Source organism: Drosophila subpulchrella, chromosome X (assembly GCF_014743375.2).
Source record: "Drosophila subpulchrella strain 33 F10 #4 breed RU33 chromosome X, RU_Dsub_v1.1 Primary Assembly, whole genome shotgun sequence".
Classification (NCBI taxonomy): domain Eukaryota; kingdom Metazoa; phylum Arthropoda; class Insecta; order Diptera; family Drosophilidae; genus Drosophila; species Drosophila subpulchrella.
In genome coordinates this window covers 16,155,954-16,379,598 of record NC_050613.1, presented here as the reverse complement: position 1 = coordinate 16,379,598, position 223,645 = coordinate 16,155,954, and the positions used below count along the sequence as shown (strand labels likewise).

At 40.3% G+C, this 223,645-nt stretch overlaps 30 protein-coding genes across 52 annotated transcripts; 15 read left to right on the top strand and 15 right to left on the bottom strand.

Annotated features, from left to right (window-relative positions):
- Positions 1–3,995: 3,995 nt before the first annotated feature.
- LOC119555866 (synaptic vesicle glycoprotein 2B) lies at positions 3,996–19,647 on the bottom strand. The gene is made up of 4 exons (XM_037867519.1): positions 19,056–19,647; positions 6,033–6,557; positions 4,776–5,432; positions 3,996–4,714 (listed from the first exon to the last, which is right to left on the bottom strand). Exons 1-4 carry the CDS (start codon positions 19,096–19,098, stop codon positions 4,305–4,307), a joined length of 1,635 nt encoding a protein of 544 aa, XP_037723447.1. The 5' UTR covers positions 19,099–19,647; the 3' UTR covers positions 3,996–4,304.
- Positions 7,298–16,358, top strand: LOC119555870. The gene is made up of 2 exons (XM_037867523.1): positions 7,298–7,605; positions 16,221–16,358. Exon 1 carries the CDS (start codon positions 7,305–7,307, stop codon positions 7,575–7,577), a length of 273 nt encoding a protein of 90 aa, XP_037723451.1. The 5' UTR covers positions 7,298–7,304; the 3' UTR covers positions 7,578–7,605; positions 16,221–16,358.
- Positions 8,651–16,238, top strand: LOC119555872. Its single transcript, XM_037867524.1, has 2 exons — positions 8,651–9,092; positions 16,221–16,238. The coding sequence occupies exon 1, from the start codon at positions 8,779–8,781 to the stop codon at positions 9,022–9,024; it is 246 nt and encodes an 81-aa protein (XP_037723452.1). The 5' UTR covers positions 8,651–8,778; the 3' UTR covers positions 9,025–9,092; positions 16,221–16,238.
- On the top strand, positions 10,426–16,358 carry LOC119555868. Its single transcript, XM_037867521.1, has 2 exons — positions 10,426–11,009; positions 16,221–16,358. Exon 1 carries the CDS (start codon positions 10,501–10,503, stop codon positions 10,936–10,938), a length of 438 nt encoding a protein of 145 aa, XP_037723449.1. The 5' UTR covers positions 10,426–10,500; the 3' UTR covers positions 10,939–11,009; positions 16,221–16,358.
- On the top strand, positions 13,169–16,205 carry LOC119555869 (putative transmembrane protein INAFM2). Its single transcript, XM_037867522.1, has one exon. The coding sequence runs from the start codon at positions 13,839–13,841 to the stop codon at positions 14,145–14,147; it is 309 nt and encodes a 102-aa protein (XP_037723450.1). The 5' UTR covers positions 13,169–13,838; the 3' UTR covers positions 14,148–16,205.
- On the top strand, positions 16,244–17,334 carry LOC119555867. The gene has a single exon (XM_037867520.1). The coding sequence runs from the start codon at positions 16,331–16,333 to the stop codon at positions 17,075–17,077; it is 747 nt and encodes a 248-aa protein (XP_037723448.1). The 5' UTR covers positions 16,244–16,330; the 3' UTR covers positions 17,078–17,334.
- Positions 19,648–19,929: 282 nt separating the features above from the next.
- Positions 19,930–23,629, bottom strand: LOC119555865 (BTB/POZ domain-containing protein 17). Of its 2 annotated transcripts, none has more exons than XM_037867517.1 (4): positions 23,128–23,629; positions 21,724–22,708; positions 21,503–21,663; positions 19,930–21,289 (listed from the first exon to the last, which is right to left on the bottom strand). In XM_037867517.1, exons 1-4 carry the CDS (start codon positions 23,488–23,490, stop codon positions 21,035–21,037), a joined length of 1,764 nt encoding a protein of 587 aa, XP_037723445.1. In that variant the 5' UTR covers positions 23,491–23,629; the 3' UTR covers positions 19,930–21,034. The 2 variants fall into 2 exon arrangements, with proteins under 2 accessions (XP_037723445.1, XP_037723446.1); XM_037867518.1 differs by having other exon boundaries at positions 21,503–21,660; positions 23,128–23,627.
- A 3,713-nt stretch (positions 23,630–27,342) lies between these two features.
- LOC119557473 (thioredoxin domain-containing protein 5 homolog) lies at positions 27,343–30,381 on the bottom strand. The gene is made up of 3 exons (XM_037870241.1): positions 30,090–30,381; positions 28,491–28,893; positions 27,343–28,430 (listed from the first exon to the last, which is right to left on the bottom strand). Exons 1-3 carry the CDS (start codon positions 30,296–30,298, stop codon positions 27,774–27,776), a joined length of 1,269 nt encoding a protein of 422 aa, XP_037726169.1. The 5' UTR covers positions 30,299–30,381; the 3' UTR covers positions 27,343–27,773.
- A 2,372-nt stretch (positions 30,382–32,753) lies between these two features.
- On the top strand, positions 32,754–37,214 carry LOC119556652 (cell wall protein RBR3). Of its 4 annotated transcripts, none has more exons than XM_037868990.1 (3): positions 32,754–33,088; positions 33,810–34,851; positions 35,367–37,214. In XM_037868990.1, exons 2-3 carry the CDS (start codon positions 34,053–34,055, stop codon positions 36,239–36,241), a joined length of 1,674 nt encoding a protein of 557 aa, XP_037724918.1. In that variant the 5' UTR covers positions 32,754–33,088; positions 33,810–34,052; the 3' UTR covers positions 36,242–37,214. The 4 variants fall into 4 exon arrangements, with proteins under 4 accessions (XP_037724918.1, XP_037724916.1, XP_037724915.1 ...); XM_037868988.1 differs by having other exon boundaries at positions 33,799–34,851; XM_037868987.1 differs by having other exon boundaries at positions 33,796–34,851.
- A 765-nt stretch (positions 37,215–37,979) lies between these two features.
- LOC119557189 (alpha-(1,6)-fucosyltransferase) lies at positions 37,980–42,413 on the top strand. The gene is made up of 4 exons (XM_037869838.1): positions 37,980–38,704; positions 39,222–39,771; positions 40,688–41,112; positions 41,224–42,413. The coding sequence occupies exons 1-4, from the start codon at positions 38,460–38,462 to the stop codon at positions 41,861–41,863; spliced, it is 1,860 nt and encodes a 619-aa protein (XP_037725766.1). The 5' UTR covers positions 37,980–38,459; the 3' UTR covers positions 41,864–42,413.
- A 1,140-nt stretch (positions 42,414–43,553) lies between these two features.
- Positions 43,554–44,936, top strand: LOC119556053. The gene is made up of 2 exons (XM_037867855.1): positions 43,554–43,746; positions 44,547–44,936. Exons 1-2 carry the CDS (start codon positions 43,641–43,643, stop codon positions 44,780–44,782), a joined length of 342 nt encoding a protein of 113 aa, XP_037723783.1. The 5' UTR covers positions 43,554–43,640; the 3' UTR covers positions 44,783–44,936.
- On the bottom strand, positions 44,891–55,940 carry LOC119556051 (phosphorylase b kinase gamma catalytic chain, skeletal muscle/heart isoform). 7 transcript variants are annotated; one of them, XM_037867853.1, is made up of 11 exons: positions 55,784–55,939; positions 55,121–55,289; positions 54,584–54,721; positions 53,793–53,971; positions 53,444–53,728; positions 53,289–53,379; positions 52,553–52,689; positions 52,385–52,482; positions 51,636–51,719; positions 47,267–47,425; positions 44,898–45,667 (listed from the first exon to the last, which is right to left on the bottom strand). In XM_037867853.1, the coding sequence occupies exons 3-11, from the start codon at positions 54,673–54,675 to the stop codon at positions 45,533–45,535; spliced, it is 1,260 nt and encodes a 419-aa protein (XP_037723781.1). In that variant the 5' UTR covers positions 54,676–54,721; positions 55,121–55,289; positions 55,784–55,939; the 3' UTR covers positions 44,898–45,532. The 7 variants fall into 7 exon arrangements, with proteins under 7 accessions (XP_037723782.1, XP_037723781.1, XP_037723777.1 ...); XM_037867849.1 differs by lacking the exon at positions 51,636–51,719 and adding an exon at positions 49,821–50,321 and having other exon boundaries at positions 45,151–45,667; positions 55,110–55,289; positions 55,784–55,940; XM_037867848.1 differs by lacking the exon at positions 51,636–51,719 and adding an exon at positions 49,821–50,321 and having other exon boundaries at positions 45,151–45,667; positions 55,784–55,940.
- A 759-nt stretch (positions 55,941–56,699) lies between these two features.
- LOC119558363 lies at positions 56,700–73,473 on the bottom strand. Of its 4 annotated transcripts, XR_005220185.1 has the most exons (7): positions 73,197–73,473; positions 71,071–71,359; positions 67,739–70,365; positions 64,037–64,210; positions 61,860–62,220; positions 59,711–60,415; positions 58,249–58,450 (listed from the first exon to the last, which is right to left on the bottom strand). XR_005220185.1 is itself a non-coding variant. In XM_037871867.1 (6 exons), exons 1-6 carry the CDS (start codon positions 71,348–71,350, stop codon positions 60,196–60,198), a joined length of 3,867 nt encoding a protein of 1,288 aa, XP_037727795.1. In that variant the 5' UTR covers positions 71,351–71,496; the 3' UTR covers positions 60,061–60,195. The 4 variants fall into 4 exon arrangements, 3 of the variants coding, with proteins under 3 accessions (XP_037727796.1, XP_037727797.1, XP_037727795.1); XM_037871867.1 differs by lacking the exons at positions 58,249–58,450; positions 73,197–73,473 and adding an exon at positions 60,652–60,856 and having other exon boundaries at positions 60,061–60,415; positions 71,071–71,496; XM_037871868.1 differs by lacking the exons at positions 58,249–58,450; positions 59,711–60,415; positions 73,197–73,473 and adding an exon at positions 56,700–57,743 and having other exon boundaries at positions 71,071–71,494.
- Positions 73,474–73,907: 434 nt separating this feature from the next.
- Positions 73,908–75,342, top strand: LOC119558213 (COMM domain-containing protein 10). The gene is made up of 2 exons (XM_037871519.1): positions 73,908–74,131; positions 74,193–75,342. Exons 1-2 carry the CDS (start codon positions 74,100–74,102, stop codon positions 74,884–74,886), a joined length of 726 nt encoding a protein of 241 aa, XP_037727447.1. The 5' UTR covers positions 73,908–74,099; the 3' UTR covers positions 74,887–75,342.
- LOC119558211 (tyrosine-protein phosphatase 10D) lies at positions 75,343–133,510 on the bottom strand. 4 transcript variants are annotated; one of them, XM_037871516.1, is made up of 14 exons: positions 133,222–133,510; positions 131,268–131,680; positions 91,640–91,889; positions 88,395–88,676; positions 88,162–88,209; positions 86,313–86,985; positions 85,131–85,555; positions 84,634–85,065; positions 81,850–83,247; positions 81,567–81,584; positions 80,431–81,113; positions 80,108–80,366; positions 79,309–79,437; positions 75,343–77,348 (listed from the first exon to the last, which is right to left on the bottom strand). In XM_037871516.1, the coding sequence occupies exons 2-14, from the start codon at positions 131,379–131,381 to the stop codon at positions 77,317–77,319; spliced, it is 4,743 nt and encodes a 1,580-aa protein (XP_037727444.1). In that variant the 5' UTR covers positions 131,382–131,680; positions 133,222–133,510; the 3' UTR covers positions 75,343–77,316. The 4 variants fall into 4 exon arrangements, with proteins under 4 accessions (XP_037727444.1, XP_037727445.1, XP_037727442.1 ...); XM_037871514.1 differs by lacking the exon at positions 75,343–77,348 and adding an exon at positions 78,724–79,029; XM_037871517.1 differs by lacking the exons at positions 81,567–81,584; positions 88,162–88,209.
- On the top strand, positions 77,340–78,659 carry LOC119558212. Its single transcript, XM_037871518.1, has 2 exons — positions 77,340–77,539; positions 77,606–78,659. The coding sequence occupies exon 2, from the start codon at positions 77,648–77,650 to the stop codon at positions 78,404–78,406; it is 759 nt and encodes a 252-aa protein (XP_037727446.1). The 5' UTR covers positions 77,340–77,539; positions 77,606–77,647; the 3' UTR covers positions 78,407–78,659.
- A 1,764-nt stretch (positions 133,511–135,274) lies between the features above and the next one.
- Positions 135,275–140,629, bottom strand: LOC119556389 (neuronal PAS domain-containing protein 2). The gene is made up of 2 exons (XM_037868564.1): positions 138,564–140,629; positions 135,275–138,486 (listed from the first exon to the last, which is right to left on the bottom strand). The coding sequence occupies exons 1-2, from the start codon at positions 139,839–139,841 to the stop codon at positions 137,620–137,622; spliced, it is 2,145 nt and encodes a 714-aa protein (XP_037724492.1). The 5' UTR covers positions 139,842–140,629; the 3' UTR covers positions 135,275–137,619.
- Positions 140,630–140,912: 283 nt separating this feature from the next.
- LOC119556390 (replication protein A 14 kDa subunit) lies at positions 140,913–141,540 on the top strand. Its single transcript, XM_037868565.1, has 2 exons — positions 140,913–141,248; positions 141,313–141,540. The coding sequence occupies exons 1-2, from the start codon at positions 141,012–141,014 to the stop codon at positions 141,412–141,414; spliced, it is 339 nt and encodes a 112-aa protein (XP_037724493.1). The 5' UTR covers positions 140,913–141,011; the 3' UTR covers positions 141,415–141,540.
- Positions 141,541–141,939: 399 nt separating this feature from the next.
- LOC119558152 (ATP-binding cassette sub-family F member 1) lies at positions 141,940–145,240 on the bottom strand. Its single transcript, XM_037871391.1, has 3 exons — positions 144,997–145,240; positions 143,798–144,940; positions 141,940–143,732 (listed from the first exon to the last, which is right to left on the bottom strand). The coding sequence occupies exons 2-3, from the start codon at positions 144,936–144,938 to the stop codon at positions 142,114–142,116; spliced, it is 2,760 nt and encodes a 919-aa protein (XP_037727319.1). The 5' UTR covers positions 144,939–144,940; positions 144,997–145,240; the 3' UTR covers positions 141,940–142,113.
- A 347-nt stretch (positions 145,241–145,587) lies between these two features.
- LOC119558151 (serine/arginine repetitive matrix protein 2) lies at positions 145,588–152,611 on the top strand. The gene is made up of 9 exons (XM_037871390.1): positions 145,588–145,693; positions 147,252–147,735; positions 148,005–148,141; positions 148,618–149,091; positions 149,187–150,175; positions 150,237–150,339; positions 150,409–150,716; positions 150,806–150,959; positions 151,031–152,611. Exons 2-9 carry the CDS (start codon positions 147,258–147,260, stop codon positions 152,204–152,206), a joined length of 3,819 nt encoding a protein of 1,272 aa, XP_037727318.1. The 5' UTR covers positions 145,588–145,693; positions 147,252–147,257; the 3' UTR covers positions 152,207–152,611.
- An 872-nt stretch (positions 152,612–153,483) lies between these two features.
- LOC119558153 (protein rhomboid) lies at positions 153,484–162,035 on the bottom strand. The gene is made up of 4 exons (XM_037871392.1): positions 161,536–162,035; positions 155,451–155,812; positions 154,423–154,765; positions 153,484–154,209 (listed from the first exon to the last, which is right to left on the bottom strand). Exons 1-4 carry the CDS (start codon positions 161,773–161,775, stop codon positions 153,901–153,903), a joined length of 1,254 nt encoding a protein of 417 aa, XP_037727320.1. The 5' UTR covers positions 161,776–162,035; the 3' UTR covers positions 153,484–153,900.
- On the top strand, positions 156,240–157,883 carry LOC119558154. 2 transcript variants are annotated; one of them, XM_037871393.1, is made up of 2 exons: positions 156,240–156,487; positions 157,229–157,883. In XM_037871393.1, the coding sequence occupies exon 2, from the start codon at positions 157,245–157,247 to the stop codon at positions 157,791–157,793; it is 549 nt and encodes a 182-aa protein (XP_037727321.1). In that variant the 5' UTR covers positions 156,240–156,487; positions 157,229–157,244; the 3' UTR covers positions 157,794–157,883. The 2 variants fall into 2 exon arrangements, with proteins under 2 accessions (XP_037727321.1, XP_037727322.1); XM_037871394.1 differs by lacking the exon at positions 156,240–156,487 and adding an exon at positions 156,905–156,996.
- Positions 162,036–171,235: 9,200 nt separating the features above from the next.
- LOC119557537 (branched-chain-amino-acid aminotransferase, cytosolic) lies at positions 171,236–176,686 on the bottom strand. Its single transcript, XM_037870309.1, has 6 exons — positions 176,352–176,686; positions 174,395–174,820; positions 173,416–173,646; positions 173,043–173,349; positions 172,245–172,399; positions 171,236–172,174 (listed from the first exon to the last, which is right to left on the bottom strand). The coding sequence occupies exons 1-6, from the start codon at positions 176,379–176,381 to the stop codon at positions 171,986–171,988; spliced, it is 1,338 nt and encodes a 445-aa protein (XP_037726237.1). The 5' UTR covers positions 176,382–176,686; the 3' UTR covers positions 171,236–171,985.
- A 9,589-nt stretch (positions 176,687–186,275) lies between these two features.
- Positions 186,276–187,879, bottom strand: LOC119556575 (mpv17-like protein 2). The gene has a single exon (XM_037868874.1). It carries the CDS (start codon positions 187,625–187,627, stop codon positions 186,893–186,895), a length of 735 nt encoding a protein of 244 aa, XP_037724802.1. The 5' UTR covers positions 187,628–187,879; the 3' UTR covers positions 186,276–186,892.
- Positions 187,880–188,316: 437 nt separating this feature from the next.
- On the top strand, positions 188,317–190,277 carry LOC119556576 (protein yippee). Of its 2 annotated transcripts, none has more exons than XM_037868876.1 (4): positions 188,317–188,505; positions 188,665–188,885; positions 188,943–189,102; positions 189,742–190,277. In XM_037868876.1, exons 2-4 carry the CDS (start codon positions 188,768–188,770, stop codon positions 189,827–189,829), a joined length of 366 nt encoding a protein of 121 aa, XP_037724804.1. In that variant the 5' UTR covers positions 188,317–188,505; positions 188,665–188,767; the 3' UTR covers positions 189,830–190,277. The 2 variants fall into 2 exon arrangements, with proteins under 2 accessions (XP_037724804.1, XP_037724803.1); XM_037868875.1 differs by having other exon boundaries at positions 188,319–188,510.
- LOC119556577 (mitochondrial import inner membrane translocase subunit Tim9) lies at positions 190,278–190,944 on the bottom strand. The gene is made up of 3 exons (XM_037868877.1): positions 190,787–190,944; positions 190,586–190,681; positions 190,278–190,528 (listed from the first exon to the last, which is right to left on the bottom strand). Exons 1-3 carry the CDS (start codon positions 190,844–190,846, stop codon positions 190,397–190,399), a joined length of 288 nt encoding a protein of 95 aa, XP_037724805.1. The 5' UTR covers positions 190,847–190,944; the 3' UTR covers positions 190,278–190,396.
- Positions 190,945–191,101: 157 nt separating this feature from the next.
- Positions 191,102–195,992, top strand: LOC119556290 (RNA-binding protein 1). Of its 2 annotated transcripts, none has more exons than XM_037868348.1 (2): positions 191,102–191,650; positions 195,268–195,992. In XM_037868348.1, exons 1-2 carry the CDS (start codon positions 191,268–191,270, stop codon positions 195,353–195,355), a joined length of 471 nt encoding a protein of 156 aa, XP_037724276.1. In that variant the 5' UTR covers positions 191,102–191,267; the 3' UTR covers positions 195,356–195,992. The 2 variants fall into 2 exon arrangements, with proteins under 2 accessions (XP_037724276.1, XP_037724275.1); XM_037868347.1 differs by lacking the exon at positions 195,268–195,992 and adding an exon at positions 192,342–193,652.
- A 1,403-nt stretch (positions 195,993–197,395) lies between these two features.
- LOC119556416 (alanine aminotransferase 1) lies at positions 197,396–209,125 on the bottom strand. 2 transcript variants are annotated; one of them, XM_037868611.1, is made up of 7 exons: positions 209,095–209,125; positions 204,872–205,115; positions 204,591–204,735; positions 199,916–200,005; positions 199,589–199,851; positions 197,802–198,625; positions 197,396–197,740 (listed from the first exon to the last, which is right to left on the bottom strand). In XM_037868611.1, the coding sequence occupies exons 1-7, from the start codon at positions 209,108–209,110 to the stop codon at positions 197,592–197,594; spliced, it is 1,731 nt and encodes a 576-aa protein (XP_037724539.1). In that variant the 5' UTR covers positions 209,111–209,125; the 3' UTR covers positions 197,396–197,591. The 2 variants fall into 2 exon arrangements, with proteins under 2 accessions (XP_037724539.1, XP_037724541.1); XM_037868613.1 differs by lacking the exon at positions 209,095–209,125 and adding an exon at positions 208,559–208,687.
- A 554-nt stretch (positions 209,126–209,679) lies between these two features.
- Positions 209,680–214,357, bottom strand: LOC119557691. Its single transcript, XM_037870564.1, is given in 5 exon segments — positions 209,680–210,002; positions 213,011–213,506; positions 213,508–213,679; positions 213,681–213,745; positions 214,307–214,357. Coding segments are annotated over 5 exon segments (1,107 nt in total).
- Positions 214,358–214,382: 25 nt separating this feature from the next.
- On the bottom strand, positions 214,383–223,028 carry LOC119557690. 3 transcript variants are annotated; one of them, XM_037870561.1, is made up of 6 exons: positions 222,852–223,028; positions 220,070–220,315; positions 218,487–219,757; positions 218,289–218,433; positions 217,872–218,225; positions 214,383–216,832 (listed from the first exon to the last, which is right to left on the bottom strand). In XM_037870561.1, the coding sequence occupies exons 2-6, from the start codon at positions 220,256–220,258 to the stop codon at positions 216,446–216,448; spliced, it is 2,346 nt and encodes a 781-aa protein (XP_037726489.1). In that variant the 5' UTR covers positions 220,259–220,315; positions 222,852–223,028; the 3' UTR covers positions 214,383–216,445. The 3 variants fall into 3 exon arrangements, with proteins under 3 accessions (XP_037726489.1, XP_037726491.1, XP_037726490.1); XM_037870563.1 differs by having other exon boundaries at positions 218,289–218,427; XM_037870562.1 differs by having other exon boundaries at positions 220,070–220,310.
- Positions 223,029–223,645: the final 617 nt, after the last annotated feature.

The window sequence follows — 223,645 nt, the reverse complement described above, 5'->3', positions numbered from 1 at the left end:
GTACAACATATTACAGCATACTTTTTTGATACCATCTGAAATTAATATTTGATATCTCCCATACCATTCATGTTTATTACAATGTCAAATTGAGCATTATATCATGCATTGAAGGGCTGCATACCTAAGTTTTACTTAGTATAGTAAAGTAATGTTTAAGATCATTATAAACTACCAGATGATTTTGCTGAAAACTTGAATACATTTTTCGATGTTTAAAACAAAACAAATTTGTTCCGAAAACTATGTGGATCTTCAATTCTTTTGTTCGACAAGCTTAAATACAAGAACATTAATGATGGGTATTTTCTAGTTTGGAAAACTGGCCTGCTACTTTTGGACTGGCGTTTTTTGTGCCTTGATGCATTCCTTGGGATTCTGTACTGCTGCAGCAGCACCTGTCGTTGCTGCTTCTCCCAGACCAGACTGGTGTTGTTGTTTGCACTGAGGCCATTGCGATTGTGATTAAATAACGTTTGACTTGGCGGGCGTCCTCCTGGTGGCTCCACCAAACCTCCAAGACAGCAAGCGACCAAACCACCGAACCACCGCTTGGTCCGCTTCATTAGCCAGGGCAACAAAGTTGTTTCTGTTCCAACTCTCCAACTGCGATTCTCCGATTCCCCGATTCTCTGATTCTCCGTTCGCGTTCTCGTTCTCATTCCCATTCCACGCATGCGCAGTCCACTTTTGAATTTGGCGTCTGTCTCCGTCTCAGTCGCTCGTTCTTTCTTCCCACTTGGCGTGTTAACTATCGCCATCGCCAGCTTCTAAGACAGGCATCGGCACACTTTGTCCGTCCCGTGCCTCCTCCGCCCCCCACCCCCTCCCCCCTTTCCACCTGACTCGCCTGGTCCGAATCTTCCCCAAGCCCCCATCCCATCTGCCATCATCATTGTAATTCCTCAACGCACTTCTAACGCTGTCTCTAAATCCATCTCTGCTCGGGCTGTTCTTCTTATTGCTTCTGCTCTTGGAGACACTGAGAAAATAGTGTGTGTCTTCCCGGCAAGTATCATCCAATTCTTTTAGTCCTAAAGTCCTTAGTCCTAATCATATCACACATGCTTTAAAAATCTGTATGAAGCTGGTAGAATCTCTAAGGATAGACTGCATTTAACGAATTATATCCTTCAGAAGAATGCTTTATAAGCTTATTGACTTCAGAAACTAAAAAGAGAAACTAATTCATATAGTATATTGTATTAGTATATTGTTTCTTTGATTTCTTTAAGAAAATTATATTTAAGAACGGATAAATGGTTGTTAGCCATGACATTATATTGATGTTATCTAGGTCTTACCATCGTTTGGCATCTGAATTTCTTTCAATATACACCCCGTTCTGCAGTCTGCCTCCTTGGACGCCAAGTGCCAATTTGGCTAAGTCGGCTATTTAACTATTTTTGTCATTCGCCGGCAGATGCTGCTCCATTTGGGCGTGCGCGACCATTTTTATCTGTTTTTGTTTCACGGCACGTTGTCGCCCAGTTCCCCGATTTCCCACCCCCCACCTACCTACCGCTCACCTGGTCGATTGACTTGTGCCCAGCACTTGCGGCTCAAATTATGGCCCTAGTCATTCGACACCCGGCAAGCATCGTGACCCAGAAGCAAATGAAGCTGTCTCCGCAGACAGACTCTTCCATTGTCATCGCCATTACCAGCCATTGTTGTTATTACCTTTGCTTTTGCGACTGGAGGAGGCGATTCCGCCACTGAGTTAATGTGGATGCTAATTTGCCGGCATTATGGGTTAGTGGGCCGGTCGATGGGCCCCATCAAGATGGATGGTCGCCTGTCAACGCATGGTATTCTGGCATTGGTAGTTGGTGACCCCGAATCGAGATGAAAGTATTAGAGTTCCATTTCACCCAAGTGATCCTTTGTGGTGTAAGAACTTATATTGTCATGTCGAACAGAGACATTGGTCACCTGAAGTTCAGAGCTGGTGACCCCGAAGATCGGTTTAAGTGATCCTTAACACTGTTAATATAATCTGTTAAGTAATCTAAAATTTTTCCAGCACTCGATTCAGAAGTTTCGTTATATGTTTAGGATCAATACCATCATCATTAACGGATCTTCCCGGAATTTTCGTCATAAAGAAAACTGGTGACCCCAAATTTTATGTTGATCTTTATAACTGTGAATACTATACAAGTTTTCGGTTTACAATGCATTTGAATTTGTCACAAAAGATAATTCTTTTTGGATTCTGTAATTCTTAAGATATTAGACCAATAGTTTAAGGGCGTTAGCTTGCTAGTTTATTTTTTACCTAACCTAAAAATAACGTTCAGTTAGAACCGATAAGCCTAAGGGTAATTTGTCGGCATGCAAATCGGAATCTGGTGACCCCGAGCCGCCTCCACAGTTGGGCGGTAGCTAGTTTGGTGTGGGTTGGTTGGGCTATGGACTGGATTCCCAGCCAGCCCCCACAGATGGCTCATCGGCGATGTCGGGATGGCAATGGCAATGGCAATGCCGTTGGCTAATGGAACTGGCATTGGGACCAGAACGGAGACGAGACTGACACTCAGACGGTGGACACCGATGCCGAAACAGAGACTGGAGAACTGAAGACTGGACACTGGAGACTGGGGACTGGGGACTGGGGACTGGCAGTTGTTAGGTGGTTATCTGGCCAACGCCATATAAGTCGAGAAATGCGCAGTTAGGCAATCAATGGCCGGCGATCCGGCAATCCGGCGATCGTTTCTTGGGCCCAGGGATTGTGGCGGAGGCAAAGGTAATCGCAATTGGACTTGCAGTTGGAATCGGCGTTAGGAATCCGCAATGACACTGTCTCAGTGTCTCAGTGTCTCGGCCTCGGTTGGTTTGTGGCAACGTGTGTGTTATGATTGGCAACGGTTTGTTGCTTGGCCAGCTAGCTCGGCTCTATGGCTCTTTGGATCTTTGGCTGTGCGGCTGCTTACCTGGTTACCTGTTCACTTGCTCGGCTGCCCATTTCCTACCTGATCGGCGGGTTGGAGGTGCCGCCACAGACGCAGGCGCAGACTGTGACCAGCCGGCGGAGCAAATACCGTTTTGCTGAATAAATACAAACAAAATAAAAAGACGCACAAAAACACTGGCCAACAAGTGGGCAAGAACTGGGACGAGGAACTCGACTATTTGGTGCCTCGTAATAAGCTGTTCTTCGATTTGACAAAGAATTGGACACTAAATATGTAAGCTTATATACCAGATGGTTTTAAATTATTTACACCTGAATTTGGAATTATTTAAAAATAAATAATTGAATAAAATAAGTCGAACTTAAAATATAAATATTCTCTTGAGCGGACAGATTAACGGACAATTGTGCAAAAAATATGATATATATTTATTGATTGGCAAACAATCTTTTTATTTGATTCTCCAAAATTGTATTTCCTTCCTTCCTTGGTAGGAAATCACAAAATCGTTAATAAATTCAAAATCAAAATGGAAGAATATTTGGAAAACGTAACATACAAGTGACTTATATACCCCACGAGCTCTAGCAACACCCTCTACCTTGAGTAGCAGTTGAAGTTGAAGTTGGTGATGCGACGGCACTTGGAATGCGTTTAGTATCCCCCGACCCCCTGAACCTCCTAACCCCCCCTGGACCAACCCTCACCGCCCCCCTCCTCTGCACCACCACCCCCTCCGCCCAGCGACGAATGCGTGGAATGTTAATGCAGCTACTTCTCCTTGTGCCTGTTGCCTCGGTGACAACATCCATCGCCACTGGCGGAGGAATGGGCACAAACATTTACCTAATCCATTTCCCATTTCCAAGGCGACTGCTCGCGTTCCCGTTCTCGATTCCTTACCCATTTGGGTGTAACTTGGATGGGTTTGATATTCCTGTTTCACCACTCATAAATATCAGGGGCTAACCCACACACATAGTTCAATCCAAAATTTAAATTTAAATTCAAAATCAAATGTTGTATATCATGAGTTAATAATACACTTACAAATAGAAGTACTTCTGGATCTTATTATGTTAAATGATATTTATTAATTCCTTAATACCAGACAAACCAATAGAAGCCAACATACTTAATACTTCCTAAGGTCAGTTGGGAATAAATACATATTTAATAAAATAAAAAAAAATAATACCTATAACAAAGTACTTATAATATCTACAGGTATACATCAGTTGTATGCTGTTAATAGATAGGTTAAAAAAAAGAAAAGGATGTTTAAGAGTAGAAGATAACATTTTAAAGTTGCCATAAAATGTGTTTAGGTGTATTTTCCTGGACACCTTTTGAAGAAGCCTCTTTGCTTAGCTAAACCTAGTCCTACTTGGAGTTAATAGCGAATATGGGACTCGTGGTGGCGGCCACGATTGCCTTCGCTGTGGCGGTGGGCTTCTTCTGTCTGGTGGGGGACTTCTCCGGCAGGAGGTAGCCCAGGGAGCAGAGGAGCACTACGAGGGCCAGCAGGGCCCAGAAGACGTTATCGCAGCTGGCGAAGAGCAGGCGCCCAAGGAGATTGCTGCCCATCACGGCACCCAGTCGACCCACCATCATGATGAAGCACATGCCCATGGCGTTGATGTGCGTCGGATAGAACTCCATGGCAATGGTGCTCACTAGGCCACCGCAATTGCCGATGGCCATCACAATGGTCAGGGCGATCACCACCAGGGCGAACTGCTCCACATAGTGCAGGGCCACCAAGAAAATAATGGTCAGCACCATCCAGGCCACTGTAACGGGGGACAAAGTTATAAAAAAAACACCCATCCACTTTTCTGTGGGGCTACTCACTCAGCAGATTCTTCTTGCCTATGTAGTCGATGATGTAGGCAAAGAGCAGGTAGATCATCACAAAGCAGGCTCCAATGATGATCATCACCTGGTACGTGGAGGTGTCCACATCCACGGAGCAGCTCGCCGAATCATCCCGCGACCCCGAGTCCACTTTAAAGTCCTGCAGGACATCGCAGAGCAGGGTATCGTTGCCATTGCGTGTGCCCAGCTCATCCAGGATGGTGGGGAACCACATGAAGATGCCCTGGGCCAGGAAATACATAAGGAACTGAATGCAGCAGATGTTAAGGGTGTGCCACAGTCGCTGGCGATGGAAGAGCGGCACTGTCTGGTGCCAAACGAGACGCACTGCATCGAGGAAGCCATGGACATCGGACAAGCTGGCGCCACCGCTTTCCAGGGCCACTTCCTTGACCGGATATTCAGCGGGATCTTTGCCGGAGTTCGTGGCGAAGATGGAGCGCAGGATTTCCAGCGACTGATCGCCTCGTCCCTGGACCAGCAGATATTTGGGTGTTTCGGGAAGAGTGCTGATCCCCACCAGGGCCAGCAGGGAAACCGAGACGTTGGCCAGGAGCAGGACACGCCAGGACGAGAAGCGCATGCCAAGGACAATGGTCTCGATACGCAACGGCAGTATTCCAATAGCCATGGCTGCACAAACATTAGTGATGGTAAAAAAATAAATCAAAATTTAAAATCAAAATGGGTATTGAAAGCGTAAGCTAGGAAAACAGTGCGTATGCTTTATGTCACAGAGAAATATGTGCAATAAAATCAAGTATACGACAGGTCATGCAGTACAAAATGGTGGTTCAAATCTGATATAAAATAACCCCAATACTTTGTTTACGTGTTTATGCGATGCCTATTTCATGGAATCATTTCATGAAATAAAGAAATAAAAGCATAAATACATTGTTTTCTTATAAAATACTTCGAAGCAAAGGGTTATCTCTTCTAGCTATTGTATCTATATGAACAACAAACAAACTTATAATAATTGCCACACAAATTGCTAGAGTTTTTAATTTACTTTTGTCATTTTAGCTGTCTAAAAGTATGCAGTGAATAAATTATGGTCGTCTTTCTGAATGAATGCATTGTACTTCTGAATTTATAATATATTGTTGCATACTTTTAGACACCTTAAATAACATTTTAAAGTGATTCCAGACATACATACACCCCAGTATACATATATTTTAAGCACCTTGTAGAGCCCTACAATGTTCTACCTGTAAGAACACTCACCTGGAGCAAAGATCATGGCCATGCAGAGGAATCCGGAGAGCAGGGTCACATGCCTGACCCTCGAGCCATTGCCATGGAACTCGCCGCACAAGCTGAAGACGCACGCCTGTCCGCCGGAAATGAAGAAGCCCGTCAGGAAGCGGAACACGATCAGCATCCAGATGTTCACCGAGAAACCGGAAACGATCGAGCACACGGAGCTGAGGCACAGGGCGTACTTCAAGGTGGTGGCCCGGCCCCAGGTGTCCGCCAGGAAGCCCATGGCATGGGAGCTGAGGACGACGCCCAGGAAGCCGGCGGAAGCCAGGATGCCCTGCTGGTCCAGCGTCGGCTGGAGGTCGCACTTCATCTGGTTCATGATCAGGCTCACGCCCATGATCTCCACCATCACGCCCATGAAGCACAGTCCGCAGATCAGCAGCAATTTGTAGTGGAAACGGCCCACTCCAGTCAGCGTGATGGCCTCCTCGAAGGTGTGTGGCCGCGGCTTCACCGAAAGGTTCTCCTCCCGGTCCCCAGAAATGGCTATTTTACACGGAGAGAAAATATGGTTATTAGGGCAAACAATTTAAAGAAGATCGGTCTAGAAATGTTGTGAAAACAGCAATTATATATGAAACATGAGTGTGCCTTTACTCTATAAAGCACTACCCAAGCAAACTAAATAAACAAAATATCTATGTATCTGGACAAAAAACCTTTATTTAAGTGTATCAACTTAAATGCCCTTACCCATAAATCATTATAAGGAATTACATTTAATTTAATAAAATTTAAAGTAATTAATAATTAATAATAATTTAATAAAACTTAAAATAATTCATATACGTGTACAATGTACAATGTACATAGATATCAGCACCCAACTTTAAAGTCTTTATGTATTAATCATTGGGAAGTACTAAATTGAATAAAGTATAAATTATTTAAATAGAGTTTTTAAATTAATAATAATTTTATCTAAATGCATGCCGTTAAAAAAATAGTACAGAATAATTCTTCCGTACTTTAAATATATTGTTGCATACTTTTAGACAGCTTGATATTTGATTTGATTCTTCTGATTGTACATAACTTTAGTACAAATTTGCTGGGGACCATTTATATCTACAATTAGTTAGATTACATTCACAGACTTTTTTCAGTGAACACATCAAGGCGGATCAGTCAATCACAGTCTTTTAATAGGAAGCCCTAGAGTTTATGGAATAATTAAAGTTCCCCTTAAATAGCTCGTATTGCAATCAATCCCAGTCCAGTTGCCTTTTAATCATGGCCTCAGCCGCTTTGGACTTGGGGAACAAATCGGTGGACATCCCGGACGACGTTCGCCTGCCCCAGGAGCAGCCCCCCTCGCCCTTCTTCGAATCGAAGACCTTCCGCCTGATCTCGATATTTCTGTATCTGGGCGGGATCAGTGGCCTGGGCATGGTGCTGGCCCTATACTATCTCATGTTCTTCGACTCCAGCATGCCGGACATCCACCTCAAGTTCCCCGTATCCATTGGAGGCCATCCAGTGCAGAAGGTGCACGAGTACCAGTGACCATTTGGCCATTTGACCCATCCAGGTGGTAAGTACGAGTGCAAGTACCTTCTCATTTGAAAAGGGGGGTTGGGGGGCAGACTGCGGCTAATTGGATTTGGGAATGCTAGCAAAGGCGGGAAAAGAATGCACCAGCCTTAGGCTCGCCTAGTAAGTTACCTCGAATATGGTATATTCCTGATTTTATTTCAAAATGTGTACACAAAAATGTATATTATCATTATTTGCAAAGAAAATATATTATATCGTTGGTTTATTCTTACAAATGTTCATCGAAAAGTAACACTGCATTAAAAAATGTAGTATATATAGTAATCTTATATATATCAATGCACATCAGAGTTATAATACAATTAATTTGAGCAGTAGAAAGTAAAGCCAGTTAACACGGGGGCCAAAAATATTTTTATTTAAAAGAGCTTTCCAGAATATTAGAAGTAACTTCCGAAAACGTAGCGATGAACAGTCTCTTGGAACTTTATTTGATCAAAGAACCTGCAAGTCAATCTATTGCCAATAGAGGGTATAAATACTCATCTGGTGTATTCTAAGTCTCAATTCATGGAAGTTCGAGTTGGTCAGTGATATAACTAGCTCTATATCTAGCTCTATAAACCTTCAAATTCGTCTATGCCCTCTCCACAGACACGCTATCCATCACCATCGTCACTTGCATTTCCTTGACCAAACATGAATATAGAATCTACATACGGCCAGTATAAGTAGACTAGACCACAGAACTGAAAATAACGACAAGGAATGAAGTGAAGAGGGTTGGAATCGGGATTGGAGGAGTGACGACGACGACGACGACAACGATGGCGGGAAATCAAACCGGGTCAAGTGGTCGTCAAAGAACGCAGCACGTGATGGGGGATCTGGTTGGGCCTGGGGTCTGGTACTTGAGCACTACGCGTAGTGCAACTGGCGAATCTTATTAGCGTGGCCCCCAAGACGATGCCCCCTCCTTTGGGGCCCAACCCCCAAAGAAACCGCAAAAAACATTCGAGCGGAATGCGAAAACCGAGGAAGAAGAGCAGAAAAAGAAACAGAACCAAAGACCAGATCCCCGGACAGTTGTGTTCAGTTCGTCCGAAGCGACGGTTACGGTTCGATTTTGCCACCATTTATAAAGAACTATTTTTTCGGAACTTCCGAGAGTGAGTCTACAGAGGAAAGACAGCTAGTAAGAGAGCACAGAATGAGCGCTCCATCGGGTATGTTGTCCAACCTGGCCGAGGTGGTCAAGGAGGCCAAGGATGAGGAGATCCAGGTGCCCAAGTCCAATGACTTCTTCGAGTCGAAGGCCTTCCGCCTGCTCACCCTGGTGCTCTACATGGGCGGCGTGAGCGGCATGGGTCTCACCCTGGCGGTCTACTACCTGTTCATCTGGGACTCGCGAATGCCGCCGCTGCCCGTGTTCAAGCACACGCATCCAATTGGCTAGGATCAGGTGGCCAGAAAAACAGCCGCCAACCGTATTGTTCTCCCATCGACATCAGTGACCAGATTCGGGTGAGTGGTCGCGTGGAACTGAGCCCTACCGTTTTGAGGTCTTTTCCTTTTGTGCCAGTGCTGTCAGCCTAGCTACTCTGTCCGTAATTACTATATCGGAATTACTATATCATAGGTGGTGGTATATATACCAAAAATATCCCTTAGTTGTTTTAACTACGCCACAAAAATCAAAAGTGATTTTAAATCTTTTCTAACGGCTCGAAAAAGTATGCTATAAAAATTTTTACGTTTCTTTATCTAAGATTTCCATTAAAACTTCACCAGGCCCAGTTATTATATCGGAATTACTATATCTTAGGTGTTAAATATACCAAAAATATCCCTTGTGTTTTTTAAATACGCCACAAAAATCAAAAGTGATTTCAAATCTTTGCTAAAGGCTCGAAAAGTATGCTATGAAGTTGTTTACATTTCTTTATCTAAGGGTTCCATTCAATACAATTTTTTCTATACGTATATACATTAGTTTACCCAAGGGCAATCAGCAGATTTTTTGGGTGTTAGCATCGAAACATTTACTTATATCTGTACTATGTAAAGTTCTGGCTGTCATACATGTCGTATGAGTTACTTTTATGGAAACCTTAACGACGTTTTGTAAGGTGTTATTCTCAAAAAAAACGAACTGTAATTTTTGAATACATTTTTTGAATACGTTTATCTAACATTTAAAGTATCATGTCATTTTTTCGGACCACCCAACATTACATACTTAATTGTGCATGTATTGATTATAGAAAACATTTTAAAGTGTATAATATAAAATAGGTTGCGAAAGAGGTTTATTTATCAGTTGAATTTCCTTTTGTAGCCATTAGGTTCACAATTCAATCAACAACAAATTAAATTCCATGAAATGAAGCTTGTTTTATTAAATTATAATTTGTTCAATTAGTGACAATGGATTATAATCAGATAATTATCTGCCAAAGCCAGGAATAATTGAATTTTATTACCTTTTTTTTTTTGCAATTAATAGCAGGCCTTGCTTACATTTACAAACGATAGCAAAAATTCTTTAATCTCCTTTGTGGACATCAATGCTTAAATATTTTCGATTTGACAATATTTTTGTGGTTGGATCCGAGACCGCAAAAGAGGTTTTCATTTAGCAAAAACTGTCAACACTGTTGTGGGTTCGCTTTGGGGGCTTAATTAGCCGCCGTGGCCGATATCAAAAGTTGACAGCCAGGCACAAAACTAATCCGCTTTGCTACGTGCCACTAAATCGCAGAGTTGGAACCATCCATTCCCTATCTATCTATTCCATTCCATTCCATCATCCATTTTGGAGGGGGATATGCCGTCATTCGAGTGATTTTGATTTAATCGTGGTGGCGACATCAAATCAGTAGTTGCCACATCGCGAAGTGGACTGGCACGTCTAGAGATATATACATTCGTGATGTCCGCTCCGGCGGAATCCACAAGAGTGGGCCTGGGAAATGCGGCCAGTATGGCGAATCTGGCCAAGATTGTCAATCTCATTGAATCAAATGTGAGGGCAGAGGAGGAGACGGAGGTGGGCGAAGAAACCGCAAAGGGATCAAGCGGAACAGGAACCGGAACCGGAGGTGGCAGCAGCGTGCGCCTGGCCAGCAGCAGTGCTCCGCGGCGAAGTGCCTGTGCCACATCGTATGTGCCCAAGTCGCCGCAGGTGGAGGAGATTGTGTTCGCCGAGCCCACGTGCACCGAGCGATTTGCCCGATACTTCGTGATCGTCATCTACCTGTGCGGCCTCTGCTGCCTGGGATTCTTTCTGTCCATCTACCACATCTTCTTCTGGGACTCCCGCATGCCGCCCGTCTACAAGGGCCAAAAGAAGGGACCTGCCTTTGGCTAACCGCGGGGAGTTATCCGTTCACTCGATTCACCAAAGTAATTCCAACTAAGAGAAGCGTACTTTCATATTTGGTAAGAAATTGACAATCGGAGGTGCCACACAAATCAAAAGGGACTTAAAATCACTATTAAAGTCATTTTAGGTGTCTAAAAGTAGGCAACAATATATTTTACACTCAGAAGTACACATATTTTATTCGAAAAGATGTATATCCTTTCTATGTTGCATACTTTTAGACAGATAAAAGTACATTTAAAAGTGATTATAGTGACTATATCAAAATTGTGTTGTTTTTGAAGAAAAAGCTCTTTTGGTGAAAATTCCTTATAAAGGAATAACAAAACTGTAGAGGAGTTCACTTTTTCCACACTCCAACTGATAATTTTCAAACAAATTGGCCAATAACTAATCATTAAAAACACTATTTTGGGGAAAAATTCAAATGATTCTTTAAATGACATGTATAAAAATTACAGAATTCAAAACAAATTTTCACGCTTTAAAGAACTATATTCGAATTGGCATTATAATTGTATTTTCATTCATAAATATTGATTATAACCATAACTATATATTTACTGAAGCTTTGCTGGGAAAGGAAATCCAATTATTTCTGGTTATTACACTTAATATGAAGCCAATAACTTGCCTGCCCACGTATTTGCTCGAGACATGCCATAAGTTCTTATTAAGTTGATATATCTACATACCTCCCCATCTCGACCGTTTTGGTTTTGGCTCAAAAAGTTTTCGCCCAACCAAAGTTTAAGTTTAATTATGTGTATCCAACGCTGTAACATGCATGTACGGGGATAAGTTTTCCCTCGTTCGTTGGCCACAGCCCCTCAAGTTATCCCTTCGTTCCAGCTGCCCGAGCTGCTTAATCAGCTTTGTCTGCACATAAGTAAGCAGATGGATAAACCATCCTTAAGCTTGGGGGTGATGGGGGCTAAATGGCTGGCGGGGGAACGGAAATGGGAAACGCTATAGGCCGGGTCCAAAACATTTTCGAGGCCAGCACAGACGGAGGGGAAAGAGAAGGGCTTCACCTGGGCACGTTGGCGAATTAAACTCCTTGAAGAAACAAATGCAACAATACCGCTAGGAAAATGCATGTGAAATGGTGGGAGTGTGGCCTACATCCTGGCCCACATGATGAATTTGCATTTAAGTGCAAGTACAGTCGAGCTTGGCTAGTTGAAACTTGCCCGAGTAGAGTTTTCTGGAACTTTCCTCTAAATAACGAAAACTGATTCAAAATAATACATAAATATTTCGTTGAAATGCTTACCTTACAACTATTTTAAACTCTATTAGGTATTTTTTTTTTTGGAAATGAAAAAAATTGTTAAATTGGTGTCTAAGAAAATATGAAATACACATATTATTAAAACACTAAACTTATGTACATACATATATTAAAACCGAATAATATTTTACAGAGTAATTGGTTGTAGGAGTAGGAGATGTTATGGAACACACATACCAATTTTTTTTATGTGGTTTTCCTAGCATACTTTTGGGAATCGAAGTCCTTTGTTCCTTTATTGGAAGTTCACCTGTACATACGTATATGTGGGTGTGTGCATGGATATCTCTTTTCTCAGCACATTGTGTGTGTGTGTGTGAGGAGCTTATACAACAAAATCAATGGCCAACATTGCAATAGCATTCGGTCCTCTCACTCGCACGCCTGCATTTCGATTCGCCGAGCACTGCACTCGTTCCGCTCTCTTTTCGCACGCTCTCCTTTCGCTCTCTCGGCTTGTCCTAGTGACCCAGTTGCAGTTTGTTAACCCCCCGAAGGCAACGGAAAACGAAGGTGTGCGCGGCGGGTTAAAGGTGGACGGTGGAATGGGCGGGGCAGCGAAAGTTTGGACGTCCTTCGCGCCACCTGCGAAGGTTGCTGTCAAAGCCAGCAGTGCCCCGCACCACCCCCAAACGCCCCCCCATGAAAATTGCACAATATTTTCATCTCGTTTTGGAAATTTTTTCTCCAATCGCCTAGACATTTGATTGGCATTGGGAAATATTGAAATATTGCAAAATTAATTCAAGCGCGTATTTTAATTTCCGCATGTGAGTCAGTTGTATACAGGGGTGGGGCTTCAGGGGGTTAAGGCTGCGGGGGAGTGGGAACTGCACTTGACACACAATAAGCGGCAACGTGCCGACGTGCGGTTTGTTTTTGTTTCGGCCGCCTTTTTGTTTTCATTTCGCCTTCAAGGAATGCCATCGAAAAAAACAACAACACAAGTAACAACAACGAGCGTGGGCAGCCGAAAATTGAAATGTGCGCGAGCGAGAGAGATGGATGATTTTATGAATGAAATTAAAAACGAAGATCGCTAATGCAACGGTAAATGGTAAACTCCCCGAGCCGAAGTTGTCACGAAGGTGGGACGGTGGACGAAAGGGACGAGAGGAGAGTCGCTCTCGCACGAAGGAGAAATTCAAAAGCACGATGGCGAAAAACGGTACCGTAGAAAACTCCTGCCGAAATCTCTCTCTGTGCTCTCATTTCGCTTGCACACGTTCGACGCGTCGGTTGGCAGTCAAGTTTTGCGCGCTCTTTTTTTTGTACTTTTAAGCTCGCCACGCATAAACAATAATAAAATAAAATTTATTAAAAAATACTAAGATAAATATATAAAAAGTTGATAACAAAAGAGAAAGGTGGCAAGCTGAAAACCGAAAAGAACTTTGCATTTAACAAACAACAACAAATAATAAGTAGACTATAACGGGACACTGCCAAAAGAAGAATACGAATAAAATAGAACACAAACTAAAACCAACGGGAAGCAAACAAAATCAAGAAGAGGCATCTCTGAACATATCGAAACAATCAAAATAGATATCGAAATCCAAATCGAATCAAAAATTCAAAAAAATCCAAAATGAACTCGAAACACAGTTCGCTGGAGGAGAAAGTGAAACTGCCGCCTACGGAGACAATAAGCCGCTGCTACCAGCCGCAGCAGAGCAACCGCAAGGTCATCCGCATCCTGACCGTCGCCGTCTATGTCCTCTGCGTTTCGCTGGCGGCCATCATGCTCTCCCTGTACTACATCTTCATCTGGGACCCCACCATCCGGCCCTTTGTCACCAAGGCCACGCATTGCGGTAAGGCGGGTAATCAGCCGGGTGAGACCCGCATTCCACAACTACTCATCCAGGACATTAACTACTCTATCAAAAATCGGTGACCGATGACCAGTTGGTAACCAGTAAGCAGTAACCAGTGACCAGTAACTAAAAGCCCAAAACCAGTGACCAAACCAAAAACCAATCACAGGGCGGACAATTTGCGGTCAGCGGTCAATCTGGGACAAAGGCTACGAATCTAGGCTACGAGAGTTAAGAGCTTCTGGTGGTCGTGGTGGGGGAAGTGGGTTTGGGGCTGGTGGTTGGGCTGCCCATTAGCCGTAAGCCATTTTCGATGGGCTTGGGTGGCTGGCAGGACAGCGATGAACCCTTTTGTCAGCTGCAAAATAAAGTGCTTTTAGAGTAAAGTGCACACTGGGGACAGAGCCAAACTAATTGGCATTTCGTTTTCAAAAGTTGAAAGATAGCAAATTGGGATTTATTGGAAAATAATCAACGTTTTTGAAATCAAATTATGCACTTAGTTATACCACAAAGCTATGTACAATGTACATATATCATTAACATTAATAATGCACTTTTCATCATAGCTTATAAAAGAGTAGAACAAATGACTAAGGACTTAGTTCTTGGATCATAGTTTACAACGATAAAAGTTGCTTTTCAAATACTCAAAAAATCTCTAATAATTAAAAATTATTTAAGAAGGTGTCAATACGTATGCTTTGAATAATTTAACTAAGGATATTCTTAGCGGTGTTATATAAAAACCAAAGTCACTTTTAAAGCAAAAGTACCCAAATTTCTTGGCAACATATCTGAATTGGCAAACTGTTTTCGGGAAGGACGTAAAAAAGACGCCCACATTGTTCCACTAGCTTCGGGTTCAGCTCGTTCCGCCGACATCCTTCCTCTGATTCTTGCCTTTTTGTTCAGTTTTGCAAATCAACTCCAAATTAGGTCAATGGGGTGTCATGCACACGAATACACCCGAACCACCCAGTCCACTTAATCCACCCAGCCACCCACCGCCCCAAACACGCTGGGGTGCAGTTTTCCTCGCTGTATTTTCCATTTGCAGTTTGCAGTTCAATAAATCTAATTTGATGCAATTAAATGCAGAATCTGGGAGCTTAATGAAAGTTATACGGCATAAGAGCAAGCAAATTCGAATTTATGACAGCGAGGATACACTTTGCCAGAGCAAAATGTAAGGCAATATGCTAAGTGTCTGCTTTCAAAGTATCTTGCCTCTTGGAAGGCGGCGTTTCATTCCAATGCTTCTTTTTGAAATTTGATAAAACGCCTGCATAACAAGGCACAAATTCCTACAAGGACGTCTAGAACTGGGAAAAACTGCGGCTTGAAACATGAGCTTACAAGGGCGAATAGAATTATAATAGCTTGTGCAAGTAGTATAAATATTTAAGGCTTTAATAGAGGTACTGACTCGCTAATGATTTGAAATTGTAAAGGTTATCATTAAGGTTATATTATAAGGTTATAATCACGTATGTACATTTTTAAAATTGATATTAAATATTGATGGGTGTTTCAGAAATCGTCTGTATTTGTTCAATCTAATTATATAAAGTTGTTAAGCTGTATTTACAGTTGCAAAAAAAATAATAGCAAATAGCATATTGGTCACAACATTGAAATTATGTTTTTAGTTCTTTTCATTTCAAATAAGGCAGTTTAATTTATTAAAGATATTAAATAATTTCTAGACATTGAGGGACATTTTCTACCTACACTGAAAAAAAATCTTTGAAAAATTCCGAAATCTAGAGCAAATACGATTTCCATATCCATACGTTCCTTAGTATTAATACAAAAATTTGCAACACTGAACAAAATAAAAAAATTGAAAATCGTTTGTAAAAAAAGAAATAGGTTTTTTTATAATCGGCAGCGTTACCTAAGGTAACCCTTTCTGTAACTAAAGTATTTTGAAGTTTTAAATTTAGATGATTCTGTGAAAATTGTACTCGTTCGATAATTGCGCAACAAAATCAATAGGTTTCTTGAGCATTTATTAAGTTTCAATATTGTAATACACTGCTATGAAGTCAGTCATAAAAAGTTTTGAAAAAATTCAAAAAGAAACAACGCAATCACAAACAATCAAAACAATTGTTAAGACTAAACATTTCTTGTTCCCCTCTTTGCAGATAAAATTGTGATACCCGAAAAAATAGCCATTCGCCTCCTGAACTCATCGGAAGTGTCCGCGGAGCAGTTCTACAAGCACATCCTCGAGCAGTACCGCATCCTCAGCCACATGCAGCAGCAACGCCAGCAGATCCTGCAGCGCCAACATCTCCAGCTGCAGCAACTGGAGGCGAACAATCGCTTCCAGGAGGTCTTCGCCACGGCCACCATAATCCAGGCACATCCGCATCCCCATCCGCATCCCAGAGAGCCGCCGAAGAAGCCGCTTTTGGGTCCATATACCCCCATACCCGGAAATATGAGTCATGTGATTGGTGGCGATCAGCAGGGACAAGGCAACATGGACACGGATCCGAATCCGGCACACTTGCCCCTTCTCCTGGACACCTCACCGCCGGCCGATGCCAACGGAATGGGTCACCTGAAGCGGAAGACACACCGGGGTCATTACAAACACCATAGGGCTCGAGCCGGTGGTCAGAAGAAGCTGTCCAGTGCCAACTCGATGGCCAGCTCCACGCCGAGCACTACCAGCGGAGGAGACACCTCTTTGGCCATGGCCACGGCGGCCACTCTGCCACACGGCTATATGGACACACCACTAAATTCGGCGGCCGGAACCATTGTGCAACCACCGCAGCTGCAGCTGTACACCTCGATGCCCATTCCGCTGATCCTGAGTCCCAGCGAGGAGAAGCGTCCTTCGCACCACGCCCACGGACATGCGCACGGCGACAGGCGAGGCGGGGCGCAATCAGGCGGACGACGAAAGACCACGACGGCCTCGGTTTCCGGCTACGAGGCCCAGACCTACCTCAATCCGTTCCTCACCGGCGAGCTGATCTTCGAGAAGTAAGGGATTGAACCATTTAGGGTAGGCCGTGGAGTATTTTTTTTGTAAGCCATATAGAGGGACATACACTACAGTCACAGCCAAGATCGGAAATGGAGATTAGCTCACAGTAAATGGTAAATACCTTCCATACCTGATCATACCTATATCAATGGAGAACTGTTTAGAAGGGCATCACTACTCACAATAATTCAAATACGCATAGTACTGGCATAAGCCAAACGGATATATATTTCAATAAACTTGGTTAGGCTGTTATATATGGATATATTTTCCAAAATTAGAAGCGGTATTAGACATTTCATATTGAAATTTACACAGATATCTCATTTTATACGTAGAATATGTTTGAAATTGAAAAAATTTTTAGATTTATAAAGGGAACTTAGGAACAAGAGTTGTTATCGCTTGGGTTATAGTGTAAATTGAAAGGTAGCTACAGCTAGGAGATTTGACTTGTGCCAGTGCTGAGCTATAATTTGATATATATATACAGAGCCAGGCCCGGCCATATATAGAGGTTAATAGATGTTACGTACTGCAAAAGGATAGTTGAAACCATAGCTAAACTATAGTCGATGTACCAATCACACAACCACTCAACAACACACTCGAAAGGGGCACACACGCATAATACGGGACCCACTTCAGTAGAAAGTCACTCGATATCAGAGATCACGGATCACGAATTCGGATCACACAGGCGGCTCACCTCACCAAGCTCAGCAGCAAACTCACCCCACCTAGGACACTGCTTCCAGGCAGCTAGCGAACGCTACACCAACTACAATAATTAGCCAACCCTAGAGTAACCAGTTTACCAGTAATCAATTACCAGTAACCCATCCAAGAATTATACCCCCTCAACTCGGGGAAGCGGATAAATGTCACTATAATTCAGCATCGGAACGAATCACACTCACACCTCCAAGCCACACGCAATGAGATCTATGTCACTGCCAAATATCGGTTATAGGCAGGTTATTATATATATAACCCATAGGTAATACATCAAATCCAAATTTTCAGCGGGATATCATACTATATCTGCCTGTTCTTATTGCCAGGAAAATTTTGAAAAATATTTTCAGAACGTATCAGTTATAGAAATGATCTTATTAGTCACAACTTCAACATTAAACAAAAGATTTGCACTACAAAGCGGCCTATAAATAATTAGCTGACGTATTACCTATATGCACTTGCTTCGCAAGATAAAACCCGGCGTGCTCAACTCAAGAACAACTATTTGGTTATATATATGGGGCATATAACCGATGTGTGACGTGACATTGGCTCGGTCTATTCACATACGCGAACACTAAATGCAAACCTATCAAAAACGAAATACACTAAGCAAAAAAGCGGGAAAGATAGTTGGAGGAATGTTGAGGAAAGAGAGAGAGAGAAAGAGGAGAGATAGAGATATAGAGAAACTGCATCTGCATCCAAGGACACGAGAATTGAATTCATCAATAATAACATACGTATTAACGATATGCATACGACATAGAATTGAATCTGTAACTGATGGGCATATACCGCATATATATCTTATATACCGCATATATCTTATATATGTATACCACAAAAAACAAAGTCATTTTGGCAATAATAAAGCATAGCAAACGAAAACGTGTCGTGTATCGTCTTTTATTCTAGGTTATAAAAAAAACAAACCATTATAAAAACTAAAAAAAACATAAACGACAGATTGATAAGAAATTGTCAAGTTAATACCAAGGTTTACTTTACCATCACGGATTTTTAACGATTATAGTACTTCATTAAAAATATATATTTTCCATTCTAGACTGGAAGGCTCTTAACAAAAACTAAGTTTTTAAATCACATGTATCACCATATTATCATTTCTACAATTATTCTTAGTTATTTCAGAAATTTTTATGGCAGGATACCATATTACAATCTCACTTTTAACCGTAGAACGCCAGAATAATCTTGTTTTTCTTACACTCACCGAACTCGCTCTCACAATCTATCACATAACCGGAATTATCCATGATGTCCTTGATCTTCGCGTCTGGATATGGATATATATATGCCCCAAATGGGATGAGGATATGTTGCGACTGGCGGCACAGTCCACGGCCAACTGATGAGCTCCGTGGCGATGGGGACTTAAAAGTACGTCCCAGTATCTAGCCGCAGGGGTACGTGCTTCAAAGTCCGAGCGCTATTTTGTTCTGTAAAGCTCTATACGGTAAAACACTCGTAAAACCCGGCGAGAGATATCTGAACCCGCACCAAAAATAAAGACGAAAACAAAAGCTGTAAATCTTAAATAACCTCACCATCTTCCCCAATCTGCAAGTCAGTATCGTGGTGTAAAAGATCTTCGTTCGTGGGCTGGGTAGGCAAGAAGCAAAATCGGTGATAAGGCGGCTAACTAGCCAGCCCCTCTATTGCTATCTGGAACCAACAAACCGTATAGGGAACCGTAAAATAACCCCCTGGGGACTGGATGTCTGAAAGAACTAACTCCCAAAACAGCGTTTCCTTGAGCATAGCAACAGTTTTTATCGGCGCGTGAAGTTCATGCGTAAGTGGGTATTATTTAAAAGGATTAGTGATACAGTGCGGTTCGTAATGTTAAGGATATTAGCAATATTAATAGCTTAGAATAAAATAAAGTTAATTTTAAAATACTAATTCTAAAATACCTACTTTTTGCTTCATACGTCAAATCAAATAATTCCATCCCACTTGTGCCCTAAGGCCCTACAAAATTACAAAACAATAAGACTGATTGAAGTAAAATAAAACACTTTATTGATATTCTCATGCAAGCATATCATATTTGTACTACAAGAGGTAATAAAAACATTTAGTTATAGTTTTCGACACCTTTATTAGAGGTTTCAGAGACGTTGTTTTACAAAATGACTGGTCAACTCTAGGAAATAATTAAATTAAAACCCAAATCACTTAATTATAACGTTAAATGACAGTAATTCTACTCTTTAGTTCAGTCTAATGAAAACGCAAACTTCAATAATAGACCATAGCTGATTTTTGAAGAGACATTTTATTTAACAACTACATTAACGCCAAGATTAAACCAATTCGATAGACGACTTATGCCTGAACCGATTTACATTCGTGTTGTTGTTTTGGCGACTATCCAAAACGTCTGCACTCGAAAAGCCCAGTATTTTGGCGTCCCGCACTGTAGGCGGATAATATGGCCAAGTCACTTTTAGCAGAGCACACAAAGATAGGCCCCCGAGACGCGACAGGTTGATCTCGGGCCATAAACGCACTCGTAAAGGGATCCACATATCTTAGTGGTCACGAAGAAGCGGATACACACATGTCTATCGGCTGTAAAACATTTAAGCTGATGCTTTATGCATTGGCAAACAGACGAGATAGCAATAGCCACACGCGCCCCTCTCTTTCTCAGCCATGTCGGGAGGATTTTGGTTTTTTGTTCTTTACATATCAACGTTTATTAGAAAATAAGCTTTCCATAGTCTAGGTTCCTTATAGTTGGCATTCACGCTGCTTAACGGTACAGTGAATACAGTACCATCCCCACACACACGGCCGTTGTGTCCATTATGGCCAGTATCAACTATTCACGATCCGCCCTCAGTGGTTATGGCCCTGCCTAAGAACTCACTCCTTTCGGTGCGCTTAACTTATAGGACAAAACATATTTAAAAAAAAAAACAAAAACTTATAACAAAACATATTGCGTGGGGGGGGGGGGGGGGGAGCTGCAGTAATCGAGTGGGGGAGAGGTACATCCCGCCAGTGAGGATCGCAAAAATTGAGCCCAAGGGGAATCGCAGTCACATCGGATTTATACATACATACAAACATTGAATGGAAGAGTGAAATACAGTGGTGGCGGCGGATGCATGAGGTGCCTGTGGATGCGCCGGAAAGTACGGAGTGCGATAGTCGAGGTGCCCACAAAACCGGTCACCGTGCTTAGAACTGAAACGGCGGCGTATCCCGGCAGGTGTGGGCGCCCATCGGCGTAATGACCACGTGCAGGGTCAGTGTGTTCCGTGCGGTGCCCGTCAGGTGGGGACTCAAGTACGGGGATGTGTGCTCCAGCTCCTCGTACGGCAGCAGGTTGTCCAGGTTGATTACGCGCGACGTATCCGAAAAGTACTCCGTCCGCTCCACCACCGTCCGGATGTGCATGATCTGGTTTTGCACGCCCACGATCAGCACGGCGATCTGGAACATAAAATGCAATTGAGAGAGGAACTTTTAAGCTAAGCAAGAACAAGAGCTAGTTAATATGAGTTATGCATAATTAAATCATTTCTGCATTGGTTTAGATTACAAAGTAAACAATCAAGTGAATAGATATCTTCAGAACTAAAAATTACAATTAAAAAAGGTTATCACATCTCTCTAAATCGACCCAAACTGGGACCCATCACTCACCTTGAAGCGTTCCTCGCCAATGTTTTGATGCTTGCAGGTAACCCGTAGGCGCACTGTGTTTAAGGAGCAGCCTGGCACGTCCTCGCCCCATACCATTTTGGCCTTGTTGTACCTAACGCCCCGGGGGAAAAACTCTATCTCCCAGGTCATGCCGGGATCTGCTGATTAAGAAGCGAAATTTCAATCTAGATATCCATCGCAGCCCGCAGACCAGTACTCACCGTCCTCTTCAGTCTCGGCGATGTGGCGCTGCGAAAAGAAGCAGGTCACATAGTTCTTGTAGTCCTCGATTGCGTCAAAGTTGTGCACATCGATGTCGACGCTCCAGGTGTCGTTCCAGTAGAGTCGCGGCGTGAACTGCAGCTCACCCGATTCGGTGGCTCTCACCTCTCGCACTCGATCCTCCTGCCCAGACTGATAGCTCATCCCGATGGCAATGCGCTCGACAAGAAACTCCTTGTGATACTCGATGAGCGGATCCATCAGCAGATGCGACAGCTGGCGCGGCGTCATCATGCCAAAGCGGATGTGGGACACCGTCTGCTCGATCAGCTCCATGAAGCTGCCACTGGCAATAGCCTCCATTTGCTCGCGACGATGCAGCAGCCACGTTTGCAGGATGGCGAACAGTTTGTACTCGCTGGTGACAACCAGATCGTTCTGCTGCAACAGCAGCTGCAATATGGCTGGGTCCATTTCCACAAAGTCACGCGACTCTGCCACCATCTCGAGGTTCCATTTCAGGAACCGCTTTAGCGTCTCGGTGAGATCGTTATGGGTGGGCGTGAAGGAGAGCGTGTACTGCAGCCAGGAGACCAGGTAGCCACTGGTGGCCGCCTTGGCCACGTGCTTGTTCATATAGCCCACGCAGAGATCGATCAGGTCGCGCACATTGTACTTGTCGCTGAGCGCCAGCATCGGCATAACCGTCTGCAGCGTGACCTCGATGTGGCCCACGTACAGGTACTTGATAAACTGCGGAAACACCGCCGAGCAGCAGGCCTCCTCGTGCAGTTCGATCACATGCTTACTACACTCGTTCCACTCCGGATTCATTAGCATCACCTGAAAGACGTCGCTACTGGCGCACAGGATGACGCGGTGGGCAGGATACTCCTTGCCGTCCACCAGGAGCACTATGTCCGACATCAGCTGTTCTGCGTACAGGTTGGCGATCTTGTTAAGCACACTATTCGCATCGATCATCTGGTTGGGCAAGACATTTTAACAGGATTAGTTATACTTCTCAAAGGGCAGGATTAGCTCAAGGGAAAATGCTATTTGAATACCTTGCCTATAATTATAAGTCATGTTTTACTCATCACAAATATGTACATAAGTGCCAACAGTAGTTTTTTAAAGGGACAACTATATATACAATATATACGACAACATTGTGTGTACATAATTTAGCCATTAGTAGAAGTTTAATTTATTGTTTACTATTTTGTAGCCAAAAGCTGTTATCATTTAATTTTGATCGACTAAGAAAAGTGCCCTATCATGACATAAGTGTCTTGCATGGACATAAATTTAATATATGTAAGCTCATATATTTAGGGTATTTCCCTGGTATATAGAGGATGTCTTGGCGATTGAAGGCCCACCTAAGCCGTGATACCCACCGTGCTGGCTCCGTCCTGACCCTCTTCCGATTCGCGACACTTGCGCCGCTTGGCATCCTGATCCTCACTAGAGTTGGCTCCATTCGCTGGGTTTTCCGACGTGCTTGCGTTGGTTCCATTAGGATTTCCCGGGGAGTTTGCCGACCCATCGCCAGCGCCTCCACCTGCTGCTCCGCCAGCTGCGTCGCCAGCCTGATCTGCTGCAGCTGCCCCGCCTCCAGGCCCTCCACCAGGTCCACCTGCTCCTCCTCCTGCTCCGCCACCTCCAGCACTACCTGCGCCAGCAGCTCCTCCGTGCGCACCTCCTGCACCACCCACTCCTCCAGAGACGGGCGCTGCTCCTCCGTTACCGCTGGCGTTCATCGGGAATCGGGGATACCGGGGTTCGCTCTGCGCTGGCAAGTCGCTCAAGGACACTCTACAGGACGGCTCTGTTAGTACGAGCTAAAGGCATGGTAAAAAGTCTCTTTTCCAGATGAAAACAAAATTGCAGTAGAGGTGGAGAAACATCGATGTCAACATCCAGTCCATTTATCGATAAGTCGATAATATGGTTTTAAAAACGGTCACCCTAAATGGCTTGGATGGTGTCTCGGCTAGTACCTACTCACACAGAGAGGGGCTTTCCCTTCAGCGACTTTTTCTTCCTAAAGCCTAGTACTCAAATTGGTTATGAGTTTCACTAGTCGAATAATCATTTTGTAGTGTGTCCAGCTGGGTTTGGGTAGCGGCATGGATTAGGCGTTAACTTTAATCTGCACTGACACCTGCAAAAGTTTTTGTGGTTTCCCTTTCATTTTTAATTTTTTACTTCCATACCACTTCGGCACAAACACACAGAAAGTTTAAATTTTGTATTCTTTGAGCGGCCGCTAACGGCGTTCATCAAAATCACTCGCGAAATCTGGTATATTTTCTGGTATGTCCTTAGCTCATCTGAGTACCGCGCTAAAAAACAGATCCGACAAAAAGCGTTAGCCGCGTATTTGCCTCTCGCTCACTCCTATGGTTAGCTCGCGGTTTTCGTCGATGTGAGTAAGCCTAGTACTCAAAACATGAATATTTTTATACATAAAATATTTCTATTCTTATTTGATTTGAAGATGTTTTATACTCGTTTTCGGGGTCATTAGGCTGTATTAAAAATGTTAGGATAAACTTCCGTTTAGCTCCAACGCCCGATTTTGTTCAAACTTTCCATATCGACGTGATTTTGGGTCCTGATTACGGGAAAAATAGTCAAAGTTGGCGCAAATAACGGGATCTTGGAAACGGAAGTTCACCCAAGAACACATCCGAATTTTGCTGCGCTTCCGTTTTTCTATCCATTCATATATGAAAGGGAATTAAATAATAATAATTATTGTCTTTTTTTAGCTCATGTATGATGTGCAAGTGTGGTCTGCGATCCAAAAAATACCAAAAATGGAATGGAAATTGGGCTGTACTATAATTTTGAACATTTTATAATTAGGGCACACCCAACTCACTAACTTGTTCCCGGCTATTACCACATTACATATCGGGCATATTTCTTCGCCAGACTTCAGTCTTGATTTGTGACTCAGTCTGGGCAGGTCTCCTAAGCACTTCATTTATTTTCCGCAGCAATTAAATATTTTCGCTTGCGAAGCTGTATTAAAAGCCTACACAGGAGTACGGCCGTTTAATTTATATTTTTCTTTTTTGGGTTTAATATCAACTTCTTTTTTTTTTAATATTTTGTAACTAGTATAGTTACTTAATTTTTCTCTCGATAGTGATAATCGTTCGCAGCAATTTTAAAAGCTGTATGCGAACTGGTCCCCTGATATACAGTCGCTAAATCTTAGTTCTCCAGCCATACGGAATCTTATTAGCAGTATGCACGTGTAGTCACAGCAGTTGGGATTCTCCTCGTTGCTGACTACCACTCCGTATCGCCGATCCTCTGGCTTAATTTTCGTGTACGGAGGACGGGTTTCGTCTCCCTCACAGCAATCACATCCTTTCAAAGACTTTGGCAGACTTGTGGAGGGCAGCTACTTTCAGTTGGGCCATCACCTGCACTTTTGAAAGACTTTTGAAGCAAATATTTTAAAATCTTTTACTTGGCGATTTCCAGCCAATATTTTTCCACAGTGGTTCTGGATATAAACTTTCAAACTCTTCAAGTCAGAAAATGTGAACTTAAATATCCCCAAGTTAAAAAAAAAATAACGAAATTTGTGTTACATCATTTTGAGGAGCATTCTTGTAGAGTGCAGCTGCTTTCATTTTGACCATCGCCTGTACTTTTGAAGGACTTTTGAAACAAATATTTTAAAATCTCTTATTTGTTTCGAATGTTGAGTTCATTGCAGGAACCCTCATCCTCGGAGCTTTCTGAGATCTACTGTTTTTTCTTTCGCTTGTTTTGATTTTTAATAGATAAATAATTTTACCTTCTTCAGTTAGTTAATCTACATGTGCTATTGTAGCGGCAGTTATGCCAAGCTGGCGATTTCCAGCCAATATCTTCCCACATTGGTTCTGGATAAAAAAATGCAATCTCTTAAAGTCAAAACAGGTTAACTTAAATAAATGACCGTTCAATTAATTATTTTCTCTTGTGGCTTTTTCTATTTAATCCTTTTTTGCCCAATAATAATTTACCATAATTTTATATCTGAAACTCAGAGTCCAGAGTTTCCGCCAACCAACATGCAACCCTGAAATGATTTTGGATAATCAAGTTGGCCCTAGCAAACTGCCATTACATTTAAAAGCACTTGAAAATGATTCCCTTTATAATTATTCCCTTTCCCTGAGCGAACGAAACCTGGATACCCTTTCTGATTTGTAGTTTGTGGACAGTCTGCTTACGGATCTTGGATGGCGTTATCCTAAACCTGGCTTACAGTAAGTTCAAGCCCGTATTTAAGGGAAAAGATTTTGAGAGTTATTTCCTTCAGCTTTGGCAAGGGAACTGTTCCAACGTAAGGGTCGAGGATCTGGAGCGGACCTACGAGCTGATGAGGAAGCCTCGCCAAGAGGCGCAAAATCTCCTGACTCCTGGGAATAATGGTGCCACTGACAGGGGGCCATGATGACCGATATGAACCGCCGAACCTGAGGATCGGATTGCCATGCGATCCTGTGGCACATGCTGTTACCGTTTCGGGTCTCAACAACTCCAGTTCCAGATCGACGTCACTCATGGGATCTTCGCTTCCGACACTGTGCATTCCGTTGATCATCTAGATATCCCTACCATCCGATTGGTGAGATCCTCGACCCACCGTTTAACCTTCAGTGGTGGATTCTTCAACTCTTGGTTCTGCCAGCGACAGACCTTTGATTGTAGGCTATAGGTTATACCCTTTAACCAAAGGTCTTCCGCTGGCAGTCCCAGGAGTAGAAGAATGTGTCCTGCATGTTTAACGGTGGGTCGAGGGATTGGGGACCTCAGCTTCCTGATGGCAGGGGGTCTTTTGGTCGAGTAATGAAACGCAAGCGTTCTTCTTCGACTTACGCTACTGGTCCTCCAGGAGGCTTTCCTCCGGTCTTTAAAAAGCCTTGTATTCAGAAAAAGAAGTACCAAGAATGAGAAACCTTATTCTACACCTATATGATATTTTCTCGATTTAATAAAGAAATATATGTGTTTATTGGCTAATCGAAAGTAAGTTTTGTCATCTCATGGTTGTTACAAAAGAATTAGAGCTATAGCTAATACATAGAGAAGCAAATTTTTATTTACTTTTCTCGTAGCTTAAATGGGTATATTGTAATTGGATAACAATATGTAACGGGAAGAAGGAAGCGTTTCCGACCCTATAAATTATCAAAGAAAAACACCTCTCAACGAAGTAAAAGAATAGCGATGATCTGATATCAACTTTAGTAAGTAAAAATGATTTCACATGCGACAAAATACACTATCTAAAATTAAGTAACTAATACTAAAGTTATCGTTATATCGAGCTGTTTAAAACCTTTAAAAGTTTAGATGAGTTTGCCATTGCTAACCCTCAACAGGTGCGCTACAATTAACTGGAGTACGCAAACATACCCACAAATGCTTATAAAATTTAGCAAAAAAGCTGTTTAACAAAAAATATTTGCCTTTAAAACCATTCTTCTCAATTCTTGTTTGCAATTGGCGTTTCTTCACAAATTATTTAACAAGTAAAACAGGTGTTAATATCTACTTGTTACCCGATTATGACAATAAATATGAAAAATTCAAAACTCTTAAGGAATCACTTATGTTTTCCAATTTATATTTATTTGTATTGTGTCGACAAATTTTCCTAAGAATGACTTAAAAGTAGCCTGCTGACCACAAAAATTATGTTAGAATTGGAAATAAAGTTTGCTAAAATGGCATATTTCGTGCACACAGTCCTGGTGCCCCATTAGTGTAAATACTAAAACATAGAAAAAGGGAACCAAACTCAACTAAGGAGGACGAATCTTGAACACAGCGGGGAAACACTAAGAATGACGTCGATTCCAGCTAGCGCACTTTGTCTTTCGGGTGTTCTTGATATATTGTTTAAATGCGGGCTCCTCACAGAGGCTTATGCTGATCTTTGAAGAGAAATCATTACGATTACAATTAGTTTGGCGGGTGATTTTTGTTCACTTGACTGCTGCCGATCCCCTGCGATCCCGATGACGACTTAGAGCTCGTCGTGGCCGAGGAACTTCTTCAGGTAGGCCTGCAGCTCCGGCAGCGAGCGACTGCCCTCGTACTCGTTCTGGCGCTGCCCGTTCTTGTAGAGGAAGAGCGTGGGATATCCCTCGACCTGCTGGTCGATGCACACTTGCTTGTTCTCCGGCGCCGTGCAGTCCACCTTGGCGATCTTCACGGCACTCTGCGCCTCGTGCGTCTCTGTGGCCAGCTGCTCCCAGGTGGGCTGCAGCTTCTGGCAGTGTCCACACCACGGAGCATAGAACTTAATGAAAGCCACACCTTCGGCAATGGCCTCGTCAAACTCGGCCTCGCCGCTGATCTGTTGGGGTGTCAGTTTCTTGGCTGCCTCCTCCTCGGCGGCAACCTCTTTGGTGGCCTCCTCCCCATCGTCGGCCTTGCCTTCGGTCTTCTCCAGCGGCACGCCCACCATCTTCTCCACATAAGACTTCAGCGTGGACAGGTCGCGGGCACCCGAGTACTTTTCAATCTTCTTGCCATCCTCAATCCATAGAAGAGTGGGGTAGCCCTTGACCTCGAAGTCCTGGCAGACGGAACGGAACTGTGTGCAATCGATCTTCGATATGGTCACGGCGGGCTCCTTCACCAGCTCCTTGGCCAGCTCCTCCCAAGTGGGCGCCAAACGCTGCAAGTAAAGGATGAGAAGTTTAGCATGTTGAACGAGGAAGTATAATGCCTTGCTTACCTGACAATGACTGCACCAGGGTGCGAAGAACTTGACAAAGTGGTTGCCACTGGAAACATGCTTGGCAAAGGTGTCCTCGGTAAGGTCCACCACCTTGCCAAGATTGGGATTCTCAACGTCCTCGCGCTTGGCCTCACCCAGATCCGACTCGGCGGGCGTGCTTAATTCCTGGTTGATGAAATCGGTAATGGCGGGCAAATCCCGAGTGCCCTTGAACTTAACCGATTCCTGTTCGCCCACCTTGAAAAGACGGAGCGTGGGATAGCCTGTGACCTGGTGGGTGGCGCACAAAGCCTGGTGCTTGGTGCAGTCCACCTTGGCGATGATCACCTTGGGTTCATCCACATTCATGATCTCGGCCAGCTGTTCCCACAGCGGCTGAAGACGCTTGCAGTGGCCGCACCTGCAAGAAGATTGGTCATTTAAGTTGATTTAAATTAAATTGTTTTAATATAATGTGTGTATACCCATGATATATTTGAAATACATATTTTTTTTTAATATCTGGATAGCAAAGAAAAAATATACATGGATCTGTAAACTGATAATCTAAGACATTAAAACAGCTTATCAGAGATATAATGCTAATCTCCAGCAATACCAAATATTTTTATTACTCATGCTTACGAAATCATATTGAATTCCTTGTGCATATCAATACGATTTAATTGATTTTAAATCAAAAGAGCCAACAAATCGGTCAAATCAAAAGTTTTCCGCACACAAAGGAAGACAAAACAATGAACCGCGATAAGACCTAGCGCTTTGTCCCAAACAAAGAGTTTATCATCTGCTGCTAATGCCGAATCGCATTTCGAGCTTGCTCAAACTCCTCCTTATAATCGTAGAGCACTTCCTAGCAACATAATTGAACCTAATCAAATTAGCTCATAGACTCTGCGATGGCTTTTGATAAGACGTGAGAGCCGGGTGCTACGAAAACTATAGTAGTGACCGAAATCTCGAGTATTTAGTGTGTCAATCAAGGGGCATGGCAAGGGGGTTCTCGAACAAAGCCCCTTTGATCGTCTTATCGCCGAACGTGCGATTTGTTTCGAAGACATGACGAATCTTCAGTTCTACGGATCTTCGACTTCTTGACCAAATTGGTAGTCACAAACGGATGGCACTCAGGTACTTTTTTGCAAAAATAAATTCACCAAATAGGCGACCGTACACGTATAGTGAATATATGTATGCAAATTAACATAAAGATGTGTTCCGATTAACCTTTTCACGATTCTATTTCACCAGTTTTTTTAAATACTGTTTATAATGTTAAAAATAAGAATGAGTTTTTGTGTTATTATCAAAGAAATGTTTAGCTACCTTCGTTTGATTTTACTGAGTGCAATGGTTTAGGAACCATTTAGCAAGCATGAATTGCAACAAATCGCTCAAAATCAAATTCGCCAAAATAGGAGAAACTGAAAACCGAAACACCATTGATAATTATGTGTGCGTGGCTCGGTCACATAAAACAAACGACCTATGTGGACCGCTGCGATTCGCCGGCAAAAAAAAGTTGGCCAATTTGGGACGCACTTTTCCTTGGTGGAGCAGGCAGGGGGAGGGGGCCTGAAACGAATTGCAACTCACCAGGGCGCAAAGAACTTGACGAAGACATTGCCGTTGGCAATCGCCGGTTCGAAGGTTTCCGAGTCCAGTTCCACGGCGAACTGCTTTTCCGCCTGCTTGCCGGCGGAGGCGGAGGGGGTGTCCTCCTCCTGGGCCGCACGGGCGGCGGGCAGGAGGGGCGATAGCAGCAGGCCGCACACCGCCACGGAGAAAATGGACCTGGCCAACATGATGCAGAAAACGCTTTGAGAGATCTAAAAATTTATATTCTAAAGGCTGCGCTACGTCCGGATACTAGAGATGGGGAAGGCTCGATGAAAATATCGATGGACCCATGTTCTCCAAACATCGATGTTCGATGGCGACTATCGATGTTTTCACAGACCTAAAATGTTAATATTCAACGTTTTTCTAACAGAAATGTTATGATGAACTGCAACGATTTATTAAAATTAGAAGGGGAGAAAGGGAATATCATTTCGGGTAAACTCTTTGAAAACTTGTAGCAGCCGCACCCAAATCCCTAACAAACCGTGAAAGGGCTGCCTTCTAACTCTTATTCTGTTCTACAATAAAGAATGTATTGCTAAAATTATGCTAAAGGAGTACAACAAACATTTAAATATCCTCGTTAAGAAATCTAGTTTTCAGCAGTCTGGGACCTCTAAACCAGTTGATATGGCAACGCCGTACAAACACTAGTTACTTGGGTGTATTGGTGCGTGAACAGGGAAAATGGCAAATCACAAAAACGAACGAGTCGCACACACAGAGACGTAGATAATTTAGGAGGGGGGTGTGCGAAAAGTTGCTTGTATACCGAATGATTAATACATACGCCATGACAAAGAGAGAATACAACCACTCTGTATACGAATGCCGCTCTCCAGCGGGGGTTTTTGAAAATTAATCATTTTCAAATTTGAAATACACTTGGAATTGTGTTTTGAAAAACGGGTTTTACAACAAGTAAAGCGGGAAAACGCCGCAAAACAGATGGGCAGCCGCATCGAGTATCGATGCGATATATCGCACGCATATCGCCGCGTCGACATGCATCAATGCCTGTGTGTGTGTGTAAGAGCAGCAGGGCAAAACGAGAAAAGAAGCCAACTCCGTTAAGCCGAACCTTGAATGCCCTGCAAACCTATAAAATGTACTTATCGATAAACTTTTTTTAGAAGTAATTTTGAATTTAAGTTTACCGCAGCTAACCTACCTACTGTAGCTTTTGCTTAAGTTTCAATATCGTAACTCCGAAGTTTGTGAATTGCTTAGGAATGGCTACCAACTCCTTTGACTAAGCATACCCATTAATAAGCTATGTATTTAAATATTCTATATATAGGATTATGGAGATCTACGCAAAATGATTATACCTTCTGCAAGGGTATAATGAGCGAATGGCAGGCACAGAAGAGGCAGAAACAGAAACAGCTAAATTGCAGCTGCTAAGTTGCTCGTCGTTCAGCAACGACGAATAGGGTAAAAACGGCATCAGCGAATGATGGCGGCAAAGGCAAACGAGCGATAGCCGTACGGATGGGCGTACCTGCGGGGGGATCGAACTTGAGTCGACTGTTAAGTAGGGTTCTTTAGATATCAAGTTGCTGGTCGACCGCTCAGCTTAAACTTGTATCAAATGTGTGTATGCAATTCCTAAGCAAGCAGCTGTTTTCGATTTAGTTAATGCTTACAACCAATATTCTTGAGAATTAAAGTGACCATATATCAAATATATGACCATATATTTAATTACCATTAATGCCTAAAAACGCTACAAACTAAATATTACGATTCACATATAATTTAAATACATTCACTTTCAATGTAAAATAAAAGCGGATTTTAGTTCTGTGAATTCTGTAGCCCTCAAACAGCTGATAGACATATTTATTAAATATTTAAATAGGCGAATTAAAAGCACTTAACTGCATGTTAGGGCAGCTTTCAAGCAAGCAACAACATATGCATTTTTATCGGCGTTCGTGCTGAGCCATAAATAATTTCGCTTTGCGCAAGCAAGACTGAAACATTCAGCAAACCTGACGCACCCCCTTATGAATAATAGCACAACGACGCCGCTGCCGCTGGCAACTGGCACAACAAAAGCAGCGAACGGGCAGAGACATGTTGTGTGCGCTATTAAGATCATGAATTCTTGAATACGTGATAACGAAATTGAATACCTGCTGTTAATTGAAGATTTGAAAATCACTACCTATTTAAGTTTTTAATATTACGTTTGTTTTTACGAACTTATGAATGCATTGCCAAACTTCAACACCTAGAACTTCAGTTATTAAAAACTTGTAAGTCGAATAAGTTTTGTGGTTAGTATGGAGTATAAAAGCTGAAGGTCCCTAGCTGGAATTTTGTTTTTGTGATAAATGGTTATATTTATATATATATACATATATACTAAAAGTGGACCCTCATAGTAAACTTTCGCGAGCCTGTGAATGCATGAACCCTCTTAAAGCCACGTTTATGGCTGCACTTCGTGAAACGGCGAACTGCGCATAAACGTAGTAGCAGAGACGGCGGCAGCGCGCACGGACGTCGCCGGCAAAATGGAACGCTGAGGGGTGCCAGAGAGATACAGATACATTCGGACAGCGAGTGCGGGCGAGATAGAGCGACAACTCCTGTTCCCGGTTCGTGTTCGTCATTCCCATGTTCCCATCTCCATTCCCATTCCCGTCACACGAGTTAGCAGCGCAGAGCGCACATCGCACAGCTGCATCCGATCCTTTTTTCGTTGTTGTTTTGGTGGCGTGCTCTTGGCAGTAACGCGAACACCACACATAACCCCTTTTTTTTTATTGGTTGGCAACGACGCCCCTGCAGGCAGAAAGCAGAGGCAGAAACAGAAGAAGAAGAAGCAGCAGCACGGCACGGCACAGCACAGCACGAAGCGAAGCAAAGCAGAGGCAACACAGAAAAACAGCAAAAGCAAAGCATTGGAGTAGTTGTTTGGATGTGGACGGAAAGGAAGACTGGCGGCGACTAACTAAAAGGTATTTGTTGTTCACCCACTCATCTGTGTGCGTGCAGTGAAAAGCTGTTCTCAGCGTTTGCCAAAAAGACAAGAGCCGTGTACGAAAAAAAAAAGCATTCGTTTATTTAATGCTCTCGTTCGTATTTTTTCGAAAACCTAGATGAAAAAGAAATTTTCTGCTGCTGCTGTTGCCTCTGTATATAAGTGAGTGCGAGTTTGTGTGTGTTGTTGTTTCTGTGTGTGCGTTTGCCTGGCTCTCTTTGGGTGTGCGAGAGCGTGTGTGACTGAGTGTGTGTGCTTGTGTTTGTCAGTGTGCCTGTCAGCGTGCCTATGTGTGTTGTGTGGCAGACCAAAAAGAACCCGACGAACCGAACGACACTGTATAAATTCGATTTGTGTGTTGTGCACACGGCGGATGAAGCGAGCAGATTTTTTGGCAAATAGCGAGCGTTTATCGGATTGAGTAAATGCAACAAACAACAGAGACGGCACAGCAGCAGCAGTAGTATTAACAGTAATCAATCGAAGTCCCTCCCGATCCCCGATCCCCCTTGCACATGTAATCGTAACTGTAAACCTAATTGTGTGCCTCTTCTCTTCTCTTTTCTTCCTCTCTCCTTCGCTGCTTCTACATCTGCTTCTTCCTGCTCTCTCTTTCTCACAATCTCTCACTCGCTCACCTACTCTCTTGTACCTCGCCGGGGACCACTCTCAACTCACGAATAGCAGTACATTGACAGGAGCAGCTCGGAACGGACAGGATAAGCAGGATAAAGGTAAAAGCGGCCGATAAAAAAACAGCCAGCGATAGATCGATTCGATTTGGCATATATATAGCACACACAAGCATATATATATAGCCAGCCAGCCGGGCAGCCAACTTGCGGAGCAGCCAACGTCCTGGTCCCGAAGAAGATACCCAAGCAACCCACCAATCCACCAATCATTATCAGGCCACAACGACACATCCGCATCCGCATAAGATGTCCAACGGCAAGGCGACGGTCTCGTTCTTCGAGAACGGGAGCACCACACAGTTCGAGTACTGCTACCAGCTGTATCCCCAGGTCCTTAAGCTGAAGGCCGAGAAGCGCTGCAAGAAGCCGCAGGAGCTGATTCGCCTGGACCAGTGGTATCAGAACGAACTGCCCAAATTGATCAGGGCCCGCGGCAAGGATGCGCACATGGTGTACGATGAGCTCGTCCAGTCGATGAAGTGGAAGCAGACGCGCGGCAAGTTCTATCCGCAGCTATCCTATCTGGTCAAGGTCAACACACCGCGCGCCGTCATCCAGGAAACAAAGAAGGCCTTCCGCAAGCTGCCCAATCTGGAGCAGGCGATCACAGCTTTATCGAACCTCAAGGGCGTCGGCACCACAATGGCCAGTGCCCTGCTGGCGGCCGCCGCCCCCGATTCGGCACCATTCATGGCCGACGAGTGCCTGATGGCCATACCAGAGATCGAGGGCATCGATTACACCACCAAGGAGTACCTCAACTTTGTCAATCACATTCAGGCCACCGTGGAGCGCCTCAATGCAGAGGTGGGCGGCGAGAAGCCGCACTGGTCGCCGCATCGCGTGGAGCTGGCCCTTTGGTCGCACTATGTGGCCAACGATCTCAGTCCCGAGATGCTCGATGATATGCCGCCGCCTGGATCTGGCGCAGCCGCCACTGGCACCGCTTCAATCAGCACAAACGGTAGCAGCAGCAAGGTGCTCGACGGCGATGACACCAACGACGGTGTGGCAGTCGATCTGGATGACGAGAGCCAGGGAGCAGGTAAGGCTTGGAGATGCTCCTTAAGCTGTGGCTAGAATATGTACATTGTACATATTTATGTGGCACACAAGGCTCTTGTGTGAATATGTTTATTCGGTCTTAAATGCTTTTGCATTGAAAGCTTTGTTTATACGTTCATCATGAATAGGTATCTTGTTTGGATTCCAACAAATTTTATCAGAATATGGGAGTGGAAAGAAAGATATCAAATTGCAGTTTTTACTTTGAAACAGGTTTAAAAAAAGAACAAGAAACAACTGAACTAAACGTAAATACTTTACTTTAACTAAAGACTAACTAAAGATTTAAAAATAATAGTTTATAACTAGATAAAGGAATGGATTATTAGAAGTTTATAGTTTTTTGGCACCTCACCAAAAGTATTTAGACCCCTAATGACTTTTGTGCCACGCCAGTTCGCAAACACAGGGCTTCTTTGTGCTATTATTTTGGCCGCAGCTCGCCCAGTAAATACATTTACCATTGATGCTTAACCCGATACTTTCTATCCCCAGGCGGTCGCAACACTGCTACGGAATCCGAGACAGAGAACGAGAACACCAACCCGGCTGCCCTGACGCCTTTACAGTCGGGCGAGGCCAAGATTAACAGTAACTCAGCTGCCGTTGGCGCTGCCCTGCAGGACGGCGACTCCAACTTTGTGTCGAACGATTCCACCTCCCAGGAGCCGATCATCGACGACAACGATGGCACCACACAGACAACGGCCACCACTTCCACGGAGGATGGTGATCCCATAGCCCTCGGCATTGGCATTGGCATCGGCATCGGCTTGGGTGGCACACCGCTCGCCTCGGACTCTGAAAGTAATCAGGAGGCGCCGCCCAAGACCAACAGCCTGACCATCCTGACTCCGTCACAGCCCTCGACCCAGAATCAGACACAGACACAGGCGCCGAGCCAGCCCCACAAAGCTAGCAACCCGATCACCAACAACGGCCAGGTAGCTCCCTTGGCAGCAGAGGAAGCGGTCACAGCAGCACCACAGCCAGCCAGCAAAACGACTGCACCAGCAGCAGCCGCCAATGGTAATGGAAACGGTAATGGCGTCTTGGGCGATGAGGAAGATGAGGTGGAGGACGAGGAGGAAGACGAGTTGGACGAGGAGGATGAGAATGAGGCAGAGCTAGAGGCTGACGAGAGCAATAGCAGCAACGGCATTGTGAGGGACAGTAAACTGCAGCAGCTGGCGGCGAGCAAGGCGGCCGATGCAGTTTCGCCGGTAGCGTCAGCGGATGCAGATTCAGCGCCAGCCATTGGGCAGAAGCGCACGGCCCTGCACTGCGAGATGGAGCTGAATAACGCCGGTGCAGTGGATGCGGGCGTGGGGGAGAAGTCGCCGGAGCTAAAGAAACTGCGAAGCGAATGAGGCGGAGGTGAGGATACGAAATACGGATACGGATGCGGATGCGGAAACGGAAACGGGGATCGGTTCGATTCGGCTCGCCGCGTATCTGGTGGAAAGACATATGTATGTAGTGCAGTTGAGTCGACATAGAGACATAGAGCAACATTACCTACACTTTACCACAACAACATTCAAGAAATTCTACTATTAAGCAACTAATTATACATACATATAATATATTATATATATATATACAACATATAACGAGAAGCAACAAACACCCAACACACACTCCACTGTCATACACACAACACAACACCACGCCACACACAAACCGACATAACATAACATAAACCGATCAGATCAGAGCGGAATATTATGATCCCGATCCAGAAGGCAGATCAACAAACAACATTTCAATAGCATAGGATGTGCGCCAAGATGAAGAATCCGATCAAGAATCCGAAGAACAAGCAGCAGCAGCAAAAGAGAGTTCAGAATGCAGCGTTAACGTAATGTTATAATTGAATCGAAAAGCAAAAGCATACATAAATAGTAACTATAATACAAGATCAGATGGAAATCGATATTTTTACACAGTCAAAAGGAACATTAAATATAAAGAAATTTACAAATGCCGCAGTTGCCCACTACATACAAAAACAAAACGAAAAGTAAAAAAAAAAAAACAAAAAATGATTAAGATGGAAAAAACAATAATTATAATAAAACAGAAAATAATTTATATACATAAGTATTTAAATTTAATAATAAATCAAAACTTGTCGCATAAACCAAGCTCCCGCCACCACGTCCACTCCCTCGACCTTCGACCCTGCAGCAACTCGCGCTCTCTCTCTCTCACTTAACACACGCCGCACACACTATATCCACATCCAGACACACACTCGGAAGAAACAAAACAAAACTCATTTCAACACTAAGAAATTTTTGTGGTCGTAATTATAATAATATAATTTATATTTTATGTGTACAACTTTTTTTTTAACTTTACATATACTGAATTTTTTATAATTTATACGATAATCACTTTTCATTTGATTTCCAAGAAAAAAACGGAAACGAAACATAAGAAAACTGCATATTAATTGCACCCGGCGCAGGTTGGCCGATCTCCGTGTCGTTTGGGTTGACGGTAGCGGGGGTTTCCCGGTATCCACGACCCACACACCCCGCAGATCGGTCGAGACCATAAAAAAACAACACATCTCAAAATTATAATCATTTTTATTATTAGTAGCATAAGTCCAAATAAAATGTGAAATATTAAGAGAACACTTCATAAAACTGAAATCATCACCGAAAGACCTTGAGTTGTTGGATCGCTTTAGTGAGATTTGAAAAGGCGTTACGTCAGGTTCCCAACGAAATCGTTATCCTTGAAGTGGTTTTATTTTGGCAAGTATGTGGCAAAGTCTGCAGGTCTGGTGAGTATTAGTATTGTACTGCTGACATAAAAACCCTAATGTTTGTTTTTAAATATAAGCAAGAAAATTGTTATTTTTGAACCTAAATTACCGCTATTGACAGTTAAGCGTGACCGCTTATGGGAAATTTTCTCTATATTTAGGTATATACCAAACTAATACTTCGAAAATACCAAAAATATACCACAAAATACCAAACGGACACGCTACATTTCAAGAGGGTGTCTCCGCTATGCCGGGAGGGTGTCTCCGCTGTCACCCCGTCCATCCATCTCGATATCGATTTCGCGATATTTGCATCCCCTGATATCGATTACTCCCCATCGGAAACAAAATAGAAACATACATCATACATATACATGTATAATAACATATAGAATATTTCGCACCTAATTTGACTGCTGTGCCACGACTACCTGGCCTGCCCGATCGGCATTATCCCTTCACCTCCTCCTCCAGCCAGAGGTTTAATTTCGTTATTCGGCGAGCAGCGGAAATTTTCAACCGCCCCCACATACTATACTATATATAAATCGAAGCGAATCCTTCCCCCCCGCCGACCATGTCATTGGATCGCCTTGATTGTTGGCCAGACCGGAGTTAGTTGGGTGTAAACTGATGGAGCAGTGACTATGCGCCGGGATCGCAAGGAGTACGAATCGAAGTCCGTCTAGAGAGCCTACCCAAGTGCCCGTTCGGAGCCCCGTTCCTTGAGATTGACTGTGATACCGTGCCGAACGGAGGGCAGAATCCAGAGGAGGAGGACTGGGAGTGGAGACATCGCAGCACACATGCTGCTAGTGCGTCAGCTTTTCGGGGCTTCGGCCAACTCCTGGGCGCGAGCCCTTATCATCTTCGTCCTGGCCTGGGTTGGCCTGGTCTACGTGTTTGTGGTCAAGTTGACCAACACGCAGGGACAACAGGCCGCCGGCGAGAGCGAGCTAAATGCCCGCCGAATCTCACAGGCCCTCCAGATGCTGGAGCACACGCGCCAGCGCAACGAGGAGCTTAAGCAGCTCATCGACGAGCTGATGAGGTAGGTGGACACAGCTGGATGGAGCTCGTTGCACAGCCCAGGGCAGCACAATAGCGCACACGATGTGCGGCAGTCAAGGAACGCATAGCTAAATCGGGTTCATTGCACCTCAGTTAAGCCCATTAAAAACTTGCCGAACAATGGTCATAACTAAACAAAAAAGTGCATAAACAATTTAATTAATGTTGCACTATAAATGGGTACACAATGATTGCAATCCTTATAGTGACTACAAAATCTGCCACTTAGTATCCTTAAATTACTAACGCATTTTAGCCCAGTTTAAGCATCATTTAACAATCTTTACTACAAGATCTTTTCATTATAACAGCCACTAAAACATTTTTAATACGTGTACTTCCGTAAAAACATGTTGAATTTCCAGATATTCTATTGTGATGGTCATCGTATTGATGATTTTTCAGCAGCGTGGCTAATTATGCATGTCACGTCGGCGGAATTACATGTGATAAGCCGCCTTACTCATACTATCCCCTATCTCTCTTTTGTTTCGCAGTGACCAGCTGGACAAGCAGAGCGCTCTGAAACTGGTGCAAAGGCTGGAGAACGATGCTTTGAATCCAAAGCTGGCGGCCGAGGTCGCCGGTCCGGAACCAGAATCCATGTTCGAGTCGGCGCCGGCCGATCTGCGCGGTTGGAATAATGTGGCCGAGGCAGTGCCCAACGATCTGGAGGCAGGTGGCCCCGATCATGGCGAGTTCGAGCCCAGCCTGGAGTACGAGTTCACGCGCCGACGCATCCAGACAAACATCGCAGAGATCTGGAACTTCTTCAGCAGCGAGCTGGGCAAGGTGCGCAAGACGGTGGCCGCCGGTCATGCGAATGCCGATCTGGAGGAGTCCATCAACCAGGTGCTGCTGCAGGGCGCCGAGCACAAGCGCTCGCTGCTGAGCGACATGGAGCGGCTGCGCCAGTCCGACGGCTACGAGGCCTGGCGCCACAAGGAGGCGCGCGATCTGAGCGACTTGGTGCAGCGGCGCCTGCACCACCTTCAGAATCCCAGTGACTGCCAGAATGCTCGCAAGCTGGTCTGCAAGCTTAACAAGGTGCGTTGTACAGAGTGTATTTCTACTTCCCGTGCAACCATATTACTCATCAACCCGTTGAATATGTTTATAATCCTAGGAAGTTATTATAATGAGGGGTTTCCCAGATCAAGTGCTTACTTTCGAGTGTTATAGTCGAATTTGATTTAAAGTAACGCTTCAGATTATTTAACAATATGGGGCAAAAGTTTTTCAAATTAAGCGTGGAATGGGCATAGCTCTGCTCGTTCTCTGCCGACCCACAAACAGTGTACAATAGCGTTCGGCACATACATACATACACATCGATAAGCATCTCGTGCAAATTACCCGCACAAATGGAAATGAAAATGTCATTGTATTGCGTGCCGACCGCTGATTTAAATCAAGTCGAATTCGACAAAACGTATCTAAAGCAAAAATCAGAACAGGAATGTGTGTCCAGAGGCGTAGGCAGGATTTGCTTGAAGGGGGTCTCAGAACCAATTTTGTGCAGCACACTTTTAAACACAATGATTTGCATAGGATTTCATCTGCAAGGGGGAGGGGAGTTTAACACTTAAACCCCCTCTGAATACGCCCATGTATGTATATGTGCTTATATATATGTGTAAATATTTTTTATATCCTATTTACCTAGGATTTCACCTGCAAGGGGGGAAGGGTTTAACAACCAAACACTCCACCCAATGAATACACCCATGTATACGTGCTTTAAAAAATATTTACATATATATTTATGTATGTATATCCTATTTACCCAGGATTAAAAACCAAACCCCCTCTGAAAACACCCATGTATACGTGCTAATAAAATATTTCAATAGATCTGCAAACTCTCACAGATTCATCTGTACACAATATACAATGATTTATTTTATCGCTTAGACATTCTAACTTTATTACCTCAACTTATTTATGAATTGTAAATTTCCAGGGCTGTGGCTACGGCTGCCAACTGCACCATGTGGTGTACTGCTTTATTGTGGCCTATGCCACCGAGCGAACGCTCATCCTAAAGTCCCGCGGCTGGCGGTACCACAAGGGCGGCTGGGAGGAGGTCTTCCAGCCGGTGTCCAACAGCTGCCACGATGCGGGCACCGCCAACACATACAATTGGCCGGGCAAGCCGAACACCCAGGTGCTGGTGCTGCCCATCATTGACTCGCTGATGCCGAGACCACCGTACCTGCCGCTCGCCGTTCCCGAGGATCTGGCGCCGCGCCTCAAGCGTCTGCATGGAGACCCCATCGTCTGGTGGGTGGGCCAGTTCCTTAAGTATTTGCTGCGACCGCAGACGCCGACGCTGGATTTCCTCACGGCTGGCATGCGGAATCTGGGATGGGAGCGTCCCATTGTGGGGTAAGATAGCCGAGATTTGCATTTGCTTGAATAACTTAAGTGTAATGGGTTTTTGAGCTACCGAAACCGGTAATAAACTCACTGTAATGACTTTTTCCCCTCGCTTTGCAGGGTCCACGTCCGTCGCACGGACAAGGTGGGCACGGAGGCGGCCTGCCACAGTGTGGAGGAGTACATGACCCATGTGGAGGATTACTACCGTACGCTGGAGGTGAACGGCAGCAGTGTGGCGCGTCGCATCTTCCTTGCCTCGGACGATGCTCAAGTTATTGAGGAGGCGCGCAGGAAGTACCCGCAGTACCAGATCATCGGTGATCCGGAGGTTGCACGCATGGCGTCCGTATCCACACGATACACGGACACGGCGCTAAACGGCATCATACTGGACATCCACTTGCTGTCCATGTCCGATCACCTGGTGTGCACATTCTCGTCGCAGGTGTGTCGCGTGGCGTACGAGATTATGCAGACAATGTATCCGGATGCGGCGCATCGGTTCAAGTCGCTGGACGACATCTACTACTATGGCGGCCAGAATGCGCACAACCGTCGCGTCGTCATCGCCCACAAGCCGCGCACGCACGAGGATCTGCAGCTGCGCGTGGGTGACCTCGTCTCGGTGGCCGGCAACCACTGGGATGGCAACTCGAAGGGCAAGAACACCCGCACCAACCAGGGCGGCCTGTTCCCCTCGTTCAAGGTGGAGGAGAAGGTGGACACCGCCAAGCTGCCCCTCTATCCGGGCGTTTAGTTGGATGGCCAGCGTGCCCCCTCTCCTCGGCCATGTTGTTGATTGATCTGTGAATCTTTTCTGCCGCATTCCACCTGGAGTTTCCATGGTGCAGTTCGATTCGGCTCGGTTCAGCATCACCAGTATCTATCTATCTATCTATCGAATGTCCAGAATCTCAAATGAAATCTCGCTCTTTTTGTAATTGTCCATTGAGCGCCTGTGCTCCTTGTGACCCTTTTTTCATCGTGTTCTCGTCTACGCACTTTTACGCTCTGATGGTTCCGAAACCGAATCTTTTTCTTATTCTGCATTTGTACAAGTCTTTTATTAATAAGTAAGTCCAAAGCCGAAGAAATTATGTTGACAAGGATATACATAAATATATATATATAAATAAATTATATATAGGAGTGCATGTAGGTTCACTAAGCGCAATATAGTCTATCACCTGTAAAATAGTTGAAAAAAAAACAAAACAAAACAAAAATTGAGCGCAAAACAAACCTAAATCTGATTAAACTCAAGCGTCAATAGTAAAATAAATAAATAGTAATGTTTTAAAAAGAAATGTTGGTTTGCTTTATTGGTATGATGGTGAAAAATGAAAATAATATGTAATCATAAGAAAGTTACCCCTATTAAGAATGCAAAATATAGTTTGAAATCAGCGGGAAAGTGATAAGAGCCGGTAGTCAATTTTGCAAAAATGTAGAGCAATAAAACTAAAGTTATGGGTAAAGTTGACCATTACGACTAGTCACGTAACTATAAAAAAGTTATGTGTATTTTGGTGTTGCTTTGGTTACTAGTTAACAGTAAAACTACCATAAAGTAGGAAGTTGTGTGTATTTTATTGTTCTAGGAGTAACTATTTCATTGGTAGAATTGACAATTCGATGGGTTGGGCCCATTTAACTTTATAGTAGTCAATAGTTTTTCTTGTGTGGGTGACAGGGGTCATTGAACTGTTGGAGTATTAGCCAAGTTAATTTGAATTTGTTTAGAGAAGTTCCTATCTTACCTTTAAAAACTAACTTTTGGTCTAAGGATTTTCTTTACAAGGAAAGAAATAACCGGACATTCGTCAATAAAATTTATGGCATTTAAGGGTACCAGTTTTTTACGATGGGTTTGCCGGCGGTTCAAGAACCCTGCGGCGCCGGTGAAAGTGCAAATTGGCGTTGTGTGCCCTCGTGATGAGTCAAGACAAGTTAGCCCCGCTGGAACCCCTCGAAAGCCGCAGGAATTCCACAACATCAAAACAAGAAAAATTCCCAAAAAACAAATCGAAACGGGCGCCAAAAAACAGAAAAAAAAAATGAGAAACGTGATAAGCTTCCCCAACGACAATAAAAAAAATAATAATTAATATATATGTATATGACCCACGCGTGTGTATGCCTGTGCATAAATAAATGAAAGGTGTCTGTGTGTGCGGGGGTAATTGTAATTAAGTACTCAATGAACCGCAGGGAAGTGAAATAAATAATAAAAAAATAAAAAGCGGCCAAACAGGCAGCTGAACCGGCAGCCGGGGAATGGGATCGGAAAAAGGAGCTCGCCCCGATCGTTGGACAAGGTCAAGTCGCTGTCGTTGGCAGCTGAATAAGCGGATAAGCCGCCTCATTCCGGGGCTTTGGCTTCTGATAACCGACGACGTCCCGGCTGCGTATAAAACATTGCGGCCGGGTCTCAAACAACAGCACTTGCGTCCCAGCATCTCAGTCGATAGCATCGAGATCCAGAGTTTTCAGAGTTCCCAGAGATTACCAGAACCCGAAACCAACCAAACAGAATGTCGCACTTCGCCGTTGTCGCCGCCCTCTTCGTCTGCCTCGCCGTTATCCTGGGGGGCCAAGGATCCCAGGCGGCCATTGCCCGAGTTAAGCTGGCCAATCCCGGTAAGTTAATGCAAGATCATCACTACAAATCACGCATTTTTTATATTTTATCATCATTAACCTTAAGTTTAAAATATGTTTGCTTAATATTATTAAAAATATTAAGACGGTAGCCCCTTTTCTAATCATCAGTTACTGTAAATCAAGTATTTTTTATATTCCAACAATATTATTATAATTTAATATTATTTATATCTTTCCCAACTTAAAATGAATATCTGTGAGCTTACTAGAGGGCTTGAGAACTAACAACTGTGGCCTTCAGCTATTCCAAAGTAACTTACATATATTAAACGGTCTTACGGATTTTAAAGTACTTCCAAGTTAAGAACTACAAGTCAAGTCAAGAAATACAATACAACTCACTTATAAAGACTGTACCCTCTTATATCATTTTGCAAAAATTCATTTATTAAAATCACTTCCAAGTTAAGAACATTTGAAGAAAATATAATATCTAACTTATAAAGATGGTACCCCTTATATATTTTTGCAAAAATATATTTATAAAGAGATGTATTTAAAGTACTTCCAAGTTAAGAACTTTTCAAGTCAAGATTTACAATACAACACACAGATAAAAACGGTACCCTCTTATATCATTTTTCAAAAATTCATTTATTAAAATCACATCCAAGTTAAGAACATTTCAGGCAACTAAAATATCTAACTTATAAAGATGGTACCCCTTATATATTTTTGCAAAAATATATTTATAAAGAGATGTAGCCCTTAAAAATCAAAGTTTTTACAATCATTATAATTTCCTATTTATGTGACCTATTTAATCCTGCTTCCAGATCATCCCGGCAAGTGTGTGCTGGACTCGCACACCGTCATGTCGCCCGGACAGACCGGCAAGGCGCCCAATCTGCCCTGTGCCAGCGCCGAGTGCCATTCAGACAGCATGGTGACCATCCAGACCTGTGCCGCCGTTGCTCCGCCCAAGGGATGCAAGCAGCGCGACTTCGTCAACGTCAACCGCAACTATCCCGAATGCTGCGAGCGATCCTACGACTGCTCCAAGCACATCTAAAGCTACTAATCGCCAATTTGATAACCTTTGGTTGGTCTCTTTTTGTTTTTTTTTTTGTTTGTTTTATTTATTGTGTATACTACAACATAACAATTAAAATGTAAACGCTTAGCAATACAATTAAATAATTTAATAGAATCATTAACAGAAAATACATATGCATGTACGCTTGCTTGTGGGGCTGTAGTTGGGTTTGGATAACGAGGCAAGGACCTGTTCGCGGCGGCTCTACCTATATCTACATCCGATTCGGCTCGTTCTGGCGCCGGGTGATACATCACTGTACATGTATTTGGGTGTATAGCTTGCCGCCCGTTGCAACTCTACACTAACTGATTACACTAGATGGCTGGCGTATATAAAAAAAATATATAAATTCAAATAAAAAAGTATTAAACAAAATCACAAGGACGAAAAAGGCAGAGAGGTAATATAACTAGGCATATATGTATGTATGTATGTACACCTGCGAGTGTTTGGTATTCTTTTTTGTTACTTTTTTTGGGGCTCCTCGAAGCGCTCAAAAACCCGGACGCAGAACGAGGCGAATTCGAATCGCAACGAGCCGTACGGCTGAATCCTTTTTGGTGTCTCTCCTTTTTGCAATCGCAATTTCCTGTGTTTCTTAGTAACTTTTGCTAATTCGTTTGTTGCTTGGTTTTCCTTGTTTTCCTTCTGGTTGTTTTTTTTTTGTGTGTTTTGTGTGTGCTTGTGTAGCTCAGCGACCACGCCCCGTCGCCCGGCCGCCTCCTATCGGCTGAGATTGTTGATGTAGAGCGCGTGCAGCTCGGTGCGCGGAGTATTCTCGAAGAGGGCGGCCCGATTCTGGCCCTCGCCCTTCTTGACCCAGTGCCCGTAGACACGGAAGGCACAGCCATCGATGACCTGCAATGGAATGGGAGTTAGTTCGTATTCAAATATAATAGCAAATGACAGTAATTGAAAATTCCGGTTGTAACTCTTTTTATATCCCTATAGAACCTACATAAAATACCTACATAGTCGAGATCTTTAGTGACATTTTCTTAAGTAGAAAATATTATAATCATATTATTTTACTGTCGTTTTTATATTTTCTAAATTTCGAAACAATACGATAGCAAAAAAAAAGGATCATCATATGCTTCGGGTCTCATCAAATCTTACATCTTTAGTAAAAGTGTGGAATAATAAAAAGCTTCTGAAATGAATAATATATTCCACATTCAAGTAAAGTATACTAATAAAAAAACTTCTGAAAATAATAATATATTCCACATTCAAGTAAAGTATACTAATAAAAAAACTTCTGAAATTAATAATATATTCCACATTCAAGTAAAGTATACTAATAATAACAAACTATCCACTGTTTTTATAATCCTAATCTATTAAAATCGTACATCTTCAAATAAACAGATTAATTATAAAAACTTCTGAAATAAAAAATTTAATCCTTCCATCTAGGACCTTTTAGGATTTTATATAAAGTGAAGAAAAAAAGCCACAATCAAATATTATATTATAATAATAAACAATTGCGGGCAGCCACTGTTTTTATAAACCTATGTTAAACCATACCGGATATTTCTTAGTAACTTTTTCTTAAATGGTAAATATTAATGTCATATAATTTTTGTTATTAGGTTTACATAATAAGATTGCTGCGCATCCTATAAAACCTAACACTTTATTAAAAGCTTCTGAACAAAAAACATAATCCTTCCATCTAGGACGACCCAAATCAGACGTTAGGCTAGGTTTAATATTTAATAAATATAAACTCTATTAAAATATTATATTATAAAAAAATAATCAATTTCAGAGAGCCGCTGTTTTCATAACCCTATGCTAGCCTTTCTTTTTTGTGACTTTTTCTTAAATAGAAAATATTAATATATTATTTTCATTATTTTGTCTCTAACACCCTATAAACAGCTTTCTAACACCTTATACAAACTTCTTAAAAATAAAAAAATATAATCCTTTCATCCACGACAATCCTAACAAGAGTTTATATATATTTTAGAAATATATACCATATAAATCCGAAATATATACCATATAATTCCGATATATAAACCATATAAATCCGAAATATATACCATATAAATCCGAAATATATACCATATAAATCAGAAATATATACTATATAAATCCGAAATATATACCATAAAAATCCGAAATATATACCATATAAATCAGAAATATATACCAAATAAATCCGAAATATACTCCATATAAATCCGAAATATATACCACATAAATCCGAAATATATACCATATAAATCCGAAATATATACCATATAAATCCGAAATATATACCAATAGATCCGAAATATATACCATATAAATCCGAAATATATACCACATAAGTCCGAAAAACATATTTGACTTCTCAAATGCCTAGTAACTTATTATTTACAGCCGACATATTTTCCTTATTGCACCATATCTTTGGACCCTTTGGGGACTTCCCCAACCATTCCCGAAACAGGTACTCACCTTGCGCAGAACCTTGACGCGATACGGATCCCGGATGGCCTCCTCAACGTGCAGCGGCTCGGCGGTGAAGCGCAGGCGCCGTATCCGGATGACGGCCCGTATCACGAGTATGGCGAATTGGAACTTTTTGCGCGCGTTGAAGCGACTCTGTTTGCGCAGCTAAACATGAGAGACGGGAAGATGCGGATTAGGACCTCTGGATATTCGGTGCATCAACTCGCGCATTGCGGATCGATCACTTTTTTGATTGGCTTCGTGTTTGGTTAGAAGTGCACACGCCATGGGTTAATTTTGGGGGGTTAATTCGTTTCGGTGTTAGCAGTTGGTGGTTTAAAAGTTAATGGTTAATGGTTACTCCTTCGGACAGAAAAAAAAGAAAGTACAACACAGATCGGGGACAGCGATATGTTTCGAGTGCCCAGTTTTAGTTAGTTTTGGGTGTTATTTTATGGTTAGTCAAGAATATAACTCATGGGTCAGTGTTTTGGATGGATAGCATTAGTTTACTTCTTTTGTTTTTTGGGCAAATGGTCAGTGGTGATGGGCCAAGCAGACGCATTAACAGAAGACAAGAAAGCCATATCCGAAAGCAGAAAGGTCAGAGGTTGGGGTTAGGGGGTTAGAGGAGTAATTACAGTCAGAGATACAGTTTCGAGTGAACCACAACATAGACGCTATTTACGGATTACCATCGAACTGGCACGATTTATATTATATAATACATATGTATGAATGGCATTATGCAGATAAACAGATACACATTGACGAGTATTTTAGGTATGCGGAGTGGGCGTGGTTGTATGGATATAATACTGTATGCAAATCTATCTCAGTTTGACTTGGTTTACTCACAAGGGAGTCTCCACAACACCGACTTATAGACACACATCTTATAAGGGCGTTGAGACTCTGACAATATAGAGAACATGACACACAAACAAAACGTGTATAACATCATCAACAGAGGAGAAATTAAACAAAATAATCCGTCAGTGAATCGATTTTGGCGTTGTTTTATAATATATACGATTATAAATGGGCAGTATATAGGCACCCAAAAAAATATTAAATCCCAGTTAGCCATTGAAAAAGTGTTCGTTCTTGTCAGCAATTTGTGTTTTCAAGCTTTTTCAACAATTAACTTGTACTATCCAATTGAAAGGCTAAGCTTAGATATGATATTTTTCATTAAAAATTTAGACTTAATGGTTAATTGGCAATAGCTTTTCCTTACTGAGTTAGAAGCACAGTACGCCTTTTACACTATGGGTGCGCGTAGGGTTAGTCATTATTAGGACCATCATGCAAGTTAGCTTATTCTACTATCCTGGCTTCCTCCACAAGACACAGAGACAAATGGGAGACACTACGAGGCGGTTTTTGGTTGGGATTATTAGTGACAGACGATCCACCGATCACGACTACATCTATATACTACAGGCTATGGCCACACAGAGGTGTTTACGGCAGAAGCAAGTCAACTACATACAGTTCTTGTAAATATCATCCAGTTCACCCGAGAGATATGTACTAGAGAAAGGTGCATATAATACAAACATAGTGTTTACTCGCTACGATATGACTAAGTGTCAGCTATAAGAAAATACAATAATAGTAATAGTATAATGCAGTATAGGTACTTTCAAGATCTTAGGCTAATAGTAGGCGGATGGTGGTAGGCGGCAAAGGACCGATCGGGTGATATTACGATCCTTCGGATCGAATACCTCTCAGAAAGAGAGAGAGGGGGAGACAACCGACCGGCTTACTGCGCGTGTGAGTGAGTGAGAGGGATGATACAATGTGGGTGAGTCGAGTGCAGCTTGTCTCTGATGATTTATGGAGTGGGCTGAGCTAAATCAACTAAAAGCACTATAAATTAATCGGTAATAGTAAGTGTGGCATCTAAATAAAAAATATAACCCACGCGGCTGCCAAAAAACGTTAGAAAAACGAAAAATTCCATACTAAATTCACTAATATGGGTGTGGAAATTATATAAATGCTTATAATCATTTTGGGGTAACTAAAAAGGTACGTTGAGCTTTAAGAAACTATTTCATATTTACAAAATTATTTTTGTTAGGGGAAACTTTTTAAATAACGGGCAAGGAAATTCATAATCTTTTAAATTTGTAAAAGGAAAAACAAATTACAAACTATTGTAAGCAAATATAATACAAATAAGTATTTGTAATTTCATATAAAATATTAAAAGTGTGGCAAAAAGGGGTAAAATCATTATGGAAAGTTAGGAATAATTTAGAACATTATGATGCCAAAAGGTTACACAGATATGATATGATATGTATAAACAATATTTGAATATTCTCTGGTAACAATTATTGAATATATCTAAAAAGGCTTCGATATTATTTGGATAACCGTAAACTCAATATTTTCTAGTAACAATTATTGGATAGTTGTTATAGTAACAAGTCCTATAAGCCCACTTCTTTGGTATGCAACTTTTCGTTTCCCTAGCGATTCCTGCCGTCGTCCGTTGGGCCATTTGTGATGGGAAGGAAGCAAAGAAAATTAAAGGAAAACCTGCCTGCACTGGAGGAGGTGTGTACACCGATTGCTTGCCATCGCCACCTGGCTGCAACTGTGGATGCAACTGCAGTTGCACCGGCAGTTGCGTCGTCTGTTGCTGTTGCTGATACTGCGACTGTTGCTGCTGCTGCTGCTGTGACTGATGCGACTGGTGCTGCTGCGGCTGCTGCTGATAGTAGACCGTTGCCGTAAGCGTTTTGTGGGAGGAGGCGGATGCCAGGGAGGAGGACGCCAGGGCCGCGGCGGCGGCGGCGGAGGAGGAGCAGGCGGAGGTGGATGACATGGCATGGCAGGAGGCAGCCGCATCATCCAGCGGCCCGTCGCGCATTCGATTCGACGAGTAGGAGCTCTGTGGCGCACAGTACAGATAGCCAGCGCCATTGCTGCTGTTCAGCTGCCCAAAGCGGTACGATGACGCCTCGTTGCCAAAGAGGAACCTGCCGCTTGAGTGGGCGGCCGGGATGGTCGGTGCCGGATGCCGGCGATCACCCATTAACACCTGATCCCCGCAAGACACCGCGATTGACAAACAAAAAACGGAGGCGGGGGAGGGATGAGGTTGGTCGGTGGTTGGCAGGGGCAGAGGCAGCAGCAAAGTGGGCGCGAAAGAAATTAAAATGTTGTTATCAGTCATGGGGGATAAATCAAAAGGGGGTGAATCATGGCGTACTTAGAATAAAATATATCCTACGGTTGCCTCAACTTACAGTCTACATAAACAAACTGGCTTAAATAGTACATCCTAGTAGTCTAATTTCTTCACACTTCATAATTATATGCACCTTGATTGGGTTGTGTATTTCAAGTACACCCATACCTTGAGTTCTATTAGTAAGAGAAAACCTAACTATTGGAAATACGTATTATAGGACCCCACATTTTGGTTTGATTTGCTCAAAATTCTTAATTATTAGCATATATTGTTTAGATCAACTTTAAGTTAATATATAATTGTAAGTTTTCCTATAACTCAAGAAAGGATTCCATAATATTATTCAAGGTATGGGCATCCTCATATCTCACTGCCTTTTTCAACTTCTTCTCGCTGGCTAATGGTTAATGCACGTATGTACACATGCAGTGGACTCAAAACTGGGATCTGGGGTGTTTTCACAAAGGGGTAGGGTCTGGGAAGAAAAGGAACCCTGCTGGATTTTTTTTGGGTTGGCATGCAGACACAGTTATTAACTAAACAGAGAATGATTCGAATGGCGAGCGCAGAGCTGCAGATTTGTGTTATCGTTTTTAGTTATCGAGGCAATCGGTTGATTTGTACAAAAAAACACACAGGGAGCACAAGATCTCGACAACAACATCGAGTACACGGAATGGGATTAGAGGGTGATTTGGTTATCATCGTGGGGCATCGATCAATCGACAGGCAAAACAAATCAGATGCAAAATAAAAAAACGAAGCAGATCAAGTACGTTTTCTTGTTTTTTTTTTGCTGGTTTTTGTCGGTTAAGAGTTATTATGCTGGCACATATGACCTGAACGGTTTAAATATATATATATATAAATATATAGTATACAATTTATATGCACTATGATGTACAGTTTTAGCTGGGTTATATTAGATCGGTACAGAACGAAACAGAACAGAATGCAACGGAACACAGACACGAATTTGGGGCCGGCAGGGTTGCATATGGTCATGAGTTGGGTCTGCCGGCCCGATTGTTTGATTATCGGGTTTATCGGGATTATCGTTATTACAGCGATTACGGCTCCGATAAATGGAGGCGCAGACACACAGCACAGAGAGATATAGAGAGAGCTAGAGCTTGGGTTAGTCCGGGAACAGTTCGTTACCAGTGCGATCTCAGTGATGCGACTCATTCGTCGGGACTTGGTCGACAGGCTGCGCTTGAGGCCATCAATGTTTTGCTCGAACAGCTATCGATAGTGATAGTGTGTGTGATATCGTTACCGTTCGTTTTGGTTCGTTTAAAATTAATTGTTATCGATTTGATATATAGTTTATATGTAAGGAAAAGAAGAGAGAAAATGTTTGGTATAATAAATAGTAATCGTAAAAATAAAAATTAACAAAACGAGTTATGTGCTGCTAAAGAGGGCCCGGGGGTGGATTGGAATGGGGGATCCAAACTTATGACAAACCCTGTCAGGCCATAGATCTGACAATTGGACTACAACTACGGGGGTTAGGCTGCTACCCTAACCAAATCATAAATCATAATTGTAACTTTAGGAGGTAACAGTAAGAAGAAGCAGTTAATAGGCTGTTGTGAGTGGTTGGTGAGTCACAGGTGTGTTCTTTCCATCAGATTGTGTGGTTTTAAGGTGTATTTTGTGTTTAGGTACATTTGCAGGGTGGGGTGGGGTTGTGTAGAAGATACCCTCCAGAGGACCACTAGAGATCTAGAATCTATATATGTATGTACAAGGACGGAAGCCCGAAATCTAAAGACTGCGACTCGAAGGCGGAACTTATTCTTGGCGGCTAGTTGGACTAATTGGTCTGATTTTTCCCTTGTACAGGTGGTTGTAGTGGTGGTGGTGGTTGGGGCCCGGCGGCGGCCAGCTATTCCGGCACTTACCATTTGGTTGAAGAATGGATGTCTTAATACTTCCTTGACGGTGATACGTTGCGCAGGATCAACGACTAGACATTTGCGTATCAGATCCTTGGGATCCTCTGCAATCAATCGGGGGAAATCATATATCAAGCATATATATATCTGGCATATTCATATCAGTGGACCAACCTGAAATATCGGCCCACTCGGGCGAGGTGAAGCTGTATTTGCCCTCCATGATATTCCGCAGCATGACCATCTGCTTGCGGTGCCAGAAAGGTGGACAACCGACGAGCAGCGTGAACATAATCACGCCACAGGCCCATCTGCAAAAAGAAATTGGGTAAGGTGTCAATTTTAAGAAGGGAAGCGAATTGGAGACCTGTGAAGAAAGCTTTTAACTATCAATAATTTCTGCTGAACCCATGTAACGTAGAAACCAGTGGGAAACATTCAACAAGCCAATAAACAATGTGCCATACTTTTTGCTGAACCAAGAAAAATAGACGACTGGTATCGGAACTGATCCGATTTCAGATTATTATGGCTTTTTTGCTCATTCGCCAGTGACTCATTCATTAAAATGCACACATCAAGATCATAACAATTCGCTTGCGAAAAACACTATCAAAAGTGATGTATAAACAACTATCAGCAAAATTGGCTTCTATAGAAATATGGGTCTAATTTCGATGGGAGAGTTTAGGCTTTCTTTTATATTTACATGAATATGACGCTATCTATTTTAAGCAAAACAAAAGAATGGAATGTTTATATGAAAAGTCTCGTAAGATGCAAAAACGTTTTCTTGGCTGCGTAGACTATTATATCAACACTAGGGCCAAGAACAAAATCTGATAAAATATTAAAAACAAGTTGTTCGAATTGGGGTACAATGATAAATGGGAGATTTATTTGTTCTTACATGTCGACTTCCTGCGAATAGCCGGGCGATCCTTCGAACATGTTGCACTTAAGCGTTTCCGGCGCCAAATAACCCGGCGTTCCACACAGATCTGCAGATGAGATTGTAAAGTTCGATTACTGAACCAAATCATCAAGCACTCGCGTGATAATCACCTGTAAGTTTCTCGCCCTCCTGCAGCTGCCTGGCAAAGCCAAAGTCCGTGATCTTCACGTTGTGGTTCTCGTCCAGCAAGATGTTCTCGGGCTTGAGGTCGCGATGGACAATGTTCTTGGCGTGTATGTACTCGACGCCCTCGAAGATCTGTCGCATAATGGTGCGCGTCTTCTTCTCGGAGAGCGTCACCACAGAGGTCAGATAGTCGAAGAGCTCGCCCTTGGGACACAGCTCGAATACGAGGAAAACAAATGCATCTGACTCAAACACATCCTGCAGATCAACTGTGGTTTCAAGATAACAAGTGGTTAGGTGGTTGACTTAGGTACATCTTCTTTATAGACTTACTTATGTAGGGATGCCCCATGACCTGGCGCAGTATTGAGATTTCTTGTCTGGTTGCCTCTAGCATGTGATATGGATTCGTCTCGCCCGCCTCTGTGGTGGCGCCCAGGTCGATGATCTTGGCGGCGAACTCCTTGCCCGTCTCCTTCTCGATGCATCGCCTCACGGTCGAACTGATGCCCCTGTAAGACAAACATTGGCGGTGAGATAAGCTGCTGCACTTGACATTGGCATGATCGGGAATTTATCTAATCTCTAATCTCTTCAATTGTAATATGTGTAACTAGCCCTTGTTTTCGCTTAGTCGCTGGTATTTGCTTAGCAAATTTGTTATCCCCTGGGAGTAGGAGGAGTACCCGACAGACGGGCGCCGCTTGAAAAACCCATGGCATGGCACCATGTAAAGAGCTGGAGAAGGTTGACTCACTTGGCACCATTTAGCCAAACTGCAGAGCCATAAATACAGTTGGCATTACTGCAGACTTGGCAGTAAGGTGTTGGAAAGCAGATATGTGGATATTTTAGGGATTTTTAAAGATACTATCTATTTGGGATCGATAAATATTTTGTAACTTGATGGAATATATTTGGGAATCCTTAAATTTAGATTTCTATGAAGAATTTTTTAAAGGAGAAGATGATATAATTATTCTAAACAAATCTATTTGGTTTTTTTTCCTAAAATCTGTTTAAATAAGATAGATTATGTGGATATTAAGGGACATTCAAACTGTTGTTATCATTTACGGCAAGGATTCCCTCATTGTCCTACAAAATATCTCTAAATATCTTACCTGCCCAGAATCTCCTTGGGCTCGTACTTGGCATAAAAGCCCTTGGCCGCATCCTTGTCGGGCAGCAGATCATCCTCCTCGTCCTTAGCCATTAGATCCAGTGAAATCTTGCCGGCTGCCGAATCGGCAGGGAGGAATCTGTTTTTCGGAATAGGGTTGAGATTAGTGAAGGATTATATATGCTGATGATCGCAATCAAGATCAGTTACTCTGCCGGGCTGCCTGCTAATGAAGATGATGATGATGATGAGGAGGAGGTGGAGGAGGAGGTGGAGGAGGAGATGTGGCGACGACGGCGGCGGAGGAGGTGGAGGTGGTTTTAGTGGTGGTGTTCTGTTGATGAGGTTGATGCGATCGTTTAAGGCGTTGCTATTTTTATAACGACAATGTGGGAACGAACGGACGTGCGACACGAGTGGAATCTCTGTCTCTGCGACTGCGACTGCGATTGAGACTGCGACTCTCCGACTTTGCGACTTTCCGACTTTGCCGACTTTCGTTCTTTTCTTTTCGTTTCAGGTCTTTCCTTTTAATTACCAAGCCTCTGCTGACTGCGCTGCCTCTGCCGACTGCGCTGCTGCGATTCCGATTCCGATTCGGTTGGAAGTGGAAGTGGCCTGTATCGGTTCGGTTAACTCTCTGCCTCGCCCTCTCTCTTTCGCTCGCTCAGCTGTTGGCGGCTGATTTAATTAATAACGAATGCCAACTACAAACAGAGATCGATTTGAATAACAGGCAAAAATTAAATCAAAAATAATAGAATTAAAATTTACTAATATATATATATGTTTGTGCGTGCGTGTGTTGTGAATGATTACACAACTAAAACAGTTTGTTTTTGTTTGCATTTCCAAAAGGGTGCATTATTATTGTTGTTTTGCCTTCTTATCACTGATACTATGCGTGTTGTTGCTGTTGCTTTCTTGCAGTTGTTTTGCTTTTGCTTCCCCACACACACACACACAGCACACACAGACTGTGTGCAGCAGGTTCTTTTTGTTTTTGCTTTGCTCTCGTTTTCTCCCATCCTCCTTTGCAATCACACACACACACTGGCGCACACAGACGCCGCACAGCACACACACACACACGCACCATCGTGGACATCCAACTAAGCGGGTACATTTCAATGTCAACTAAGGTTAAAAGTAGTACGCTTTCTGGCGGAGTTGGCGCACGCAACGCCAGTGAAACACATACACGTGTGGCCGCTCGGCTCTCTGGTCGCTGGCAACGACGTCTCGCGCATAACTCCACGCCTAATATTTATCGGATTAAATTGCAAATGCAACAATAAAACCCTGTATTTTTGACACAACACAATCACAAAACTAGAGCTGGTGCTGCAGTCGATGCTTGTGCGATACTATCGATTGAATAGGTAATTGGGTGATATCGATGCATTTCTTACAACTATCGATTGCCAAGTTGCAGGGATGGCAGGCTCAGCCAAGACATGCTCCCAACGAGGGCTGGTATGGTTGTTAACCCTCCTTAGATAGCGAATGCACCCACCTGATATATCGGAGATATCCGTTTCATTTTTCTGGGGTTCCCCTTTTCGAATTCAGTTTTTGGACTTCTCTTCAAATTTTGTACTTTTTTGAGCTAATCTTCATTTCTGAGGCAAAAACTTTCCGTTTAACTATTAAAAGAAAAATATACTTATATTCACCAATGCACTCGTTATTAATTCGTTATAAGTAATAAAATTGATTTTAGACTTGTATAATGCTTTTACTCCATTGCCCCATTTTTTTTCACATTTTGAATTATAGCAATTTGTTTGTAATTAATAAATAACTTATTATTTTTTAATTTTTTTATACTATTCAAGATTAACTGTGAACTTTGTATACCACATTTTATGGTAGCGATATACAAGTTATAAATTGACCTATTTTTGACAACTATATGATTAATTTAATTCTTCAACTGACCCCCTGAATCAAAACAACCGACTTGATGTTGATGTATATTATATTTATTTACGGAATACAATTGTAAAAAATATTTAATAAGCGCTAATGTATATAATAATTATGAGGCAAATGTTACATTTTCTTTTGCTTTCTTCCGGATGGGGGTTGAGGTCTTAAAAAGATTATAATTTTCGTTTTTTTTTTCGGAAGAAGTGGAAGGGTTGCGGAAAGGGATGATGGGTCACAAAAGCGGACCGTTTAGATCCATTAAGTTAATACTTCGGCGGACTTGACCGCTCGCTTCGTAGATTAAGATTTAAGTTACCTTCGGGATGCAGTCGGAAATACGTTGATTTGTTGTTGTTGTATATTTACTATCAAAATGCCGTAAATGGAATACACAATACAAATACAATTAAAGCAGCAAAGTTGTTCATTCAGTGCCGTAGATACATTACAGTAATATAATTATTAATTTATCGAAAAAAAAAACATATTTATTTATATATATATAAAGAAGACAGACACACACGCTTGCTGTTGTACACATACACATCGGATCTCTAGGCCTACAAACTTACAAATAATATCTATTTATATACGTATCTTTATGGGTCTCTTGCCATACTTGGTTTATGTTGCCTTGCTTTTTGCATTACGTTTTTTTTGTTTTGTGTCTAACCGAAATTGATATTTCACCTAAGCGCACGCTTTTCAATTAGGGGAATGGTTTTTTGGGGGGGGGGCGGGATGTTTTGGAAGGTTTGGAAACCGGTAGAAAAGGAGCTCCTTGCTCCGGCTTTTGGCTGACTGGATGACTGGTGGCAGGACGACTTAATACAGCAGATCCGTCTTCTGTGTACCCTCGCTGTACACAACACTCCCGCCCGGCGTCGCCGTCGGATGGTAATCATCCTCGTCCACAGCTGAGCCTTTCGTGGAGGCACCTGCTCCATTTTCAGCTCCCGCTCCCGCTACCGCTGCCGCTGCGTCCGATGCCAAGTCCTCCTCTTTGATCAGTCCCTCGCCGATGCCCACGATGCTGCCATTCCCATTGAACATTAACCGGCTGCCCGCAGCTCCGGCCGGACTGCTCCCGTTGCTGCTGGGACTGTGGCTGCCATTGCTGCTCCCGCTGCTGCTGCTCTCGGGCAGGGCGTACCGGGTGACTCCCAGCTGGAAGAGGTTGTCCATCGGCGAGCCCTTCATGGGCGTGTAGAAGCCCAGAGCCTTGGAGCCTGCAAGGATGCGGATACAAATATTAGAGGTGTGCTTTTAAAGCGTATTTTAATCCCCTTCGGGATTGTGGGTTAGTACAGTAGTAAAATAGGGTGGCACCGAGTTGGGAAAAATATATATAATATAATCCAGGTGAGGTGGTGGTGGTGGTGGTGATGGTGATCTGGATGGGGGTGATTCTGGGCCAGATCTTGTCAAGCAAATGAAAACGAAATTTGAACCGGAGTTGGATATGGAGATGAGCGATGGAAGTTGAGATGAACTAGGTTTTCTGATGATATGACTAGGATGTGCCAAGTGTTTTGGGTGTAAAGTGTGTGTGTTTGTGTTCTAATCTGGGTTAGTTACCTTAAATAGTAATATGAATTGGCGATTAGTTTTGATTGCCAACGGAGCAGACAGAGCAAGTGCACTGGGTTAGAGGTGTGGCATTTCTGTGTTCGCCCTTTAATCGGTTATTGGGTTATTTGGCATTTTAGATTTTGTTTTTTTCATATATATTTGTTTAATTACTGAAGTTTTCACTTTTTTGCTTGATTGTTTATTTATTGCGGTTCGGGTTCAGCGGCTGCAGTAAATCGGTTATTCAGTTTTCAGTTCGGGTTATTTGCCTTTGCTTGTGTTATCATAGATATATTTGGTTTTGGTATACAATAGATATTATTTCAACGCTTTGCTTATGTAATCTGTTACATTTAAATAATATCTGCAAAAAGAAATTAGTATGAACAAAAAATAGAAATAGAAGTAAACGCAAACGCAAACGCAAACGCAAACAAAACAAAGCGACAGCGGTGAGCTTAACAAAAGGTTGTTGAAATGAAAACCACTGGGGAAAAGAGGGTGTGGGGTGGGGGGGGGGGAGGTTAGCGTAACTAGCTACAATTTCGAATCGCAAATTGCAATTCAATACATGCCCCACAACTGCATACCAAACTAAACTAAACAAAACAAAGCAAACATACATAAAGCACATGGCACATAACAAATGCCAACTCACACGGGTGCAAAAATATACATTTGTATCTAGATACAAACATACGTAACTCAATCAAATGAAAATAGTCATGGTAACTAAGGTTCTACGTTTCGCTTTGGCTTCGTTTACACCGTCACTTGTCGGAATTAGTCACTAATTAATGTTGGATTTTCATTTTATTTGGCTTATTGAAAGCGTCATTTAATATTTTGCCACCCCCTGGGATCCTCAAAATAATAGCAAAGCATTTATAGAACTAAGCGCTATCTAGTCTGAAATTTGACACACCTTTAACACATTACAGAAGGGCCAAGGAATAGCATAAATATATCATATAATAGCATTTTTAAGAAATTTGAGAAATGGAAACTATAGACTTTAGACCATCCTATACATAGGGTTGTGGAAAATAAGTTTAATGGGCTCTTGTTTTACTGAATACAGATGGGATGGCATCAAATTTTCAAACAGCTATCATAGGAACACAGTATTTTGATGGAATTGAGGTTGCTTTCTTTATAAGAACACCCATTCTTCAGGTATTCCTGGCTCGTCGTTTCAAATATTCCAGTTGATCGTTATCCAGAGCTCCGCATAAACGGCCGGCAGTGCATCAGGAAGCATATATAAGGCATCTAGGCATCTATTAATCGATTAATCGTGTGTTTCGAGTGTCCGGTTGCCCCAGTGTTTTTTTTTTTTTTTTTGTGTGTGGTGATTCGTGTGTTCGGGTTTGGTGTTTAACTTGATTTGTGTGTTCCTCGCTTCCGCATTTGAGTTATTATTTGCCTTTGGAGTGAGTCGGATATGCACAGGGTTACACTTTACACTTTACAGTTTACAGTTTAGCGGCCATCAAACCAATATTTTGTATTTTATAATTGTTTTTTGGGAGCGGATTGGGGTCACCAAGAGGTATCCAAGGGATCTGAATGGGTGTTCTTTAGCCTAGTGATAAACATATAGTAAAGCTTGGGCAATGCCTACGTTTCGCTGGCGGTTTCGAGTCGCGTGGAATTGGTGTTCTGGATTTCTGGATATCTGGTGTTGGTATTCCGGGGGTATTGGAGACTAGTGCTTTTTTATTTTGCTGGCTGGCCCATCAGACATAGTAGAGCGTGGTGCCCGGGATTCGTGCCTGGAGCAGGGCCGAGCTGGCATTGGACAAAGCCAGCGACGACGGCAGACTGGGCCGACGACGTCGCTGCTGGAGTTCTGGAGCTGGACTCTCGCCACTGCCCCGACCTCCGGTGCATTCGTTTCTATCATATTTACTCTGCTGCTGATGATGATGATGATGTGGCTGGTGATGCTGCTGCTGCTGCTGCTGCTCCTTGGCCTGCCGTTGATTGCCCATCGTAAAGGAGGCTGCCTTGCGCGGTCTGGCGGCAGCTGGCTGGGATCTGGTTGGTGCATCATCGTGCTGGAGGAAGCAGGCGTACTGCGGCTTCAGCAGCACCGATGGCCTGGCCCTACGCACCACCACCAACGGCTGTGGCTTCGCCGGGAGCTGGGGGCGCCTGGGGGCGATTGTGGGTGATGGTGGTGGTGGTGGTGTCGACTCGGTTTTGGCCACGGTTTCCACTTCTACCGGGATTGCCACTGCTGCTACCGCTGCTGCAGGTTCTGGCTGCTCCTGTTGCTGTTGTGGCGACTGTGGCAAGATAATACCCCTCCCTAAACTTGGGTAATCTGCAAGTATGCATGAGGCGAAATTGAAAGCCTTTCAGCCAGAAAAGACCGAAGCACGAATTGTTTTTTTTTCTATTTGGAACTCGGTCTATGGGTTCGATTTTTGTTTAGTTTTTTAATTTTTTATTAGCTTTTAGTTCGTTGAGAGCTGTGACGTATATATAGCGTATATAGAAGAGCAAGGGGGTTTGGGGATCGGGGCATTGAAGGGGCTGCTAGCTGAAGGCTGCACCCACCTGATGCGCCTGGTCAGCCGGCGAAACTGAGCGCCCAGGACCACACGGAACTTTGGCCAGGGGCAGCAGCCCGAGTGGCCCGAGGTCCTGGCGCTACATTTGGGAACTGAGACGGTTACGGTTACGGAAGTTGAGGCTGGAGCGGAGTTTGGAGCGGGCTCGGAAACTGATACGGAGACAGGGTGATCTGTGGCTCTATCAGCATCTGTAAAGTGCAGAAACCTTGATTGTTATAAACCCGAATTCAGTGAGGGCTGGGGGTCTTGAGTTGGGGCTATAAGATCACCGATTTCAGGGCTGTTTCTGCTTCATAACTTTGGTTTACTATGGTTCTTATGCCATTACAGTCTTATCCTGCGCATGTATTTTGAACTAGATAAACCGAAATAACCGAATAATTGTAGGATCAGTATATTATATTTCATGTTTATAATATTTTCCTGTCGTTTTTGGGGAAACTTGTTTACAATATATACTATAATTCTACCTAGAACTATTGTCAAATACTGTTTTTTATTGGTATATTACCATATATTGGTATTTTAGTTATTCTACATTTATTTTTCATTGATCATTATTTATGAGGAATGTCCTAATTGATAAAATCCATCTTTAGGATACCTTTTGTCATGGATATTTTCATAAAATGAACTATATTGTGCAGTATTTCGTTTCCTTTTGCATCTGATAGATGCTCCCCCGCTTCCTTTTGGCACTCCCCATATATATCCATGGCTAATCAAGTGTCTGGTGTGTGTTTTGGTGCTCGTATTTGCGAACCCCCCAAGGCAATCGAAAGTGTTGAACTCAAAAACAAAGAGATCGCGGCGATGAGTGATGGATGAGTGGGTACATATTAATGATGGTAAACAGAACTCAAGAACACAGCTGATAAATCAAGATTAAGGACAAGGCGAGTGACAGAGACAGAGACGGAGATAGAGGCGCATTCGGGCGGACAGAGAGAGACAGCGACAGAGTGTGAGACAGAGACAGAGAGCGCAGTGAGAGACAGAGACAACAAGCCATTCCATCATTCGCTGCTGCTGCATGCCACATAAAACATACAACATACAACGTACAACAACAATTATAATAATGATAATAATAATAATAATAATAATAATAATAATGATAGTAGTAATGACGACAACACACACGTGATTAAGGCACGCTTGGATGGATGTTGTGGAACCGATATTACTTACCCAACGGTAAATTCCCCAGCATCGGTCCGCCCCCCGCCGCCCCCGCCCTGTGTCCATGTCCAAGTCCAATGCCATGTCCATGTCCATGTCCATGTCCATGTCCCGCCGTCGATGTGGGCAGCTCGATGATCTCGTCGACGGTCACATGATGGTGCTGCTCCTGCAGCCCCAGCTGGTGCATCTGCTCCAGCTCCAGCTGCTGCTGGTGCTGCAGCAGGTGCATCTGCCCCGCCAGCAGCATCTGGTGGTGCTTGCTCACATGGCCGAACGGATCGGCGTACGACGAATCCTCGATGATCATCGATGCCTCGGAGGGGTATTCAAACGTCGACGTCAGCGTGTCGTTGAACTGCACGCGGAACTGTGGGAAGATCGAAGGAAATCTGATCAGTGGTCGCTTCTGGAATTACTTTCACTACGCTGGGCATGAAAAGGAAAGCAGCTGTTGGTTTTTGAAAGATATGCAAAAAAAAAACATTTCCTTTCCATTTTACCCGAGTTAAAAAAAATATTTACTCTTTAAGATGTTAGGTTAATGGAAATATAAGAAACTTTATAAATCAATAATTATTGGATAATAATATTGGTGAGGATCAATATTACTATCCAATAAAGTTTTTCTTTTTGTAAATATGTTTAAAGTAAATCAATCTATTTAAGCTAATACTATAGCTATGTTTTATAAAATTTATAATTTTTAAAAATGTTGGAATAATGGTATAGTATAAATCCATCATTTTATTGGATTGTAATATTGGTTCTTACTCCCAGCGATAAAAAAAACCAGGAAATGTGCTTTTGGTAGATCCTACAAAATGCTTAGATTATAACCATAACAACCCATAATCATAGTTCTATTAATACCCAATGGCCACCATATATTGCTAACATCATTCTTAGAACTTGTGATAGTTTGAACTTTTGTACCCTTACTATATTTATTGGAAATCAAACCACTTAATAACTTTCTTTTCAACAAAAAAAAATTAAGGGCTTGCTGACATTGATGATAACAAAATCGATATGGTATTTAACGCAAACATGGCGCCAATGAAATTATTGATAACTCTTTGGATATCATTTTTTGACTTGGATTACGAAACACAATTTAAGCCCTTAAGAAGTCAAGGAAAATTATTCATATAAAGACCACCCGAAGATGTAAATTGTACAAATGTTACTTTTTCCAGTTTTTTTTTTCGTTTTTGTCAACCCATCAGTCTTAATTTACATAATTTACTTTAAGAGATTCCACACAAATCGTCAAATTTATAGCCAAAAAACAAAATAGTTTCTCTGCTCGCCATAACATTTCAAGGTTGGACGAAAGTGTTGGATCAAAGCTGTGTTATAAATAAATAAAATATTTAACTCATTGATAAACAAAAGACAATGTCGTGTTTTTGGATTCGTTTGTAAATGCATAATGTATGGAGTATATGATAATTCTAGCCATGGCAATGGGATGGTTTTAGCCATGACATTGAAGTAATTGCAAATAAATTGTTCTGAAAGCAACTCCCTTCGGGCGGCACTTACTCATCACTGCCTTATCGATGGCATATCAATGAGTCAAACCCAATGACTGCAGAAATCGTACTCCTTATCGGAGAACAAACCCCAACAGACCGACGCAATTCGATGTGATACGATTGAATTGATTCGGAGAATTTGGAATTTCGGGCTGCGGCTGCTGAGGTTGAAGACAATAGAGATAGTTCCCATATCAGTCACACTGATGGAACGCACCCGAATAAGGGAATAGCTGAATAAATTAGCGCCTGGCGAGCAAAAGGCGACACAAATCCCTCAACTAAGACGAACCTAATGCGAGTTGATTAATAGTCCCTGGACAGGCGACACAGTCGATATATGTTATATAAGGAGGGCAAGAGCATAAATATCACACTACATTCCCCTTATCATCGTTACCCATTGAATGGTCAAACACAATACTCGAATACATTTCCCTCCCCCCTTCCAAGGGGGCAAATAATCTTATCTTATCCTTTTCACACACAAACACATAACCGCCCAACTGGAATTGGAAAAAGAACCAATGCTATCTTTCGGTGGCAATAACAAAACCCCGCACCTGACTCACTTCCGAGTGGTATACTATACATAAATATTGGGATCGGGATTGTGGGTATCCATCCTGTATAACTCATACATACCGAAGAATCTTTGGGTTTCTGGCGTATGCTGGACTTGCCGTCGATCACAATGTTGGCATTTTCGAACTCCACATCGCACGGCGATGGCGGGCACATGGAGTAGTCGTCATAGTCCGTGTCCGTCGACGTCTCCACGGAGAGATCGCCCAGCAACACGAAGCCCGGCTCATTTGGCTAAGGGAATAGAAGGAAAACATAGCAATTAGTATAGGTTTTTGAGTAAAATAAGTACAAGAGGATTCATATACAATATATTAGTGGGGTGATAAGAAATTCCTCTATATAAACAGTATCAAATTAAGCTTAACATACATTAATATGACTTATTTTCCAAAATTAGTCTGTACTCAAGTAGTATTTTCCTTTATCCAGCTAATTAGAAATCATCATCACTGGTCTTTAAAAAAATTATTATTTTTTTGTAATACAATAGATCCAAGAGGCTACATATAGAAGTAATTCCCCAAAATAAAAATTCTCTAATTAAACGATACCAATCTATATAAATAGTTGGCATTGCGCACACAGAAGTTATTGAGTTTAAATTATACTGCCTAATAAAAACATTCATTATCTGCATCGAAAGTGTTTTGTTTGTATTGAAATAAAACTCAGGTCAATGTACATACATAGGCCACTTCAAGAATGTTTTTCCAAGCTATTTAAGATGCTTCCCTGATATTATCGTTTAATAAATGGTAAACAAGCCTTTTTTTTTAGTTTAACTACCTAAGAAGAACTTTAAGAATGTTGTCGGTGATGTATAACTCGTTTTTTCTTTGGATTCAAATGACTGTCTCCTGATAATTTTGAAGGAGGTTCACATTTCCCCTTGGCCCGCAAATCTGTCGAGTTTTCAGGTCACATGTGTTCGAAAAGTGAAATTCATGGAAACTCATTCTTAATCAGCGCTTTGTTATGGGTCATCTGTGACTCACGGCAGGGGTTCCGAGGTCCAGGAGAGTTCCAAGTCCACGGTTCCCGGTTCCAATTTCAGTTCCCAGTTCCCAGTCCCAGTCCCGTTCCATGTCGTATCCCCCCCCACTGAACCCCCCGCTTTTTGGCCCATTTTTTTTTTTTGTGGCACAAATCGACCCCCAGCCATATATACCATATGCTATATGCCATATATAGTATACCCATGCCGCAGATAATAAAGTTCAAAACGAGATAAAAAAGACAAGGCAAAGGCAAAAGCAAACACAGTAAGTAGAAGTGAGCCTCAAAAAAGAATTGACAAAATTGAGTTCAGAGATAGAGAGAGAGAGAGATACGGCAACAGAGAGAAGAGAACGGCACAAAGCACAAACAAAACGGGTTTACCAACGAGAAGAAGGCAAGAGGAAAACTCAACCGAACCGAAAGCTAAAGTCTGAAGCCAAGGGAGAGGTATAGGGTATAAAGTAGTGCCAGTGCTGCCGGCTTTTCCAACCTTAAGATGGTTAAAAGTATTGAAAAATTACTAGATATATATGTTTTAGGAAAAAAAAACGATGATATTCGGTTTTGGAAGTTAAGAATCCCATGTTTCCCATGTAGTACTTTGATTTATCCAACTGATTTGAAATCATTAAAAATCATATTTCAATCTATAGTAACACATCCAGTTTAAATGTTTACTAAATTATAACTAAAATGTCTCTCAAAAACAATTTTAGACTGCTATACTGATTCCAAACTTAACGAATCTAAAATAATAACATATTTACATCTAGTATTTTGATTTATCCAGCTAACTAAAAATCATAATTTAACTGGAATTTTAAAATAATCCCATATTTGTATAATATCTGGGTAAGTTATAATAACCATTGCTCTCAAAACTAATTTTAGACTGATATATTGTTCCCAAAAAAATGATGAATAATGATTCTTTAGCAGTAAGATGATTAACTTAATGAATTTCCCCATATTCCAAATGGATAAAGTCAAAACTTTTGATAATATGAATAATAAGCTCTGTTTTAACCTTTGAAGAAAGGGAATGTCAACCTTGGCTTAAGAAGAAGAAACAGCTGTAAGGGGCAGCCCAAACTTGAGCATCCCATCCCAACAAAACCGGCATCCCGAGGAGCGTCTGCTCCCCAAGAATAAAGTTCCCCACAGACACATAATATCTCATGTGCACAGTGTACACATATCTCGCCGGACTCGGGCTTTTGCTGGCAGCAGGAAGCGCAGAAATATCTTCTCATGTCCACATGCATGCTTCAAAACTGGTTTCCCACTCTTCCGATCTCGAAAACTGCAGCCAAAGAAGAACCCAAAAGAAGAAGGGACCGAAGACCGAAGACTGGAGACCGAAGACAGAAGACTGCCAGAAGATGAGACTTGCATCTGGCTGCGAACAAAGCAGACTTTGGGAAAGAATATGCAGATACGTGTATATATATATATATAGAGAGATTTATGTATATGCATATAGGAGGGGCATCTGCTCATGTCGCACACGATTCGGGGCTATCGATCGCAGAGCTATTCAAGGCGAATTTTAATTGACTCGGAGCAGAAGATCACATCGAACTATTCGCAGCTGTGATGCAAGCTTCGATCTCTATTAGGGGTTTGCCATTTCCTAAAGCAGTAGCAGTAGCACTGCCAGTCGACGATTGAAGATCCCTAATTGATCGGCGATCTGAGTAATGTTTATTAACCGAATGCGCTGTGTAATCTTTGTGAGATACTTATTCATCAACGCAGGTAATAAATTGGTACTTGGGGTTACGCTTACGATCCTGGTAGTTCGATTTCTAATTACAGGAATTATGGGAAACGTTTCGGATGCTATGATTTTCTAAGCCTAACATAAATATATAACGTTTTTAACTTGTTTATCTTGTCTACAATACTTTCTCAGATCGTTTATCTTTTAGAAAGTGACAAAAATCACAGATCGCTTAGGTTATTCTGGTTTTTTGGCAATCTTTCATTTCTTAAGACTGTTTGTTCTTAATTTCTTTATACGTATCAGTCATTGGACAGCTAGAAATGACTTATTTCCTTAAATAATTGAACAAAAGATAACCCGTAATAGAGTCAAAACATTGGATCAAGGAGCCCTAATACGTAAATCCCTGACCCATATTCCCAATAATGATGAAACATCTAGTGTTCCCTTATCAAACGTTAGACATTCAGTCATTCATCATGCAAAATTAGCGCTATTTAACGACGTATTTGGACTTGTGACTAATTCCCAGTACGGGGAAGCCAAGATGCACGTTTTCTCGGAAGAAAGAAAGAGTATCCAAGTGGCGCTTTTTCACTGGCCCACCAGATTCTCTCCGCAGTTCCTCAGTTCCGTTCTCGCCCTGCCTCGTTGAACTTTCGAAATGCGCATGATCGCTGTTCTCTGTGTGCTTTGTTTCATATTTGTTTATATGGCATGGCTGCCGTATGACACAAAAAATAATAATAAAAAAAAATAAAAAAAAAGAACGCGAGAAAGAAACGGAAAATAAACCATAACAACAAAGATATTGGGGACGAACTCAAGAAACCAAATTACTATCGGGGGAAAATAATAACTCATGGGGTAATTGTTAAGCATGAATAATCCGCAAGGCTGTGGGCCGATAAGACCGCCGAATGTGACTCTCTTCCGGGGAAGATTTTGTAAAAATAAATGAAAGCGGGGAAAGGGTGGAGGATTGGAAGCCCCAGAACATGGTACCCAGTACCCAGTACCCATTCCCCACTCACCTTTGGCAGCTCCCGCTTGCGCCTGTAAATCACAACGTCGCTTTCGATATAGTCGGGCACTTCCTTGGTGCTCTTGGAGAAGTTGAACACCATCGAGGTGTTCTCCGTGGAATGATGGCTGGAACTGGGCCCCGATCCGCCGCCGCCTGCTCCACCACCGGCTGCCTGGCTCTGGTGGTTCCTTAGCTTGCGCAGTGTCCACAATGGCGAGGCGCTGGCGTCCGTTTCGCTGCTGGCCGCATCCTTAGTGTTTATCACGGTGTCGAGACTAGTGGTGGGCGACGATCCCGATCCAGAACCCGTTCCGGTTCCGGATCCCGCACCACCGGCTTCTGTGGCCGTCGACTTCTTCATCTCATTGATGCGATTCTTTTCGATCTCGCGACTCGTCAGTGGCGTGCTCCCAGCTCCCTGGCTATTGAATAGCGGCCGGATAACACCAATCTGTTTGGTCACCGCTGGTCCGCTGGAATCGTTGATATTGTTATTGAGCTTCCGTACACTGGTGCTGCTACTCCCGCTGGCTACATGCGCGTTCTCCGTCGTGGCAGCGAATGATCGTTGGGCGCCTCCCGCTGCCGATTCCGTTGGGGGCTTAGGCTTATCGCCTGCCGCCGCGCCCATTTTATCGCGTTGCTCATTGTTGTCGCTGCTGTCGCCGCCGCCGTCGTCGTGATCGTCGTTGTTGGGGCTGTCGTCATCGCCTTCGCCATCGCCATCGCCTTCATCGCGATCGTTTTGCTCAGTCTCGCTTGGCGCCTCGCTCTGCGGTGTAGCCTCCGTGTCCCGAGTCTCCCGTTCCGGCGTCTCTGGCTCCTGCAAATCCATGCGACGCATCAGCACACTCAACGCCGATACGGGCGAGTCGACCTGGCGGGGTATAATATCCGGATGGACATGATGTGGGTTGTTCCTCAGTGGCGTGGAGGACGCGAAACCCATGCCAGTCGTCGGTGGTGGCGGCGTCGATGCCACCGCTGATGATGGCTGCTTCTGATCCTTGATGATCGATTTGTAGCTGGCCACCTTGCTGGCCACTCCGCCAACGCCATTGGAACGATGGGCGGCGCGCGGTCGCCGATTGGCACTCGCCTCGAACATCTTAAGCGTCTGCTTGACCAGATCCGGTGGCGGCCGTTCGGTGTCATCGATGATGGAGGTCAGCCGCTTGGGGGGCGCCGTATCCGTGCCGCTGTGCAGCCTCTCGCGAGCATTGTGGATCTTATCCTCGATGGTGACGCAGGTGGGTGAGGTGACAGGTGAGGGGGCAGTGGCGGCGCCAGTGGCCTTGGTGGCAGGTGGTGAGGGTGTTGCTGCTGCTGCGCCGACTGTGGTGATTCTCTGACTGTTCCACGGCGACTTTTCGCACAGCAGGGCCTCCACGGAGCGGGCCCGCTTCATCACCTCGTTGCCACGCTTAAAGTGACGCGATCGATTACCCGAACCTGATCCTCCATTGGCGGTGACACCTGGCTGGGTTTCGTCCGAAGTCAAGGGCGGGTTGACAGCTGCTGATCCCCCATTGGCACCCAGGCTCACGGGTCGCTGCAGCTGGCTATTGGGTTTCGGCGACGGTTTGGCACCCAGTATGGGTGGCGGTGTGGATTTGGCACGCACCTGGCTGGCCACCTCGGGCTCCTCCACGTCCACCTCGTCGTCATCGCGATCCAGCAATGTGTTCAGGCTGGTGGAGCGCTGGAGGCGCTGTTTGCTGCTCTGCTGGCGGGACTCGCGGAGGGCCAGGCTGAGGTAGCGGCAACGCAACTTGGACACAATACCAGGTCCATAGCTCAGATCCTCGCCGGTGTCCAGGGCGTCTGGAATGGGATTCGGGGATTCTACATCGCCGCCTGTGCCTGGGCCGCTGCCAATTTTGCCCGCTAGGTGTCGGTGCTGGCCATTTTGTTTGGTTGACTTCTTCATCTCTTGCATGGCGACCATTGTCGGTTTTACCGTTACCTTTGTGGGCGACAGTTGCTGCTGCTGCTGCTGCTGTTGTTGCTGCTGCTGAATTATGAACTTGTTGCTCTGCAATTTATCGGAAATACTCTTGGTCTTGCTGCAGCTCTTGTTGTTATCGATGGAATTGGTATTGGAAATGTTAGTAGTGGTGGTGATGGTGGTGGTCTCTTTCGCTGAAGGCTTGCCCTCAGCAACGCTCTGTCCCGGTTTGCATTTCGTTTTCAAGTGATTTTGGTTTGGATTTTGATTTGCTGACGACGACGACGACGATGTTGCTGCTGCTCCAATTGTGCCAGTTTCAACTTCACCACACCGGCCGCTACTCACCATCACCACGACAGCCGGCTGTTCGCGTTCGCGTTCGCGTTCGCCGCTCTCTGTCTCTCTTTCTCTCTCCACGCTCTCGCCTAGAATCTCCCTCTCCATCTCTTTCTCCTGACTTCTTGTGTTGAGTAGTAAACTCGATCGCTGCTTTGGTATTGGTGTTACTGTTACATTTGTTGTTGCTGCCGCATCGGGCGAAAGGGAGACGGCAACAACAGAGTGATGACCTCCAGTGGAATTGGAATTGGTATTGGAAATAGAAGATTTCTCAGACTTTTCCTCTGAACCGATCATATTTCTCTTTTGACTAGTGCTACTGATTGTCGCCGGTTCCGTGGAATCTGAAGGGGCAAAAAAACAGTCGAAAAACAATATGTTACATAGATAAATCATAACTCGTTTTTTTTTTGTTCCCCCAGCCCGCGATCTGACAACTCTACTCTCTGCTATCGATAGCCGACTATCGATAGGCGCGGCGGTCAATTCGAAAGTTTCCCGGTAATTGAAAACGTAACTGTTGGCAAAAACGAATTAAAAACACTTGTTACCATTACTCATGACTGGTTAAAGCCAGCTGAGCAATTGCAGATTGCATAAGTCACAATAAGTCTTTCCAGTACAGTTAAATTATTTATTATATGCATATTAAAAAAGGAAGTTTATTTAATAATTCGTATAGAAAATATAATTTGGCTTTTAAATATAAGTTCTGACACAATATAAAAGAATTTTGTTTGGAACTTGAAAAGCCTTTAATAATTTTTAGGGTTTATGCAAGTCCTGTATAAAAAATCTTAAATGTAACTGACAAGAATCGAGATTTTTTGAATATTTCCCAAATAAATCATCCAGATTATAGAACATATACGAAATACAATCCCTCTATCTTTATGAACATATTTTGTATTATTAAAAAAAAAGATGGTTGAACATACTAATAAGAAATTAATATGTAATAGTAAACTTTTCAACAAACACTTGTCGTTTAAATTCCTCCAATATGCATTTCAAGTGAAAGTATTCCAGCTTGTCTAACCACCACTCACCTGCAATTGCACCTGGAGCGGTGGTGGCTTCCACAGCCAAAGCCCCACAACTGCCATCGGTGGGCGAGGCGATGGACGCCGCCTGGGTGCGGGCCACATTCGTTTTCCGGCGCTGGATGAGGTCCTTCTTCCACTGCGGCATGTCCGGCAGGAAACCGGAAGTGGGCGACATCTCAGCTGCAGCTCCGGACCCAGATCCTGCAGGTCCAGCTCCTCCAGAGGCCGATCCTGCTGGCACATCCGTGAGTAAATGCAACGACGGCCGCTTCTGTGACTCCATTATCCCCGTCTGCAAGAGGCATTATTCGGGGCATTAGTGGATGGTATCAGCTGTATCCGTATCCGTATCGGTATAATGGTGTCCCCTATATAGAAGCTCTACATCTCGACCCAAAGACCAAGTCTGGCGGACTGACTGGCCCGAAGCTGGTGCCAATTGCAAGTGCCCGCTGCCCAAGCTCCTCTACATGGCAAAGAGGTGGGCATTGCCGACCCAAAAGTTTGGCCAACCATGGCAATCATAGCCCACTACAGAAACTACCTCAAGATTTCCTATTTATTTGCCCAGCTTTTCAGAAGATTTAAGGGATAGATATAAAACCCTCTTCAATTGTAGAAACTTCTTCTAAATATAAAAAATCAGGTTTGTATAATTCTAGATTGGTTAGAAGAAGCAATAACTAAAAACTATCCACCTTTGACAGTTCTAAATGTTTTAGAAATATAGGAAACCATCTTGTTTTAAATTGAATCATAAAAGTGAGCCTATTTTTAATATGTTTTTAAATATTTCAATGTTCCTAACATAAAAACAAAAAGATTATGAAAGTATATATAAATATACATTTTTGAAGAATATTGCAAAGCAGCAATTATTTTGTGTTTAATAAAAAATAAAAAAAATCAAATTTTGGAGCTGACGATGCGATTTGCCAATATCACAGACATTTTAGTTTAGTATAATAACATTTTTAAACAAATTGTCATACATGTTTTTAAAACTCATAACAAAACGTTTGTAATCAGCTGTAATTAGCAGAAATGAAAGTTATTTATATATTGAGGGTTGAATAATTTATTAATTATAATTAAGAGGAAAAACAACACATTTTTTAAGCAGTTTTAAAAGGATAAGAGTGGAAAAAATAGATTGAGATCGAATAATATTAAAAATGAAGTGTTAATTTTAAAAAATAGCAGTTTTATTTTTGATATTTTAAAATCTTTGGAAAAAATAACTTTTCAGTGGAAAACCCAGATTGTCTGGATGTTAGGTGATCCAAAATTCGTGGTGACGACGGCACTTAGAGTTTTATTTTTCTTAATTGGATTAACTGTTGTTTTTACAGCCCGACAGCCAAACAAAACGCAAAACAAAGGTAAGAAGCGAAGAAACCCCAATATTTTTCCAGCATAAATATGCTAAACTGCCATAATGAGCGGAAAATGCGATAAAACCGAATCGCAAGGCACTGCAGTGAAAATGGAAAAGAAATGCGGGGAAACTGAAACTAAAACCAAGACCGAGCGAACGATTCTTCTTATTGTTTCGCTGAAATTTATTGCATGGCTAGATTATTTTTATTATTGGAATTGTTTCTGTTTCTGCAGCTTTGCATTTTGCATAGCGCGATAAAGAAATTATTATTTTTAATTTCCCATATCACGGCTGCAAGTGTGTGTGTATGCATCGACACGACTCCGACTGGAAAGGTGTGAGTCTCTGTGTGCGTGTGTGTGTGTGCAGGGTGGGTGAAAAAGGGGAGAGCGATAAAAAGGGGCTGCAAAATGCAGACGAAGCATAGAATAAACAACCGACGACGCGCTATCGATTTTTACGGCAAGCTGGAAGCAGATCTCCCCGATACAGACAGAATGCAAAAAGTAAACGAAAATCGACGCCAGGCCAAAAATAAAGAATTGCCAATCTAACTCAAGGGAAAATGGAAAGAAACGAACGGTAGATAAGAGCCGGGTTTTGTTTATTTACACAGGAACGGCACCAACACGCAGGCAAGAGCGCACACACATAAGTATGCCCACCACATATACACACTGTGCCGTTAGTTGTTGGCGTTTTTGTTTTTCTCACGTTTTCGCGATATCTTCAATTGATTGATCCTTACTTTTGAGATGCTGGTGCTTAACAAAAATCGGTGGTTGGTTTCGTTTTCAATTTTCCAATATCCGTTTATCCGTGCCTTTTCCCCCGCTTTTTGGACACTTTTCTTTTCCGTTTCTTTTCAGCTCGACGCGCAGGCCGAATTTGTGGCTCTCCTCGCTCCGCGCACTTTCCAAACTTTCCCGACTGCAACTGCACTCGAACTTGGGGGCGTGGGTGCACTCGCTGCGCCTCAAAAGTGCATCTTTTGCAGCCGAATCAGCGGAAAAATCTGCATTAAGTTAAGCCGCGTTTCCAATACACAAATACTGCCTATCGATTGTGCGCGCTATCGAGCGGACTATCGATAGGCGGCTGTGGCGTTGCCAGAGCGGGTTTAGGCTTTTCACGCAAAATCTAGCTATATTTTTAAAAAGGTGGAAAATTATATGTTTTGAATAAGACAAACGTGTTTTGCCGTTTATAGTTTTAACATGGCTGAATATATTATATATATGTTTTAAATTTTTTTCATTTTTCTGTTGCGGCAAAAAAACTTGTTTGATACACATCAAAAGATCGAATCACAATTTATTAAAATTGGTATATCTAATGATGAACAAAGCAATTAAGAAACCAATGCCCCATTTGCGAAAATTTTTCAAAAATATAGCTAATCTTTGTACCGTTATTATTGGTTGACTTTAAAATCAAAGTGGCAACGCCACAAGCTGGCAATTCGATAGTTTTTGTTGATTTCATTGCTCTTTATAAACAAAGTCTACATTTGTTATTATTTTTGTTAGAAAATAAATTCGTTAGTGATATTAACACTAAAAAGATAATATTTTAGTAACTAGCCAAGTGCTTAATCCAGAGAACCGTTAACTACATATATGGTTCTAACACGTACTTAAATACCTTTGACATGAGTATTAACTGGATAAAGATCACCGAAAGGTATGTGTAATAAACTAGTAAAACATTTATTATTACATATATGCGTTTTTCCATTTAATAGAGCCCGCGAGGGCATCAAAATCATAAATGCCCTGCCCTACGAGACTTTCAGCACGGTTTTGTGGTACACCCATCGGCAGATGAGTCCCTGTGGAGCATCGGGAACGGCGGCGAGTGCCACCACTTGTACAGTGGGCACCAGTGTGACGACCACCGGTCGGGCGGACAGCAGCACTGAGGAGAATCCCACCAGTGGCACCGAGCCGGAGTACACGCTCGAGGAACTGGAGCGACTGGTGGGCGTTCCACGGGCGGACTTTCTGCTCCTGATCAAGACCTTCTCCTACATCCTGCGCCGCATCTCCACGTTCATCATCAAGCCAAGTCTGTTGCAACGCGAGCTGCGCGAGAAACTGCAGCTGGAGGACGAGGCCAAAATCGATGCCATACTGCGATTGTGGGTGCGCGAAACGACGCCCATTATGAATAATTTGGCCAGCAAGCGATACGAATCGAATGTCATCGAGGATGTGGCCTGGAAACTTAACGTGGAGGTCTCCTCGCACTGCCAGCAGCGGGAGAAGACGCCGCTGGCCGTGCTCCAAATGAAAACGGGCGTCGGCGAGGATATCAACATCGAGATGACGCACCCGGAACTGGTGGAGCTGTACAACCAGTTTGAGAACATCCAGGGCGAACTGGACGCCATGCTGGCCACGAAGGCTCCAGAAGCCACAGCTGCAGGCAATCAGTAGTGGAAGACCATCGACCATTTCTTAGTGCCAATCAATCTGCTAATCTGCATTATCCCTGTGCAAAAACGATGGACCTAAAAGTATGCAATACTTACACGACCGTAGCCAAATGTTAAAAACTTTGTAAATTGAATTAGGAAGATTTGTACCAGATTTTGGTTCATTTTTAGATCGTAGCCAAATGTTTTAAGGAGAATAGGTTCCGCTTCAAGTTGTAAATTATAGATTTTTAATTTTTAATATATTTTCCATGGTTTTTGATGAGTGTTCCCAATGAACTCACAAAAAGATATAGCAGAAAAAATGTTTGTAGTACCAATCAACGCTGAAAAATAATTATTAAAAAATGTTTAGAAAGTCTTTAACCTAGCGCAATTTACATATTTTTTTTGAAGATTTTTGTTCTACTTACCCTCTGAAAAAACACTTAATAAATTTAGATAAAACAACATGTCACACATTTTACAGTACACTTTAATGGATCTCTGCATGCGTTTTACTCGTCTGCTCCACCTCGGATCATAATTCTACTGACAAACATTACAAATTATTACAATGATATATATTTAATATATGTCTATATTGTATATGCATATGTTATTCGTCGGCCTTAGTATTTGTATAATGGAGTCGTATCTATATTATGTATGCATTATACAGACTTTCCAGTTTCATCTTCTATAGCTTTTGCAATATATGTATTTATTTTTATTGATGAGGGGGGATTTTGAATTCAAATTAGGGGGCTTCGTTGTATTTTCTCTAATCTAGAAGCAAAACGATTTCTATTGCACTCTTTCACAGTTCGGTTAATCATTTCAACTAAGTATGGACAAAATACAAATGTATGCAAATTATTTGGACTACAATTTTCATTTAAATTTATTGCTATTGTTATAGTTAGTCGTGGTGTGTAGGTGTTGTTTTTACTTGTTGTTCTTGCTTTGGCACCGGCTTTGTAATCAGCCCTTAACTTTGTTGTTAGTTAGTCTACAGTTTGCGTGGGATTCTGTTATTCATATTGGTTTTCGTGTAAATGATTATCGCCTTACAAAATGCGTTGGTCATTTGTTCCTGTTGTTTTATTTGTGCTGTCTGTTTGCCAGTGGCACTTCCATATTCACTTTCTTTTCAAAAATAAATACAATTAAGTAAATAAATAAATATTCCAACATATAGTTGAGCTTACGAAAGATTTTAGACTTTAGAAACTTTTAATAGAAATGATTACAAAACGTCAAGTTAAATGAATATATACAGAAATGTTATTCCTTTATTTTATCGAAGTTAGCTTGATGTTTACCTAAAAGTGTTGTAAATTATGGTTTTACCTTCCATTTAAGGTTGAAAGGTAAAATCAAAAATTGTAAAAATTAAGCGAAGATGGAAACACGACTGTTTTCCCTTTGTGTGTGTTTTTCGTGGTGTTTCTTTTTTTAACATTAACATCGGTGATTTACATTACTCTTTGTTGATTGGATCGATCTCCTGCGCCCGCTGTTTTGGACCTACATGAATGATAAGTGTAAGCGCCATGTTCAAATGATGAGAATGTAAAATGGTCTTTGATTTTTAAATAAAACTTTATATAATTAAACAAAATTAATGTAGCACATACATACATACACAGTTCACGCTATGGTAAAAGTTACACAAAAAATTAAACACAAACAGAAAAAAATATATACGAAAAACTAAAAATTGTACACTACATCTCCGACGGTTGCGACCAAAAATGTTTTAACATTTCTTTAAAACTATGTAACTCAATTATTGCATTGTGTGTTTGTGTGAGTGTATGAGTGTGTGCGATTTATAGTTAGTTTAGTTTTTAGTTTAGGTCTAATATTAGGTATATGTTTATCAAGTATTTATATATATAATAATATAAAAAAGTAAACATTTAGCGCTTTTAGTTTGCTACAAAAATTTGCTCGTCTCGCTCACATACATATTTCAACTAACATTAGGTGTACAAAAAAATTGGAAGATATATAGTTTATATCAAATTGTGGCTAGCGTAAAAATACAATCAGTATTCCAGTATTCAGTGTCGCCGGTTTTAAGCGGCGATTGCGGTTACATTGTACGCCGATCCTTCGTTATCCTAGATATATATATATATATATCTATATATAAAATGTATAAATTGATGCGTGTTCGTTCTGTTTGGCGAGATTGCTGCATTCCCATTCGATAGATCGGTGTAGAGTATATATATATATCCAGTAGTATCCAGTGTAGTACACATATATATCCAATTATAATATCAAGCGTTGATCCTCCGCGCTCCCCGCACTTCGTCCCTTAAGTAACTAATAATGTAGTTGCCACATGATGGTTGGGTTGGGTTCCATTCGGTTGAGTTGAGTTGGTTGGTTGGTTTGGACTGGTTGCGATTGGCTGGAGTTTTGGGTTCTTGGAATGGGCTTACATGCCCGACTCAGCAATGCCCTCGTCATCTGAAAGACATTCAAAATGGATCGGTTAGGGTTTTTCGAATTGAGTTGCTTAAAAGCTGAGCACATGCGGGGTTAGAAAGGGTTCAAGGTAACATAAAACAATATAAGAACATAGGTAATCATGCAAACTCAATCAGGCAATATACAAAACATCTAAGGGATATGGTCATAGTGCATTTCACGATGGCAAGGTAACTATAACTACATAATTTTTTTGATTTTTTATATAATAATTGAATTACTTTTTATAATTCCAGGGTTATGAAAAGGTCAGAGCATACAAATAATAATTTAATATCATGAAATGCACTGCCCACCTCGGGGATTTGCGAAAGTGTCTACAAACCCATGAACGGATTGGCATAGATGATGCCGCCACCAGCCTCGGAACCAACACCATTGCCCAAAACACCACCACCGTTAATGCCGATTCCCCCGCCGCCAGCTCCTCCTGCTCCGCCGCCGCCTACCAATCCGCCCACTCCACCGCCGGACAATCTGGAGGCCTTGCAGAGCTTCGTGGTGGCATAGTCGCCATCGCCCACCAGCGTGGCTATGTCATCGTCATCGCCGTTCCGCGTATTGCAACTGCTGCCCAGCAGCTGATCGTAGCAGCTGACATCCGTGCTGATCACATCCACCTCGATGTCGTCGTCATCCTTCTCCAGGCTATTCCGATTGCTGCCCCCCAGCGAGGAGTGCAGCGCATGGGAATCCTCATAGCTGCCGCCGCCACTGTCATCGTTGGCATTGTTCGACTTGGTGTCGATGTGGGTCTCGAACTCATCGTGCATGTACAGCTCCTCGTCCTCCTCCTCCTCCTCCTCCTCCTCATCCTCCTCCTCGAGATCCTCCTCCAGTTCGTGGGCAACCAGATCACCATCTTCGCCCACCTCCACACCGAGTTCTACTTCCAAAAGCGAACGACGTCGCGTGAAGACCTCGTCGTCTTGATGATTCGACTGCTGATGATGGTTCTGTGGCAATATCATCACATCCTCCTCGGCGAAACTGAGTCGCACATTGGCACGACTGGCTCGATTGCTACCCGTACCTGAGGCGGGACCGGATCCGGATCCGGTGCCTGCAGCACCATTATTTGCTGACGATCCACCGTTGGGTCCATTGATGTACTCATGGCTGAGACTGTTCTTGATATCACAGGACGACGAGCTGAACGTGATCAGCTGGGACTTGCGTCTATGCTGGAGCGTATTGTAGCCATTGACGGCGGATATGGTGGTCATGGTGTGGCCTCCCTGGAGGGGCTGCTGCTGCTGATGCTGCTGCGATTCAAGGACATCGATGTTGCCGCCCTTGCTGTCCTTGCAGATCATCGAGCTGGGCTTGTTGTCAACCAGGACGATAACCACCGAATTGTTGTTATCGCTCTGGTTGACAACCGAATGTCATCTGTCCGGGGCATCCACATTGTTGGTGCCTCCACCACCGCCTCCTCCTCCGCCGCCGCCGCCGCCAAAGGAGCTCATCGATGTGGTGGGCGGCATGTGATTGTGGTGGCCAGTGAAGCTACTGGTCAGCGGCTGCTGATCGTCATGGAGTATCGCCGCATTCTCATCGTCAATGGCCTCCGCCTCGGCCTGCTGGAGGTCATGATGCGATAGATGACCCTCGATGGTGGCCACCACATCACCATTCTCGTCCAGCTGCACTTGTTGGCCTGCGTGCGTTTGCGTTTCCGTTTGCATTTGCATTGTTTGGAGGGAAATGAAGGAAAATGATTTTGCTCATAGTTAGTCACCCATCACCAGTATGAAAATCGAAACATAAAGCTTAAGTCTAGTAAGGATCAACTAAAGAAAACACAGCTGGCTGCAAGTCCCACAATGTCCTGGGGCTATCTGTCTTGTTTTTTTCTCTCTTTTCTTTTTGGTTAGTCAGTGTGCGAGCGAACGTTTGCTGGCTGGGGAATAAAAGATGCCCCTGTCCAAGGACCTACCTTCATAGCCCTCGTTGTCGTGCATCTCGCGGGCGGGACCCACGATGTTCTCCTTGCCCTCGAGCACCGCCAGCAGGCACTGGTGGATGCAGATGTACTGCTGCTCCGTCTGCACCATCCAAACGCGCTCTGAAATGCGATATTTAATCAGAATTAGTGGTGGATCAAATAAATATAAAAAGGGTTGTAAACAGTGCAGCGGTGCCCTTAAACTATTTGTAAAGTATCTATTTATCAAGTATTGAATTAAATTAAGTTTTCTTATAAATATTTGTATAATTGTCTTGCTTTAAACATTTTTTTAGCCAGTAAATGAACTATTGAAGTTTCAGGATTAGCTTTACCGAAGGACTTTTTAATAATCAATTTAGAAGTGTCATTATTAATTTTAAAGCACCTATTAAAAATAGTAAAAAACTAAAGAACTAAGCAATCATATTTTTTAAACTTTTAAGATGTTTTCGAGTTTGTTTTGGCAAAAAACACGGATCGATTGATAAAAGGGTTTAGCACCCAGAATTTTTTAAAGAATTTCGTATTATTTTTCAATCGTATGCGAATGGGGCCAAATGGGGAGCCCCAATATATCTAAGTAAATCCATTTTAATTATAATACTTGAATGATAACATATTTTGATAGTGTTCTTTCAGTGGATATGATTTTGGGTTGATTTCAAGTTTTAGTAGGACTAGATTTATATATATATATAGATAACCCGACATGCTTTTAGTTTCAAAAAGAATAATGAAGCTGCTGTATCGTTTACAATCAGTTCTCCTTTTTTTTAGAAATATTCACCCTTGCGCATGGCATACACTATGCCGAAAATGTCCACGTAGTCCGACGTGTTGATCTGCTGCAGGATGCGATCCAGGGTGATGAAGGTGCCCGACCTTCCCACTCCGGCGCTGCAGTGCACCACAATGGGTCGCTGCTCCGCCCCGATGCGATCGCGGAAGGCGCGCACAAAGCGCACCAGTGTCTGGGGAGGATTAGGCACACCAAAGTCCGGCCAGGTGGTGAAGTGGAAGTGCCGCAGGATGCGCTGTTCGCTGCCCTAAAGATCGGAAATCATCGGAGTTAGGAAGGGGAAACCGAACTCCTCTCGATGGACCACATACCCTGCACAGCATGAACTCGGTCATCACCCAGTCGGCATAGTGGCTGTCGTTGAGAATCTGCACCTTAATGTCCCCATAGAAGACGGGCACCGTGTCATTCGGCCAGTACTGGTCGCACTTCTCACGTCCCTTCTCAAAGCACCGGGTCAGCATGACAATGGCCCGCGAGTTGCTCTCCCAGCACATCCGCCAGAAGTCGTCGCGCGTCGAGTGCAACGGTCCCTGGGTCACGATGAATTCCCGCGGCGAATTGTGTCCCGGCACATAGTTGGCATTGATATAATCGCTGCCCTCATCATCGTCCACGGGCTGGAGCTTGAAACGTGAGTGATCGTAGGGCAGGATGTTGGTGAACCGATTCTTGGGTCGATTGCAGGGCAAGTCGGCAAAGGTGCATGGCTGATCCCTGCCCACATGCTTCAGTTCCTCGAACTCCTCGCTGAACCGGAAGTCCGAATCGGCGGACATCAGGCGATAGTGCTCCGCAAAGTTCTTGATCAGAATCGGACGATTCTGCTCGATAACACTATCCGGCAGGGACATATTGTCATTGGCACGCGAATCCTTCGTCGTCTTTCGGCAATTGTTGCGTCGCCGTTTGTAGAACAAAAGGGTTACCAGCAGCACCAGGATGATTGTCAGTGGCACTGTAATGGCCACGATCAGCGAGGTGTTGTCTTGATCTGTGGATAGGGTATAAGACATTTTGATTAGTAAGGTTAAAAATAAAAAATCATAGGGGGTGCCAAAAAAGTCACTAGGGTTCTCACGTAGCTTGTAAATATAATGTTATGTGTCTAAAAGTATGCTACAAGGTATATTAAACTCAGAAATGCAATGTATTTACTAAGAGATACGACTTTCTTTTACTCACTGCATACTTTTAGACACCTAAAATTAGATTTAAACTTAATGCTTTCCTTAGTGTTTTCATGGAATCCCGCATAATAAAATCAATAAATTAAAACCTCATTTATAAATTGGTTCTCTAAAGATCACAAATTTTCCATCTATACTGGTTTTAACTCATACAAAACAAAATTTTAAAGAAGTTCATAGTTAAATCTTAGTAAATGAAGTTAAAAATAAAAAAAAAAACAGAAAACTTTAAAGTAGAAGCTTTGGTCAACGCTTACCCGGTGAGCTTAGCATTTCTATATATTCATGGGAACAATAGAATATGCAAAGTAAGACATAGATAGTGGATATTGAGAAGTATTTACGTTTGATTTATATTATATTCGTTCATAGGTATACTTGGTAATAAGAAAGTTTACTAGACCTGATAAAGTGATGATTTTAAAAATTGTATATCACAGTATCACAGGATTCAATTAGAACTACTCTTCTCAGTAATGTATTCGGTCTAGTAAATACCTTTCTTATTTTATAAATATTAATTAAAATAGTCCCACTCACCTGTTTGAATTGGAAAACTGTAGGCGGTATCCGTGAACTTATCCGTTCCGGTGAACGCTCGCACCTTCACCCGGTAAGTGGTCCCCGACTTCAGTGGCCCATTGCAGTAGCCGATCTTGTGGTTGTCGCAGTTCTCCGTGCCAATTGTAAAGTCCTCCACGGATTGGTTCTCGAAGGGATAGTACGGATCTATGGCCTGGTAGGGCAGCCAAACGCTATACGACTGCACATCTAGCCAACTGGGCATTTCCAGGCCGGATGCATTCTTCGCATCATCCTCGGCCACAATGATCGTGTACATGCGCACCTGACCGTTCTGATCCGAGAAATAGTTCTTCCTAAAACGAATCTGGATGGTCGACGAACTGCGATATACCTCGGTGGGCACCACTTGGGTGGCTGGACGTGGTGGCGCCAGTATGGGCATCGTTTGCCTGTACTCCCGCTCCGGTCCAAAGCCAATGGCCGTCTTGGCCTGGATCTTGAACACATATGTCTCGCCCGGTTTGAGATTCTTGATTATACCAAATGCCTCCTCCGATTCAAAGTCCTGCATGCCGGCATCCGTAAGATTGTTGATATTCGTATAGGCTATCGAGAATTGACGGATCACACCGTTTGCCTCACTGGAGGGCAGTGACCACTCGAAATTGATCTCGCTGGGCTGCACATCGGTGGGATGGAATCGCTCTACGCGACCTGGTACCGCTTCATTGGTCGTAAAACTAGCCGAGAGAGGTGAACTGCTTCGTAGAACTGAAGATTCAGTGCCCGAACGAACCACCACGGTGAATGTGTAGTTCCTATGGGGTCGCAGGTCACTTATGGTTATCTCATTCCTGGTGGTCATGTTCTGGGCCAACAGATTGTCCGCCGTTAGGTAGGCTATATCGAAGTCATTGTACTCGCCCTTTGGCAGATCCCAGCGCAACGAGATCTCCGTGTCCGTGATATTGGTGGCATGCAGCTGGGTAATGGGTTCCGGATACAGGCGATCCTGTCGCTGAATGGGCAGACTGGCCACTCCACCGCTCACCGTCCACACGGTGATGTTGTACAGCCGTCCCGGCACCAGACCCGTGAACGTCACCTTGCGATCCGTATCGTTGGCCAGCTTCTCCTTGTCCCGGATCTCCGCATCTCCCAGGGAGAATCGATAGATATCGAACTTGGACGAGGACTGCGGCGTGGGTGTATAGCTCAGGGTGATCGTGTCCCGCTCGTCCTCCTTCTCGCCATTGGCCACCACCACATCCGACTGGATGAGCGGCATGGTGCGCGGATACAGACTGGTGATACCGGACAGAATGCCATACGATGTCGTCTGGATGTCAAACTTGTACTGCACACCGGGCATCAGTTCGCCAATCAGGACTCGCACTGTCGACAAATCGTCGGCTATTTTTGGATGAGTCCAAGAAGCAGAAGGGGAAGGGTTAGAGTAGAACAGGAGAAGCTTCAGAAGATTGCAGTCGAAAGGGAAATGGTTAAAAGGAATTCTTTTTTTTTAAGGAAAACGATTATCTATTACAGCAAGAATAAGGGGAAGCATTATGAAATATGCAGGGGAATCAGTAAGATAACCAAATGTAGCGATGATGTTATCATGAGGTGTATAATTCTTATACATGTTTGAGGTTATAACGGCCAGTTTCTCGAGTGCCTGTTAACATTTTTCGGGCAGATTAAGAACCTGTTGAGGATATTTGGTTTTCATAAGCATCAATGTCAGAGTGAACTCAAACAGGGACTCGAACTCCCTGTAAACCCTAATAGCTGATTACTAACAAATAAATTAAAAGAGTCGAGAAAAGCCTATGTGCTTTCACGACAATCTTAACTGGTCCTTAACTTTTTTGGATAGATAGATTTTACTCACTTTGACAGGGACTCAGGAAACTGGCCCTATATCAATCACATTTTAGGAAATATTTTAAAGCATATGTATATTTTTTTAAAAAATGAGAATGCGGAACACAAAGTTACATTAATATAATAATTAGGAATATAAGTTGAACAACTATTGTCTATAGCTAAAATGGAAATAGTTTTCTAAGGGAGTAGATTGTAAATATAAGGCAAATCCATATGTAAGGAACTGATTTAAAATTCAATGATTAAGGCTTAAGTCGAACTCTAATTGGATTTTTGTTTAAAACAAGAAAGGTAGCTAACTACGGCAAGCCGATGTTGATATACCCTTGCAGCTTAAACCATATCATGCAATTAAAAACATGCCGCATATTCGGATGATTTGTATATCATAGGATATATTCGTCCGATTATATATCATATCCGACTTATATGAAGAACTAGTTTGCGTAGAAATGGACAGACGGATGGACCGACCAACATGCTAGATCGACTCTTCTAGTGATAGTTATCAATAATATATATATTTTATAGGGTCTGAAAGGTCTCCTTTACTTCTAACGGAAATCAGTATACGCTCTGTAAGGGTATATTTAGGAATACTGGTAGAATATAGATCTTAAGTAAACGCTTATCTAGACTCTATAATTTAGTAATATCGGTTCAGGGTAAAGTATTTCCAAAGTATTTCCAAAAGAAGGAGTCCCAGTCTATTATACGGGAGAGTGAGTTTCAAAATTAAGAAACGGAATTTAGAGTTTCACAAATAAGGTTAAAGAAACGACGGAGATTTTAGAAAAGTTCCAGAACGAAAGGTTGAAGAGGAGTTTCAGACAGAGGGATGCGAGAGTGGTTCCGGTTTATATTCAGGTTCCGAGACAGTCTCCATCAATCGTTCGATAGCAAACTCACCCGACTTGTTCTCGGAAACGTTCTTCGTCTGGGCACGTCCGGGATTATCGCTGGGCCACCATTTAAGGATGTACGACTCCACCCTTCCCTCCGGCTTGGGCCACTCCAGAGTGATGTTCCGTGAGTCCACCAGCTGGATAATGTTTGACACCGGATTCGGGGGCACCGTTGTGTTCACCTCCTGGGGCACGGGACTCTCCACGCCAAAACTGACCGTGTTCACCTGTATGGTGTACTTCTCGCCCTTGGTCATGTCGGTGATATCAGCCTCCGTAGATCGAACGCTGGGCAGACGCACCCACTGCTGTTCACTGTCCGTCCTATATCGAATCGAGTACTCCGTAAACTCACCGCTCTCCGGCGGAGACCAGTGGACCAGAACAGAGTTGCTGCGCACCGTCTCGATGGTCATGTTGCGCGGTGGATTGGGATCTAAAAAGAATGATTTCCGAATGATTAGGATGATTAAAATCGAATATCAGCATTGAGACACTTACAAACTGCCTGGAAATAGGCATGCGGTTCACTTCTCAAATCGTGACTAACCGCAAAGACCTTGAGTTCATATCCAGCTCCTGGCTGAAGGTTCTTGATCACCAGACGCGACTCCTTGGTCTTTTGGGTACGCAAATCGCTAGTTCCGTTTCGTGAATACAAGACCTCATATTGTTCCTGCTTGGAGTTGACGTCGCTCTTCCAACTGATATTCAGGCCCATCCGTATGCTCTTCAGGTCCTCGATAATGGGCGACGAGGGTCGGGTGACCACGAAGATGCTGGTTTCGTTCGATTCCATTTTCTGAGAGACGGCCTGCACGGATAGTGAGTAATTACGACCGGGTAGGAGGCTCTCCAGTGTGAATCGAGTTCGATCTGTGGTCAGGGTGCTGGTGTCTCCGTTAAATGTTTCCAATTCATGGTATCTGTGGGAATATTGGATCAGTTAAAACTGCATAATGTCTAAAAAATACATAAATATTTTGTTCTTCCGGTTAAGTAACAGTTAAGTCAATCGGTTCTGTTAACCAGAGATTCACAAAGGTTAATGAAAAGTTTGATTTATTCGAAACGAAAAAACCACCAGAGCACAGTTTATAGCTGTACAGTACTTAAGTTAAGTTGTATTTTCTCTTTCTCCGGTTAAGCGTAACCTAAGGTTATATCGAAGAGTTGTACACATTTGGAAATTATGCAATTGGGAACAATCATAAAGCACCTAATCAATGTATGTGTATGAAAATATCTAACTTAAATTTAATAACAAGTAAATTCAGATAAACTCTTTTAGCTCTGGTTAGGATGGGTTTATTTTGAAAGTAACAGTTAGGGTTAGTATATCCAAAAAAAAGGAGTCTCAGTCTATTATTCACGAGAACGAGTTTACAAAATCGAGAAATGGTGAGAACAAAGTTTATAGCTGTACAGTACTGAAATAAATTTTAATTTACTCTTCCTCTGGTTAAGCGTAACCTAAGGTTGTATTACAGAGCTTAGGACATTTTGAATTTAAGCAATTAGGAACAATTATAAAGCACACAATCAAAGTATGTATATGAAAATATCTTCCTCAAACTAAATAAAAAAGTATATTCAGATTATCTCTCTAAGCTCCGGTTAGGATGGGTTAAATTTTTAAAGTAACAGTTAGTTTCCCTACTTCGCCACTCCATCGATACTCACACAATGCGGTACTCATCCTGCGTGCTGGCCGGATCCGCCTCCCAGGTGATGACCATGGTGTTGGTCTTGTCATCGTTGATGCTCCTCAGATTGCGAACGGGCAGGGGTCGCAGGGTGACGTCCCCGGTGGCTGGCCACGAGGTGACCTTGCCGGACACCGTCTTCACGATCACATTGAATGTCTTGCCCGGTTCGGCGATGTCGCGAAAGTCAAAGAAGGCCACCGGTTCGTTGCTACGTGGCACAGTGGACTGGCGTCGGGTGGTGGCCACCGAGACCTGGTACTTATCGAACTCGGAGACGCCCTTGGGCGCCTCCCAAAGCACCCGGAACGAATTGGAGGTAATGTAGTCCCGGTCAAAGGTCACGTTCAGTGGCCGCAACGGCACCGTACGATACTGGGCCGTCGTCGGCAGTGAGATCTCGTCCTCGGACATTGTCTGCACCGAAATGTTGTACGCCCTGCCGGGCACCAGACCCTTGAAGGCTGCCTGCGCCGGACCCGGTGGCTCGCCCTCCTTCTCCACATAGAGCACACTATCGTTGGCATCCGGCGGCTCGATGGATACCTTGTAGTGCGTGTAAATGCCCGCCGGATATGGCGGCTGCCACAGGACCAGCAGTGTCGTCTCATTACGGAACCAGACGATGAATTTCCCCGGAGTGTTGGGCTCTGCGGATTGGGGATTGCGAATTGCGGATGGCGTTCGGTAGACGGAGAAACAGAGAAATGGTTTTGCGTTAGTTGCGGTCACCTTTGCCACTTTTTTTTGGGGTCAGAGTTTCAGTATTTCGGGGGCGGGGTTAGAGGTGGGGGCTACGGGGTTACAGAGTTATGGGGTCTGTTGCCACAAGATGTGTGTGTGCTAGTTAGAGATTCTTTGGCACAGTGGTTGTCAACCAAGTGAGTTCCAACACCAAATGGATTTTAGTTGCAAACAAATATACATTTTAAAATCAAAAAAATAAATTGCCATCAGTTTTTAAGAAATAGGATCATATAGTGTGTTAATTAAATTCAAGGCAATCGGTTTATTTTTGAGGTTAAGTTCGAGGAACAATGAAAAGCTGTTTAAAATGATTTAAACTAAATTGTAGGGTACGTTTAAAATATATAAAATAAGGATAACACTTTATGTTACCCAACGTTTCTGAGTTTGTTAGATTTCAAATTGTTTCATATGGGAAAAAAATATATCTAATATATATCTAAACTGAAAAGAGAAATATTTTCAAAAAGAAGCAAAACCCTTTTTTTAGAATATTCAGAATTCAAGTTTCAAAGCCACCATGCATTGTTTTTACAAAGTGACCGCCGCAATTTGTGATTCGGTTGCTTTGCTGTGGCTGGACATGCACATTGTTTTTCAGATGAGGAAAACTGTGGGAAAAGTGTGGGAAATAGGGGAAAAGCCTCCTCCATAACTGGGTGGAGAGAAAGTGCACTGCGGTTGGCAATTGTCGGATCTAAAATGAATTTTGGAATGCAATTTTGGACTGTAGCCTGTGCAAAGGAGGTGGTTTGAGGTCATTTTTAGTGCTGGGTACACAGAGAAAAACTTTTTTGTTAAATACAAAATGAAAATAATACAATAATATGAAACTAGACATAACTGATTGTAAGAAAATGTGTATGATTACACTTGCAATGGTAAAATAATTTTGCTTGCTGATTTTTGAAAATATGTTTAAATTAAAATATTAAAAAAAATATTTATATATATTTTAAGCAATATTTTTCCCTGTGAACTCAACACTTTGGGTCTGCAAGTTTTAGGCGAGTTACTACAGTTAGGGTTAGAGAGCGGATAGGGATTACTTTTGATAGGAAGACAAGCTTAAATATTACCTCTTAGGATCTTAATGTCCAGCAATTCTTTATGCCGCGTCCTTCGACCTTTGTGGTTAATTTAAAGTCATATGTTTTTTTTTTTTTGGTTTTGTTTTTAGTTACAATGAAAGCGGGAGACAAAGAAGTTAATCAAGTTTAGTTACCATCACCAAGTAGAACAAATACTTTGCAGTGTAATGATTTGGATTATGTGGGCTTTGTGCTTTTGAGTTGGACCCTCAGGGACTCACTTGTGGTGAAATTGCGACTGGTGTAGGCCACCGACTCCTTGCCATCGTAGATGGTGTAGGCCTGCACCTGGTAGGTGGCTCCCGGGGTCAGCTCCTTGACGCTGTGCTGGAATGTGTTGTCGTTCACCTGGAAGGTGCGGTTGTAGCTGCTCGAGGCCTCCGACAGGCCAAGCACCTTGATCTTGAAGGCCGTATAGCTGCCCTGGGTGGGCGGTGACCACAGGATGATGGCGTTCTTGCCGCTGCGCACCTGGACAGAGAGATTCGACGGCGGATCGGGAGCTGAAAAGTAATTACAGGTAGTTCAATTAATATAGGCTCAAGATCCTTACGCAGTATTATATGCATACAATAAATTACTATAAACAAAGCCTTACAAGTTGCAGTCATTTATAATAAATATGACAGAAAGCTAATATCCTTAATACTAACAGATTCCTTTCCAGTGTTTAAAAATACCACTTAAAAACCAACTCATGTTGTAAGCTCTCATCATTCGAAAACTTCTCTTATGTACTTATTTATAGGAAATACTCCATCCATTAGGAAAAGATATAATTTTGAATATATTCTTTAATTTATAGTACACAGAGAGAAATATCCAAGAACATTGTTCTTGAATTGAGAACATTCGTTCTTAAAAACCGTGTAAGTACATTTTGGTATCAATGTTCTCAATATTAGAACGAAATGGTAAGAAGAGAAAAGTTAAATTAAGTTTATTTAACAACTTTTTGATAAGTATAAACTACTGACTGGACTAATAGTTTATTTGTTGAGATATACTATGCAAATTCCGCCAATTCAACTTGATTCGAGCAAAATAAAAACATTTTCAATTTAAAAATGTCGTTCTATTTTTAAGAACATTTTCAACTCAGATGAGAACGTTAGAATTTTCTCTGTGTATAGATATTCTTAGAGATTAAAATGCAGAGACATATGTGTCCTTAATCCCTTTTTTTGCTTACCATTTTGTGCCTTGCAATATGAGAAGCCCTTGAGGGCTTTTCCAAGGGGCAAACCAACTACCCCCTATTTAAAATAGTTAGAAATTAAAGATTAAAGATTACAAGCTTATGATACTTGGCCTTGTCATCGAAATGGCTTCCATCTAATTGCCTTTTTCTGTTGTGTGTTTGAAAAAAAAAGAAACCGAATACGAGTTGCAAGTGCCACAATTTGCTAATTGCAGTTCTCGATATTTCCCATACCCATTTTCCCCAGCTCTATCTCCGCCCCTCGTCAAATGCTTGTAAGCTGGCTAATGAGCAAATCGCTTTCAGTAACGAAATCAATCAGACAAACGACCAAGAACAGGAAAGCGGATAAGGGAAAGTACTTACATACAACATGGACGAAAGTTGGTTAATTGGAGTTTGGGAGCTTGGAGACTGTCTACACTCACACAAACATGTTAGAAAACCAGCCCCTATATTGAGAAAACCATCCCCAGATTGAGACAAACATCCCTATATTGAAAAATATGCCCTGATGTTATAACATTTTTGTCTAACTAACTAACTAAACTAAGGAATTTGGTATTCAGTTTGATTAGCATATAAAAAAAACAGAAGATATTATCTCAATGAGATGAGATATTATTAATGAGTTATTATTTCAACTAATTGAAAATAATAAAGACTTTGATAATATAATATATTTTTTTATTTTACTGATATTGTAATTCTATATTAAATGACTTACTATGATATGATTTGATATGTTACAATATATATATTATATGTATATATTTCTTTATTTTACTGATATTGTAATTCTCTATTAAATGACTTACTATGATATGATATGATATGATACAATAAATTTTTTTAAGAACAAAAATAGAACAAAAGAATTGTATTTTATTGGTGTTATTTCCAAATTTCCTCAGCTGTAGAGAGGGTGAAAGTTCGACCAACACCTGCGAAAGTCTGACTAACAAGGGGGGATGATAAGGGGAGTAGGAGTGAAAAGAAAGAGGGTCAAGAAGAGGGCGTTGAGTACCAGACTATGCCTATAAATTACCCAAGGGTCTAATTTTTGGGTAAATGAGAAAAAGCTAGGGGAGAAGGGAAAAGAGGGGCGAAGAAAAAGTGTTAACGTTTCTAATTTTTGTCGTTTTTACTGTTTACATCAATGAGGAAAATCCAGTCGATTTATTATTGCCAACGCATTTTCAAGAAATTCCACAAAAACACACTCTTCCCCTTTTTATCTTTTACTGCAGTTTTTGCACAATAAAAACAAAGCTGGTCAACTGAAGAAAGTGTACAACAATTTCAAGTTATCGCCGTCGATTGACAGCGAAAAAAGAAATACAATACAAAAATAGCAAAAGCAACATAAAAACAGAAACAAAGATACAACAAAACCAGTCGTAGTAACCACTTTTACTCAAAACAGGCTGAGTTTGCGGGTGTAAGGGAGACAAAAATAGATATAGATTAGCGTTCAGCGATGAAACATGATGAAATATGGTATAGTGCCCTAATCTTTGAATACAGATCCGGAATCTCCCACAATTATGTATATATTGTATAATTCAAACTTAATCTCAACGGAATTGAAGATGAAAATAATGATTAATATATGGCTTAAGTATTTGCATACACATCTTTGAATACAGATGCGGAATCTCCGAACTTTACATCTTTTATAATTCAAACTTAATCCCAACGGAATTGAAGATGAAAATAATGTTCAATGTATGCCTAATAGTATTTACAGAACTGGGTTCTTATAAAATCATTTACAAATTTAAAAACTTATATAATATTATCAAAAGGAATCAAACTGGCGTTAAAAACAAGTGAACAATACATTATGATCTTGGCCTTAAACATTTTAATGTGTAATATCGATGTTATAAAGGTATTAATCTATTTATTTTCTGAATTCAAGTTTTTAAAAGATAATTCAAATCTAGGCTGTCGAATCTAAAAAAAAATTATTTGTTTGTGTGTTGCTAACAAAATATTGGGCAAAAACATTGAGCATTAAGTATTTATGTGGGAAATATGTTTAAAATAAAATAGGTGTAAACCAGAAATATTCCTGGTCAACCTTGCGTATAAGTAATATATTTAAGAGCTCTACTGTTTGGTCCAAAAAATGCTCTTATGTTTGCGGGAAAATCTCGGTTTTATCCCTTCTGGCTAAGACCTTAGATACCTACTATTTTCTCTTCCTAGCTAAGACCCAAGATACCTAGTATTTTCGTATTCCTTTCGATTACCACTCACCTGTTGTTATCGTCACCGTCCAGGTGAGCCAATCGTGGTGCGTAAAGTTCGTGTAGTACAGCCAGAAGTTGTACTTGGTTCCGGGCAGGGCGCGTGAGAATTGGATCTCATCGCCGATTTCCCGGGAGGCAATCGTTGTGTTGGGCTCCGGATAGCCAAAGGGCGGACTGTAGTCCAAGCGATATGAGGCCCCATCGTCTAGGCCGGGATTGTTGGGTATGCTTATGGCTAGATCTGCACATCGAACGTCCTGTAAATTAGTTACAAATAAGATTGAAAGTTAGAAATATATTAACTGCATTCATTTTTAACAAATCTTATATTTATTCTTCTTTATACCAAATCACTTTAGTTGAACCATGTATTTAGTTAGAACTGTAAGGACTATCCTATTCCAAGTGGGTAATTTTATTAAAAGCCCTTTACCTAATTTATAATTTTAATAATTTAATTTGGTCATTATCCCTTTTGTTTACTTCGTTGCTACGTTTTCCCATTTAAAGTTTACTCTCTGTCATTTTCAGTTTTCACAAAAAGTGCAATGACATTACAGCAACAATACCTGCAGCAAAAGCAACAAGGACAACAGCGAAACAAACAAAAAGTAACGCGAGTGACAATTAAATGGCACATGATGATGATGATGATGCAGATAGAGATGGAGCTACCGATGCAGATGCAGATACAAATGAGATAGCATGGGCGGGTGCTGACGGTAGTGATGTCTGTTGTCCTTATCGCACGGCCCATTTGAACAGAGAGAAAAAATTTAAAATAGTTCCTTTGAATGATTTATCATCATTGAATTTTGAATAGGAAAAATATTGGATAAACAAACATTAAATCATTTTAGAAGGTGCACAAAAGTATGCATTATTTTTTTGTGACACAAAAAACTATTGTCCAAGTATTCCTTTTTTCTATAATGTTAAACAAATAATTGTATATATAAAATAATTTGACAAAATGTATAAATATGTGAAAACTTCTTGTACAAATATTGGCTTTAAATCGTTAATTTTACATTCTGTGGAAATAACGGATTTTATAAGGGATTTAAAGTATACCGTTTTGCAACACTACACATTTTGATACAAAGCGTGTTTCTTAAAAATATTGGTTAAACAAACATTAAATCATTTTAGAAGGTGCATAAAAGAATGAATTATTCTTTGTAACACAAAAAACTATAGTCCAAGTATTCCTTTTTTCTAAAACGTTAGAAAAATAATTGTATATGTAGGATAATTTGACAATATGTACAAATATGTGAAATCTTCTTGTACAAATATTGGTTTTAAATAATTAATTTTATATTCTGTGGAAATAACGAGTTTTATAAGGGTTTTAAAATAAACCGTTTTGCAACACTATACATTTTGATACAAAGCGTGTTTTCAAAGGTTTATAAAATAAATACCACAAAAAACCTGTTACACTTTTCAATATTTAAAATTGTTTTTAATATTTATTGTAAGTAAAACCTAACTATATTACAGCATTTATATTTCTTTTTAATATTTTTTTTTTTTTACTGATTTCTGATTTTCTTACAGTGTAACTGCCGGCGCCTCTGCCGCTGTCTGCTGGTGCCAGACGCCAAATATTAACACCGCAAACAATGAGCTCTGCTGGCGCCCACGCCCATTTGTGCAGCCCCTCGCAGGACTCGTCGAACCCCCTCGAAACTGCCGCGAAAATGAGGCAAACAAAAAATAGCAGAGGGTATAATGGATTTGGCTAGCAGAGGGACACAGATGCTGCCACACATCCCGACGGGCGGCAGTCGGAAAAGAGGACTACGGCACATTAAAGGATTAAAATGACGGAAATGCAGTCGCCGTCGGTGTAGATGTGGCTTAAATCTAGACTGCATGCCCAGTAATGCCTGGCATTAAAATGAGACACTTGTGCACTTCATGGAATGTGGTTCAACTTATGTACGAAAAAAATATATTTAGAACATTTCACAATCAAAAGGAACTGTCTCTAAACGGGTAAAATAAAAGAGGACATAGTCAAGTGACTAAATCGCCCTTAAAACCTCCAAACTCCCAAGATATATTAAGTTCCTTGAACAATTTAAAATAAAATTTCTATAATTTAAGTAAACTATTTAATGTTTCAGTAAGAGCAGTATGCTATTATAAATAAAAAATGTAAATAGAGTAGAAAAAGCTAATTAAATAAACACGACATACTAAATAACAATTGTTGTTTATAGCACTTTAAAAGTAGTCCTTCTTTCCCTAAACAAAATTATTAGAGCTACTGTTCTACAGTTATTACTATCCCATCCTGAAACTATTAAATCTACTTTACTACTGCAATTACTACCCTATCCTATAAAAAAATGTCTTTACCACAGTTATTACTTTTCCCAATTGCTTGACGTTTTTCGAACCACTCAATTTTAACGCTCAATTAGAGAAATGGAAATCAACGAAACCCATGGTTATCCTCAATTTGAACCGAAACTATCAATTTTTCCCGGGTGGTTGTTCAAACTTCTGTAATTTCATTTGGCAGCAATTCAATTCCATCAAATTGCAGGGCTTCCTTTTATTTTTTACTGCTCAAATGTGTTCAAATGGCCGCACAGAAAGTTGATAAAAAAAACAAGAGCAAGTTGACCATCTAACTGAAAGCGTTTTAACACAAAAAAGGAAGAAAAAACATTATTCAAACAGGCACACACACACAAAATGGCGTTCAACAAAATGGCGCCGGGAAGCGGATAAAAATAAAGTTCCTCAACTTGTTGGCTTGATTGATGCCTTTGGCCGGCCCATAAAAAGCGTCATTTATGCCAAGTTTATGCGTAAAACTGGCCAGAACTTCATGATCTTCTGGCATTTACTTCCAGGCATTTTCATACAAAGTGTTCTTTACTATCGGGGAGGGATTCACTGAGAAAAATTGTAAGAAAATAATACTGTTACAATGAATCAACACAGAAAGAATTCTGAATTTCTCATCTAAGTAGCAAATGTTCTTAAAAACAGAACGTGATTTTTTAGTTGAAATGAAAACTCAATTTAGCTTTTCTCTTCTACCCTTTTTGTTCTGATATTGAGAACATTGATCTAAAAATGTGCTTACACGGTTTTCAAGAACGCATTTTCTTAATTCAAGAAGAATTTGCTTAAATACTTCTCTCTGTATAGAATACTATAAAAACTGATGTAATTTATTTGTCATGAATAAAAAATATTTAAACTTGAAACTTAGTATTTATAAAGTACCATCAGAGCAGAATTAAATTCTGATTAAGGCCGGATTTTAATTACAACTTAAAAAAATTCGCACCAATATTTCATTATTTAGGCGTTCTTAGCAGAATTCTGAATTTCTCATCTGAGTAGAAAATGTTCTCAAAACAGAATGTCAATTTTTTAGTTGAAATAAAAACTCAATTTAACTTTTCTTTTCTCACCAGCTTGTTCTGATATTGAGAACATTGAACTAAAAATGTGCTTACACGGTTTTCAAAAACGCATTTCCTTAATTCAAGAACAAGTTGTTTAAATATTTTTCTCTGTATAGAACACTACATTAACTAAATAAAATTGTATTAAGACTGTTGTAGTTTATTTGTCATGAATAAAAAATATTTAAACTTGAAACTTGGTATTTATAAAGTACCATCAAAGCTGAATAAAATTCTAATTAAGGGCGGATTTTAATTACCAATTATAAAAGCTCGCAGCATTATTTAATTATTTGAGCGTTCTTAGCACTAAAATATTCTCAGGCTAATCACGAATTCCAGGGACACATAAACCAGTAGAACGTGCGAAAAATCAGCAGCGCATGCAAACTTAACTCGGTGGCAATTTTAACCCCCACTTCGGATTGCCATTTAGCAAAAAGCTTTGTCAACCTGTTTGATTTGACAGCGATTTTCCCTGTTTTCCTTTTTTTGACACGCAGCTTTTAAGAGAGCACTTTAGTGCAGTCCACCAGTCGGCTCATCACACCATTCCAATGCATATGGAATGGAGTTTGCCAATTACTGTCGTCACTCACTCAATCAATCAATCAAACAATCAATTATTTATTATTTATCCACCCCAGTCGGCTTAGTTGCAATATTTTCACAACACGTTTTTCGCCAGAAAACTTAAAGTAAAGTAAGGTACAAAAAAAAAAAAACAACGAAATAAATTCAATTGCAATTTGCGTTGCGCTTTCGCTTCGAAATCGAAATGAAATGTTGGCCAGCAGCTCCAAAAACAGCTATGTTATAGCCCACTTTTACCCCCTGGCAGCCCCGTATTGCCCCTTTTTGGTGGGCTCCTAACTGTAACTCGCTTGCATAATTGAATTCATTTTGTTGAGCTTCTTGTTTTCCTTTCTTCATTTCGCTTTTCAAGTCGTGTGTCTGTTACTGGCGTTTTCTTTTCTTTTCTTTCTGGCCATTACATGAGCTTCACAGCTACCATGGCCCATTAGTCATTAGCCAAGATAATGATGATGGTGTGAAACAGTGATGATTTTTTTCTATACTTTTTTTTTTATTTATTTATAAACCCGTTAAGCAGAAAAAAGTTAATGTGAAGATGTGATAGTTTAGCAGGGGTTTTAAAAAATTTCCAAGTTCTACAAGTTTAAAGCCAAGCTTGAAACCAAGGTATTACTTAAGATTAACCACCTCCCAAAATCAGTAACAATTTATAGTTACTAAGCCAAAAAATTGCATGTTAGTATCTTACCGGTTTCAACCAGTTGGGAATTTTAGCACACAAGTGAGCAAAATAGAAAAACCCATTTAGCGGGAAACACTCCAAGCGAATATAAAAAAAAACCCATTTGGCGGGAAACACTCCAAGCGAACATCGCTAAAGTTAATGGTAACATTAATGATGATGATGGTAAATTTGTTGATGATTATTAACGCATAGTGTGTCAGTCTGGTCACATTATGCAATTAAATATTCGCAGCGCATACTTCATTGAAGAAGTGTATGTAGATATAGATATAGATATATAAGAGATATAATGTACATACATATGTATTCCAACACGGATTCGTTGCGGTTTCGTTTCATTTAAATGCTCAATTTACACTTCGCATTATTCGCACATGAGTTTTCGCCTGGCGGTTTTTATTTGTTTTGCAATTGCTCGGGCACAAACCATTTGAGTTAATTTAACCACACCCAATCCAATCCACTCCTCTCATTCCGATTCCACGCTTTGTGACTCACATTTTTGGGATTTAAGCCATAAGCATTTGTGCAGAAAAAAAAAACCAAAAAAAAATAACAATAATATAAAATAAATGGCAATTAACAATGAGCACAAAAACCTTCGAATTTGTTGTTTAAACCCTAAGCCAGACAAGGTCGTGATGGTGGTTTCAAGTGGTTTTATGGCCAAGGCTTCAAAACATCCGAGATTACCAAGGAGTTTTGTAGAAACGCACATGGCTAACAAACAATTTGGTTAGCTCTTAGTTTTTATTTGTTTTTCAAAGAAATATTTGATACACAGAAATAATTTATGGGTCACATTTACCAATACGTATAGGGTTAACAACTATTAAAAATAGTGACATGTTGCTTTGCCAACTATTTAATAGTAAAACTACCATAAAATGGTAAGTTGTGTGTATTCTGTAGTTGGGAGAGTAACTATTTCGTTGGTCAAATTTACAATTCGAAGGGTATGGACCATTTAACTTATATATGGGGCAATTTCACCTAAAATTTAGGTATATCTTTATATAATACCATTTAGGTATATCTTTATATAAATCACTTTAGGCAGCTATTCTTAATTATGGAAAATTAGAATCTAAAATTGGCTTTCCTACCCTAGAAAAAGTACAGTTTTTTCCAGCACTTAAATAATATTTATTCGGCAGGTTGTTTTTCTGTGATTTGTTTGTGCGTGCTTTTCAGCCGTGAGCCACTAAAGAAACATGAACTTCAACTTTTGCCGTCGTTTTCGCTGTCGCAGCTGCTGATGCAGACCGGCCAAGGCAAACAAAGGCCAAGAGCAAACAATCAAACAGACAAACAAATGCAAAGCAAACATTGCGAGCGAAGCGAACAAACAAACAAACAAACGTTGCCAACAACAACGCAGCATCGGGCGAGTTTCATTTAAATAATTAAGCACAGTAGCCAAACGGTTAAGTTAACAGGTCCTAAACCGTAAAAACCAAGGGGTTTTGGGATCGGTTAGGGGGCAAAAATGAAGCTTGGCGTTTTTAACCGGTTCAGATTTAAAATAGAAGAGCATCATTTCGGGTTGAGAATGGTTTTTTGTGTCTCAAAACTTAGCATTTAAGCTCATCACCAAAAGGTTTTAAGTTTTTAAAAACAATATCAACCAAGAAAGCTTCACAAATTCAAATCAGTGTTCAAAACCATCAATTTCGAACCGGTTAACTTAAAAATATGTGATCAATAATGGTTTTTATGTCTCCGGGTATCAAAACTAAGCATTTAAGTTCATCACCAAAAGGTTTTAAGTTTTTAAAAACATTACCGACAGAAAAAGCTTTACAAATTCGATTCAGTTTTTAAAACCATCAATTTCGAACCGGTTTACGATGCAGACTCAAAAATATGTGATCAATATTGTTTTTTTATGTCTCCGGGTATCAAAACTATGCATTTAAGTTCACCACCAAAGGATGAAAAAAAGTTTTAGAAAACATTATCGACAAACAAAGATTTATAGATTTGATTCTGTATTTCAAGTCATATCTTTTGAACCGGTTCACAATGCAGGCTCAATAATGAAAGCATGCTTTATAAATAAATAATATCTTATATGGTTCATTCTGAAACTATTTAAAGTAGGTATTATATGTAAATATTGAATATAATGCGACTTTTTGCATTAGTACCGTAAGTCGACCTGAAATGCGACCCAAATAGTTTTTAGCAACAATATGGTCGTAAAATTGCATTTTCAAGTCTCAGGAAAGATACATATGTATTCCCATGAGTTTGAGACTAGAATTTTTCCTCCAAACAGCAGACATTCAGACGGGGGGAGATAGAGAAAGCCAGAGATGGGAAATTACGAGCTCACAAGTTAAAAGTTCAACGTCATCTCAGGTGGGACAGCCTATGAATAAAAGAAGTCCGCAAGAAAGCCAAGACCAGAAGCAACAATAAGTAGAACAATGGCAACATGAAGCCCACAATGCCAGAGGCAACCGAATAAAGAAAAGCTGGACAATTTCCAGAGATAAGCGGGCACAGCAAAACAACTGGAGCACATTTTTTTATAGTCCTATACTTTTCAGGATAAATGGAGGTAAATGCTCGTCCTCGAATTTATGTGCCAGTCTCCCCCCTTTGCTATTCAGTTGGGAAAATAACTCAATGTTGTCTTCTCTTCTTATTTGGATAACTATTTTAAAATGGTTATCTATCGCACTTAAACGGAGTCGTTTATAAAGTGGTGTATTTAAGAAGTGCTAGTTTTGCAGCATACTTTTAAGGGAAATGTTTTATGAATATGTATAAACAAAAACTGATAGATATAATAGCTTTTGTTTTATAAATTAATATTCCTGGAAACATATAATGATCACTCTTAATTTTGCAAGGTCACACTGTAAACTTAGTTTGAGTTATGACTCTGAAAGTGGCAAGGTCACACTGTGACATTTTTTAAGCCCCTAATATATATGATATGTAAATATAAAATGTTTTCTGATCTCATTCTTTATTTGTTATTTGGATAAGAGCTTCATTTTTGTTATAAATGAAAACTATAATAATAAGGAAGAATTAAAACCAATTATTAACTTGGTATCCGTATCTATAGTTTTGCATCGCTCTTGTATCTCTTCCTGAACTGAACTGTAGAACGTATACCCATACCTTTTCCGTCTCCACGAATAACTGAGCACTTGACTTGTCTATGACTTGCATTGGTTGCTGGGCTACCTGACCAAAAGGCAAAAGCGCAATTAGCATAAAGTGCTCTACTCTGTGGCTCGAGCTTGTTCGTGTCTCCGACAGTTGTGCCTCGCGGTAGGCAGTGGCGCCACCAAAGGGAGGCTTCCGGGATCCGTTTGTAAATATCAGAAAATTGAAATACATTTTAGAAATTACTTAAAATTTCTGTAAAAGTTTTATCAGAGTTAAGGTATGCATGTTTTTCTGTTATAGTGATATCATATTTTGAATGTATGAGATATGCAAATCCTAACTTTACTTTCATACATTTTATATTATTTGGAATCCTAACTTTACTTTCATACATATTATATTATTTGGAATCCTAACTTTACTTTCATACATATCATATTATTTGGAATCCAAACTTTACTTTCATACATGTTATATTATTTGGAATCCAAACTTTTCATATATTTATTTTTGGCAATACACAGAAAGATATGGTATAGTAGTGTTATGTAGCTAAGGGACCTTCTAAAATCCCCTCTTGGATTCGAAACCCCCTTCATAGTATCGCCTAAGCCACTGAATGCTGAATGCATAGTAGCTGTTGTAGTTGCAACTAGTTCTTTACTTATTGCTGTAGTTGAAGTGTGAAAAGTTGGCGGTTGAATTGCAGGTTTTAAGGCGAAAGGTAGAAGTAATACGGGAAGGAATTGGAAACGCAGAGAGGGGGGGGGGATTGTGAGTAAGTGGGCGTGGCGGAAAAGGGAGGTGCGGCATATGCATAAGTTGACTGCTCATTGCGTGTCTACACATAAAAAACTGGTCTCAACTCTCAATCAATTGTTTATCAATTACTTGGGTGGGGCTTAAAAAGCAAAAAAAAAATAGATTTGCTTATAAAAGCAACGGATCCCTAACTTACACAGAAATAAATAAAGAAACAGATCATTTCATTGAGAACTGCTTATTTAATTGGGATTTATTCTTACAAATTTGAGAATAAAATAATTATGTATCTTTAAAAACTGGTCTTAACTTTTTGCCATTTGGTTGGTTACCACAATAATTGGATTTATTAAAGTTCGGATCACCAACTTAAGCAAAAACATTATAAAAATACAGATCCATACTTTAAAACTTACATATTTTATTGGAACTTAGTCCTAAAAATTTGAAAAAAAAGAAGTATATTTCAAATTTTGTATCTTAAAAAACTGTTTTGAGGTATTGCTTATCTTGGATTGCTTATCATGGTAAATCTTTCTTATTTTTTCAGAATTTGTAGTGTACTTTACTCTCTACTCTCCCACCTCAATTACCTCAATTTATGTTCATTTGTTGCTTCTCCTCCATCTTTTTCCTCAGAAATTGCCATTCATTGCACGTCTCGCTTTTTGGATATGCTTTTGTTTTCAGTTGCTTTTCTTTTCTCTTGAATTTTTGTATCTTTTTTTCTATTTTTCCCCTCTCTCCGCTGTTTCCCTTAATTCGAATGCTTTTTTCAGTGGTTTTGTGCTCTGAGCTGGGCTCAGTTCAGTTGAGCGGCTATTTAAATCGCATAAGACCTCCCCAACACCCGCATTTCACCTTTCTTTTATTGGTTAATATGCGTGACTAGAATTGCTCGCTCGTTTGTTTGCCTTGCTTGTTGTCATAACAGCGCTAGTTATCAGTTTATCAGCACTATCCGCAACTTTAATAACTGACAACGAAAGCCGGAAACCTAAATTGAAACGAAATTGTCTGCCAGTCGAAATTGGAGATGGCAATCAAGCGGTGGGCGACGAATCTCTTAGGTTCAGCCGATCATTATGTTCCGCCTACGACTTCCGCTTTAGGTTCTTAAGATGTCTGGAGAGATATGTCACGAGTGGTTTGCATTGTCGAAAATAAGGTATACAAATTATATATTAAACATGATCCCTTAATCAACCCAAAAAATGTTATACTTTAACATGATATGTTCGTAATTTAACTTTAGATTCGTGGAAAGATCCGATACTTTACATTTCCGAAAATAAGCAATGGCAAGCAAAACTGGTCATATATTCTTTAATCAATCCAAAAAATTGTATATTATAACATATGTTCGGAATTTAACTTAAGATGTCTGGAAAGTCAAGTTTCGAAAGATTTCATATATTTTTAACATCACAATCAATTCAAGGATTGCCAATTAACATATTTTGAAAGATTTCAGCACGATATGATTGGAATTTAACTTAAGATGTGTGGACAGATCCGTTTCTAGTAGTCGGCATTTCCGAAAATAAGCAAAGGTATGCAAACCTTGTCATATATTATTAAGCTCATTATCCTTTAATCAATCCAAAAAATTTATATTTTTACGTGATATGATCGGAATTTAACTAAAGATGTCTGGAAAGTTCTGTTTTATGTAGTTTGCATTTCTAAAAATTAGCATAGGTATACTAAAGTTGTCCTATATTTTTAACATCATGATCCCTGAATCAATCAACTAATTTTAATATTTCCCCACAATATGAACACAGCATCTTACTTTAAAATGGAAAATAAATAGGAAAACTGTTTCCCCTAAACAAAATAAAAACCGCAAGCAATTTTCGAGTACCCTGTTGCATACATATTTCGTATAAACATTTATTCCGGCTTCCTTTATAATACCAAATTGCTCTTAAGCTCTATTTCCCCTTCCTTTCCGCCATTTTGAAAAGTGGTCAATTTCGTAATTACAAAACGATTTCGATGGCAGACGGCAATCAACAAATGTCCCGAAGGAACTCAAAGCCACAAGCCTCATCGGTGGTCAGGGGAAGTGTCTAAGTAGCTTCGGATCCTGCCCGCTTTCCACCATTTCCCATTTTCCATTTGCACTGAAGATGCCCAAAGGTATAGAAAAGTATTTTGTGAATGGCTGGGCCATAAAGCACAGACAGACAGCGAAAGGACATAATTTGTGGAGAGGGCGACTCGACTCGAGCTAGGCTCTTCGGCGTAAGGACATACACATATGTACCTATTTGGCACTGAGAGAAATTCCTTTGAATTATATTTAAAATTAATTCGTATTTTGTTCATTGAATGACGGTTAAATAATATATACCATGTTGTTTCTGTTTTTATTTATTTACGTTTATTTTTTAACAAGATATTGTTTTACGATAAAAATTACGTTGAAATATATTTTACATTTAACCTGGGGTTACTGAATTTTAAAAATCCATATTGATTTGTTGTAGTACTTAAGACTTACTTAAAGTAAGTACTTAAAAAGTACTTAAAAAAGTACTACAAATGTATTGTATATTCAGTTTACATTTTAAACATATTATTTAACGTCTAAAAATATTGCACATTTAACCTGGGGTTATATATATAACCCTTAAAGTCCTCACCGATTTTTTCTAGTTTTTTATACTTAGTACTTAAAAATGATTTGAATTTGTTGGCCACCTGTTATAAGAAATTGCCAAAGTCATACGAAAATTCCAAAATCTTTCCGTTGCTTTTAACCTCAGGTTAAAAATTCTTGACATTCGAACTTAAGTTTACTGTTGTGCTGCTTTTTTTAGAGTGTAGAAAACACTAACACAAACTACAGTTTGCCTTTTACTTTTGACCAGGCAATTTACCAATGAAACTTTTACACTGTTGACATGTGTATGCCGGCATCGGTGTTGTGTGTGTGTGTAGAAGTTAGAAACTTGCGGACAAAGTGGAACAGGGGATAAAGGAGGGTCAAAGAGAGAGGAGGAAAAGGCGAAGTAGCGCAGTAAGAGAATTTATTAGTTGCCTTTCATGGCAAATATTGTGACAAATGGGCATATAAAAGGAGCCAAAGGTGCCGGGAAAAGTGGGTGGTTGGGTGTATGGGTGTATTGGAGGGGTGGTACACTCATGGGGCGGAAAATAGGAACCCGAAGGGAAAGGGATGGCATGTCTAGGCGCAGTTTGCCTGTATGCGTGTGCTCACATACACACAGCGAGTGAGCATTTAAAAGTTCCCGTTACACAGACGAGGCGCCATCTTGATAATTGCTTAATACAGGATACAGGTGAGACAGGTAGACGGTGGGAACGGGACAGCCTGTAGATCTTAGGATATAAAACCACCAAAACTATTTAGATTTCATCAGGCTACATAAATATTCATGATAATCTAGATAGATGTAGTTAAGTGACATTATGTTTATATTTAATACAGGTATGTAATAGATTAAGATGGTTGGGAAATGTTCTTTCCAAAAAATTTGTTTTTAAATGCTCTATAGAATTAACAATTATTATAAGGCCAAGTTATTTTACCAGTGTAGCTTTAATTAATTAATTAATTAAAAATAATACCAATTTTATTCTTTCAACACCTCGCCATTACATTTTCCTGTTTATCTTTTGTACTTATCGAATGTGTTATGTAAATTGAAAAGCCAGGGGAAAAATTGTCAAGTGCTTGTTGATTTTCTTCTTGTATTTTTATGTTCAGAGTAAGTGGAAAAATATGTACGACAATATACATACATATGTAGATCTATTTAAATGTCTTTAATACAGTAAAGACTACTAAAGGTGGCCATAAACATTTGGGTTTTGAAATTCAATTTTATATATTTAATTATTTAATTATTTATAAGAATTTCTTCTTTTGAAAATCTAAAGTTAGCATGTTAATTTGAATATTTTGGACATGCCTCTATATTAAAGGTACTATTTCACATCCAAATTTTGCTATTTTTCTCACACATTTAATATTCAGCATTCAGAAGCTCAGATAGTAGAAATCCAACCTCAAATACCTGCACTTTAAAAGATTTTAAAATTAAGTTTATTGAAATTTATTTCCCCAACTGCAAAATTAATATAAATTTTCATTGTTGCCCACTTAAATCAACGAATTTTTGCCAGTAAATGAAAAATTGATATGGAAAAATGAGAATTTAATAAGCCCACTGAAAATGTTTATTAAAATTTCTGTACACTCTCCGCGCAAATGACACTTTAAAAACCCTTTTAGACCACGCCATCAAAGTTTCTGCTGCAGATTGCATAAATTATGTTTTAAATGAAGGGAGAAACTGTGTGGATGGTCTGCAGTTAGCTTCCCTTATATGCAAAAATCATAATAATGAATGCAAGAAAAAAAGAAAAATCAATATTTATGCCAAGGCAGGGGGAGGAGATGCAAACAGTTTTCCACTGCCAATTCTCCTTAGACTTCTCTTATTTTTTCCCTTTTTTGCGACCAACTTTTGTACTGAATATTATTTCCTGTTTTGCCATTTTCTTTAGTGCTCAACGATGCGTATCCTGGATGGGGATACAAATGAAAAAATTTTGGGGGTTGGAGAGGTGGTGATTCCTTAAGGGAACTTCAAACTGGCCATTTGAATCGGGAAACATTCCATGGACATTTTCGTGAAAAATTCAATAATAATAGGTCCATACAAAAAATCATAAATACATTAATGTCAAGTGCTGCAAGTATTGTTTTTATAAAATTACTAAAGACTTGTAGTTTTTCAATCATATTGAAACTATGTAAATTCTTTTTGTATCAAATACAAAGGCATTTCTTTCATTTTATTCGATTTTTTACTAAACTTGTGGATCATATTTAAAAATCAAATGATATTATATTGTTCGCCACAGTTACTTAACATTTAAGCGGGTTCACCATTGCTAATAAACAAAGATCTGCAAAGAGTGTTGATAAATGAGTTGAGGCAAAATCGTGTTATGCAACACGAAATCAATAAATTAGCATTATTAATGGACCTTGTCGAATGTCGAATTAACCTTAATGTGTCTTTTGTATCTTGTAGTATCGTAGTATCTTTGGCTGGCTTTTCTTTCGATTTCGGATTTGGCTGTTGGCCCCTTTGACATTTTGCCAATGCAAAGCTTTCTCTGCTCGGTTTTGGCCATGTCAAATGTCAGTTAGGATTTTCCCCCCATAGCCAAGGAAAAAGGGGTTGGGCAGATCGTTAGACGTTAACCCATTTTCCTTCGGCGAATACAAAGAACTTGGAAGCATTTCGAACGATAGTACCTTGTTTTGATTTATTGTTATTGGTTATCATTTGGCTACGAAATTTATTATTTAACTAAATATAAGATTATTTCAACTTTCTTTTAAATTGCGCGAATTAGGTTTATTTTTCTTTCCCCACATTTAATTCTTGTTTTTAGTTAGTGCTTCCAGCTTTTCTCAATTAAATGGCGAGGGCATTAAATCTTAATTAAAAGTTTTAAGCCTTACGGCATGCAGAATTTTAATTAAACGACTTCGACTTGCACTCTGCATTCGCATTTGGATTTGGATTGGATGTGGATTTGCGCAGCCACTGGCTTTTTGCACGTTTTTGCCATTTTAGCATGTGCAACGAAACGTGGCAAGGCCTTAGCCCCAATTCAGCTGGCTGAACTCAATCCTTAAAGGATTTAAAGAGAGAAAGAGACCTGAAAGGCAATCGCTTCTTAGCCCAGTTGGCTGAATCCTGGCAGATTGATGCCAAGGCAGATTGGATTCCCTCATTCGCTAATGCTGGCTTAAATTTAAAAGCGCTTTGTGCGTCTTCATTTTTCCATTTGCCAATTAGTAGCTGCCACCTTGCCAAATGAAAATTCGGTCATTTGTTGATTAAACACACACACACACACAACTGAAGCCAAAAAGTATGTCACACTTGTAATTAAAAACGAACTTTGTTGCCCGCATATCCCCTGCCACCCCCCAAAAAAAAAACATTATTTCCAGCTCTCTCTCTCCATTTTTCATTTGGCCTTAAAACATTGTAATGAAACCAACTTATTCCTCCATAAAAATTCCCTCTTCCAGAGTTTAATGTGCAATTTTTTTACGAGAAACATCAAAGTGTAATGACAAATGAATATAGCCCAACCACAAAAAAGCGCAAACATTGTCGATCGAGTTTATAGTTTAACCAAAGGCTATAACGTTTCTACCAGAACTTAACCTGGTGGTTACATTTCTGCCACAATCCTCATGAAAGGAAATGTGCGAAATGAATTTTTGTAAACCTCAGACGCGGTAATTGAACCACGCCCACTGAGGCATTAACGCCTTTTCCATACAACACCAAAGAGCAACATTTTAAGCAACATAAATATTTACGCAAAAATAGAAGAGCCAACAAAAACGCAGCATGAAAGAGAGTGAAAACTAAATGGGGGGGGGGGGGGGGGGGGGTGCTGTGGTAAGGGAAATTCCATAGGAAAATGCGAAAACTCCAATGGTGGTGGAGGAGCCTCTATAAAGCCTAAATTAAACTGGGCTAGGCAGCAAGATGAATGGCATAGGGCGGAACGGCAGTGGGTAGGGTATATTGCGGGGATGCACTGGAAAAAGTTTATAAAAAAAGATATCTTAACAAAAAAAAAATTCTTAAGCCATTCAGAATTTTAATAATCTAAAAAAAAGTGCTTAAAGTCGAGAAATCATTGTAAAATTGAGAGTTCAAGACCTACTTCTAACATTGTTATTTTTAAAAAGGATATTTTTAGAACCCTCAAACTTTATAAATGATAGTTCTGAAATATAATACGATTACAATCCCTATGTAATTGCCAAAAATTGAATATTATTAAAAAAAATTTTTTTTTTTTTCGGATATCATGGAAAATCACCTGTTTTCTCAGTGTAATTTAGCTTAGTTCTCGCTAGCGTTTCGGTATGAGCCACCGCCGCCGTCGACACTTGAAAGTGTCGCAAAGTTTTCTTTTTAACGCTATTTTTTCCCCATTTTTTCCTAGTTTGGCAAACATACAAACAAAGGAACAACAAAAGCCCAACCTGCCGTGCACCATTAATTGAAGTTTGTTGAACCAAAAGCTGTTTGCGAAGCCACAACCAGCACACTATATTCCGTACTATAGATAGGTAGCTACATATATGTATACCCGACTTTCAATAGCGAATACATTTTCAGCTGTTGATGGTTTTTGATGATGCTAAAAGATACACACTACGTATACATAGATGCGGGCAAACAAAGTATTCGCCTAGAAACGACAGCTTGAGGACCAATTTTCCGTGGTAAGCTACACCTTTCAGTGTTGGTAAGTGTATTGAGAAGCGTTAGAGTGCACAAAAGTGCCAAAAGTTGAAGATTTCTTCAGCAAGCGCAAACTTTATGGCCAAGTTTTGGTGAAATTGCAAACTTTGGCTGATATTGCAGAGGAACACATTGAAATGGCAGAAAAGCGGGAAATTTGTCGAGTGTCTAAACCAAAGAATCCAGTTTCTGCGGTTGAAACTTTCAAATGAACTTTTTAATTAAGAAAATATAAGAAACTTTCTGTTGATAAATTCAATTTGTGGTTTTGAAACTGTCGTTAAATTGTAATTTAAAGATTAAAAAGTATTTTTATGTCTCTTAAATTTTTCCAACTGTTTGTTGACCTAGAAGTCGTTGCAAAACCCAATGACAATACGCAGAGGAATTAGCCATCGCGGTTTTCCGGTGAACCGCAAATGTATTTCAAGTACTTTAATGCTCGAGTGCTCTAACATTTGCTCTTTGGAGGGTTTTCCTCTCAACCCATTTCGGGGTTTTCCAGCGATTTCACTTTGCATGATACCCAAACCGCAAAACTCAAGTATGCAAAGGAAATACTCGTAGTTACATATTTAGATAGGGCTATCTATGCGAGTGATATGCATAGTACTATGTATATGTACATATATGGCGAAAGCAGGGCGCGTCTGTTGTCATGATGCAAGTTTCCATCTGCAGCACCCCTTGTTTTGTTATATTTTTCATTAATGATGTAATTCGGTGTCATTGTTATAAGGGGCAGCGACAACAAACTACAACAATGCATCGCATTTCCTACTTGACAGCGGCGTCAGTTTGTCATTGCATCAGTTTGCCAGTTTCACGGGAGTGCTGGCGTCTACACTATACAAAAATATACTTATAACCATTGCATAATGCTTTTTTACCTACTTTATGTACTTTATATTAAATTTAGTTTACTTGGGGGTTCTACAGAAATCATAAGGCGTTTAAAAACACTTATAAAAGTGTTTAAAAGTATGTAATGAAAAAAGAATCACCTATGAAGGTGTTCAAAAGTATGCAGTGAAAAAAGAATCACTTCTGGAGGTGTTCCAAAAAACAACGAATTTTAAGTTCAATTTATACATACATTTATATTCAATTTATCGTTCCATATTTTTAGACACCCCTATAAATGATTTAAAGCCCCTTTTAGGGATCTGTAGTTCCGCATTTCCCCTAAAACCACCTAAATTAAATGAAATGCCTTGAAAATGTCTAAATTTTCTTTCTCTGCATCAAAACACAATGGCAATGGGGAAATTACAACAGGCTGGTCCGCCCTTCTTGGTGCTGAAATTCAAATTAATTAACATTTTGCTGCTCTCATTTTGCAGCAGCGGCTGGAACAGCAGCAGGAACTGCAGGATTAGGCAGTAACTTACGACAGCTGTGCGGCAATTTGCATTTGCCAAACTCCGAAATGAAGAAACAGCAGCAGAATATTAAAAGATACAGAGTCGAAGGGAAGTAGGGATACGAAAAAAAAAAGTTTGCCTTCCAACAAGTTTAATTTTCCCCGCCAGAAAACTATTGTCATAAAGATTGGAATTTTAAAACGGAACCAATTAAAAATTTTAATCCTTGGGATTTTAATTTTTTTTTTTTTAATGCGCCTAGAAATATGCAATGAATTTTTAAGTGGTTTCAACTCACTTATATCAATGTTTATGATAGATATCAATTGAATGGGCTTACATAATTAAAATCTATTGTACACTTCACAGAAAATAACTCTCTATTTAAATGGTGCTGTCTGGACTCTTTCCTATCACCCTACTCCAAAGATTTTCACAGAGCTCACCTTAAATATTTGCAAACCAAGCCCCATCGTAATCCTAGATGAAAATCGCTATTCTTTTCTTTTGTGGATGGCGTGTGGACCTTAAGCTTTTGTTTTGTTTGTTTTCGAGGCCGCAGGCGGTGGAAATATTTGAGCAAACAATTTCTGGTTAATAGGGAAATGGGAAATGTAGGAGCCAAGAAAATACGAGCTGGAATAATAGGGATACGGTGGGTGAAATGAAGCCAGTGAAATGTTGTAGGGAGGAAATGGCTTTTGGCTATGGGCCACCTGTATACATACGTATACATTCCCATTCTTTCAAGGACATTATGGCAGATTCAGCCCCACAAATCAACGTCTTCTCCTTTCCATTTCCACTCGCATTTCCCCATTTATTCCTTTCCATGTGCCGCCTATTGTTTCGTTTCCCCCTTAAAAATCTCAAACTCCTTTTTCTGCATCTTTGCACTCAGCTTTTTCCGGTTTTTCATCGTTTCCCTGCGTTTTTTTCACTGCAAAATCAGATCCTTAGGCGAGAAAAATGGGCGTGTGCTGCACATAAATTTGCATTTTTTTCAAAGGAAATTTGCCATTTTAATTTGCCTAATTTACTGCGAAAATCGCAAACAAATCCCATTTTTCCTACCCTCTATAAGAACTTCTCGTTTCCCTTGGCTTCCATTTATTTCCTCGTAATTTTCCTCTCATTTTTATTACGTCTTATCCCATGACATTTTATGGCCATCAAAATCGCATTGGACGTCAAAGAAATATTATAAAAAGCCAGGGAGTGGGTGAAAAGAAAGTTTGTCCATAAAAAGGGTTGAAGGAAGAAGAGGGAGAAAGTCTACTGCGAATTTAATGAATTGATTGATTGATAGAATGATTAATAGCTTGGCAGAGTGGCAACAGGACATCAATGAAAGTGTGAAACTCTAATGTTTGACCAAGGCACATAAAATCAGGAAACTGGTTGTGTTAAATAAAAGTCGTTAGACCAAAATTTAAAAGATAGTTAAATGGTATTTTTTGATTTTTATATAGATTTTTTTATATATAGTATAAGGTTTTTACAGATCGAAGCTCATAAAAGTAGGCAACATAAATACATAGAACTTTGTAATTATACTAAAATGTTTAAACTGACTTATTTCAAGAAATATGTTTGTTAATTAAATCGAAGCTCTTGAAAATATTATAGGCAACCAAAATGGGACATACCTTAATTTTATGATTTTTAAAAGTACTGGCAGGGACCTTTATTCAATTTGCAATACAAATGGCTGGTCTTTCTTTAAACTTTATTCAGATTCTCTAAATAATCAAATTAGTTGGTGTTGTGATACCCCAAGAAACAACCCAAGAAAGCCATACACACAATCAGGGAGCTAAATTGAATTAAATGCAGACAGTAGGAGCTTTATCCTTTACTCTTCACGTTTATTTTAAAAATCTATGCAAAAACTCAAGAGGAAAATCTGGGTGGAAAGGAAACTTTCACTGCCTGAACGGAATATGAATATTTCCGGCTTTAATATTATTATACATAGAGAGAGACACACACACACACAGAAGTTTGGTTTGATCATCATCAGGAACTTTACGGTTGGTAAAAGTTTCATTTCATTGAGGCGACCACACAAAAAATCCGTTTTTCTTCGCAAAAGATTTGTGCAAACAATTTTCAGCCACAAAGTGTGTGTCTGCACATACACAAATTGCTATCAATGTGTGGGTGTCTCTATGTATGTATATGTCATGTGGGTGTGCTTGTGTGTGCACTTGTGTGGGAGTGTTTACAAATGTGTTTGCCCTGTAGCCATTTCAGGATCCGCTCCTTTTTCCACGTTTCCCGGGAACCTTTTCCCCTGGCGTTTTGTTTACGCTTACAAAGGGCCGCCTGAAAGTGAAGTCAGCGATTACAGTAGGCACACACTAACTACTACAGCAAAGTTCATGTGAATTTATTTGCTGCATGTGGTGTAAAATCTCGATTGAATTGCAAAATATTGATAATTATTTTGGTTACAACTTTTTAATGACTGGTACGATTTCAATCATTTTCGGAATATATATACGATTTAATACTAAAAACACGACCTCGTTTAAATTTTTGGAAAATATTTAGTAATACGGGCGCTATACGGGTTTAAGTCGTGTGTGGGCGTTAAAGTGGGCGTGGCACCCTGCCGAAACAAACTTGCGATGCGCAGGAAGCCCAAGAATCTGCAGCCCAAGTCCCAACACTCTATCTTTCATATTTTTCGAGATATTAGCGTTCAACCGGACATACGAACATGGCTAGATCGACTGATACTGATCAAGAATATATATACTATATAGTGTCGGAAACGCATTTTTTTATCTGTTACATACTTTCCGACGAACGTAGTATACCTTTTTAATCTACAAGTAATGGGTATAATTAGTGTCCTATATATAATAGATATTTTTTATAGGCAATTGAAAATATTTTCTAATTCGAATGTTAGAAAAATAATATGATTATTTTATATATGATTATTAAAACCAGACTGTTTAATAAGCAAGTAGAAACTTAACCATTTTAAATGATTGCCCTGCTAATTTCCATTAAACTTTGAGTTCTAAGGAAACGCTCTAAATGTAGATTTTCTTAAAAGTTCCTAAAATAACCAAAATAACTCCCTTCTAGACCGTAAAATACAGCCCTCAATTATTTACTGTACTCGCTCGGTCCTTTCCGCACTTTCTCCACTTCAGTTTCGCCAGGGGGGATACCTAAAAAAAAAATAAAGGGACTCTCTCGGTTGCCGGCAAAATCTTGAAATGCCGTGCAGACAAATTCAATTTGTTTTCTCCTACAAAATGTTTCTTTCAACGCGGAGGGTAAAAAGTGGGCGTACAAAAAGTGGGAGAGTTAGAGTGGGAGTGGCAGATGGAAGACCAACTATGCGAAAACGGAAGCTGCACAAAAAAGCGCACAAAAAAAGGACAAAAAAAGCTGATATAGCAAATGTCAGGCCACTTGGTACAGTGGGTTTAGTTAAATATCTAAAAAATAAAATTTATTTTTTTTAATATTGCAAGAAAACAGTATTTAAAAGTATTTATCTATTGTATATAATTAGAATGTATCTAATTTCTATAAATAAAAAAGATACTCGTATGTAAATTATTTTCTGCATTTCAAAATTCTAGTTTTAGGGTTCAATTTGAAGCTTAAACTTGAAAATATACTGTTTTTTTCAAATGTATGGCTTAAAAAAAAAATACCACTGTGCCAGGGTTGTCGAGCAACCCACAAAAAAAGAAGGGAAATATTAAATGAGCATTACAACTATGTATTCTTCATCCGGAACCGGCAAACTTTTTTGTTGTGATTTCTCTTTTTCCACAAAAGTTACAACAACAATGAAAAGTCTCGTCTGTGGGGAGAAACGAAAATAACAACAAATGCAGACAACAAAAGCCACAATGAACAGAAAATGCCCAATAAAAGGGAATTGAGAAAATCAATATATTTCGGCAGATACACACACACACACACACACAGACACAGTGTTTCTGTTAGAAATTGCCGGCAAAACTTTCGTATACGTATACGCCATGTGGTACAGTCGAAGAGCGAAAGAGAAGACGCGATACCGGAAGAAAGAGCAGGCAAATGGTTGAAGGTGAGGGAGAGGGCACGATTGTTGCGCAGTAAATGCCGTTAGATAAATGCGAATACAGCGGCGAAAATTTGAATTTCCATGAATGAACAGAGAAAATGTGTGCGAAAGAGACGGGGCGAGACATCATTCAGAAAAGTCTTGTTTTTTTTTTTCGTCAAGTTTTAGTTGTTTTTCCCCCACTTCCGTTTGCATTCCGTATTTATTTACATGTGATTGTTTGCATCTCTGTGCGTTTTTCATGGATATTTTCATCTGACCCACTTGTTAAATCCCACAAAAATTCATTGATTAATTCCGACCACCTTTGTTGGCTTTTTTTGGGGTCTCTCTTTAATTTATACATATGAACATGTTTATTGTGGTTTATTTATTATCCAAAATTATATTGAGTGCTGTTTGTGGGTTTAACAAATTAAGGATTTTAAATTCATTCAAAGAATATTATAAACGAATTTTTGGAGTACCATTTTTATAAAATATAATGTTTCTACGTATTTTTTTTAAACAGAAACTCCCATTTTGAAGCTCAACTACATATGAAAGCATTATTCTCGCCATTTCCCCTTTTTCTGTCGGGGGACTTAATTCATTTAAGCCAATGACAGGTCATGCCAAAAATATCGTCTCTCGTAAGGCTATAAAGTTACTCTTTCCTATTTGGCTTTTCCTTTTGACCAACAAATTGACACGCTTTGGGCAATGTTAAATCAAGCGTTACTGATGCAATTAAAAGGCCAAAAGGCGGCGGAGGAAATGCCCCAAAGGCCAAACAGGACAACACGAGGAGTGAAAGTGGAAAGCGAAGGGTACAGAAAAAAGGTAGTCGAGGGTCCACAGCAGTCCTTCACAGCAAACTGCATGTAATTGCATGGAAAATTAGCTGTGACACCGGGTGAATGGAGGAAAACGGGGTATTGACAGGAACCAAAGAGGTGATTTCCACCAGTTAATGAAGTCCAACAGGGAGTCGGACTCAGACAGGTAATTTGATTTCGGTTCATGCATAGTTCAGTTTATTTGCCCGCATAGGTCGCACAACGATCAATATGTTCTATAGACCTTGGCGCAATCTCCTTTTCCATCTGTCACACAATACCATTTTCCCCCTTCCAAAACAAGAGGAAAACAATTCCCTTTTTTTTTTTTGCTACTTCAGCTCTTTTTCCGTCCCATACACTTTCCCCACTTTTCCTCGGAATTTTCCAGTCGTCTGTGGCGGAAATGTTGGCAGGCTACAAAAAGAGAGACAGCCACCAAAAGTGAGACAGATGCAATTTACCGGAGCACAATGGATGAGGTGAGCATTAATGCACAAATGCGACACCTAGAGTCAGGAAATTGCTAGGAAGCGACAAGTACGGAAATGAAATTGTGATCTATTGTTGCAGGCACAATTCCTGAAAGCTTTCTCCACTTGCCAATAAAAACAAAGTTAAAACAAGTTTAAAATCCAAGCTAGCGGATAATCAAGCATACAAATAATTGGCGCCCAACGTGGGGCAGTGTTAATGGCGTTCAGCCCTTGGCTATTTTTGACTTCAAAGTCTATGTTAAATGTAACGTATATAACACCCATACTCACTACTAAGGAATACTAAGTATTTTAAACTTAATCACAAAAACCGAATACAAAATTCCAGTCACCACTTCTCGCATATATGTACTTCCTCAAACATCGCAAATTCATTTCCTTTTCGCAAACAAATCTTTGCAGACTCTCAATCAATGCGAATCACATGGCGAATTGCAATGATAGCAACACGCAACAACAGCGACAACGCAATTCAACAACAATACTCGAAAACAACACCAATGGCATTCAACAATGACGGAGTGACAGCTGTCAAAGCAGACGATAAAATCAACGTTAACAGCAGCTGACTTGAAAAAGGGGTTCTACGGAGGGTGGAATTGGAGCAGACAGGCGAAATGGGGAAAAGGTGGCTTTCCCAAGGACTTTATTTACGCCTCTTCAGTAATCTTGGCTCCGATTCTCCCTCTATAAGTTAAATTAAAGTTATTTCCTTAAAGAGCTTGATAAATCACTTGGAAAGGTAGCACTTATTTTTAAGGTTTTTAAAACGTTACGCATCAACTAAAATTTAACGATTGTATGGAATTGTAAAATTGATTTCTAATTTGTTACTCAAATTATATTATATTGCCCTATTAAATTAGCATACATTTTTTATACAACTGAATGAATTATAAGGTATCAAGAATCCAAAAAGATACACTTTAAAACGGTGTTGCATATGCAATTATCTAATCCAACCTATATCAATCATATTGTTAATCAATACAACCCTTAATTAATTGAAATTCAATTGCAAATCACACTCACAAAGTGGCGTGAAAGTGCATCCATCTTCATCAAATGTATATCCATCGAAAAATCATATACCATTAATTATTCCGTGAATTATTCCCTTCAAACCTTTTGAGCCCTGTCTGGCAATTTTTATAACCTTCTTTAAATGAAATAAGCCTGCGACTCCAAGAGTACCAACCACAATAGCAACAACAAACAGGAAAAGCTTAAGCCTACAGCAACTATTTCCCCCCCTTTCAACGGAAATTAAGGGATACAGTGGGGGAATTGTTTTGAAGAGTACGTACTGAGTCCAAAATGTACCCCCTTTGTAGAGAAATCCTCTAGAAATTAGACAATTTTTCTTTGGAGGTTCAGGGTTGGTAAAGCTGGCCAGAAGCACTTTCCATCGTCATAGCGACAACAAATGCTCATCGCACCCATCATCATCATCATCATCTGAAGCGACAGCTTGGCGGGGTGGCAGACTTATAAGGGGGATGGTATCCCAGAATGAAACGGGGTGTCTATATAAAGTTGCGTTTAAACGGATTTCTTCACATCTCAGCCCGGCCAAGGCAGGGAATTCAATTTAATTTATCAGGCGGCAAAGTAAAAGTCGCAAAGGAAGAAAATGCCTACACGAAGTGAAAAGCCCATTTGATATAAAATACTGATTTACGATTATGGGTCGAATCAAATTAAATTTAATTAAATATTATTTTATAAGAAAAAAGGTTTATAAAATATGAAAAATAAAATAATTTCTTATATTTATAATGCGAAAATAAATGCACATTTAGTAAAATAAAAATGCAATGAATTTTCTTTCTCTGTGAAGTTTATCAACCCTCAAAAAGTGTTGGCAAGCGCTGGGGAATTACTTAAAAAGCAGGAAAATTGTCTTGTTCCTGGCGTATTTCTATTTCTCCTTGGCTCCAAAGCAAATGCAATTAATCATTTTGCTTTTAGCGTTGACTGAAAAGTATTTTAATGCTCAACAGGGTGCACTTGAAAATGTTTGAGGTTTCTGTGGGGGGTTGAGGTTTTCCATGCCCAAATTTGTTGACAATTAAGTGTGACCACTTCAAATTTCGGCTTATAAATCCATTTGTTCCCTGACTGGTCAAAGTTAAATAAAACACAAAGAACAGCCAATGTGATGACCCCGACAAAACCGGAATATTTCGTTTTAATCATGTGTGCGTGTCCTGTCATCTAATTAGGCTTATTTGCATAAAGTCCAACCATTCTTCTGACCATCCATCCATCCATCCATCCATTCATCTATCTATCTGCATCCCTTTTGTCGGCGTTGACCTTTTGCCTTTCCGACACATTGGACAAGGGAATTTCATTTCAGTTTGCGGTCAGTGCATCTAATTCTTCTCTGGGGTTGCATGCAACTCGTTACCATACCTCACCCATCTATTAACTGCGCCCCATTTGATTTGTGTATTTTGAGCATGCGGGTGGGGGCGATTGAGAAACGCTTTAAATTGCCATTTGATTAAGTTACCATGTGGGCGATGAAATGAGCTACGTAAAATTAACTAGGAAATTATCAAATTAGGGAGGCAGTATCTGTGTCATATTTCGTGTTAAACGTCTTGTAATCACATCGTCGGAAATTATATTAAATTGATTAAATTGACTAAACCGCTTGATATTTTACTCTAGGAACATTGGAAATTCAGAAACAATTTACAAATATAATAAATGGGTACTTTGAAAGTAAAACAAAGTAGGATAGCATTGAATTGATCCTCTGTAAATGGTTATTATATTTGTTATACTTCCTAAGAAGGGAATATTATTAGTTTAGGAATGTTGAAATTAAAACACAAAACACCTAAATGTACTTCGTATTTTTTCAAACCCTTTAATTAACTGGATGTTTCTCTGCACATTTAAGAAAAATAAAAACAACTATTATTTTTATTCTTCCCAATTCTTCTTTTTGTACATTAACTCTGAATCTTTCGTAATTTTCTCCGCTCCTTGCAACAATCATTCTACCTTCTTATAATTAATTTCTTTTCTCTTTCTCCAGTTCTTTATCTCTTCCCGTTGAGGAAGTTGCTGTTCATTAGGAACGGATCTATTACAAGAAATCCTTTCCCCATTAACTTTTCCTTGCACACAATTCAATCTCTATCCATCTCACTCAGGCCCCATCTACCCTCTCGCTTGCTCTTCCTCTAATTGCAATGCCTTTGTCAGGGCCAATTGGTGTTCCACTTAGCACCTCTGCCTGTGGGGGAAAGAGATCGAGTATCACAGGGAATGAGACAGACGGAATGAAACAAAAAAAAAAAACAAAAAATTACTGAAAACGCATAGAAAAGAACAGAATGGAAATAAATTTGTTGTTGTGTGAGTTGAAGGACAGAGGCAATGTGGTTTACACTGAGAGAAACCCAAAGTTTGGTAAAACAATAATTTAATAGCGAAAAAAGAAAAAAAAAAAGAGAAAAAAAGAAAAACAAGGAAGAACGCTATAGTCGAGTACCTCGACTATCAGATACCCGTTACTCAGCTAAAGGGACCAAAGGGAAATGGAGATATGCAAGCAGCAAAGCGAGATTTAAATGCGCCACCTACCGGCGGAAGACAGATTTAAGCATTGTGGGCGTTAGGGTAGGCGTGGCAAATTTTTTTTTGGATCAATCGATAGGCATTGACGAGACCAATACATTTCAGTTAAAATTTTTAATCTAGCATAAAAATTGTGGGCGCCACAGGCTTGGGCGGTTTGTGGGCGTTAGAGTGGGCGTGGCATATTCGCATAACAAACTTGCGCTGCGTACAAGGCTACGGAATCTAAATCTGAAATCCCAATACTCTATCTTTGATAGTTTCCGAGATATCCGCGTTCATATTTACGATTTTTTGAAGTTTGTGGGCGGTTTGTGGGCGTTAAAGTGGGCGTGGCAAACTTTTTTTTGGATCAATCGATAGGTATTGATGAGAACAATACATTTCAGTTTAAATTTTTACTCTAGCATCAAAACTGTAGAAGCCACAGTTTTGGGCGGTTTGTGGGCGTTAGAGTGGGCGTGGCACTCTACTGAAACAAACTTGCGCTGCGTAAGAAGCTCAGGAATCTGCTCGCCAAATCTCAATAGCCTAGCTTTCATTGTTTCCAAGATCTCAGCGTTCATCCGGACAGACAGACAGACGGACAGACGGACAGACGGACAGACGGACAGACGGACAGACGGACATGGCTAGATCGACTCGGCTAGTGATCCTGATCAAGAATATATATACTTTATGGGGTCGGAAACGCTTCCTTCTGCCTATTGCATACTTTCCGACGAATCTAGTATACCCTTTTACTCTACGAGTAACGGGTATAAAATAAGAAGAAAAATAAGAAAAAAAAGAAGAAAAAAGAAAAAAATGGAAAAGAACCAACATATATTATAACCTTTATCTGAACAACAAAACATGCACTTCAAAAGGGTAAAAAAAAATGTTAATATTAACCCAAGCAATAAAGCTCTAATCAGAAAAATGAAACCATGAAGAAAAACGAAAACATTTAAATAAGAAAATATTTTTTCCAGTGTTTTCGCCCAAGCACCAGCAGAAGCTGCAACCGAGGCAGAAGCATTTAAAAAGCGGAAATCAGGCAGACGGCATAAATAAACCGCATAGAGCCCCACACACACACACACATGCACATGCACACCCAGATACGTAATACTGGTAGGTGTGCTAAAAAGAGACGGAAACAATAGAGTGCGAAAGAGAAGACGCAGTTGCCTGGTGCAGACAGATAAACCAGAAAGCTTTGTCTTAGCCTAGTGGGCTCCACTCCTCCTTCTCCTCGACTCTCTTCCTTTTCTGTGGGGGGGGGGGGGCTGTCAGGGGTTAAGGCCGACCTTTGTAGTGGAACCCCCCAAGCTCCTCTTCTAATCCCTGGATCCCATCTGTCTTACCGTCTACATCTCCATCCAGCTGTTTTAGTGCCAGGCTAAGCGTTTTTAAATGCATTTAAATGCAGCGAGTAAGTCTATGCAGGGCCAAGTGCATGAATAAATTTTGATAAGGCTTTCATGCACCAAGAAAACAAAAGTGCCAACCCAAACGAAAACAATCTGTTAAGTTTTTTTTGCTGATCTCTATGATCAGTAACATTTTCCAAACAACATATTACAATCTTTTATATTTTTAAAGCCCCAAACATAATATATCATAATATTTTTTCAGGGGAAGGCACTCTGTCATTAGTAACCATTCCCAAAATACATAAAACAATCTTAACATTTTTGGAACCCCAAACATAGTATATCATAACATTTTTTAGGGGTAGACACTCCCTATCATCATCATCATAACTTTTTCCTAACTACATAAAACAATCTTTTTCATTTTTGAAACCCCATATATAGTATATCATTACATTTTTTTAGGAATAGACACTCCCTATCATTAGAACCTTTTCCTAACTAGATAGCTCTTTTGAAGAAATATTCGAAAATGACATGGCTGAGAAAATAAAAAAAAGCGTATATAAAATTGTTAGAAATTAAATATATGTTTTAATAAATGCATATATGTCTGTGCGATTCAAACCTCACAATTCCCTTGGAGTGTTTGCGACTTGTCTTGCCTTTGTCTTCGTTTGACAATAAACCTGAATTATTTGCAACAATGAGATGGATTTCCCCCACTCTTGGCAATTTTCCTATATGCATATGCACATATATTTGTATGTGTAGCTTGCCTAAGAGCATTATTACGACAAGTTGAGTGCTTTTCAAGTGGCAACAGACCTAAACCCCGGAAAACTCCAGAATTTCTTCCATTTCTTTCAGTGGTGAGAGTTCACAGCGATGAATTTTCTTCCCTTTGGGGATAAGACATTGTCACCATAGTGTGTGGGTGGAAGACTACCATTATTCAGATATGTACGAACCTGAAATGATAAGATGAAAACGAAATTTACTATCAAGTGTTACCAGGCATTGAACTTTAAATAGATTCTACCAGCTCTATGTACTTATCCGTATGATAAAGTAAACTTAGATTTAGATATAATATCCAAGGTTAAACCATGAGATCTATCTTTAATCATAGCTCAAAAGTTAAAAGATTAAAAAGGATGACAATGTGCTAATAATAATAATTTCTTAGAAAACATCAAAGACTACCTACAGCTTAAGTTTTGTTTACTCGGAAAAGCGGGGCAGCTGGGACAAAAGCCAAGCCATCCGACAGCTTAATCGAATGTCATGACCAACTGCAGCACAAATTGTTATTGCCTCATTATAAATAATCCAAGCCCCCGGTCCAGAAGCACCCATCCACCCACCCTTCCACGTTTCCATATTCTCCTATGCCCTCTGTCTCTGCGTAATTGCTCTAAGCGCTGTTAATGTCATTTGTTGTTGCCATACGATTTAACCCCCGGAACCCTGGCACATCGAGACCCAAAAACTAGAGCACACAAATATCTCAATTTTCCGCTGGTGGTGGCAAAAGCTAGCACCAGAACATTGGAATATCAGTTGGAATTGGTACAACCAGAGGCAGGAGCTCCTGGTGCAGCAATAAATTAGCATAAACCCGACACGTAGCCCACCTTGTGACATAATACCCGAAAGATGGTCCCAAAAAAAATATAATAGAGGGCTGGTTAGACCGCCACATATGTTGGCCTTTTCATTCGTCATCTGTGTCAGCCGGCTTTTTGGTTCCTTCAATCATTTTTGAACAGATGTTGAGGGACGTTTGATATGTTTGTTTGTTTTTCTTTGGTTTTTTAGTCTTTATGTTTAATTTTAGGCTTTCCAAAATAAACCCAAAATTATCCCAAGTAGTCATCCATTTAGTAGGTTTAAAGCCTAAAATCATTCTAACCGTAATTCTATGTTAATTTGGGTTTATAATATCAACCGGATATTATTATTTGCTCATTAACAATGAGTACTAATTGTTTCCTAGAACAATGTAGTATAGAATGAAGTTATCTTTTTTTTTTAAATAAACTTTAACATGGCCTGAGGCGTTTTCCAAAAATAAATTATGGACGGGTGGGCAACGCTATCTGTTTTTTCGTCCTCCATTGTTCTCCATCTGAGCTGTCAACAGGCTGGATGGCCAATCGAATGCCAATCGATAAATAATAAAGGCAGCCTGATCGAACCACCCCAGGAAGCCTTCTCGCACCCCTCGATTTCCATCATATTTGGTTCCCTCCCCCCTATTTTTTACTTATTCCACCCTTGGGAAAAGCCGCGCGAGATGCGTGCCAAAAAAGTGTTAAAAACGCGTTCCATAGGGGGAGAAAAAAGGCAAAAAAAATCTGCTTTGATTTCTCTTTTTGCATTGGGTTTTCCCTGGTACCCTTGAACTCGGGCTTATCAGGCAATCGCAGATGGATAATATGTCAATATACTCATGAATTAATTTAATTTTTTTTAAATCTTGGGATCTGTAAAATTTTTATTCTTTAAACAAGGCTAAAAAGAGTGAAGAAGGTATTACCCCAAATTTACTGGATGAGTAATACTTTATACAGGGTACACCATCCTTCGATGCCATAAAAAACTCTAACGTAATTTAGCTGTTTATTTTTTTTTATATCCGAAATTCCATAAAAATTGGCAATAAAATACTTTTCCAATGAAAAGCCCTTTTACACACACACACGTGTCCAACTGGCCATTAAAAGAACTTTATCCCCGAAAATTGCCAATGGTCATTGAATCGTTAGCCCTTTAATGTGCTGATAACCCCAATCACAAGCTAACAAACTCGCTCAAAATATCGCTGGCAGACACACCATATCATATAGTCACGGTTGACTTATGAATTATGGCCATGTAAGCTGATTGCTGCGTTTAAGAAACGGCTTAAGGATGCACCTCCAATTTCCACATGCAACAGAACGGAGCCACCCACAACCTTTCGCAAGTACTGACATAACTGTCAACAGTGGGTGCACTGGGAAAAAAAGTTGTTAATAAAAAAAATAATAATAATAAGCCTTATGGTAGAAAACCATTTTAAGTTTTAATGGGGGGAAGTCAAGTTATATTTAAATAAAACTTTTAATTGATTTTAATTATTTTAATAAATATTTAAACTTAAGAAGTGGTCTTAAGACATGAATATTTCTACTTTTTTTGTGTGGGTAATTTGCATAGGGTATCTTATCGGTGACGTACGCTGTACGTGTGTCGGCAGAGGTTGAGCTTTATGCAACCCTGCCATTATAACCATTTTAAGTGGGGTAGTCAAGTTGCAATTAATTTGTTTCTTTATTTAATTTTAATTATTGTAACACATATCTTGAACTTAGGAAGTGTTCTCATTATCTTTGTCTTAAACTCTGAAAAAATGTTGTGGCGCCCCCTGGTGGATGCGAACCATCATCGTTGTAGTTATCATCTGAAAGTCTTAAGTATTCTCGACCCATTTTGAACTTTTTCCGAAGTTTGTGATAATTTTGCCAGTGTTTGGCAAACTTGCGTCAAATTGAATTTGCCGGGAAGACGCTGTTGACTCCTCAGTGCACTTTAGCACGTATTCCTAATGGCGGATGGGATGGTAAGGGATTTGGGATGTGGCATGAGTTGCAAGTGGCGTATGGGGTATGTGCAAGGGAAAAAGAATGGAAATGTTTATGCAAACAGTTTAAGTCACGAGTGAAGTTGGCAGTTTGGATGGTTGGTGGGGGGGTAGGGTAAGACAGGTGGAAATGGAAATGGTGGCCACAGGTGTAGCCAAAGCCAACTGTGCGAAATGTTGCCATTTCCATGCTAAACGTTATTTAGCGTCTAGTTACATGCTCCACAAGCCCTGGAGCACATCCTCGGAATATTCGCACTTCTTTTCTGCTGGCGCATAAAGCACCTCAATTATGGAGTCCATAGCCAGGTCTGGCGGGTGATTGGGTTACAAACGATGAATATGCAATGCGCAGGAACTCATTCATCCTTGGTATGTCCAATTTAACTTCCTTTTGGAAAGCCAAATCAGTTGCAGTAGTTCAAAGTTTTTGTTGTCACTCTGAAATGTAATTTAGTTTGAGGTTTTACTACACAACACAAAATTAAACGGGTTAAATTTACCAATACGGATAGTTACGGAACTGTACAAAGAGGTAAACAACTATTAAGAATAGTGACGTGTTTCAAATCAGTTGCAGCTGCTGAAAGTTTCTTTGTCACTCTGAAATGTAATTTAGTTTGAAGTTTTTCTATCCACCAACAAAGGTTTTGGGTTAAATTTACCAATACGGATAGTTACGGAACTGTTAAAAGAGGTAAACAACTACTAAAAATAGTGACGTGTATCAAATCAGTTGTTCAAAGTTCAGTTCAAAGTTTTTTTGTCACTCTGAAATGTAGTTTAGCTTGAAATTGGTCTACCCAAAAATGTTATCAGTTAAATTTACCAATACGGATAGTTAGGGAACTGAAAAAAAAGATAAACAACTATTTAAAATAGTTACGTGTATTTTATTGAACTATTTAACAGTAAAACCACTGTAAAATGGTAAGTTGTGTGTATTTTGCTATTTATTCGTTGGTTACAAAGTCAATTCGATGGCTTGGGACCATTTAACTATTATATTGGTATATTTTTTTCTCCTGTGTAAGGGAATTAAACAGAATAAAATGTTTTTTGCCATTCAAATTTTTTTTTGTTTTTGTTTTTAGTTTACAAACCGCTACCTCTTAAACTAAAGAATTTCTAACAATTCTCTCAAATATCTTTTATCCGCTCTGTTATTATATCGCCCCTTGAAAATATCACTGTCATTTAAGAGCAAACTAATTTCTCGCTTTATTCGTTTATCGATGGCAAATAAATGTCTTGCCTTTATCTTCAATGCTGCCCCTCGTTCAACTAATTAAATTGATGGACCATGTGGAGTGGATTAACTTGCAACCCCGATTCGATTGAGTTTGAGGTTTCCGCATTCCGATTTCGAATCCCAATCCGAATCCGACTGTATATGTACATCCCAAGGTCAGTGAATTGTACACACTCGAGAAGTTCTTCGGGGGTGGACAGTTTTTCTAGCCACCCTCGCTATATATTTGACGCTTCTTGAGCACGGGAAAATAAAACAGGAACAGAAAAGAATTGCGTTTCACAAAAGGGCACTGAAAAAAACATTGGCTCTATCAATTTTTCATATATTACAATAGTGATATAATATTTATTAGGCCTAGGCACTAAGCCTAAGTTTTAATTCCGAAAAATATCTTGAATAACAGATCTAACCAATAGACTTTTCATTTATTTGCTTCTATTTTTTTCAGTGCATTGGCAGCAGCAGCCACTAATAATTAAATCGACAAATGAATTCACACCCTTCGAACGACATGAGAATAGAACCCAACTAAATTACGATCGTGCTGGCCAAACAGTTTTTCTAAAGGGAGTTTTTAGTTTTCCCCCATTCTGGAGGGTTGACGAATTCCCGAAATTTCAAGGCCAATGACATCGGTCACTCTTTCCGGCTATGGGAAATCATTGATGCGATCCGATTTGTCTTTTCTATTCATTCTTTTCCTGTTCTGATTCGATTTTTGGGTGGATTCGGATTCAACTCCAGTTGGCTTCATTATTATAGAACGTGTATGTACTTTGTATCCTTATAGAGGTGGTTTTCCATAATTTGGATTGGAAATAGTTGTATAATAGTTGGAAAAATTGGTTAGGAGTTGAACTATATTTATGAATACACTTTAGAAAGGCTTACAAGTTATCAAATATTACAAATACCACAAAAAAAGTATTCTCCTTCTTCTATTCTTTTAAAATTTTGGATTCTATGGCGATTTTGGTTCAAAATTTTAGAAAACATCTTTATCATATAGTATTTCCTTTTCTAAAAGGTTATAGATATTTCTTAGAACTAGATAGAAATAGAGAAATATAAATAAGAGCTTGTAAACCTTGTTTAAGATTATGTTTAAAACTTATTTCAAGTGTTCAAGACTACGTACCCCTACATATAATTTCTCCCCCAAATTGCTGACCTAGCTCTCGCCCTAGTATTCTCTAGTATTCGTAGCCACTTCAACAGCCCAAATCACCTTATTTTCCCCTGTCAAAATATAGAATAAAACAGACAACCTGTCAGTTTGGGCCAAGTGACAGGCGTCGGGCGCAGAACTATCCAATAAACTGATTGACAAGCCTGGAAAAAAAAACTCCAATGGTGCTAATGCGGCCATATGGAGGGATTCACTGGGCTCATAAGAATTTTCGATGATTTCGCAAGATTTTCTACTGGCTATAAAAACGTCAACGGATGGGGGGGAGAAATGTGGGGCTCACAAATGAGCCGCAACTGTGGAGAAAGAAAATAAGGGAAAATTCAGAGTGTGATTTCCCGGCCACCCTTTGGAAAATTAGTTCTCGCCTGCTCCTGCTGCATCTGCATCTGATTTTCCCCTTTTAAATGCCTTCCCCACCGCCTCCAGATGAAACAATTTACAAACGCGCAGTCAATAAATTTCAATTAAGCAAACAGCAACTGCAAAACAACGCCCTCCCCCCATTTTCCATTGCATTTTCTCATTAGTTTTTTTTTTTATTATTATTTTCCTGTCTGCTTGTTGCTTTTGTTCATTTGGAATTGCGAATTCCTGTATACAAACGGATCGGGATTTACGATTGCAGGGCAGAATGTACAAGTATCGATTTTAATTAATAAAAGTTGGCGTAATCATAAATGGAGTCAATGATAATTAAAAAGGGGAGTCAAAGAACATGGTTTAATATCAATAGAAACGATTAGGTTAAGGACTCTAACCAATCTAAAGAAAGAAAGTATAACAATACGTTATATTAAATATTTTTATAATGATGATATAATAGCTAGAAAAATAACATGGGATATAATATTATAATATTTTGTGAAACCCTCCAACAAAACTAATTTTGAGGATTAAAAGTTGACTTCGGGATTAAATAAAATGAACAAAAATCGCATGGGTTTTATTTTCAGCTATAAAATGGACCAAACTTTATACACCACATAATCCAGTCCATTTTGGTCCACTTTTGGCCACGAGATTTCAGCTCTCCATTTTGCACGATGCCATTTTATCGACCTTTGCCACAGAATTCACAAGTAATTAGGAAGCAGACATTTCATGTATGAAACTTTTCGCATACAAAAATTATGACTTTCATAATGCTCAAGTGGCGGCAGGAACTAGTGCAGTCTCCTTCCGGCAGCCCATACTTGGATAATTACTCCCCTTCAGTGGGAAGAAACCTCCCCGCTTATGATTCATGTCTACAGTAAACTAAATATTAAGTGACTTCATATAGAACTCACCCACACATATAGACATACAGACGCGTTCAAAGTAGTAGAAGCTTGCGATTGATTTTGTTAAAAGGGAGGTATTAGAACTAGGACTTTTGGTACCCAAAAAGGTTTTTCTATTTTAAAATAAAATGGCATAAGTAAATGTTAAATATATAGTACTTTTAGCATTAATTATTTTATTTTCGTTTCATAACAATAAGTACGTTTCATAACTACTAAGTGACTTCATATATTATAGAATTTAGAAGTTTGCGATTGATTTTGGAAAAGGGGGGTATTAGAAATAGGACTTTTGGTATTTAAAAGGTTTTTCTATTTTAAAATAAAATACCATTTTAAAACTTGGAAATAGAAAATGTTAAGTATAGGATTTTTAGCATTATTTATTATATTTTGGTTTAAAAAAATAATGTTTTCTCAAATTTTGTATAAATATTTTAAATAACAATTTCAATTAAACTCGATGATATAATAGATATAGCATTTTAACGCGTTGATTGTTCCATTGTTGCTTTATAACTAACCCATTACTATTTCCCTCACCGCAACTGTGCATACCTGGATATATAAATTTGGGTCTGCGTTTTATATAGCCCGAGTTGGGCGGAAAAGTCACCCTTATATAGTGGGTGAAGTGAAACGAAAAACGCCTCACGGGAGCAAACACCGTTAGAGCAATTTCGTTTTCGGTTCTTTTCGGGCTTTTGTTGCGGAACAGCGAAGAATTCTGAATGGCCCAAACATTTCCCCCAACCAAAGTTCTTGTTTTTGCAATCAGAAACTATACCAAAAACCAGGGAGGGTTTGTAAACGATTCCCCCAGGCATTAATCGATCATCGAAATAAAGTTCGAGTTGAAAATGGACCAAGTTATAGAAACACTTTCCCCCTTTCGGAAAAACCGCAATTTCGTTGCAGCTTAATATCTTTGCATTTTCCTTTTCGATTTTCTTTTTTTTATGACGCATTTTGATGCAGCATTTCCGGCATTTGACTCTATTTTCAGTATCTGTTTGATGTCTGGAAGCGAGACGAGGTTGCAACTCATCGAAAAATATTGTTGCAAGATATTTTTAAGACTCTCGCAAAAAGATCTGGAAAATATCAGACACCATAGAACCAAAAGAAGTTAAGTTTTAAAGGGCTATTTAAGCAGAGATCTTGGAATTTATAAACAGAATCGTTTACAATTCTGGGTTAATAAGGAGTTCATTTCCACTCAATACTACTTAATACTAATAATATTTAAGCAAATACCAACTAGTTCGCTGGGAGACCTTCACTTTTTTCTGCACCGAAAAAATTCCGACGTTCTTATCTGATTTGAAAATGTTCTTAAAAATAGAACGACATTTTTAAGTTGAAAATGTTTTTATTTTGCTCGAATCAAGTTGAATTGGCGGTATTTAAGTACATTGTATGTACAAATAAACTATTAGTTCAGTCCTTAGTGTATACTTATCAAAAAGTTGTTAAATAAACTCAATTTAACTTTTCTCTTCTCAACATTTCGTTCTTATATTGATAACAAAATGTACTTATACGGTTTCTAAGAACGAATGTTCTCAATTCAAGAACCATGTTCTTAGATAGTTTTCTCTGTGTACATATCTAACTGACTCATATTCAAGTTCCACTTGAACGCGTATTATTAATCTTAAATAAGATCAATTAGTCATGCCATCAGAGGGTTAATAAGCTCAAGCTCAACTTGGTTTAATTGTTACCTAATTTATGCACATTTTCGAGTAGAATTTGGCTGAAAAGCAAAGGGGTGTCTTGGCGTAGAAGGGGTGGGAACCCAAAGGTTTTGGTGTCAATTGCATGACAGTGCAGGGTTGCATTTAATTGCCATTCTGCACTGACTTCTTCTTCCCACCTCTAGGTCCCTTCTCAAGTATTTCTTTCTGGCGAATATCTGGAGTCTAAAATTCCCCCCCCCCCATTTCAATGTTTTTGTTTCTGTTACGGTTGACACGTGTCCTGAACATGGAATGGGTGTGGTTTGAAGAAAATTGTGTCCTATCTGTGTGTTCTGGCCGGCATTTAATTACCCAGCACTTCCTCTTTCAACCAGTGTCACAGAATCTTGCTGGGATAATTGTTTTTAATTTTTTTGCGTAAGACCCATTTAATGCTCCATTTAAGTTGACCATGTTTATTATTATACACGGTTTGTTTCTTTTAAATGGGCGGTTATATTATATAGATAACGATTTTATTATTATCAAAAAACAACTTTAGTTAAGTCTATTTCTATTTAATAATAGTCACTAGCATAAATCGTCAGATATTTTATCAATTTAAACAGAAAAGCATATACAATAAAATTACCCCATGGATGTGTTCTTGCTTTAATGAATGCCTGTATATACTTGTGTTTACTATTCGACTGAGACGTGACTTATGGCCACCAGCAACGAAATAAGTTAAGATTGTATGTGACCGAATGGCAAATATTTCTGGCCATTTATCGGTGCAATGAAAAAAACAGCGGCCGGGTAAACAGCATGAACAACTGAAAAACCCATTTAAATGGATCTACCGGGAAATTAGAATGAGAAAATATAGGTATATGTGGGGCAGCACTAGCCGTTACGCTTCAACAATTTCGTTAAACGAATAAAAAATTTGTCAATGTAAAATGTAACCGAAATCGAATTCGAACCGGTTAACAGCGGGTTGGCAATTCATACCAAGTCGTGCCCACATCTATAATAAATAACACCCAGTACTATCCAGTAAAAAATGTTTATAATGTGTCTATGTATAGTTTCACGATACAAGCCAATAATAAACAGTATACAACGTTTTCAATACCATATAATGAATCAATAATATTTATTTACCGTAGAAAAGAATGGAATTTGTAAGCCAAGTTAATTGTTGTAATGCTACCTCTATGAAAATTGGATTCGTGCAAAATTGCAAAAGTCGAAAGCCAATTAGAAAAATTGCAAGTCTTACCGATTACATCGCAAAGTTGGATGCACAATTCGGGGAATCGGTTATGAAATTAATATGCAAAACAGAAACCAAAACTAATGCAGCACGAAATAACCATTAGAGATATAAAGCATGCATGGTAGTGCAGATAAGATAAATCTGGTAAAACCCTAGAGAATTCAAAATTTATCTTTACATCATAATTGGAAACCAATAAATGGATATCTAATTTGTAATCCATATGTATGATTATTAGTTTTTTATTTTATTTATCATTATATTTTATATCTATATGTAAATTCCTTTTTTTCTGTATTTGAAAATAGATTGGTTTCTTAAGAGTGTACAGGGTATATAGTATTTTTACTTCATATCTCTCTTACACACGACTTGAGATGCGAAATGCAAAATCTTGTTTGGGGTTTGTACTTTTTTTGCAATGATTTTGCTTTTGTTTGTTGTTTCCTCAAGGTCTTTGATTGAGGGAGAGTTTGTTTGCTTTTAGTACTCCATACAGTGAGACAGATACATCCGCATAAACAATAACGAAAGGCAAACATGATGCAAAATAATTGAATTTAATTAACATGGGAAAAGACAAAAGACAAAAGTGACGAAGATTTTCATGTGGGTGAGGCAATGAGGGATCAAAAATAAATAAATAAATAACTTTCGACAATGTTAGCAGAACGTTGCTGCATTGATTGTCTCCAAATGTTTAATTAAGTACATTTCATAAACATGTTGTCTCCTGATGGTATTGTTTGTTTCACAATTGAGGTTTCAGAATATGTGTATTATGTGTGTATATGGTTTCAATTGTTTCGTTTATTTTTATTACCAGCTAAAAGTTAGTAGGTATAATACGTTTTTAATTCCCTATACCGCAGTTAAATAGTATTATTGAGTAGGCTTACATGGTTCTATAGAGCTCAATTTTAATATTAAGGATAAAAAAGCCTGTATGATATAGGAAGTTTCATAATCAAAATATTAAATTAGTTTACAATTGTCTAGCAAAGTGATAAAATTTATTTTCATATCATTATTTTTCATATCTTTGTAAAGAGAAATAAAAGTTCTATAGATCCTAGCATTGTTCTTGAAGATAAAACCACTTACTAAAAATAGTCTATTGGATAGTACTTTTTTCTTGACAAAGAACTTCTTAGTGGTACCCGGATATCTATAAATCCAACCGATGTTGTTTTTTGTAATTTTCATATCCTAGTTAAACAAAAGTTATTGTTGCATAGATTCTATCATTGATCTTGAGATTAAAAAAAAACATAAGTATCCGAAAATTCACCGTCTATAGTATTTGTTTTTTGTGTCATTATGTTTTGTAATTTTCATATCCTAGTTTAACAAAAGTAATTGTTCCATAGATTCTATCATTGATCGTGAGATTAATAACAAACATAAGTATCTAAGTATCCAAAAAATCACCGGCTATAGTGTTTTTTTATCATTATTTTCAGTAATTTCATCTTTTAGTAAAGAAAATGTATAGTTCCATAGATCCTAGCATTGATCTGGACTACAAAAAACATACTAGTGAAAAAAAGAGTGCTAGATTGTAGGTTTTTCTTGGTAGAGAACCCCTCAATGGTATCTTGGTATCTATAATTCCACCCGCCATTGTGTTTTGGCCATGTTTCTGGCTTTGTTCGCTTACCTTTAGAGTAAATGCTGCCAGAAATGCTAAGCTCCAGAGCCAGCAATGTTGTGGAACGGCTTTTTGCCTTTTGAGTCGGATTCTAGTAGTGGCTTTACTTAGCTGGTACAACATTTTGGGGCCGTCGTTTTGCTTTTTTCGCTGTTGTTTTCCGCTCCGGACTCTCTTTTGTTGTCTGACTCTATTTTTTTTGTTAACTTTGCGATTTTTGTGCGATTTTTGGATTGTGTATTTCGCTAGTTTCCTTTGATTTCGGGCATTTTAAGCGCGAGTTTAGTCTTAACTTTAATTAAATGCATTGTTTTCAACAATTTTCTCGTCAGCGCGGTAAAATTTTGTATTTTCTTGTGAATCCAATTGGTTGAAATTTTGGGTTTTTTATTTAGAATTTATTAAAACATTTTATTTGTGGTCTGCAAGAGAAAATAAATTATAAATAAATGTGGAAGAGCGATGGCAAGAAGGAGACAGGAAGATGGTGTTGCCATCTCGCTCTCTACCTGCTCTGCTCTCGGTCTTCCTCTTCTTCAACACTTTGCGCTTGCGCCAAAAGCTTTTTATCAGATATTGTATCTTTTTCTGCGACTTGTTTCTATATCTCGTTACAGTGGATATTTTGATTTTCTAATCAAGTTTAAAAATATTTAAAAAAAAAAGAAAAAGTTTATACAATTATTGTAGATACCTTTATAGAAATTGTTTCTTTCATAGAACTTATTCAAAGTCAATACTCTGCCCTTCATGAAATATTCATTTTTAGTTGGGCATTCCAAGAACAAATAATAATTAAATCGCGGTTTTATTCAAGTTTTTAAAGCAGGACTGTTTGATTATTCAACACATAAATTTTATTTAAATCCTAATCGCAGATAAGTGCTAATTAATTGCACAGTCTTGTGCTGTTGCAAAAAAAAAATTGCCGATCAACAATTTAGCCTCCGCTGACGTCATTGAAATATTTAAAATCTCGCCAGGAAAAAAATAAAATAAATATGAAAAATAAATAAAAATAAGCGCCGGAAAACCAGTTCTGCGAAATGGAAACGATGCACGGAACGAAATTCTGAATAAATTCTATGCATTTCTCATTGTGAAAATGGTTACTTAAAATGGTAGTATTTTGACCAAATTCAATCTCAAATAAGGTATATGTACATACTTTAAAATGATTCTTGACCCATTTTGATGCATTTTGGCCAATATTGAGTTATATTTAAAAAAAACAAAATTAGCCAGCTAAGAATTAAATGTTATTTATCATTAGTATCATTTTTAAATGTGTAAATATTCTTTCTTATGGCTCTTTAAATTTTGAATATATCCCAATTTCGTTCTGTGTATGTTTTGTTATTGTTGCTATTTGTTGTTGTTTCTGGCGCTTGGCAACATTGCCATGCAAAAAAGACCTTCAACTTTGTTGCAAAGAGAGGACAAGAGAGAAGAGCAGATTGATATGATTGATCTCGGGAGACAGAGAGCGACAGAGAGAGAGAGAGAGAGCGAGAGCTTTATGATCTCGACACATAAAACACAAAAACAAAACAAAACAAGTTTTTTTTAACGTATTTCTTCACTTCTTATTTATTGTTGAATTTGGGACAAGTTTCTTTATTGCGGCTGGAATTTTCGCAATTTATATTGATTATTTAAGAGGTTACTTGGAAACAAAAACAACTAAAAAGCCGAAAGATAACAGGAAGTGGAGAAATTTGCCGCACACAACAACAACAAGTCAAATGAGGCTGTGAGTGGAAGAGAGAAAGCAACGGCATGCCAAAAAAGTAAAATAAAAAAAAAAGTTGCGTAGGTGTTGCTTCTACCTCACTCGCACTGTCTGCCCCCCCCCCTCTCTGACCATCTCTCTCTTTTTGTTATTATTGTTGCACACACACACGCACGCAGACACAACAAACAACTCTCAATTTCTGCTTTTACTTTAAGCTTTATTTCTTACGTTTTCCACTGCGTTTCTCAAATTTTCTCATTCAACACGCCACCAAAAACAAAATCATTTAAATATATACACCGAAATTTTTGGGTAAATTTAAAAAAAAATTTTCGTGTTGGTTTTAAAAAAAAAAATAAAACAAAAAACGAGCACTGACACACGCGCACGCACACGCGACAGAAACACAGACGCAGAAAGAGCGGAACGGACAACAGCAATAGACAAAAGTTGCGTTTTTCGAGCGCTTGTCTTTCCTCGTCCGTCCGCAAACGTTTGTAGAACGGCGCAGCACGAAGAAATTTGATTACTGCGCTGCGATTCGCAGCCCCTGAATTTAAAAACGCGAAAAGACAGACCAGGGTATTTTTATTTTCTACATTTCGGCGCGGTTGGCGAACGGTCACACCAGCTGATTTCAAATTTGCTTTGCCTCTCCTTTCAACAGAAATGTTACGATTTTTTAATGTTAGGAAATCTTTTATCTCCCTTTTTTACTGACACTTACCGTTTTTTTTTTATTTATTTGATTGTTTTTATCCCAGCGCTAAAAGCATGTAGCATACTTATAAATTAAGGCGCTAGTCACAAGTGTTAAATATGAAAGTTGAACTTTAAATTGAACTTATATGCTAACAGTTAGTTCGACTCAGATGGTATGAGGACAAATAATTACAAATCTTAATAAATACAATTTAAATATATAATCAGTTTCATTATTACTATTATTACTATTATTTTTTATGTATTTTTATTGCTTACGTTGCTTATGTTCCAACACAAAAATACTGAAAAAATTATTTTTGGGAAGAGAAACCATCCCGTATTCGCTGGAAATGCAATACTCTCATCTTTCCAGCTCACTTTTAGCTGGGTATTTTACACTTTTTAGCTTAAAAACATTACACACAATAAAACTTAATTTAATTTGGGTATGGTCTTCGAAAGGTAAAGTGTGACACTTTTCAAATGCCTTAACGAGTTAACAAACCAAGAATGCGTTCGGTGTAAATGCGTTTCAAATATAGCAAAAACAGCTTGGCGGATGGTCACACCAGCCGATTTCAAATTTCCCTCTCCCCTTTTAACAGAAATGTTAGGAGAAAACGTTTTCTAACATTGCTGTTAATGGAACTGAGTTGGTGAGTTTCGTGTCGCCGTGGTGGGTTCTCTGCAACACCACCGTTATTCGGAAGAGGAGAGTGCAAGCAGGACGGCTATAGCTGCAAATGAAGGCGCGCAAATTTGAATTTAAATATCTACAAAATTGTTTATTTTAATCTTATAAACGTTGTTTAATTTTTTTAAAATTATACTAACCGTGAGGTAAGACCCTACTTGTATCTAAACGTGGCTAAAAATTACTTATTTTCTTAAAAAGTTAGAACACTTAACAGAAACAATTTTTGTGATTTTCAAAGAATCATCTTCCATTAACAATAATTTTATATTTTTTGACTAAAAAAATATAATTCATTATGTGGTCTTTATTCTTTAAATTAAATTTGATATGTTTGTTTGGGATTCTCCTATGCCCAAGCATTTAAGCATTCTAAATATGGTTCCTATAAGAAAAAGTATAACCCCATTAACACTACTTTTATGAATTTACATAGGCAATACAATATAAATTTATTTTAGAAATCAAATATATGCTTATGAATATATGTACTGTCCATAAATTAAATCGAATCTCACCAATCCTTCAAGCTCACAACAAACTTGTACGACTGGAAATTTATTTAACTTTTTACATTTACAAGTTTATGATTTTTTTGCAAGTCTTACATTATATGTTAATTCCTTACATCATTTTTATTAAAAGAAAGTTCATTATTAAATAACGCGAATTAAAAACTCGGCAAACAGGGAACACTTTCTAATTGACAAGGGCGCCAAAACATTTTTGAACACATTGCTATCCACCACTTATTCACCATTTTCAGCCTAATGTAAATTACAAAACATAATAAAATAAAAATAGTTTAATTAATAATTTAATTTAATTATCACCCAATAAAATAATATACTTTTTTACCCACAATAAAAACACTTATTTTCATTTATATAATTTATTATTTATTTACGTTTCATTTGCATGAACTGTTACTGATTATTATAATTAATTATTGTTAATTACGGGCTATTTTTGATTGCTATAGTTTAGCAAGATCTAGAAAAGACATTACACAGTATTATTCTTACGTAGATTATACCACTTGACATTTGACATTACGCTTAAAACTATATTAATATTACTAAAATAAACGAATTTTTGGGGAAAATAACAACGCAAGGAAACAAACAAAATTTAATTGAAGGGATAAACCAAAAGTGTTTAAAGAGTACAACTCGTTTGAACAAACTCTGAACGATTCGCTGGGAAATTAGCATAAGACTTTTAGTTAAATTACGCACTAGACAAACCGAGTAATAATTAAAAATACAAACAAAAAATTGAGCTAAACGAAAAGTTAATAATATATATATGCGTAGTTTGATAGCTAGCAGAATTTCGCTATAAAACATAAAAATAACGAAGCGATAACCCCCCCTAACGACCCCCCAAAACCACCCACCGCCTCATAATTACCACTAGAACCACTTCCCCGAAAAAAATATATGTATACTCCCCTCCGATACGCCGGTGATAAGAACGCAACGCCAAGGACGATGGCAAAGGCTTTGATAACAGGTCACTCTCGCCTTGTGAGTATTGGGCTACAGTAAACTACACCAGCACGAACTTGACCGCCTCTTCTGAATTAGATTTTTATAGAAATTCTAATATTCTTTAAAATGTTATTTTTTTGTTTACATTTTCACTGTTATAAGAAGATATTTTACTGCAGCTTCTCTTACATTTTAAAGTTTATCATGCTAATGTCTTGAAATTTAAATCATTTTAAAAATGATATTCAGTGCGCACTCGAAAAGATTAATATTCGGTCTTGACTATCTAAGCTTTCGTTATTTGGTTAAAATTATAGAAAAAATGTTTCAAATCCTTTTTTTCAAAAGTTTAATTAACACAATTGCTTTTTTTTATTATTCGTTTACTGTGCATTGGATAAAAACATGCTGCCTCTAAATATTCTTTCAAAATTTTAAGCGAATTTCGAGTATAGTTTTTGTGAGTGTATTAAAATTGTCTATATAATTTTAAATATAAACTTTATCAAAGTTTTGTCTTTACTAGTTTTAAATTTGGTATTCAATTTTGTACTTTCGTACTAAAGGGTTTTCCAACACTAACAATTAACGTTTCAACTTTACAAAATCTTAAAAAAATAACCAGACTAGGCAGATTTTTAAGGAAATTTAAAGTTACAAAAATAAATTTTAACTTAAACCATTTAAAAAAAATTTGTTTTTTTGAAGCACATCTAAAATCGATCCTCTGTACGCATTAAAAAATATAAAAAATAATAAATTCAAACTTTCAGGAGATTTTCGAGTTCAATTTAAAGAGGTTTGACTGTGGCGATGGCAAAAAAAATCCGAGCGTTTAGTTTTCATCGATTGCGAAAACGGATTTCTATTAATGAGTCGTTCCTAGCGTTTCCAGACTTAGGGCAAAATAAATATATAATTGTTTGTTTTTTGTACTCTTTTTACACTGGTGTGCGGGGGGCGGAGGGTGATATCTGGGAAATCGGGAAATGGGGCTTAAATTTCAACTAAAACCGAAGCCTTCAAACACACCCATGCACACAGACGCACTCGTGCTCACACACATTCATATTTACAATTAAACGTAATTACATAACGAAGATTATTGATTATGGAACGCCTTTTAGCAGCACACACCGATCGAACTATTTCGCATCAATATAACTTGTAAAATCAGTGATTCCCAAAATGTATCTTCCATTTTTGAATTGCAATCATCGTGATCGATCTATTATTACTGCCATAATCACGAAATATATAAGCCCTGAATTTGATATTCGTATTGAAACTATAAGGAAACCATGTTAAAATATGTAAATCAACGCGAAGCTAATATTTTCGTTTGGTTGTGATTAAGATTGCACTTTGAACAAGTTGAAAAGTAAGTAGTTGAAACCAGAAAGGGCGGGAATTCCCATATAATTACAGAGTTATATCAGAGTTATCATATTACAAACTCTGTTTTTCTTTCTTAATTGCTCCTGTAAGACCAGTTATTATATAGGTACAGAACCCAAATTGCATAAATAAAATGTGTGGAATTGGGAATAACAATATAAGATTTCGAGACTCTAAAAACCATTGTTTTGAACTAACTACTCCTTTCGGTTTGGGCTCATCCTTAAAAGAGTCTGATACATTTTGGGTTTTCACTTGCGATTGGCTTGCATTACATCAAAGCAATGTGAGCTACTAATGGCGTCCCTTTTCACACCCAATTAGAAGGCAAACCCGTCATCGCAGCGTGCTGGTCAGGGTTCGATGCAGCACACTGGGACGCGCATGGAGCGGCTGTGGCGGCGGTGTATTGCTGTGTGGATCGGGCGTATCGGGCGCCTCACTGGCACTCAAACTACTAGCCGGTGACAGAATGCAGGATGCGGAATCAACCTCGCTGAGGCAGCTGCTCAATTGCCGGATCACTCCCTGTTGCGAGGAGTTGCTGCGCTCCTTTAGCTGCTGCCGATCCCGATCCCGTTCGCGCTGCTTCTGATGCTCCTGCTGAAACTTCCTGGCCGCCGTCACATTAACCACACTCACCGACTTGGAAATGGAGCTCTTAACCGATGAGGGAGCCGGCGGCACCAGGGCCAAGGCGGGCGTTGGCGATGGAGCCAGCTCCTCGAGGGTCAACGTATTCGCTGGCGAACTGTAGCCATCGTCCATTAGGCTCTCCATGGGTTGTCCCCCGACCGCATCGCCCGAATCCACACTCTTATGCAGGTTCTCTATCAAATACAGTACAATCCTCTCCAGTTGCTGCGGCGCCTGGGAGGCGGGCAAATCGGGAGTGCTACTCTGCGTGGGCATCTCCGCCTTGATGATGGTCGAGAACTTCTCCTTCATCTCCTGCACCTTCTGCCGTCCCGCCTCCTCGTCGAGCAGCGTGTTGACGCACAGGAATGAGTGCACCTTGTTGGTGCCACGATCGATTTCGAGAAAGCCCTTCGTATGCAGGTAGATGAACCGACCGTTCCGGGATAGCAGACGGTAGCAGCTCTCACCGTAGTCACTGTTGCAGTCGTACATCTGTCGAAGGGCCACAATGACCCAACGCACGTCGTCCAGGTGCATGAAGCAGAAGGGGCTAAGGTTGCGCACCTGTTTTCAAGAGGAGGAGAACACATGATTAAACAATGAACTGGATACGCTGGTCAAGTCAATATAATAATACCCACCTCATCTTTCATATAGCCTGCCACCAGACCAATCCTCTGATCACAGTCGATGATGCTGCCGTCGATTAGGTGCCTCGTATGGTACTCCAATTGATAGGGTTCTGGCTGCCTATAGATGGTCATGCCGAGCCCTCCTTCCGTCTCCTCGGGCGGCCGTTCCTCCCGCAGCACCCTGGCCATGGCCACGAGTACGATGTCGTTGCCACTGATCCCGTGCAGCGCCGCCTGGGCAATGGCATCGTGTTGGGGCGGCACTGTCGCCGCTTCTGCCGCCACTGCTGCGGCCGCGGCCAGCATATTATTGTTCCTCGAACGTCGTATCAACTGGGAGACAATGGGATAGTTGGCAGCAGCTCCGCCGGTCAGCGAGGAATCGCTGCGGCGAAAGCAGCCGTCGATCTTCACCCGTTCATAGGTCCGCGTGGCCTCCGCCCGCGTGGAAGCTCTGGCCAAGCGGACAGTGAAGCAGCGACGATCGGTACGCAGGCGTTCATCGATGGCTGCCAAATGGGCGATGCTTCGCGGGCTGGGCGTCCGTCGGTTGTACGGGTGCTCCTCATCCTCCTCTTCCTCTTGTTGCTGCTGCTGCTGCTGCTCCTGCAGACGCTGCTCCTCCGTCTCCATTTCCTCCTCATCCAGATCACTGCCAGAGGCTGAGGCCGATGTGGACGTGGAGTGCCCCTGCTGGGGATTGTGGTCCTGCTGCTGCTGCTGCTGGTAGAACAGCGTCTCAATATCCCTGGGTATTAGCTGTTGCCGCAACAGGGCCTGATCATCGGGATGGGTGATCTGCAGTAGATTCTGGCCATACAAATCGGACTGACAGTGGCCGAGGAGCTGCTCCACGCTGGTGGAGACCAAAACGATTTGGCCACTGCAGGTTAGGGTGAGGAAACAGCTGTCCAGCAGTTGCATTAGGGTGTCCGTGAGATGTAGACTGGGATTGGCTAGATCTCCACCAGCCGAGGCGGAGATTCCAGAGCCTTTCAAGCAGGGTTTACGGCGGCGCCTGGATGTGGATTTGCCAAAGACATACTGAAGCCTCAAACCATGGGTGGCGAATCTGAGGACGGCAGTCTTGTCCAGGCGACGTGAGGATTCGGCTGCATGTGGCACCATGGTGGCCAGCTCCTGGATGCTGGCATTCAGCTTATCCCGTCGCTGTTTCTCGGCGAGATTGCGTGCCTCCCGGCCGTTGGCAGGATCCGCGGAGGAACCCGATCCAGATCCGGAGCCGGATCCTGTGGAGCCCGTGTTGCCCGCCTCTGCTGCTGCCATTTTGTTTGCCCGATTTTCCACCACTTTTTTGCTGTGGCGTGGGAAATTGCCTTTTGTTGTGGCTTTTCCACTGGCAATCCTCGCTTTATGGATTTTCCCCTTTAATTGGCGCCTTGCGGTAAATGAAAATCGTCACTCTCCATAACCGAGTATACGCTTCGCTCTTCTATAATAATTTTATATACAAATATTTTTTCTTAAAATATTTATACTTTTTTTTTGTTTTATTGTTATATTTTCAGCCTTTTTGTTTTTGTTTTTTTTTATTGGCTTTATTTTTTGTTTTTTTCTGCTGCTTTTAAAGTTTTCAAGGTCTCGCTTATGCTGGCTGTTGTTTTTGTTTTTGCCCCCTCTATCGTTCGCTCTCGCTCACTCACTCTCACACACACACACACGTCACTCTCACGCAACGTACATATGTTTTCTCTTTTCGCTTTCGTACTTTTCCACTTGCTTTTAGTCTTATTATTACTATTATTTGTTTCCCTATTTATTTATGCGTTTCGCCTTGTAGATTTTTTTTCCGTTTTATTTTTTTGATTGCGTTGCGAATCTGAGTCTCCTGCTTGTTGTTGTTGTTATTGCTGCTGCTGGTGGCATTGTTGTTGTTCTATGTGTTGTTTTATGCCCGCGATGAGGTAAGATCCGAGGGCGGGGGTGGTTTTTACAATGCCTGCACTGGTTTTTGTTTATATTAAGTGATTAACTGTTTATTTTTAACATTTATTTTATAACAATAAACATTGGTTCGGTTGGCCAGGCTAAAAACTATCGATACACCGATGTAATTGTCTGTGGTCCTGAAGCTAGCACGTTCTCACCGTGGCGCATTCCAGTGAGCAACTCACATCTTGCGTGTTATCGAAGTTCTTGGGGTAGTCCTGTGCGATGTTATTAATTATTTGGGGGAAAAATTATATAAAACAGTTGAAGAACTGCATAACGAAAAGGAACAACAAGTTATAAGTAAATAATCAGACATAAGTAAAATAATTTCATTGAAATAAAATAAATAATTGCTTGCAGATACTATCGATAGCAGCACTCAGCTAACGGTGTATCGATTCTGTCATCGCTGTCTTGATTGGCGCTCTTTCTTGTTTACGCATTTCACTTTCTGCCGAAATTTGCAACTCTTCTAATTAAATCCAAATAAACTGCTGAATAATTATGGATGCCTTTGATCCACGCTCGATTATCAACGGCGGTATGCTGAAGCAGTTTTCCGGCCAAACCGTGAGCATAATGGTGCGCGTGGAGAGCGTGGCGGGATCCACTTTGCTGGCCAATTCCACGGACAACCACAAGCTGAAGATCAATCTGCCGGGTGAACTGAGTGCCGCCGACGGAGCCTGGGTGGAGGTGATTGGAGTGCCACATGGTGCCGACACCATCAGGGCCAAGGAGGTGGGTGCCCTTGCTCTACGAAGGCCCTAAGATGATTCCTAACCCCGCTGTTCTCTCTTTTCAGGTCATTGAATTCGGCGGCGAGAATATCGACTTCGATAAGGATGGCTACAATGGTTTGAGCCATCTGATCAACAACGTCAAGTCCTTCTACCGCAGCGGCTAGGACTCCATCATCCTCTAATTTCCACATCTATTGTTTATAATTATATGTACCTTAAGCTAAGTTTATCCATTTTTTGGAATGCACGCAAAAATCAGTTGCTGAAATAAACTACCATTATTCGGCGTATTTGTTTGTATAACTTATTGTTATTGGGTTATAATTGGTCTATTTCTGAATCGAACTTGATAGACTTATAGGTCCAAGGGCTTCCTAATGACCTGAACAAGGTACCACTATTTTAGCAAATTCTATTTTATAATAATATGCGATTAATAATTATTTTCAACTCATTTTCGTATACCCTTAACTTCTCCAAGTAAAATGATTTACTTTATACAAATAACTTTCCAAAAATATAATTCTTCAATTGGGGTAACACATTTTTGATGATTTAGAAAGCATTATTTAATATGAAACTATACTACCGTATGATTAAATGGCCATCTAAAATCTTATCCAACGTTTAAATTCCTTCCTATAGCTCCTAAATCCCATAAATTTTAGATACACAATCCATTGTACACCTTTCTAGTGTAATAACTTTTACTTCCACAATTTGTTATTGTATATATGTATGTTGGTATAAAAAGGCTAACTAGCGGATAAACCATTCAACAGTTGAACAATTAACATAGGGCGAGCCGGCTGACGAGATGTTGACCTGGGGCGGTGACTCCAAGTCCGTGTGAAGCTCCAGGGTTATTGCAGCACCGCTGCATTGGCCACCACGCTAGGATTGTTGACCACCTCGCCCAGCGAATCGAGAACCTCCTTCCTGTAGTCATCGAACTCTCCATCAATCTCATTGATCGACTGATCCTCAATCACGTAGAGAGTGCAGCCCGTTTCACGGATCAATCGCTCGTCGTGGGAAACAATGATAACGCCACCTTCGTACTCGTTAATGGCCTCCGCCAAGGCGTCGATACTCTCGATATCCAGGTTATTGGTAGGCTCATCAAGAATCAGGACATCCGGAGCACTGAGACAAAGCTCGGCGAGGGCCACACGAGCCTTCTGACCACCGGACAGATCCTTCATCTTGATGGTGTGGGCATGACTGACCAGACCAAAGGAACCCAACGCCTTGCGCGCCTTTTCGTGCGGCAAATTGAACAGACGCTGCAGATACTCGGCTGCCGATTCCTCTGCCGTGAGATGCTCGCCGGAGTGCTGATCGAATCGGCCCACGTGAAGGCGATGATTCTTGCGCTGCTCACCCTCCTGCGGTTCCAGTTCGCCGAGCAGCAGCTTTAGGAACGTGGACTTGCCCACTCCATTGGGTCCCACGATGGCCACTCGACTGGTCAGATCAATGCCGAAGTCGGCCTTGATGAACAGCGGTTTTTGGCCCGCAAAGGCAAAGGTTACATTATGGACACCCAAAATGGGCGGCTGCAGTTGCGATGGCTCCGGGAAGCGGAACTTGACGATATATTCCTTGGGCCTGGCCAGCAGTTCTTGCGGTCCCTCGTCCTCGTCCTGTTTCTGCTGCTTGGTCTTGTTCTTCTCCTGCTTCCGGGTGAGCGACTCCTTCTGCTTCTTCTCCGCCGCCTTCTTCGACTGGCCGTGAGCCTTAAGCTCGCGCAGACGCTTCTCCTGCTTCTCGTACTCCTTGATCATCTCGCGACGCTTCTGCACATACATCTTCTTGAACATGGAGTAGTTGCCCTTGTAGTACTGCAGCTTCTTCTGGTCCAAGTGAATAATCTCGTTGCACACGTTGTCCAAGAAACTCTGGTCGTGAGACACGATCAACAGGGTCTTCTTCCAGCCCTGCAGATAGTTGTCCAACCAGATCACAGCATTAAGATCCAAGTGATTGGTCGGTTCGTCGAGCATAAGCAGCGTGGGCTCCAGATAGAGAGCTCGGGCCAGGGACACTCGCATGCGCCAGCCACCGGAGAACTTGTTGGTGGGTCTGTCCTGCATTTCCTTGCTGAAACCCAAACCGGCAAGGATTCTTCGGGCCCTGGCTTCCGCCGAGTAGGCTCCAATGGCTTTTAGCTCCGTAAACGCATCGTTAAGTTCCTCCTGAACACTCAAATCCCCAGCGGCAAATTGTTTCTCCAGATCATCTGCCTTCTTCAGCATCTCTGTGCGTCGCACATCCGCTTCAAGGATGGTATTGATGGCCGTTTTGTCGGTGGCCACCACTTCCTGTTCGCAGAGCAGCACATCGATATTGGGCGGTATGGCAAAGGCACGGGTGGCAATATGCCGAAGGAGGGTGGTCTTGCCATGACCATTGGGACCCACTAAGCCATAGCGCCGTCCATGAGCAATCAACAAGTTGGCGTTCACAAACAGATCGTTACCTAGATAGAACAATAGAGTGGTTAGGGGGTTTGAATATTGATTAAATTATGTAGTGATGACTCACCCTTGGCTGAGATGGTGAAATTCTCTATCTTGATGTCCACGGCGTGTTCCAGAGCCGCCTGCTGACCGGCGCTCTTCTGCACCTGTGACATGGTGAAATTATTGTCCAAATCGGAGTGTCCGGCCCCGCCCTTCTTGGTCATCAGCTCCATTTGGCGCTCGTACTCCTGCTGCTTCTTTTGCTTTTTCTTCTCCTTGTGGGTGAGCTTCTTTTCCTTGGTCTCCTTGCTGTCCTCGGACTTGGGTTCCGCCTCAGCTTCGACATCCTCCTCGGGCTCTGGTTCAGGTTCGGGTTGGGGTTCGGGTTCGGGTTCGACTATAGGTTCAGGTGTCTTTTCCTTGAGACTCACGGCAGCCACTTTCTCGCTAAGGACTTGCTCTACTTTCTGCTCCTCCACTTCCTTTTCGGGCTGCTCATTCTCATCCTCGGGCTCCTCTTCGTCTTCGCTGGCTGCCAGTTTCTGTTTTTGCTGCTGCTTCTTCTTGGACTTTTTAGCCGCAGGCTTGTTGGACACCACCTCCTCCTCCTCGTTGTCGTCATCCTGCAGATCTTCTGCATCCTGCTCATCTTCATCCTCGCTCATGGCAAACTTGTTCTTCTGCTGGGCCTGCTGCTTCTTCTTGGACTTTTTGGAGGCGGGCTTGGCGGCCACAACGACCACTTCATCCTCATCCTCCGGCTCGTCCAAGTCCAGATCGGGTTCCTCCTCGTCGGAGAAGTCGTCGTTCTTCTTTTTGTTCTTCTTGTTTTTCTTGCTGGGAGGTGGCTTCTTTGCAGCTGGCTTGGATGGGGGAGCCGCCTCCTCGTCATCCTCATCATCCTGGTCGTTGGCGGGCAGACCCTTCGCTGGCTTCTCATCCTCATCGCTCCAATCGTCGTTCTTCTTGCCCTTTTTGCCCTTCTTGGCCTGCTTTTTGCCCGCCTGCTGTTGTTTGCTTTGGTTCGAGGAGGCTACGCTCTCCAAATCCTCGTTGTCCCGGTTTTTGGGAGCAGGATCCTCGTCGCTGGAATCGCCGCCACCTCCACGCTTTCCCTTCTTGCCGCCCTTCTTGCTCGTCGGCGGCTTCTTCTCCTGCACTTTCTCCAGCTGCTCCTCGTCGTCATCGAAGCGCTCCTTCTTCTTACCCTTGGCCTTGGACATTTCTATGGATATGGGTATTATAAAGCTGGTGAAATGCACCCACAGCCCGTTAACTCACTTGATTTGATCACAGATTACTTTCGCCGCCTACGGATTTCACGTGCAGAGCTGGCAATATTATATATGTATGTATTACATACGTACATATACGTATGTATGTAGTATACAACCAGTTGTGTCGCCAGGGATGATTGAAAGCATGGTGCTATCGATAGCTGCGCATGGAATGTAACTTTTTAACGAAAACCCTTCAAGTATAAGCAGAGTTGGCCAAATTAAAAGTATTAATAAAAACTAATAACTTCTTTGAGCCATTTGTTTGATCAGAAAGTCGAAACAAAGTTTTTCGATGAATCGGAAAGCTTTATGAAACTATCGAACACAACACTCATGGCATGTTTTATCATGTCATATGTCTTGTTAATTTTCTTTGATGAGCATTACGGGCCTTATGAATTGTACATAGGTTGTTGTATATAAACATTTCATTTACCAACTAAAATTAAAATCAAGCTAAAAGTACAACATTCGTATTAAGTCTTGGTATTTCTTAGTTATATTTGAAAGTATTGCATGTAGTTTCGATAGTATCGAATAACCATCGCTCGATTTCCCAGCACTCGTTTTGATTTATCGAACACTTATCGGTTTCGGTTCCATCACTAGGTATCGTGCGAAGTACGCTCGTCCTCACTTCTTTAAGGGAATTTGGACAAGGTGATTTTAATTGTGAAAACTCATTTCGTGTTAAACAGGTAAGCTAAAAAGGGTCCTAAACTTTTGGGGAGTGATAGTTTTAAGCCCGTAAAGTGAAGCTTTGTGGCCGCGTTAATTGGCGTCACTCACGCATACAGACGCGGCGACACACACACTTACAGCGCAAATTCGCAATGCGCCGAAGGAGCTCCAAAAAGCAATGGGCGATAAAGAGGGGAAAATAGGACCAAATAAGTGCTCGTTAATTGCACTTCCATGGCGGAAAGTGTAATTTGTGCAATTACCGATTGACAATTGGACTGAAAAAGTGCACCAAAATGAGAGTGTGTGTGTGTGTTATGTTTTCGTTGGTAAAATATGCGAGGGAGGGAGGGTGGCGATCAAAGAAGAATCGGAACAAAAACAAACCGCGGCATGTTTGTGTGTATGAATGTGCATGTATGTACCTGCAAGCTCTTGTCGAAAATTTGTTGAGGCTGTCACACGCACACCAATGCGTAAAATCCATAGTTTAGATGGTACAGTGTTCATTGTATTAATAATTCCAAATTAACTTCTCGCGAATTTTTGTGGCAGCTTCTAAATAATTCGTCTTGACGGTAAAAAAGAAGAAACTGAAAAAAAAAACAAAAAGCGGCATGTTTGTGCGTTGAATGTGCATGTGTGTACCTGCAAGCTCTTGTCGAAAATTTGTTGAGGCTGTCGCACGCACACCAGTGCGTAAAGCCCTTCAATGTTTTTTACATGCACAAAAAGTACAGTGTTCATTGTTTTAATAATCCCAAATTAACTTTTTGCAAATATTCATGGCGTCTTCCCAATAATTGGCCTAAACCTTTAACAAATTTTGCTCATGAATTCGTGATATCCAATATAAAAACTTAACTAAACAAACATCATTAAGTGGAAGCAGATGACACCCGATACTACATACACACATAAATAACTTTACAGGAGCGATAAAAAATACACAGGTAAAAATATAGTTGAGGAATTATGGCTTAAAATAAAATAGTTTCAGGGCCAATGTAAAGAACTATTTGTTTATTTTCATTTAGAAAAAAAAATGAAACTGAAAAATGAAATTACTGAAATCTTTTAGTTCAACAGAAAGTTTCACAGAGGCCAAAATAAAGGATTTATTTTTCATATTTATTTATATTATATATTTTCATATTTCATATGGTATTATAAGTTAGATAAAAAAAAGTTTAAAATAGACTTCCTTGAGAAACAAAGTCACAACTCTATTTTTCAATGACTTAGCAGAATTCACATATTCTTACTCTAAAGGAAACAAGGTGGCAACTCTGTTTCAATGATTCAGCAGATTTCATAAATTCTTACACCAACAAAAAATATTAGGCTACGGAATACTGAAAGTATACTTCCTAGGGAAACGAGGTGACAACTCTATTTTTCAATTATTCAAAACACTTAATTAATTTTGTATTATTATTAGCCCAAGAAAAACTAAAAACTCTAGGTGGCAACTCTAGTTTTTAAACTACAACAGACTTCATGACGTCTATTCTGACACTTGTATTACTGAAAATAAATCGTAAATATAATATGCATTCTTGTAAATCCTTCCAGAGCGACATGAGCTCACCCGACGACATTCCTGGGCCGTCAAAGCAGCGCGCCAAGAAGCGCTCACCACGCTCCTCAAGCCGGGGCTCGAAGTCAAAGTCGAAGTCCTCGTCGCCACACTCGACCAGCAATGGTAAACATGATAAATCCGCATCCGGTGGATCTTCCCTCGGCGGACGTAGTCCCGCCGGCAACAGAAGTCCCGCATCCGGGGGATCCCCCATCGACGGGCGCAGTCCCTCTGGTAACAGAAGTCCCGCCGGCAATAGAAGCCCCATTGGTGCCCAGACCCCTGCCGGCGGTCGTAGTCCCATGGGTGGTCAGAGTCCTGGCGTAGGTCCAACTAACATGCGCGATCGCCTACTGGTGGCCAATGCCATAGCCTTGGATGTGTCGGCCGGTGAGTCGACCGCTAGCTCTTCATCGCCGCAGATGAATGGCCACTATCATTATGACTCCGACGAGCTAAACGGAGAGTCTCCAAGTGGTAAGTGCCATACCCTTATATCTATGGAAACACCTTATTAAGGCTTAAAATTTATCTCGAATTTTTCTAAAATGTTGCTTCTCCTAGAAAGAAAACTACTAGATTATCTTTTTTTATATTTTAATTCTCCGAGCTATTTATAAATATAAACTACTTTTTAGGATTTAATTGTATATATTTTGGATTTGAGATTGTTTAAAGCTTTGAGATCACCACTATACATACAAAAACTATACATTTTAATAAAAAACCTTTTCTTTACCATTTAGGATCGTCAAATAACAAGAAAAAGAAAAGTAATGAACGCCGCATGTCCGGAGATTCCGCACTCATGGGCTGGACAGGCGGATTCCCGAAGCTGACGGCCATGGCCAACATTGATAGCAGCTCGGATCTGGAGCCACAGGTGAGTAGTGGGGACTAAGGAAGCGGCCCTGCTGCTGTCTGCTCAGGCTTATGGAATATCCCTCTGTATACTCATGTTCTGTCCACACATGTGCTAGTCAAATCGTACTTTAAAGTGCTTATTAGTTGTTACATATATTAGTAATTTATTAACAAAATATGTAGCCAGGTTCATTGCCAGTTAAATGCTATATCTCACATAATTTTTGACTGGAATGATATTCCATCCACTGGTTGCTTTCAGTTTAATCAAAACTATGTAAGGTAGCTTGTTTATATGCTGGCTGCTTTTGTTTATTCCAACAAATACAGTAACTGATGTACAGAGGGCTATGCCTGTTCCTATTTGTGTGCTTTGTAGAATGTGGGCAGCATTTTGTTTGTTCTGTATTATTGTATGTATTCAACTCGTAACCGTACCCGTGCCCGTCTCGAATCTCAACCGAACGTAACAACCAATCCACGACAACAATACAGTCGCCGGGCGAGCTGCGGGCACTGGGCAGAGGAGGACTGTGGGTGTTTCCAAGAGTGGAACCGCAGGCGGAGACAGCAGCAGGGCCATCAGAGCCGGCTGAAATGGCCAAAACGACTGAGGAGCAGCAACCGCAGCAGCAGCAACAAGAGCAGCAGCAGCAGCAGTCGCTAGCATCGCCTCCATCACCGATGATGACGTCGCCGATCGGGTCCTCTCTGTCCTCCAACTCTGACTTGATTATGACGACATCAACGCCACCAAGACGTGGACCAAACCAACAACAAGAACAACAACCAGAACCTGAACAGCCAATCACTTTAGTAACTGCAACTAGTACAAATCTAACCACAACAACAACTACGACAACTGTCAACAGCAACGCCAACAACAATGCGAACGCAACTGGTACTGCAACAACATCGAGTCCAAGAACAACAGCAACCAACATGCTACAAACAAATTTAGACAACCAGGTGGAGACCCCAACAAAAATCTTATGCTTAGAGTCGGGAAAATCACAAACCCACTAACCACTGACCTTCTCTCCCGCTTGTGTCGCCCCCCTTAGGAGAAGGAAATGGAGAAGGAGCAGCCTGCGAAGACAGATGATAAGCAGCAGCCGACTGATGATGGTGATGATGAGGAGGAGCAAATTGAACCACTGGTTATGGCCGAGGACGAGAGCACCTCAAGTGTCCCTCAGGTATTTACATCGTCATCATCGCCGCAGCCGACTCGTCGTTCCCGCAAGCGCGCCTTTAGTCCCATCGCGAAGGATACCAAGCTGGCTAAAGAAGACGATACCAAGAAGATGGCAGATGATGACGTTGAAGTCCCGCTGGACAAAGATCCCAAAAAAACGGATGACCCTCCAACCCTACCCGTGTCCAGTCGCTTTGCAAAGCGTGCTAAGTCTCTCAGTGCCGAGTGTAATGTGCTGCGTCGCACCTCGCGCTTCAGCAGCCAGGAGCTGTCGAAGCTATCGAAGAAACTGGTGGTCGCCTCCAGCAGCAAGAAACCTGATGTTAAATCAGAGACCGCTTCGGAGACTCCTCCCACACCCTCTGCGCTTAAATTGAAGGCCACCGACGAGTTCTATCGCCTGCCCTTCGCCTACGGCTGGAAGCGAGAGCTCGTCCTGCCCAGCTCTGGGAATCCCAAGCGGCGTACCGGTGACGTTTTCTTTATTGCGCCCAACGGACGCAAGTTGCGCTCACGCGAAGATATTGTGCCCATGCTGAAGGGCGAGCTGACCATCGAGCACTTTTGCTTCCAGCGTCAGGCGCAGGAGGCGGGACCGGAGTACGAGCTGGTGCGTCGGGCCACGCCCTCTAACGTATTGCGTAGCAAGTCCCAGCAGGCGCTGATGCAGCCCGCTTCTTCGCCGGTCACCGGAAAGCGTGTGTCCAAGCCCAAGGTGCCCAAGGGGGCCAGTCCACCGAGCGAGGGCTGGACCGCCACCATGGCGGTCAAGGGAAATTCTCGAGTACTTGCCTCCAGCAACGGCAGCAGCCCAGCCGGACCACCAACTGTGATTAGCTCCACTCGCAAACGAAGGTAGATAATCTGAAAATAGGACCCATTGAATCTACTTTCAATCTCTCTGTCCAACCCCTAGCTTCATGCCCAGACAGACGTCGCAGGTGTCCAGCGACAAGATCATGAACTGTCTGTATTGCCAGGCTTCTTTGCCGTTGACTAGGAGGACCAACGTTTGTCTGGTGAGTTTCTAAAGGCCTTAAAGATGATTAAGAGAAACTTATTCATGGAATGATTCTTCTCACTTGCAGAACTGCTCGAAGATAAAGCGTAAGAAAAAGAGGGAATCTGAGAAAAGCGAGTTGACAACAGAGCCCCAACCGGATATTGAGGATCTTGATGACGACCAGAAATCGAACGATGATGATGACAACGAGAGCGTGGAGAGCCTTTTGGAGATCGGCGAGGAGATTGAAGTGCCCGGCCAGCATCCACCGGCAGAACTGTTCAACAACCTGGGACATCGACGCTCGCCCAAAGATCAGGAGGTGGTTGTTATTGGCGGACGCAAGGCTATAGCCATCAAGGCTGATCCGCCGCCGCGTCGTCCAGTGAAAGTGTGAGTCGGTTCAGTTCCAAAACCAAACGGAGCATGCACGGAACCACCGTCTAATGGCTAATTTTTATGCATTTTTCATAATTGGACAGGGTTCCACGCCAGCCGGATTTGACTGGCTATGAGAAGATCTACAACAAGCGCATCCAGAGTAAGAATCCAAGCCACGATTTGGTGGAGTCCCTGGGCGATGCCCATAACGGGTGTCAGGTGCTAATGGCCATCATGAAGACGTTGAACCTAAAGGTAGTTAAATGCTTAAGCTCTTCACATGAATTGAAAGAAAATTAAACGTCACTGTAACTTGTATCCTCCAGGAACGTGCCAACATGTCCCGTGTGTGCAAAACCTGGGCCATGGTCAGCCGTGAAATGAGTGTATGGCGCTCGGTGAGCCTGCGCGACACCTATATCGGTAGCTGGGTGTTTTGTCTGCGCGAACTGGCTCGCCACCGCACTCGCGAGCTGGACATGATGGGCGTGATAATGGCCAAGCCGCAGCTTCGCTACACCGGGGACCTGCGCGTGCTTAAAGCTTTGCGCGTTCTACGTACCGATGCAGTGGATACAGAGTTCCTGCATTTGGTCTTCCGTCATCTGACCAATCTGCTGGAGCTAAGAGCCACTTGTACAACTTCATCATTGAACCTATCCCATTTGGAGGAGACGGAGGAGCTTCACGTACTTCGCATCCACATGACAGATCCAAAATCAACCTTGACATCGCTATGCTCTTTGGCGAATCTACATAATCTAACCGAGTTGAGTCTGCGTGGAGTGTCCAATCTAGGCAAGCTGAACATGATGTTCTTGAAGGAACTTCCTGGTCTGAAGGTGCTAGCGTTGGGGTCATGCCAGGACCTAAACTGCATGCAGTTTGGCAAGCAAGTGCTGCCCACTCTGAAGCTTCTACGCTCGTTCCGCTTGGAAAACGATCACAAGGGCATGGCCATGTTCCCGGTGGACGAGATTATGCGTGGTCTGGCCATTGCGGGTGGTGTAAAACGCCTGGAGCTGGTGAACGTGGATTTGGACGGCGGATTTAGCGCCTTGCTTGCCGCCTGTCGCAGTGTTACGGATCTGCTGCTGACCCCGAAATGTATGCACAATACGGCCAATATGACAAATGCGGTGATGCAGGCCATCAGCGATAATGCCGAGCAGTTGTCTGTGTTCCGCCTGGGATTGGTTACCCAGTTGTTGAGTGCCACTGGTACGCTGTATAAGGGAAAGGGAAAGGACGTGATACCAGTGCAGCGTCCAGTTCCGGGAATTCCGCTCGAAGATCAGATTAATCGCTGCTCTGCCGACGATGATTGCCAGGAATTGGACCACGCAGAGTGTGTGGCTTTTCTGCCCGTGGAGCGTCTTGAGGCCATTCTGCATCACATGATGCCCCATGCTTGGGTTACCGTGGCCAAGGTGGCCATGTGCGACACAACCAACATTCAGTTCCTGCCCCGTCCAGAGGAGAGCAGCGAGGAACTCTTTTAGCCCAGGATATACGCCTAGGTGCCATAAGATAGCTCATAAGTAACCTCTTTCAGTACCAGAGAATGCCAAGACTGACACTTCGAGAACCATCACACAACCACAAAACCACACAAATAATGAACCGTATTGGAGAACCAACAAGGAAACTATATTGTGTCCTTTTGCTTCTCGAAAAAGAAACGGCAATTTTGATTTGTGTTGTAATCTAAGGGATTTTTGGATACATCTTAAATTAAGCGGCGTTTAAAACGTCTTACGTCACCTGCACATTGCATTGGGAAAATGAACCCACACAACAGCAACGCTGTGTTTTTTTTACCTACGGGTATACACATACACATAATTTTAAACATTTGTGAAACAACTTGTAATAGGAGTTAAACCCAATAAAGCGATGAATCTCCATCTGTGGGAAATGTTTACTTGACTAAATAAAAATACCAAACTTTTGGGAAATGTTGAATTTTAAATTCAACGGTATTTTGTGCATAAATATATAAGCTATCAATAGGTTAAATCTTGCATATAAAGCCCTGATCTATCTATAGATTGGGTTGCACTCATCAAATTTACCAATCTTAGAATAGATATAAATGTGCATAAATAAATAAGTTATCTGTAGGTTAAATCTTGCATATGAAGCCCTGATCTATCTATAGATTGGGTTGCACTCATCAAATTTACCAATCTTAGAATAAATATAAATGTGCATAAATAAATAAGCTATCTGTTGGTTAAATCTTGCAAATAAAGCCCTGATCTATCTATCGATTGGGTAGCACTCATCAAATTTACCAATCTTAGAGTAGATATAAATGTGCATAAATACATAAGCTATCAGTAGGTTAAATTTTGCAAATGAAGCCCTGATCTATCTATAGATTGAGTTGCACTCATCAAATTTACCAGTCTTAGAATAGATATAAATGTGCATAAATACATAAGCTATCAGTAGGTTAAATTTTGCAAATGAAGCCCTGATCTATCTATAGATTGGGTTGCACTCATCAAATTTGCCAATCTTAGAATAGATATAAATGTGCATAAATAAATAAGCTAACAGTAGGTTGAATTTTGCAAATGAAGCCCTAATCTATCTATAGATTGGGTAGCACTCATCAAATTTACCAATCTTAGAATAGATATAAATGTCACATGTATATGTTGGCACTTATTTAAAAATAAAATCCATAAGTTTAGTGAAACATTCTTGTATTTGTACAAAGACTTTGTTTTTATTGCATTTAAATATAAGATCTTAATAATAAATCTCCAAAAATATACAATACACTTTGTTTAAAAATATTTCTCATTATCATTGATTAATCGTTGCTTTGTAAAAAAAAAAATCACGAAATGTACAATACAAATGCAGCTGAGTTTTGTTCTCTGTGTGGGTTTAAATGGGAAACCACCCCAGACATTTCGTTGCGTCATGTAGATCGAGAATATATATAAATATATAAAAATACGTACACCATACGTACGGATGGGATGAAACTGCCATGGCAAGGTGTAAGATAAAGATAATAAATTATGTTCGCAGCTCGCGTAGGCACATGGTCGGCATTTTGGGAGGCATGGGAGGGATCTGATATCCTATAGATATCACACTGTGCGTACTGCAGCCTCGGCTCAACATCGAAGTGCACTTTGGACATGGTCTAGGCTAGGGCTAGGGCTAAGTTCTACGACTAGTTGTACTCCTGTTTGGGGAAGTAGTCGGGCACGAATACATGGATGATGATGCCGGTGGTCATCAGGGCAAAATAGACAATGACGGCCACCCACCAGAGAATGCGCTCCCAGCGCCGCACCTCCAAATTGCGCAGCACACCGATCCCCACCAGCAGACCGGCGACGGCACCAGACAAATGCGCCACATAGCCAATCTGGTCGTGCTGGTCGGTCAGGTGACGGTACACCGAGGTGCCCAGGTCGGTGAAGCAGAATACCAGGAAGGCAAGCAGCTGGACAATGGCGTACTCCATCTCCGAGTAGTTCTGTTGAAAGAAAATAAAGGTATATGATTAGATTTAGGTACATATGTAAGGGTGATGCAACATAAACCTAAAGAATTCACGTATTTCATTTTCAAATTTACATGTTTTTCAAAAAGGTTTTAAGTTACAATGCAAAAGTATTAGCAGGCAATACAAAATTCGGAGTATTAAGTGTTACATATTAAACATATTAAAATAAAATATAATGTTTACCATTATAATCGTGGCAATGTGCGCCGTTATCAGGGCATAAACTCCACCCGATGCTCCCGCCAGAAAAATGCGTGGACTTGTGAGCGAGGTGCCCATAGATCCGGCTAAGACACCAGCCAGATAGACCAAGCCCACGCGCCACCAGTGATGCACCAGCTCCAGGGCGATGCCCAGAAAGATCTGGATAATCAGGTTCATCATCAGATGCATGATGCCCACGTGGACGAACATGTAGCTCACAAAGCGCCATCCCTCGTAACGCTTGTAAGGATTGTAGATGAAAAGAGTGGCCGCCGGTCCGCTTGTGCTCTCGCCAATGCGATCCTGGTAGTTGGGATCATCTCTGAAAAGTGGATAAATTAAAATTAGAAACGATATTATGAGTTTCCTAAAATTGAACCACATTCAAGGTATGGTTTTGAAACAAGGGTACATAATATAGTAAAGTATATTTTATAATATACTCTAATACAGTGTCCTCTTCTAAAGTTTAAACTTTAGTAATAATACATTATATCAAATACATTTTATTACAGATACCTTTAGTTCCTTTTTATAATGCATTACCATTGAAAAAGTTTCTCTAGCTTTTCAAAATATTTGACTTAAGTGTTATTTTAAAAACAGAATTTCTAGGAAACTTGAGATGGAGTTTGCCTTACAGAAAGTGGTTCGAATTACATGAAGTTCATTGGTAAGTCGTTAGGACCTACACCGAAAAAAATAGTCATATAAAAGCAACTATTTTTACATTAATTCTACACAATTGAGAATCGATTTGCCGTCGATAAGATGAAAATTAAATTAATACTTTCCAAATTTTAAATTGAAATTAATTGGTTTAAAAATAATACCTCAAATCCAAATTCTAGACTTTTTAATATAGATATGAATCTGTAAAGCACAGACTTTATATTATTTAGTCTTGAACCTAACCTATACCTTAATTTCAGTACTGGCCCTAATATATTTTTAATACAGCCGGTACTAAATCTTAACTTTCTGTTTTGTTTTTTGGGTGTACTAACTGGAAGTGAATGACGTCCACCAGGAACATGATGATCTCGATGATCGAGAAGAGGACCATGGTGAGCGGCGGCGGGCAGATGGACATCTGCTTCTCGTAGGCGCCGTCCGGTTCGTCGCCCTCCAAGGGTTTCGGGGGCGGCACCACGTAGCGGCAGTAGCGGGTGAGCATGTTGCGCACCATCCACTTGTGGCGCAGGGACATCGCATAGAACTCCTCGAAGTCCAGGTGGCCATCGTTGTCCTGATCGCTGCGCTTCAGGATCTGCTCGGCAATGTAGGCGGGGATGTCCCGGCAATACCCATCCGAGATGAGCTCCTTCAGCTCGTGCGTGCTGATCAGTCCATCCCTGTCGGAGTCGTGCTGTGGTGGTAAAGTATACAATAAGTAATCTGGGTATGTGGATGTTTTTTTTTTCAATTCTTTATAACCCAATCGTACGGTTTCCCAAAACCTTTTAATAACTATTTTATGTAAATACCATTATTTTAAAGGCCTACTGGAATTCGTGTTTAACATAATTTTAACCAATTAGGCGGAAATGCATGCATTTTGTAGTAAAGCTTTAATATAGTTTTGTTTATTTTCCAAATTTTCTTATTGTTTGATACTTTGTGGAGAAGATCGGTAGTTCGGCCCACTAAAATACAAAACAAAAATAACTCTTATTTACGGAATGTAGCAGATTCCTCTAATTATCATTCTATATAGCTTTTTTCTTTTCCATAATATTATTTCTAACTTAGATCCCAACGCAATAGGCTTTGTATAGAAGTGTCAGGGTGGGTTTCTAAAAGAGGAGTACAAACTCAGTTCCTAGTATTAATTCCGTCTGGGCGGACAGGCCCGCACCGACACATAAAATATAACACCCTGAAGTAGCCCATTAGTAGTATCCAGCCATCCAATAGAATTCGATAACTTTCAACAGCAACATTCGTACACCAGGATAGCCAGGATTTACTTAGCAGTTTACAGGATCGAGAAGAATTTTTACTAGGAATTGAAAACCACTGACAACCAGGAACCATATTTTAAGTAAGTATTCCTAAAAATTTGTTCCCGAAAACACTCAAACAAAAGCTTTCCGCCTTATAAAATTCTTTAAGGGACGTACTAAATGTATTCAAAGCATTCGACAAAATTAGTCTTCAAAATATAACTTCCATCAACCATGATTTCAATCTATATTGCTTAAAACTAAGAAACTTATCCTTAAATCAAAAACAAAACCCATTTTTATTGAGAATGAATTATGATATCAATATACTAATACGGGGGTGTCACGGAAATCTTTTCGGGCGACATTTCGATATCACCAATTATGATACTGTGACACCACCGATAGTAAAACTTCGTGGGGCTGTAAACCCTCTGTTTCTTTAGAATGAAATTTATTACTCTTACGGAACTCAGATTGAATTGATTGAAGTATTATTTTGTTTACCTTAGTAGATTTCCTTAGAATGTCATTGAGAATCTGTATGTTTGGATCGAATTTTGGTTTCGTAAAAAGAAATAAACACACCTTTCGGAACAACTATTGAGTAAGTTTACTAGATTATCGGGTATTCTTACTTACGTACATATGTACATCAATATAAATTCCACATTAAGCTATTTCATGTATTTGATTTCAATAAAAAGCCATGAACAAAAGACAATTCACTTGTTAGATCAAGTTACAATTAGTTTGATCAGGGAACTTTGATTTGAAAATGGATACAGGAATTGAAGTAATATTTTAACGTTTATACCCATTTCTTGAATTTCCATCAGATTTAACCCTCTGAGGATGTCGCAAGTGATGCAGATGACCCGCCACGTGACCTCCTGGCTGGGCTGGACACCGGCATCGCCGTGCGATGGCCTGCCGGCGGAGGAGGAGGAGGAGCCGCTCCAGGAGTCGTCCGGCTTCATCACCGTCCTGATTCTCTACCTGGGCATGGCCGGTCTCTTCGCGGCCCTCAATCTCTGCACCTCCTCTGCCAAGCGGGAATTGCCGGCGCTGGAGCCGCGGCAGGTGCAGGTGCGTCTGGGGCGGCACGGCAGGAGCACTACGGGTTCATCCCTGCGGCCATCTTGGCTGGTCAACCTGACATCGCTGATCCGCGAAGTGGCTGCCCCCCGGCGACCCCATATCCTTTTGCAGCAGCAGCAGCGATTGCGGATGCGCCTGCTCCGGCAGAAGGAACAGGAGCTGGAAATGGAAATGGACAGCGAGTGGCAGGAGCATCCCACTTGGCAGGATGTCTTCGACGAGGAGGAGCCGGTGGTCCCCGGCTGTTTCACGCCAAATTGCCAAAAGGCCACCTACTTTGACCTTCCCTCAGATTCCGAATAAAGGGCAATCATCCATCCACCGAACTATTCCAAATCATACAGTACGATTCAAAATGTGGCAATAAAGAGTCAAGAAAATAAAAATCTCAAATCCGAATCTTGATAAACTTAGCTTCATCGAGACACTTGCAACATAACAACGAATGCAGTCGGGCCAAAAAGTGTCCATAAATGGCCAGGAATGAATGCCACCGATCGAGACGAGAAACTAGAAATCCAAAAGAGGCTAATCGAAAACAAATCGAAAGTCACTTGAAGTTGCACAATTGTCGCTAAGGTTAAAAAACGGTATTATCAAACAAATTATATCGAATACAAAAGGAATTTCCTGGATTTGATCGAAAAATCAAAAATCATTTTGTATTTTTGAACTTGACTTCCGTTAATTTGAAACCATTCCTATCGAAAGCCCTTAAATGGTTATTATTTTCTTATCGTTCTCGGTCGACTTCTACACCATTAACAGCATTTCTCATAGATAAGCTCTGCACTGACCTTTCAATTATAGTCACACAAATTTCTTAGCCGATAACTTGCATATAAGGAATTTGTCACCATCTACATATGAGTATAAAATGGAGTCTTCAACAAACACTGATTACGTTTTCGACAACTTCCAATAAAAGTTATTTGCAGGTAATTGGTAAAATTCATCAAAGGCAGTCTTCTTAGAAAGGGGGGGGCATTTCCCTATAATAAAACAGACCAACTTTTAAAGTAGCAATCAAACATATGACTATATTTGTTTGCTACATTGTGCTGAACAACACATCTCTTTATAAATTGTATACATTCAAGTCGGGGTCTGTTTTTAGGACAAACAGTATGGTTACTTCCATAAATGTAATGTAATAATGAAATCAAACAATCGAAGTACCAGGGAATATTTACTGATAAACAACTGCAGGCTTTAAATGTCCATTTTCCAGTCTAAACAAATGCGTTTCGAGAACGTAATCAGAATACCTAGAGAAACAGACCATCAGTAGTTATTTTCACTATATGAATTTGAAGCCTTTATGGATATGTATATTACATATAAGCAAATAAACACAAAAACGCCGATAATTAACAACAAATTAATCATAGAAACTGGAAAAACCAAGGAGGAGAGCGAAATGTCAATGTTCGCACTTAAAAATTAGCTCCATGAAGAGAAAAAGAAACAAAAGTGTATACTATAGACAATTAGATAGGTACACATGTGGTCATGCCTAGCCCCCATCCCAGATATGGGCTGATGTATGTATTACACGTCAAAATGTTCTTAAAAAAGAACAAAAACAGACTGCTAATGTTGGACAATCAGGCGATAAGCGGGTAGTGGTTATGAAGTCTCGAGGGGATTGGTCTTAGTCATAGTCAGTCAGTCATTGCATTAGCTACTTTTATGTTAAAAACAAATAAATTGTACGCAGGAAATCCATTGGAACACCCTAGGATCGTACATTTCTAAAATGATATAATAGGCAAATAAAGATCTACATAGTTTCTTTCGAAAGTTTCTTTACAAAAAATTATATCAACAAAAATGTTCATCTAGCTGATATTTTCCCATATCAGAAAGACTCTTATCTGTGACACATCAACATGATATTTTAGAAATATCAAAATTATACAGTCCCAGTTGATTAACTCGCACTTTTTAAAATACCTTTTAGCAAATAAAGTTCATAGTATTCCAGCTTACTATCTAATATTGCAAATAACTTTAATGCAACTGAAGTTTCGGGGGGATAAATAATATGTTGTGTCTATCATTGGGCTTAGTTTTTATAACTTCAACAATTTTGTATTTATTTATTTACCCTCTGGTTCTTTGGTATTGTAATTGCCAAAAACTTATAGGTTGAGAAGTTTATAGATAGAAGAAGAATTATAGATAGGATTTTACATAGACTACCGATTCCCTGTTACTTGTTTTGTATTTCATATTGGTTATATCATGGCTAGATTATTGAATGAAAGCTTGAGAAACCCCAAACAGTATTTGGGCCCCCTCTCTTTTAGCCACTCGAATGTTTTGGGCGAATAAAGTCAGATAAGATTGCCAGCTAAGAGGAGGAATGTGTCTGGAATGTTGGCTTCCAGGGAGATGGGATCGAATGGGATTGGATTGGATGGGAATCGAAGCGGGTATCTCATCGCTTATGCTAATCAAATGCTAAAATTTGTACTTATTTGCTTAGGTAAATCAAGAGAACTGGAATCGACTGATGAATTCGTAGGATCTGCCGGGTTGCCGGGGGCCATTGAACGTTATTAGCCTTATAAAGAGGTGGTGAATCAAGAGGAGTATGTACATACAGTGCCAGAAATCAGAATCAGAAACAGAAATGGGAATTGATAATGGAAGTCCAAGCAACAGCTACAACAACAAATGCAAACAGGTGGGCGCTGGGTGTCATCGGGAGGCGGTGGGCCAGTCGGGGGTTAAGTGACTAACGCCAGCAAAGAATAAAACAGCAACAAAAACGAAGGCAGAACTCAAAGCGAGCAAACAATAATTTATAACCGGTTTTTTTTCCTCTTTTTTTTTTTGCCGCCCCTCTGTCACGATAAGAAAACTCTCTCCCCTTCATCGCCTTTTTCCCCCTCAGAGTTTTCAATGTTAAGAAAACAAAAAAAAATTGCTCTGGAAATATAATTAAGCTCTATGGATGGTGCTAAATTGAGAGACAACCGGGATCTTTATGGGTTAAGCCACAAAAATGTATTATTCATATTTTGGAGTATCTGTACAAAACGCCTTTGCTTATCTGCATTAAAATGTTTAAGAAATGACTATTTTGAAACCCAAAAAATTCATTAAAAAAACATTCAAGTATTTCGATGACAAATTCTAATCCTAAATTATGAAACATACAGCAAAAATGTATTGCTTAACATTCATAAAACAGAAATATCATGTTTTGTTATTTAATGAATGGCCTATATGAGCAATATTTAGTATTACCGCAGTAAATATAGAGCGTTTTCATTAAAAATTAAATTAAATATAGAACAGTATATTTTTAAGTTTTAAAAAGTATATTTTTAGTACACTTGTAGTAGACAGTATAAAATAATTTACATAGATTGAATTCTATAATTTGACTAATTTTGTGTTATGCTGCACATACAAAAGTAATTATTCAAAATAATAATAGATTTAATCCAAAACAATGTTTATACTAGGTTTGTATCTTTTTCCGCCCTGAGCCCGTTGATGGGTTAAAGTTGGGGTTTTAAGGGGAGTGCGAGAAGCGCCGCACTAGCGGATCGATGCTCAGATGATTCATCAAACTCAACTTTCACCGAGGGCGAGAAGAAGACGGCTATAAGGCTAAAACTATAAACAAGCAACTCCATTCACATGGACATATGTGCAAGCGAATTAAAGTGTGCATGTGAATGTAAGTGCCGGCTGAGTGTTTTAATTACGGTTCTTCCTCTGTTTTTTCCCTAATTTCCCATAGACTGACATTAACCCCACTGTGGCTGCAATTTCACAAGGTTCTTGCATTAACCCTTAAGTTGGTATTGGTTTTGCATGTTATAACAATTTCTTTTCTTCAATATAACTTCAATATTAACCTTAGATACTTGAGATCTCTTGGATTAACCATTGGTTATATCTAAGATATAATACTATTTGGTAATTCCCCTAGTTTGTCCATTTTCTAACACTTAACCCCACTGATAACGCTACTTTCCTTGGTTAACCCACCGATTTCTTGGACATAACTTAAGCCTTAACCCACCTTGTCGAATATCTCGTGCATTTTGCGCCGATCCTCGGGCTCTTGGGCGTTGTTCTGGTTGAGTGGTATTTCCTCCATATCGATGGTGTCCTGCCGCAACGTTTGTGGACGGGAGGGGGGCGAGCGGCGCTCGGGCGGAATTGTGGGATAAAGGCCATTTTCCACGTCCCGCTGCTGCTGCATTTGCAATTGCTGGGCTGGCGTTTGGCTCTGCTGACGATTCACTGTCTTTACTGGCATTTTTTCACCCTAAGAATTCGATTCTCTGGTATTGGATTCGATATACGGATATATGGATAAACGGTTATACGGATACGGATACGGATACAATGTCAATCCCAATTCAAGCCCACTGTGCGATACCGGTGCCGTTAGCCAAAAAATGCAATTACAATTCTCATTGCCCGCGGTTTGATTTGCGATAAGATTAAGAGCGGGCCATAAAAAGCGGAGCAACTGGAAACCGCGAACCGAACACAAAAAAAACACACTCAAAAATAGAGGTGGGCAAACATTGGCCAGCGGCCTCGAACTTCGATAGCACGCCTCGATATCGGCCATCGATACAAAATCAAACATATCGATGTTTCAGGGTGGGTGTATTCGATAACTGTCATTATCGACGCGTCTTGTTTGCGCCAAGTAAATACTAAAAAATTCTAGGGTTGTGAAGATATTTAAAAATCATCGTATTTATTACTTATCGTTTTTCAAGAAAAAATCAAATTAGGTATATATTTATCATCCGAAAAATATTGATGTTTCAGTTTTTCCACATATTTATTTATTTATTTATTGTACTCTGTTGCCAAAAGTTTAAAACTTAAGGTACAGGGAGGAATCGGCCATAGTTTCCACATATTTATACCTGTTACTTGTAGAACAAAAGGGAAAACTCGGAAAGGTTACAGGTAGAAGGATGCGTTTCCGACCCCACAAAGTATATATGTTTTTGATCAGGATCACTAGCCGAGTCGATCTAGCCATGTCCGTCTGTCCGTATGAACCAGTGGCGTATACAGAACTTGGTTGTGAGGGGTATACAAAAATTGTTGAGTAGAAATGAAAAAAATTGGAATAAATATTCTTGTTTACCCGAGTGGGTAGATCTCAGGTAGATCAGCGCATGGAAACCATAACGCTAAAACCCGTCTAGCGCCAAGTTTTTAATATTTTGTTACAATTAAAATTGATATTTCTTATCAATACCCAACTAAAATTATTCAAATCGGATCATTCATTTAAAAGAAATTACCAAAAATGCATTTATAATTATCATCGCCCGCGGCTTGATTTTGGAACTTCATAGAGAGCGAGAGGAATGGAGATACATTCATACAGAAAATCGGCTGCTTACGAAATTTTACTAGAGTTCACGTTGTGTCGTGTTAGTAAAATCTCGTATATGGGAGCGTCTTTTTTTTTGTTTTTTAATTGAGTATGTACCTATATAGATTTTTAAGGAACAACTTTGGAAGGTGGCTGCGCCTTTAAATTGCTTTTCCTTTAGATAAATAATTTACGTTTTGTATCAATAGATGCCAGGTCTTGCCAAGAAGGACATGAGCTTTCTTAAAAAAGCATAGCAATATTTATTTTCAAGATGAGATCAATTGCTTGGTTCCGAGCCGTTGGTACATTTCCTCATAACGGCGCCATTACAGTTTAAATGCATTTGGTTCTAAAAAAAATCACGAAACGCAAAGTACAAAAATCACCTAGGCTTGTAAAAAATACTGAATAAAACTCTGAAATACAGAAACGAATTGCGTGTGCGGTACCATTTTCCGCTGCAGCGAGTTGTAGCGACTATATTCCGTCTTTTTTCTACACGTGTATTTCTAATGATTGTCTAATAGGGTATAACTTGTGAACAAATCCTGGCGTCACTGTTACCCATAATAGTCCCTATTCAATTTTCACTACGCTTGCCTGAATGGAAATCTCATTTCTTTATCAACTTGCTAATAGCAATGAAATAATCATTTGGCGCTGAAATCATTATACATGCTAGCGTTCAAATTGTATTTAGCGGCCATGTGCAGAGGTATAAAATCAAAAATCACAATTAGTGTATCGATATCACAGTTTAAACCGTTTTTGGTATAACTTTCCGTATACAGGATTTAGAGCGTAGCAAATGAACGGGCATACTTCGTCGTCAGACTTCAGTCTTGATTTGGCCCAGTCTGGATAGGTACAGGTCAAGACTCATAAGCTATTGTAATGATAATTAGCCAGCAAAAATATTGACTTCTGAAGCTGCAATTAAAAACTTCACGGGAGAACGATCGTTCCATTCCCATTTTTCTTTTTTGGGTTGTATATTAAATTCTTTTTCTTCTTAAATTTCGTTATAAGTACAATTACTTAATTTTACAGAGGCACAATAGAACGGACGTTCTTTTTCCCCTGTCTTATTATTTTTATGTGAAATCTATATTTGATTAATTTTCGGTGCAGTATATTAATTGTTTGAATTGTCGAAGTAATCATGCTGGTATTTAGCGATGCTCACGCGTAGTTCTGGTAAGTCCGAGCTGGTTGTTTTTAACCAATGACTTCGCATCACAGCACTCTGTGTTGCATCCTTTTAAAGAGCAGACTTGAAGAGTGCAGCTGCTTTTAGTTTGGCCATCGCCTGGACTTGAGCTGGACGACACAGTCGATGACGATCTGCAATCGGTAGAATCCATGACCTTTTCGATGGCGTTTAACAGTAAATTGTTTGAGAACTAATAAAATTTTGCCACATTGGTGCTGGATGTAAACTTTCAAACTCTTCAAGTCAGAAAATGGGAACTTAAATATCCCCAACATCTTAAAAAAAATAAATAACGAAATAAATCTGTGTTTCATTTTGAGGAGCAGACTTGCAGAGTGCAGCTGCTTTTAGTTTGGCCATCGCCTGGACTTGAGCTGGACGACACTGTCGATGACGATCTGCAATCGTTAGAATCCATGACCTTTTCGATGGCGTTTTAACAGTAAATTTCGATACATATTTGTTTTGAGAACTTATAAAATCTTTCCACATTGGTTCTCTATAGAAACTTTCAAACTCTTCAAGTCAGAAAATGGGAACTTAAATATCCCCAACAGCTTAAAAAAAATAAATAACGAAATAAATCTGTGTTTCATTTTGAGGAGCAGACTTGCAGAGTGCAGCTTATTTTAGTTTGGCCATCGCCTGGACTTGAGCTGGACGACACAATCGATGACGATCTGCAATCGTTAGAATCCATGACCTTTTCGATGGCGTTTTAACAGTAAATTTTGATACATATTTGTTTTGAGAACTTATAAAATCTTTCCACATTGGTTCTCTATAGAAACTTTCCAACTCTTCAAGTCAGAAAAGGTGAACTTAAATAAACCTCACCAACTTAATAAAAATAAATAACGAAATAAAAAAACCACGACCTTCAATACTTAAAGATTTTTTTGGGGATTGGTTATAGCAATAAAACCATTATCTACTCTTATGTGTTTTGAAATTTTAAATATGTCATGGCAACCTATAGAATCCGAGTAAACAAGTATATCGACTTCGGAATATAACATTTTTAATACAGCCAATAAAAAACGAGTATAAGACATCTCCAAATCAAATAAAAATAGAAATATTTTATGTATAAAAATATACATGTTTACTATCATTTCGAAGGTTGCTATGACTTATTTTAAATTTGACAACATATAGGAGCAGATACTAAAACTAAAAAAATGGTTTTGTTGCTATAACAAACCCAATAAAATATCCCCACGAAATCGCTTTAAACCGAAATTTAAGCATACAATATAAAAGATTCTACGAAAAATAAAATTTTTTTCCATTTCAGACTTGTCTTTTAGAGAAGGTTTTCCATCAGAGAAATTGTTAAAAATTAAGGAATTTAACTTCGTTGTAAAATTGCAATGACATGGGCAATGGTTCAAGATAGGGACTACTCTTTAGCAATTCCGTTATATAAATAGTGTGTCACCGCAATTATTTAAGATATATATATATTTAATGTAGGCCGCATAATTCAACATGTGTGTAAACATCGGTTCTTCGTATTCTAAGCTATATCGCGGAACCTGTATTTTGTGTTCGTGGGATTTTACCTTTATTTTTGGTATATTTCTCCATAATTATAGTCCCGATAACGGTTAATCGAAAATGGAAATGGAATTAGAGCTTAGCAGATAACGGGCATATCGTTTCGCCGGATTCCATTCTTGATTTGACTCAGCCATTAAATATTTTTGCTTGTGAAGCCTACACAGGAGTTCTGCCGTTTAATTTATATTTTTCTATTTTGTGTTCAATATGAAAACTTTTTTTCAGACTACGATGCAGAATTATTTCCCGAATTTTGCTGCGCTTCAGTCTTTCTATCCATATATAAAAGGGAATTAAATAGTACTAATAAAGGTCTGTTTTCTAGCTCATGTATTAAGTGCAAATGCGGTCTGCGATGTAATGGATTTGCCACCGCGTTGCCTATCGAAAAATTCAAAAAATACCAAAAATACTGCGTAGTGAAAATTGGGCTGTGCTATAATTTTTAACATTTTTTAATTAGGGCACACCCAACTCGATAACATTGCTAATACCACATTACATATCGGGCATATTTCTTCGCCAGACTTCAGTCTTGATTTGTGACTCAGTCTGGACAGGTCTCCTAAGCACTTTATTTAGTTTCCGCAGCCATTAAATATTTTCGCTTGCGCAGCTGTATTAAAGGACTACACAGGAGTACGGCCATTTAATTTATATTTTTCTTTTTTGGGTTTTATATCAACATCTTTTTTTTACAAATATTTTGTCATTAGTATAGTTACTTAATTTTTCTCTCGATAGTGTAATCGTTCGCAGCAATTTTAAAAGCTGTATGCGAACTGTTCCCCTGATATGCAGTCGCTAAATCTTAGTTCTCCAGCCATTCGGAATCTTATTAGCAGTATGCACGTTTAGTCACAGCAATTGGGATTCTCCTCGTTGCTTACAACCACTCCGTATCGCCGATCCTCCGGCTTCATTTTCGTGTACGGAGGACGGCTGTCGTCTCCCTCACAGCAATCAATGTCACATCCTTTCAAAGGGCAGACTTCACCTGCACTTTTAAACGTCTTTTGAATTCTTCGTTGGAGTTTTCGGAGATCTTTTTCCCGCATTGGTTCTGGATAAAAACTTTCAAATTCTTAAAGCCAAAAAAGTTGAACTTAAATAAATGATCGTTCAATTCATACATATCTTTTGTGGTTTTTCTATTTAATTCTTTTTTGTCCATTATTAATTTAATATAATATATAATAGCTCGCAACAATTTTAAAAGCAGCATTGAAACTGGTCCCCTAAAATTCCATTACTGAAGTGCAATGATCCTACTTCTCTCGATGGTGATAATTGTTCGCAGCAATTTTAATAGCTGCATAGGAACTGGTCCCCTGAAATACAGTCATTGAAGCGCAGTGATCCCACTTCTCCAACCATATGGAATCTGTTTAGCAATATGCCCGTGTAGTGCAGTGATTACGACTGCGTATCGCCGATCCTCCGGCTTCATTTTCGTGCACGGAGGACGGCTGTCGTCTACCTCACAGCAATCAATGTCACATCCTTTCAAAGGGCAGACTTGTAGAGTGCAGCTGCTTTCAGTTGGGCCATCACCTGCACTTTTAAACGTCTTTTGAATTTTTCGTTGGAGTTTTCGGAGATCTACTGTTTTTACTTCCGCTAGTTTTGTTTTTCAATAAATACATTTTTTTGCTCACTTCAGTAAGTTAATATATATGAGCCATTGTAGCGGCAGTTATGGCAAGCTGGCGATTTCCAGCCAATGTCTTCGCATATGACGGTTACGTAACTAATCTTCCCGCATTGGTTCTGGATAAAAACTTTCAAATTCTTAAAGCCAAAAAAGTTGAACTTAAATAAATGACCGTTCAATTCATACATATCTTTTGTGGTTTTTATACCCGTTACTCGTAGAGTAAAAGGGTATACTAGATTCGTCGGAAAGTATGTAACAGGCAAAAGGAAGCGTTTCCGACCCCATAAAGTATATATATTCTTGATCAGGATCACTAGCAGAGTCGATCTAGCCATGTCCGTCTGTCCGTCTGTCTGTCCGTCCGGATGAACGCTGAGATCTCGGAAACTATGAGAGCTAGGCTATTGAGATTTGGCGTGCAGATTTCTGAGCTTCTTACGCAGCGCAAGTTTGTTTCGGTAGAGTGCCACGCCCACTCTAACGCCCACAAACCGCCGAAAACTGTGGCTCCTACAGTTTTCATGCTAGAATAAAAATGTTAACTGAAATATGTTGTTCTTATCAATACCTATCGATTGACCCAAAAAAAGTTTGCCACGCCCACAACCCGCCCACAAACTTCAAAAAATCGTTGGTATGAACGCGGATATCTCGGAAACTATCAAAGATAGAGAATCGGGATCTCAGATTTAGATTTCGTAGCTTTGTACGCAGCGCAATTTTGTCACGCGAATATGCCACGCCCACTATAACGCCCACAAACCGCCCAAGCCTGTGGCGCCCACAATTGTTATGCTAGATGAAAAATTTTAGCTGAAATGTATTGATCTCGTCAGTACCTATCGATTCGCTTTGCTGCTTGCATATCTCCATTTCCCTTTGGTCCCTTAAGCTGAGTAACGGGTATCTGATAGTCAAGGTACTCGACTATAGCGTTCTTCCTTGTTTTATTTTGGGATCACCATTGGTTTTATATTTGGGATCACCATTGTTTTTATTGATTTATTGTTGAGATCTCCAGTTGTGTTAGTTTATTAGCATTAATTCCGGAAATAAGTGTTCTTGATTACTCGATGTATTAAACTCGTATATCCGACGTTGTGTTTGATAGCCTTTTGAATTACTCGTCCGTGGGATCTTGTTCTATTTAATTCTTTTTTGTCCATTGTTAATTTAATAGAATTTCATTAATTTTGGAAGAGCTCCCGCAACAGCGATAATAGCTCGCAACAATTTTAAAAGCAGCATTGAAACTGGTCCCCTAAAATACGATTACTGAAGTGCAATGATCCTACTTCTCTCGATGATGATAATTGTTCGCAGCAATTTTAATAGCTGCATAGGAACTGGTCCCCTGAAATACAGTGACTGAAGCGCAGTGATCCCACTTCTCCAACCATATGGAATCTGTTTAGCAATATGCACGTGTAGTGCAGTGATTACGACTGCGTATCGCCGATCCTCCGGCTTCATTTTCGTGCACGGAGGACGGCTGTCGTCTACCTCACAGCAATCAATGTCGCATCCTTTCAAAGAGCAGACTTGTATAGTGCAGCTGCTTAAAGTTGCGCCATTGCCTATACTAGAGCTTGACAACGATATTGACTTTGTCAAATCAGGCGTAACTCTGGTAGAGTTCTGTATTGTTTCCGGCGTTGCCGGATCTCTGAAATTCCCAAATTCGCTTTGCCCCAACAGGTTGTATCTGCACTCAGTGGCAATAAAACTTTTTTTTTCGATTTGACGATAGCAAAAGTTTAAAAATACTTCGCACACGCTTTTTATTTAATACTTATCAGTCCATTAAAAGCTAAAGCAAGAAAAGCCAGACCCCTAAAAATCGGTCACACCTAGTTTTACCAGTCTGGCATCTTTCAGCTGAGAATGAGAAAATGAATTTGGCTGTGTTGTATAAACAGCGTCTATTTTGATTGGACGCATTCAAGAATTCGTAAAACTCATATAAACTTAGTAAATGTCGTTCGAATAGGAAAATTGTCAAATATAATAACAAAAAGTATATCCTTGATTGATCGTCCCGAGAATCAAACAAACTTCACCTCAGCTTGCTGTCAAAAGTTCTGCTGCTGGAGGTGGGCAAAAGTGAAGACGGTGTTTTGGTATGTGCGGTGTGTGGTTTTATTTTTTGTAAATTTGTTGTCGGCCATTCATCACTAGAGAAGCTGACGTAATACTCGAGGAGGAATGGTAATTTTGCCTGCGCGACCAAGCCTGACAAGAACATACAATTTAAAAAAAATTTTTTTATTTTTACTTTTATAAATGTTGAAATTTTATTCTTAAGACTAGCACACTGCTAGCCAATTGGCAGCTTAATATAATCGGTTTTTACAAAAATACTACAATAATAAGTCCAAGCGTTACTTAGGGCAAGAAGTAGTTTCGTGATTTTTATTTTTTGATAATAATATTGAGGATGGTTATGTTGCTAGGTCAAAATTAGGTCCGGTAAGTCTTGAGGGTGGTGTCGTTTCAGTCTTCTTTTGACTCGGTTACTCGGATCAGCGCTGTTTATAGCAGCGATACATAGTTTTCTGGCTAGGCTAGGCTATATATTTTCGAGAAAGTTTCTGCAGCTTGTCTCCAAGCTTGGGCACATTGAGATCACGTTCGATGTCTTTGGTTCGCAGAAACCACGGAGCTCCAGAGATCCTTCGAAGTGTTTTCGCTTGCAAGGCCCGGATTTTGTTGAGGTTGGTTTTTGCTGCGATGCCGTAAACCTGGAGTCCACAGAAAAGTCTTGGCGCTAATATAGACTTATAAACTATTTTTTTTCAGTTAAAATCGTTGTTCTTGCATTTAACTTTAGGACCCACAGTTTTGGGCGGTTTGTGTGCGTCGGATATCAAACTTGCCCTGTTTACGAAGCTAAGAAAGTAAAGGCTTAGTATTCAACCTAACAAAAAGTCGTCCAAAACCAAAAACAATATATAAAAAAAACGTCACAAAAATGTTGTGTGTTAAGTTGAATACTAGGCCTAAATCTGAAATCCCAACCCAACAAATCACTGCGTTCACACAGACAGACGAAAAGCTAGATCGACTTGGATATTGATTCTGATTAAGAATATATATTCTTTATGGGGCCGGAAACGCTTTCTTTTATTTGCAATAGCAAATTTCCACAATTCCGTTGTTCAGTGTCAAAATTATTGAATATACTAACTAACTTTTTTTAACTTTTTAGATATCCGACTATTTAGCCGGAATTAAGACACAAAAACAAAATATGAAAAAAAATATTTTTCGGATAAAAAGAAGTCCTAGTATCTAGTTTTTTTTCCTACTTAATTAAACAGGTTCAATATCGGTAAGGCCGTAACCGTAACCGAATTTGTTATATCGGTGATAACCGTTAAAGCAAGTGATATCGATATTTGATTCGGTTTAAGTCCCTGATACTTATCCAACACTATCCCCCTGACATAGCGAATACACTCTCCTGATAGAGAATTCTTCCACCTGAAGTGCTAGCCACCTATTGGTGGAATAAGCGGAACGCCATCTGGTGGAGACTGTAAAGAAAATTGGCACTAGATGGCGCAACCCACTAGACTTCTGCATAAATGCGTAGGTGGAAAATCAACTACTTTGGAAAGTTTGAGGTTTTGCTGTTTAAAAATTAATAATTTCTATTTATACCATTTTAGTCACAATTTAATTCATGTAATCTGCAAGGGAAATACAAATTCGGATTGCCGAAATCAGCTTAAAAGTAAAATAATTTGATTTCCTCGTGCAATAAAATTTTGGAGCAAGGCGATGTTTTCTGGCGAGAAGGATCAGTTGCATTAAAATTGGATATTTAGTGGACAAATACCCAACTAATAGCCCTAAAAATAGCTAAACATGGTTTTAGTTCGTTTAACATCTTGGAATCCAAAATCTTGTTTATAAAAGTTTACACCACGCCATATTTTCACTACTTTTCATCGTTTATTCATCGCATGATTCGCTTAACTACTAGATTACAGGTATGGTATACAGCTTGATTCGGTTTAGGATCTACAGCCTAGGCCTAGGTTCTACTGACGGGTTCAGGTTCAGATTAGCTTTAGTCACAGCTCTCACTGCTCTCGTGCCGCTTTTACCTCCAAGAACGCTTCGATTTCGATCACTTACTGACTAATAAATGCATTTCGCCTCCGGTACGTTTTGAACGAATTCCACCCTACTTTTGGGGAATTCTTCATCTCCTCTCGATCTCCTTTTTCCTAATCTAAAATTTGTAGTTGGTAATTTTGCTTCGCTTACGATGCTGCTTGGAAGTAAAAGCGCAAAAAGACGATTCATAGCTTCAAGAAACATATACATTTACATAAGAAAAGGTAAAAATATAAAAAAAAAAATTAAGAAAACTATAAATAACATTGAACCAGTTGGAATTATGTACAATTTGAATTTCTGACATAAATAAATAAATATACATTTAAATGCAGCTTAAACGCATCGGCCCTCAACTTATCGTACTAAATTATGTATCTAATTCTATATATATAAATTGGTATATGCATGCATATAGCTAAATGCACAATAAACGAAACAAATTCGAGCACATCGGCAACCCACAAAGCACTTGTTAACTAAGTCCTACTAATACACGGTACGGGGAAGGGGATAAGGAAGGGATAACAGATGGGGGGGGGGGGGGGGGGGGGGGGCTCTTAGTCGATCACCACCGACCACGGGTGATCCACCCGACCGTACTGGATGTCGGTGAGCGTCTCGCGGATCAGCTCGTGAATGGGCTTCTCCTGCTCCATGGTGGGTATGTACAGATCCTGGCCCAGGTAGTTGATCCTGTTCACCGGACTGACCACGCACGCCGTTCCCGCACCGAAGAGCTCCAGTAGCTGTTGGGTTGGGAAGTTCAGATTAGTTGGTTCCTCGGAAGCTGACTTTTCCGTCTTCAGGATTACTTACCCTTCCCTGGTTGAGGAGGTCGCAGACCATGGGCATGGTGATCTTCGCCTCGCTCACCTTGAACTTGCCCCACTGACGGGTCATGTGCAGAATGGAGTCGCGGGTGATTCCGGGCAGGATCAGGCCACTCAGCGGTGGGGTCACCAGTTCTTGTTCTATAAATAGAAAAGGGGGACCATTAGGATATATCTATAATAGTAAGTTTAGAAACAAAAAACTAACGATTTTTTAAATTCTGATGACCCCTTTAAATGTGTATCATGTATTATGCTTATTAAGGTCCAAGAGATCAGTATAATCATCTTTTACTAACGCAACTGTATTTGTTTTCACAAAAAATACCTTGTATTATGCTTACTAAGGTCCAATATATCAGTAAGGGTTGAGTACACTGAGTTAATTGTATTTAATTTCACAAAACATATTATATATAATGCCTAATAGGTTCCAATAATTCAGTTTACTCATCATTTACTGAGCTAACTGTATTTAACTTCACTAAACATATCATATATTATGCTTATTAAGGTCCAATATATCAATAAATGTTGAGTACACTGAGTTAATTGTGAATAATTTTACCTAAAATATCATATATTATGCTTATTAAGGATGAGTGTACTCAACATTAACTGAATTAATTGTATTTAATTTCACAAGGAATATCATATATTATGCTTATTAGGGTCCAAAAGATTATTGAGCTCAGTATTTCCTATTTTATTTTCACAATAAAGGACACGTGACCCATCTTTAGTTAAGTAAACCTAGGATTCCCTTATGTATAAGTCAACCTACCTCCTTGATCGTTCACGTAGAACATGAAGATGTTCATGGTGCCCACTTCGGTCAGCTGGTGATCCTCGCCGTAGAGCCACAGAACCTGCTGTAGTCCCTTGGCCGCCGCCTCTTTCTGGACATTGATGGTGGGTGCATAGTTGGAGCCCATCTTGCGGTTACCAACGCCGCCTGGCCAGGCACGCACATGGCTGGGATCGGCCAGCAGGGAAACGGCTCCGTTGGAGCCCGTCTTGAAGTAGCTGCCCACTGGGCTGAGGATTGTGTAGAGCAGGGCCGAGTCCGAGGAAGCCACTCCCAGCGTGGGCTGTAAGTCGAAAAGAGTCCAAGTTAGCCACGTTAGCCGGTGATTATCCCAGTAAGCTATACTCACATCAATGCCGATCAGTGTGGGGCGGATGTACAAGCTGGCAGTGTTGGTGTGGGGAACCCACTCGGAGTCGATGGTCAGCAGGCGGGACAGGCACTGGACGAACTCCTTGCCCTCGAAGGTGGGCAAGCCGGATCGCTGGGCAGCCAGGTTCATGCGGTTCATGTTCATGTCCGGCCGGAAGATGCGGATCTTGCCGTCGACGCCCCGGTACGCCTTCATGCCCTCGAAGAGCTGCAATGGATCGAAAGGCATGGGATTGATAAGACAACATGGCACCATTGGCAACAGTCTGGCTTCGATTCGGATTCGGATTCTGATTCCCTACTATATACACTAAGTCGGATGACGTCAGTCCACGGGCCACGCGTGCGACTTGTTTACAGAGATTACGGGCTGGGGATTACGGGATTACAAGACGCTCTCAAGTCACGTATGTAAATACTCGCGAGTTCGAAAACAAAAAGTTTCTTGTGGTGGCTCTACTTAAGGTACTCAAAAGAAGAACTAACCAGCTAAGTTATGTAGGGTATTTAAAGGTGTCGAGTAATCTCAGAGTTTAAGAAATCGTAATACTTATTTTCTTAATATAAAATGAATTCCGAATTGTGTTGAACCTTTTCTAGAGCGTCTAAAATGTACATACCTTAACGGAAATGGTTACGTTATTTATTATTGGTTCTCAAAATTAAGACACTTCATTTAAGTTTTATATACATAATATGAAGACACTATTTTCTAAGAGTTTTATATGCTACTTTTGAGTAACCCTAGTTAAGATCCTCTGAACTAAAAAGGTTTATTAAAGAATTTATTCTGAAATCAAAACTAACTGCACGTTTCCAATTCGAATCCTTTTCATTGTTCTTTAAATAAATTGGCGCCCAACGTGGGTTTTTAAATATAGGGGAACCGAAAACAAATCTATGTTGTGTTTGATCTTAGGTTTAAGGACTTCGAACTTCTTGGGGACCCCGCTTACCTCAACGGCGTAGTGCAGGACCTTGGCGGCCGGATGCATGACTAGATTCTCCAGCGGCGTGATCTCGGGTCTCTGCCAACCGCCCAGGCTCTTGTGGTAGTAGATCTTGAGCATGTGGTCGGTGAAGAGGCGTCCGAAGCCCAGCTCCTCGTCGTTATCGGGCTTGGGCTGCAATTGCTCCGGGGCGGCCAGTCGAACGGAGAGCTGGGAGGCGCGGAATTGGTGACCCAGATTCTTGTCATGCTTGATGGGTTCCGGGGCACTGGTGTACTGGGCATCCACCGAGGCGGTGATCTGGAAGTCCGCCGACGACTTCTGTTGCTGCTGCAACTGGGCAGCCTGGGCCGCCTTTAGTGATTGGTTGCTGCATAGCCGGATCGACTGGGCGATGAAGCGGATCAGGCGGTGCTGGTTGCGGAAAATATCCTGAAAATATATAGCGAATACCAAGTTAGACACTTTATAAACAGGTACCAAGAAACTTATAAGATGTTGAGATAGGAAAACGGCAAATGGAAGTAGTTATATTAAAATAAAAAAGCTTGTTCTGTGGATATTTGACTTTAAGCTAATATTAAAATATCAATTTGAAAAAGGATTCCAAGCAACTATTCTTAAAAAAAGTTTTCCTTGATATACAATAAAATAACATTTCTTAAATCCTTGCCAAAAACAATGCAAAACTATATATTTTTTGTCTGTTAACCAACTCTTTAAAGAATTGTAAATTTTAAATTGTTGACTTTATCGTATAATCGTACCCAAAGTCTAGCCTAACCGCCATTGATAGTATGCTAATTTGGGTCTAGACCCTAACCGAAATCGTTGAACTGCCGAAAATGATTTGCACATTAATTAATTGTCAATTTGCAAGGCAGACGATCTTGTTTATTGTGCTTGGACTGATGTAACCCCGGTTATACGGTGTAGTCTACATTCCAGGTCAGACGAGAAGTCAGCAGTTTAGATTCGATTCCGGCTCTGCTTCGAGACAAGATTTAATCTTCAACCGTATATGTTATTTTATACGATTTTAATATACTTCAGCAGATGCCGTTCATCTCTCCTTGGCCGATGGCTGATGAAATCGGCCAAACTATCGACTAAGCCAAAAGCCGACAGCCGAAAGAAAAACGCCAAGTTGACATCGATGGTCGTCATTGCATCAGCCAAAAAAGCTGAAATACTTTGAAAACCCATAGCCACCAGCAGAGCACGTTTGAAAACTCGTTCGAAAATTGGACTACAAAAGACCCGAATATGTCGTCTACAAGTCTGCCTGTTTATATGGCTTATCGCTGATTTTCGAGTGAGGGGAGTGGGATGCGATAACAACAGGCCATAAATGTCCAAAATAAAGCATTAATGGGTTCTATTTATACATAAGTGGTCTGGAGAGCTGGGAGCGTGTCAGGTTGTTCGAAAATAGTCTATCTATATAAGAAAAGTCTGGAGATAGTCCATCCACCGGATGCCAGAGCAGTCAAACTATTCGTAGCCACAATTTTTTATTATAATTTAAACGAATTCCTATTTATAGATAAGGCAGAAAGCATATAGAACTAGAATTTTTGGAAACAACAAAATCGAATAAAAGAAATGTCAAAAAGCTTTGAAACCAGTTTTAAGTTGAAAGTTTAGAATTAAAAAATCGACTTAAAACAAGATGTTTTTAATGGTTCTATTTTTTTTAAGAAACCAAAGGATCTGCCAAATTTATAGGGGCTATAAAAATATTCCGAATTGACTATGTTGCTAGCTTGGCAAAATTTTCAAGTTGAAAGTTTAGAAATAAAAAATCGACTTAATGGTACTATATATTTTTTTAAGAAACCAAAAGATCTGCCAACTTTATAGGGGCCATAAAAATATTCCGAATTGAGTATGTTGCTAGCTTGGCAAAATTTTGATTTCTGGGCGGCGCTAGCGATAGTGATCAGAATTTTTGATTACAAACCTTAGCGTTAATTGCCATTTTGGTCGTCATCTTGTTGATAAAAGCGGTGGAACTTTCTTTCCCGTTTTTTTTTTTGTTAAATATCTTTGTATTTGGACTCTCTTTCTTTGCGAATCGCTCTTTCAGCGTCTCTTGCACTTGCACTTTGCCGCACTTGCGCGTACCGATAGATATTGTATTTCTTGGTTTTATTTTGCGAGAAAGGAACTGCACTTTGCACAGTAAAAAAATTGTTAAGCACACAGTTGTATTTATTTCGGTTATCGATTTGTACTTTCTTTTTCGGTTGGGCTTCTTTTCTTTTTAGCTCGATCTTTACGGCACGAAGTCTCTGCAAGAAATGAGCTGCCTCCGCTGATATAGTAATATATATAGCCGATCCACGGGATGTGTGTGTGTGTGTGTGTCCGAATCGTATGATTACCGTTGGAGCGCCATTTTAAGAGCATTGCGCAGGAATGACCGCTAAGAGAGCGGAAGAGAGGCGGAGTACACTGCGATAAGAATCATATATTTCGGTGTACATATATCAGTTAGCTGTATTTATTTAGCAACAGAATTATATACAAAGGTTGGAAAACAGATTGTCAGCCATTTTAATTATTTTATTATTAATAATAAATATTATAGGGGAGCTAATGACTGGCAAAATAATACAGCTGACATTTTGACCACTAACTATCACCTGTCTAAATAATCAAAATTAATATATTTACATACATGTAACCTTTGTTTTATAACCTTAAATAAAAATTAAATCATTTAGGGCAGATATAACATTTTTGTATATTTTATAAATTTTTTTAAACTTATTTTTTAGACGGCTATAGCCTAGAAACTGATTAGTTCGCAACACAGCCATCAAAGAATTATACAGAAATCCTTGGTTTTAAATTCAAGTAATTAACATTGTTGCTAAAACTGTATTTTCATATGGACACTGAACAAAAAGCATGTAAAGAACACTTAAAAAAAATATTATCAAATTATTAGAGCTTAAAATAAAAAGAAACGAATAAATTAAACGACCTGCAGTTCTTTAAGAGACCAACTTCATAGAAACAAATTGGAATAAAATTATATGTTAAATATTTTATAGAACTACATTTTGAGCAGTGTAGCAAAAACACAAGCTGCCGAAAATCGAATGATTTTTCGCTCCCTTAGCGAATCTCTTGATGAGACTTTTCGGGTTTTTACGATCGATCGATCGGCTCTACGTCTTGTTGCTGCCAAAAAAAAGGGGCTTTGGGGCGTTAAAGTTGTGGAGGGGGAGGGGGATACACCCCCCACGTACCCCCCATGGGCTGCGTACTTATTTGGGCGCAGCAATCGTCGATTTCAGCCGACATCGTGCTTTTATTTCTCGTTTTTTAGCTGCCTTCTTTTATTTTGTTCGCTTTTTTTTTTGCCTCGACAATTTCGGGCAATTATTTTCTGCTGATTTTTTTGCTTTTTTGACATATTTGCTTCGAGTTGAGTTTGGGATTTTTCGATGGCTTCTCTTCTGGTTCTAGTTCTTTGTTTGCGCCGCCCGATCGTGTATACTTTTCCATTTAATGTGAGTACACAACGATATGTGTGCATAGGTATCGGGTATATATATACGTAAGTATCTACATATCTGGTTTAGTTTGTATCTGAAAGATAGTTCTTGTTTATAAAGGTTATTTGTTTATAAAAGAATATCATTGGATTTTTAATATAATATATAATGGATTATAATATAAATAAATCTATATATTTTTATCTGGTTTGTATCTGAAAGATAGTTCTTGGTTTATAAAGGAATATAATTGGATTTTTAAATTAAATTAAACTTTATTTTACATTTTATAATAAACATAGTTATCTACATATCTGGTAACGTTTGTAGCTGAGAGATAGTTATTGATTTATAAAGGAATATCATTGGATTTTTAAGTTAAATAAATCTGTATATTTATCTGGTTTAGTTTGTATCTGAAAGATAGTTCTTGGTTTATAAAGGAATATCATTGGATTTTTAAATTTAATTAAACTTTATTTAACATTTTGTAATACATATATATATAGTTATCAACATATCTGGTAACGTTTGTATCCGAGAGATAGTTATTGGTTTATAAGGGAATATCATTGGATTTTTAAGTTAAATTAAACTTTACATTACATTTTGTAATTTCTATACAGGTAAGTATCTACATATGTATCTAGTTAAGTTTGTATCTGAAAGATAGTTCTTAGTCTTTATAGAAGTATTATTGGTTTTTAAAATTAAATTTAAGTTTATATCACATTTTTTTGGGGCTTTTTTAGGCAGAGAAGGTTTGTAAGCTTAAATTTGATAGAAAATCTGATTAATTTGCTGGACCTACAAATTTTTAAACGTTTAAAATCCTTTAACTTATACCATTTTTTAAAAAAATTATAGAAATTGAGCATTCAAAGTGATTAAAATAATTCAAAGGATTTAAGAGATCCTTAACTGCGTCTTTTTAGATTTTGTTTTGGAAAATTTGCATTATATGACGCACACATGGCATCAACATCAGGTACTTCCTCCTCCACTTCCTGCTACCTGGCCAGATTTCTTGTTCTTTTTTACCACGCAAAAAGATTGGATGGGAAATGTGGCAAACATGACGTGCACGTTTTTTATTTTCCTGTTTTCCTGCTCGTAGTTTCCCAACTGATAACGTTCCTCGGCTTTGGATCTGTTGTGCAGTGAGTGTTAAACAGATTGTGCAAAAAACACAGAGGTGAAATCCCTCTCTAATCCTGGCTGATGCAATATCTAAATTGACTACATCACGACTGATAAGAGAAGCCCGTGTTTTCTTAGGGGACTTTTCACGCCATGTGGCTGTAACTTAAGAGAGGGGCGATCTGGCGGAAGAGATGTGGTCAAAAAATATATACATGTGCGTATTACATGGCTCTCTTGATATAATTGTAATGCCAGATGCTTCTCGCTCGCTCTCGACTGGCTGATAAACAAATAAATTAGTGGCTTTCAATGTCAATGTACGCTCTACAGCGAGATAGTTGTCGATGGTCGATGGTCGATGGTGCTCAATCTCACTCGGTCACCCGGTGACCAGTTTTATATCTTTTTTTGGTTCCCTGGTCACTGGGTCATCCGGATATTCGTCTTTTTTGCGGGCGACCTTGTTGTAACACTTCATAAGGACCTGGACCTGTTTCCGTTTTTAGCCACATGTTCAAGGTAAAAATGTACATTGAAGAACATTTTTTTTCTCATCAAAATAGGATTTTTGTCGATTTTTAAAGATCTTATAAGCAAAATTTTTCAAAAATTCACAATACTAATTAAAAAAAATTTTTTTTCAACTTAAGAATCTTAAATAGTTTTTATCATAACTTTGAAACTCAGTTATTTTCTCTTAAAAAGATGGTAAAAATGGTCTAAAAAACCTTAAGCAAACCGATATTCTTTAAATAATGCACTTTCTTTCAATATTTTTTTTTAGCTTGTATGCAAGGTCTTAAACAAAATAATCTATGTACATTAAAAATATCGAAAACTGTGAGCAAAGTTAATTTTGCAATATTCCGAAAAGAAGATCCGAATTAATAATAAATCTCAAAAGTCAGTTGTGATAAATATAATAGAAAACCGCTTTATATGGCATGATAATTACAACTTTAGAATAACAAACCCAACTTATATGCGACAGATTTTTAAAAGTGGTCAACAACAACAGCAGAGTCTGGTAAAAAGAAAAACAGCATGATACAAAATGCGATTTCCAGCGAAATCCGCGTAACAAACAAGGCACCTTGCGTTCACTGAGAGAAAAAGAGTTGTTTTCGGTTTTGGGTTGGTTCGTTTGGAAATCACTTCCCAATCGGTTTATTACATTATAATTATCTGACCTGTAAAACGAGAGCACAAGTCATTGAACCGCCTTACATTGTGTTTGTGCACGATCAAGGACGCCTTCAAAATGTGAACGAGTGTGGGGTTTTGTATCTGTGAGATGTAGGGGTGTGTCCCGTATCTCGCTCTTTGTGTGTGAGTGTTTTGGAGGCCCGCTCGCTGAAACGGGCCCACTTTTCATACAGACACAGATACAGATACAAGCACAGATGCACAGATACAAACAGCAATGTGCAAAATAATAGTATTTGCAAGCTCCTGAAAGCCTATAGATTCAAAGCAGTTTCAAACTATAAGTTAAGAGTTTTATGTTAATTATAAAAAAATTAAGGAGAGTTTAAAAAAAAAAAAAATTAAGTCAATTTTGTTATAAAAAATTTAACACCCAAATATTGGATGATAGACTTAAATAATAAAGATTGTAGATACATATTTAAATTATTGTATGGTCCTATGACAACTATTAACTTGCAGTTAGCTGTATGTATCGTTATTGATCGCGTACCAAGCGGCGTATGCGCAATATTATCGCCTTAACCCATTGGTCACCTTTATTTTTGCCGGGCTTGGGTCGACTTGTTTTCGCCGTTGGCGTTACAATCATTCTGTTATTCTGTTATTGTTATTGTTTTGATGCCTTTCTGCGAGAAATTGTTTTCGTTACCTTGACGGCTGACGACCGCGTCATTCGAGCCCCTTGTTTTCTTGTGGCACTTTTTCCCATAAGATATTTCGTAAATATTTTCGAACTGTGTCGCATCGCAGTATTTATCCCACTGAACATCAGAATGCCAAGCGATTGGCAACAATTACGCACTCTCGCAAAAGGGAGCCTTCGGGGGGCCAGGGGCAGACCACCGATGACGTCAAATCAGAGCTCACAGTCGCCTTAATCGCGCCCAACTGTGTCGAGGTAATTGCAATTGGAATTGAATCGAATTCGATCACGCGTCGCTTCAATTCGATGCACAAATTCAAAACACAAAATACCCGTGGACTAAAGGGCTCTCAGGGTTCACAGACAACGGCGCAGTTCCAATCGGTCGCCCGTTATACAAGACTTAATATCCAAGTCTTGAGGATTCATCGAAGAATTTCTCATTCTACCGACTTAAACTATTTCCAATCACCTAGGACATCTTTTAAAACCAAATAATAAGGGGTTTGCTATTTAACTACATAAAACTTCTCTAGTTATTACACTGAAAAGAAACATGGGGATCAATTTTATATTCGCATAGAAATTTTAACAATTCAATAATTTATCATTGCTATCAAAGTTTTCTTATAACATGTCTAATTAATGGTTTCTCCTTCTGTAGAACAGTGTTTTGAATATTGTTTAATTTACTATTTTTTCCTCTTAAAAAAAAAAGTTCTTAAATAAAAATCCAAATTGCTTGTATGTAAAATCAATCTAAAATGTATTAGCAGAAAACAAAAGTGTAACATTATAATAACTAATTATATTGTAATAGTAAATTACAAAATATTATATAATAGTAATATAATAATTGGTTATATTATAATAGTAAAATACATTATTGGAATATAATATTTAGTTATATTATAATAGAATATTATGTAATTTTAGGCAACTCCATAGTTTTTAAAGCCAGAACCTTCATCAAAAACGGCATTTGCAGTAGAATAGTATAATAATTAGATATATTATAATAGTAAATCACATAATAATATATTACTATTATATAATATTATGTAATTTTAGACAACTCCATAGTTTCAAAGCCAGAACCTTCATCATAAACGGCATTTGCAGTAGAAAAAACTTAAAATCGATGGTTCTTCAGTGTTTTTTGTAAGCTTCCCTGACAGGGAGATCATATCTGTAGGGGGGCTTATCGATCCATTGACGTCAGGGTCCGGCACACGCCCCCCGAAAAAATAACTCTGAGCAGTTCTTGAAGTTATCTGTTATCACCTCGCTGCTCCTCTATCTGCCACTCCCTCGTACGATCACAAGATACACATTTCCGGGGCTTTGGCTGTCATAAGAATAAAAACCGTCCAAACTGCCCCACCAAAAACCAGAAAAAGATACAGGTACATACGGTTACGGGAGCAGATACAGGAGCACATGATCGTGATCGGTTAGTTGGGTTGATGAATGCGGTTTTATCGCCACAGAGATAATACCCACTACAGACCCATTCCCCGAAAAATCATTCACGGGCAAAACAACAGTGATAAGGCATTTAGTCATCCGCTCTGATTACGGATCCGCAAGTCATCTTCGGATATGAATACGGATGTCAAACGGCGGCAATTGCTCAGGCGATTTCTGTGATTTATTTGCATTTCTCTGGGACCGGCTCTTATGGATTGCGAATTTATTCCGACATTTATTGGGCTGTTATTTGTCTTTATCATACGAATGTGTTAAGTTGAGATGTTTTTAAAACGCTCTTTTAAGGTTTGTTATGTGATATCAAATATTACACAAAACTACTGAAGAGATGGTTATGGTGTTTCCTTTTTTCAAGCGGGAAATGTTAGTTGTCACTTGTTATAAAATAAGATTATTTGTATTATTGTTATCAACGCATAAATAACAAAAATGTTAGGACTTTAAAGAACTTAAGCTCTTAAATTCTTAAGAAGTTTGCTCTTACCATTTTCTTAATCATTTTCAGCTGGCTTAAAAATAGCTTGTAGTTCAATTAATTTCCTAGAATCTCTAAAAATCCAGAGTAAGATCATAGATTAGAAGAAAAATCTCTTATTCTTTTTCCTTTTAGTTGTTGGTCAACACATTTTTGAGACGGTACATACACATGTATTCAGATATTTATGGTGTTCAAAAATCGTGGGCGTAGGCATGAGATTTATCTGCTTACGCGGGCTTTCTTTATTTTCTTGTCCGCATCTTCGAACAGACTTTTTACTGCTCAAGGTCCCAGGCCCCATTAGAATTTTCACTGTCGATCTTTGGCATTCAAAAATAGCGCAGTGCAAACAAAACGAAGAGTTGCGATTCGGGGAAAAAACTGAATCTCGGCTGTTTACCAGCTGCCCCCGACTATCTCTCTAATTGATTTCATTTCTTTTTGCTAAAGTATACCCCCCCTAAAAATATTGCTTACGCGTTTTCAAGGTTGGGGACGGCAACCAAAAAAAAATGAAGAATTATATTATAGAAGCAGTAGATAAAAACAATAAACCCGCCACAATCATAACGTTTTACGATCTTTTTTAACGATCGCTCTTTGGGACTCCAATCGTTTCTAAGTCGCGTGCTTGAGACAAGCCCCCATTTTGTTCAAGTCCCCGAAAAGGAGTAAGACCCATGGGGCTGTTATTGGATGGTATTTATGGGCAAGTTAGCGGCACGTGTGGCTCTCCAAGTCGAAAATAAAAGTAACACCAAGAATTCGCCAAATGTATACATACAATATTTGTTTTTATGCTCAAATATACAAGTCTGTTTGTAGGTGTGCTTTCTGTTATAAGGCTTTTAGTTTTTGGCCGGCTTTTGTTGCCGGCATTTGACACTTCTAGGGTATTAAAAGGGAGTATAGGGCAAATTGGAGATGAGATGAGGACTACCCGTTAATAAATATAAATGTAGATTGGTTAAGAAATATAACATCTGTAATGTGTTATTAATTAGTAGTAGTTGTAGTAGTAATAGTAATAGTAATAGTAGTAGTAGTAGTAGTAGTAGTAGTAGTAGTAGTAAAGTAGGAGTACTAGTAGTAGTAGAAGTAGTAGAAACAGTAGTAAAGTTAAAGGTTTTGTACATACGTTTTTCGTATTCATATTTTATGTCCACAATTTTGGCTGGATCGATCAAGAAACTAATATTTTGCAAAACACAGATATAATGTTAAAGTTTAAATGTTAAATATAATAAAATACAAAAAAAAATTTTGTATTTTCTTTCTTGCTTGCATAGCCTACTTTTGAGCAACCCCTAGATTTTTTTCAAAAGTTTTATTGTGAAGAAAACAAATTAAATAGATAAATATTCTTTTTTCCTATAGCCTACTGTTAAAATGAAAAGCATCTTATGGTACAATGAGAAATCCTTCGATGGCTTTTCCATTTACTGAGATGATCTGAGTATAGTAAGAACCATTTAGTTCATCATTCTATAGAAGTATACTTCTGAAAGTCTCCCGCCATCGAAATCTATGCTAAAAATTACACACACACGCCCACCCTTTTGCCGGAGTAACAATTTTAGTTGCGCGTGGCTGCCCGGCACTTGAATTATACCACAAAAAAAATAAAATATGTAAAAAAAACCCGAACCCACAGAAAAACGAACACCAAGGCACCATAAAAAATTTGCCAGCTAGCAAAGTCAGTCGATCAATCCGTCAATCCGCCAAACCGTCGGATCGTGGGACACTAGTGTCCAATTTGAATGCTAAACATAGCCGCCGAAGCACCGCCGTCGAGATCTCCAGGGGCTAGAGTACGGGTAGTGGTAGGGGCACCTGTTCGCCAGTTGCGTAAATTTGTATACTTGCTTGTATATATAATCACGCTCTTTGAACGGCGCGACTCTTTGGGCTCTTTTACAAAACTTGGCTGCGCGTGTGCTGCTCTCTTGGCTTTTGTTATATAACCAGTGTGCAATATAGCCATGCACAGCAAGAATTAAGATTATTGATCCTCAAATTATAAAAGAAGGTGGATTAAAGTATGCTAAGACGTCGCAAGATGAAGTTGTATTTGGTACAGCATGCTTTTAGGCGAAAGTTTAGGTGCTTTTAAATCTCTAAAGATGCCTGACTTCGTAATATTCATAGTAACATCTGTTTGATAATTGATAGTACTTACATTCGAAATATTTTATACCATTTAAAATAAAATTGGATAATTCTAAAATTCTTTTTAAAGAAATATATAATATTGAACTCTTCATGATATGGGCACATATCTTAGTAAACATCCATATTTCTTTCTGTGTACTGATATTCTGCATCTGTATATTCGTATTTTTATCATTATTGCGAGAATAACAAGCGGACGAGCCCTGAAATTCGACCAATCCGCGAGCTCTTAGCTTATCTCACGCATTTGTGCATGACAGAAGACGCAGTGCGTCAGCAGATATGATCCAAAAAGACATTGGGACAGTTGACATGTGAAACCAAAGAAGTCTTTCCGAATGTGGTTAAGACAACCTGTTTTGATTCTCAATTACTAGAATGATCCCCATGACTTACACATCACGTATACGCCCAGTATGCCCGCACAAGTTTGAAAATATAAACATTTAGCTAGAACTTAACAACAATAAATAAGTAATTATTATATACAAAAACATTTTATTAGAAAAGCTTTTACTTAAATGTTATGAACTTTTTTGTTGAGATTATGGCGAGCAAACTCTCATTATAAAATCAAATTATACATTTCAAACGCTATGGATTCTTATTTTTTGCTCAAAGCGGCCCCAAACAAACAAGATTAGGTTGCTAGGTAGCGAGACGAAATCGAGAACTAATCTTCTCAGTCAAAAAACTGGTTCGAAATGGTCCCAACTGGTCTTGTTTTCTTCGATTCGCAAGACCAGACACAAATACATACATATATGCGAAAAAATGTAGCAAAAACTATATTCAAATAAATTTCAACCGATATACATAGAAATCAATGCAAGGCAAAGACGAGAAACTCGGAATTTATATAGATTTTTTTTCAAAAGAAACTCGATTTCGTTGCCATCCACATGGCATTGAATCGAGTCTCATTTTTTATTTGGCAACTTTCATTATCAATGTCAAGCACGATTCTAATTAAACGCTCTTGAAATAAAAAGCGAACTCAACGAGATAACGCCTGGCAGCTGCTCATTTCATAAATGGATATGAGTTAGAAACACTCTTTATAGTACATAGATAGATAGTCGTGCGTACGAAGGTGCTGGAGACTGGATGACGTGTTGCAAAAATATTTTTAGGACTTGATAAGATTGCTTAAGATGTAGAAGCTACAATAAGATAATATAAACCAGCACATAGAAATTTATTAGGATAATATTAATAAATAATAAACAAACTTTGAAAGCTTTTTCATTATTTATTTTATTTAAAGTTTTGTAATCGTTTACCTCCTCTACACACCTCTAACTAATTTCAGTTAGAATCTTTGAAAGTCAAATCAGCAAAATTGAAAATTCGTGAGATCAGTTATAGCATAGAAGCCCTCACGTGTCTATCTATATTTATAGCAACACATTTTCCAATGATGAGTTCCTCAGCCGCTTATCACTGCCATGGCTAATAATTGTGTAAATTATTTTTAAGGCGGCTGCTAAGCAGAGCTTATCAGGTGGAAACAACTCAGTAGGTAGGCTTGGCAGCGCCCCAATCTCATCGCATCACACCGCATCGCCTGTTTGTTAGCCCGACTGTTGCTAGAGGGAATCTTATCACCTCCGACATGATGGATGTGCGTCATCCGCACGGTCTTCCTTTTCTGAGTTCCTTCTTCGCTTCGCATCGTTTTACTTGTTGGTCCTTTGTGGCCAAAACTTTCAACAGGTTTCCAACGATCGAAATTCCAACCGCATGAATAACATAATGCTTAGTCTCTGTACACGGTCTCGTCTGTATTTACAAGGTTTTCGCTTTGATAATAAATAGTTACAAGGAAAGGAGGAGAGGCAGAGGCTGGCGCAGGGTTAGGGAACCTTCTTGAGGTGCGAATGCGACTGTTTGTGCTTGACCTTCGAGGTCAGCACGTCGTAGCCCAGACTGATGATGTTGTCGTAGAAGATGCGGTAATGGGTGGGGATCCAATAGAAGTTGACAAACTGAGCCACCGGCCACACCGTCCATTCGGCGGCATACAGCTTCCAGGCCTTCTCCTTGATCTCCTCCCACACTTCGTGCTTGTCCTTCCGCTCCAGCAGGCCCAGGGTGACGAAGAAGGCCGTAATGTAGATGGGCGAGCAGATCAGCTGGTCGAGCACGATCTTCTTCGCCACCACGCGCATACTGCGACCGGGTAGTCGTTTGTCCAGCATCTTGTACCAATAGTGACAGATCACGCCCACGGTCACACCACTGGTGGCCATGTGGGCGGTCCGGGTGGACTCGAAGCGTTCGATTTCGCCGCAATAGATCTCCAGATGCTGTTCGAGGATGTCGCCCACACAGCTGAGGGTCAGGGAGATGCCCACGTTGGTGAAGAGCAGGAAACGACTGCTGAAGGCGTTCGCGTGCCATTCCCGTAGCTTTTGGAGTGCTCCAAGGCCAACGGTGGTGGTGGCGGTGGTGCCTCCACTGGGTGCTGCTCCACCGGCTCCTCCGACTGTGCCGCTTCTCCGTGGCCAACTCATCCGCAGGCTGGGCTGACTGCGAATGGCCCTGGAGAGGATTAGGCCACGGGCCGGGCAGCTGCGCAGGGATTGCATGCTGTCCGGCTGGGATTTCTCAATCTTCTAGGGGGTTGTGTTGTGTTCTTCTCTTCGTTCCGGTGGTTTTTCCAATATTTACATGCCCTCCGCCGGCGGGCCAGCCATAATGTCAGCGGTGTCAAAAACCGGATTTACTTTTCGGGTCCTGGGGTGAGTTTATAAAGGTATACACATGGTTTTTCGAATTTTGTTATGTTGATTTGACTTTTGAAAGGCAATTCGGACACACGCAACAGCAACAACAACAATAACAACTATCACGTGTAGCGCACAGCTGGGCTGACCAGGGCTGGCTCAAATGTGTTATCGATAGTTGAACAATCGTGGGCAAATCATTTGAAAATAACAGTTCGCGGGTACCTTTTTAGAATTTTTATTTTGATAAGAATATATATTCTACAGCCTTCGATATTATTACAAAAATCGGAAAAGTTAATAACTGAAGAATCTATGTTTGAGGAATTGGGATGGTGAAGCAAACATTTTTTTGCTAACCAACCAGTAAAAAAATAAATTGTATATTAAGTAAGTAAATAAATAACGAGATGGCTTAAATGTAATTAAGAAAAATAGAAAGCAAATTAATATATATAATATTAATTAATTTTTAATTGCAATCGCCCTACGTGCCATCCCTGCATCCACACACTTTCGATAGTCCTGCATCGATAGTGCAGAACAGGGCGACAACCCTAGAAAGCATTTCACAGTGTTTTGTTGTTTTTTTGTGCAAGCGTCGCATTATCTCTGTTCTAGTCGCAAATCGGGGATATATATCCATCGTTTATCCGATTGCAAGTGCCCAGGAGCTCAAGGATAGTGCCCGCGATCCCGTGACGAGGTTTCTCCTGGTGGAAACAACACCAAACAGCTGAGTAAGGTACTGCGTTGTTGTTGTTGTTATTCCTGGGTTGTGCAAGTGGGACGCAATTAGTGGAGTCCCAAACAAAAGCGCATCGCAGATATTGATAAGGAGTATTACAAGGCCAGGAAGTAATCGGAGTAATACCCGTAATATACCCCGCATTTAATAGGAACAAAGGAACACCATCACACACACACACACACACGCAGAGGCACGCATAAGAGTGAGCGAGCGAGACGGGGCGAGACTAGAAGAGCGAGAGAGGAGGCACAATGGGACGCATATTTCTGGAACACCTTGGCGGCCTGAAACTCTTCAATTGCGCCCAGTGCCACACAAACCTGACCAACCGCAGCCAACTGATCAGCACCCGATTCACAGGCGCAACAGGTGAGTCCGCCAGCCCAACTCTGATTATGCAACATTAACGCCATGCCATCGCCACAGGACGCGCCTATCTGTTCAAGCGAGTGGTCAACCTGACCTTCAGCAACATCCAGGAACGGGTGATGCTCACGGGACGCCACATGGTGCGCGACGTCATGTGCAAGAACTGCGGCGCCAAACTGGGCTGGATGTACGAGTTTGCCACCGAGGAGTCCCAAAAGTGGGTAAAAGTAGGCGGGCAACTGAGGTCAGGGATTCTAGAAGTTCAGGCATCCGATTAGGATTTTCCATTCTCCCATATTATCCCCAATAGCTTCGAATATCCTTGCCAATCACGAAACTATAAGTTTAGTTAATGATCTTAAAGTTGTTGCCCCAATTAATGTTGGTCAGTTTTCCTTGGCAGATATGCTTTCTTACTAATGAACTATATTTCGAACTACTTTGCATCAGTACTGTGTCCTTATCAATAAAATCTATTAGGAGATCTCTTAAAAACGTTATAGGATCTGCAGGAAACAGAAGTCATAAAATCCAGAAGCAGATTAAGCTGTTCAAGTATAGTTAAGCACAAAGTTGTATGCATTTAAGCCAGTATATATATATACCTAATGAGGGACGTACAAGAAACATTGTGAACAGCAAGGTGCCAAGTATGATTACATATTTTACTAAGCAAAAATATAATCAATTGGACTATTTTTAAAAACTACAATATATAAACTTAAATTACCCCAATCGTTAACGTTTTAGGTAAAAAGTTAAAGAACTAAGAGCTTAGGAGGCAAAGATTTGTTCACAGGAGCGAAGGTTGCTCATTAAATTAGAAAACCCACTAATTCCTTATTCCATTCCCTAGGTACAAGGAGGGCCGCGTGATTCTGGAGTACGCCCTGATCACCGAGGCGGAAGGCTTTCCGTCGGAGGCCGCCACTACGAGTCATTGAGTCGACCGAGCAGACAGCCGGAAAACGAGAACCACGCATTGGCAAACCGTGTGTAGCCCTAAGTATTGAGTAGGAGGCCACAGGCGATGGCCTCTATGCATTAGACCTAGTTTAGAGATCGCCGTAGTCAGGCTCCGGGCACCGGATACCGGAGTACCCGCTGCATATCCGGCACGGTGCACCTACGCCTACGGCTCTGTCTTAACGTGACTTAAACGTAGTTATAGGCACATCTAGCACGTAAGCAGCTGCGGCGCCCGATTCTACCAATTAACATGTCATGAGGCTGAAGTGCTAAAATGAGTTAGGTCCTTTTACTCAGTTCGAATTGATCCGCAACTGATGATCCGATGATCCACACTTGTGTCTTTTTCAAACAAGATCTCTAGACCGTAATCAATCACACCAATCAATCAGCAATAAAGTACCACAATAATCGAATAGTATATAATAATCGTCGGGGTACCGTCAACACGTTTCTTTACTCAGCTATTTTGACAAATGCAGGAAAAATGCATCATCTCAGTTGTCTAAACTAGTTAAGATTGATAATAACAACTAAAACACCTATAGTTTGCCAGTCTTTTGGGCCATGGCCAGGGCGTTTTCGTTGGCGATGACCTGGAACTCCTGGAAGCGCTGCGAGACGCGCTGGTTCATCTTGAGGTATTTCTCCATGCAGTTCAGCGAGCACTTTTCCTGTAAAGTGAATGGGTTATTGAAGTCGGGATGGCGGATTTCCTAAGGTGAACTCACCTCGGAATCCTTGACATCCCGCGACGTAAAGTCGCGCACACAATCTGTGAAGCACATCTCGGACAGCTTGTTGTAGGACATCAGGAAGTCGGAAAACTGAAAGTTAGAAGAATATAAAGATATTAAATGAAAACCACATTGCATCACTTGGCACAGTCGGTCTTTTGTGGGCTATAAAACCTCCACGCCCATACCACTCACCGTCTTCATTTGGTCCTTGTCCAGCTGATCCAGCGCTATGTTTTCCGGGCTCTTAGCCATGTTGTGCGACAATATTTGATTCAAGTTTCTCCAAACGAAAGCAAAGAGCAATAATAATGTGCCTATATTAAATAATAGAATAGAGGTGGCAAGACAACGATAACAACGATAGGCTGTCTGACTCTCAAATGTCAGGTGGTTGTCTTTGCTGGCATAGCCGTGTCATGAACCTGACTGATTTTCGCATGACCGTTTATTGCAGCCATAATTCATTGCGGCCATTTGCAACACTGCATGGGACGCCATCTTTTTTTCCCCACAAACATTTTTTCTCGTCCTGCTTTTGGGTGTGTTTGCTGCGCAAAAAGCGTTAAAATACGATTAAAACCAGCAGGAAAACCCTGAAAAAGGAGGAAAATCCACAGAGAAGGCCAGTGGGCAGGAATTTACATATTAGGAGGACCCAACACACACACACACAATGCCACGCTACCGGGAATGGGACTTGGCCTGCAAGGTGTACGTGGGCAACCTGGGCTCCTCGGCCTCCAAATACGAGATTGAGAACGCATTCAGCAAATACGGACCCTTGCGCAACGTCTGGGTGGCCCGCAATCCGCCCGGCTTTGCCTTCGTCGAGTTCGAGGATCGTCGCGATGCAGAGGATGCAACCCGCGGCCTGGACGGCACCCGTTGCTGTGGCACCCGCATCCGCGTTGAGATGTCCTCGGGGCGATCGCGTGAAGGTCGTGGCGGGGGCGGCGGCGGCGGCGGAGGCGGTACTCGGGCTGGCGAGGGGCGTGGCGGCGGCGGAGGCGGCTCTGGAGGCGGTACAAGGGCTGGCGATGGCGGCGGTCGCTATAGGTGAGTACAGCAAATGGCATTCTACATATGTGTATGAACAAACGAACCACCCAATCCAAACCAAACCAATTCCCCCCCCTACTCGATTATGAAACATCATAATTTTGGCCATTATATGCAAGAAAGTATGCAGAAATACACATATATATAGTATATATATTTGATGATCTGTGTCGTGTGTGTGTGTATGTATGCATGTGAAAAATCGATTCGCGTATACATACGAAAGCGGTGCCAGCCAAATTACACACTCTCCCAATTAGTGGCCCATCACTGTAAGCCACACATAAACACACACAGTGGCGTCCGTACAAAACAGTCCTATCGCACCGCGCGCTCTACCACACACAGTGTCGTCCTTGGCAAACAGTCCTGGTTGTCTTTTTGCTAATCAATCGATTTTCTAGCTTGTCTCTTTTTTATGGGAAATCTAGATATAATTACTACCCCCATTTCATTGCTCATTATATTTGCACCCCGAGGTCCATAGTTTCAAGTTCAAAGAGTATAGCTTTTAACTAGAAAAAACGTTTTGTTTGTTGTTTTTTAGTAAAAAATACAAAAAAAAAAAAAAAATATAATAATATATTTTTATATATTTACAAAATAATTTTTAAAAAAATCATAGTAAAAACAAAGTAAATCGAACGCTTGGAGCCAATTTTAATGTGGTCTCACAATCATTTTGCAGGATAAAGTCTTCTTCTTCTACTACAACAAGCACAACAAGAACTACTACAACAACAACATCAATAAAAATAATAATAATAATTCAAAGAACAACAAAAAAAAGAACAGCAACAGCTACTACTACTAGAACTTCTACTACTCCTCTTCCTTCAACAAGAACAACAACAACAACAATAAGAACAACAACAGCTACTACAAGAACAACAACAACTAGTACAACAGCAGATCCTGCTCCTCCTATTACACACATTTCACCAACAACAACAGCCACCACCACCACCACACCACCATGCAATAATTTGTTGTGCGGCCCTAGTCTGAAATTCAACAAATTCGATATATTCCGCTGACCACAGAACCGAGAACCAGAACAAAAACCGAACGACTGCAACACTACACCCCCTCCACCACCTGTTCAGCTTCAGCTCGACCCAGGCCAAAGAATAGACAAAAAGAATCATCAGCAACGTCTCCGGCTCCGCAGCTATAAGAACTATGCACCCAAAACCAGTCCAAGCACCCGCACAGCCACCTAACAACATCCCACTACAGGGCAAACGATCATTTCATATTGCATTTATTAATAACTTAGTGCGAGGGAACTTATGGTTTTCTTTTTCGAATGAATAGAAGGCTCACTTTTTTTTTTTAATTATATGAATTATGCTGAAAAGAATTCTGAATCAAATCTTTTAGTGCGGTTATTGCATAGAAATTTTATCATTGAACTTCAAATATTATAGCCTGATTTTATTAGACGAAAACTGATTTTAAATGTAAAAGGCAATTTAGCAGAAAGGGTATTTATTTATTTATTTATTTATTTATATAAAGCTAGCTTACATTTAAAACTATAGGCTAACTAAATTAAGAGATCTAGCAGCTAAGGCCTTCAGCTCATCTGAGGTGTGTAATAACTTGTAACTTGTGTAACTTAATTTGGGCTTTTTCAAGAAATGTGATGATTTTCATAACGTTGTCGGGGGTTGGGTTTGAGATGGTGTTGATGGGGTTAAGTGAGCAGGAATGGTATACTTTCTAGTCTAAAATGTATTTATTATCAAAGATTTTTCCTCTAATTTAAACTACCCATTTTCAAAAAGTTTGGTTAACAAGCGAGATCGTATGCCCCATAGTGCCAACAATACCACATCATTTCTAGTCTGTTAGTTGACAGCATCTTCAGACTACACCACAAACGAAAACACTCTGCCATTAACCACACTAATCACCAAGAACCACGGCGAACCGGGCGGCATCGGCGGCAACAGTGCAACTCCATCAAGAATTTAACTCCAATATGTATCTATGCATATATATATATATATATACACACTCACCAGTCCAGCAACGCTTCAAAAAGTCAACTTCCTACGCCTCCACGTTGTGCGGTTGTCTGCAGCCTGCTTCCTTCGTCCCCAACAAACCAACCAACCACCCACCACCTCATCATCCGTCATCTTTAGTGCAGCTACAGCATCAGCAACAAGCTACAGCTACAAATACCAACTGCAACAACAGCTTCTACTACTTCTACTACAACATCTGGCAGCCAGTCAGCAAAAGTATCTCCGGGGCTACAAGCCCTGCGTAGATCTTTTGTTGGCTCCACCACTCAGTAGTTGCACCTTTCCCTTGCAATCAAACAAGATTGAGGCTGCTTCACGCTAATTCCTTCAATCGCAGCAAGTATGAAACCTTTGGCAGTCACCAACAACGTTCTCCTTCGAACCGAAACGAGCAACGTAACGTCTCTAACAAAATCCGTTTGTTATATTTCTATTTATGGTTTCTGCTAATGTTTTTTTATCTTTCGTTCTTGTACTCTAACCATCTACTGAGATATTGTTGTTCGCGCTAACTGTCTGCTCTCTGTGTATAATATACCGTGTAACTGTGTTTATGCATTGATCCGATCAACTCGAACTCAAAGTCAGACCAACCAAAGTTAACCAACCAAACGACCCCACCACCAATCGATCAGTCGACCAAGCACCAGCAGCATCAGCAGGGCAGGGTCTTCTTCAAGCTCGCCTCTCACATCGCGGATGGTAGGAGCAGCACCGCCACCACCACCAAACCACAACCATCACCTGATCCTCTCTTGCTGCTAACTGATGCTTCCCCACCAACTGCTTCTTCATACGACCTACGTTCTTCGGCTGCTGCAACAGAATAGAATGATTCACCAATATATATATATATCCACCAACAACACACACCAAAAAAAAAAAAAAAAAAAATGAACACAACACAGCCACCCTAGTCACAGTCAATCAGCTCAGAATCGTATCGTATCAACAGCCCAAACTACAACAATTCAACAACAAGAACCTACTACTACTACTACAATTCAACAACAACAACAACAGTCTTCTCAGTCTGCTCTGCTCATCAACCAACTAAGCAACCTACCAACAAACCAATCAGCCAACCAATCCAACCAACCACCACCAATTACTTTATGTAAATGTCACACCAACGCTTTCGTAAAATGGGGCCAAAAAAAAAAAAACTGAAACCAAAAATATATCAGCTATATCTCCACCACCTTCAAGCACCTTCAGCCACCAAAAAAAAAAAAAAAAGAAAAAAGAAAACAGCCAGCTCTCCGCTCTCAGCTCCGCTCCGCTCAGCTCAGCTCAAATTAAAGCTCCAATATCAGCTCTCCGATCCGTATCCGATCCACCAGATCCATCAGCCCAAGCTGTGTGTTGTTTGATCGAGACCACTCTATCAACTTTACGTATCTTAAGGAATTGTTATCTTACTACACGTCTAGTTAAGTTACTTGTTAGTGCAAAATCTATTTAATTTGTATTTTCTTTCTCTCTTTCTCTCCTCTTTCTCTTTCTCTCTCTCTCTCTATACCCTGTCTGTGTGTCGTGCCCAATATGCTTTCCCCAACGCCACCCATTTCTTTGCAGATCCCGGTCACCCCGTCGCTCCAGGACACGCAGCCGCAGCTTCTCGCGGGATCGTCGCAGCCGCTCCGACTCCAGGGATCGCCATTAGATGTGGAGCCTGAGGAGCAGCCCCAATCCGGACTACACACCTACACACAGATATATATATATATATATAGAGATATATAACATAGCCACAGCGTTGGGGCCAAATGTGTCTGTTTTTTGCCCACAAAGAAAGGTCCACAGATTCCTTAGTTTGACTCAAAAAAAAAAATCGTCCTTTATCTGTCCCCCCTCCCAAGAAAAGAAACCCAGAAACAAAGAAAAGAACGAGCAACTCCACAAAAGACCACCACACAACCCAGCCATCTCCGATCTGGACGGATCGCAAGTATAGCCACAGTACAACTACGGTACATATTGGTATTTAGGCTTTAAGACTTTGGTAGATTTTAATTAAAAACTAAAAAAAAAAGATTAATCCAATCACTACAACACACACAAAGAGTGAGGCATCCAGAGAGAGAACGTTGAAGGTAAATGCTATTCTACACGCATCCGCGGATCCCCATTCTTTATCCATTGGTTTTTCTTCGAATCTGTCGCAACACAAAATGTAAAGAGGAAAATTGATGAAAATAAGGCGTAAGAAGTTTCTATATACATACGTTTGATTGACGGAAGTGCAAGTAATTAAGTCGTGAAATGAAAATCAATAAATTGAACACAATTTAAAACCAAAATACTTTCAACTGGCCTATTTATTTTAGTTGGGATAAGGCATTTTCTGCTGAAGCTTGCAGCTTAAGTAAAGGGATTACATACTGTTTTTTTTTTTAATAAGTTAAAGTTGTCTAGTACACACTCCCAAAACTCCAATATGATTGGACCAACAATTAGGCGATATAGTCTTTGGAGGTTATGTTCTTCAGGTCGCTTAGCCTGTCGTTACCCATTTCAATCGCGTTTTTTCGTAACCACTACTTGGAATCCGGTGGACACGATAACTCAAAAAGTTATGAACCGATTTATATAAATAAATAAATATTCAGCATCTCTAAAGCTACTGCTTGATGGAAAAATTTTAAAATATATTTCTTTTTACTTATTTTAAGTGTGTCTGATTTATATTCAAATCATTCAGAATTTTAAAAGCTACTGCGTGAACGAACGATTTTAGAATATATTTATTTTTACTAGTTTTAGAAATTTAAAAACCAAAAAAAATTCGAAAAGTCGTTTTTTTTTTTTAAAATCCTCGCAAAAAGTGTACATTTTATATTTTTATATTTAGCATCTCAAAAGCTACTGCGTGAGCGAAAGATTTTAGAATATTTTCATTTTTTACTAGTTTTAAAACTCTAAAAACCCAAAAATATTAGTCGAAAAGTCGTTTATTTCGTAAAATCCTCGCTAAAAATGAAAATTTTATAAATTCCGCATTCCTTTGTTCAAGCAGAGATTTTGAGATACACTAACAAACAAAATTTTCTAACAATCCTATCACCAGTTATCATGTCCACGAGATGAGTACAGTCTCCGAAAAAATGTTCTCAGTAGGAGTTTATTCTTATATTGCTAAACAAGTATCTATATTTTAGACTCTAAAATGTACCAAATCATGTGAGCTAAAATATCATTGAAATATTTTTACAAAATCATAAAAAAATGCTTGTTTTTGGGCCAAAAACCCTATGTAACCCCTCAAGAGATCCGCCCAAAACAATGTTGAACACGAGGACCAGGACTTGTTTAACAATAATATTTATTTTCATATTTTTTTTGATTCTTTTCTACAACAATTAGTAATGACTTGAACGCACACACATCGCATGTTTTCGTGATCGATTCGGGATAAGCACATGCAGGGCTATATATATGTGGATAAATATGTATACGTATACACAATGTAAATAACATTCGTCTAGAACAATATCAGAATTTTTAATTTTGCGCCGACCAACAAGCAATACACAACTTTTGGCTCTAACAAAAATTATTGTCTCTTCTCCGCCAGGAGAATCAATTCAAAAGCGAATCAAGGACTACACATAGGTAACTGGGTTAATTGCTAACTGGAAACGTGTTGGTATCGTGGTGATAAAACCTGCGCGGGGGATGATATGGGTTTTACAAATTAGAGGGATGTCAAATTTTCACACATTTTTATATATATTTAATATATAAAGAAGAGAATAGAAGCGTTTCGTTATGATACAGTAACAAAGAGAGAAAAAAAAACAAGTATGGTATTTCATATTTTAATCCTAAGCTGGAGGATCGACACTTTTAACACAGGGATGTGGGGGGACGGGGGGCGTGGCGCAGGAAGTGGACCGAGTCTACTTGTACTTCTTCATGAAATCGGTGTGGAACACGCGGAACTTCTCCATCATCAGCTTCAGCTTGTCCGTTTGCGGGAGGATGGTGCTGCGGAAATGCCAGGTGCCGGGCCTTTGGCCAAATCCGCTGCCAGGAACAATGCAAATGCCTGCGTCAAAGAGATGCCAGAGATTATATAGATGAAACCACTTATGGAGATGTTAACTCACCGCTCGTCTCGAGCAGCTCAAATGCGTAGAAAACGTCGGGGGCCATGCCCTTGGCCTTGGCGGCCTCGATGGCCTTGGGCGGGATCTCGATCTGGGGGAAAACGTACATGGCGCCCTGCACGGGATTCACCTTGTAGCCCTCGAAGCTGCTGAGCGTCTTGTGGACGAGCTCGGCCCGCTCCTTGAGGGCGGCCAAGATTTCGTCACGCTCCTTCTTGAACAGCTCGTAGGAGGGCTCGCCGGGCTGCGGCGGATTGACCAGGGCACTCACAGCCACCTGGCCAGCGGTGGTGCTGCAGAGCGCCGCCGTTATCGACTTGGTCAGCATGGCCTTGACCTTGGGATCCAGGTTGAGCACCTCCATGTAGCCACCGCGGATGCCGCACTCGCCGAGGTAACCCTTCGAGGTGGACAGGAAGCTGACCAGCTCCTGGCTGCGGTAGGGTTCGCCCATCTCGTGGGCCACCTTCTTGAACGACCAGAACTTGGAGTTCTTGTCGTAGACATTGTCCTGGTACACCTCGTCGGCCAGCAGCAGTACCTTGTTGTCGTGCGCGAACTTGATGATCTCCTCGATGTTGTCGCGGGTGAGCACCTGTCCGGTGGGATTGCCCGGATTGATCACGACCAGGGCGCGCGGGTTGCATGTCTTCTTGGCCTCGTCGAAGGAACGCTGCAGCTCCTTCCTGCCCAGACTCCAGCCGGTCTCCTCCTCCAGGTAGTAGTCCACCTTGGTCATGCCGTACTCGGAGATGGTGGCCGAGTACAGTGGGTACTGCGGAATGGGCACCATCACACCTGGCGGCTTGCCGTCCACCTCGGAGCTGAAAAAGGGGGGAAATGGGTTAGAAATTGTTTTTAATAGGCGTATGTTATTTTCATTGGCTTCATGTTAATTAATTCAAACTATTTGTGTCGCTAATAATTGATAAAGCCTCGAATTACAACTGTTATATATTAAAATCAAATGATGAAGTAAAATTGGATTAAAACCTTATATACATAGATATGATTTTGGTAACTTATTTTTGGAAATCTTTAAAATCAAGCCATCTCAGTATTATAAAAGCATTGGAAACAATAAGCTCGGAATCATATTCATCTTAATTGCTTATAAAAATTATAGTTAATGTTTAGTTATAACAATTTTCAACTTAAGTTTTCCCCAAAAATCGCTTATAATTTTAAGGTTCTTCCGTAAATCTTTACAAAGACCATTTTGGTAAGAAGTTTAATACCTATTATAGGTTTTTTTTGTTTTGTTTGACTATTCTAAAAGATGTTATAGTCTTAATCGTTATATCTTTAGGGCTATAACAATTTTTAGTTGATGTCTAGTTAAAGTTTTAACCATAAGCCTCTAGCAATTATAATGCTCGTTTGCAAATCTTACAGTAACCCAACTAAATGGGTAAAAATAAAATGGATAAATCCAATCACTACTATATGTTTTTTTATAATGTTCTGTTTGATTATTCTAAAAGCTGTTGCAGTCTTTCAAATTAGATAAGATTCTCTGCTACTGAAACTGTGTGAACCTCCAGTAGTATTCCTAGTAGGAATTTCCTACTTATACCAAAATGAGGTAATAATACCCTTAAGCTATAAATCCATTAAAATAATTATCTCGCTGGCTGGCACTTTAAAGAGTTAGTCTGCTATAAGTGGGACACTTGCCCAAAAAAAACGCCATATCTCTGGCCTTATGAGATATCTCCCGAAAGAAGCGCCTTATCTTGGACAATCAAGAAAGTGTTTTGCCGGAATTGAGTCGACCTTGGACCTACTTGATCATGGCCAGAATGCTCTTGATGCCGGGAGAGGCGCCGGCGGTGAGGTAGATGTCCTGCCAGTCGCTGGCGATGCCGCCGTCGCGCCTCTCGATGTACTGGGCCGCCTGGCGACGCACCACCTCCAGACCGGCGGAGTCGGTGTAGGAGCCCACCGACTGGCCCTGGCAGCCATCCAAGATGGCACAGGCGCGCTTCTTCACGTCCTCGGGATAGTCGGGCGAGTCCAGCAGACGTGTCTCGAAGGTCAGAGCCATCAGCTGGTAAATAAATCAGTATATAGATTAAATAGTTGCTAATTAACTTAGTTCATGGCCAACTCACCTGTCGCAGGAAGGTCAGGGGCTGCTGGCCCATGGCATGGCAATCGCCAATGTTGGCCCGGATCACCTGGTCGAACGGCTTCTTGGCTCCCTGCAATCAAATTCAATCGAAATGGTTGGTAAATTACTCGATTGTTTACTCGGTGGCCAAATTCAATTACGATATGTACCCCTGGTAAGCAAATCAAATGAGCTTTTAATCTGTGGCTTTGCCTATGCAAATTACCCTATTTCAAATCGGAAATAGAACAAACCCTATAATTGGCCACAAAACACTTGACCGCATGGAATATTTACAATCAGGGTGATATAATCGATTTAACTGCAGTTTTAGTTCGATTTTGTTCAACAATGTGTCCTTGGACAAATAGTTTTCTATTTGGAGTGCTAGTTATTAGTATTATTATAGCAAAATTATTATCAATATTTTTATCAACGGAACTGCAACTTTAATTAATTTTTCTAATCACTAATGAATCATATGGGTTTAAAAAAGCGTTTATAATGGACTGTTCTTTTCTGTGGCTTATGCTTATAATATGACATGGGAATAAACAATAAAATACAAACAACATTTTTAACATTTCAATTTAAGCAAACTTTGGTAAAATACAATTATTATATTATAATCATAAATTATGATTTGATTCAGTTTAAACTTACTTATGAATTTAGAAGAATAATTTATTTTAACCTAGTAGAATTTCAAATACAATTCAATGTATACTTATAATAATAATACAAAATGGACTGGATTTTAAAAAGTATTTTAATTTAAATTCAATGTCTACTTATAATGAATACCCATATTAGGCAGGGTTTTACAAAGTATTTAATTTTCTTTATTATAAATAAGAACATATTGTGGTTCTACTGTTTTGAAAGAATGGTGCTTTAAATAAAACAAAGCTAAATACTTTGTAGTACACCCTTTAAATCCATTCAAGAGGTTTTGTAGAGTAGATTATAGCCCCTTATGGCTATCTAAAAAATTAATAAATACACCGAATATGGATCAGTGGCGTTTAAATGGGTTTCTATTTATAAGAAGACTTGTGAAAGTAAAGTTGCTTTGGAGTCTAACCAGTCTAATATCAATTTGTGAAAAACAAGTTATTGAAATGCGATGTGAAAAGTTGTTTTGTTTGGGTTTTAAATATCTTTCTAGGGTTCCTAGTCAAATTCAAAGAGTGCTCAGTAGTATTGCCATTCCAAACTAGCCTCATTATACCCCCAAACACCCATTATTCTGCCGCACGAATAGAGGTCACTCTAATTCGCTTTGCAAACTGTCAACAGAGTAACACACAATTTGCAGGGCACATGCAAGTTGCATTCATTAAAGGCCCCTCGTCTCGGGTTCCATTTTACCATGCTCGACTGGGCAATTTACCACATAATATTACGGAGGGTGGAGGAACTTGAGCTTGTGGGTATTGTGTGTATTCCGGGGCCTAAATAATGGAAATTGCGCCATGTAAGTGAGCTACATAGCAGTCGTTGACGTCACTCGGCACTCAAAGTGTGTGCCTGACAATGTAATTAATGTAGAATTAAGGAATTCACAGCTCAATACGCATGTATAATAACCAAATATTATGATACTTAAATTGGAAACATTCTTCGCAAAGTTCTCGCCGTGCAAACGTGTCCACCAAAGCCATCGCGCCACCTTATCGAATCTAGTTAATTATTTCCTTTTTAATTTCGAAAATTACTGATAAAAGCGTCGTTGCCAAGTCGAGGCAAATGGATTGCACTCGCAGTTTGCGGTGTGCTTATATATTTCATATTTCACATGGAAATATCTATAGAAATGAGGTCTATCGCACCTCAAAGTGAACAATGCCGGTGGAAGTATTAGACCAAACGAGTGATATACTAACTTAAAACTAGAAAAGGGTTCCCAACCACAGAGGTCTTACTTAAATTACGAGCTTAAAAGATCAATTTACAACCCATAAAAAAACCAAGTTATTAGCATCATTTACTTATAGTTACTAATGAATTGAACGCCGCTGTTCGCACTCATATAATTATTTACAGATTCGCTCTTCCATATTTTCTTGCTACTTATACCTATACCCTTCAATCATTTTGCACTTGAAATCGTTGTAAACAAACTTTTTGTGCTGCTAAGTGGCAATATAATTGATAACTATATACCCGTAGACTCGTATATAATCGTATAATCATATAGGCCTTGTATAAAAGGCGTTGGCAACCCAGACATTATCGCAGAACGGGCCAAAAGAATAATAATATGTTAAAACGATCAACGTATAGGTATAAACTGCTATGTATGTTGATAATAGAACCAGTTATAATATGAATAATGCATTGTATGAGAAATACAACTTGTATCTTTGGGACCAATTAAGATGTGATAGTTCATAATAATTCCTTAATGATATTTTACTATTTTACCAATTTAAAATACATAATTCCTTAGGAACAGGTCAAAAACCATAAATTCAAGTGATATGTAATATCAAGTAATATGAATAATGCATTGTATTAATTGTTAAATACGAAAATATGAGAAATACAAATTGTATCTTTGGTATCAATTTAGATATGATACTTCAGATGGAATTCATAATAATTCCTTAATGATATATTACTATTTTACCAGTTCAAAATGACATTATTCCTTGGGAACAGGATAAAAAAAACCATAAATTCAAGTGATAAGAATGTCTGCTGCTGTCAGATGATGGGTTTTTCTTGGCACATTGCCAAATCTGTATCGTGCATCTGTGCACAAGTGGAGGAATTTGATAAAACGCAGAAAGAACAACACCAGATTCAGTCGTGCGGATAAGGAAATCAATCGCAGCGGGAAAACTGGGGGGAAATCAACTGGCTGTCAGCGGCATTAAAACACACAAACACGCTGAATGTGAAAAGTCAGAGGGGCCAACAATGAATTTAAATATGTGAACAATATATTTTCTTTATATGTTATATGTACGTATATTGTACGTCTCGGGTCAGCAAAGTTCGAAGAGAATTTTGCGAACAAGAAACATCCAAAGAAAGCATGGTGTGTACCACATATTCCCATGGCTCATGCGCATGTTCGGTCTTTGTTATGATTTTTCACTTTCCCATTGATAAGGAAGAGCTCCACAGAATCATCCCGCCCACCCAGAATTTCCGCGCTTATGTAAGCCAAGTTGAAGGTCGTTCAGTGAACCCGTTTTGAGTCAGATACTCCTCTACTTCAATTACAGTCTAAGTAACGAAAATGTGGAATAATTACTCGCATTCATTATCAATTAAGTTTTTGGTCTCGTTATGGAAAACGGAATTGAAACTCGGGTCTTGAGATGAGAAAACGGGTAAGCGGCCTTTGGCGAGCTCCCTGGGGAAATATCATTCACACATGCCAACAGTACTTAAATTAATTACTTTATTGACTTGTTTACTCTGCCCCAAAAAGTGTAATTCCCTCAGCTCAAAGTTCACTGCACACATTTTCGGCATTATAAAGAATATGCTCCGTTTCAGATAAGTTTCGATAATTTTATGGCGGTAGAGTACAATTGCCCTGGGCTATCTAAACTTTTGAATTACTATTGATGGCCTTAACTACCCGAGATATTTTTGTCGAAAAATTATATTCGTTTTTAAATTTAAAAAAAAAAACTAAAGGCTTTGAAAACATTGCTTTTACTTATGGGAATTTTTGGCAATTTTAATTTCTTCAAGTGGTTAAGCCAAAACAAAAAACTCATATGTAGAAAAGAAAAAAAAAGAGCCTTCAAAAGCTTAGGGCATGTTAAATATTTAATGATCCATATTAATTTTAAAATTATTTCTAGTTCTAGTTAGATATGTATATTTCTTCGAGTGCCAAACATTTATTTTAGTGTACATACATTGTGTACATATCTACTAAAAACAAACAATTGTTTTGATCAGCTTTGTACTTTTCTTTGGCAAACATTTTCGCTCAAAAATTAATGATATTAAACATGTGTATGGCGAATAAAAATAAGTAGGTTCCATAAGTGCTGTACCCGCTGTTTTTGTAGGTTTTTTATTCAAACTTATAATACTTATTAGGACATTTTTGGAACTGTTTTGTTTTCATGTGAGCTTTTATGTACAAAACAAAAATCGTATCACTCAAAATCTTTGGAAATTTTTTTTAAAAATAGTTTAGAACATTATAAGGGAATATTTTATAAAATGTTTCTTTGGAAACCGTTAAGAAAACTGAAATATTTTTTTATATGATAAATATGTATATCTCAGTAAGCGCTACATTTTCTGGAACCGATTTGCGTGTTTTACCAGTGAATTTCTTTGATAGAAGTTAATTGCTTCTTTTCGTGGGTGTTATTTCAACAGGTGTTCTTGAAAGGGGGGCTCACAACTACGCGGTGAATGATTCAGCGCGGCGTTCCCGCCCATTCAAGCGTGAGTGTAAAAAATAAAAGGGCGGCAAAACAAACACAGGCACAGCTCACACACCCATACACATGTACATATAAGCACACACCGACATACTTAAAAAGATATAGCGTGCTTAGACATTAAAATGCGAGCTTTGAATTGCCATTAAATTGGGGGAATCAAAGGGGAATGAAACGCTGGATAATGGCGTCGCATTTAGCGCTTCGTTGGGCCCTGCTTTCGGATTAATTCCAGTAGTACCTAGTACTCACCTTGGCCAGCTCTCTCTCAATTTCTCCGGCGCGTATCACCAAAGGACCCCGAACCGCATACTCCATGGCTATGAAGTTGGGATTGATGTTATTTATTTGGAGCGCTTTCGACGACGACGGCATTTTGTGGCTGGTTGAAAACGAACTGAGAAAAAAATAGAGGAGGAGGGAATTCACGTTTTATCACTACTATTATATACTATTTTGTATCATATATGGGTGGGATAACTTTGTAATATCGCTTTTCCACTGTCTTTTTTTTTCGAGCGAGCGAAACTAACCGGCGGACGTCTAACGGTTGAATGAAATCGCCGCTTTTTCGCGTCGCTGCCGCTGCTGCTGCCGCCGTCGACGTCGTTGTCGTTGATTTCGCCGCACGTCGAGTGGCATTGTTGTTGTTGTTGTTGTTCTGCAGGAACGATTTCCAGCGGCGAATGACGTACTGCTGCTGCTGGCGCTGCTGCTGCTGCAAAGCGGCCGAAACCGTGGCAGCGGCGGGCTTAATTAGCATACGACTCATTATTTCTGCAACAAGAGAAAACCAGTTAATTGTTACTAATGGCACTGCCTAAAAAACCAGCGTCTAAATGGCAAAAAATTAGCAGCACAACAGTAAGAAGAAGAAAATGAGGAAACGAGGGTGAGTGCGGGTATAAGAGTCCAGGTCACATTTATAAGAGCGGCGAATTCGGGGCAGCACAGCTGTTATCAGTACACCGATAAAAAATCATATCAGCAATTAAAGAAACTCCAAGTAAATAAATTTTAAGTGTAATATACGCGGTAAAAACATGTAAAAATTCCAATGACTTTATAATATGGATGTTTTCAGAAGTTTAAATAAATGTGTGTATTTAAAAAGCCAGAAAATATAACTCCTTTTCTTGAAAAGTTGATATGTGATTAATTAATTTATTTATTAATTAATTAATTAATTCTTTATTTATTCAGCGCATTTTTCAGTCATAAAATATTTTTTGTACAGTTTAAGAAACCCAAACTTTCTTTCTGTGTAACAGTTTTGATCTTATCAAAACGGGACAAATTATCAGTAACATTTTTGGGGCTTATCAATGCCAATGCAAGTGGTTCGATAATTTATGAGGTTTTTGCTTATAAAAGGAAAAAAAAGCAAATTTTTAAAAACATGGGGAAATGTTGCATTTAAATTTGCCGCTCTGCTGCGGCGAAGTGCATTTAGTAAAGACGCAAACCACAACGGCTGCAGTTGGGCGCACATTTTCAAAATGCCACCCTTTGTACAAAATTAGTTTCTAACTCCTAGAATAAAAAGGAAAGAATGTAACAGATCTCGGAAACTATATATGCTGGAAAGTTGGTATTAGGCAAACAGGTTCTAGAGGTTCCCAACCACCGAAATGCCACGCCCACTCTAACGCCCGTAGAACGTCCACATTTCTGAAGATTTTGTTTCAGTGTAAATTGAAATTAAGTTTACTGATCAATACCTATCTAAATGCTGAGAATCGTAGCAATAGCATCATTATTTTTAAAGTTATAACTAAGTTAAACGGGATTTTGGCTAAAAGCGCGTTTAAGTCCACATGGATTGCCATTTGTTCTTAAATTTTTTTTAGTGAATTGAGTCCTTAAATATATACGGGTAGTAACATTTTGTTTGCCATTCTTAGTCTATTATTATTTAAGTTAAGATTAATTTGGTTTTCTCAGTGTGATGGTCGAGGCCCTCGACTACAGCTTTTCTTCTAGTTATAACTACAAAGTTTAATCTAAGCTAGAAACCATGTGTGGTATGTATGTAAGTACATAAATATGTATAAACCCTAATCCCATGATTTTTGGTTTCTTAGCATTTACGCACAGCAAATAATAAAAAAAATTTTTGTGAAATTAAAAATAGCAGCAATAAAAAGTAACTTGATGTGCCATCTTTAATTAAACCTCTTATCGCAGTGGTCGTTTATTTTCCAGCGGTAGTCAACGGATTTTTGGGCCATTTACTCTGGCATTATGTTTGTGATTTAATAGCTCTATTTCTCCATAAAACTCGTGGCGTATCATTGGTTGCCCCTATCAGTCGAGCGTACTTTTGACTTTGAGCTAAATCCGAGGGGCTTATCAGTGACGTCCCATTCCCAGCTTACGATTTCCCATCTTTCAGTTTTATATACATATATAATGTATTTAACGTTTCTGATTTTTGCACTTTGAATCGCTAATTGCGTTATGCAAAAAAAAAGAGGACAAAAGAATCTTTTAGAAACATGACAAAGACCAGAAATCGCATTACCTCCAACATACTATACTTTTTCGCACTGAAATCGGGCGTCAATCAGCCGCAGATTGTTTGCTTTCTTTTTAGCAACAGCGAATTTTTAGAAAATAAAAACGTACTAAATACAAGTCTGAAAAATACATATTTATGCCGTTCTATATATTTGTATGTATATACATAAATATATCGTTGGCATATAAAATGCGTTTTGTTTATTCAAGTCAAGTCAACACACTCAAACTCGTTGGAGAATAATTTTTTGGTTTGACTTGAAGATTCTTTGAAAACCGGTTGCTTTTTAGCTGGGATAGAAGATGGAAATAATAAAGGGGAGTGTGTTCAAATTGGCGATTTTGAAAGGGGACAAACATTTAAACAGTGATCTCTGGATAAGTTGTGCCAAAAAAAATTTTAGAATATTATTGTATACTTTAGAAATACAAATGTTATTTGGTTATGAAATATTTATCAGATCAGCGGATTACTAATTATGGGAAATATTAAACATTTAGAAAACATGAACTAGAATATATGTTTGCATATTTGCTTGATTTATTGTTGAAACGCATTATACCTAGGTGAAAATGATTATCAATGAATCAAACATGAATACATATTTATTTTTAAATTAAATTTAAAGCGATTTATCATAATGACTATATGATTTAAGGTCATTTCCACTTAGATCACATTTTTGGGATTGTAATGTTTTAAAGAGAATTATTAGATACCTGTATGAACATTTCTTGATTACTTATCTTGGTTATCACTGAATATATGTCAATTTATTTAAATATGATTTTTTTCACATACTATTTTGATTATCAGTAAATATGATTTTTAAACTAATGTGTGTAATTTAGAATCCACCAAAAAAAAATGTTTTTCAAAAACAACTTATCTTGCGCATAACTTTTGAGAGGCACTGTACCCCATTTGTTTGCGATTTGTTTTGACAACAAACCGCCTTATGTAACAGACTTAAAAAAATGAGAATATTATGTGGACCTGGTGCACTTTGCTCCGTAGCACCCCCTGCCCCTGCCTCACCCCCTGCCCCTGCCTCACCCCCCTAACCCCCCGCATTCTGGATTATCAGACGTGTTTGCCCGCATCCCAACTGGATAAGATAGTAACGATAAGGAGTCCAATTAGAACCTGGCCATCCGGATCGAGTATTTTTTCCCAACCAACTTGTAACCATAATTACTGCCAATCGTTGGCAAATTAAATTGTAACTCGATTGACACGTAGATGGGTGAAAATATAGTATGTTGTGCTAATTGGCTTGCTAAACAGCTGTTAACGCCGCACAAATTGAACACAAAAAAACAAATCGAAAAAAAAACACGGCACGCAATTCAATTAGGGAAACACGCAAAACGATAAACAAAATCAGGGTACTACTTTGTATCTATTTTTTTGGGCGCACAAATCACTTTCACTGTCACTTCCTCAGCGCTCCCAATTAGAATTTCTCGGCCACGGTGTTTATGTATATTTGCACATATATATATACATCGATATATATATCTAAACATATGTAGTTCAAGAGCGGAAAATCGATTTTTCGCTGCACTTTTTAATCGGTGTTCACCTTGGTGGGCGTTGCGCTATAAGTGGGCGTGGCGGTTATCTAACGGCGTTTGTTGTGATGCCAAAAATTTGCATAAACTTATTAATAAACCTATCATACACCGTGCATATATACCTAATGTGTGTGTGTGTGTGTGTGTGCGATGTGCGAGTGTGCGAGTTCCAATCAGAATCGAATCAGAAAATCAAAGCTCCTTGGCCGGTAGACGCAATTAAACAACTGAAATGAAACTGAAACCGAACCGAAATCGAATCGAGGTGCTGGCAATGTTTTTAGTTGTTGTTTTCAGTTGATTTACCGACTATGTGTTTTTCTTATTGTTGCAGCGCGCGTGTAAAAGTCACGATAATTAGGTTTTAAAAATATCACGCCTGCAGCCCTCGTAATTGGGGCTTTCGATAGAATGCGATAGATCGATAGACGATTTTTAATTGCAACACTGGAAAGCTCGAAAGATATTTCGAAAATAACGGAAAGATGTTAAATATCGCTATTAGAAAATGTTTAACAATTAAACGGATTTTTAAATGTCTCTATTTTTTAAATTAAATAAATTGGAAAATTAGGTATTTTTGTTTATATTAAAACATTAATGAACATAAATCTGAAAATCACAACACACAAGTGATCGCTTATTAAAATGTGCTTACCTCGATTTTTAAACATCTCTGCTCTCGTTGCCTCCAATCAGATAATTAAAGGAGTCATAAAAATGGTTAATTTTTTAAGGATTTCCAAGATGTTAGGGGACTATCATTAGCACTTAAGAGACATAGATCCATCTACGTGATCCAATGTTTTGTATCCAGAGCCATGAGGTTCAATAGAATAGCGGGGGCCCACGAACTCGAGGATGTTAGTTGGTTCTCTCTAACTTAATGTTTTTCCCGATCTGTAAAGTGTCGATCCTGATCGGTATAATATAAAAATGTGTAAATGTGACAAACAGTCTTTAAAGACCTACTTTGGTCTGACATAAATGTATTGGAACTATAAGTTTGCTAGAAGTATTATTCCTTATAATTTGGATAGTATCAATGCCACTTCTGCTAGAGCTTATAATTTTGGTTGAAGTTTTGAATAGGGCATATCCTGTATTAAGTATACAACAATAAACGTTCTCATTTTCCATTGTTTTATTTCACTCGAAACTTATAGCTAGTCAAAAAAAGGCGTAAAATTCTAGGGTTATGTACAGAGTGTGTTTCGGTTAAGGATAGACGCTTAATCATTGGCTACGTGCTGATGCCCATGATGGACTCAATGGAGAAGCTCAGCTTGGGCTTCTTTTCGGAGACGGAGGAGGGTGTTCCTGAGGTCGCGGGACTTCTGGTGGGCGGTATCGAGGGCGGTATCGTCGGCGGCACTGGCACTGGGTGATATAGCTGCTGCTCCTGGTGGACCGAGGCGGCGGCGGCGGCAACGGTGGCAAAGTACAAAGCGTTCCCGCCCAGCGTCGCCTCCATCACGTGGTTCAGTTCCGGATCGGCGAATGCCCGTCGTTTGCGCATGCGCTCCATCAGGGGCGAGCTAAACGTGGGAAATCGCTGCTTGTATTCTGGAAAGAATCAAAGAACGGAATACCAAAATTAGTGAGAGTTACGGGGGGCGTTATTACTACAAATTGCCGCGATTCGTCATGAATTGAACCCATTTATTATTGGGTAATCCGAGACACGCGACGTCGAGCCAGACAGTCTGGCACCGTCACCAGTTCGTTTTTCGGGATCGCCTCGCCACTTATTCGGAAACCAGATGGAAAACCCAAAAGAAGTCAATTGCTCTGGCTGTTGCCACATTTTTGCTCTTCTTCTCGAAGAGGTTTTTCCGTTTTGGTCGCGTCTCAGTTTACCGAATGCGACTCCCTCAAGTGATTGGAAAATGTGCGTACACACACATTTCGAGGCATCCGATTTCAATTGTTTTTCGTCAGTGGGAATAATTGCTATTGTTATTGTTGCCAGTGTTGTTGGGCATCAGTCATTTCCTGTCCACGTCCATGGATGTCCACGTTCAGCAGACAGAAGACGAAAGGCAGGAGAGGATCTCCAATTACGGACGGGCCAGACAGTCTGGCACCGTATGGAAAACCGGGGGGAGAAGGGTCATGAATATCCATCACTTCAGCTGGGCTATCTATGTAACTGAGTCCAGTGATTTCCAAATTGGAAAGTGAGTTTCGAACATTTTATTAGGTGTCTAGGGGTTTTTCAAAATCTACTTCCGAAAATTCTCTACAATATCAATTTTTATACCCGTTACTCGTAGAGTAAAAGGGTATACTAGATTCGTCGGAAAGTATGTAACAGGCAGAAGGAAGCGTTTCCGACCCCATAAAGTATATATATTCTTGATCAGGATCACTAGCCGAGTCGATCTAGCCATGTCCGTCTGTCCGTCTGTCCGTCTGTCCGTCTGTCCGTCTGTCTGTCCGGATGAACGCTGAGATCTTGGAAACTATGAGAGCTAGGCTATTGAGATTTGGCGTGCAGATTCCTGAGCTTCTTACGCAGCGCAAGTTTGTTTCAGTAGAGTGCCACGCCCACTTTTACGCCCACAAACCGCCCAAAACTGTGGCTCCTACAGTTTTGATGCTAGAATAAAAATTTTAACTGAAATGTATTGTTCTCATCAATACCTATCGATTGATTCAAAAAAAAGTTTGCCACGCCCACTTTATCGCCCACAAACCGCCCCCAAACTACAAAAAATCGTAAATATGAACGTGGATATCTCGGAAACTATCAAAGATATAGAATCAGGATTTCAGATTTAGATTCCGTAGCTTTGTACGCAGCGCAATTTTGATACGCGAATATGCCACGCCCACTCTAACGCCCACAAACCGCCCAAGCCTGTGGCGCCCACAATTTTCATGCTAGATACAAAATTTTAACTGAACTGTATCGGTCTCGTCAATACCTATCGATTGACCAAAACAAAATTTGCCACGCCCACCCTAACGCCCATAACGCTTAAATCTGTCTACCGCCGGTAGGTGGCGCATTTCAGTCTTGCTTTGCTGCTTGCTTATTTCCATTTCCCTTTGGTCCCTTAAGCTGAGTAACGGGTATCTGATAGTCGAGGCACTGGACTATAGCGTTCTTTCTTGTTACTTATCGATGTGATAGGGTTTTAAACTAATAGATTAAGGGTTTAAGGGTTTAACCTCAAGGACATTATAAAAGGTTTTTTAATTGGGCAATAAAATCCATGTTCTAGATTTTCCAAGCACTTAAAAAATCAATCTGATAAGCCATAATAGATATCATTTATCTTTTTGGTTCAAGGTATTATATCTCCGCTTTTTTTTTTTTAATATTTGCTTAAAATGTTAAAGATTTTTTCAAGAGTTAAGCTTTTTTAACTTCAATAATGGTGTATTTAAATTTCTTTTCTATACTATTAGGTCATAAATAAAAGGTCAATGTTAAAGATTATTTTAAGAGTTACGCTTTTGGAACTTTAATAATTATGTATATAAATTTGTGTTCTTCTTTACTTTTAAAATCATTAAATAATTTTATACCTTAGGATTTTTATACCCGTTACTCGTAGAGTAAAAGGGTATACTAGATTCGTCGGAAAGTATGTAACAGGCAGAAGGAAGCGTTTCCGACCCCATAAAGTATATATATTCTTGATCAGGATCACTAGCCGAGTCGATCTAGCCATGTCCGTCTGTCCGTCTGTCCGTCTGTCCGTCTGTCCGTCTGTCCGTCTGTCTGTCCGTCCGGATGAACGCTGAGATCTTGGAAACTATAAGAGCTAGGCTATTGAGATTTGGCGTGCAGATTCCTGAGCTTCTTACGCAGCGCAAGTTTGTTTCAGCAGAGTGCCACGCCCACTTTAACGCCCACAAACCGCCCAAAACGGTGGCTCCTACAGTTTTCATGCTAGAATAAAAATTTTAACTGAAATGTATTGTTCTCATCAATACCTATCGATTGACCCAAAAAAAAGTTTGCCACGCCCACTTGAACGCCCACAAACCGCCCACAAACTTCAAAAAATCGTAAATATGATCGCGGATATCTCGGAAAATATCAAAGATAGAGAAATGGGATTTCAGATTTAGATTCCGTAGGCTTGAGCGCAGCGCAAGTTTGTCACGCGAATATGCCACGCCCACTCTAACGCCCACAAACCGCCCAAGCCTGTGGCGCCCACAATTTTCATGCTAGATAAAAAATTTTAACTGAAATGTATTGGTCTTGTCAATACCTATCGATTGATTTAAAAAAAACTTTGCCACGCTCACTCTAACGCCCACAACGCTTAAACCTGTCTACCGCCGGTAGGTGGCGCATTTGCTGCTTGCATATCTCCATTTTCCTTTGGTCCCTTTAGCTGAGTAACGGGTATCTGATAGTCGAGGTACTCGACTATAGCGTTCTTCCTTGTTTTAATTTAAGTTAATAGCAAAAACGAAATTATGGCAAAAAGGAATTTCCTTTATGAAAAAGATTATTCTTTTAAAGAGACTGTTTTCTAAAATCCAAAGTTTGAAAGGGTACCTTTATTTCCAGGGTTATAAAGTTTAATCCTAAATTGTGGTGTACTAACCTTCCATGGCAGCGGTGATGTGGAGCGTGGACTGCTGCAGGCTGCGTAATCTCTGCTTGTAGATCCTCTTTTGGGCCATCAGGGCCTGTCGGGTGGCGGATGAGGAGGAGTTGGTCACAGTTGTAGCAGGATGCGGATGTGGATGTGATTGTGGTTGTGCCGGCGGTGGTGAACTGGAGGCCAGAGAATCTTCGCCCTCGCTGCTGGAGTTGGCATTCAACGGCGGCATTCTCGGTGGCCTCGTGGATGAGGACGTGGTGGCCTCCAGGGCCTCCATGGTTTGCTGGCGGCGCAGGGCCACCTGGGCGGCCATGACCCGCTGGCGATCCACAACCAATTGGCAATTGGGGCAGCAGCACTCGCGCCAACGGCACAGTCGCTTGTGACCCTTGACACAGGAGATCACGCCGTGATTGCGGCACCTGGCACACTTGGGCGTCCTCAGGAGACGTCGCTCCCGCTGGCAGATCCTGGCACTGGCGTCCTTGCTCATCCTGACTTTGCTGATCGACTAAAAGGATGCGGACCGGGGCGCGAACATTTAAACACTGGCCACCGCAGCTACTTGTCGCCGTCAGACAGTCTGGCAGCGTCAAGTGGTTTTCGGTTCTGCCTTCTCGACGCTCCCAGGGGATCCGAGGTATATGTATGCACGTTCTACCCGGGTATTCGACTATCTGAGGGATCGCCCTTGGTATCGGGCCCTCGCCTGCCATTGGCTGCTAATCGCTGGCTCTAAATATAGACGATCCAATGGCCGCACAGATGTCTCCCATCAGCATCCGAAAGATACGTTCTGCCACAGGAAAACCTCACTAAATTGGACTGAAAATGTTTGTTGCTTTTTGATATAGCTCTGGGAAATTGAAAATAATGAATATGATATTCTACTTATCAATATTTTAGCCTCATTACTTTAACCCAATATCAATTTTGAATGGCACGTTTAACTTATAACATTTTTTTGGGCGGGGGTTTGATTGGTTGCATTGATTATCTGTATATAAAAATGAAGTTTTAGCTCTGTAAATAATTTAATTAATATTTTAACACATAAATATATTTATGTTTTTAACTTTTTAGCAAAAATTCATTCATAATAATTATAAATAAATATAAGATGATAGTAAAGTAGACTTAGCAAATATTGCTCGTGTTAATGAAATTCCGTATAACTCGTATCTTCTTATATTCCCTTGGTTTAAATTTTCGAACATTACCTGAACATACGTAAGCCAAGAGGCTCCACAATTTCACTTTAAACATCCGGTTTGACTTGAAGAAGCTTCACCGTACTTTTCCCATCCGCACGTCTTTGTTTGGACTCTGTATTTCGTGAAAGTGCATATTGATTTCTGGCCGTCTTCCTTTAATATCTTTATTCGTATATTTGACTCAATTTTGGTTTACTTGTATAACAATTTGTAGCATTATCTTTATAGCACATACATTTATATTAATTTATTTCCGTATAAGTACAAATTCAACACGAGTTAGCTTTATCGTTTCATTAGCTAATAGTAGGTAAAAAAAGAAAAAAAATTCTCAGCGGTTTATATTCTAGTACGTGTTTTCAGGGGAGGACTTTCCATTTGATGCCTTTTAAATGCCTTTTCTATATATGTCTGTGTATATATATTTATATATTTCTGGTGCAGAGCGTTTCACAAGTATCAGACGGCTAGGCTTTAAAGTTTCCGGAAAAATGATGGCCAACTTGAGGTGATTGTCAAATATTAACGAATTCAGCCAGCTTCCAATAAAGATATGTAATCGAATTCACCATTAAAGGTGTAAAAGTGGAAACCTGGTTGTGCAAACCGAATCAATATATCATCTCACACCAGTCCTTACAATTGTGAAACGCACTGTCCCTGTGAGTATATAATATGTGTTCATTTAGTAAGTGTAATTCAAAAAGTTGACCGAGTTCTATTAGAGGATTACGTAGATTAAAGCTTCAGCTAGAAGTGTGCCAGGTTTCGATTCGATTGGTTTGGTCAAAATACAGGTGCGACTAGGAAGGGACTGCCAAGGACTATACGATTCGAGTGCGTTCTATTAAAATCCACAAAGATCCAACGGACAATCTGGTGATGGTAAACAACGTTGATAATCGTTCGATTATTTGAATTATAATTACTTGACTTACAAAGAATCATAAATGCTTGCAAAGTTATTGTCCTTTACTGTTCAAAAACGCTCTCTAAATGGAAATCTATATGTGTCCGTACTGGTGTGTGTGTATATATATATATCCCCGTTAAAAAGTTTTTGATCCTTGAACCAACTAAATCTAATTACAAAACACGCGGCTCTACAAAATTCGAACGAACGCAAATCACAAAAGTACAAACTTCACACACATATATATAAGTATATGTTTAATACGATATCATAATATATATCTCGGCTATAGATTGTAACTACCGTAAATACTTTTGATTTCCTTCGAAACGATTATACGCTCTTGACACAGACGCACTCTGAATTCACTTCATTTGCTATTATATCACAATGCTTAAAGGGCTCAACCGCATCTCTATTTTCGAGTTTTAATTTCGATTTCGATCGGGTTTCAAATTCAACAACAATTGATTGCCAAACGACGATCTATCTATTGAGTTTTCTAGTATAACAGGCTCACTGGTCGCTAATCTATATCATACAGCTGGCGAAATAATTGGTTAACCTTGGTTCAGTGGTCTTATATGATTTTACTACGATATCCCTTAGTTTCCTTTGGGTTTTGCTATTCAAAAAATTATGCTCAGGGAGTGGGGGATACCGTTAAGTGGGAAATTTGAGTGTCCAAGTGGCAGATGATCTTCAAATATGAAAACAATTTGAGTATGGAAATGCTAGATTTGTAGGGTGTTTTGGTTTATACTTTGACATATTGCCTTTTAAAGAAGTTAGAACGGACAGTTTTGTTGCCAAAAATCTTGTTTGCTATAAGGAAATCTCAGCCATATCCAAAATTCCAGACCCTCCAAGTTCTGCAATTATTTCGCTTGTTGTATGCGACAAATTTCAACAAATGTGTGCTGCATCTAACAATAAAAATCCTTACATCAAATTTAGTGCACGACAATATTGGTATATTGTGTAACTAGTTAATAGACTTGTTTGTCCTTTGGTGCGGGTTTTTAGATTACATGGCTCTATAATAATACTTCTGGTTGTGTTGGTAAGCAGTAGAAAAGTAAGAAATTCTCATGGCTAAAGTGTGGTAAATGCAATTTTCCACAAGGTTTTCTGTTTTCTTTCTTTTTTTTTTTGGTTTTCCCTTAAAGGTATCTCAAAAGGGGTTTTTCCAACTAAAAGGCGGTAAATTGAGTGCCAGCTAAGCGGAAAATTTCGCAGTTGGTGTGGGGAAGCCGCCTGTGATCTCGGTGATCTCGGTGATCTCGGGATCCTCTGATCTTCTGATCTCTAGACGATGCTGTTCCGCTTGGCGGTGGAGCGCTGCAGGGTGTTTTGCATGGCGGCCACCACCGCCTCGGCGCCGCCCGTGAAAATCGGCTGATTGACCGCCCGCCGCAGGACATGCCACATGGCCACCGGCTTCCTCAGCGAGGAGAGCATCTGGTGCCAGTGGCGCAGGCCCTTGCCCACCGCACAGCTGCCGGCCACGATGTGTCCCAACGGGGTCACCCCGCTCGTGGTCACCCCGAACACGGTCACCCGCAGCTGGGCGGTGGTCAGACTCGGCGGCGGCACGCTGAAGATCATCGACTCGTTGAAGATCGGACTGCGATCCTTGCGCTTCAGCGAGGTGCGCTTCTTCAGCACCTTGCGATCGTTGTCCATCAGGTAGACCTGTCAATAGAGGGGAAAAGAAGGGATTATATACTATTGGTCAGAAAACCCATTTTAGAAGTGAGTTGATCAATATGTATGTACTAAGGCTCAAAAATTGGCAACCTCATCGAACTCCATTAGGCCAATCTATGAATCAGCTGAAGATTGTAATTGGTGACCCCGATTCTTGTTTTACAAAATTTATTGGTCACAAAATATATGTACCAAGGGTCAGAAAATAAAAAAGAAGTGCATTCCATCGTCTAACTTCAACTTGGTGACCCCGATTCTTGTTTTACAAAAATTGTTGGTCACAAATTATATGTACTAAGGGTAAAAAAATTAAAAAGAAATGCATTCCATCGTCTAACTTCAACTTGGTGACCCCGATTCTTGTTTTACAAAATTTGTTGGTCACAAAATATATGTACCAAGGGTCAAGAAATTAAAATAAAAATGCATTCCATCGTCTAACTTCAATAAGACAATGTATGATAACTGAAGGTTGTAGTTGGTGACCCCGATTCTTTATTTAAAACAATCAGTTGATTCGAAAGTATGTAAACTAGTCCCAATCAAAAACGAGTAATAAGAAATTGTATTTGAAGTGAAATCCAAAATATCTACTTGCTTCTTTAAGCCATTCTTACACCAGCTAAGTATTGTAAACGGTGACCCCGATTTATGATCTTAAAATGTTAAGCCGATATAAGACCAGATAATATTAAGTTCTTAAGGTCAGAAAATGGAAACGAATGAAGATAGTTAGTAATGACTTCAATGCTTTCTAGAGCTTTCTAAAATTTTCAACGAGTCCTATCTATTGATATATGACTTGGAATTTTTTTTTATAAATATTCATGAATTATAATTGAGCGGATATGCGAAAACTGTCTAGGTATTATTAAAAATATATGTAAAATTCTATCGTGGGAAGAACACATAACATTCTGCATTAAGTTTAATCTTTCATCATTGTAGTTGGTGACTCCGAAATTATTTTTTTTCCCCATAATAGTATTTAACGTAGTTTCTATGATATAGTAGGGGCACCCACCTTGACAAAAACGCTGTGCACGGTTTCCGCGGACTCTGGCGCCGGCTGGTCCCCATCCAGCTTGAGGTTCCTGGCCTTGACCACCACGATGGTCAGCCGCTCCGCCGTGGGCAGGTAGCTCAGGGAGAACATCAGCTCGCCCCACCGGGCGTTGCACTTGCGGGAGTCGGAGAGCGGTATCCAGGTGGTGATGGGTCGTGGCAGCTCCCCGATCTCCATCTCCGCCTCCCCGATGAGCGTGTGGGCGGGGCCGTTGTGGTACAGATGGAACCACAGGGAGTGGCGAGCCTGTCGCTTTTGCAGCCAAAAGTTGAAGCTTTCATTGTAACTGGGTGTTAGCGCGTCCTTGACCACCTGAATTTAAAGTGTAATTCAAGTGATTAGGAAATATCCAATAAATCCAGACCAGTTGCCCACCTTGGTTTGCATGGCACCGGGATGATCGGGCACCAGGTAGATGCGCACAAACGTGTCCAGAGACTCTACGCTAAAGGGACATATGAGTCCCTTGGCCTCCAGGACACTAACAGTCAGTTCCATGCCCTCGTTGCAAATGCTGTTCCTTAACGAAAACGATAAAACTGATCTGTAAGATATCTCTGGGTAACAACTCACTTGTCGTAATTAAGACCAATGCACAAGTAGCCGGTTATCTGGGTGTACGGCTGATCCAATTGCTCCAGGAAGAACGTTGAGTCCGAAGTCACGGAATCACACGAGATGGCCCTCTCCAGATTGATGCCCTCCATCGAATTGGCCACCGATCCCGAGCCGGAGTCCAGGGATATCTGGGAGCTGTTCCTGCGGCCCAAGCCCATGCCCAGGCTCAAAGTGGAGTCCTGTCGCAGCAGAGAGCGTCCAAAAGACCAAGTTCCATTGCCATTTCCGTTAACATGTCCCGATCCGGATCCGGTTCCATTGCCATTGGCCATGGGACTTGGACCATTAACGCCCAACTTACGGAACAGATAATCCTCGGAGATGGTCTTTTGCAATAGATGCGGTCCTTTGACCCGTTGCGAGAGCCCAGTAAAGGGATTCGTGGTGTTGTGGAGCTTGAGGAGTCTGCTGGAGAGGCTTTGGGTTTCCACAAAGGGATTGCCATTGTGATGGGAGCTGGGAGCTTCTGCTGGGGCAGGAACAGTTGGAGCAGGAGCCATGTCAATTGGAGCTCTTGGAGCAGCCTTCGGACTTTCGGAGATGGTGGCATTCTGCAGAGAAGCAACCGTGACCTCTAGAGGATCGGTAGTGGGATTACTGGGCATCTGCTCCGTGGACTCGCACAGAAAGGGATTGGTGCTGGAGTTTCGACGCTTCAGCGCAGGCGCTTTCCTCTCACCCTCTGGCGTCGGGGTCACCACGGTCTTCTCCGGCTGACCTCCACCATTGATGCCCTGCTGCAGGGACACCTGTCGCTTGGCAATGGGTCTGGGTATGGCCGTGCCCGAAAGGTTCACCGGCACGGCGTTGGTGAGTCGAGCCGGCGGAGGTGCCTCCAGAGGCTGGGGCAGGACACCACCACCACCAGCTGCACCCACAGTTGCAGCATTTAGACGAAGGCAGGAGCGACGCTCCTGATCGACGGGATTGGCCATCTCGCTAGTCGTAGTCACCGTGACCTCGTTGACCTGGCTAAGGGCGAACGTGACCGTTTTATTCGGATGCGGAGCCGGTCGATTGGGCGGCGGAGGTATGCGGATATTCGTATGGGGCAGGTGCCACATGGGTGTGGTGGCCTCCAAGACGCCACCGTTCAGCAGGAGCAGGTGCGTCTGCGTCTGCGCCTGCGCCGTTTGCTGGGAGCGGTGGAAGTCCTCCTTGTCGATGGTGTCGAAGCGCTTGAAGCTGCCGCTGGTACTCAGAAGGAACTCCGAGCCGGATTGGATCTGCAGGGGGTAAATGCGGAATGGGATTGGTTTATTTACTTATAAATCCGAACTTAACCAAGGTTAAAACTAAATGAAGTGTATTTTAGGTTTGGTATTTTTGGTATTCGATACTTTAATACGATATTTGAAATACTCTTATAATTCTCAACTTCTTTTTTCGATTATAAAGAAAAATATTATTATGTTAGTTGATCATCAAACAAATTCAAAAGTTCTAATAAAAGTAATATTTATAACATATACTGGGCTGTCCCAGATATCTTATGACTCCCAGAAATCATAAAGTTCTTAAAACACCAAAATACCTACACTGGCCATATAACCGTTGGCATGGAAGAGCTTTTGCTTGTGGTTGGACAACCCGATCTTCTCCTCCTTGCTGGATCGCATCCGCATCCAGTTGGCGGCCCTCGGACCAAGACAATGGCAGGCGAACAGGATGCCCAGGATTAGCACTGCCAGGAGCAGTAGGGCCAAAGAAATGGTGAAGCTCATCATATCCAAGCGAGTGCCATCCGTGTATCACTACCAATCCTGATCCATCTCACAGCTTCCCTTCAAGAAATAGAATAGAATGAGTTTGATTATTTTTTAATTGTTTTTTAGTCTTGGTAAATCTGTCTAGTTTATCAACACTTATTAAAGTATTATTTGTTTTTAAAATAGCAGAGATCAAAGATTAAATAATCTACGAATTCTAAGGCTTAAGTACGAGCTCAAAGTGCATTTTCCCGATTTCCCGCTCTAGTAAGGCAGCTGACAATGAATCATTTTTCAACAGCTTATCCCCATCTAAAAACGAAAATAAAACCCAAATGTTTTCATTGGAAACTGATGACAATGGGGCAAGGGGTGGGGTTGGTATTTTAGAGATTTTGAAAACACTTTCATCTAGCATCGCTTTACACTGAGCAATTTGCCTCATCATTGCGAGTTGGGCGTGTTTTTTGGGGGGCGGGGACAGGTGCTCGTTCTCGTTCTCAATCACAAACGTTGACAGTTTTTCAATTGAATTTGTAACCGAAGACGCAGCATTGCCACTTCAAAGCGGAGGCGACCAGAAGGGGTGATGCGAAGGGGGATGGTCCACCATGACATGACAATGGATCATCCGCTGACAGACTGCCGAAACTCTTTATCACACACGTTATCATCCGCTCTGGGCTGACGTCGGTGGGCGCTCTAGGAACTTAGGTAACTTGGGACTTATGACGGACTACAGGCAAACTTCCTTAAAGTGGACAAATAACTGGCACATGACAAAGCCTACTAGGATTTGCAGAACGATATATAATATAAGCCAAGCCATAAGGTGTTTGTCACAAATACGAAATTGAAATAAAACATATGTCCATTTAAATATAGAGTCTTATATTATAGGAAGTTTTAAAATTACTTAAGTATATATCGTTTTAAAGGTGATCATAGCAGATTTTTAAACTATACCTTATAGCAATAGCTTTTATATTTAATGTCAGTCCCTAGATACTATTTTATTTACGGTTAAGAACCACTTCAAATAAAAGAAACAGAGGTAATTATTCAAGTTTCACTGTACTTGACCAAGTCCATTAAGTGAAAGTGTTCGCTAAGCCTTGGTACTTATTTTCCCAACATTCTGTCCACTTTCATTTGCCCGGTAATGCGCGCTAGTGCATCGCACTCAGTTCATTGAGCTGGGCATTAAGTCGGTTTAATTAAATGCCTCGGAAAAGTGCAACACATTTAGATACGAAAGCAGGGGTTCGTCCATTGGAGCCCCTTAAAATAGCATGGTACACCATATAAATTAAAACGTGTAATAAGTGCTTAATTGGCCGTTCACACTCTTTTGAGTGTTTACAGTGCGGAAAAATGGTGTGATAACTTTTTCAAGAAGAGATTGGCTGGGAAATAAAAAAAAAAAACAATTATAAGATATTCATTATCAAAAACGAGGCTACGTTTTATAATCATTGAGGAAATAATACAAAATATTTGCACTTAAATTAGTTAGATTTTCTTTTTATCCAAATATTATGAAGACAGCAATGACATTAAATTGCATTTTATGATAGTGTACATTATATTAGGCTACAAACCCCACAAGGGAATTAGCTATATAATAAACAAAATACATCAAATCTTAAGCTATATTATGCACTGATAAAAAAAAAGGTAGCAAAGGCTTTAATTATATATTATTAGGGTAAATATGACATCATCGTGTCTACTATTTAATATGCGTTATATATTTAAAATGATTTGTCTTACATTTAAAATTATATTAAAATAAGATATTATCAATTCATTATGGAAGGTTTTTTTTTAACAAGTCCACTTTTTTATCAGAGCCCATAAAAAATAGTGATGAGTTAAGAAAATAACTATGGCAAAGGGGTATATGAAACCTGTTACATAAAATAAGTGCTCTAAAAAACATAACAACCTCCGCAATTCTAGGTAATTGCTGTCGTAATTGGCCGTTAAAATTTGGCCAGTGTAGGGCCGAGATGGCCGCACATCGTCGGGGCTTAGGAGGTCTTTTGGCCGGGCCAAGAGGCAGCAGCCAGCCGAAGTGGCACTTTTCATTAACCTACTGAGGGGTCGTTCCACTGGCACCGCTCTGTCTTTTGTTGCTCCAGGTGCACACACTCACGCACGTCCCCCAATATCTGATATTTACATATATACTATACTATATACTATATACTACACACTATATATGTACCATACTCTTGGGCCTGAAAGTGTCGCCCCGAATTAGCCAGAGATGACCTCTTTTTGCGGCCTCATAAATGGGACAAGCTGGAAAAATGAATGCTAGTCACGTCAGCGAGAGACAACTGTAGCCCTTAGCCCACTTAAATGCCAAAAAAAAAGAAAACAAAGAACGGAAATCAAAAAGTTTTCACTGTGAAATGGAGAGTGAAAAGCAGGCGAAAGTCAAAGTAATCAGAAATGGGGAAAGGCAGGAGATGGAGGCTCAAGATAAAAGGCCAAAAATCTAGAGCAACACACACAGACACACACACACAAAATAACAGCTCATTTGGATTTCCCTGGGTTTTCCCATTTAGTTTTGCACTATAAAAAAAGAGCATCGCCTTACCTTATTTGAACAAGTTATTATTCATTTGGCCTTTTTTTTGTAGCAACAATTATTGTATCACTTTGATTTAACAATAAAAATAATAATAACAAGTAGCAGCGCTGCGGAAAGAGGAAGAGAAGGAAGCGGAAGTGCGGTCGGAAAATTCGCTCATTTTCGTAGACCGTTCGGTGCCAAAACTCGCGGCCAACTGGGAGAAAGCTGGCCAAACAGCAACAACTTTGGTCCACTTTCGCCGCTTTTCACACGCTCTCTTTTTAAAATTGGTTATCTAAACTTTAAGCTTTGCTTTGAAAGAAAGTTGTATTTCCATCTATATCCAGGTTTTAATCTCGGTAAAAGCTTGATTTCGTCCAAGTTTTAGCTTCAGAACAAGCTTTTGCCATAAAGGATAATTATGGTAGAGGTCACATCCTGTTTTCAGTTTTAGGACAAGCTTTTATAGGATTATAGGATGATTATGGCAATGGTCGACTCATATTTCGTCCTGTTTTCAGTTGAGGAAAAGCGTTTGGCAAAAAGGACGATTATGGCAGTGGTGAATAGTTGAATTTCGTCCAACTTTCAGTTTTGGGACAAGGTTTTGCCATTAAGTTTTGTAGTGGTCGCCTCGGCAAAAAGTTGACTTTTATTTCGTCCTGTTTTCAGTTTTAGGAGAAGTTTTTGGCATAAAGGACGATTATGGTAGGGTTCGCCTGGGAGCAAAGTTTAATTTCGTCCAACTTTCAGTTTTGGGACAAGGTTTTGCCATAAAGTCTGGTAGTGGTCGCCTCAGAAAAAAATTGACTTTCATA

Coding starts and splice junctions, on each gene's coding strand:
- LOC119555870 (XM_037867523.1), top strand. CDS start 7,305: ATGGCCTCAGCCGCTTTGGACTTGGGGAACAAATCGGTGGACATCCCG.
- LOC119555872 (XM_037867524.1), top strand. CDS start 8,779: ATGAGCGCTCCATCGGGTATGTTGTCCAACCTGGCCGAGGTGGTCAAG.
- LOC119555868 (XM_037867521.1), top strand. CDS start 10,501: ATGTCCGCTCCGGCGGAATCCACAAGAGTGGGCCTGGGAAATGCGGCC.
- LOC119555869 (XM_037867522.1), top strand. CDS start 13,839: ATGAACTCGAAACACAGTTCGCTGGAGGAGAAAGTGAAACTGCCGCCT.
- LOC119555867 (XM_037867520.1), top strand. CDS start 16,331: ATGCAGCAGCAACGCCAGCAGATCCTGCAGCGCCAACATCTCCAGCTG.
- LOC119555866 (XM_037867519.1), bottom strand. CDS start 19,098: ATGGATAATTCCGGTTATGTGATAGATTGTGAGAGCGAGTTCG. Junction 6,558..19,055: donor AGATTGTGAGAGCGAGTTCG/GTGAGTGTAAGA, acceptor CGTGTAAAATAG/CCATTTCTGGGGACCGGGAG. Junction 5,433..6,032: donor GGCCATGATCTTTGCTCCAG/GTGAGTGTTCTT, acceptor ATGTTTGTGCAG/CCATGGCTATTGGAATACTG.
- LOC119555865 (XM_037867517.1), bottom strand. CDS start 23,490: ATGAACGCCAGCGGTAACGGAGGAGCAGCGCCCGTCTCTGGAGGAGTG. Junction 21,664..21,723: donor CGCCGAGACTGAAGAGGACG/GTGAGTACTGGT, acceptor CTTCTTAATCAG/CAGATCCCGGCATGACCTGG. Junction 21,290..21,502: donor TTGGCGAGGAACGCTTCAAG/GTGAGTGATGGG, acceptor TTTATGTTCCAG/ATCGCCGTGCTGATCGTGGG.
- LOC119557473 (XM_037870241.1), bottom strand. CDS start 30,298: ATGTTGGCCAGGTCCATTTTCTCCGTGGCGGTGTGCGGCCTGCTGCTA. Junction 28,894..30,089: donor GTCAAGTTCTTTGCGCCCTG/GTGAGTTGCAAT, acceptor ATCTTCTTGCAG/GTGCGGCCACTGCAAGCGTC. Junction 28,431..28,490: donor CCTGGTGCAGTCATTGTCAG/GTAAGCAAGGCA, acceptor CTTTACTTGCAG/CGTTTGGCGCCCACTTGGGA.
- LOC119556652 (XM_037868990.1), top strand. CDS start 34,053: ATGTCCAACGGCAAGGCGACGGTCTCGTTCTTCGAGAACGGGAGCACC. Junction 34,852..35,366: donor TGACGAGAGCCAGGGAGCAG/GTAAGGCTTGGA, acceptor TTCTATCCCCAG/GCGGTCGCAACACTGCTACG.
- LOC119557189 (XM_037869838.1), top strand. CDS start 38,460: ATGCTGCTAGTGCGTCAGCTTTTCGGGGCTTCGGCCAACTCCTGGGCG. Junction 38,705..39,221: donor CTCATCGACGAGCTGATGAG/GTAGGTGGACAC, acceptor TTTGTTTCGCAG/TGACCAGCTGGACAAGCAGA. Junction 39,772..40,687: donor TGGTCTGCAAGCTTAACAAG/GTGCGTTGTACA, acceptor GTAAATTTCCAG/GGCTGTGGCTACGGCTGCCA.
- LOC119556053 (XM_037867855.1), top strand. CDS start 43,641: ATGTCGCACTTCGCCGTTGTCGCCGCCCTCTTCGTCTGCCTCGCCGTT. Junction 43,747..44,546: donor AGTTAAGCTGGCCAATCCCG/GTAAGTTAATGC, acceptor TCCTGCTTCCAG/ATCATCCCGGCAAGTGTGTG.
- LOC119556051 (XM_037867849.1), bottom strand. CDS start 54,675: ATGGCTAAGGACGAGGAGGATGATCTGCTGCCCGACAAGGATGCGGCC. Junction 53,380..53,443: donor GGAGGGCGAGAAACTTACAG/GTGATTATCACG, acceptor TCTCATCTGCAG/ATCTGTGTGGAACGCCGGGT. Junction 52,690..53,288: donor TATTCGCAGGAAGTCGACAT/GTAAGAACAAAT, acceptor TTCTTTTTGCAG/ATGGGCCTGTGGCGTGATTA.
- LOC119558363 (XM_037871867.1), bottom strand. CDS start 71,350: ATGGAGTCACAGAAGCGGCCGTCGTTGCATTTACTCACGGATGTGCCA. Junction 64,211..67,738: donor GCAAGCGGGAGCTGCCAAAG/GTGAGTGGGGAA, acceptor CTATTCCCTTAG/CCAAATGAGCCGGGCTTCGT. Junction 62,221..64,036: donor AGAAACCCAAAGATTCTTCG/GTATGTATGAGT, acceptor ATCTTCCCACAG/TTCCGCGTGCAGTTCAACGA.
- LOC119558213 (XM_037871519.1), top strand. CDS start 74,100: ATGAGTATTAACTGGATAAAGATCACCGAAAG. Junction 74,132..74,192: donor TGGATAAAGATCACCGAAAG/GTATGTGTAATA, acceptor TCCATTTAATAG/AGCCCGCGAGGGCATCAAAA.
- LOC119558212 (XM_037871518.1), top strand. CDS start 77,648: ATGAAATGCACTGCCCACCTCGGGGATTTGCGAAAGTGTCTACAAACC.
- LOC119558211 (XM_037871514.1), bottom strand. CDS start 131,381: ATGTTGTACCAGCTAAGTAAAGCCACTACTAGAATCCGACTCAAAAGG. Junction 86,986..88,161: donor GGACATTAAGATCCTAAGAG/GTAATATTTAAG, acceptor CCCAATCCGCAG/AGCCCAACACTCCGGGGAAA. Junction 80,367..80,430: donor CCGAGTTCATGCTGTGCAGG/GTATGTGGTCCA, acceptor TCCGATCTTTAG/GGCAGCGAACAGCGCATCCT.
- LOC119556389 (XM_037868564.1), bottom strand. CDS start 139,841: ATGGCAGCAGCAGAGGCGGGCAACACGGGCTCCACAGGATCCGGCTCC. Junction 138,487..138,563: donor CAGGCTATATGAAAGATGAG/GTGGGTATTATT, acceptor TCTTGAAAACAG/GTGCGCAACCTTAGCCCCTT.
- LOC119556390 (XM_037868565.1), top strand. CDS start 141,012: ATGGATGCCTTTGATCCACGCTCGATTATCAACGGCGGTATGCTGAAG. Junction 141,249..141,312: donor ACACCATCAGGGCCAAGGAG/GTGGGTGCCCTT, acceptor CTCTCTTTTCAG/GTCATTGAATTCGGCGGCGA.
- LOC119558152 (XM_037871391.1), bottom strand. CDS start 144,938: ATGTCCAAGGCCAAGGGTAAGAAGAAGGAGCGCTTCGATGACGACGAG. Junction 143,733..143,797: donor TTTCACCATCTCAGCCAAGG/GTGAGTCATCAC, acceptor TGTTCTATCTAG/GTAACGATCTGTTTGTGAAC.
- LOC119558151 (XM_037871390.1), top strand. CDS start 147,258: ATGAGCTCACCCGACGACATTCCTGGGCCGTCAAAGCAGCGCGCCAAG. Junction 148,142..148,617: donor GCTCGGATCTGGAGCCACAG/GTGAGTAGTGGG, acceptor ACAACAATACAG/TCGCCGGGCGAGCTGCGGGC. Junction 150,960..151,030: donor TGAAGACGTTGAACCTAAAG/GTAGTTAAATGC, acceptor TGTATCCTCCAG/GAACGTGCCAACATGTCCCG.
- LOC119558154 (XM_037871393.1), top strand. CDS start 157,245: ATGTCGCAAGTGATGCAGATGACCCGCCACGTGACCTCCTGGCTGGGC.
- LOC119558153 (XM_037871392.1), bottom strand. CDS start 161,775: ATGCCAGTAAAGACAGTGAATCGTCAGCAGAGCCAAACGCCAGCCCAG. Junction 154,766..155,450: donor GTGGACGTCATTCACTTCCA/GTTAGTACACCC, acceptor TCCACTTTTCAG/AGATGATCCCAACTACCAGG. Junction 154,210..154,422: donor ACATTGCCACGATTATAATG/GTAAACATTATA, acceptor TTCTTTCAACAG/AACTACTCGGAGATGGAGTA.
- LOC119557537 (XM_037870309.1), bottom strand. CDS start 176,381: ATGACGACCAAAATGGCAATTAACGCTAAG. Junction 173,647..174,394: donor TCCTGCACTACGCCGTTGAG/GTAAGCGGGGTC, acceptor GATCCATTGCAG/CTCTTCGAGGGCATGAAGGC. Junction 172,175..172,244: donor ACCTCCTCAACCAGGGAAGG/GTAAGTAATCCT, acceptor CCAACCCAACAG/CTACTGGAGCTCTTCGGTGC.
- LOC119556575 (XM_037868874.1), bottom strand. CDS start 187,627: ATGCAATCCCTGCGCAGCTGCCCGGCCCGTGGCCTAATCCTCTCCAGG.
- LOC119556576 (XM_037868876.1), top strand. CDS start 188,768: ATGGGACGCATATTTCTGGAACACCTTGGCGGCCTGAAACTCTTCAAT. Junction 188,886..188,942: donor CCGATTCACAGGCGCAACAG/GTGAGTCCGCCA, acceptor CCATCGCCACAG/GACGCGCCTATCTGTTCAAG. Junction 189,103..189,741: donor GCCACCGAGGAGTCCCAAAA/GTGGGTAAAAGT, acceptor TCCATTCCCTAG/GTACAAGGAGGGCCGCGTGA.
- LOC119556577 (XM_037868877.1), bottom strand. CDS start 190,846: ATGGCTAAGAGCCCGGAAAACATAGCGCTGGATCAGCTGGACAAGGAC. Junction 190,682..190,786: donor ACAAGGACCAAATGAAGACG/GTGAGTGGTATG, acceptor TCTAACTTTCAG/TTTTCCGACTTCCTGATGTC. Junction 190,529..190,585: donor GGGATGTCAAGGATTCCGAG/GTGAGTTCACCT, acceptor TTCACTTTACAG/GAAAAGTGCTCGCTGAACTG.
- LOC119556290 (XM_037868347.1), top strand. CDS start 191,268: ATGCCACGCTACCGGGAATGGGACTTGGCCTGCAAGGTGTACGTGGGC. Junction 191,651..192,341: donor GATGGCGGCGGTCGCTATAG/GTGAGTACAGCA, acceptor ATCATTTTGCAG/GATAAAGTCTTCTTCTTCTA.
- LOC119556416 (XM_037868611.1), bottom strand. Junction 204,736..204,871: donor CAACCGTTAGACGTCCGCCG/GTTAGTTTCGCT, acceptor TTTTTTTCTCAG/TTCGTTTTCAACCAGCCACA. Junction 200,006..204,590: donor TTGAGAGAGAGCTGGCCAAG/GTGAGTACTAGG, acceptor ATTTGATTGCAG/GGAGCCAAGAAGCCGTTCGA.
- LOC119557690 (XM_037870561.1), bottom strand. CDS start 220,258: ATGATGAGCTTCACCATTTCTTTGGCCCTACTGCTCCTGGCAGTGCTA. Junction 218,434..218,486: donor ATTGGTCTTAATTACGACAA/GTGAGTTGTTAC, acceptor GTTTTCGTTAAG/GAACAGCATTTGCAACGAGG. Junction 218,226..218,288: donor CCGGTGCCATGCAAACCAAG/GTGGGCAACTGG, acceptor CTTTAAATTCAG/GTGGTCAAGGACGCGCTAAC.